Source organism: Vicugna pacos, chromosome 20, assembly GCF_048564905.1.
Source record: "Vicugna pacos chromosome 20, VicPac4, whole genome shotgun sequence".
Lineage (NCBI taxonomy): Eukaryota > Metazoa > Chordata > Mammalia > Artiodactyla > Camelidae > Vicugna > Vicugna pacos.
In genome coordinates, this window is record NC_133006.1 from 23752351 (window position 1) to 24015516 (window position 263166).

The window sequence follows — 263166 nt, forward strand, 5'->3', positions numbered from 1 at the left end:
AATGTAGAATGTCAGTGAATAAGTGTAGGAAGAATAATCAAATTAGAAAATAATCATTTTGCAAACTTAAATGAAAATTTCCATTCTAAATGTGCCCTCCCTGAACGAGGAGGACGAGAAGTTGAGATGGGGAGAATTCTATACAAACAGAACTTGCTGAAGTATTTCTTGGCGAGGGTATAGCTCAGTGGTAGAGCGCGTGCTTAGCATGCAGGAGGTCCTAGGTTCAATTCCCAGTACCTCCATTAAATAAACAAAGAAACAGACCTAGGCCCTGCCCCGCACACACACAAGAACTTGTTAAAATACTTCCTATCTTCCATTAGCCTCCCCCGCATAGTTTAGACACTTATCCACAATTGCCTCTTTCATTCAACCTAACATAAAAACAAGTAGGTTTTGCCATGTCTTTGCATCTTTATTTCCCTACGACGTCTCCTGTGTAATGTAAAATTTACATTAAATAAGTGTGTGTGCTTTTCTCCTGTTAATCTATGTCAGGTTGAAAAGACCCAGCCAGGGACCTTAAGAGGGTCAGGGAAAACGTTTTCCACCCCTACACAGGCAACGATCATCAGTAGATGCTAAAATCATTAGATTAATGTTGATGGGGGCTGGATATTCTTTTTTTGTTGTTCAGTAAACATTTATTGTGCCCTGCTTTATGCCAGGCACTATTTTATGTGTTTGGACTATATCAGAATATAACAGGCAAAAAAACTTGCCCTTGTAGCATTTATATTTCAGAGATGCATACTAATAGGAAGTGATTTAAATTACTTTTTTAATTGAAGTATAGTTGATTTACAATGTTGATTACAATGTTGTGTTAGTTTTTGGTGTACAGCATAATGATTTGGTTATACATATATATATTCTTTTTCATATTCTTTATTTTAGGTTATTACAAGCTATTGAAAATAGTCCCGTTCTATACAGTAGACCCTTCTTGTTTATCTATTTCATATATAGTAGTTTGTATCTGCTAATCCCAAACTCTCAATTTATCCCTCCCCCACTGGATTTCCCCTTTGGTAAGTATGTTTGTTTTCTATGTCTGTGAGTCTGTTTCTGTTTTGTAAATAAGTTCATTTGTGTCTTTTTTTTGGAGTCCATATATAAGTGATATCATGTATTTGTCTTTCTCTGACTTACTTCCCTTGGTATGATAATCTCTAGGTCCATCCATGTTGCTACAAATGGCATTATTTCATTCTTTTTTATGGATGAGTCAAGTAGCCCATGGTAGATATATATCACAACTTCTTTTTTTTTTTTTATCAGGACTTCTCTCTTTATTTTTTTTTATTTTTTATTGATTCATAATCCTTTTACAATGTTGTGTCAAATTCCAGTGTTCAGCACAATTTTTCAGTCATTCATGGACATATACACACTGTCACATTTTTTTCTCTGTGATTTATCATAACATTTTGTGTATATTTCCCTGTGCTATACAGTGTAATCTTGTTTATCTATTCTACAATTTTGAAATCCCAGTCTATCCCTTCCCACCCTCTACCCCCCACCCCCATATCACAACTTCTTTATCCAGTCATCTGTCGATGGACATTTAGGTTGCTTCCATGTCTTGGTTACTGTGAAGAGAACACAGCCACTTTTTGGACATAGAAAGCTACAGGCTTCTATAGCTACATGGAACACGAAGAAGCCTATACTTTAGTTGCACCCATACAAAATGACAATTACAGCACCTTTCTCTTGTCTCCAATTACCTTTCCCCATGCTCCCCACACCTCAGCTTTATCCCATGAATATCCCAAGGCCCCTTGCCTTTTAGGAGGTGAATTTGATACTTGTTTGCTCATCTCTGGGGTTGGCTGCCTTGTGAATAAACTCTTTGCTACAAACCTTGGCATCTTTGAGTTTGGCTTGCTGCCCACCCAGCAAACAAACCTTGTTCGGTAACAGCATCAAAGAATTAACACATCTTGCCACTCACAAAGGGAAAAAGTACCTCTACAGTGAAGAAATCCTGGGGATCACTACTTTAACTGGGTGACCAAATTGAGATCCAGAAAAATGGGACAGCTAAAGGTTATGATCCCCCTGACACAAGACCCTGTGAAGTACATAGCACATGGCAGACTGAAAAATGATCCCCTAAAAGATATCCACGCCCTAATCCCTGGAACCTGTGAAGGTTATCTTATACAAGGATAAAGAGGGTCTTTGCAGATGTGATTAAACCAAGGATCTTGAGATGGGGAGATTATCCTGGATTATCTGGATGGGCCCTAAATGCAATCACATATATCATTACAAGAGGGAGGCAGAGGAAGATTCAACACACAAGAGGAGGAGGTAGTATGACACAGAGGCAGAGATGTGAGTGATGTGGCCGCAAGTCAAGTTGTGCCAACAGCCACCAGAAGCTGGAAGAGAAAAGAAACAGATTCTCCCCTAGGGTCTCTTTAGGGGCAAAGGCCTGTGGACACCTTAATTTTTTGCCCAGTGAAACTGTCAAACTGCTGGCCCTCAGAAGTGTGAAGGAATAAATATCCATTGTTTTAAACCACCTAGTTTGTAGTAATTTGTTACAGCAGCTACAGGCAATGAATAGTTAGCAGCATTCAAGAAGTATTGTTGCCCAAACCAGGTAACCAGAATTTAACTAGGCCTTTAGGTATAACTTCCAGGTTAAAGAAAGTGCAGAAAGTTAAGGAACAAGTTAAAAAATACCAAGAGGGGACAGTTAGACAAAGCCAGTATGTGTGGAACATTCTACAAGACAACTGGCCCAGTCTCTTCAAAAGAGCATTGTCACAGAAAGAAGGGGATTGTTCTAGAATTGAAAGACTAACCAGCTATAACAGTAAAATAAAGTGCTTAATCCTTGATTAAATGGATACTGGCTCTTTAAAAGCAAGTACCATAAAAGACATTTTGGGAACAATTGAAAAAAATCTGAGTATCGATTAATATTAGAAATTGTTAATTTTCTTAGGTATGATAATAGTGTTGTGTATATGCAGACGAAAGTCCTTAGAGGGGATATGCATGCTGAAATATTTAAACATAAAATGTCATGATCTCTATAATTCACATTGAAATGATCCTGCCATATATTTTTAATATTTATATGCATGTATATATAAATATATATACACATATATTTTTGCCATTTGCCATATTTTCAAATATGTTAAAATGACAATTGTTGGATGAGGTGGTGGGTATGTGGGTGTTTATACTATTTTTATTTTACAAGTCTCATGGGGGAGGGCATAGCTCAGTGGTAGAGCGCATGCCTAGCAAGCACAAGGTCCTGAATTCAATCCCCAGTACCTCCATTAAAAAGTAAATAAAGATAAATAAGCCTAATTACCTCCCCCCTAAAAACAAAACCAAACAAAATAAAAAATATAAGTTTAAAAAGCAATATTTTATAATTTCTCAGCCTCCTTTGGAAGAAATCAACCCAGTGTGGAACGCAGCCTCTCCCTGTGTACTTCAGGGTGGTACCTGCCATTGTTGCAAAGCCCTTTATTTTTTTGTTTTTGTTTGGAAGGGATAGATAATTAGGTTTATTTATTAAATGTTGGTACTGGGGATTGAACCCAAGACCTCGTTCTTGCTCAGCATGTGCTCTACCGCTGAACTATACCCTCCCCGCTGTAAGGCTCTTTAAAGACAGCTCCTGCTCCCAGTTTGGTACCTATCAGCACATAAAGGGGATGAATTATTGGCTGACACCTTTATCTGCACTATAGTGAGAATTTAATGCTTTAATGACAGTCTGAAATGTGGCCCATTTCCACCTGAGTTTCATCAGGGGGCAACAAAATTTAGTATTTTAAGAGTCAGCAGGTTCTTTAGCCCTTAGGATAATCTCTGTGTCCTTACTCTTTGGGAAATAACAAAATTGAAAGATAATCATGGGAGAGGGTGGGTACAGCTCAGTGGTGGAGGGCTTGCTTAGCATGCATGAGGTCCTGGGTTCAATCCCTGGTACCTCCATTAAAGAAAAAGACAATCATGGGAAAGGATGAGAATGCATGAGAAAGTACTACGATAAAGTAACAGATGGCCACAGATGCCACTGGGCAGAGCTAACGATGGGCCTGGGGCTGTTGTGGCTGCAGCATCAGAACCAACCAGCAAGGTGAGGGCAGCTCTAACGATGCCAAATGTTGGGGCATCTCATTCCATCCTTCACTTCAACTCCCTTTTCATATTATTCATCTGTTTTCTCTGCTCCACATCATGGATGATTTCTTCCAATTCACTAATTCTCTATCCAGTTGGTCTGTTATTTCACCTTTTTGTGTGTTTGTACTTCTTGTGTATTTGTTTAGCTCAATTCTAGAATTGCTGTTTCCCTTTCAAATCCATCTGCTCCATAATGCCCTGTTTACGTACAGTGGATTGCATTCTCTTTGTCTTTGAGTATCTTTCTTAGCTGTAAAGTCACCTGTGACTGTACCTGCTGATTTGTTCTCCTGGGGGTGGACGGTTTGTTTTTATTCTGGCTCATCTTGGAAACGGTTGTGCTCCATGTGTGAGCGCTGGAGTCTGGAGTCACTAGGGGTGACTTAGCTTTTGCCTGTCCTTTTGCTCAGCCTTTTGGGATTCACAGGTCTCAAACCTTGGTTGGTTTGTTTTGTTTAGGGTTTTTCTCCCCCACCCCCACCCCCGCAGGGAAGATGAGACTAATATGTTCTTCACTGCTTAAACCTTTTGCATGGGAAGGAAAAAACAACCACTGTAGACTAATTCTTTTAATGACAAATGTAAATTAAAATTTTTGCAACTCATATGAGAAAAAAAGTCTAAGGTTCCTAGTACAAAAAGAGCACCTAGTTGTGGGGACAGTATAGCTCAATTGGTAGAGCCCATGCCTAGCATGCACAAGGTCCTGGGTTCAATCCCCAGTACCTCCTCTAAAAAATAAATAAAACATAATTACCCCTGGCAAAAAAATAAATAAAAAGCACCTGGAAATAGGAAGAAAGAACCAAACAGAAAATATGTGAGAGACATTTACAGAAAGCATCTCTGAAATACTATTTCCACCCACTGAATTTGCAAAAATCCTAATGTTTTATACCACACCCGGTTGGCTAGTCTGTGGAGACACTGTGGAACATGGCTGGTGGGGATGTAAATTGGTATTTCCATTATTATGGAGGGGAATGCGGCCTATCTACGAAGAATTACAAATGCACAAGTCCACTGCTGAGAATGTCCACTATGGCTGCAGGCAAGCAAAAAGGACATACGTAGGAGATTACTCATTCCAACAGTTTCCAAACCTTGTTTTTTAACTTACTAAGAAATAATTCAGGAATACTAAAATATGAAGAATTATACAATGACCTCCCGTGGAGTCCTTGACTATATCGCTCTCCCTCCCAACCCCATCAGTTCTGGGTAACTACTATGTTGAATTTAGCATTTAGCAATCCTATGCACTTCTTTTTGCTGTTACTATTATGATACTGAATTCTAGGCAATACATTGTTTAGCTTGAAACGTTTTAAAACATTACTATTTTCCTGTGATTTGCCCTTTTTCTTCACATTGAGATTAATCCACGATAGTACATTAGCCATACCACTGCTGCATGTAACACAATGCTGCTCTATAAAGTGTATTTTATGAATATACCACAATTTGCCCACTTCCCTGTTGGAGAACACTTGGATTGTTTCCCCTTTTTCTCCCCTATTACAAACAGTACCATCAAGGACTTCCCTGTCCAATAACCCTTACATACGCATGTGAGTTTGTTTAGGGTATATTACCAGAAGTGGAGATGCTGGGTTGAAGACAATACACCACCTCATTTTTATTAGGTGCTGAAAAATTATTTTCCAAAGGGATCCTTTAAAGTTACATTCCCAAAAGCAATGTCCAAAAGTTTTTATTTCTTGGCGCTAGGTTTCTGCACAAACCAAATTACATCCACAAGCCATTGGAGGCTGTTGCAGTCACGTAGGTTAGCGATGCAAATTTTAGTGTTAAGGTAGCGCCAGCATGATTTGCTGACAAATTGGACGTAGTAGGTGTGAACAAGAGTCCAACAGACTGCAGGGGTCCTGGCACAGCAGCTGGCAGGGTAGAGGTATTGTTCGGGAGGAGACTGCACACTGGCCAGTTGCTGAGGATTGCAGGGATGGGAGGCCAGGCCCTGGGAGGCTCACTGTCTTCAGTAGCTGAGGTGACAGGCCAGTCTCTGCTTAGACTAACTAGAGAACTTAGACTAACTAGAGATCTGCATGGTGGGTTGGGAGGGGACTGGCTTCTTATGAATTTGCTCCCTTCCTAGAGCCTAAGGGGTGAATTTAAAAAGACTGCTTTAGGATAGGGGTCTTATCAAATCACTGTCACCCCTGTGGAGAGACTGTGGGGCTCAAGAATGCAGACTGGAAAGTGATTCCCAAGCCTAGAATAAAGAAGTTCATGTTACCATCTTTACCATGGTTGTAGCTCAATCTTAGACCCTAAACCTGAAGCTAGCACAAGGAGGGTCCAAACACCTACAGGAGGACCTGGACCACACAAGTCCAGGTAGAGAATACAGAAGAGACCCTAGGGACAAGATGAAGTCCACCATCTAACAGCCATGTCAGGGATTAAGGATAGACAAGGTACTGATGAGGTTATCTATGTAAACTAATGTCTAAGCTCATTTGGAGTAGTATAATTGTAGCCAATACCTAAATAGGTTTACTATGTGGTAGGCAGTTTAGAGTATTTACATATATTTAATCCTAACAACTCTGAGTAGGTACTCAATCCGTTTACAAACAAGGAAATTGTGATAGACTAGCTGTAAGTGTTCAGTTTGCTCCCAAATCTTAACCAATCCCCTATACTTCCTATGTGATACGGTCACCCTACAAAAATGCACTAATACAAGTCCTCATATACACTATTGAGACACCCATTATTCCAACGTTTTTTCAAAAATTAAAATGGACAGAAATGTGTGTGGAAGGGTGAAACCTAAATTAACTACAGGAATATATTAAAATACCAAGCAAGTACGTAATTAGCCTCTATTTATGAAGCTCAAAAAGATACAAGACCAAACAGTATTGTTTAGGGATGAATTCAGAGTACCAAGAAAAGTCAGAATGATATAGCTACAACTCAGCTGGGTGGTTTCCTCTGCATGGGAGAAAAATTGAATCAAAGGTAGGTTTGCCTCGTTATTGGTAGTCTTAAAGGTAGGTGGACAGGTACACAAGGGACAGGAAGTTCAATGCTGACTGATACTCCTGATACTGTGATCTTAAGCAAATGATTTAACATCCCTGAGCTTTCCCTTCCTTGCCTGCAAAGATAGATGTCTACTTTACAAGGCTGATTTTTTTTAAGGATTCAATAAAGTGAAGCACATAAAAAGCCTAGCACAGACTGAAGCACTAAATACATGGTGGCTGCTAAGATGATACAGACTCTGACTGGAGAATAGCAATGGGAGCCTGTCTGGTTAGGAGTACCAAACAGAGCAATCTCAAAGAGGAAAAAAGGAAAACTGACAAAGGTGATTAAGGAAAATAAAGGTTGGGAAAAAATCTTTGCTGACAAGTGATGGGGACCAAGCTGGAAATGCTCAGTAGGAAGATGCAGATGAGTGGTTAGGTACATTGTTGGTAAAAAGTATTACCACTGGAATAGTGAGGGCAGGAATGGAGAAACAGGCACTCTGAAGGGGCAGATGTTGAAGTGTAAACTGGACAACCTTATGGAACACACATTTTAAATGCCCAAATCCTGCCACTGACATTCTACTTTTGGAAATACATTCAACACAACTTCATATGGGTGCAAATCAACAGGGAATCAGCACTGGTATACTACAGCATGACCAGAAATCTAATGCCGCCTAAAACAAACTGGATAATTTATAGTACAGTCTAATAGCAGCATATTCTGTACATGCTGGTAGGGAACCACCTTTGTGATGTTGACAAGGAACAAGAGAGTATGCTTTTTCCCCCAAAATTTCTATTACGGTGAAACACACATAAAATTTACCATCTTAACCTTTTTAAGCATACAGCTTGAGAGTAATAAATACATCTATTATACCATTCAACTATCACTACCATCCATCCCCATGAATTCCTTTCATCTTGTAAAACCCTCTACCATTTAAACAATAACTCCTCACTCCTCTTTGCCCAGCCCTTGACAACCACCAGAAGTATATTCTTTTAAAATATACCTGAACAACCTGTTTTCACTAATTTATCAAAAGGTAAATTGGATGCCTGTGTTAATGGTATCATGAAACTCTCAAATATAATATTTGGAAATCCTTAACATTAGTGTCAACGTGTAATAAACCTTAGTTTTTTGTACACAGCTGTAAAGGGGTCCAGCTAGACGTCAGCTGTGAGGCTCACTGACTAGTGGTGAACTTTCACCTCCCTAACCTTTCTGTATCATATTGTTTTCACTGAGACCAATCTATTTTTTATTTGCTTTAAAATATTTTATTGGAATCCTTTTGATAAAGTACTTAAGACAAAATAAAGGCTGTCTGATATTTAAGTGCCCCAAAATTTCTAGGCAGTTTCCCCTCCTCCAGTAAGCTGACAGCTGCTTACAAGGGTTACTGCAGGAAAGATGTATGCTTCCTAGGGTCTGTCCAACACCAGATAGGGGACATCCTTTGTGTCAGCAAAATCCTGAAATTTCATAAAAGCAACACATTAAAAACATGCAAATAGCTGGTATTAAAGCATGAATCTGTCATATATACCGAGAACAAACTAGTGGTTATAAGAGGGAAAGGGGGGTTGGGTAAAAAGGACCAACTGTATGGTAACAGATAGTAAATAGACTTATGATCACTTTCCAATATATGTAAATATCAAATTGTTATGTTATATACCCAAAGCTAATGCAGTTATGTATCATTTTAAAGAAAAAAGTCTGAGTAGGCAGGGGAGTTGCCACACAGCGTGCAAAGGAGCATGAGTGGATCAGGTGGTTTCAAAGATCCTCAGAGAAATGCTCAGAGACTCTAGTCCAACCAGGTCATCACTACCACTCAGAATGGAAGAAAAACCAGCAAAGAGACTTACCATAGTACCCGGGTAGAAGGCATGTGTCTCTCCACCTCTTGTCGCAGCCTGCTGTTGAAGTAACAGGAACTATTACCTAGGCATCCCAACAGCACTTCTCCAAGAGAATTCCAAACCTTAGGCCTTCAGTCACCAGGCTAGCCCTCAGTTTCTGTGAAGGGGCACTGACCCTGGCTGGGCTTCCAAAGCTCTCCTGCTACAAAGATGAAAACAGGACAACTCATGAAAAAAGACAGTTACAGCCCTTCCATTAGCCTTTCTCAGAAATCCAAGTATCCAGGTTCCCCAAATGGGTCAGAAATGAATTTTGACATCAGGACCAGCATCAGAGACTCTAGTCTGAGAAATCATCATTCCCAACTTAGAGAGACCTGGATCAACGGAAGCCACCACTGGAAAGGATCTAAAACATTCAAAAACAACGGTCCCAGTATAAGGACCTAACATAATTATGAGTTCAGGGCTGGGATGTTCAAGAGGAGAAATGGAAAACAAATTTATAACGGCAGAGGATAGCGCCAGCTCCACCAGAGGAACCCAGCACGAAGAGAAGTTTGTATTTGAAAAAGGGGTGGAAGAAGCAGGTTTAAGCGGGCTTAGACAAAAATCTGAAGTTAAAAACATGATCTGGGATAGCCGCTGAGAGCGCCCGCAACCCTAATACTCACCTTTACTCAAGGGTAACACACTGGTGGACGTCTTAAACCCCTAATGGAGAAACGACACACGAATAAGTGATCACTAAGGGTTCCTGGACATCAACTTCTCCCCAAGACCAACTACTAGGAATCCCGGCCCGGGGGATAGGGGTGTTCAGCGCGCTGCGGTGATGGCGTCAGCGAGACACTCAGAATCACCTGGGTTCATCATCACCTCCGTCCTCCCCCAGTGCGACCGCCATCTCGCACACTACACTCACCCCCATGGAGCTGCAGATCCGGCTTCCAGAATCAGGGCCCTGGGAAACAGTCAGCAGAGGCTAGGCTGACTCCAGAGGAGTCCCCCCTGCCCCAGGCTGGGTCAGTTCCAAGCACTGGCGTCACAGAGACATCAGAAACTCTAGTCTGTAATGGCAGTTCATCCTGCTTAGCCCGAGAGTGCGGTCCCTCAATCAGCAGGGCCCCGAGGTACCTGCACGCGGGCAGCTGTGCAAAGATGGCGCAGGGTGCCGCCTTCCTCTAATTCGGGGAAAGGTCCGCAGCACGCTTGGCACACACCATACAGCTCCCATGCCACCTACCCACGACTTCACCGCACAAAGAGAACCAAAAACGCTCGGCCGGGGCTATTTATGGCGGCGTGGGGTCGGGGGCCTGACGGGCATGGCTGTCTTCTTAGATGCCTGTCTTGACCCGCAGCATTTTTTCCATCGCTCGTCCAAACAAGACTGAAACAAAGTGAAAGAGAGGCTACGAGTGAATGTTTCACACTCTTCTGGGCAAATATTCGGAGATGTTTTGCGAGTTTTGAAAAACAAAAAACAGGTGACTTGACTGGCCAGGCCGCACAAAGTCCCCGGCGCTGTCAGGTGCGCGCGCAACTGAGCGCTCTTCTTGGCGGTTTCTCAGCGAGTCCAGTCCTGTGTTGAGTAATAACCCCCGGACTTCTCTCTCGTCTTCACTTGTCCCAGGTTGGGTCCAGGTCACTCCGAGGGACTGTCACCCCGCTCCGTCTAGCCAGCGAAATCTGAAATCGCCTCCTCATTCCAACCTGCAGACTTGTCAGGCACATTAACTTTCATGCCTCCTTTTTTTTTGTATTAACTTTATTAAGGTATAGTGAACAAGTATTTAAAATACACAATTTGGTACATTTAAAAAAATTGTAAGCTTTTAACGTTTACAGTTCAATAGTGTTAACATTTTCATATTGTTGTGCAACCGATCTCCAGAACTTTTTCATCTTGCAAAACTGAAATTTGTGCCTATAAACAGCTATTCCCCATTTCCCCATGTCCTTTTCATGAGTAGTGCAGTAGTGCATGGCCTGGGACTTGGCCAGAAATGGTGGAAGTGTTCAGTACACTGTGAATAGCACTGTGAAGTTTCAGGTGGTTGGAAGCAAAACATGTTGGGGTGGAGGGCAACAGGCCCTATTCTCCCTCGGCTGGTTTTCACTCTCTCAGCAATCTAGTCACTTGCTTTTAATCCATCAACTCATATATTACCCCAGACCCTACTTTCCTGACCCCTTCTGTAACTGTTCATTTATGCAGATAGAGTTTGGCGATGTGTGTTGATATCTTTTTCATCTTTTGTGAGAAAGTCCCATCTACCAGGATGATTTGGGAGTTCCGAGTTATGCGAAATCAGTCTTCTGAGTCACATAATTTAGGCACAGAGAGCACAGAGCAAAATTGGACGAAGGCAATCATGGGTGCAGGAAATGTATCCTTTTATTTTTTTCTCCTGCAATTATTGTTCAGTCTGCCCGCCCTCCCTCCCTCCAAGGCTTCAGGCATCCATCAAAAAGTCTTTTCCAAGAACCCTACAGTATTCACCTGTTTGTTTGACACATTTCTCAGCTTCCAGGGGTTGAGCCCTTCCTATCATTGATCTTGCAAAGTGATTTTAAGTTTCAAGAAGTGTATAGGCGATGACTTCTCATATTCTGATGCTGCTTTCTAACGAACTACTTCCCTAATGAGAATTCATGAAACTAATTGTGCCAGCCTCAGAAACTCTTTTTTGGCTCATTTTGCTGTTGCTGGCCACTTCTCTAACCTTTATCATTGCTGCTGCTGCTGCTGCTGCTGCTGCTGCTGCATCAAAACTTTAAGACCTTTGAAGGCTTCTGGCTCTGGTTCACAGCAGAAAGCCCCTTGCCACCATCTGCTGCTCCTGGAAGCACTGACATCTTCCTGTCCTTACTCTCCGGTGACCCCATCCCTCTAAAAACAATCAGGAGTAGCCCCTGGTGCAGTGGTTTTTCCTAAACCTTGGCCGCACATTCAGAACAACCAGGCAGTTTTAATTCTATATGATGCCTTTGCCCAATCCCAGAGACTCTGACTCCTGGGGGACCTATCCCCATCAAATGATTTCGGTATACACCATGACTCCAGTGGTTTGAAGTTAAAAGATTAATTCCCTGTACTGCCTGGCAGATTAAATTTTTAAAAAGTTAAGAAAGCCACCCCCCCATTTCTGCTGGTGCAGCAATTAAAACTGCATATACCATATGCTATGATCAGAGGGTATATTATAGTTCACCTATCTTGTGAGTAAAACCAGCCTTTGGGAACTGGTCCTGGAACCAATATGGTACTTTTTCCTTTGCAAGGTTTCCCACACTTTGTCATTCTTAAAATGTTTTAATTTCCCAGAGGGGAAGCATTTATTGAGAAATAACACATGGAACTTTGATTTGGAGTAGATATTCTCAAGTTAAGTTTTTGGAAGAAAGGAGGTTGGGATTCTATCAGGCTAGAGAAACTCTTCAGGACATTTAACTGCTCAGGTGAGAAGAACCCCAAAGGGAAGGGCTTGTGTGAAAGGAAAGCCCATCTCCTCATCTTCCCAGCTCTATGCTGCACAGCTTTTATTTCCTCTTTTCATAATTAAATGTGCTATTAAAGTTGCTATTATTTTGAGATTGTCCATTAAAAGGAAAAAGAGGATACTGATCCTTAAAACTCAGGTAAAATCACCACTTAGATAGGAACCACCCAGGGCCAACCCCCGTGATCAGGTAGTGTGAAAAAACTATGGTTTCAAAACCATCTCTTGTTGCTAATTTTGCCCTGGATATAGCTTAAGTGATCACCTCCATGTGCTAACCTATGAAAAATGCTTTAGAATACTTAGGGTAGAGAGTGGTGTGATGAAAATTACTGAGGATTTTGGGGGTGACTCAAAGAACCAGGTACAGTGCTTAGCCCATCCCTCTTTATTACCACGACCCCAAACTCAGTATCTCACTTCTCCAGACTCCTGGGTGGGTAACTGCAGCTCGTCATCATGGCTGAAGATGTTGCTTGCCTACAGCCCACTTCTAAGTGAAGCCATTCAAATGCTGTATTTTACAAGGAGGTGACCTAAACTAAAATACTAAATAATAAACTTGGTCACCCAGGTGGGATTTATAAAACCGAGTATGATTCTGCATCTTATTTACTGTTTTGCCCACCCCTAAAGTTGCTTAGAACTTACAGAAAAGACTGGAAGACTCACAGGTCAAATGAAAAAGGAATGCTCTGCACATTAGGTGCAAGAGAATAAGGAACATGAACCCCTCTTAATACCACCTTTAAACCAACACCAGCCTCTCCTCCCCACAACCCTATTGCAGCCCCCATCCCCACTTTGCCCTGAAACAAAACCCACCAATCAAAATGGGCACATGGAATTTGTTTTCTGTCACAGATGTAATTTAGCACCTACAATAAAGTCCCTGCACAAATAAACATGGTGATGGCTCCTAATATGTGAATCTCCCTTCAAAAGCACTGCCCTTTCATGACCTGTGGAATTCAAACATTCCAAAAAGAGTCCATTACCCCTCTCCAAATAAAAGACGACACACATATTTCACGTTTTATTTTTATTCCTTAAGTATACAAATTAAAAATTCCATGAGCTTTGGTGTGTTTACAAAGCAAAAAATAAGAGAGGGTGGCAGTGTTGATGAGAGAGAGAGAGAGAGAGAAAGGAAAGCCACCCTTACAGTACCCACTTATGTGAAAGGCAGAGATATGAACACATTGGTTATAATACAAAGAATAAAAAAAAAAGAAAATTGTATGAAGTTACAACCTAACCTTACAATGAACTGACATAGTAGAGGACTAAAATACAGGGCATCATCAAAATCCTTGGGGTCTGCTCTATCTCAAACACAAAACAAAGGCAAAAATAAGGCCCCTAATCTACCTCCTCAATGGTAGGGCCAGACCCAGAGCCCCCTTTGGGGGCCTGAGCCCCAAAGCCACCGGCCCCGGGGCCACCCGCCCCCTGGTACAGTCCACTGATGATGGGGTTACACACCTGCTCCAGCTCTTTCCTCTTGTGCTCAAACTCGTCCTTCTCGGCCAGCGTGTTGGCGTCCAACCACGAAATCACCTCCTGGCACTTGTCCAGCACTTTCTTCTTGTCGGCCTCGCTGATCTTGCCCTTGAGCCCCTCATCCTCCACGGCGCTCTTCATGTTGAAGGCGTAAGACTCCAGGGCGTTCTTGGCGGACACCCTCTCGCGCTGGACCTCGTCCTCGGCTTTGTACTTCTCCGCCTCCTGCACCATGCGCTCGATCTCCTCCTTGCTCAGCCGGCCCTTGTCGTTGGTGATGGTGATCTTGTTGGCCTTGCCCGTGCTCTTGTCCGTGGCCGTGACGTTCAGGATGCCATTGGCGTCGATGTCGAAGGTCACCTCGATCTGGGGCACTCCCCTGGGGGCCGGTGGGATGCCGCTCAGCTCGAAGCGCCCCAGCAGGTTGTTGTCCCGCGTCATGGCTCTCTCGCCCTCGTACACCTGGATCAGCACGCCCGGCTGGTTGTCCGAGTAGGTGGTGAAGATCTGCGTCTGCTTGGTGGGGATGGTGGAGTTGCGCTTGATCAGGGCGGTCATCACGCCCCCGGCCGTCTCCAGCCCCAGCGACAGGGGAGCCACGTCCAGCAGCAGCAGGTCCTGCACATTCTCAGACTTGTCCCCCATCAGGATGGCTGCCTGCACCGCCGCCCCGTAGGCCACTGCCTCGTCGGGGTTGATGCTCTTGTTCAGGTCGCGCCCGTTGAAGAAGTCCTGCAGCAGCTTCTGCACCTTGGGGATGCGGGTGGAGCCGCCCACCAGGACCAGGTCGTGGATCTGAGCCTTGTCCAGCTTGGCGTCGCGCAGAGCCTTCTCCACGGGCTCCAGGGTGCTCCGGAACAGGTCCGAGCACAGCTCCTCGAACCGCGCCCTGGTGATGGACGTGTAGAAGTCGATGCCCTCGAACAAGGAGTCGATCTCCAGGCTGGCCTGGGTGCTGGACGACAGGGTCCTCTTGGCCCTCTCGCAGGCCGTGCGCAGCCGCCTCACGGCCCGCTTGTTCTGGCTGATGTCCTTCTTGTGCTTCCTCTTGAACTCCTCCACGAAGTGGTTCACCAGCCTGTTGTCAAAGTCCTCCCCACCCAGGTGCGTGTCCCCGGCCGTGGCCTTCACCTCGAAGATGCCGTCGTCGATCGTCAGGATGGATACGTCGAACGTGCCCCCACCCAGGTCGAAGATGAGCACGTTGCGCTCCCCCTTGCCGGTCCTGTCCAGGCCGTAGGCGATGGCGGCGGCGGTCGGCTCGTTGATGATCCGCAGCACGTTCAGCCCCGCGATCACCCCCGCATCCTTGGTGGCCTGGCGCTGCGAGTCGTTGAAGTAGGCCGGCACGGTGATCACCGCGTTGGTCACCGGGTGGCCCAGGTAAGCCTCGGCGATCTCCTTCATTTTGGTCAGCACCATCGACGAGATCTCCTCGGGGTAGAACGCCTTGGTCTCCCCCTTGTAGCTCACCTGCACCTTCGGCTTATCTCCGTCGTTGATCACGCGGAAGGGCCAGTGCTTCATGTCCGACTGCACCACCGGGTCGCCGAACTTGCGGCCGATCAGCCGCTTCGCGTCGAACACCGTGTTCTGGGGGTTCAGCGCCACCTGGTTCTTGGCCGCATCGCCGATGAGCCGCTCGGTGTCCGTGAAGGCCACGTAGCTGGGGGTGGTGCGGTTGCCCTGGTCGTTGGCGATGATCTCCACCTTGCCGTGCTGGAACACCCCCACGCAAGAGTAGGTGGTGCCCAGGTCGATGCCGATGGCCGTGTTTTTCGCCATGCCTGTGCCCTGCCTTTTCTCCGCCCCGCAATGAGCTTCAGACCTGAAAACGGCTGACGGGATCGGTGATGAGGAGCTGAGTCGTTTATGGAGCCTGAAACTGAACGCGCCGGTGTCGTCCGGGGTGGTCCTCGGAGGCAGTGGGTCTGCAAAAGCTGTCCTCACGGACTACACAACGCACCTCGCGTCTCAGCTGGCTTGCAGTTGCTCTAGGGCGGAACGGCTGTGTTTATAATTCTTCATGGAGCCCCTCCTTTTTCCTCCTCAGCCAATCACCGAGCTCGGCGGAGCTGCCAGGTCGGGAATTTTCCAGGGGTTTCGCCTCACGTCCTGCCCCCTGGCTTTCTGGGACCAATCAGTGCCCTGTGTCCCGCCCCTCCCAGAACTCTCCAGACTCTTCTCGGATTCACGGGAGGAAACCGGAGTCCTAAGGGGAAGGAGGAGAGGCGCTGGAAAGGGTCATTGTTGACTCCGCCCACCCAGTCTCCGTTTTCAGGCGAGTGGTCAGCCAAGTAGTTTGAAGTTGACAAGAAAGATCAGCACTAGACTTGTAATTGTAGGGCGATGAGAGGCTCCTGGGGCTCAAACTAGTTGGTGGTTTAAAGTAGGATTAAGGGCTACAGGACTCCGGGGACACCCAAAATACAGAAAGTTCCCGAGTTTCTCTAAGAGGGTAGGGTATCTGTGGGCCAAATTGGAGCCTGACGCTGATAGAAGGAGCCGCGGTTTGGGCCAGTGCGCGGAGGGGCGGGACTGCCTGTCTGGGCTGCGGGAGGATTGATTGCCTTGGTCTTGGCCGTCTGTGGCGTTTTTCCTATCCTATTTTTAAAATGAGAAGGACAAGGGAGGAGATAATGCAATATAGTTTTTGACGTCATCTTTAGCCCTATATAGATGGAATACCTGAGGATGGTGGAGTTTGAATTTTCACAAGAGAAGCAATCAGGTAAACGATTCTTAAACTGGAGAATATTCACAACGCCTTAGAAGGTTAAGGAGTGTGGGGAGGGAAGGGCCGGGCTGGATCCGCTGGGCACTGTCCCTGTCCAGAGCCACTTCCCTTTGCCTTGGGCTGGACTGGGGCTAGAGGGGGAAAAAAAAACTTTTTCTATAGATATTCAACTGTCTTTAGGCCTTTTGGGCTTCTTCCATTCCTCATCCTTCCCAGCCTGGGATGCGGGTCGCTACCCTCCCTATTTTCTGTCTCTTAATTCCCAGTTCAGCCTCTGATGATGGGTAGTGCCAGGGTTAACTTCAGGGTCGCGAATTTGGTCTTCTGCCCTGTCACTTGCAGCTGTCCTAGGTTGTCCACCACTTTTAAATAAATGTGGTGTGGTGGTGAGCCTGCGGGGGGGTGGGGCAAGAACGTTCAGTCCTCTTTAACAGCGTCATATGTTAGTATTAGTTGGCAGGTGGTCCATTTTAAGCGGACTGGTCAGGACGATGCTGTAAGGTGGGAGAGACTGGCCAGACCCAGGTTCCAGCTCTCTTCTAAAAACTTTAGGTTCTTTTTGGGGACAGGGGTATAATTAAGGTTATTTATTTAGTTGAGGTACTAGAATAGAACCCAGGATCTCATGCATTCTAGCCATGCACTCTACCACTGAGCTATATACCCTACCCCCCCCCCGAAAATTTCAGGTTATTTGCTGAGCGCTTAATTCATCCAATTAGTTTTTTATCCTAGATTTCAACTTTCTGTGCATATCCTCCTTGTTTTAAATACAGTCAAATTTGGTAAAAATTTTTTTGGCTTTTGTTTCTTCACCCTTTGTGGGCAATACAAGACCCCTTGTTAGGTGCCTGAAAAGAAAATGTGAGGGATAGTAAAGCTAGAGTATGGGGCTCACAACCCTGCAAAATAGACTCATTTCCATACCCACATCTCTTGAGCACAGAGCACAAGTAGGAGGAGGCAGTTTTTGATGAAGAGGAGAAATCTTGCTTTTGAACACTCTTGCTCAGTTGGCTTTCTTTACACACACACACGTAGACACTTCTTCCTGGAATTCAGTTGTTTATTATATAATTTGCTCAGGCTAATCTAAACTGATGTTGTAAAAAGTTTGCTTTTACAAACCTGTGTGTGTGTGTGTGTGTGTGTGTGCACGTAAGCGGTAACTTTTTTTTACATTCAGATGTGACTCCCTAATGACTCACCTCCTTAATCTAGTCGAACTGGTCAAACTTCAGGAACTTTCCATTTCTTTATGCAGTCCCTGGCTGGGGATTCCTCAAACTTCCATCTTAGCTGCCCAGTGTATGAACACTTCTAGAGACCCCTGACCTCACCCTCACCCCCCAAGCTTCCTCACCATCAGCTGGCTACCAGCAGCAGTTCTGGATTCACTCATTTCTTGTCTCCAAATTTGCAATTGTGTGTATGCCTCTGTCTTGAAGCAAAGGGCATCACTATCTCCACTGGCAGGTAAACATGGTGATAGCGCATTAAATTTTGCTGCTGCTGGGGTACCAGAAAAAGAGCAATTCAAAAATGCTGTTTTCCATGAATGAGGCAGTCACATACATATTGTATTTGATCTACCTTTTATGTTGTCTCTCTTTGTGGACTAGTCTGGAAACCAAAAACATCTGTACTCCTTTTCCATATCCTACAAGGAGAAGGTCTCTTGAATTTCGTCTTTCCTTTTGCACTGGATGTTTCCCAAGGCAGAAACTCAGTTAAAGGTTTAACTGGTGTCCAAGGTGATCATAAAAATCCCAAGAGATTTTCCAGCATTTTAACTTGACTAATTTTGGAATTAGATTTTTATGGGGTTTGATGTTTGGAAAGATCAAAGCTCAGTTTCCCCAAGTCAGATGGGATGTCAGGTAAAATTTAAGGTGGGGTTGTGAAGAGAAAGTGTGGAGAATGCTGACTGCCAGCGGCAGGAAGTGTAGGGGAAGGGAGCCTTCCTCACCCTGTAACTGCAGGATCTTTTTCCTTCTCTCTCCTTTTTCCTACAGTTTTTCAAACAGTATCCTTTTCCCCTCAATTCTATTCATTTTTTTAAAAATGGTATAATTCTAGGTTTATCCAAAGAAAGCAAAAGAGCCAGGCTTTTTTTTTTTTTAACTGCCAAATGGCAAATGCTTCAATGACTTGGGAACCCTGCAGATTTCCAGCAACATCGGAAAAAACCAGGGAAAGGGAAGACCTGGATTTGCATCAGGACTCTACTTCTGTCTCACATTCAAGAACACTTTCTTGTTGAGGCTGTTTTTCTTTTCTTTAACAATGAAGTTCTTGCAAGTCTCTATATCTCTAAGTTAGAATAAACAGTATATATGTCACAGAAATGTGGCATCAAAGATTACAATGATAATACTTATGGTGAGGCCTTAGTACTGTGAAGGAAAAACCGGGCTGGTCTAACAAGATAACTCACAAGTCCAGGAATTGTGAAGGAGAGGCTGGGCTAACAAGATAACTCACAAATCTAAGTATTGGAATACTGATCTGAGTTCTGCTAGACTAACTTGTAAATCTAGGTTAATTAGCGTTGGTTTGCTCTTCATGTTTTTTTGCTAGCCAGCTGGATTTTCAAAGATATATATCTGGCTTTGGAATGTTGGTTTGCTGCCTCCCTGCCTCCACTTTTGTGATAATGCTGCTGCTAAAGCTGTTCCATGCCTATTGGCCGAATACCCCAAGCTTGTACTTTACCCTATAAAACCTTATGCGCACGTCTTGGAGGTGCTCAGAGCTTCGGAGCAGAAGCCCCTCTGAGCCCGCCGGCGTAATGCATCTGAGTACTCCAACCCTCCGAGTGGTGCTTGTTTCTTGACTGGCCTGTCATTTCCATAACAGTACAGTTCCTCTATAGTGCTCAAAAGTTTTCTTTTAGTTCCATTCTTTTGTTGGGGTCCCACACTCTCATCTCTTACCTCAAACATTCTCACTGAGGCGCTTACAAGGATGAGGACTACTACCAGGACTATGGTATTACTTTAAGTTTATCAAATAAACTATCTTAAAAACTTTCAGGCAGAGGCCATTCAGCCAAATCTTTCCATTTTCATAGATGAGCACAAAGGATCAGTGGTTTAGTGGCTTGGTCTAGTCACCCGGACAGGTAATTACAGAACCGGTAATTGACCCACATGTCCTCATGCTCCCTGTTTTGGACTCCTGCCAATACTGACACAGATGCTATCAATTCACTCTCTAAAACGAGGAAAACAAATGGCCACAGAAGAGGGGAGTGAAGAGTGAATGTCAGGGCTCTGCGCCCATTAGGGGCACCACAGTGGTTTGTGACCCGCGAGGGCCTCCCCTCCTGACTCCTGCTTCTCACTCACTACTATCGCCCCCACCTTTTCCACCCTTACAGCTTCTCCCAGCTCCGCCTCCCCTTCCCTTCATAGCAGACTGGTTAGTCAGAAAGAGGGGAAGGGAGGGGGAACTCTGTTACTATGGCTAGGCTGGCACACAGTTCAGAGAATCTTCTGGAAACTAAATGTAGAGCCGTGACTAAGCTTGATGTTCTCGGGTAGAGTTGGGGGGTGGGGAGACTTGGGTGGACAGTTTGTTTGTTGAGGAGTGTTCCTACGAGCCAGTCCCCGCCTTCGAGCCCAGAGAACGCCAGGAAGTTCCAGGAACAGCCCGAAGCCGGCAAGGAGCCAGAGTCCGCAAGACCCCGATAGAGCTGGCGGGGAGGGGCGGGGCCGCCGCTGGGGCCTGACGGCGGGGCTGGCCGCGGAGCTGCCTGGCTGCGGAGCTACCTGGCTGGTGCCCGCGTTTTGCGGTGGTTTTTTCAAAATCGGATTAAAGGAGTGAATAAAGGGGGAGTCCTGTGGAGTTTCACTCAACCTCGCTAACTTATTAGACGAAAACATTGGAAAATTTTGTAACTCATACAAGTAAGCCAGATGAATTGAGTGGCCAGACGCGAGAAGAGAAAGTCCCCGTCGTCCCTGAGGCGAAAGTGCCTTGGCCCTGGGCTGGGACGGGCCACAGACGGGAGGCTGCTGGTTTCTCTCTGCCGCCACCTCACCTCCCTACTCTAGTCCTGGTTCCCGTGGGGACGTTTAGAGGGTTAAAAAGGTCGAGGACCCTCGCAGGTGATTCTGGTCTCGTGGGTTTCCCCCGTCTTCCCAACCTGTGCTCCCTGTTGTGCCCTCCCCGATTCTGCACTGGGCGCGATCGGGGCCGGCGGGGTGGGGCGTGTTTACCTCGGCATCGTGAATTCATCGCTAATTCGCTCCGCTACCAGACCCCTTAACATCGTTTTAATGAGCTGCAGCTAGGGGAAGGCGAAGGAACTGGTGAGGTTGCTCTGTCCCACTGAACTAAAGTGGATACTTTACCAGTAACCCTAAGGTGATTAGTTAAGAATTTTGACAGTTACCATTTATTATCCTTACGGTGAGGATCGTCCCTCACAAATCGCCAATATTGGGTTTTTACCTGAAATAACCTCTTTTAACCTAAAGCCTATGTTTCTGCCCACTTATCTCACATTAATAAGTTATTTGTTGTTGTTTTGGTATTTTTAAAATTTCTGATGGCAGAACCCTGTTAAACACCAGGAATAACAGTATGTGTGTTACTTATTTAATAAAGCGATACCCTGGGCTTTAAAGACATAAAATCAGTCACTTTACTAGAGCCATCTGCCTTCTGAGGGCTGGCATAGGGAAATAAGTGAGATTGGAATTAGGGAAGGTATTAGATTTTAAAAATTCTTTCATCTACAATTGTTTTTCCTCCATGCACCTCCTCTCCTTCAAAGTTCCTGCTGCTACGCAAAACACCACTTCCTCCAGAGATGGCACTACATTCTCCTTGCTCAACTTCATCTCCTGCAGCTTAGATTAAAGCTGATTATTTTCAAAGTACTCTGTACAAGGGTATGCAAGCAATACGATCTTCACTTTTTAAAAAAAAAAATCACTTCTTAATAAAATACCTACTCAGTAATCTTAATTGACCTAGCCATAGGAACTCATTTTCTTCAAGGTAATTTCTGGAGATTTCCCTAACCTCTTTTTTCCCGCCTAACCTTTCTTAACAAAGGTGTTTGTCCTTTTCAGTCTCCACCCTCTTCTACCTACCCTCCCCATCCCCTGCCATCCCCCTCCTTCGCACCCCCCCCCAAATGGAGTAGGTGCTGGCTTCAAGAGTTACTGTATTATATGTAGATGACAGTCACAAATGCTCCTGCAACTCTAAGGGGTAGAGGAGGTCCTGCAGCAAGTGCACATCCCCATGAAGTTTGATTTACCTGTGGCTGGAGCCCACAGTGTAACAGTTGAGCTACTTTGAGGGTTAAATGTCGTTATAAGCTGGCCTGGAAGCCTAGCATCTCTTGGATTTCCATTTCTAAACTTCCAGGACAAGGTCAACCTGTATGTGCCATTCCCATAATACTGGATTTTCTCCAAAGGCAAGTGTTTAGTAAAAGGTTTGGTGGGCCTTGAGGTACACAAATACAAAGTGCTTTTATAGAATGTTGATACAATTTTTTTTACTGTTTTTGTTGAAGTAAATTCACATAACATAAACCATTTTAAAGTGTACAGTTTAGTGCTTCCTAGTTCATACACATGTTGTGAAAACCATCACCTCTATCTAGTTCAAAAACATCTTTGTAACCCCTCAACACAACTGATTTTTATAGGGGCTCACACCCCAAGCCTTGAGAATTGTGCCAAAAAAGAAGCTGCGGAGTAGATTATTTCTAGCATGCTAGCAGCTAGGGCATGAAGCATCTCAAAGGGAAGGAAGTCTTTGGCAAGTCTTCCTGCTACAGGGCTGCAGGTTTTTTCTCTCTCTTCTAATTTAACAAATACTAATCCTCTGCCATCATCCCTTGACACATTTGTCAAGGATTATACAGAGTAAAAGCAAGAAGTACTGACTGTAAAACCTAGCGTAGAAACAACTCAGAACCAGACACATACAAACAAAAGCCGTGTGGACTTGGGGCAGCATGACAAAAACTGATACAATCTGAGTTGGAATCCAGATCCAACATCTTTGCTGAACTGGTTGTTGTTTCTAACCTTGAAATAAATAATTTTAGTTAAGCAAGTATCTTTTAAGTCTCCTAGATGTTCATCTGTGCAAGTCAAACACTACTTAAACTCAGTGTGGTGGATGGGATGAGGATTAATAAACACCTACAAGGCCCCAGTACAGTGCCTGGTAGGCAAGAGCAATTAAATACTGGGATTCTCCTGTTGGGGCATAAAACACTCGACACCTCCCTAAGGTACTCATTGGGATCCTTAAAATGTAGGTAGGTAACCACTGCTGGAAATTCTCAGCATTCTTTCAGAAGTAAGAACTACAGGCTGAGGCATCAGGCCAAACCCCTTCGTTTTAAAAATTGAAAACTAGGGACCACGGTGACTAACCCTACTTGTGTGTAACCAGGCAAGCCAGGGCTCGAATTCACACCTCCTCACTGTCAACTCAGGACTCACCTCTTTCATGCAGAATTCAGATTAAGTAACAAGGCTTTAACATATCACAGGTACTCACAGGAAGAGGCAGCTATGACCATCTAACTGCCTCTCCTTTCTGTCTGCTTCTCCAGGAACACCCCCACTACCAAGCTCATTTTTAGGCCATTTTTACCCATGGTCACTCCCCTCAGCAGCCTTGAGGCAACCATGCCAGTTAACCCTTGATATTTTGGGGCCCACCAACCCAAACCATTCAAAACAAGCAGTTTTATGCCTCCCCAGGATACTATTTGCCTAAAAGTGGATCACAATGCAGTGCTTAATTTCCAGATCACTAACCTTATCTAACAGGCACATTGCCATCCCATTTTAGACCCTGTAAGAAAGACAACCTAGGCAGACCATTCTGACCTCAAAATAAATCAGGCAGACATCACTCAAATTATTTGACTTTATTCACTTTGAAGTAAACAGTCACACACACACACAAAAAGCCTGTGTTGACATGAATATTACAAAAAAGAAAATGAACAAAAGATGGCAGTATACATTCACCTCTACATTTAGACTCTGAAAAAATAGCAAGTTCATAACTTCACCAAGAAACACAGTTCACTTCAAAACAACTTGCATACTAGAGAGCTGATGAAAGGCAGCTATAAGGCAATGAGAAGTCTTGAACCCAACCGTCTCCATAACAAAACATGAGCTACCAGGGGAAGCACTCCTAATCCACCTCCTCAATAGTGGGGCCAGACCCAGAGCCCCCTTTGGGGGCCTGAGCCCCAAAGCCACCGGCCCCGGGGCCACCCGCCCCCTGGTACAGTCCACTGATGATGGGGTTACACACCTGCTCCAGCTCTTTCCTCTTGTGCTCAAACTCGTCCTTCTCGGCCAGCGTGTTGGCGTCCAACCACGAAATCACCTCCTGGCACTTGTCCAGCACTTTCTTCTTGTCGGCCTCGCTGATCTTGCCCTTGAGCCCCTCATCCTCCACGGCGCTCTTCATGTTGAAGGCGTAAGACTCCAGGGCGTTCTTGGCGGACACCCTCTCGCGCTGGACCTCGTCCTCGGCTTTGTACTTCTCCGCCTCCTGCACCATGCGCTCGATCTCCTCCTTGCTCAGCCGGCCCTTGTCGTTGGTGATGGTGATCTTGTTGGCCTTGCCCGTGCTCTTGTCCGTGGCCGTGACGTTCAGGATGCCATTGGCGTCGATGTCGAAGGTCACCTCGATCTGGGGCACTCCCCTGGGGGCCGGTGGGATGCCGCTCAGCTCGAAGCGCCCCAGCAGGTTGTTGTCCCGCGTCATGGCTCTCTCGCCCTCGTACACCTGGATCAGCACGCCCGGCTGGTTGTCCGAGTAGGTGGTGAAGATCTGCGTCTGCTTGGTGGGGATGGTGGAGTTGCGCTTGATCAGGGCGGTCATCACGCCCCCGGCCGTCTCCAGCCCCAGCGACAGGGGAGCCACGTCCAGCAGCAGCAGGTCCTGCACATTCTCAGACTTGTCCCCCATCAGGATGGCTGCCTGCACCGCCGCCCCGTAGGCCACTGCCTCGTCGGGGTTGATGCTCTTGTTCAGGTCGCGCCCGTTGAAGAAGTCCTGCAGCAGCTTCTGCACCTTGGGGATGCGGGTGGAGCCGCCCACCAGGACCAGGTCGTGGATCTGAGCCTTGTCCAGCTTGGCGTCGCGCAGAGCCTTCTCCACGGGCTCCAGGGTGCTCCGGAACAGGTCCGAGCACAGCTCCTCGAACCGCGCCCTGGTGATGGACGTGTAGAAGTCGATGCCCTCGAACAAGGAGTCGATCTCCAGGCTGGCCTGGGTGCTGGACGACAGGGTCCTCTTGGCCCTCTCGCAGGCCGTGCGCAGCCGCCTCACGGCCCGCTTGTTCTGGCTGATGTCCTTCTTGTGCTTCCTCTTGAACTCCTCCACGAAGTGGTTCACCAGCCTGTTGTCAAAGTCCTCCCCACCCAGGTGCGTGTCCCCGGCCGTGGCCTTCACCTCGAAGATGCCGTCGTCGATCGTCAGGATGGATACGTCGAACGTGCCCCCACCCAGGTCGAAGATGAGCACGTTGCGCTCCCCCTTGCCGGTCCTGTCCAGGCCGTAGGCGATGGCGGCGGCGGTCGGCTCGTTGATGATCCGCAGCACGTTCAGCCCCGCGATCACCCCCGCATCCTTGGTGGCCTGGCGCTGCGAGTCGTTGAAGTAGGCCGGCACGGTGATCACCGCGTTGGTCACCGGGTGGCCCAGGTAAGCCTCGGCGATCTCCTTCATTTTGGTCAGCACCATCGACGAGATCTCCTCGGGGTAGAACGCCTTGGTCTCCCCCTTGTAGCTCACCTGCACCTTCGGCTTATCTCCGTCGTTGATCACGCGGAAGGGCCAGTGCTTCATGTCCGACTGCACCACCGGGTCGCCGAACTTGCGGCCGATCAGCCGCTTCGCGTCGAACACCGTGTTCTGGGGGTTCAGCGCCACCTGGTTCTTGGCCGCATCGCCGATGAGCCGCTCGGTGTCCGTGAAGGCCACGTAGCTGGGGGTGGTGCGGTTGCCCTGGTCGTTGGCGATGATCTCCACCTTGCCGTGCTGGAACACCCCCACGCAAGAGTAGGTGGTGCCCAGGTCGATGCCGATGGCCGTGTTTTTCGCCATGCCTGTGCCCTGCCTTTTCTCCGCCCCGCAATGAGCTTCAGACCTGAAAACGGCTGACGGGATCGGTGATGAGGAGCTGAGTCGTTTATGGAGCCTGAAACTGAACGCGCCGGTGTCGTCCGGGGTGGTCCTCGGAGGCAGTGGGTCTGCAAAAGCTGTCCTCACGGACTACACAACGCACCTCGCGTCTCAGCTGGCTTGCAGTTGCTCTAGGGCGGAACGGCTGTGTTTATAATTCTTCATGGAGCCCCTCCTTTTTCCTCCTCAGCCAATCACCGAGCTCGGCGGAGCTGCCAGGTCGGGAATTTTCCAGGGGTTTCGCCTCAAGTCCTGCCCCCTGGCTTTCTGGGACCAATCAGCGCCCTGTGTCTCGTCCCTCCCAGAACTCTCCAGACTCTTCTGGGGCTTGCTGGGCTGGCACTGTCACCGGGAGGGGGAGGTGGAATGGGTAGAGAGTTAGTGGGGTCAGCCGGCTGCGGGGGCGGGGCGGCGGCGGGTTGGGAGAGGAGGGTGGGGCGTGAGTGTTGACGCTTCCTGCCGCCGAGTCGCGTTACAATGGAGATACTGCCTCTGACGTCACGGACTATTAGGGAATCAGGAGGATAGGACTGAAGCCGGCTCAGAGTTGTAGGGTGGGCGGGTGGGGGGTGGGGGGACACCGTCTGTGCAGTTTGAATATTGAGGGAGCCCCCAGCTACAGGGGCTCCGCAGTCCGAACCCTATCAAACTGGATCGAAGGCGGCGGGATACTAGGTGAGCCAAGAGGGCTCTGATTGAAATGAGCTGGGAAAAGGCAAGACTAGTAGGTCCTTGTTTGAGACAGTGCTGGAAAGTTACCTAGTTTGTTTAAGTCTAAGGTATGGGGGCGTTGGCCAACCAGGGAAGGTGGGGGGGAGGTCCTTTGAGGTGGCTGGGATTGGTCAGAGCTGCCGGAAAGAGGGAGGAGCCGGGCTGTTTTTGTCTCCAGATGACAGGAGTTTAATTTGTGAAAAGGTTAGAGAAAGAGACTGCCTTGAAGAGCAGCACCTCGCCTGAGAAAACCGTGAGGGCTTGATTGGGTTCCGAGCAGCCATCTTCAGAGTGGCCAAGATTTACTCCCACTAATCCCTAAAGAGAGTAAAAGGAGACTAGGAGGTTAGCTAAACCCACGTGTGGAGATTGATGTCTCCTGGGGAGATCAGAACTGCAAATAATCTGAGCTCAGCAGGAGACAGGTACAATCTCAGAATAAAATTTGTCACAAAGAGGCAGTTGAGTGAGGCCCTGTGAGAAACTGAAAACAGCGGATGCCGTTGGTCTCCCACTCCCAGCTGGCCAGGAGTACTTTTGCCTACCTTGTCCAAAAAGCACTGTGCCACAAAAAAAAAAAATTGTACACAGAAACGATATTTGAACACAGAGTATGTGGCAGAGTTATTCACAATAGCCGTAAGGTGGAAGCAGCTCAAGTGCTACAGAGGGAATAAACGAATAAACAAAAAGTGCTACGTAACATACAATGAAAATTACTCAGCTTTGAAAGGGAAGGAAATTCTGACACATGGTGTAACATAGAGGAACTTGAAGTATTATGCTAAGTGAAATAAGCTGGTCACAAAAAGAAAGAATTAGTGTATAATTCTACTGATATGAGTGAGGTACCTAGAGTAGTCAAATGATGAGAGCCAAAAAGAATAGTGGTTGCCAAGGGCTGAGGGAAGAGGGGAAGGAGGAGTTGTTTAATGGGTCTAGAATTTCAGTTTTGCAAGATAAAAGATTCTGGAGATTGGTTGGACAACAGTGTGAGTGAACTTACTACTGAACTGTGTGCCAAAAAATGATTAAGATGGTAAATTTCATGTAATGTGTATTTCACCACAATTAAAAATAAATAAAATTAAAAAGTTCTCAGCCAAAAGTTTATCTTATTCTCTCTCCACAGGCCTAGGAAAACCATGGCTGCTGCTAAGGGTACGGCCATTGGCATCGACCTGGGCACCACCTACTCTTGCGTGGGGGTGTTCCAGCACGGCAAGGTGGAGATCATCGCCAACGACCAGGGCAACCGCACCACCCCCAGCTACGTGGCCTTCACGGACACCGAGCGGCTCATCGGCGATGCAGCCAAGAACCAGGTAGCCATGAATCCACAGAACACTGTCTTTGATGCCAAACGTCTGATTGGCAGGAAATTTAATGATCCTGTAGTGCAATCAGATATGAAACTTTGGCCTTTTCAAGTAATCAATGAAGGAGGCAAGCCCAAGGTAATGGTGTCCTACAAAGGGGAGAAAAAAGCTTTCTACCCTGAGGAAATCTCTTCTATGGTACTGACTAAGATGAAGGAGACTGCTGAGGCTTTTTTGGGCCACACTGTCACCAATGCTGTGATCACCGTGCCAGCCTATTTCAATGACTCTCAGCGCCAGGCCACCAAGGATGCAGGTGTGATTGCAGGTCTCAACGTGCTAAGAATTATCAACGAACCCACAGCTGCTGCCATTGCTTATGGCTTAGATAAAGCAGGTCAGGGAGAGCGACACGTCCTAATCTTTGATCTGGGTGGAGGCACATTTGATGTGTCCATCCTGACCATAGATGACGGGATTTTCGAGGTGAAGGCCACGGCCGGGGACACGCATCTGGGTGGGGAGGACTTTGACAACAGGCTGGTGAGCCACTTCGTGGAGGAGTTCAAGAGGAAGCACAAGAAGGACATCAGCCAGAACAAGCGGGCCGTGAGGCGGCTGCGCACGGCCTGCGAGAGGGCCAAGAGGACCCTGTCGTCCAGCACCCAGGCCAACTTGGAAATTGATTCACTTTATGAAGGCATTGACTTCTACACGTCCATCACCAGAGCCCGGTTTGAAGAGTTGTGTGCAGACCTGTTTAGGGGCACCTTGGAGCCTGTGGAGAAGGCTCTTCGGGATGCCAAAACAGATAAGGCTAAAATCCATGACATTGTTTTAGTGGGGGGCTCCACCCGCATACCTAAGGTTCAGAAGCTGCTGCAAGACTACTTTAATGGTCGTGATCTCAACAAAAGCATCAACCCTGATGAGGCAGTGGCCTATGGGGCTGCAGTACAGGCAGCCATTTTGATGGGGGACAAGTCTGAAAAGGTACAGGACCTGCTTTTGTTGGATGTGGCTCCCCTGTCCCTAGGGTTGGAGACGGCCGGGGGCGTGATGACCGTCCTGATCAAGCGCAACTCCACCATCCCCACCAAGCAGACGCAGATCTTCACCACCTACTCGGACAACCAGCCTGGGGTGTTGATTCAGGTGTATGAGGGCGAGAGGGCCATGACTCGGGACAACAACCTGCTGGGGCGCTTTGACCTGACTGGAATCCCTCCTGCCCCCAGGGGAGTGCCCCAGATTGAGGTAACCTTCGACATTGATGCAAATGGTATTCTCAATGTAACAGCCATGGACAAGAGCACGGGCAAGGCCAACAAGATCACCATCACCAATGACAAGGGCCGGCTGAGCAAGGAAGAGATTGAGCGCATGGTTCTGGATGCTGAGAAATATAAAGCTGAGGATGAGGTCCAGAGAGAGAAAATTTCTGCCAAAAATGCATTGGAATCCTATGCTTTTAACATGAAGAGTGCTGTGAGTGATGAAGGCCTGAAGGGCAAGATTAGTGAGTCTGATAAAAAGAAAATACTGAATAAATGCAATGAGGTTCTTTCATGGCTGGAGGCCAATCAACTGGCTGAGAAAGATGAGTTTGATCATAAGAGAAAGGAATTGGAGCAGGTGTGCAACCCAGTCATCACAAAGCTCTACCAGGGAGGATGCACTGGGCCTTCATGTGGAACAGGGTATACACCTGGAAGGGCTGCCACAGGCCCCACCATTGAAGAAGTAGATTAATCTTATCTGGAGCTGGAGGGTTCTAGGGTGCCTCTAAGATGAATTTTGTTTCCCTCATCTTCAAACATGATTATGATTCTTGAATTGACCTGAACCTAAATTACCATCCTTTTTGGATCATGATGGAGGAGTTTCATATACCACCTTTTCACACTCCAACATCCTGTTTCTGACTCTGAAATGAGACTGTTAGGAAAACTAGGCCCCTCTCTGAACCATTTGCAGAATTTGAATGTCTGTTATTTATTTCTGGCCTCTCCAACTTTCTTCTTCCTGTGTAGATGGTTATTTGTCCCTCAGTAAATTTGTTCCTAAAGCAAATTGCTTCTGATATCTTTAGATTGTGTGTATCTTGAAAACTCGGGAAAAGGAGAGTTTGTAGAGAGAGCATGTGTGGTCTGCTTGTGAGCTAATTGTGAATGATTAAGCGGGTAAGGGCAAAGTATTTGAATTTTCATGGGCTAATTGTTTGAAGCAGGAAAACAACTTTGGATCATAAGGCACCTTTAACCCCAGTTAGAGGAGTTCCTAATTAGTTACTGCTAATATTTAGTGATAGACTGATCTAGGTGCTTAGGGTTCCATCTGGGGTTGGGGGCACAAACTTCTGCTAGATGTGCTGACGTCACTTAGGGGGGGGTCTAGGAGATCCAGCACTCACAGAGTCCATTATTATATCCTTTAAATGCTGGAAATGTTTTTATAGCAAACTCCTAACAAACGGGTAGTTTTATGCAAGATGAAAAATGGAGGATTTAGTATGATCTTATTGAAAAACATTTCACCTGCTGTGTCATAATATCGCATACTTACAAAGCCTTGGGGACATGAGTATAGAAGTATGTGTAACTGCATTTGTGAACCTTTGAGAAGGCAATATTTGGATTTCAAATACTAGAATCGGTATTTCTATCCCCTGGCCAATCTGTTTAGTTTTACTCAGTCCTTTATAGGACAGCCCTAGGCAAAAGCGTAAAAGAAATATGGACTGAGGTTGGGTCCTCGGGAGGAATACAGTTATTGGGAACCTTTGATAAACTCAAGATTTGTACGCAGGCTCCTGATCTCGACGACTCAATATTTTTTTAACTTTTATTAAGTGTAACAAACATAGAAAAGTGTGCAAATCATTATGGTTTTTCACAAACTACCCAACAGTTTGCAATAGGAAATGTCTTTAGGGTGTGAGCAAATAATGCCGGGACTTCATTGTCATGGAGAGGAACAAAAACCTCTGAGAGGCGGTGAGCGGGCCTCTCCGACACCCGGGCAGCAGCTGAGGCCAGCGCCTGCGCGATGGGAGCCCGCCGCTCCGGGAGGAAGTCGAAAGGCAGGAAGCCCCGCCCCTTTCCCGGCTTTAGCGTCCCTTCTGCTCTACACCACCGGCTCTCCGCGAGTCCGCCGCGCGCTCTTCTCCATCCCTCGGAGCTCTCCGCGGCGCGTCCCGCTGCGCCTGCGCGACCCCGCCCCGTCCCACGCGCGGGCTCGCGCTCGAGTTCCCGCCCGGCCTCCGGCCCGCGGCACCCGGCCCTCGCCTTCCCGGTCCCGCAGGCAGCCCGCGGCGCAAGCACCATGGTGGGTACCGTGACGTCACAAGGGGGCGCCCTCGGGGAGCGCTGGCCGTTGGGACGGTTCGGGGCTGTGTGGGGGAACCCTCTGGGGGCTTTGTTCCTCTGAGCTGGCTTTGGGCCCTAGGATTTTTCCCTCCATCCATAGCCTGCGCCTCCAGTTCTTTGAGGAGAGACCCGCCAGCAAATGGGACTTATTTTTCCCTTATGAGGGGGAAAATAAATAAAACCCGAGAGAGTAGGCAGGGAGAGCAGGAGGAGGAAAAGCTAGACTTTAAGGAGCATTTCCCTGACGGAGACTGGGCTTCGGGAGGGTGCGGGTGGAATACTTCCTACAGTTCACTGGGAGGCGTGGGCAGGACCCCAGGAGAGGTGGTCTGTTGAGAGAACAGCCCTAGGCGTGCAGGGCAGAGCCTCTCTCTGGGGCTTTATGTCATGGACTCTAGGAAGTGTGCATAATCATCTGGGCTCCAGCCATTCATCCAAGTATTCTTTATGAAGTTATGGGAACTGCCAGAGATTGGCGGGGATCCCAATACCAGTAGTTGGTAATGCTGGCAGGGGGACACGCCTCTTTCCATGTCCCTTCTCATATGATGATTTTTCACCCCCTCTCCCCCAATAGCTCTTCTATTCCTTTTTCAAGTCCCTTGTGGGCAAGGATGTGGTCGTGGAACTCAAGAATGACCTGAGGTAGGTACCTGTTCCAACAAGTCTGTAGGGGGTGGACGTACCTAGCATCCTGGAACTTCTTTATGTTGACAAGTATTTGAGGGCTAGGCAAGGTAGGGGAGAGACAAAAGAAATGACTTTTGCCTTAAGCTCTCAGATTAGCTAGGAAATTGTATCTTCTATTGGAAAACAATACAAAGAAATATGTAAGGAGTAAGTACTAAAGAGAAGTCAAGGCAGAGGCATCAGTAACATTTTTTACAAAACAGTTTTGTTTTTCTGATTAAATTATATGCTCCTTTGACCCAACTTTTAGAAACGTAAGTATTGGTTCCACAGGTAAAGACGTTTGTACAAGGATGTTGATGGTTTTGTTTGTAATAGCCAAAAATTGGAAACAAATAGCCATCACTAGGGAATAGGTTAGATTGTGATATAGCTGTATAATACAGCTGTCACATGGAAATAAGATGTATTAATATGGAAAGCTTTTGCAAAATAGTATATGTGGCATAGTCTCCTTTTTGTTGGAGAAAATATAAAAGATAAACAGAAGACCAATGTGGTCCATTCTGTGTGTGCTGCTTTTCCATCCCCTACCTCCTTGTATCATTAGCTTTTAATCATCTTTCAGGACTTGTATTAAATGCTGTATCCTTGGACCTCAAATTGTGATTTATGGAAATATGTTTACTGTTTAGAGCTTGTCCTTCCTAAAGGGCCAGGACCATATTTAAGCTCACCATTGTATACTTAACATCTAGCACAGGCCTGGTATATAGTAGATGCTTAATAAATGTGCTGAAGGAAAGAAAACTAGCTCATATTTGAGAACCTCCTATAGACTAAGCACTACTCTGAATACTTTACATTTATTAACTCATTTAATTCTCACAACACCTCTACCTGACATATATGGTTGCTTTACACATGAGGATACTGAAGCTTGACTAGGTTAAACTTGGTTAAGTCTAGACAACTAGTAAAAGACAAAGCCAGAACTTAAATCCCATTCTGTCCCCCCTTTTTCTTTGTTTGTTTTTAATTAAAAATAGGGCATATTCTCTAAGCAGTTGGAAAACTTGCTTTCACCTAACAGTATGTTGTGGATATTTTCCACGTTAATATAGTTCACCCTTAACATTATTAATGTCTGACTGGCATTTTTGTTAGCTGGCTAGAACTCATTTAACCAAGACCTTGCTGTTGGATATATAGGCTGTTTCCAAGTCTTTGCTTTTTACAACTGATGCTGCCCTGAACATCCTGAACATCATCATGCATACATCTTTGTATACATCTTATTTCTTTGGAAAAAATCCTTTAAACAAATGTACATTCAAAATATTGATGCATATTACCTGATTGTCCTTTAGAAAGTTTGAATCAATGTATTCTCTTCCCAACAGTTTCTTCTACATTTTTCTGTGAGAATTTTTTAGTAGGGGAAGGGGGAGGGGAGATTTTAGATCAGAGATTTTGATTTGTGGCACTGGCAGTGCATCTTGTGTTGATGGCATATATATTGGATCCATATACAGTGATAAGTGTGGAAGCCACGACCATCCTTGGCAGTTCTGTGAGGTGACTTGTGTTTGATTTTCCTCTTTTCTCCTTCCTGGGCCCTCCACATGGCAAGAGTAACTGCTATGTTATAGCCCAGACCCTAAAGCAAGGACTTGTAAGATATGAAGATACTCCGTTGGGTTGGGAGAAGAGCTCTTTCTCTCATGCTTGTTGTCAGATCACTTTTGTGCCAGGTAGCTCATTCCTAAGGGACTGAATGAAATGACACCACCTTATGCAGTTCCTTATGCAGACGTTGGTTGGCCCTGTCAAAGGCATTTTTCAGCAGCCAGCAATTTGGTGAAACCACCACTGAGGCAGTTGGTCTCAGACACTGGATTTCAAACAATAAGAATTTTACAAAAATTAGGGCTCAAAAGAGAATTGATATCTTTAATTTTGGCAAGATAAGGACATTTTAAACTGCCATTTATTAAAATCATTTCATTAATTTTTTTTAATACAAAAAATAGGAAGGGCAATTAAAGAGCAGAGAGCAGTTATTCTTAGGGGAAAACTATTGACAACCTTTCGGACCTTACATACACACTATGCTAGCCTGTGTTTTCTCTTTTGTCATGGACTCATGAAACTAGCACATATCAGTGTTGAAAATCAGAGTTCTAAGGAACTTAGAATCTGGTGATGATATGCAGGGTGGTTAGGATGAGGGCAGCCAGGTTGGAGACTAGCCTGGTTTGCAGTATAAAATCATACTAGAAAGAGAAGTGCAAAAATGTTAAAAAGACATCAGCAAAATGAAGGGGATTCATGGGACATGGAGGTGGAGAAGTACAACTTATAGGATTTGGGGTTGTGAAACTTGGTGTTGAAGCCATTGACAGAAATGAAGAAATTAAGAGAGGGGTAGCATGGTTTGGAGCACTGGTGTTTGGCTAGCATTCCTTATTAATGTTTCAGGAGGCTTGAGGAAGGGAGAGGGTATCTCTCATGCCTGCATCATCAAGAACATAGCTAGCAATTGATCTACTTTACATATGGGACTCTGGTTCCAAAGCAATAAATACTTGAAAATACCTGATGGTTCTGAGAGAAAGGCTTAGAGTCCCTGTTTATTTGTTCTAAATTTGTGCAAATTATACAAACTTCCTGAGCCTGTGGATGGTTAATAGCTACCTTATGAAGTGGCTGTAAAGATTACAAACACTATGCAGAATACAGGTCTAGCACATAACCATTGTTTAATGGTAGCTACTAAGAGTGAGTTGGTTTAGGGAGAGGAGCTGTGAGGTCTAAACACACTGCTCTGGAAGCACTTTCTTTTCCACTCCAGAGCTCAGGCATGACCCCTTTGGGTTCTACCATTTCTCGTTTCCTCATATCCTGTACTTACCCCAACCATGTTCTTACCTCTGCTCTGAAGTCATCTCTACATTGACTTTGGTATAAACTAACTTGGTTTTTCCCTCTCTGCCCCTGACAGCATCTGTGGAACCCTCCATTCTGTGGATCAGGTGAGCTATAGCAAGGGCCCTGAATCTGGTCTTGGGGAAGGAGAGGAGAGGGCTTAAAAAGGCAGGGTACTTGCATCTTGTCTCTAATACTAATGATGTTCATCTTCTTTTCTTAGTATCTCAACATCAAACTGACTGACATCAGTGTCACTGACCCTGAGAAATACCCTCACATGGTGAGTTGTGGGTGGTACAGAAGAGGAAACACCTCTAAAAGCAGGAGGCCCTTGGGTGGATAGAGGGTATTTTTCAGGATGTTTTCACATTTGTCTATCTCTGTCTAGTTATCAGTGAAGAACTGCTTCATCAGGGGCTCAGTGGTTCGCTATGTGCAGTTGCCAGCAGATGAGGTGGACACACAGTTGCTACAGGATGCAGCAAGGAAGGAGGCCCTGCAGCAGAAACAGTGATGATTCCTTCTCCCTCCCTCTTCTTCCATTGATGACCCTTAACCTCATGTCCCAGCTCAGGATACCTCCCTCGCCTTACTTGAGGTGTTGGTTTTGTTTTTGTTTTTCATAGTGAAGGCTTTTTTTTTTAAAGGATAAGTGGATGAGAGGAATAATAGTGGGCAGCTGCTGTCCTCTGTTAAGAAGGGGAGGAAAAGTAGGCTGGGGAACTTCGAAGCTTTCCCAGTCCCCATCTCTTGCCTTTTTCGCTTCTCCTCTGGTGATGGTGGGAGAATCTCCCAGATCTCTCCAGGGTAGCACGTGATTCATTTTGGGGATGGAAGGAATCTGTCCCGCATCGGGAATAAAATTTATGATGCAAAATCGTGTTCTGGTTGCGTGTGTGTTTTGGGAAGGTGGGAAAGGGGTGTTAAATCCATCCAAGCCCTGTTACACTCATTACCCCAGCCAAGAATCCAGCTTATCCTGGCATTACCTGCTACTGCTTTCCTTGGTATAAACCATAAAATACCCGAACTGCACTACAGCATGTTTCCTGAACATGCCCCTACCTGCAGGACCTACCTACCAGTCTTTCGCTTACACTGTATCTTGGAGTGCTTGCTGTCCTATTAACATGAAAGCCAATGAGATACCAAAATGCATTTGATGCTGCTAGATTTATTCCTCAACCCAGCCAAATCGCAGATAAGTACAAACAAGTGACAAACACAATTTTTACTGTGGGGAGTTGGAATGAGGGATTTAACACTCCATTCAGCAAACGAGTTCTCGCTACAGATTATAGTTCTCAGCACGGAGAACCATCCAGTGCGACTCCCCTTTCTCACTGAAGAAGAAATGAGCCCCAGGGAGGAGGTGAACGCCAGGTGCCTTGGCCAAATGGACCCCAATCCTTGCGTGTCGGTAACCGGCAGCATCCTCCCAGCCGCTTCTCCGGCTGCCCGCTGGGCGCCGCCCTCCCGCCCGGCCCGACCGAGGACCCAGGCGGGGTGCCCGCGGCGGCGCCTGACGGGAGTGAGGTTCCCCGGCGGTGCTCCCCCGACCCCCTCCCCGCGCCGGCGCCCCGCGTCGTTCCTCGCGAAATGCGGCCTGCGGCGGGCGGCGTGGTCTCCGGGCCAGGGTCGGGCAGGGCAGGCTCCGCACACGCAGGCGGGGTACGGCCGCCCGCGCCAGGACCCGCGGGTCCGGAAACGCTCGCGGTCACAAAGGGGGGAACACGTGGGCGCCGACGGCTCGGGCCGCTGTCGCAGGGAGCTAGGGTCGCCCGGAGAACCGCCTGCCGTCCCTGCCCGCCCTACTCCTCGGCCTCGGCCGCCAGGCCAGTCCAGCTTCGGCCGGCGCCCGGCTATGAGGTGGATGTTCGGCTCAGTGTGACTACTTCCCTTCCAGTACGTACCAGCAGCCCGAACCCGCGTCCTACCGGACGCCGAGGGGCTCCGACTAGCTTCTCACTCCCCAAGGACCCGCGATCATGGGAAGTCCCCCACTGTCATTGCCACTCCAAGACCTGGGCCCTCAGCTCTTGAGACCCGATCAGACCCTTAGTCCTGGGGGCTTCGAGCGCCTGAGGAAGAGGAGCTGCCGATAGGATAGGTCTCTTGTCGATTCAAGTGGGACTCCTCAGGGTCTCTCAGTCTTACCCTGTTTCTCTTTCTCCTTAGGATTTTTCCATTTCGTTCGGACCTCCTGCATAATCATGTCCATCCTCTACGTCTCCCCTCATCCCGATGCCTTCCCCAGCCTCCGAGCTCTTATAGCTGCTCGCTACGGGGAGGCTGGGGAGGGTCCAGGATGGGGAGGAGCCCACCCCCGCATCTGTCTCCAACCGCCCCCGACCAGCAGGACTCCCTTTCCCCCACCCCGCCTCCCCGCCCTGGAGCAGGGGCCTGGTGGGCTCTGGGTGTGGGGGGCCACAGCTGTCGCCCAGCTGCTGTGGCCAGCAGGCTTGGGGGGCCCTGGGGGTAGTCGGGCAGCCGTCCTCGTCCAACAGTGGGTTAGTTACGCTGACACGGAGTTAATACCAGCTGCCTGTGGGGCAACGCTGCCAGCCTTGGGACTCCGAAGTTCTGCCCAGGACCCCCAGGTGAGTGGGGAGAAGAAGCGGAGAAGGGGAGGAGGAAATTTAGAAGAAGGAAGTAAGCACTGGAGTGGGTAAGGTGCCAGGAAGGTAGCATGTCAGATGTCTAAAAAGGATTGATCATATTGCCACCTGGTATGGTAAACTTGGGCAGGTTTCTTAAACTCTCTAAGCCTTGATCTAATTGTGTCTGTGAAAATGAAAATTGAGAACATGTTGAGAAGATGCATGTAATCTAGTGCCAGTTGCTTTCAAGTCTCTGAGTAAAAGTTTGATGAATCTGAAATTGATACGGTTAGGGGTTACTGTGAATTGTAGGAAAAGACTGGGTGAAGGAGAGGTGAGAGGCAGTCATTCCTGGAGAGATGACAGTTGCTGGGAGATGAAGGAGAAATGAAATAAGGAAGGAAAGGAGGGGAAAGGAGAGATAATCACTTGGGATTATAACTAAATCCTTCCAGAGAAGGGCTGTGCCCTAGGGTTCTTAGGACACCATATTGAGCGCATGGTGGATACTTAGTATTCTCTGAATGAATGAATGAAATGCATGTATGGCTTAGATCCTGGCTTGCTCCCTCATACCCTGACTACCTTATGTCAGTCGAGGCCCCCTCTCTGAAATTCTCTGTACCCCTCAACCCAATTTATTTTCTTCATAGCACTTAAGAAGAAAAATTGGGTAATGCATTAGGTATTTGCACATTTATTGTCTTCCCCACTAGAATGTAAACTCCATTAGGTCAGGGGCTCCATCTATTCAGACTGTCTCCTCATTCATTGGAGAAGTGTCTGGTATTATTAAGTAGGTACTCAATAAATATTTACTGAAGCAATTATTGTGTTGCCTCATGTAATCTTTAACTCCCTGTGCTTCATATATTGCACCTGACATATAATAACTGTTCAGCAGGAATTTATTGAATGAATGGGAAATATTTTTATTATGACTCTGTCAGTGCAGAAGAAACTGGCCTTAGATGTGGAGGTTTGTGGGAATGGAAGGAGGCCAAATGGATTAAGTCGGGGTGGGGATTGAGGTGGGCCAAGCCTTATCTAATACACCTTTGCCTTCCTGCTAGGCTGCACTGGGGGCCCTGGGCAGGGCCCTGAGCCCCTTGGAAGAGTGGCTTCGGCTGCACACCTTCCTGGCCGGGGAGGCCCCCACTCTGGCTGACGTGGCGGCTGTCACAGCCTTGCTGCTGCCTTTCCGATATGTGAGTCACTGGGGCCTGGGGCAAATGAGAGCAGGTTCCCTCAGACTTCACTATTGGTGAATAAGGACAGTTCATTTCTTTTCCCCATCCCAGGTCCTGGACCCCTCTGCCCGCAGGATATGGGGTAATGTGACTCGCTGGTTTATCACATGTGTCCAGCAGCCAGAATTCCGGGCCGTGCTGGGAGAGGTGGTTCTATACTCAGGGGCCAGGCCTCCCTCCCAGCAGCCAGGTGAGGAAGGGTGGGGGGTAGAAGGGGAAGGGTTTCTCTGGGGCCTTTTTATTCAGCTTCTTTTGTTTTTTCTCAGAAATGGCAGAATCACTGGGGCAGGGCCAGTGGGAAAGGTGGGAGGTCAACATGGAGGAGCCTTTGAGCAGCAGAAATAGCCCCTCTGAGACATAGTAGGACTGTTCACAGAGGATCCCCTGCAGGTAGGCATTTCTGTGCCTCTTTCCAGGCCCTGAGGTCCCTGCACACTCAAAGACAGCTGCCCAACTCAAGAAAGAAGCAAAGAAACGGGAGAAGCTAGAGAAATTCCAACAGAAGCAGAAGATGCAACAGCAGCAGCCACCCCCAGGGGAGGTGAGGGGCCAAGGGTGAGTTGGATGGAGGGTCAGTGCTGTGATGAGTGGCTGATTTCTGAGCCTATCTCCTTTCCCCTCTGAAGCAGAAGAAACCAAAACCAGAGAAGAGGGAGAAACGGGATCCTGGGGTCATTACCTATGACCTCCCAACCCCACCTGGGGAAAAGAAAGGTACTAGGAGGGGAAAGAGAGACCCCACTCTTCACCTCCACCCTTCTCTCTTTACCCCTCTTGCTGTCCTTGCTCCCACTACTGTGCAGGTTAGTGAGTATTTGCAGAGGCCCAGGTCATTCTCAGCTGGCCCATCGTCCCCTTCCCAGCTGCTCCCAGCCTGGGTTCTGATCCCTCCCTTCCTCACCCCCAGATGTCAGTGGTACCATGCCTGACTCCTACAGCCCTCAGTACGTGGAGGCTGCCTGGTACCCTTGGTGGGAGCAGCAGGGCTTCTTCAGGCCTGAGTATGGGGTGAGTGGGTGCTGCCACCCAGACCTGGAGGGGATGAGGGAGGGAAGCACAGGGCTGAAGGATATCTTACTCGGGAGGGGGCCTGAAGAGGTGACATGAGGCCTTAGCAACCGCCCATCCTTCCTCCCCGTCAGCGTTCCAGCGTGTCAGCACCAAATCCCCAGGGCATCTTCATGATGTGCATCCCACCCCCCAACGTGACAGGCTCCCTGCACCTGGGCCACGCGCTCACCAACGCCATCCAGGACTCCCTGACCCGATGGTGAGCTCCTGTCTTCTCCAGCTGGTTCCCTCTGCCTTCTCTGGCTCCCCACTCCTGTCCTCCCTTCTCATCGCTGACTGGGGCCCTCCGTCCTCTCCTTCCATGTTGTCGCTCAGCTCTGCCCCCTAGTGCTGCTGCTCTTCTCTCTGGGTTGTTCGCATCTGGTCACTTAGCATGCCCTCTCCTGGTCAAGAAACCAACACTTCCACTTGCAGGGTCTCTTCTCTTGCTACTAAAAATAACCTTATTTTGAATTTAGCAAGAAGTATGTGACTATGTTCTTGATGTAAGAAATCGAAAGCTTCAGGTTTCCTCGACCACCCCCTCCAGATTTACTCCCTCCTAAGAGTTGGCCCCTGTTAGCACTTTGATACGGATCTTCCCAGATCTTCCCTCTGTACTTACTTCTGTGCACGTGTACCCACAGACATTTATAGTTTTCCTTTTGTGAGGGGGTTTTCTTTTTTGTTCTTTAACATAAAGGGCTCACACCAGACTTGTTACTCTACAACTTCTTACCCTTACCAGTTTATCAGAGATTTTTCCTCGTCCTTATACATAGACTGACTTCATTCTCCTTCATTGCTCTGTAGTTTTCCATAATGTGGCTACACCATAATGGCGTCACTTTTTTGTTAATGATTATTCCTAACTTTTCTCTATTGGGCACCTTACTGGAATGCACATTTCCTGTACATGCTTTCTCAAGCTCATGGGGAAGCATTTCTCTGGTATAGGCCCCAGGAAGTGAAATTGAAATCGCTTAGTCCAGGGGCACGCCTGTATTAAGTACGAATAGAAGCTGCCATGTGGCCCACCAAAACAGCTTTACCGACTTATACCTCCGAGAGTTGCATGCAAGGGTATATGTTTCCTCATGCCCTTGCCAACCCTGGACATTATCTGTCTTTGTTTTGCCAATGCGATGGGCAAAAAAATGGTCCTATTATTTCTGATTCTGGGTGAGGCTGTGCCTCCTCATGTATCCTGGCCAGTCAGGTTTTTCCTTATATGAATTGTCTGAACCTATTGTTTGCCCATCTTTCTATTCTTTGGTAATTTTTTAAAAAATTGGTTTCTTAGCAAATTATATATTATATATATATATATATAAATATAATATTTAATATTATATATATATATTTTTTGGCTATTGACTTTTTATTGTACATATTATAAATGTTTTCTCCTGTTCTAGCACTTGATTTTTTCCCTACTGTGAATATTTTAACTAGTTAACAACTGCAAAGTCTACTATTCCAAGTGACAGATTTCTTTTTAAAGGTTATTTAAAACAGCTTTTTATCTTTAGAAACCAGGGTTTATTTACTATATTTTAAATTTTGAATAGTTTTTCTAGTGTCTTAATTAATTTGGTCAAAAATATTTACAGGACATGATCATGTGCCAGCTCTGCTCTTGGCACTGGGGATACAACATCAGATCTAGCATTTTGCAGGGAATCGAAAGTTGGAAGAACAGGGTTGTATTAAATACTTGTAACATATAACAGCCAAATTATTTACATGAGAAAAGAATTAATACTTTTTACAAAATACTTAAGGTAGCAACTTTTTTTCTGAGCATGATTTAAATAAAATTTTAGAAACTCCCATTACTTAACCTGGAATAGATTTATGTCAACATTTTAGAATCAAAAATAACATGTGCAATACAGCCTTGAATATCTCCACCAAGAAGACATTATAAAAGTGAGTTGTCTGTATTTTTTCTTTTTTCTTCCTCCAGCAGAGAATAGCAGAGAATACTTTTCTACAAGTATCCAAGACATTATTGATTTTTTTTTACCAAGTTTATATGGTCCCTAAGAGATACTTTTAGTGAAATAATACCCTTATCTTCCTTTCCTATGCTTAACTTCTTTAACAGTAATATCTAATCATGTCTTCAAAGGTTAGAAAATGTTCACATCCATTACAGCATATAAGCACATTTCCAAATATCTATGATCTATAAGAGAATGGAGTTGCTACAGTTCTTGTCCCCAAGGAGATGCAACCTAGTGGGGGTAAACAGACTGACAAAGTAATGACTATTGTACAGTTTGATGAGTCATTGAAAAAGTTCATTACAGTTAGATGCTCTATGGGCCACATCAACATAAAGCTTAAGATTAAGAGTGAACCATTTGTACCAGAGTATGGTGGGTGAAGACTCGTGACATTACCATCTCTATTTCTCTAATTCATCCCTTGGTTAATTCCCTAAAATATTACTAGCTTCTAGTATGTTCTCCAAAATGGTCTATGCCTTGCTTTTTAATTCAGAGGTTTTATTGCTCTGAGGTTTTGCATTTTGACCTAGTCAGTTTGCCAGTGTTCTTTGACTTTACCTTTTGTGTCCTATTAAACAAGGTCTCTCCTGCCTCAAAATTATAAACATGATCACTTATTATTTTCTTCTTTTCAAAAAAATTTTGGAAACTTTCATTTTCTAATAGTTTTCTCATAGTTTTATTTTCTTAAGTTGAGGGGTTTTTTTAATTTAAATTTAGATTTTGAAATTAAAAAAATTTGTTTGTGAATATGGGGAAGTAGGGCAATTTTTTTACCCAATTAACTAGTGTCCCAAACAGATTTATTGACTAGTTTGTCTTTTCTCTGGATATAAAATTCCACCTTAAACAGATACTTAATACTTGCTTGGATCCATTTCCAGTCACTGTTTTGTTTCCTTCATCTATAACTGTGATCCTAGTTCCTATGAAAACTTGTTTTAGTAATCAACTTTTTCATATGTTTTGCTATCAAGTTGGGCAAGAGCCTTCTCTTTGTATTTCTTTTGCTAAATTGTCTTGGCCATCCTTTCATGACTATAATTTTACAGTTGGGAGAGGCCCTATCCTCTGCCTCTTTCTTTACCGAGTCCACTGACTGCTGGAGCCCCTTCCTCAGGGGCAGCTCCACCAGCCCGCTCACCTCCAGTCCTCCATGCTCCTCCACAGGCACCGCATGCGCGGGGAGACCACTCTGTGGAATCCTGGCTGTGACCACGCAGGCATTGCCACCCAGGTGGTGGTGGAGAAGAAACTCTGGCGTGAGCAAGGGCTGAGTCGGCACCAGCTGGGCCGAGAGGCCTTTCTGCAGGAAGTCTGGAAGTGGAAGGAGGAGTGAGTGTGCAGTGTTCCCAAAGGCCTCACAGCCCTGCCTCCCTGTCCCCTGTCTAGATAAGATCTCAGTCACTTGCGACCCTGGCTGCAGGCTCAGACCATCTCACAGAGGCTGAGGGTCAGCTGACTCCTGGGCCCAGGTCAATTTCAGAGGGAGGGGTGAGCCCCACACTCTACCCCGTTAGCCACCTAGTGTCTCCCTCCAGCCCAGGCCTGAACACTGATCCCGGTCTGTCTGTCCACTTCCAGGAAAGGTGACCGGATTTACCACCAGCTGAAGAAGCTGGGCAGCTCGTTGGACTGGAATCGAGCCTGTTTCACCATGGATCCTGTGAGTAGGAGTAGGAGGGGTCTTGGGGCTGGAGCCAGGGTGGGAAGCTCCCCACAGAAGAGAGCACACACCCATGGTTCTCCCCCAGGAGGCGGGCCCGCTCGCAGGAAACCACCAAGGGCTCAACTGTAAACAAATTTATTGACCAGTTTTAGTCAACTTACTGATTAGTTTACTAAATGCCACTTTTCGCCCCATGTCATGGCCCTTTGTGTTCCCTGGAGCTTGGACTCCCAGGATTCTCTGCACTAGCATCTATCCCGAGTTGAGTGGCTTCCCTGCCATCTCAAGCATCACCAGGCTTGCTGCTTGTCCTTGTGTTCCCAGGGTCCCCTCTCCGCCTCCAGAAAAGTACTTCTCCCCACCAGGCCTTAAAGGGCTCTGTGTGCCGGACAGTGGGGCTCTGGACAGGCCGGGTCTCACTGGCCCCTGCTGCCTTGGCACCTCAGCCCATCTCTGACGTCCCCTGTTCCCCTTAGAAACTGTCAGCAGCTGTGACCGAGGCTTTTGTCCGGCTCCACGAGGAAGGCGTCATTTACCGCAGTACCCGCCTTGTCAACTGGTCCTGCACCCTCAACTCTGCCATCTCTGACATCGAGGTGTGCCCCTGCCCATCCCCCGGCGCTCTCCACCCCCACCCCCAGCCCCTGGGCCCCTTCTCTTAAATCTCCATCTCGCAGGTGGATAAGAAGGAGCTGACAGGCCGCACCCTGCTCTCCGTGCCTGGCTACAAGGACAAGGTGGAGTTTGGGGTCCTCGTCTCCTTTGCGTATAAGGTCCAAGACTCAGGTAGGAACCAGGGCAGCCAGATTCTGGGCTGGGTCGGATGGGGGCTGGAAGGGGCTGGTTCTGAGACCACAAGGCCTCCTGTCACCCTAGACAGTGACGAGGAGGTGGTGGTGGCGACAACTCGAATCGAGACGATGCTGGGAGACGTGGCCGTAGCTGTGCACCCCAAAGACCCCAGATACCAGGTGTGGTGGGGGTGCTGCCCACAGCTGGGGGAAGAGTGCTGGCTGAAAGAGGGCTCCCATGCTACTTGTAGGGGTGGGATGGGCACCAAGCCCCTGGCTGAGGACAGAAAATTGGATTAGAAGCTTATCCTCTGGCTGCTTTCTGGCAATGAAGATGGAATTTGGGTGTGGGGCTGTCAGGGCCCTGAGGAGGAGGGAGTCAGGCCCAGCCCTTTGAATGTTTCTGACGTCTCCCTCTGTCCCCAGCACCTAAAAGGGAAGAGCGTGATCCACCCATTTGTATCTCGGAGCCTCCCCATTGTCTTCGATGACTTTGTGGACATGGAGTTTGGCACAGGTGAGCGAGGGCTGTCTGGGGAGAAGAAGCCGTGAGGCCCACCTCTGCCATACACCTGCCCTCAGAGAAAAGAAAGCTCCACCTGAACAGGCAGGACTCGGGCTGGTTCCCAGGGGACTGTGTTTGGGGGATGGGGGACAGGAGTGGTCTGAGGGCCACATCCATTGGCAAAAGGGGGACTCCAATGATTCCTTTGTGAGCCCGGCACCCCCACGTACACCCCAGGTGCGGTGAAAATCACCCCTGCACACGATCAGAATGACTATGAGGTTGGGCAGCGGCACGGGCTGGAGGCCATCAGCATCATGGACGCCCAAGGGGCCCTCATCAACGTGCCCCCACCTTTCCTGGTGAGACTGCTGGACATGGTGGCCGGGCCAGGAGACAGTGGGGTACCTGGGCACGTTCATGACAGAGCCTGTCTCCCATCCAGGGCCTGCCCAGGTTTGAGGCCAGAAAGGCAGTGCTGGCGGCGCTGAAGGAGCAGGGACTGTTCCGTGGCATTGAGGACAACCCCATGGTGGTGCCACTTTGCAAGTGAGGGTGGGGGCCAGGGAGGGGGTGAGGATAGGGGCTCCTCAGGGTGCTCCTCACCCATCCTGCCCACCCACGTGTACCTGCAGCCGCTCCAAGGACGTGGTAGAGCCTCTGCTGCGGCCGCAGTGGTATGTGCGCTGTGGGGAGATGGCCCAGGCTGCCAGCGCTGCCGTGACGCGGGGCGACCTCCGCATCCTGCCTGAGGCCCATCAGCGGACGTGGCATGCCTGGATGGACAACATCCGGTAAGTCAGGCCCCTCGATGTGGGGAGGGTGACTGGGCGAGGGGCCGAGAGGGCACGGGCCAGGGCACATCCTGCCCTTCTTGATTCCCTCCCCTCCCTGCCCCTTGCAGAGACTGGTGCATCTCCCGGCAGCTGTGGTGGGGCCATCGCATCCCAGCCTACTTCATCACTGTCAATGACCCAGCCGTACCCCCAGGGGAGGTGAGAGCTGGGCCAGGGCGGGGTACTGGCACATCTTGGGGGGCTCTGAGTTAGTTGGGTCTTTGGTAAGGGAACAGGCAGAGGTGCCCCTTTGGGTACTCACTCCATCTGTGGCAGGACCCTGACGGGCGATACTGGGTGAGTGGGCGCACCGAGGCCGAGGCCCTGGAAAAGGCAGCCAAGGAGTTTGGAGTGTCCCCTGACAAGATCAGCCTCCAGCAAGGCAAGGCGGGGCCTCGGGGTCAGGGGCAGAGCTGGGGCTCTGATCCTTACCACTATGTTTTCTGACCCCTGACCTTTGGCCTCCCTCAGATGAAGACGTACTGGACACCTGGTTCTCCTCTGGCCTCTTCCCCTTTTCCATCCTGGGCTGGCCCAACCAGGTATGTTCCCAGGGCCAGCCCAAGGTGGGGCAGGGGTTTGTGGGGTGAGTGCTTGGTTCCCATCACTCACGCCCTTCTCTGCCTGCAGTCAGAGGATCTGAGTGTGTTCTACCCGGGGACGCTGCTGGAGACGGGCCATGACATCCTCTTCTTCTGGGTGGCCAGGATGGTCATGCTCGGCCTAAAGCTCACTGGGAGGCTGCCCTTCAGAGAGGTGTGGCAACTGCGGAGACTCCTCCCCAAGTCCCCACCCTCCCCCGCTCTCTTGTGCCACAGCTCAGGCTCAGCCTGGATGTGGACACAGGGCAGGGCCCATGGACAGCTGTGGTTGGGCCTGGCCGGGGGGCTGAAAGCCAACCTGGGCTCTACTGGGTGATTCTGTGCCCTGGCTTCCTAGAGAAGGCAGCACCTCTAATCCACATGAAGGCACTGAAGGGGCTGGTGGGGACCCCATGGGGCCTGAGGTTCAGAGTGGGGCAGACAGATAGATGTAGGGCACTGGGGTAGGGGAGACACATCCTCACAGGTCTTCCCTTTCCCTGCCTTGCAGGTCTACCTCCACGCCATCGTGCGAGATGCCCACGGCCGGAAGATGAGCAAATCTCTAGGCAATGTCATTGACCCCCTAGACGTCATCCATGGAGTCTCCCTGCAGGTGGGGCTGGGCACTGGGTTAGGCCGGGAAGGGCTGTGGGGCTGTGGCCATGGTCCTCTGACTACTCCCACCTTATTCTCAGGGCCTTCACGACCAGTTACTGAACAGTAACCTGGATCCCAGCGAGGTGGAGAAGGCTAAAGAAGGGCAGGTACAGAGGGTGGGCCCAGGGCTGGAGTGTGGGCAGAAGGTAGGTGAGGCCAGCTCAGGGCACGCCCCTCACTGACTCTCCTGCAGAAGGCAGATTTCCCAGCAGGGATTCCCGAGTGTGGCACCGATGCTCTCCGGTTTGGACTGTGCGCCTACACGTCTCAGGGTACAGCTCCCCAAACCTTTCTTACCTCCCCCCTCCTCCCACCCTGGGGGTCAGTTTGAAGGGAGAAGGGTAAGAACTCAATTCACCTCCACCCAGGTCGTGACATCAACCTGGATGTGAACCGAATACTGGGATACCGCCATTTCTGCAACAAACTCTGGAACGCCACCAAGTTTGCCCTCCGTGGCCTTGGGAAGGGTTTTGTGCCGTCACCTACCTCCGAGGTGAGGGCCTGGTGGGCAGTGAGGTGGGCCGCATCCACACAGATTGCACCCTTGCCATTCCAGCATCATGCTGGCTCTGTCAGAATTGTAGCAACAGAGTCTGGAAGCCCAGCCTCTGCCCCCAGGAGCCTCCATGTAGCTGGGGCAGACTGTCATAGGGAAAGCCTCAGGCACTGAGGTCCTCCCACAAGGTGTCGGGGTACCTGTACCTTCTCCCCCAGATACCGGGTACATCGTGGTTGCTTTGGACCCATCGGGCTCCTGGAATGCAGCCTTGCCCACCATTCCTGGTCCCATGGAGTTCTGGCTCCCTCCCTCTGGCCGGGCATATGGTGGCCCCCTGGCTGATACACTCCTTCCCCACAAGCCTGGAGGCCATGAGAGCCTGGTGGACCGCTGGATCCTCAGCCGGCTAACGGAGGCTGTGAGGCTCAGCAATCAAGGGTTCCAGGCCTATGACTTCCCGGCTGTCACCACTGCCCAGTACAGCTTCTGGCTCTACGAGCTCTGTGATGTCTACCTGGTAAGGGGGGCCCTGTGGACGGGGTGCAGCAGAGCCTGGGGTTGGCTGTGAGACCTGAGCCAGCCTGTCCCTCTCCCTGTCCTCACTGATTCAGCGAGGGCTCGGAGCCAGACCTTCCCCGGCCCTGAGTCCCGTGCCTCCCCTCCCCTAGGAATGCCTGAAGCCTGTGCTGAATGGGGTTGACCAGGTAGCTGCTGAGTGCGCCCGCCAGACCCTCTACACCTGCCTGGACATTGGCCTGCGGCTGCTCTCACCCTTCATGCCCTTCGTGACCGAGGAACTGTTCCAGAGGCTGCCCCGGCGGACGCCACAGGCTCCCCCTAGCCTCTGCGTTACCCACTACCCGGAGCCCTTGGAGGTAAGGGGTATGGCCTGGAGGGGGACTCTGGTAGCTCCACAGAGCTGCCCCCCAGCTTCCCTCACCCCCTCATCCACTCCACAGTGCTCCTGGAAGGACCCTGAGGCGGAAGCCGCCTTTGAGCTGGCCCTGAGTATCACTCGAGCTGTGCGCTCCCTGCGTGCTGACTACAATCTCACCCGGACCCGGCCCGACTGTGAGCCTCAGGCCCCCACGTCCCACTGTCCCCTCAGCCTACTCTGGGGCCAGCATGCAGTGTGGTGGCCTCATCTTCTGTCTCCTCACCTTCCTCCCTTCCCCGGCAGGTTTCCTGGAGGTGGCTGATGAGGCCACGGGCGCCCTGGCATCGGCAGTGTCGGGCTACGTGCAGACGCTGGCCAGCGCAGGCATAGTGGCTGTCCTGGCACTAGGGGCTTCTGCACCCCAGGGCTGTGCTGTGGCCCTGGCCTCTGACCGCTGCTCCGTCCACCTGCAGCTGCAGGGGCTGGTGGACCCGGCCCGGGAGCTGGGCAAACTACAGGCCAAGCGTGATGAAGCTCAGCGGCAGGCCCAGCGTCTGCGGGAGCGCCGTGCTGCCTCGGGCTACCCTGTCAAGGTGCCCCTCAAAGTCCAGGAGGCAGATGAAGCCAAGGTGTGTGGAGTGGGTGGGCGTTTCCTTCCACATTTCCCACACCATCCGCTCGCTCCACCGTCAAACACCGTCCTGCGGCTGCTCTGCCCCATCCCAGGCAATCCATGGGGGCAGTTGGCCTTGTAATCCCTCTTGTCCTATGTGAGGACAGCCAGGGCAGAGGCACAGCCCAGGATCACACAGCAAGTTGAAGACAGGCAGACCTGGAACCAGTTATCCTGCCTCCCAGCCAGACCCCTCATGCCCCACCTGGTGCCCAGAACATGGTGTCCACATGCCCAGGGTCGGGGGGCTAGGCTCAGGGCCCACCTAATATAGTGAGGAAGCTCAGTGGATTGCTGGGGCCCTCCAGGGAGAAGCCATGGGGTAAACCACAAGGACACAGGAACATGAGTGGAGGCTGAGTTACGGAGTGTTGGTGGCTGAGCAAGGTTATCTTACATGACTGTCCAGTAGCCCTCTCAAGACAGGGCAGTATGACCATCGCCTTCTTCCAAATGAAGGCAGGCTAAGGGCCTGCCCCGGAGCCCGTGCTCCTAACTCCAGTGCTCTAGTGCCCAAGTGGGGAGCTGGGCCACTGGGTGGCGCACATGAGCTCTGAGGCCCCTTTGTCCTTGGGAACTGACCACTCTGGGAAAAGGCAGGATTCAGGAGACCAGTGATGATGGAAGAGAAGGGGGAGATGGTGGGAAAGCTGTTGAGAATTAGGGGGAAGCAGGCCAGCCAAGCACACAGGTCACCGAACTACTCCCTGCCCATGATCCTCACCCATCTCTGACCCCTGTCACGGGCATTTGGGGTTCTCTCGGGCCTGGGTCCTCTCCACCCACCACCCCCTTGTTCCACCTTCAGCTCCAACAGACAGAAGCAGAACTCAGGAAGGTGGACGAGGCCATCGCCCTGTTTCAGAAGATGCTGTGATATACCCAGCTCCAACCCTCACAACCCCCAGTAGTCCACCATGGGGATGGCAGCAATAAAATATTTTGCCACGAAACCATCTCTTGATTGTGTGTGTGGTGGGGCTGGGGAGGCAGTGCTGAGGGGCTGGATTCCTGAATCCTCAGGGGTGCCAGTGTGAACAATAGGATAGCAGCAGGCATGGGTAGGGCACTGGGTCCTGGTGGGGAGAGATGCATCTGTCTGGGTCTGGCCCTGGACCTGAGCCAGGCCTGAGTCATGCTGCTTGCCACTCGCTGCTCACTCCCTCCTCCAGGCTCTTCGCCAGCCACTCACCTCCGCATTGCGGACAGTCAAGGGAGGCCCTCCCTGGTGCTGGCTGCTGCTGGTGGCCTTAGGCAGGCGAGAGAAGAGGGGCCAGGTGCTGCCCGTCCTGCCCCCACCGTGCTGGGGCCTCCCTCCGCCTCCACTGAGTCAGCCTAGGTTAATTATAACTCTGACCTAAGTGCCCTGTGACGCCACGCCCCGGCGGCCCTGCCCAGAGACCCAGCAACCAGGTAGGGTAGAGGCCTAGAGAGGAGACTTTCTGTGTGTGTGTGTGGGGGGGTCAGCCTGTGGGTGGGGAGGGGCCGCCTGGGGGAGGAGCCTCAGGCCCCTCCCCTGCAGGTGTAAGTCCCTGTTGGCCTGATAGGCCCTCAGGTTGTCTGGATGAGTGAAGGGAGAGGGCGGGGAAGCCAGCTGGAGCAGATAAGGTACTTGAGGCAAAGCGGAAAAAGGGAACAAAGCAGGTGCCCATGGAGACAAACAATGCCAGGCTTGCCCTGGAATTGCTGCTGCCTTCTCCTCCCTTCTGTCCCCCAGGTCCATGTCTCAGCTATGCTCCCTGTGGACGTGCCCCTATCCCACCTGGGCCCCTCAGTGCTGCTGCTGCTGCAGCTACTGCTCCCCCCGGCATCTGCCTTCTTCCCCAACATTTGGAGTCTCCTGGCTGCCCCCGGCTCCATCACCCACCAGGACCTGACTGAAGAGGCAGCTCTCAACGTCACCCTGCAGCTCTTCCTGGAGCAGCCGCCACCAGGTCGGCCCCCCCTTCTTCTTGAGGACTTCCTGGTGAGCCTCCCTGGGTCCCGTCAAATCCCAGCCGGATTCCCCCATTCCCAGGGACCTCTACTCCTTAAGGGCCCTGCCTGCTGAGAGAAGGGACCTCCCTCTCCCCTCTCCCTGCATCCCCTCCTCTCCTCCCAGTAGCAACAATACCCAGGAGTCCTGGGCTTAAAACCCAGGAGTCCCACTTCCTCTAGGGCCCAGCACCCTCAAATCCTTCCATACCCAGCCTGAGTGCCAGTGCTGAAGAAACGTGGGCAGTGGTCCTATTCAAGGGGCTTCCCTGGAACCCCTATCCCCTACCACTCTCCCAGGGCCGCACCCTCCTGGCCGATGACCTCTTTGCTGCCTACTTTGGACCTGGGTCTCCCTCTCGGCGGTTCCGAGCAGCGTTAGGTGAGGTGTCTCGAGCCAATGCCGCCCAGGACTTCCTGCCAACTTCCAGGAATGACCCTGACCTGCATTTTGATGACGAGCGGCTAGGCCAGGGACGCACACGCCTGGTGGGGGCTCTACGGGAGACGCTGGTGGCAGCCAGGGCCCTTGACCACACCCTGGCCCGCCAGCGCCTTGGGGCTGCGCTTCATGCCTTGCAGGTGAGAACAGGGCTGGGGTAATGGTCAGAGGGGTCTTTGCTTCCAGTCTTCCCTACTCCCCAATGGTGCCCTCTTAGTCAAGCCTACCCTACTCAAGAAGGGCCTGGGTGCTGCTTGCCAATGTCCTGGGGCGATTCCCTAGTCCCCACCTCCAAACTGGCAGCACATCCCCTGGCAACAGCCAGGAGCCATTGCAGATGGGGACAAGTGAGTGAGAGGACAGTGCTCAGGTTGAGGTGGGCCATGCAGGCCACTGAAAGGCCTTTGGTTGGACGCAGTGAGATAGGAAGAAACACTGGGAGACTCCCACGTCAGTGAAGCTCTATCCTGGGCAAGGGAGAGAGCAGGGGAGGGGACTTGGGGCGTCTGAAGGAGTGGTAGGGTAGAAGGCTTTCAGGGTGGGCAACTGGAAGGAGTGGGGAGTTAGGGCTGGAGATGGTGTGACCAGACTAGCACTTTGTTCCCCTTCTCTTCCTTTCCCTTGGGACCAGGATTTCTACAGTCACAGCAACTGGGTGGAAATGGGGAGGCAGCAGCCACATCCTCAACTCCTCTGGCCAAGGCAGGAGCTCCAGAGCCTGGCACAAGGTGCGGCCATGACCCCGGGAGTGAGGGGGGAGCCCACGGAGTCACCTCCTCTCAGCCCATCCAGCCACTGTGTCATATCCTAAGGTCACATAGGCTGTGACATCACTTCATTTCTGGAACCACCTGTGAGGTCCCTCAGTTCAACCAAAGGCCACTTCCCCAAGGTCACACGGGGAAGGACAGAGCCAGCACCAGGTCTACGCCTCAGGGAGTTCTCTGTCATCCATGTGGCTTCCTCCCCTCACTGGATCACATGGGGCTTTCTCACTGTCCCTTCATCCTTCCAACTGAACTATGACCTGGAAGGTACCTCCTGCCTATTACAAGTTCACTTCACAAGCTCACAGAGGGCACGCTCCCTTTAGGATTGGTCCCCACACTTCTGGGTTTTCTAGCCCAGTCCCAGTCTCAAATGTTGAGTCTCATTGCTGGCCCATGAAGTCCAGGTTTTAGTTCAGAAAGCCTAGAAGGGTAGCTTTGAGGGGTACCTATGGGCTTCCACCTTGTTCCAGTTGGGAGGAAGAGTTGAAGAAGTTTGGGTGGACAGGGATAAAGGTCAGGGGCAACAGAATCCTGAGTACCAGACCCCTGCCCTCTCTTCCCAGTGGACGATCCTACCTGCTCCGACTGTGAGGAGTTGAGCTGCCCTGGGAATTTGCTGGGCTTCACGCTCCTCACCTCTGGCTACTTTGGAACTCATCCTTCCAAACCTCCAGGTACCAGACTGGAAAGCCTCCAGAAGGAGAGAAAGTCACTTCCTAGGGATCTCAGTTCTGTAGGCCCTTCCTTGTCCTGTTTCCTGTGGCATCACTTCCTGAAAGGAGAGGAGGTTGGGAAGGAGGTGGGCGGATGAAGGCCCATTGACGTGGCCATGATTGTTGGGGTTGGGGAGCAGCTTCTTACTCAGTTGATAAAACTTCTCCATTGCCTGAAGGCAGCTTTTGGGGACTGATTGGAGGGACTAGGGGATTCACCTTGTGCTGTGATGATTGCCTATTCCAGATTAACTCCAGATTTGCCCTCTACAAAATTTTCTGCTGATCCTTTGCTGAGAAATGAGAGGATCAGGCCAGGTCAGGAAGGGTCTCATTTTCTTAGGAGGCAATGGGCTTTTTACCTCCACCCTCCAGATTCCTTTCCCCAACCCAGGGAAATGTAGCCACGGGGGCCATTTTGACCAGAGCAGCTCCCAGCCACCACGAGGAGGCATCAACAAGGATAGCACATCCCCAGGCTTCTCCCCCCACCACATGCTGCACCTCCAGGCTGCAAAACTGGCCCTCCTGGCCTCCATCCAGGCCTTCAGCCTCCTGCGAAGCCGCCTGGGAGACAGGGGTTTCTCCAGGTGAGTGGCCTCCTGGAGATGGACTCCTTAATAGGTAGGTGCTCCAGAGCTAAGAAACGAGGGGCTGGGGACAAATGTGCAGACCCTTCACTGTATCTCTGGCCTGCTTCCCAGGCTGCTGGACATCACCCCAGCCTCTAGCCTGAGCTTTGTCCTGGATACCACGGGTAGCATGGGTGAGGAGATCAACGCTGCCAAAATCCAGGCTCGCCACATTGTGGAGCAGCGGCTGGGAAGCCCCATGGAGCCCAGCCACTACATCCTGGTGCCTTTCCATGACCCAGGTAACTGTGGTATGGCTGGGGTAGTGGACAGAAGTCCAGGGCGAGGGGTAAATGCCACTGGTAGGAAAGTGCCCTCATGACTTCACTTCTGTAGTAAAATGGAGGCACTTTCTGTAGTCCTGGCTGAGCCTGTACTGGTACCTGTGTGCATACAGGAAACAATGGGCCACTTCTTCCGCTATTTCCAAAATGACAGCACTTTCCATGTGAGTTTAGTCATGATACATGCTTAGACAGGTGGCCTCTGCTTTCTTAGGCTTCCATTCTAGTAAGTCATTTTCAATTCTCTCCATTTCCTGTAGACAGAGGTTGGGATGAAGATGGGGGTGCTGGCGGGTCCAGGCCTTTGTGAAATGTTTGAGTCAGCTAGTTACATCATATTCCTTTCCCTGCTGAACTGGAAGTCAAATCACTTGACCTGAGTCGACTGTGTGTCTCGCTGTGTGTCCTTAGGCTGATTGTTTAACCTCTCTTTTCTCAATTTCATCATCCATAAAATGTATCAGTACTTGCCTTATCCTGCCTAACTCCCATAGTTGAAATGATCATCAAATAAAATTTGGACTGAGAATCCCCTAAGGGCAGAGTTTGAGCCTGATTTGCATGTATAAATCTCATAGTAGCTGACATTCGGTAGAGGCTTATCACATATTAGATGAAGGTGTGAGTAAATTAATAAGTAAGAATTTAGCACCTACTGTGTGTCAAAGCACTGTTCTTAGATTTACAAAATCAATTCAGTCATCCCAATAACCCTGTCTGAGGTAAATACTATTATTTCTCTGGCTTTTCTGTGAAGAAACTGAGGCCCTGACACATTGTAAAATGATTATAAATCAATAAAAAGTTAAAAAAAAAAAAAGAAAGAAACTGAGGCCCTAGTTTTATTTTTTTCTTAATCAAACTATAATTGATTTACAATGTTTCAGGTGTACAGTGAAGTGATTCAGTTGTGTATATTCCATTATAGGTTATTACAAGATATTAAATATAGTTCCTTGTGCTATATAGTAGGTCCTTGTAGTTTATCTGTTTTATATGTAGTAGTGTGTAACTGTTAATCTCAAACTCCTAATTTATCCCTCCCTCCCCCTTTCCCCTTTGGTAACCATAAGGTTGTTTTCTATGTCTGTGAGTCTATTTCTGTTTTGTAAATAAGTTCATGTGTATCATTCTTTCAGATTCCACATATAAGTGATACATGACATTTGTCTTTCTCTGATTTACTTCACTTAGTATGATAATCTCTAGGTCCATCCATGTTGCTGCCCTAGTTGTTTTTTTATACTTATACATATACCCAAAAAGGCCCACTCAGGATCACAGGAAGTGCCACCATTTTGTGAGGAAATGAGGTCCACTTTCCCATCAGAGGTACCTAGCCCCTACCTTGTCCTACCCTGTGTGTATAAATATAACAGAATATTGTTATCTCAATATTTGTCCACCCAAGGAACACAGTGGACCTCTTGACTGGGGAGATGGCCCTGGGTGGGAGTGAGGGGAGATCTCTTCTCACTCATTTCAATCTCCTTTCTCCTTCCCCAGGGTTTGGTCCTGTCTTTACAACCAGTGACCCTGACAGTTTCTGGAAACAACTCAATGAGTTACATGCCTTGGGAGGTGGAGACGAGCCCGAGATGTGCCTGTCAGCTCTAGAGGTCTGCCCTCCCTACCCTGTCCCTTCTTCTCCCCTCCTTTCCAGGCCCCACCATCAAGGGAGCTAGAGCTTCCCTGGGACCCCACCCTCAGCTCATTTTCAGAGCCTAATCCCACTAGCTTCACTCCAGGTTCCAGGGCCCGATTGCCTTCTACTCTGCCCTCCCTTGCTCTACCCATTCCCCTACTGCCACCATTTTTTTTAACATCAATCTTTTACCTCCCTTCCAGCTGGCCTTGCTACACACACCTCCACTCTCAGACATCTTTGTCTTCACTGATGCCTCCCCCAAGGATGCCTTTCTCACCAACCAGGTGGAAGCCCTGACTCAGGAGCGGCGTTGCAGAGTGAGCATAGCTGGGGGGAGACTCAGTGTTAGCCACCCAGGGATGTGAGAAATCCTAGGACAACACTCTCATAATAAGGGTCACACCCACACTATGGTGGTTAAACTAGACTTGGCTTACGTGGGGAGAAGTGGACCATTAATATAACATTTCTCAATCCCTTTAACAGTACTAAAGAGTGGGAGACCCTACCATTAATGATACTGAATTTGTATTTGAACCTGCCCCCAGTAAACCAGTTGAAGAACTGGAGATCTGGTTGCCAACAATCCACTATGTGGATGACATATGGTGACAGTTACAGAGAGTGGCAACTTCTAACTGAAGGCCAGGCGTTGTGTCATTAGAAGACCCTGCTGTAGCAGCCAGAGGGTAGACAGAGAATTTATCACCAATCATCAGCTCTGTAGAAAGCTTGAGCACAGGAGACCTTTGTTTACAATGTTAGATGGCACATAGAAACCTCAAGTACTGGCCTCTCTTCTGGACACAGGTCACATTCCTGGTGACTGAAGACCCATCTAGGTTTCATGGCCGAGCTCGACGTGAGGTCTTGTCCCCTCTGCGTTTTGAGCCATATGAAGCAGTGGCCCTGGCCTCAGGAGGAGAAGTGATCTTCACCAAAGACCAGTATATTCGCGATGTGGCAGCCATTGTTGGGGACAGCATAGCTGATCTGGTAAGGGTAGGAGCCAGACAGATCAGTGCACTCAACTCAGGACTGAGGGGATGGGTGCACTGCATTTCTCTTTCTTGTAGGAGGAGAATGGCTCCCATTGCTGGCTTGCCATTCTAGGCAGAAGGGTGGGAAAGGAAGTTTCTCTCCCTCTGAGATCCATGGCTACAAACTTCTACACTACTGTATTAGTACTTCCGTCTCCCCCCTAGTCATGGCCTCTAGTGTTCCGTCCTCATGGCTACCCTAGAAGTCCTGCCATCTTTTAAGGGGGGGCAAGAAGTGGTTGCATCATCCTTAGTCCCTTTCCTCCAATTTTGTCATTGACCATAGCTTCAACCCTGGTCCTTCCTCCCTCAGTGGTATCCCTTCTCTATGTGTTATTTAGTTTGTCTCTACCTTTCTTTCTTCTTTGTTCCCCCCTCATCCCATGTCTTATCTTCTCCCCATTTTTCGGCCCTGCTCCCTCAAGGTGACCCTGCCCCTGGAGCCTTCTGTTGTTGTGCCTGAGAGGCCACTTGTGTTCAGTGTGGATGGGCGGCTCCAGAGGGTCACAGTCCGGATCCACGGGGAAGTCAGCAGTTTCTGGATCAGGAATCCTGCAGGTACTTCCACGTGTGTGTCTCAAGGCAGAGGGAAGAATGGAGGTTGGAGAATGAGAGGTAATGTACTAAGGGAATGGAATTCTCATGTGACAATCTCTTATCCCCAACACCCACTCAGGAGTCTCCCAGGGCCAGGAGGAAGGTGACGGGCCTCTAGGTCACACTCGCCGCTTTGGGCAGTTCTGGATGGTGACCATGAATGACCCCTTGCAGACAGGAACCTGGGAGATCCAGGTCACAGCCGAGGGCATCCCCCGGGTAAGAGTGCAAGGTAAGGAGGGAGATATTTCTGGGAAAAGAAAGGAAGACTGCCAAGCTCAGAGAGCAACATCAGTCACAGCCATCTCGGGAAGGTCTCTGACTGCCTTTGCCCTCCCTCAGCCCAGACCTCCCTGGACTTCCTCTTCCACTTTGGGATCCCCAAGGAGGACGGACCCCACCCTGGCCTCTACCCCCTGACTCAACCAGTTGCAGGTACATTTACCCCCATCCCCAACTTGTTTACATATATATAAACTTTAGTGAATTACAATAAACATTTAATAAGGTCCACCAAATGTAAGTGTTCAGGTGGGTGGATTCTATATAATACACCCATGTAACCATCACTCAGTTCAAGCTGTAGAATATTTCGCATCCCAGAACTCACTCCGGGCCCTCCCCATCCATACTCCCCAGAACCAACCCCTATTCAAAGCTGCTCATCCTTTTCTCCTTGTCTCCAAATCTCATGCAGATCACTGTTCTCTCCCCCCCATCCCTGTCCCAGGTCTCCAGACCCAACTGCTGGTCGAAGTGACAGGGCTGGGCTCCAGAGGACACCCTGGAGATCCTCTGCCACATTTCTCCCATGTTGTCCTTCGAGGAGTCCCGCAGGGTGCTGAGCTGGGCCGGGTGCCTTTGGAGCCCGTGGGACCCCGGGAGCGAGGTCTCTTTGCTGCCTCTCTACCGCCCACACTTATGTCCACTACGGGACCCTTTTCTCTGGAGATTATTGGCCAGGATGGAGCGGGGCAGGGCCTACACCGGGCAGCCCCCCAGCCCTGTGCTGTAGTTCCTGTCCTTCTGGAGGTGAGAAGCCAGTGGAAGGTGTGGCCAGGTCTGGAAAGAATAGGACCTGCCCCTCCCCTGACTGGCCCTCCTCTACAGCTCAGCGGTCCCCCAGGTTTCCTGGCGCCGGGAACCAAGGCCCTGCTCAGCCTCCACATTGCCAGTTTCTCAGGCCCTCGGGATCTTGATCTTAGGACATCTGTCAACCCCAGCTTCACTCTCACCTCCAACCTCTCCAGGTGAAGCCCCTGAATCCTCCTGCTCCCTTTGGGACTCATCTTTCTATCCCCAGGTTTCAGGCTCTGGTATACCTCATTAAGCCTTGCCTCCTGCCCTTTCAGATTGGTGCTCCTCTCCCTGCCTGTGCTTGGCTCTCAGCTATTTGGAGCCTGGGGCTTCAGCCTGATATCAGTCCATGTCACTACTCTCCAGGGTTAGCCTAGAACAGAATGAGTCTGCCTGGGGGCGCCTGTGGCTGGAGGTCCCAGACTCAGCTGCCCCGGACTCTGTGGTGATGGTGACTGTGACTGCAACAGATCGAGAAGCCAGCACAGTGCCCCCAACCCATGCCTTCCTCCGGCTCCTGGTGCTGGCCCCGGCCCCACAGGTGAGGTGCCCCCACTTTCCACTGCAGAATAGGCAGGGCAAGAGGACGGTGGTACAGCCACCCTGACAGTTTCTCCTTCTCCCCAGAACCAGCTCCCTGCTCCTGTCTACTCCACTGACCCTGTCCTCACCACAACCAGCCCTACCCTTCATCCTTCTACTTCGGTGACTCGGGGCAGAGCTGGGGGAGGGCTAGTGGGCAACCCGTGGTGGGGCACAGTTGGAGGGGCGCTGATCCTGCTAGGCCTGGCCTCCTGCTGACACAACAGCCCCTCGAGGGATGGGTCTCCAGCGGTATTTGCTATCTTGCCCCATTGGTGAGAAGGCAACATGGTCCTCAGGACCCTACTCTCCCAGGTAGGATGGCGGTTTTCCTTCTCATGCACTTATCCCTTCTCTTTCTTAGTGGAGGGCAATGGATTCTCTCATAATGCACTTTCCCTAACCCTTGTGGGAACCAAACCAAAGACTCATTTTTGGAGAAAGCTGCTTTCTATTCCTCTGTAGCATCTTTATCCCACTACTTATTCATGCTCTCTCAGGCTCAGGTAGAGGGGAAGATAATGTGGGGGCAGAGATTAAGATTTGGAGTGTGAGGAAGGTACTCCACTTCCTACCAAAAAGTATTATTTATAAAATTGTTTTTATTGAAATTCTAGAGATGCTTCTATTTTATTTTTGTATTTAAAGTTGAAGGACAGTTTCAATAAACATGTCTTCTCCCCAGAGGGATTTCAGAGAAAGATTATGCAAATCATTTAGGGAAGAGGGAGAGTGTAAGACACCAAAAAGGTGAGATGGAAGTTTTCAGGAGAGAAGAAACTATATACCAAAATGTTTGGACTTCATTTGACCCACTACTTGGAGCCATTTAGCTGTTGAGTCAAAAAAGGGAATAAGGAGGCTGGGGGTTCTGACCTAGCCTCCTCAGCACAACTGAGGGGAACCAGAGGAGACCTTAAACATGGGTAGGGCCCACCCGTCCCTCGGGGTAGCCCGACTGAGCCATTTCCCCCTTTGGCTGAATGACTCCTTTCTGCTGTCTTGTCAACTCCTGGAGAAGAGGAGAGAGACAGTTTGGGTGTTTGTGCTCCCCCCTCCCACTGAGGCCCAGGGCTTCCACCCTCCCCCAACTTCTCTACAGCTTACCTGCTGCTGCCACAAGTTCTGTTTCCTTGGCCTTCCCTTCCAGTCTTGGGTGGCGCAGGAACTATCTTTGTTCAAGGGATGTGGAGAGAACTGAGGGGTGGGGGGGATTCACTGTTTTGTTAGACCAGAACTGACCCCAAGGCTGCTTCCCATGACCCCACTTCCCAAAAGTCTAAACTAAAAACAATAAACTCACCTTCCCCTGAATTAGATTCTGCAAACAGATGTTCACCTTTTGAATCTGGGCTAACTGGGGGCTGCCAGGCTCTGAGTGTGAATCTGTTAGAAAATTCTAAAGGAAGAGTTAGAGACAGACAACGTGGTGAAAACTTGAGCTCATATGCCATTCCTCCCCTCCGTCTGGATCCCCTCCTCCCAATTCCCCACCAGGCAGGGGGGCAATTCTAATACTCTCCACTCCATCTCTTTAACAGTCCAGTTCCTCCATCCTCCTCAAATAGCACAGCACCCCTTCTCTTCTTTATGGATCTTCCCTGTCCATCCCTGACTCATTGGAACAATCCAGGCCACTCCTCCATCTCCATGCAGTGATCCAAATCATGTCCCTCTGAATGGAATGCAGATCAGCCTCCTCTAGGCCCAACAATGAACACCAACTGAACACTTGGTGGCATCCTGTCATTGCAATGTTACTTCCAATTCATGATCCCTGCCCATTAACTCTTGCCCTTCCAGGACGGTGTCAGGCTGTGTCCATGTGTCCCTGCAAGCCCTGCCCCGCACACGGTAGATCAGCCTCATACCTCACCAAGGGCCCCCAGACGCAGCTGCTGTTGCTGGGCTTCCCTCAGGCGGCCCTCATACCAGGCCTGGCTATGCTCCAGCAGCTCCAGCCCCTGCCACAGGGCATCCTGTTCCCTCTCCAGAGCCTGCATCCTCTGCAGCTGGAAAAAGCAAGGAGCAGAGGCTAACTCACTCCACAGCAGGGCTCTGGGCCATGCTGGGCCCTTCCTCTTAACCCCTGATTGGGTTCACTATCTGGTCACTGAGTATGAGCCCAGATTGGTCACTGAGGACCTGAAGGACAAGGGAAAGGAGGGATAGACTTAAAAGTCCTCAAAATCAAGTGGAAATGGAGGAGACTGATCTAGGGAGAGGGGCTTCCCCTGATACTCACCCAGAGGAAGAAGCTCCGGGCCCCTGGGTCTTGGTGGCTTGTCTCCAGTGGCAGCAGCAGAACCGTGTAGGGGGCCTGCACCAGGGGCAGCCCACTGCGACCCCGGCTCCCCATGGTTCTGAGGTGGGAAGAGTGGAGCCACGCCCACTGCTGCACAGGGCTGGTCCCTCCCATTCCCCTAGCCTTGCACCCGTCCTACCTAGTCTTTCAGCCTCTCAGAGCCCTTCCTGCTGTGTCTGCCTGAGGTTGAGGTGTTCCTACTTTAAGGAGAAAGACCATCTCCCGTGGGCTCCTGTCTTCCCTCTCGTCTGTTTTTGTAAGGTCTGTTGAAGTGGCTGGTCCTCATGGAGTCCTTCTGTGTAGAACTCAAGGGTCTCCCTCCAGCAGTGATACTGTATTTTTAATGAGGCAGGGCAGGTCCCTCTGTGGACTGCTGCTTTGCGTTTCATCTCTTTCCTATTCTCCTGTCTGTCTGGCCTAAGGAAACAATAACTTTCTCCAAAATAAACTTTATTACTAACAGAAAACAAAATTTACAGGGAAACTGAGAACTCTAGGTCTGAAGGAGATAAGGAAACAAAGAGGGTCTGGCAGCCCCCCGGGGTCTGGGAGGCGGAGGAGGGCCGAGGAAGGACTCTCAGAGGACGGCCGTGGCGGCAGGCAGCACTTCCTGACTCATGAAAATGTCCAGGTCCAGACTGGGATCTTCCAAATCCAGTTTCAGAAACTTATCTACTAATGTCTGGCAACTGAGGGGAGAGAGAATGGCGAGATTTATGAGAGGAGGGATAACAGTCCCTGAGCAGAGGGGAGAGGATACAGCATAGGAAACTGGGGACCTTGAGAATTTAGGAATTTCAGGAAGAAACTGAGTCTTTGAAGGGCAAGGAGGTTAGATGGGCCTCTGAAAGGGGGAGAAGAGCTACAAAACATGCTGGAGAGAACGCGGACCCTGGGCTTGCACTCACTTTTCCATTTGCTTCTCCTTTAGCAGCTCCTTGACAGGCTGGATGGGTTTTCCACTGCGGATGAAGTCTGAGACCTAGGACCAAGTGGGAAGAAGCAGGGGGGAGGTGTTGGGAAAGAGAAGGGAAAAGAAGGGTCAGAAATCCCATAGGCCAAGAAACCTGGGCCCCTGAGAGAAGCAGGGAGGTGGAAGGGAGCCCTGGTGGAGGTGGTTGCTGTTTGGACCTCACCTCCTTGCCACGAGCAATGAGTTTGTCAGGAAGCCCAGCCTGGGCAGCGGTGTGGGAGGCATGGCTGGCACTGGCAACACCTTCGCACACTTGATAGAAGAAGACAAGGTCGTTCCCATCCTCACAGGTCTCCATGGTCTTAAAAGAGAATAAAGGGTACATATGTCATCAGTTCTTCTGCTTCCTTCCCTGATACCCTTGGTCAATCACTGTGGTGAGAAACGGAAAGGGACATGGTCCCTCCCTCAGGGAGCCCCTGTTCTGATGGAGATGTTCCCAGCCCTGGGAAATGCTTGCCTTACAGGTGCCTAGGGGCTGGATTGGTTTCCTCACCAAATATTGCACAAGGGGGCCCTGTGGCAGCAGCTGTAGCTGAACGAGGCTCAGAAAGTTGGTGGCCACAAAGACGTGGGGACACGTGGGTCCAAGTGCCAGCCAGTGTCGGATCACAGCGGCCAGAAGCGCGAGCCCATCCACCTGCGCAGAAGGCAGGGGTGAGGGTGTGGGACCACCGGCCCTGGGTGCCCCCTCCTCCTTCTGGGCCTTTCCCACCTCGTGCTCTGTCTCTCTTCTGCCCACACAACCCTCTCTTTCCCTAAGGCTCAGCCTCACTCTCCTGCTCCTTTGTCCTCCTCCACTTTTCCCTCCTTAGTTCCTCTTCAGTTTCTCCCCTCACCGTGTTGGTTCCCTTTCCGAATTCATCAATAAGGACCAGAGACTGCTCAGTGGCATTGTTCACCGCTTTCGCCACCTGCTGGGCACCAGGTGGACAAGGGAGAGTTTCATTAGCATTTGAGGCCTGACCACAGTCTGCCTGTGAAGAAAGCTGCTTGTATATGTGCCCACCCTACTGGACTGCAAGTTCTTTAACGGCAAGGCCCATGTTTTGTTTATCCTTTCATTGCCAACTGTGCCCTACACAAAGCCAGGGTTCAATAAAGGTTCATGGTATTGATTCGCCCGGTGTCTGAACTGGGTACTCCCTGCCCCTAGTGTGGAGAGCAGGCAGCAGAGGGAACATTTTTCCCGTTCTACTATTTCTCAGGGATAGGATTCCTTCCCCATCACCCTCTCCCCCAATCCCACCTCCCTTTGCTCCCTTTGACCTGGTTGAGGTCGATCATGAAGGTGGAGAGGCCAAGGGAGATGGATTCGCAGCTGTGAATTCGGGTGAAGATGGCATCTACTGCCCCGATTTCGGCTTCCTCTGCTGGCACAAAGCTGCCCACCAGGGCCATGAATGTGATCAAGCCTACCTGAATAGGGGGAGAGACAGGGCCCAGGGCCTGGTGGTGTGGGCTATGGTGAAGGTGAGGCCAAACTGAAGGATCAATGACAGATCAAGAGAGATGGCCACAGTTTAATAGGTCACAGCCCCTTCTGTTCACTTTATAATCAGTAAAGAGGGACAGGCAGAGGCATACTGAGGAATGGCGTGGACCTATTCAGAGGTGAGGGAAGAGAATTCAGGCCATGGAATGATCATTAGAGCATGGTTCTCCCTCAGATAGAGAAAGAGAACATGAGAGGAAGAGGAGTAGAGGGTGTGAGTTATGGTCTTTTCATGACAGGGGTGGTCAGAGGACAGAAGAAGAGCTGTAGGGACCTGGGTTGCCTGGCAGGTGGGGGGTGGAGATCATGGAGAAGAAGCCAGAGGCCCAGTTTGTAGGGCTTCTCCTACCTGTTTGAGGTATATGCTCTTCCCTGAAGAGTTGGGTCCGGTGATGACTTTGACCCTCCCTTTGTCCCCCCCACATTCTGCGGAGTTGGGCACAAAGGTTCGGGCACAGAGTTCCATCAGAGGATGCCTGCAGTAGGAGGAGAGGTGGCCTGTGGATCCAGAAGATGGGGCCTTTGGGCTCCTCGTGTCTATACCTCCACCCCTTTCTGTTCTCACCTGCCATTCTGAATTCGTACCCCAAGAAGCCGAGGGGAGTAACGGGGCCTTGAGTAGCCATAGTCCCGAGCGGCACTGGCGAGAGCCAACAAGACATCTAGGCGGGAGGCAAGGTCCAACACCCGGGTCAAGACAGCCGCCCGTGCCAACACCTGACACTGCAGCTGGTGCATCAGCAGGGTCTCCTGGTCTGGAAGCAGGTGAAGGAGGGAGCTGGGGGTCAGCTCCAGGGGTAAGTGAAGGAGAGACAAGAAGCCAGCAGAGAGACCTAGAAACAGGCTTGCAGACACAGTCGGAAACACCCAGAGACATTTGGAGGAGACGATGCAGAGTCAAGAGTGTGTGAGAGAGAGCAACAGCAGGAAGGAAAGGAGACTGTCAGCCATCTCCACGCTGCCTGAGCTGCTCCAGCCGTTCACTCCTCCTCACCCCGGATGTCGCAGTGCAGGTCCCCCAGCAATGCATCCAGCTCTTTGGTTCGAGCACTACGGTAGTGCAGCTTCTCCTCTGAGAGGAACTGGGTACAAGGGTTCAAAGCTATGGTCTTTGCATCTCTTAGTTCTCATCCTCTCTAACCCCACCTCTAGCCCTGACCCTGATTTTTTTTTCTGCTTTGTCTCAGATCAGGCAAAGATCTAAGTAAAACTACAGAAGAGGGATCCCACGTTGGGGGGTGCTGATGGGGTAAAGCCCTCCCTCAGCTGCTGATTCACTTTCCTTATCACCCCCTACAGAGGTTGAGGGTCTCACCATGAAGTCCAGACCCTCGATCTCAAAGTCACTGGTCTCCACCATGGAAAGCAGGCGGGGAATAGAAAGAAGGAAGCCAATCTGGGGAGAGTAAAGAAGAGATAAAGAGGACAGTGATGCACTGGGCGCCCTCTTTCCTTACAGAAAGCCAGAGTTTCCTGTATCCCCCCGAGTGCTTCCCTCAAGGGGAATAAAGCCACCAAAAAGGTATTCATGTTCTTCAGTTTTCTCCAAGAGCTCTCTTACCTACCAATGTGTCCTTCATAAGCCTAATGTCTCCCCTTAAAAGCCCCTGGAGATTACATCCACCCTCCTGCCCTCACCAGGGGGATGTAGATGACACTGCATGAAGGAATACGGGAATCCAGATTCTCCAGTTCTTTCTGAGCGACCTCAGTGAGGAAACTAGGAAGTCCCATCAGCCTTCGTTTTTCTAGGAGGGTGGAAGATGTATAGATATCGAAAGTAAGGTTCCCGCCCTGGTTGCTAGGTAGCTTGCTGACTACCAAGGATAGAACCCCCTCTCCAGGCAGGCTCAGGTTTCAGAGCCCTTGGGCCCATCCGCACACCTAATACTCACTCTCATCAATTTCAGGATCTATGTTGGGGAGGACGATGAAGCGATTTTCAGCCAGACTGCCCTCAAAGTCTACCTGAGGAGACAAGAAGTCCAGGTTCTTTCTATCCAACACCATCTCGTCCTGTTCCTCATCTCTATTTGGGCCCCAATTCACCCTGTAGTCCCTGCTTTAATCTTGACCCTCCAAGCACATCCCTGATGTTCGGCTGTCTCCTCTCACCATCCTACCCTTTGGTCATCCAGCTGACCTCAATGTCTCCCATTCATGCCCATTCCCTAGAGCCCAGTCACTCTCTGTTATCCAAGCCCATCTCTCTCCCCCAGTTCCCCAGGAGCTCTGCTTCTTTCCTTCCACTCACCACTTTCCCAATGAGGCTGGCAATGTGGTGTAGGTCATCAGAGAACTCTTGGGCAATGTCCCTAAAGAGCTGAATGGACTGGGGCAGGGAGCGGCAGGCATCCCTCAGGCCCAGGGCACTGTACACAGTCTGTAGGAGAAATGGACAGGGAAGGGTGGCCCATACCCAGGCCGGGCTCAGGTGAGAGAACAAGGATGGACCGAGAAGAACAAAGACTAACAGGGAAAAATACAGTAACAAAGAAAGAGAGAAGACCTCAAAGGCAAAACAGTGAGAAAGAAGATGGCAGGGGAGAGTATAGCTCAGCAGTAGAGTGCCTGCTTAGCGTGCACAAAGTCCTGGGTTCAATCCCCAGTACCTCCATTAAATAAATAAATAAATAAGTAAACCTAATACAGCCCCCCTCCCCTGGTCAGTCTGAAAGAACTCTTAATGATCTGAGCTAGAAAAATTTGAGCAAAAATAAACAATGATAGCATCGAATTATAACTCACAAAATAAGTATTTAGGAGATTATTATACCCTGGTTATGTAAGATGTTAACATTAGGGGAAGCGGGGTGAAAGGTATATGAGAACGTTCTATACAATTTTTGCAACTTTAAAGTATTAAATTTTGTTTTTTAAACAAAAAGTTAAAACAAGAAGGGGGAATTATATCCCCTTACTCCACAAAACTATTTACATCATGCCCTTTTTATTTTAAATTTTTTGACTTATGATATCAATGGCAATTCAGCTGCTCTACGTTTTTGGAACCCAAAACCCTCTCATCTTCCTTTGGTGAGATGGAGAGACCCGCTCACTAATCAATGGGCCGGTCCTGATCCAGTTTTAATGTGGGGGAGAGGCCATGTTTGTGTTTTTCCACAGGATGCCGATACACCGCGCTGGCTCCCGGAAAGGCTGGTACGCCAGGCGGAAAAGAACACTAGTGCACAAGCTGCAACGACTTCGACTTCAAGAGAAGAGATCTCTGCCGCCCGAAGCCCAAGTGCAACAATTTATTCATCAAGCGAATCAGATAGCGAAAACAACTGAAAATCCACCACTGTCGCTGAAAAGGAGGCCATAGACTTATATCATAAGGCTCCAACACAAGCAAAACAACTTGATGCGGATATTTCTGGACGACTTACAGGACAATTTTACCAAATATGGGATCAATATATGTGGATTACCCCAGAAACTGGACAATTAACAAACCCTGCAGACATCTGTTGGGAACAAAGAGAACAGCCTTGCGGATTTAATGAAAAAACTTTGACTAAAAAAGACTGGAAATATTCGGGATATATATCCCAAAGACTTTGTAAATGGACCATAGATGTTACATTTACATGTAAAAAGCCTTTTGTATGGCCCGGTTCAGACTGGAATAATCCAGGCTATCGTTGGGTCTCACCCAATGGAACAAAATGGATCTGTGGAACTAATGTTTGGCCTTGGTTACCCTGTGGCTGGGTGGGACGCTGTACGTTGGGATTTGTTATAGCACCTGGTAGAATTGTAAAATCTGTACATGGTATTCCTGCTAATATGCCTAATTTACATGCTCGATGGATTCGATCAGCTTTCAGATGGTATGATTATCTTGCTGCTATTTTTGTTCCTTCATTAGGAAATGTTGATATTATGACTAAAGTAAATGCTTTAACTAACTTTACACAAAAAGCTTTAACTGATGTGAAGCATGCAGTTGAGGAACTAAATGCAGAGCAAAAACTTATGAGAAAAGCTGTATTACATAATAGAATGGCTCTTGATATTATTACAGCAGCCCAAGGAGGAACTTGTGCTATTATTAAAGTAGAATGTTGTGTGTTTATACCGGATTTTTCAAATAATATATCACAGGCAGTGGAAGATATGCAAGAGCAAATCAAAAATATGGACGCTCCTATGCCTTTCTTATCGGCACAATGGTTTGATTGGTTTAAAGGTGACTGGTGGAAACATGCTCTGGTGATTGTCATAATAATTTTGATCCTGATTTGCATGGCCCCTTGTATACTCTCCTGTTTGTCCGAGTTCTTAATGCAACGTATGCTTGTGTTCAGCCGAATTCATCGGCATCAATGAAGAAGAGTCCGGGGCCTGGATGCATCTGCCATTCTTTAAATAAATTAAAAAGGGGGAGTTGCGGGGGGCCACTCATGACCTGAGGACTGCCGAGCACAGAGGTTGGGCCTAAACTCCCACAGTGCAGGGCGTCAGGCTCTGAGGTTGATCTCTCAAGGACAATCTCTGTCCCGCCACCCCTTTGAGGAATGTGCCAGGTGCATTAAGGCCTGAAGGAACATCCTGAGCTATTAAGTCACTAAGGACCTTTGGAAGGAGAGATACAATCGGCACGCAAGTTAGTGATCTTAGCCTGAAGAACAATCACCTGAGATAATAGTACACGAGTCACGATGTTAGCTTAGAGGAACAATACCCTAGTTTATGATCTTGGTTTCAGGAACTTTTAATCTTAGTTTTATGAGAACTGTAAACAATAGTAAAGTCTGCAACAATATACAAGTTAATGATTTTAGTACACGTTGTTAATGTACCTTAAAACAATACCTTTGCCTACGTGCAGGAATGTATGAGCTAATGGGTTAAAATCATAAAAATTAACTGCAAGAAATAAACTCGTGGTCCACTCTTGACCTAGCGTCTTGCGGGCTAGAGTGAGACCCTCTCAACCCCACCTTTTAGTCTTGTCTTTCTCAGTCCTGCAGCACAGGTTTTCTGGACCTGATCGATTGTCGGCAGGCTCCGACAAGGATAAATCTTAAAATTTTTAAAAAGAAAAGGGGTATAGTACAAGGAAATACATTCAATATCTTGTAGTAGCTCATGGTGAAAAAGAATATGAAAATGAATATACGTATATTAATGTATGACGAATTGTGCTGTACACCAGAAATTGACACAACTTTGTAAACCGACTATAACTCAATAAAAGAAAGGAAGAAAGGAAGAAAGGAAGGAAGGAAGGAAGGAAGGAAGGAAGGAAGGAAGGAAGGAAGAAAGAAAGAAAGAAAGAAAGAAAGAAAGAAAGAAAGAAAGAAGAAAGAAAGAAAGAAAGAAAGAAAGAAAGAAAGAAAGAAAGAAAGAAAGAAAGAAAAGTGTATCTACAGGTGGAGAGAGGGGAAAGGGCTAGAAGCTAGAATTAGTTGACTATACCATGTTTGGAATTGCGTAAATATTCTTTGCAATTCCTAAAGAACTAATGGACTTAGATATTAAACATCAAAGGCTGCTGACATCACAAAAGGAGAGACAGACATATCAGACGTTACGTTCCTCCATTTAACAAACAGTACTGAAGAAAAATCAAACTTGAACCTGATCAAGCTTCTAGATTCAACCATTAATTTACAGAAATTCCAGAAGAGAGAGAAACACGTCTAAAACGCGTAGGGAATGTAATCAGTGGAATTCAGGCTAAGGAAAACTCTGCAGGACACATAATCCAGCTTATTCAATAAATAACATTGCAAGGAAAAAAGATATATATAAGGAGAGAGAGAGAAAGAAAGAAAGGAAAAGGTGCAATGGAGAAGGAACCCATAAAGGAGAATTAAAGAGACATCATCCCATCACTGTATGTTGAACATATTTGAATCCTAATTAAACAAACTGTAATTTTAAAATAATTACATTTAAGAGATGAGTAGAAATTTAAAAATGAGATAATTAATGATATTAAAGAATTACATTATTTTTCTAGGTAAGATAATGGTATTGTTATTCTTTTATAAAAATTATTTTTTTTCAGAAATCATTCTAAAATATTTATGGATGAAATGATAAGATGGCTGGGAATTGCTTCAAAATAATCCAGGAAAAGGAAGGTGGGAGAAGATACATATGAAATAAGATTAGCATGAGTCAAAGTGTTGAAGCTCCATGGTGGGTATGTGGGGGTTCATTATATTATTTTCTCTAAAATTTTTTGACAATTTCTACAATACAAAGTTTTTATAAAAAAAAAGGTATTGAGGGAAAAAAAGGTATTGGGATAAAGTTGGACAGGGTAATCAGAGTACAGAGGGTTTACAACACATGCTGAAGGGCTTAACCTGGACTTCTAGGATTCAAGAAGGGAGACCTTAAACAATAAGTTCATACTGTATAGCACAGGGAACTATATTCAATATCTTGTAGCAACCTATGGTGAAAAAGAATATGAAAACAAATCTATGTACATTCATGTATGACTGAAGCACTGTGCTGTACACTAGAAATTGGCACAACATTGTAAACTGACTATACTACAATAAAAACGGAAAAAAAAAAAAGGGAGACCTTACCTTGTAGAGAACCTGCCAGTCACTGACCTTGGTGTGGGACAACTTCATGCGTTTAAGAATCAGCTACAGTCAGACAAGGAGACAGCCACTGTTTTCCTCTCCCACCCTAACACCCCTCAAGATGCCCACCATCCCTCAACCTCCTTCCCCACCTCCCTGCCCGCCACCCTGGGCTTACAGGCACGTTCTTGATGTGACCCAGTAGTCGATGTAGCATCTGAGCCATGTCCAGATTCTGGGGTAACAGGAAAAACTGAATGACATCCAGACGGGAATTTAGTTCCCCCAGGTCCTGAGTTGGACGTGTGAACCATAGCCTGAAGTGAGGGTTGGAGTCGGGGGACCAGAAATTACATCTGTTCTTATCACTGTCTTGATCTCAATTTGTGAAAATGTGTATTTGGAGGTCTCTGGGGATTGTGGCAACGTGTACCTGCACTGGTAAGTACAGTGTCCTATCTATGCAGGTGGGTTCACTTACATCTACTGAAAATCTTTGGAGAGCACGACTGTGTCTGTGTATCTCAGTTTTGATGGATGTGACCATGTGTCATTCCATGTGGATATGTGATGGAGCTTGTCAATATTTTAGAGGGAGAGCAGTGTGTTGAAGCATTTGTATGCCAACACTCTAGCTCTCTCTGCAGCTGAGTAGGAGAGAGTGAGTCAGAATGAGTTTGCGTATCTGTATTTAGCTGTGAAATAGCACAGACATTCGTCTTTTCATGTTCTTCCTGTGAAAGTACATAATTCTTCCATGTAGAATGATAAGTCCTTAATTCATGATAATAGTCATCTCTGCAGAGAAGAAAGTATTGGGTAGAGACACTTAAGGGGCTCCAATAACACTGTCTTATTTTTAAATTGGCTAGTAGAAACAGAGAAGTTTATATTATTATCTTGTGTGTCTGAGGTATTTCCTAATAAATTATTATACAGAAATAAATGTCTCATCTGTGTTTGTCTAACTCTGGGTATCCCTATTTCCTTATGGCTAAGGAGAGTGTGAGACTCTGTAAGGACCTGTGAGCCCACATTAGAGCAAGCCATTAGGCATACAATTTTATATAAAAGCCAACCTGTGGAGACACTGGGGCCTAAGGATATGTATATCACACTGTAGTCTCTGGCCAGTTACCCTGGGTTAGAACACACCAGGTTAAAATAAAAAGGAGGATTCAGGTGGATTCAAGGGTGTGGCCAAGGAGCAGAGGTGCCTGGAGCAGTATAGGCCAGTCTGTGAATACTCTCCCCACCTGGGAAGCATGTGAGCTACACTAAGCATACTCTCTTATAGAACACCTGTGTATCTGACTCATGCGTTGCTAGTGCCTAGAGGTCTTAGTCAGCTGAGGAGACGAGGCCCTTAGAAAATAAGCAAATTGTTCAAAGTCATGCAGCTAGTATGAAGTACAGATCAAACTCAGGTCTCCAGACTGCTAGGACAGTACTCTTTAGAGCATAATGCGACACTCAGTCAACTTCCAGGGGCCCTGTCCAGCTTTTGAACAGCTGGGCCCTTAGTTGATCATCAGATTGTGATTCTATGCCCTGCGATTATATTCCCAAGATCCCATCTGGGGACTCTGTACCCATCCTGCAACTTTAACTCCATTCTTTTCTCCGCTGAGAATTCCTTCCCTTTCATCCCTGGTTGAGATTAGAGATCTGCACCTGAAGCACTAGAGAATGTGTGGGTAATTAGATCACTCCACCGATTACCTGGAAATGGCCTCGGAGATTATCCTAAATTAACCTCCAATAGACATACACTGAAGGGCAGGTGGCATAGGGGAAAGGATTATGCACCTGCAGGCTAGCAAAGGTTTCCTCAGTTTTTAGAGATGATGTAACTAATGGGCTTGCATTAGTGTGCTGTGCCCACTCCCTCAGCGCTAGTGTACGAGGCCTTGTGCCAGGCACTGACCTAACAGGAATGGCCACACACAGAGTTCACTCAGCTCTGAGGGCTGCTAATTTCAACCTGATGTGATAGTGCAACTAGAAAACATAAACAAGCACTATGTGACCACACAGCAAGGTGTATGTCAGTCTCCTCCGAGTTGCCTGTGAAAGCTTCACCAAAAAGGTGATAGTTTGGCTGCACCTTGACAAGGATGTAAGATTTTGACAGAAGAACAGGGGAAAGACTTTCCAGAGGGCATAAACACAGGCATGATGTGTTTCCATGATGGCAGGTGGCCCTAAGTGACTGGAATATACAGAGGATCCAGTAAGAAAGGATTTAGGATGGGGTTGGGAAAGTAAGCCTGGAAATTAAAATTGGGGTGAATGGGATAGGCCCTGAACATCATACTGCTGAAGACGCAAATCTTCATCCTGCAGGTGGGGGGAAGCCTCCTGAGGTTTGTTTTATTTCCACTTATGGTTTAAAAAAAAGGGGGTGACATGCTCCGATCTCTGCTTTGGAATGATAGTTATTTTAGAAAGAAGAAAAGATTGGAAAAAGAAGAGATTAGAGGCAGAGACCAATGTGAAAGTGAATCCAATGCTCCAGGGTAGAAATGAAGACAGCCAGAATTAGAGCAGAGGAAAGAGGGAGAAGGGGATGGCTGAGAGAAACGTTTCCGGATAGAATCAGTAGGCGCCCTTATTGAATAATTGGATATCGGAGGTGAGGGAGAAGCATTAATCTAAGGTTCAGAGCTTCAGAAGCTGTATTGCCAGCAATGCATTAACCAGAAAAGGGAATTAACCAGAAGAGAACAGGGCGGGTGGGTGTCAGTTTGGATGCTCTGAGTTTGAGCTACCTGTGGAAATTAGAGACACCAATTTGAAAGTCATCAGAGAATAGTTCAAATCCGAAGTGTGTTTTTAATAATTAAAGATATTACCATGTGTACATTAGTGTCTTGTGATTGTGTTTCTGCTGCACGTTATGTGTGCAAGTCTCTGTATCATCGATGGGTATGTGCATATCTGTGCTGACAACATAAAATGAGAATAATACTAGCTACTTTAACCAAGCAGGACCCTATGGGATCTTCCTGGAATAGGTACCCAACACCCATGTCCTCCACCTGCCTCTTGTTTGTAGCAAAAGTTTAGTCTCCTAGGCATCCCCAAGTTCCAAAGAATATATTTAATCAGAGAAGTAAGGAAATGCAGAAAGAAAGGAAAACAGTCAAGTAAGACAAAATAATAATACTTTAGCCATTAAACAAAGTCAAGGACCTTTAGTTCCCCCTCAAGGTCTATAGATAATATTCTGAGCCATAGCCTTTGAGCCATTTTGCAGATAGTGGCAGAAGTTAACTGTGTGTTGCCCACAAGCATGTAGACCCCAGACCAGTTGGAAGCAGAAGGTTGATGATGTTGACTCCTGATTAACTCACCATCAACCAATCAGAAAAATGTCTATGAGCTTATCACACACCCCACAACCCCCCTCCCTCATCCTGTCTTTAAAAACCTTTCCCTGAAAGCCTTCAGGAGTTTGGGTCTTTTAAGCACTAGCTACCTGGACTCCTTGCTTGGTGCCCTGCAATAAACACTGCACTTTCTTTCACCACAACCTGGTGTCAGTAGATTGGCTTTACTGTGCACAGGCAAGTGGACCCAAATTTGGTTCAGTAACAGCTACCACATGGGGTCGTTGTAAGGATTAAATGCATTTGGGAAAGGGCAGTTGTTTTCATTACTACTAAGGGTGCTGTGTGTGTCTGTCGACTGCATGCATTAACCTGTAACACGTGTGTGAGACTTACTCACCTGAGCAATTTCTCTCCCCACTTACAGCGGCATCTGTTGAGGATTCCTGTTGGGAGTGGGGTAGGGAGTGAGCCTGTTACAAAGAGGGGCAGGGAAAGGAATATATGGCTGTATCTAAGCTGAGGCATCAGGGTCAGAGGTTTGGGCATGGGACTGGCTGGCCTGGGGGTGGGGGGCGTTTCCCAGATACAGGACACAAAGGCAGCCAAAGCCGGTGTCTGGCCACAAGTCTGAGCTGGGATTACCTTACATGGGCTCGGGGGAGGGAATGGGCACTCACAGGAAAATTCAGCTAGAAAAATATGCTGAGCAGGCGTAGTTAAACTCACAAAGAGCCCAGCCCATATACGTAAACATTAGGCACAACCCACTGAGATGCATAGTGAAACCATGTGGACATTTGGGGTGATGTCCCCATATACCCTAAAGCCTGAAACAACTATAAGAGATACTCTGCGCAAATCAAACATGGCAGTTACGTAGTTACATAACTCTCTTCTATACATATGGCCTCCCAAAGTCCCTAGACAGGTGCACAACTAGTAAAAACATTCATACAAACCCAAGGAATAAACATGGAATTGGTAAGCTAAGAAATTATATGCAAATGATACCAGACAACTCTATTGGACAAGGCTGTGAGGAGATACCCAAGCTCGGGAAGGATACAAAGAGGATGATAAAGCTGGTTTGGAGTGGAAGAGATAGCTGGCACTGGGGATGAAGTAGGAAGAGGGGCTGGGACACATCTCTGGAGGCAGCTGCTTTTCTGGCAGGCTTGTGTAGTGTGGAATGAAGGACGGAGCACACCTACCAAAGAGGCTGAGCCCCTCCTTGAGTCCACTGGCCACTTTGTACACCGAGGGATGAGACTCACTCTTAAATATCTGCAGAACACTGTCAGGGAGAAATTGAGGTAATCTGGATTTTTACAGGAAATTAAGAAAACAGAAAGGGGATTGAGAACATCCTTCTGAGACCAAGTCTTGATATAAGGTTTGTCTCTCACGGCTCTCTGCCTCAGCTTCTCCCTTTAGAAAAGGAAGTTGACACCTTTGTGCTTTTCTTCTCTCCCCCTCACTCCCTTCTTCTCTTTCCTTCAGGGAGAGAGATCCTAATAGCCCCAGGATTAAAGAAACTGGAGCCCCATTAGGATTATTAGAGTATTAAGCTTAATCCTTCTCTCTCCCCGGAGATGACAGTCTGCTTCCATCTCCTTACCTGTAAGTGTCTTGATCTATGCTCACCAGATGGGTCCTGAATATAGAAAACAAGAAGGGAAGGTGGTTGGGGTATGAGGTCCGAGTTCATTCCTCAGTTCCACCCTTAGCCTCCCTTCCAGAACACTGTCTCACTTTTCTCCCCAGAGCTTCACACCCTCTCAGGAGCTCCTGTGTGTCCTAGAGCACTTTACCAAATGGTTCATTGCCCCCCTCCCCGATCCCATCTTACTTTCCAGGCCTCCCAATCCCATTTTACTTTGGTTGAGGTTAGCGTAAATCACCTACAACACAAATTTCTTAAAGCCCAGGATGGGCACACTGACGTTATAGTCTTCTAGTTCAACCCCGATTCTTCTTCGAGCCAGGAACTTGAGCAGCCCTCCAAGTGCTCGAACCTAGGAGGGGATCAGTAGTGAAGCTGGGGTAAATCTCAGTGTCTTGGAGGCTAGACAACATCAAAGAAAACTTATTTTCTAGGGCTGAGCTAGTGCCTCCCAAGACTCAATCCTAGTACTGAGGCGCTGGTGCCTTTCTCTAGTCTGCTGCATCTCAGCCCTTATTTCGTGGGAACCATCTCACCGTGAGGAGGCAGTCAAAGGGGATGATGGAGGAGAGGAAGAGAATTTTCTCAGTGGCAGTCATGGAGTCCGGGATGAAGGAGTAGTTTCCAGAAAGGAGGCGCTGTTTGCTTATCTCCAGACCTATTTTGTGGGAGGGAAAGGTCTTTTAACCGAATTTTTCACCCTATTTTAAGAATGAGACAATAGAAGCAAGAGGGATGATGTGGCTTGCCAAGCTCACACAGGCCGTTAATGGAAAGCCGAGACAAGAACCAAATGTTCAGGCACTTAGTCTAACTTTCTTTTTATTCTACATATAATATAAAGGCTGAGAACATAATTGAGAAAGATAAATGGCTCAGAAGAGTAAGATATCTGAACTGGAGATTTTTGGTCAAAAAGATTACATTAGTAGAGGAACAAATAACATGAATGCCCTAACATCTAGTATAAGATAGATCATTCCCTGCCCTTTTTGCAAACCTGGGAAGGTTATGAAAGTGCCTTCTGAATTAACAAGTTCTCTGAGGCAGTGCTTTTTTTTTTTTTTTTAAGGGGCAAATGGCTTCGGCTTAAAGTGGAAAATGCCAACAATCAGAGCTGATCAAAAAGTGTTACCACTCCCTTTTCTCAGGGAAGGCCCTCATCCCTAGACGTGCCTAAGCTGCACGTTATTAAAGGTAGGGATCAGGAGAGCTCATGGGGAGACTGGTTGAAGAACACAGTGGTTTAGGATGAGATAGGGCTGAGGGGACACCTCTGATGACAGAGACAGAGTTAGGAAAAAAGATAAAAAAAACTGGGATGAGGGGCTGGGCAAAGCAAAAAGAAGGAAATACCAAAATCCACACTGGGCAAAAATATGATTTCAGGTCTCTTAGGCTCTCTGTGCTCTTGGGAGGCTGTGAGGGAAGCAAAGAAAGGGTCATCAGTCCATACATCTCAGTCCTTCTGCCTCTATTCCACCTTCCCTCTCACCCAGTTCTGGCCTCCTGGCCATAGCTCCCTCCAAGACCCTTTAGTCTCCTGGGACATCCACACTTTAGTCCTTTCCCATTTTCCCTCTCTCCCTTAGTCAGTCCTTACCAAGCTTCCCCAGAAACCGAGTCATATTCTCATCCTGTTTGGCACTCGTAACAACAGACTGGGGATCAATTTCATCCAGAACTTGGAAAGAGAACAGAGACCAAATGAGTTCAAGGATCTTTATCTTTTGACTGAGAGGGAATATGTAGCCCTCCCCTTGCTATCTCCCTTCGTCTCTCAAAAACTTATTTCCTCTTTCCTCCTTCTAAGAGTAGGGAGTGCCCCCCAAATTGGGAGCATAGGTAGGAGTCAGGCATGAGATTAGAAAAGAGTAGTAAAATAGGGTGATGGGAGGGAACAGGGGTGCCCAGGAGATTATCACTAGACTACAAACTCCTGAAGGATAGACATGACTCATTTGCCCTGGACTGTATCTCCAGCACCTGATACATTTGTAAATAATGAGATTAATTACCAAAAACAACAAAAGAAGCCTCTAGGAGTCAACAAAACAAAACAAAACAGACTGAGTCAAGTAAGGACATATGCGTGAAATACACTTCCAATCCCAGAGTGAGGAATTGTTGGTTCTGTCCTCACCTCTTTGGAGCAGCTTGAGGCTCTCATGGTCTGGGGCATCTGGCATAAAGTGGATGGTGGAGTCACTAGTGTCATAGTAGGCAATCCCCAGGTATCCTGAATTCCACAGCACACACAGATGGATCTGTTGGTCGAGGAAGAAAGGAACCCAATATGTGAACCACTCTTAAGAGCAGGGTTGGGCCATGCCTTATTTAATTTTAATCATTCTATCAACTCTGAGACGGGCATCATCACTCCCAATCAGTAAATGTGAAACCAACACTTGTAGGAGGGAAGTGACTTGCTCAGCTCTTTCCAGCCCCTTTATTCTAACCATCAGAATTTCCAGTCAACTCCCCGCTCTCCAGATTCGAGCTCCTGTTCCCCCCCAACACTGCCGCCAGACCTCCGCCGGCTCCTCCTCTTCCTCCTCCTCGGCCTCGCCGGGGCCTGGTACCGGCACTGGGCAGGGGAAGTTGGTCGAGGCCTCCCCGGGGCCTGGTCCCTGCGGCGTCCTGCCTGGGGTCGCTTCTACGGAGGCCATGGCCTTGGAGGCTCTGCGGATGCAGAAAATTAACGCGGTTCTGGAGCGAGATGTCACCTGATGGGGGCGGGGTAGGGGGGCGCGCAGAAATGCAAAACCGCTGAGAACTAATCGGAGAGGGCTGAGGGGCAGGGCTGCGAGGGCCCTTGGAGCGCTGTGGTGACAGGTATAGGGCATTTGGAGGAGCGACTTCTCGAGTATTTCACTAAAGTACAGACTGTAGAAAACTCCACTTGCCCCACCCTCATTTCTGTCAGGCGGAGGTTCTACTTTGTAGACGTTCTGAGGGCCCAGTGGGGCGAATTGTGCACGCTTCCTCTCTCCACCACTGCCAAATAATTCCACAAGATCACAGCCTCACTTTCTTGACTTCCCCACCCAGTTGCGGACAACTCGCGGTGTTTTCCCGCCTTCTCAGTCACCTGGGTAGCGACGTGTGCAAGACCGCGCGTCACTGACCGCCGCTAACAGCCGCGAGCCTGCGGGGAGGGGTGCGCCGGCGCGAGGGTGGGGTGCGCGCGCATACGCCCCGCCTTCTTAGCCGCTATTCGTCGAAGGGATCCGGAAACTCCCTAGAGATCCAACAGAGAGAGAGGGAGGAGGGAACTGTAGAGAAGGCTGGACGGTGATTGGCCTATTTGCATACGGGGCGGTGCTAGAATGTACAAACTTCCCGCCCTCTGCCGTTGCTTAGCACCCGAGCCTCGCGCGATCGGGGTTTCTAGGCTTTGATTGACACGGGGTGGAGCCTGTGAGAATGTTCTTAACTGAGTTTGAGTTCGGGTCCCCGGAACATGTCTAGGGGCATTGCGGAATCCGGAGAGAAGGCCGACCTTAAAGGAACAGAGGCGCGTTTTTGGTTTTGTTTTGTTTTGTTTTCTGGAAAGTAGAGATAAGCAACATTAATTCAACTTGTGCCAACAATTCTAAGACTCTCTCCTCTCGGTGGGTGTGGCTGAAGAGAGGTGGTTGTCCCAAAGTATTTGCATATCAAAGCCGCAGACGGCAGCCTCTGCCTTTGTGCCCCTCTCCCCCAACCCACTAGCACTGCATTCTCTGTCCCCCAAGAGAAGGTGATAGCATTCGAATTACACTAAATTCTTGCAGAAAGAACTAACCATGATAAGAACACCTACACCCCTATACTAACACATACACCTAAGGACAGAGGGTTTATCATTCATTCCCTTCTGGGCCAGGTGGTGGACTCAAAAGCAGAGAGCATAATTAAATCCCTGCTCCACCAGCCTAATTTTTGAGTGTGTGTGTGTAAGGGGAGAAGAAGCAAGGTGAAGGAGACAGAAATAAACAATTATATACTTTAAAAAACTTCCCTTAAAATATATCTCCCCTCTAACTAACTGTTCTGGGTGCTCTGAGATGCGGAGATCCCACCCAAGAGTTTAGGAAAGATAGTGAGTGTAACCTGGCTCTGCTAACCAATGATTGGAAAATCCCACTTAGTGAGAAAGCTGGGAGAGTGAGTTAAGGGCTAAGTTAATGGTTACCCCTGGCAAATTGTTGAGCAATGAAGTTACGGAAAACTGGAGGCCAGGTGACAGCTCTAAGGAGTGTCGGGGAGGTACACACCTTCCAGTCTGGGGTGGGAAGAGATTAGGGACTGGTTTACCAAGCTGAGGAAGGGGAGGTAGTGGAGAAAGAAGCCTGGGGAAGGAAAGGGGAGATACTGAGACAGGAGAAAAGCAAAGGCAAGGAGATTAATACGGGAGGGAAACTTCTCTGATGCAGGATTTGGGGGTACAGCCCCTGGCTTCAAATCCATAAGGCACTGATGGATGGCACCAGGAGAGGGCAGTATTCCCTGTCACGTGGGAAATTAAGGCAAAATTCTTTGTGGGTAACCATACCAGCTAGCCAAAGTCAATATTGATGATCAAGGCAGCTCTAGCTGTAAAAAGCTGTAGGAGGGAAAAGAGGCAGGGGAGAAGCTGTCAAACCTGTTTGAGATCAGGGCTGGCCCCATTTGCCTGAGGCTTCTCCCAGAGGAGAGATTTTTGTGGGGCAAATTGACCACCTGGAGCAGAAGAGGACCCTAGGTAGTAGCTCTGCTTTGACCTCCCTTCCTCAGATGAAAGAGCTCTTGTGTGCAGATTTTGAGGGTCACACATAAAGGAGATTCCTCCCCCCCAACAAATGCATACTCATTGACTCATTCTACATCCTTATAAGCTGTGATAATTCAAGGGAGCAAACACCACATATATTCCTTCTTTGGGGTGGAGAAACGCCTTCCCGCAGGGAGGAGAAAACCCACAGAAGAGGAAGCATAAGAGGAAACCACTAACTGCTGGTTCGAGCACCTCTCTTCCCTCCACTCTCTCCTCCCCCAACTCTCTCCCTTTCTTTACGTTTTTAGCCCTGTTTTGCCCCTATGTCCTTACACTCCACTATGTTTCTCTGAAACTGTAGGTGTGTTGCTAGACAGAAGGTGGTGGGGAGGAAAAAGATGGTTAGATAGGAGAGAGAGTCAGATGTAGAGGCTGGCCTATGTCCAGTTCAGAGGACATATTTTTGGGCTATTTTTCAACAGACCATAAAGAGTTTGCTAGAACCTCCAAAATTAAGGTTATTGGGAAGGAAGAGAGCTATTCTTCTGTCCTCCCTACTTCTCTAATTGTATCCCCAAGGACTCCACTCACACTATCCTGTCTAATCTTCACTTTTTTCCCCATTGTTAGGACTAGCTACCACCAAGCCCTTAGGATCAGGGCAGAGCTATCCTGGGGCCACAACAACCCCAGGCTCCTACCCTATCTCCAAGGTAACGTGTCAGTGAGAAAAAAGGACAAGGGGCACAGGAAGGGGCCCCAGATGGCTGATCAGGCTACTGAGTGGTAGCGGACCTCCCCCAGTGGTTAGGCAGCTTCCTGTTTCCCCAACACGAGCCTGATTATCTCCCTTCCCCGCCCCTGCCCTACATTTCACCACGCTTTTCCCAACCCCAGCTTCCACTTCCAAGTCCCTTTCCTGGACCACAGTCCTAGGAACCCAGACTTTGGACTGGAGTCCGAAGGCAAGGTGGAAAAAGGAATAAACCACCACCTTTCCCTTCTATAATTCCCTCTCTGGGCCGTCAGGGACGTGCTAAAGCAGTGGGTGTCCGGTTTCTTGTGTGAGGGTGGAGGGAGCGTGTCCTCTGATGAGTGAAGCAGGGAAACTGAGGCAGAAAAAGTTCTGTGTTCAGGGAGACTGACGGAGAAACAAACTTCCCAGGATTCCCTCTCCTCGATACCCTCCTCCTCGATCATCTGGAAGACCTGAGGATCTCCCTTCCGACCCACTCCCTGAATCGTCCCGCCCCCCGCCGGTCCCCTCCCCAAGTTCAGGGCGGGGCGGTCTGTGAGTCAGCGGCTCCCCGATCCGACCCGGGAGGGGGCAGAGCTAGGGTGTGGAGGACGCTGGACCGGTCGGGAGGCCGCGTCTGGTGTGAGCGGGTCTGATCGGGCTAGTGCGGCGCTGAAGGGCCAGACCTAGGTCTAGGGGAGAGATTCTCTTCAGTGAGACCCGCCTTCCCTGGCCCCGGCCCCGGCCCCGGCCCCTCCCAGTTCCCCCAGCGACGGTCGCTTCCTGGTCCCCGTCGCAACCATGGCTGAAGAACAACCGCAGGTCGAATTGTTCGTGAAGGTAAGAACACCCTCCCGCCCCTAGTCCCCCCTCCAAATTCCTAGAAGGTAGCTCTCACCTTTCCCCAGCTCCAACCTTTACTCCCAATCCCTTCCCTCTTTGACCCCCAGCCCCAGTCCCAACCCCACGTGCAATCTTTGAGGGGTGTGTGGTACTGGGGGGGGGTTAGGGCGGGGAAGACAATTGACGTGTGTGTCGATAATGAGAAATCTAGGTTCAACTCTGCAAAGTTTGTAAAAGTGCAAGTTTCCAGCAGCCTAAAGGACAGGAAGGTACAGAAAAGGGAGGGTTTCCAGAGTGGAGAAGATTGACGGGGAGTGGGGGTGGAGGACAAAGCTGATAGGGGGACCAGGAGAGACGGGGGCGGCCAGAAACCTACAGGGTTTGGGTGGCACAGAAGGAAGCTTCAGGATATGGGCCCAGCGAGAAGATCAGAGGATGAGGGGTGTAGTGGGAGAGAGTTGGAGGCGTGTGTGTGTGTGTGTGTGTGTGTGTGTGTGCGTGCGTGTGTGCGTGTGTGTGTTTGTGGCGAGGGAGGTTTCAGGGAAGAGGGTGTGGTAGGGAGGCCTGGGAGTGGGACTAGGTGAACTGGGAAGAATTGGCAGGATGAAAGGAGACAGGAGAGTGGGAGCGAAGTTCTAGAAGCTGGGTGGGAGAGGTGATTGGGTGGTGAACAAGCGTCCTGGGGACTTGGGGAAGTGAGGAGGGTGGTGGCGAGGAGATGAGAGCTGAGCTGTGCCTACCATGAGGGTAGATGGGGAGACAGAGCAGGAGGAAGAGAGCAGGGTTAGGATGCTTAGGGTTTGAAGTTATAGAAGCAGAAGAAAAGGTCACCCTAACTCTCTCCTCTCGGCGAGTGTGGATTAGAAGAGGTGGTGGTCCCATGGAATCTGCATATTGAAGCCGCAGGCGGCAGTCTCTGCCTTTCTGCCCCTCTCCCCTCCCCACTCTCACTGCATTCTCTGCCTTCCTGGACCTCTTCCCTATGCCTCTCCCTCCCTCTCTGTCTGTGTCTCCCGGTTTGTACATTTTCCCCATTCTTCACTTTCCTGCCTCCTTTCTCTCCACTTCCCTGCTTTCGTTCATCTAGCCTTTGTGTGTTCCTGCCGGTTTCTCCCTCTCCTTTATGCTTGGGCTTCTTGGGCAGCCGTTCCCTCTCTGTGCAGCCATGAAGGGTCCGCCCCCTTAGGTGTGGTCCCCACCTCCCTCTCACACTTGGCCTCAAGGGCTATTTTTACTCCTGGGTGAGGCTGTGCTGCAGAGATTCCTCCAGCCCTGGGTCCAGCATGGGGAGGATTATCTGGAACTAGGGGAATTGTACTGGGAGACCCCGGCAGTGCCCAGGGAAGAGGGAGGTGGCCTTTGCTGCTTGGGCCTCAGCCTCACAGGTCCCTGCCCCCACTCCGCGCCAGGAAGGAAGCTGCTGAGACCAGAGACACAGTGAGATGAATCACCCTCAACCTAGGGGGAGGTGTCCCTTGGGGGATGAGGTCACCACTTGCCAATTAGAGGGCAGCCCCCTTCTGCAAGGCCCTCCACATCTCTAGGGAAAGGCCCTAAGTCCCTTGCCTCCCCAAGCAGCTGCCAGAAACTGCTTGGGCAGAGGTATAGAGAACCAGACCTCCTGCTTCTGAGCCCTGCCCCACCCCTCCTGTCTTCAGGCTGTATTCCTATCAGGAATCCAGGAATCCAGGCCTCTAGCCTACAACCCTAGCCTCCCCAAAGCCCCTCTCTAGGCACTATTTCATGGGTTAAATTGTGAGAATTAAACGAATTTTTGTATGTAAAGTGCTTAGAATAGCATAGAGGAAACTACACTAGCATTAGTCTTCCCTCTCTAGGGTCCAGATCCTCCAAGTTCTCCGAAGCCTGTTCCCTCTGCCTACCTCCCACCTGTCCTCAACTCTCTGGGGAAGCAGAAGCCTACCTTTGTAGAAAATTCTCACTGATCCGCCTTGGGTTTGATCTAGCCCCCCAGGTGGAGAGCCCAGTTCTGGGGGAGCTTTTAGCAGTGAGACTGAGTATGTGTCATGACGAGGCAGGAAACAGGTCTGGGAACAGGAGATGCAGAGAAAGACCTGGAGATGAGTGGGATGCACCAGGCCTAACCTTGGAGTGGGGCTTTCTTTCCAGGCTGGCAGTGATGGTGCCAAGATCGGGAACTGCCCCTTCTCCCAGAGACTGTTCATGGTGCTCTGGCTCAAGGGAGTTACCTTCAATGTCACCACTGTTGACACCAAGAGGTAGGCCCACTTCTGTTCCACTTGTTCCCTTGTGCACACACACATGCACATACATACTGTCACCCACCTGAGTCCTTCCATGCTGAACACTTTTCCCCTCCATCTGGAGCCCCTTTCTCTTCCCACATTCCTCCCCCTCCCCTTTCTGGTTCTCCCCAAACCCCTTTCCCTGTCCTGATGCTGGGTCTCTCCTCCAGGCGGACTGAGACGGTACAGAAGCTGTGCCCAGGAGGGCAGCTTCCATTCCTGCTATACGGCACCGAAGTGCACACAGACACCAACAAGATTGAGGAATTTCTGGAGGCGGTGCTGTGCCCTCCTAGGTATAGGGGAACTCGGAACAGGGAGTGGGGAATCTGGGAGACTCAGGGAAAGAGAATGATTGAAGAAATGGAAAACCCAGATGGTGGTTGGGCTAGGGCAGGGTTGTTGAGGCTCCTTCTCAGAAGAGCTCTTATCCTGTTTCTCCCATTGGTCTTCAGGTACCCCAAGCTGGCAGCTCTGAACCCCGAATCCAACACTGCTGGGCTGGACGTATTTGCCAAGTTTTCTGCCTACATAAAGAATTCAAACCCAGCCCTCAATGACAGTGAGTCTTGTGGATTGGAGGCCTGAGTCCTAGGAAGAATGAAGAAGAACCATGGATTAGGGGCCCCTGGAAGTCCAGATATCAGGGAAATGGAGCAGATGTTGGCAAACTTGCACCACCACCACCCTGCACATTATCGTTGTTTAACCCCCATATTTCCCTGAATTCTCATTGACTGTGACTTTTAAGCTCCTCTCATTTGTTCCCTAGCCTCTTCTGCCCCACTGGGGACATTAGTTGGGTTGACTGCTGGCCTGTGTTCTGGCAGAAGAGTATTGTGCTTAAGAACAATGGCTTTAGGTAGGAGGGAAATAGCCCAGTGGTAGAGCACATGCTTAGCATGCAGGGGGTCCTGAGTTCAATCTCCAGTACCTCCATTAAAAACAAACAAACAAACAAAAAACAATGACTCTAGATCCAGACTACCTGAGTACAAATCTTACTAGCTGGGTAACTTGGGACAATTCATTTAACTTTTCTGTAAATCCACTTCCAGATCTATAGGAGAATAACAATACCTGTTTCTTGGGTTGATGTGAGAACTAAATGAGTTTTTGTGTGTAAAATTCTTAGAATAACACATAAAAAATGAACTGCATTACTGCTAGCAATTACTATTTTGGACTGGCCTCGCCATTAGTATTCAGTACCCCCATGGGTCTTCTTGGACCTTCTAATGTTCTTCCCAACTTCTCTCTTTTGCACAGATCTGGAGAAGGGGCTCCTGAAAGCCTTGAAAATTTTAGACAATTACTTGACATCCCCCCTCCCAGAAGAAGTGGATGAGACCAGTGCTGAGGATGAGGGCATCTCTCAGAGGAAGTTTCTGGATGGCAATGAGCTCACTCTGGCTGACTGCAACCTGTTGCCAAAGCTCCACATAGTACAGGTGGGTGGTCATTGTGGGAGGAGAGGGTGGTCGCTGGGATGGCTTTTTAAGGGGCTCCCACATGGGCTTCCCATGACAACTGCTCCAAAGGTGGTTTCTTTACTAGGATGATTTCTAATAGCAGACACCACCCCATTCCTTCCTGGCATTCTTTGCTGGTAAGACTTGAGAGAATTCTATTCCATGATACAAGAAGTGAGTGCAAACAGACCAGCTGAGAGTAACACATCCCAGTATTACTTTCAAAAATGCTCTTCCTGTCTCAGTCATTGCCAAATCCCCAAATCAGACAGAGCAGGCTTTTCCTAAAAATCAAAGCTTTAAGTCTGTAGCTTCAGCCTTCATTTCCTCTTGTGGAAGATGAACACTGCTGGTTCCCATGTTTTTATCAGAGCTCATGCTATGCTTTAGTTTGTGAAACAAGGGATACTGAAGTGTCAGTCTGTTGCAGAACTGTGTATTAAACATCAGTGTACTGGGCACTAAAAGACATGAAGATCTGGAGTGATTGGTCCTTGCCCTCAAGGAATTTGAAATCTAGCTGAGATGATAAAACATTCACATGAAAGTTAAGTAATAATACATGGTTAAAAGCCAAATGAAAAGTAGACATAAGTTGCTATGGAAATTCAAGAGGAGAAGTGTGTGGTTTGTGAGTTATATCTCAAAATCAAGAGGGGAAAACTAGCACCATGGACTGAGGTGGTCTGAAAAGGGCTGGTTATAAATGGCCAGGATTTCATTTAAGTGGAGAGGAAGGCTAAAGAGTTTACAAGAGTGAGGAGTTAAGAAAACCCATCAAAGATGATTAATATGGGAGATAAGAATCTTAGGAAGAGAAACCAGAGAGTGGAATTACTTGAATGCCTGGACAAGGAGGCTGGATTTTATCGTGTAGGCCTTGGCATAAGGGAAAGACCAAGAGCATGGTAACTATTGTGGCTTCCCTGAGGCTAACCTATTGGTCTTTCTCTCCTCATCCCTAGGTGGTATGTAAGAAGTACCGGGGATTCTCCATTCCTGATGTGTTTCGGGGAGTGCATCGCTACTTACGCAATGCCTATGCTCGGGAAGAGTTTGCCTCCACCTGTCCAGATGATGAGGAGATCGAGCTGGCCTATGAGCAAGTGGCCAAGGCCCTCAAATAAGTCCCTACTGGGGTTCCCTCACCCACCTCCATTTTCTCCATCAAGGCCCTGGATCGTTTGTTTCCACATGGCTACCCAATGGACACACTCCAAAATGGCCGGTGTACAGAGAATCCTGGTGCAGGGCTTGCTGTGGGGTGATGAGGAGAAAGGATGGGGGATATGGGTGAGATTTTTATTGTGGGGTCGGGCGGATAGGACAATGTATTTCAATAATAAAATACAGAAGGAAAATTCAGTGTTTTTACACAAAGGGGCTTGAAGTGTGAGTAACATGGAATGAAGGGTGGGTAAGTGACCTTGAGCTCCGAGCAGAAGCCGGGAATTTAGAAGAGGGGTGCTTGTGATGGGGCTGCCATTTTTAGTGCTGGTTCACCGTTGAGCTGTCTTGCGCTCCATGTCGCATTTGCAGCCCAGCCGCAAGAGCCGGTCAGATCTGGGTGGGCCTGGGCAACGCTCTTGGGGCGGGGCTGAATTCAAAGACGGGGGTGGGGGGGGCGCAGTCCGGATAGAGTGGGCGCGGCGTAGCAGGGCGGAATGGGCGTGACCTCGAGGAGCCCCGCCTCGTCCCGCTTAGACAATGCCCCGGAGCCGCCAGATCGTCGCGACCCCGCCCCACTGTAGTACTTGAGCTCGCCTACCCGGGGACCCCTCAAAGCCAAAGCTCCAACCCTCAAGGCTTGAAGACTAGGACTCTTCTTCACCAACTCTGTCCTCAGGGGGGTGGGGCCGCAGCCAAGATCACAGCGGCAGGAGTGGGGGTGGCCGCTAGAGGTGAGTCTGGGGTGGGAGGTGGCCCTTGGATCATGTGAGGGCCAGAGTTTGGGGGTGAGGGACCCGTGCTTGTGCTGGACAGTGCGAAGGGTCGATATTTGGGTGCGGAGCTGAGTGGGAGTGGACTTTGGGGAAGATAGATCAGAAGACTTGGGGACCGGGTCCTGGTGCCCAGAGTGGCGCCGGCTCCCCAGAACCACGCCCCCGGTTTCCCCGCCCCTCGGATTTCGTTTTAGACCTCTCCCAGTCCTCCGGGACTCAGTCTGGTTTACACTGGGTCGCGGTAGGAACGGAGTGACCGGTCGGGGTGGAGAGAGGATGTTTAACTCCTTAGTCTCTAATTCCTCCCTCCTTGTCCCTCTCTCCCTTTCTCATTCGGACGTTTAGGACTTCCATCCTCCAGGCCTTGACTCTCCCCAGCTGTCTCCTGACCCAAAACCTCTGTGGGCCCCTCGCCACAAGTCGGGTCCCTAAGGCAGCGAGCAGCTGAGGGTTAAGGGGGCGGGGCCGCTACATTTTTGGGGAGTGAGCGCATCCTAGCGGTTGCCAAGAGGGGCGCCTGGCAGGGACCTTTCGAAGCCCCCGAGCAGGGGCAACAGGTGTTTTGGAGATTAGGGATCCCGATCTTTTTCCTCGGACTCCCCCTAAAGCAGCAGACCCACGAGGGTGTGGGGTGGAGTGGGGTCGGCAGAAGAGGAACGTCTGGAGGGGGTGGGGTGGAGTGGGTGGGGCACCCGGAGATGGCAGGAGGAAGACCTGGGCGCTCTTAACCACCACCCCCTACACACTTTTCTGCATGTTTCTTTCTCTGCTTCCCCCCTTTCTTTTTCTTCTCCCAGACAGGTGAAGTAAAAAGAAAACTAAGAAATCAGCGCGGCCGGAGGGGGCGTCTGTGTGGATGGGATGGGGACGCCAGGGGAGGGGCTGGGCCGCTGCTCCCATGCCCTGATCCGGGGGGTCCCGGAGAGCCTGGCGTCGGGCGAGGGTGCAGGGGCCGGCCTCCCAGCTCTGGACCTGGCCAAAGCTCAGAGGGAGCACGGGGTGCTGGGGGGTAAACTGAGGCAGCGATTAGGGCTGCAGCTGTTAGAATTGCCTCCTGAAGAGTCGTTGCCGCTGGGACCGCTGCTCGGTGACACCGCTGTGATCCAAGGGGATACGGCCCTAATCACGCGACCTTGGAGTCCCTCCCGCAGGCCGGAGGTGAGCGCCTGGGTGCGGGTTAGGGTAGGGGGAAACTGGATCTGGGCCTCCAGGGCTTTAGGGAAGAATGGGGATGGGAATGTCTCCGCCTCGCGCCCTCTTCTGCACTAAGGTTGATGGAGTCCGCAAAGCCCTCCAGGACCTGGGGCTCCGAATTGTGGAGATGGGGGACGAGAACGCGACGCTGGATGGCACTGATGTTCTCTTCACTGGTGAGGCTAGGGTGCCTGCACCCTAGGGCTTGGCACAGGGAAGCAGACTTTGGGAGACTGGGCCATCTCGCGCCTTGTTTCCAGCTCACTCCCGCCTTAAACCTGGCGGCCTCCCCGGGCTCAGGCCGGGAGTTTTTCGTAGGCCTCTCCAAGTGGACCAATCACCGAGGAGCTGAGATCGTGGCTGACACGTTCCGGGTGAGGAGTAGGGCCCGCCTTGGGCAGAGGGGTGCGGGGAGGGCATGGAGCAGATAGGGGCCGGAGGAGCCTCGGCGGCGGGGGCGAGGGGAGACTTAGGGCGACACTGAGGAGGAAGAGGCTGAGTCTGTGTTTGAGGGTATCCCCTCACCCTTCCCGCGCCCTTAAATACTTTCCCTTATTCCCCCGCCGCTAGGACTTTGCTGTCTCCACGGTGCCGGTCTCGAGCCCTGCCCACCTGCGTGGCCTCTGCGGCATGGGGGGACCTCGCACTGTGGTGGCCGGTAGCAGCGATGCTGCCCAAAAGGCTGTCAGGGTGAGAAGGGGCAGGGCTGAGGTGGGGCGGGTTGGTCCGCGGCCAACGAAACTGGGCGTGGCCCCGGGCCTGGGAGGCGGGGAGCTGAGAGGCTCTGAGGATGAGCCCCAACCCTTGCCCTCACGGAGCTGTCCATCCAGTGTGAAAACACCTGAGAAAACAAGAAGTTACTATGTGGGACAGGGGGCTGGAAGACCGAGGAACAGGGGCAATTAAGATTGTCTTCCCTAGTTTCAAGAAATTCCCAAAAGTGACATCTAAGCTGTGACTTAAAGGATGGATAGGAGGGACAGGTCGGGTCTGGAGTAGGGGAGAAGAGGGTAGCACGTGGAAAGAACTGCATGTGAGTCTGAGGTGAAAACTGCAAAGTTAATTAAAGCACTTACTGCCTGAAACATAGTAAGTGCTATGTGCTTGCTGTCATTATTATTCCACAATAATTTAACTCTGTCCTCAGCCCTTAGCAGTGGTTGGGCAGTCAGACTCAGTTGTGAAGAGGCTCTGAGCCTTGCATGCTTCCTCTCTCCTGTCCCCTAGGCAATGGCAGTGTTGACAGATCACCCCTATGCCTCCCTGACCCTCCCAGATGATGCAGCAGCTGACTGTCTCTTTCTGCGGCCTGGGATGCCTGGTGTGCCCCCTTTCCTCCTGCACCGCGGAGGCGGGGACCTGCCCAACAGCCAGGAGGTGAGAGAAGGCAGGAGCTCTACCATCACCACCAACCAGAGAAATGAGCCTCAGGCTTTCCTAGTGGCAGAAAGGAGGGAGACCTTCTCTAGAAGCCTGGGTGGGGCCACTCTGAGCTGGCTGGTGGGAAGGGGGCCTTAGCTGTGGGCTTTGGGGTCTTACTCCCTTCTCCCCACACACTGTCCTCCCTGCAGGCACTGCAGAAGCTCTCTGACGTCACCCTGGTACCTGTGTCCTGCTCAGAACTGGAGAAAGCAGGCGCTGGGCTCAGCTCCCTCTGCCTGGTGCTCAGCACACGCCCCCACAGCTGAGAGCCTGGCCTTGGGGTCCTGGCTGGCCAGGGGTAGGGTGGCACAGGAGTAGAAGGGGAAGGAGGATTCAATAGAGGATGGTGAACAGTAGTAGTGGGGAGAGGGCCCCAAGATGGAGGGAGGGCATAATGTAACGAAAAGGATAGGGGCCACTGGGTAAGTCCTTTCCCCAAGAACTAATAAAATAGAACTGACCTTTTAGACTGGGCTGTGACTGGTGTCTTACTGGGGCAGAAGGACAAGGGCAGGGCTGAAACCTGAGGTTAGGTCAGTGCTGGGAAGGAGGCCTCTTTCATTCATCAAACCCTCTCTTGGCACTAACTCATGGTCCAGCCCTATCAGAGGTGTTTGGCCACAAAATGGACAGGACAGAACTTCTGTGGTGGGGAGCACATACAGGGCAGAGAAGAGAAAATACGAGTGAATCAACCACTGCATTTATCTAAATGTCAGATGATTCAGAGAATAGGAGATTAACAGTCCATCCGTAATTCATAGGAGGAAATAACATTTCCAGGGACATTTATTTTCACTCATTTACTGAAGCTTAGCAGTGATACAAAAAGGGTTAATCTCTTGATATCAGGGAACTCACGGTACATGAAAATTTCTTATAAATTGAAATATGGGTTGTAATGGAGCAATTCACAGCAGGCTATGAGAGAAATAAGGGGACCCTCTAGGAAATCAAAGTGTATGCAGGGATGGGCAAAGAGGGACAGGGATCACTTCCCAGAAAAGGCTATGCTTGAACTGAGTCCTGAGGATAAATAATAGCCAGGCATACAGTGGGAAGGAGACAAAGGGTAATTAATCTAGGAAGAAGGAACTGCATTGGGCAAATGCATATTTGGGGCTGGGGAGACTTTCTCTACAGCTGTCATGTTCTATGCATGTGAGTGACAGAGATAAGCCTGGAAAGTAGGTCGAGAGCTGTAGCACCTTGTACCCAAATCTGAGGACTGTGGACCCAGAGCTGAAATACTGCAGTTCTGAAACACAGGCGGTCAGGAGCAGGTTAGCATCTGGGAAAGATCTTAAGCAAGGGTAGGAGGATGAGGTGGGGCTATGGGCAATCTAAGGAGGAAACGAGGAGATGAAATTCAGGTGGCAGTACTGGGCATGAAGAGGGTGTGGATTTGACTGTGACATTAAAATAGAAAGGCAGGACTTGGTTAATTGTGTGGGAATGAGAGGTGTACATGACTCCCAGTTTCTGGCTTAGGCAACTGGGTTGATCAAGAGAGAATGCACAGGAGGAAGGGTTAAATTAAGTAAGTGGCTTGGGAGATGACGGTGAGTTGGGTTTTGGACCTGCTGTGTGCAAAATGCCTAGGGCCAGCCAGGCAGGGATGTCTGAGGGACAGTTTGGCAATCCCATATCAGGGATCTGAGCTAGAAAGAGTTCTGGCTGTTGTTTGCAGAGGTGAAGGCTGAGGACTGGCTGTTGATCATAGTGTCCCAGAAGAGGGAGAAGGCAGATAAAGACAGGGACAAACCTAGAATGGTGGGGAATACTGTAGGGGAGAGAGAGCAAGGAAGAGGATTCCAGAAGGAAGATATCAACATTAAAGAAAAACAGCTTAAAGATGAGAGTAATCAAAGGCCAAGCCAGATGAATGATAAAAAATGTCTACTGAGTGTAGCTATTAGGACATCACTGGCAATCTCATGGAGAGGGGGTGAGCAGTGGGAGTTGACTGAAGAAAATGGAAGAGCTAGGTGTAGGCCACTGGTGGAAAGAGCTTGACTGCGGAGAGAGGGAAAGAGAGAGGGCAGTAATCTAGGAGTTGTAGATATCTCAACATGGGGAAGCAGGGCTTGATCAGCTCTAGAAAGGAAATCAGTGGTGAAGGAGACATGAAAGTTGTGGGTAAGGAAGGAAGAAGATCAGTGACAGGGATAGCCTGGAGCCCAGCTCTCCTGACTCCCAGTCTAGTGCTCATTTCTATCTCACAGTGTCTTCCTTTCCCACGTGAAGGGCCAAGAAGGGGAGGGTTATGGAGACCTGGGAGCCCCCAGCTTGTGAGGTTTGGAGTAAGGAGTTCCTTTCAAACTACAACAGCATAGATGGTGGAGGCATCAGCTGGGGCCACTGGGGACAGTCGGCAGGGCCTTCTGAGGGCCATATGATCCAGGTCTGCGTACAGCAGGCTCTGAAAGGTGGGGAGGAAGGCAGGAGGGTCTCAGAAGTCTGACTCCCTTGGGGATCCAGGCCTCTGTCTTTCTTGATCCACTTTACCCAGGGATTCTGACCAGCCTCCTTTCCATCCCCAAGCCCTTACCGACTCTTGATCCAGGCCCCCTGAAATCTTTGGCTCCTCCTCCTCTACTGGCCTCTGGGGCTCGGCTTTCACGAGTGGAACTATGTGGGGGGGACAGAGCTGAAGAATTGAGAGAAGGTAACCAACTTGTCTGCTCCCAGCAAGGGCTAAGACTCCGGCATTGGGTAGGGAATGTGCGGAGAAGGAAAATGGGGTGGAGTTAGTCTCACCAAATCTGGGCAGCGGTCGAGGCGGGTGAGGGGGCGAGGGTGGGTGAGGGGGCGAGCGCCTGTAAGGATGGATAAAAGTATTTGAGAGCCACCAGTCTTGTCTCGCTAGTCCTGGGCCCCAGGACTCACCAACAACAACCCACCAGCTCGGTGCAGGCTCAGACCCACAAAACAATTTAAGCCCCACCCCCACAGATAGTTCCGCCCACGCTCTGAGCCTGCTCCGCCTCTAGCTCGCTTTCCTAGCCAGGGCTCCACCCACCAGCTCGTGGCTTCGCCAAGTTCTGACCTCCTCCATTCTTCTCCAAACCAGACCCCAGGGCTCCAGATCAAGCTTTTGTCTGCAAAAGTTGTGGTCCTGCCCCTCCCGCCTCCGGTGAAATCCCGCCCCTCGTGCTCACCTGCGCAGCCACCAGACCAAGCCCAGCGCTCCGAGTCCCAGCACCAACCCAACGCTTAGCAGCGGGATCAGGATCTGGGGATACACTGACCCGAAGGGAATGTTGGAGGCGGGGTGGCGGTGGATGCCAAGGTCAAGGGTGCGAGGACAGCTAGGTCTCCTACTCAGGAATCCCCAGCCACGGCCTCCCTCCCTGCCGGGGTCGTGTGTCCGGGTTAAGTCTCTTGTATATGAAGTCCTAGACCTACCTTGGGTAGGCTCCGGAGCTCTGCAATTGGCCAGATCCCCCAGCACGTGAAGCACCGTTCGACTCTCTCCCTGGTGCTGGCCCTTGCAGATAAAGGTGCCCGAATCCCCGGTGCTCAGAAGCAGCTCCAGCCGCCTGATATCAAGGTCCAGAGTCCGTAGGCGACTAGCAAAGGGCTGAACGGGAGACGCGGTGGGGGTCCCGCTCGGTGAGGCCCACAGGATCGGGCGACGTCCTTTGGACAGACCCTTGCAGGCGGGGAAGCTAGGTGCCCAGACCCAGCGGCTGGGTTGCGATACCCCTTCACAGGAGAGATTCACCCTGTCCCCAGGGCGGCCGACCAGGGAAGCTAGGGGAGGCCAGAGGTAGTGGTTAGGAAAAGTCCACAGGGCGAGACGACCCCTCACTTACGTCTGCTCTCCTCTCGTTCCTTCTGCTCTCCAGCCATCCCGGATCTTCCCACACACATCCCACTCCTCCTAGTCATCCCCGCCCCCTGCCTCAGTCCTTCCTCGCCATTCTGACTTTCCCGGGATGGCTTACCCCCGGTGCTCCCGTGGGCCCTCGACAGCAGCAGCGGTAGCAGCTGCAGAACCAGGGCCATAGCTGGAATGTGATGGTAAGAGGCGGCGAATGAATCAGCGGAGGACACCGGAGGGAAACCGGAGGTGGGGGTGGACAGGGAGACCGCAGGTCTGGGGGCTCTGATAAGGGGTGAGGGCGGGGCCACCAGCTGCCCGGATCCCTCTGGGAATCTTCCCAGGCAAGTTCATAGCCCTCAACCAATGCTCACTTAAAATTCCTAGTGGGGCCATTTTCACCAACACTACCGCAGACTTTAACAGCTGCAGCGTCGCAGGTGCCTAATACACCACGATTTCTAGATCCCCACTGAGTTGAAATCTTGACTTTGCCATATACTAGATGCATGATGTGCACAAGTCGTGTAATTTCTCTGGGCTTGTTGACATCGTCTATAAAATGGGGATAAAAACACCTACCTTGTAGAGTATTGTGAGAATTAAGTAATACACCGAAAATGCCTAGAACAATGGCTGAGACATAGGAGCACTATGTACTTGCCATTATTACCATTTCTGTTCTTATTTTAGCTGCTACCTCACCTCTCTGTGCCCACGCTGTCCCTCCCAGCCGTTAGTGCCGCGTCCAAATTGGCAGGTTTTGATTGAGGAGGTGCTTTGGAGCAGGTGCAAAGTCCCACACCCAGGACTTCATCAGCCCTCACCAGACTGGAGCAACCAAGTCCAGGCCAAGCCCAAGTGGAGCCAGAGCCAGGACCTGAGAACCTTCAGGGGGCCTGAGGCAACCCTTCCTTAGCAGGCAGCTCCATCCCATGCCTCTGCTGCTATGACATCACAGAAGTCCTTGGTGACATCACAAACCCTTCATCCCGTGGCTGAGCAGGGGTTGGGAAGACCAAGTAGGGGCTGAAATGAGGTTAATTTGGTGCTCAATTTCTGCCCACATGCCCCTACAAATGCCCACCGGGGATTAAATTTGGCACTCAGCTTGGGCCATACCCCATTGTTCATTTCTCAGGAACCAGCAGATGCTACCACCACAGCCACTGTAACATCACAGGGGCCTTTGGTGATACTTCTTCAGAGGACTAGGCAGGAGGGGATATTACTCTTGGGGGCCAGGAGGGTGTGTCTTGGACTGAAACCAAGAACCAAAATGGAGTTGGCCACTAGTGCACCTACCCTCCCCACCTCTCTCTCCCATCCCCATCCCCACTCCCTCACTGGGCCCTGCTTAGCCCCTCCCTAAATGGGGAGGGAGGGGCCACCAGAGTCAGGAAAGGGAGGGACCGTTGGAATTATAAATTCCAAAAAGGCCACTCAACTCCCAGAACCCAACCCGGAAATTCTACTCTGTCGGCTGCTGCTACCACTACCACTTTCAAGACGCTCACCATGAAGGGCTTTCTGCTGCTCATCCTGTCTGCTGTGCTCTGCTGGGTCTCAGGTGAGCACCTGGGGGCCCCCAAAGACCTGGTTCACCTGGTCAGGACTTCCACACCCTGTCCCAGCCACTGCCCTACACTACCCACAACTCAAGATCCCCAGTGCCCCCAGACCCAACTGGCTCAGTTGACCCTGTGACAGAGTCCTTGCTCCATTTCTCAAGGACTCCAGTCTCCATCCTTCAGACTCCTCCCCACCAAAACCCACTCTTTTAACCTGCCCAGGGTTCCAGTTCCCCTGTTCCCCACTCCTTCTTGGAAACTCTGCTCTCCAGTTCCCCTGCCAGCCCCATTCCAATAATGAAACTCTCTAGGATGCAGCTTACCTGCTTCCTCCTCTCACCACCTGCACTCAGCAGGGTGTTCTCTCAGAAATCTAGACATGCAGTCTGGGACTTCTTTTGCTCTCCATCCTCCCTTCTACTCCATCAGGGACTTTGTGCTCAGTCCTTCAAGCAGTGGCTTTTCCTGATACGCTCTGCTCCTCCCTGGGGTGCATACCCCCAGGGACACAAGCTTTCTGGAGGGTTCCAGTGGCCCCTCAGAACCTCCCAGAGAACCAGGGAGATTCCCCAGCCTTCTAGGGAGGGAATACCGGGGCTGCTCACCCCCAGATGAGGTAGGTTTTCCTGAGTTGCAGTCCCAGGATCCTCCACCCATAGACTGAACCCTTTCTTCACTCAAACCTTAAATCAGCTGAGGCAGAAACTTTAAGAGGTGTCATCTTCTGCCCTCATCCTTCCATTTCGGTAAAGTGCTCAGATGGATTCCGATGATCTGTCTCCCAGATATTATTCCTTTCTGTCAGAGAGCTGCTGGGTTGGGAGGGTTCCATTCAGGTCTGGTTCTTCTTCCCACACTCTTGGCCACCCCTGGGTTGAAGGTTAAATTATTAAAGCTGGCCTCCGGTGGCTTTCTTGCCCACCTCAAGTTCCAAGCCATTTCTGCAAGTGTTGTAACGCCATGGTTTTTACTTTTTATATTTCTTCCTGTTTCAAGACTCCATCTGTGATGTCTTCTGCATTCCTTCATCTTCTCCCTCACCTCCTCCATTCCTTCCCTGTGGTAGGCTCACATTCCGTCCCTCCCCAGCCCCATGTTTTTCTTGGTAACTCTGCTCCTCCTGACTCATCTCCAGGTGGGGTGGGGTGAAGAAAGATGTTAGGGTGCAGGCTATTCACAGAGCAACAACTCCACCCTCACCCACTTCCACTTCTGCGTCACTCACCTGCTCCATCCCTAGCAGACCAAACAGGTCAGAACACCTACTTGGCTCTTCTCCACCCTATCTCCCAGCTCGGCTCATCCCTAGGTGAGTCAGAAGCTCCATCACCTCAGCATGACTTCTGTCTTCCCAGCTGACATTCGCTGTCACTCCTGCTACAAGGTCCCTGTGCTGGGCTGCGTGGACCGGCAGTCCTGCCGCCTGGAACCAGGACACCAATGCCTGACAACAAATGTGTATCTCGGTAACATCCCTTCTCTAGTAGGGAGAGGGGTCCAGTGGGAGACTATGGCTGGGGCTGAGGTGGAACAGAGAATTATAGCAATGATGGTAATTGGCCAAGGACTTTTGTGCGCCAGGCACCATTCCGTGTCTTTACATGGATTGTTTCAATTTCTGGTCATGACAACCCTAAGATGTGCTGCTATTGTTCTACTGAGGAAACAGCCTCAGAAAGAGACAGTAACTGGTCCAAGACTTCATGGCCAGCAAGTGATAGGACCAGGATTGGGGTGATGGGGCAAAGTAAGGAAGTGCAGGAGGTTAGACTGAGAAGAGATTCAGAAGGGCACGGCCAGGGGCAGAGTTGGGAAGGAAGGAAGCCTGGGTGGGGTGCAGGGGTGGGAAAGTGGACACAGGCATGCCAGGTGCCCACCTTAACTGGCTCCACTGGCCACTTCTAACCCCAGGTAAGATGTGGGTTTTCTCCAATCTCCGCTGCGGCACACCAGAAGAGCCCTGTCGGGAGGCCTTCAACCAAACCAGCCACAAGCTGGGCCTGACCTATAACACTACCTGCTGCAACAAGGACAACTGCAATAGCCCAGCCCCTCGGCCCACCCCGGCCCTGGCCCTTGTCCTTGTCACCTCCTTGGCTGTCCTTGGCCTCTGGCTGTTGCACTGAAATCCACTCTGTGGTTGCCCCTCCTCCCACCTGCCTTGGCCTGAGCCTCTCTTCTTCTGTCTTTGTAACCTCTGCTTCCCTTTGCTCGGAAAAGCAACCCTCCAGACCCTTCACATTTCTTTGCTTAGACAGTGGTCTCCCGCTCCATCCTTCCACCCCACACCCTCCACTCTGCTTTTCCGGAGTCCTTCCCCATTTCCCTCAGACCACCCCAGATCCTCCATGGCCCCCTAAAAGGGCTCCCCCCTTTGCCTCCTGCACACTCCCATGCCCTCCTTGGGGAGGGATTGGAATCTGGGCTGGAAATGGGGGTTCTGCCCTGTCCCCAGTGAAGGCTCCCAAGAAGGACCTGATGACCTCATTGTATGAGCTGATTCCCCACACCCTGGCTGTCATACGTGCCCCAGCCTCATTCTCACCCCTTTCCATTTTGAGTAATAAATGTCTGTATCTGATCAATTGTGCATTTTTGTCAGAAGATCTATTGACAGAAAAGCCGCCCACCCCACCCCCCACCCCACCCCACCCCACCAGGAAATAACACTCTCAGACCTCACCCCCATCAAAGAACCCCTCAGGGAGTTTTTCTGGGAGGCTGGGCTGCGACAAAAGGAGAAACAGGTTTTTCAGGCCTCCATCCCTCTTCCAGTGTCTGGGGGTGGCATACAGCTCCCAGTGTTTGGAGAAGCAATCCTTATCCTAAATTTAGGCCATACCTCTGATGTACTGTCAAGAAGGAGGTACAGCCTGGCTTGAGGGATCCCCAGAAAAGGTAGGAGAGTTGCATGGGGATGGGACATGGGACCCTCTTGCCAGGCCTCACTCCCTCAGGTTAGAGTCAGAGGCCTCCTGGCCAGGTAAGTGAGGCACATTTCCTTTCTCAATCCAAAATAGCCATACTGGGAGCTAAGTTGCAAATGGAGGAAAGGGGAACAAGCCCAGACAACCAGGCTCATTGATTCCTGGTGGCCCCCACTCAGCCCAGAGCCTGCTCCTCTCAGTTATCCTCATTGCTAAGGAAGATTCTCTCTAGCAACAGGATGTAGAAGCCACTTAGGGCAGATTCTCCATTGTCCTTTGGGGTTTAGTTGGCTGAGAAGTGCACCATTGTAACTAAGTCCACTGATCCTTGATGACCCCTAAACTCAAGCCTAGATGACCCCATATCACTCCTTCAGCCCTCCCATCAACAAAAGATGGAATTTTCCAGTCAGCTTTAGAGTGGTCGATAGATTTTAATGGCTCAAAGAGGAGTGTTTGTCTTCTCACTTCAGAGTGCCTTAGTTCCCTTGCTCCATTGCTCCCTTCCCTTCCCCGGCTCCCTCTACCCTCTCCACAGTCCCGGCAGGAGCCAGACCAGGGTGGTGGCCGCTGCGGCCAAGAGGTATGCAGGGGCCGCAGTGCTTGCCACAGCACTGTTGCACAGGTCTCCAACGCAGCAGTCCCTGTGGGTCGTATAAGTCACCTCTCCCACCACTTCTGTTTCCACTCGATTGCAATGATGGGCCGCCACGCAGGCTGGATGATGATGAATCAAGGTCACTGAGGCTGAGAGAGAGAATGACACTGGGGTGTTGGACACCTGGCTTGAGGACTTGCCTTCTGCGGCAGAGCAGATGTGACTTCAAGGAGCCCAAAGGGATCCTCTGCCCCCTCAAAAAACACCTCCCCGAAACCAAGTGATCACAGTTAACACGTTGACACTGTGAATCCCCTGATGGGATGCACTGAGAGGGACCAACATCATTTCTTGCCCAAATCTCATGAGCTCAATCTAATCATGAGAAAATATCAGATAAATCCAAATTGCAGGATGTTCTATAAAGTAACTTACCAGGACTCTTCAAAAGTGTCAAGATCATGGGGGAAAAAAAGGAAGATTCAGAAATGTCACTAAGAAGACATGAGAGCTAAGTGCTATGTGGGCTCCTGGTTTGGGTTCTGTATCAGAAAAGGGACATGAGTGGGACAACCAGCTAAACTGAGTAAGGTCTGTAGAGTAGCTGGTAGTACTGTACCAGTGTTATTTTCTGATTATGCTAATTGTACTATGGCTTTATAAGATATTAACATTTGAGGAAGCCGGGTGAAGAATATACAGTACTATTCTGTACTATTTTTTCAACTTTTCTGTCAATCTAAAATTATTTCAAAATTAAAAGTTGGGTGGAGGGCTGCTCCAGGAGCAGTAGGCAGGACCCAGTGCTTTGGATCCTCTCCCCTCAACCAAAAATTGATTAATCAATTAATTAAAATTAAAATTCACACACACACACCCCTCTGGGATCCTTAACTGATGCCTGCAATTTGAAGTTTGGTTGAATATTTTGGTCCTTCAAGGGACACAGCTTTTCCAACCATTTGTGAGTGAATGGGCCTATGAGATTCTGGAGAGTCAAAAGGAGGGAGGTGGGGCTACACAGATGGCGGGCTTCCGGGGCTCGGCGCCAGGAGCCAGAAGGGGCTACAGACTGCTCCACTCCGACAATGGCACCATCTGCCCAGAGCCAGACTGAGCCTGGAAGGTTCTGGAAGCCAGAAGGACTGAGGGATGGGCTGGAGGCAGGGAGGGGCTGGGAGGAAGGGGGAGAAACTGAGGACTCACGGTTTCCAGACAGCTTGGTCTGTCCCACGTCCCCTTTGGGTTTGCGCTCCAGGAAGCCACAGCGTTCGCCCTCTCCACAAGTGGTCACGGTCTCTTGGCAGGAGCCGCTGGGGCCTCCACCGCAGTCGTAGCACCGCATGCGGTTTCCTGGCAGGAGAGAAGAGGTGCCGGACCTGGGCTCTCAAGGGAGCCGCTGGCAGAAGGGGACCGGCCTGTGTGAGAGGCGCCTGGGCTGCCTCCTTACCCAAGGCAGCCCCCAGCAGGGTGCTGAGTAGGATCCCGACAAATAGGGGGTTCATCGTGTCTGCCTGTGTCCAGAGCGCCTCTCCCTCCCTCCCACCCCCCTCCCTGGCCCTGCTCTGCCAGCCTTTTATCCCCCTGGCCTTGGGCTTTATAGGGCAATAAAAGGGGAGGAAAGAGTCTCCCCCAGCATGCACCGGGGCCCCAATGGGGTCAGGGAGGGGCCCCCACAGGAGTCCCCACATTCCTCTGAAGTCCTCAAACTCCTCCACCTCAGAAACAGTTCTAAAACGGTGGCCCCAGAACTCCTGGGGGTCTCTAAGACCCTTTGAGAGGGTCCTCGACAGTCTTCCAACGACTTATCTGTGTGAGGTCAGATTTTCACCATAACCTCAACCAAAATAACGCATCCCAGCAGGTTGAATGCAGAAGCAGATGTGAAAACCCAGTCATCTTCTGGTTCTTCTATTAAGCCTGACATTAAATAGATTCTCCCAAGGATAAAGCAACGCCACTCTTCTTACTGTATTGTTGGGTAAGAGGCTATTTTTCACAAAACCATGTTTTGTTAACATGTAATAGGTTTATTGGTTTTTTATTTTTATTTTTTATTTTTAAATTTTTAAATAAACCTATCACACTGTTCTATTTCGATTTCTAGTATAACAAATAGCGATATAACTTACATAAGAAAAGCTCTTTGGGGTCTTCAGTAATTTTTGAGTGTAAAGAGGTTCTGAGATGAAAAATGTTTTTGAAAACTGCTGTTTAACAAATACCTGGGTGTCCTCTGTCTCACCCCCTCTCACATTCCCCCAGCCCAGTCTGCCTCTTACTCCTCCTGGTACATTCTGCCCTGATTCCCTAGATGCGGCTCTTCTCCCCAGACTCTCAAGCCCCAGTCTTCCAGACTCTACCACACGCCCCACCACTGCTCCAGAGCTTATCCCTGCCTTCCTTCCTAGTCTTTCTGACCCCCTCACCCCTGCCCCAGTGGAAACACATCAGTCCCTCTGGCCCCACCCATAATTAATTCTTTCCTCCAATGTAGTAAAGCCGGGAGAGATAATTATGGGATAGCAATGTTAAGGCTTGGGGAGATCAAAGGGATCAGAGGCTGGGTGGGGTCCTCCCTTGCGCAGCTGCAGCTGGGCTTTGTGTGTGCAGGTTGCGGGGTTGGGGGTTGCTGATTCCACACTCAAATACCATGCGCAAACAGATCTGGGCCCAGGCTGTTTAGGAGAGTGACCTTGAGAGACTTAAATACACAGAAGGGGAAAACACGAAGAAACAAAAACTGGGAGAGAGCAGAGAACAGCTTGAGACAAGGGGAGGGAGGGAGAGGAGTAGGAGGGGAAGTGACAGACACTGACAGACACCACTCAGGAGCGGCAGACGCAGCTAAGAGTAACAGGCAAACGTTAAGAGCAGAGAAGATCCTCAAGGTAAGAGCAGACTCCAGTAGGAGGCAGGGAGGATGTGAGAGCAGTGGGGCCAGGGCCCCTGCTGTGTCAGGCTGCTGAATCTGTTCCCAGTTCCGTCCCCCACAGATTCACTCCCTAGGTGTGTTTGTTTTCTGGTCCCTCCCTGTCTTGCTCAGATGCTCCAACTCTCCAACTCTCAGATCTCAGGGTACAGATCACATTCTCCCAGACTCCTGAGCCCCGGGTCCAGCCATGGGCACCTCCAGCATCTTCTTCTGCATTCTGTTTCTTGGTGGGGCACTGGGTAAGGGTGAGCTGGGGAATCCTTGGGGGCTAGAGGCAGGGTCCGGTGGTGGCAGGGGCTTGTGGAGGAGCCTGAGGGCTGGGGAGGGGGCTGGGGAGTGTGCTGAGAGATGCCAAGGAGAGAGCTGTAGGGGCTTTGGAAAGAAGAGATACTTGGAACAGTCTCTGGCCAGTCTAATGAGGTGAAACAAAGAAGTTTCTTTTCAAAGACATTTGAGAATAACTGTCTCTTCCTTGTGGCGTCTTTGACATGCCCCTTATCTCACCTCTTGCTTCTTGGCTGGGCCCCTTGGTCAATGTTAATTCCTATTTTCCCATCTGACTTGGCACCATCTGCTTAACTTCTTCACTGCCATCCCTCTCCCATCCCGTCTGGTTTTTTGTATCATTCTCTGTGTTCATCTCTGAGTCTCTTGGCTTCTGTTCATATTTGTGCATCTCTCTCACTCCCTGTATCCCTCTTGCCTCTGTGTCTTTTTCTTTTCTGGCACTGTCTCCCCTCCCTTCTCTGTGTCTCTTTTTCTACTTCTGTCTGCTTTTCTCTCCATTTCACGCTTCCCTCTCCTATTTTGTGTATCACCTCTCTCTGCATCCCATTCCCAGATCTGGGCTCAGCCTCTCACTGTCCTGTTTGCCTCTCTTCCCTGCCTGGTCTCCATCGACCTCACAGGTCTCACCACATCCTCTGCCCAGGGACGGCTCCGCTGTTACACCTGCAACTTCGCCAAACCCTGCTACCCTATTCCCACCGAGTGTCAGGATGATGAAGTTTGTGGCATCAGCATTGGTACCTCAGGTAGGATTCTGGTCCAGTGGACCTTCTCCAGGTCTTCCCCACTGCCATCCATCCTGTCTTTCCTGTGGCCTCCTGGCCCTTGCCTCTTTCCTGCCCAAGCCTCAGCATTCTCCCTTTGTCCCACAGAGCAGAGTGAGGTCATCCAGCGGAAAGGCTGCCTCCCAAGGGCCCAGTGCCCTCTGCAGGGCCATGCCACCTACTGGGAGCGCTCCTACTCTCTGCAGCACCACTGCTGTGAGCAGGACCTGTGCAATGCGGCCACCACCCTGCAGCGGCTCCCCAGCTGCCTCCTCATCACCCTGCTCATCCTCATGGCCAGCTTCACCTGGGGAGGCCACCTTCTCCACTAGCCTCTCACAGACCTACAGCCGTCAACACAGGACTCCTCTACCATCACCATAGCCCTGGGAACACCTGTACAGACACTTGCGAGATTTGGCCAAGAACCTGATTTTGTACAGAGACCTCAGATCCCTGGTCCCAAGAGCTTCCCAGACCCCCCACAAGACCTGATTCCTACAGTCATTGCTCCAGCCCCTCCTGGCCCACAGTTCCTGCCCAGAGCCCAGCCTCATAAAGAACACCTGTTCTGAATCTTCGGCCTTTTCTAGATGCCCACTGCTGATGTGTTCTGTCAGCCCCAGCCTTCTGGCAAGGCAAGTGTTTGATGGAGCTGGGGGTCCCAGGCAAGGGGATTGAAGGGCCACCAGATGTGGTGGGGAAGAGAGTTCTGTTAGGAAAGTTTAATTTAGTAGGTCAGGAACTCAGGAAGGAGGGCTTGGAGAGCTAGGAAGAGTATACATAATAAAAATGCTGTCTTGGGAGTCCGGAAACGCCTGTGTGTGTGTGTGTGTGTGTGTGTGCACGAGCACACACATTCTCTCTCTAAAAGCAAACTATAGCTGCTTGGTGGGTTGGGCTGGGATGCTGGCACCTGAAAAATAACTGTCCCTTCATCTTCCATCTGTCATTGGCGTCCTCCTTCTTGCCAATAGCTTAGCTTAAGCCACTGCAGCGTGAAGGCTTTAGGTGAGACTTCCAAGAAAGCTTTTCTCTAGCGAAGCCCCAGCTTGACTAGATACACAAAAAGGCCCTTTCTCCAGTGAGGCCCAAGCTTGACTGGATACATAAAAGGGCCCCTGGTGGAGTGGTGAGGGTGTGGCTAGGAGGCCACAGGAGACAAGGAACACCAGTGTCCTCCCCCGCTTCACCAGCCCAGACTTGTCCATGGTTTACTGACAAACCAGATTACACACCCAACCAGAGAATCCACCCACCCACCGCTGAGGACACTCTCGCTGCCTAGGGAGAGAGCATGTGACTTGTGGGGCTGTCAGGATGTCAGGATGACAAGCTGCTCCCTGCTCCGGATGCCACAATGGAGTGCCTAGGATAAGGAGGAGTGTGTGGGGGGGCACCCTATCCTGACCCCTTCCTTCCCCTTCCATCTGAGGAAGTCTGGGGTCCGATTAAAGGTGCTTATTCTCTCTCAACTTCTCTTTGTGAGAAGGAGACGGGGGTGAGGATCTGGCTTAAATTAGAAGCAAGTTGAGTGTTATTTCCATTCTCTCTGTCCCTCCATCCTCCCACTTTGTACTTCTATTTTTCTGTCTTTCTGTCTGTCTCTTTCCCCTTACTCTGCCTTGAGCCTCTTCCCGTCTCTCTTCTTCAATGTCCCCCATTTGTCCTTTGGTTCCCCATAGCTGATCCTCCCCCAGCGCTCCAGCCTCTGGATTCCTCTGTGTCTTTTCTGCCCATCCCCAACCCTCCTCAGCCCTTGCCAGCTACCCCAGGCTCCCTTCATCCCATGGTACTGCAGGTTTAGGCCACCCTGTCACTGGCTACTGCGAGATAGGAAACCACACCTTTTCATAGGTGACATCACAGAATAATTCTTCTTTCTTTCAGCTCCCAGCCCCTTAAAACACACATGCACGCACACGTACACACAACACACAGAAAACATAGTTTGGCTGCTGGAGACCAGCTGGACTGGGAAGTAGCACTCCCAGCCCCTCCCCTCTTGCCAAGGTTTTCAGGGAATCCTTCAGGTGCCAGATGACCAAGGAGACAGCAGGTGACACTTCCCAGCAGCTGTCATTAAGATCACCTGGTCTTGGGGACAGGTGGGCTGTGGGTTTTGCAAAGGAGAAAGACAGATTAAGGATACTTCCATTCGCCACCTTCTTGGGGACCAGCATCTGATCCCCACCCCACCCCAGTCTCCTCTGGGTTTTAAACCTCCGCCCCCTAGCTCCTCACCTGAGATGGGCCAAATGGATATTCTCATAGACCTGGATCTCGGGTTTGAATCGAGGAATTGAGGCATCTGGGGAGAAGGAGCCATAGCGGGTGCGGCAGAGAAGTCAGATAACTCAGAATTGTATTCCTTACCCCCTCCTCCCCTAAGGAAGACCGCATAAAGCAAGATGTGAGCTCACCCCCTCTGCCTCATGCCCACAAACTCTCTTCTTTCCTCTGGGGAGGAGGGACTCACCTCTGCCCTGAGACCCCTGGACCCTCCACCTCCACAGCATGATGCTGAGGACCAGGATAATGATCCCCTGGCCCACTGCGAGCAACAGCATCAGGATCCGGGGCACACCCCAGTCTGTGGAAGGGGCACAGAGGGCAGGGGAGGCGTCCGCGGAGGCTGCAGCAAGGACAAGACAAGAGGGATCAGGAGGGAGGTAGGGAGGGGGTCTGTCCCTTGTGCCCCACAGAGAAGCTTCCCCCATAGTCTGGTGGTCTCTTCCAAAAGACTTCATATGCTTCCTTGCCCCCAATATCCACAACCCCCCTTCTCCCTTTTCCAGGCCTCTCGCCCTGACCCCCTGAGCCAACACTGATAGAGAGTGCCAGTGCCCTCTGCCTACACATGGACGGCTAACTCTAGGGCCGACCACGAGTTACAACTGCGATTTTTAACTCATACCCTTCCTAGTAATCCACCCTTTCAAGAAAAAAGACAGTGCCTTCTGTTTATTCGTTCTTCCATTCATTCACTCCATAAGCATCTGCAGAGTGCCCACCATGTGCCAGACACCATATTAGGTGCTGAGGATGGAGAGGGAAATAAAACCCAGTCACTGCCCATTAACTGGCCTATGCTTACCAAAATAATGGGCATTGGCTCCTCCCTCCTGCCTTGCGAATGGGTTATTCTACAACCAATAGCATTCTTTCTCTGCATAATGGACTTTTTATTGTAAAACAATCATATATTTTTCCTCCTTCTGCCTCCACTATCAATGGGCCATTATAACATCGGTGCATATATCCTTTCTTCAAAAGACAACTGCCCCAGCAATAATTCTTACTTTCTTCCTCTCTGCTAAGGGATTTTTCACAAAAGTCACAGATTATTCTATTTCTAAATACAGATATAGACCACCAGAATCCTTCTCCCTCTTGGCTGATGGTCTATTCCATGAGAAAGCTCACTTAACCAACCCCCTTCTCTGCTAAATGGATTGAGTGAATGAGAAAAGAGTCCTCCTCCTCCAGGCAGCAGTCTGCTCCACCAAAAATGACCCCCTCCACACTGCCCCACGTGGCCAATAACAGATTTGCCTCCTCTCTCCCCTCCTCCCCAGCCAGCGGTGTGGGATGTGTTGGAGGCAACATCCTTCCCACAGTGTCCCTCAGTTTACCTGCCAGGTTAAAGCTGATCCCTTTATTCTGTGGCATGAGGCAGCGGATGATTCTTGGTCTACGTCTCCTGGGCTCAGGAAGCCCCTCTCCAGGACACACCAAGAGCAGGGCAGCCCCATCACCCCAGAAGGACTGTACATAGCCCCTCACAGTACCCTTCCCCTCCAGCCAGGTCACAGAGTCCAGGCGCCTGGCAGGGACCACAGAGCACAGGAGGACAGAGCAGGGGGATCCATCTGCAGCCCTTGCAGAGAACTGGGATCCTGGAGGGAGAGAGGGAGTCCTTAGTTTTTTGTCTGGGCTTCCCTAACTCCCAGTAGCCCCTGGTCTGCATGCCCCCCACTCACCTCTGAGCACAGAGACATCATACACCCTCCAGTTCTGGTACTTGTTGTGCTGACCCAGCACAGCGCACCAGTACCTCCCAGCATCTCCCTCCCTGGACCCTTCCAGCCACAGAGAGTAGTTTCCCAGCAGTTTGAGCTGGGGTTCCCTTTGGAGCTTCCCAGAGTAGGGAGTTGGTCTGGCCATTTGGACTTGGGCCACTAAGACAGTAGAGGAGACTGTTGCAGGGCTGCGGAACCACGACAAGATTTCATCCCCATGCAGGGTGGGCGGTGAGGGGCACGGCAGCTCCAGTGCCTCCCCCAAGGCGACATAGATGGCCTGGATGTTGTCTGTGGGGAGGGGGTTGTATGAGACCAGAGCCCTCCATCAAATCCACAACCACACCACTCGACCTCCTACCCCTCCCTTCCTCCCCTTCCTGGGTACCCCCAGCACTGGGCCTGTCTGTAAGCACATTTCTCAAGTGACAGCTACAAAAAATTGAGGTGAATAGAAGAGGGTAGGACTCCCCCATCCCCACCAAGTGAGTGAAGGACTCTGAGGGCAAGAGCGGAAAGGCTGGAATAGTTAACAAATGCCCGTCTCCCTTCCCCTCATTTCGCATTTTCTGGATGAGCATTTACTTGTCCGTTCTTGTTTTCTAAAGGAAACTGTACCTGACCTGGACCCTCATGGTCTCTGGGTCTTCCCCAGTACTAGAGACAGGGGGAGGTCAACTGGGGTAAATCTATCTTCGTGAGCCAGATGCCTTCCCCAGGCCCCTAAGGAGAAATAGCAGCAGTCCCTCCCAACCTTGGGAAGAGCTAGAGAATCCCCCACCTCCTGCTCCTTACCTGCAACAGCCTTGGGGAGCCCACACAGGCACAGAAAGGGGAGGAATAAGACAGCCATGGGGAGAGCTTGCCAACTTCTCTTGCCTGGGACCTGCTATCCCCAGGGAGGAAACAGAGCCCAGATTAACGCCCATTCTCCCTAGTCTGGAGTGACAAGGGCCTCTGAAGGGGATGTGAATGCTGGGGAGATAAAGCCTAGCTGCATGTCTACCAGGGAAAAAAATGACCACCACCTTTCCATGCCGAGAGAGAAAAGACCCAGTTCAGGCCACTCTGAAGATGACCCCATTACCCTTCAGACTCCACATCAGCTGAAGGAGTCAGATCAAAAACTCTCCATGCTAAGACGTCTGCCCAGAAGCAGTCACGGTTGTCCACATCCCATCAGTCTGGAAGTACACTCCGTGTTCTCCCTTCCAACCCTAGAGATCTCAGCCATGAGTGAAGATGAGTCTTCATGTTGGTTTCCAAGGAACCCCAGCACAAGACTGCACACCCAGTCAGTACTCCATAAATGACTTAGAATGACATTCCTTGTGGCTGCCTGGCACACCACAGACTTCTTCTGAGCCTCTGGTGAGTATATTAAGTTATTAACTCAAGGAGAAGGTTAGCAGGGGCCTGGAAAATTCACTGATTCATCCCTTTTCCCCAGGCAGTACTCTTAGGGCAGATCTTCATATAGCTCTAATAGTTTGTAATGTGTTATTTATTTTCAAAGGCTATTCCTTTAACAGTTGTTTTTGATGAAATATTTCATGCATACCAAAGACTATATCTAATGTACAACTATATAATGGCTAAATAAACTGTGGTATATTCATACACGAAACACTCAACAGCAATGAGAATGAGTAAACCACAATGACATGCAACAAGGTTGCATCTCACAAACATAATGAGAGTAAAGAAGCCAGAAACAAAAGGCGCGTATTGCATTTATATAAAGTGCAGAAACTGGCAAAACTAATGTACAAGGTTAGAAATTAAGATAGTGATTACCTCTGGTGGGGTGGTAGCAAATGGTAGTAATCTGGAGAGGGTCTTCTAGATGCGGTAATGATATGTTCTTGAACTGGGTGCTGCTGATCACATGGATATACTCAACTGGTGCACTTTTCTGTATATGTGTTTACTGCAGTGAAAAGCTAAAGAGTTTATATATTATGTAGGTGTCAGGTACAAAGAAAAATAAAACAAACCCGTATACCTATTGAGAAACAGAATACTATCGTTTCAAAGATGCTCTATGCTGTATAACAACATTCTAAATTCACTCTTTCACATACATGATCGTTAAATTTTATGTGTTTTTGAATTTTATACTATGGTGTCATGTTGTGCACAGTCTTCTGTGGCTTTCTATTTTCCACTCAATATTATGGTTTTGAGATTTATTCAAGCTTAAGTACGATAATTCATCTTTTTTTTTTTTTACAGTATTTCACACGTCTTAACAATACGAAATCTTCTATCCATGACCATGGCGTAGCTCTCCACATAGTCAAGCCTTCGTTTACCTCTTTCAAGAACTTTTGTAATTTTCTTGGTAAAATCTTGCATATCTTTTATTAGATGTATTCCTAGACACCTTTTTTGTTGCTCTTGTCAAATGCTCATGATCCTACTCTTCGTCCCCACTGTCACTCGAGAGTCTGCCAATAAGGGATAGAAAAAACTAATTTACTTATGTCTGATAATTCTCTACCTCCCCGCGTTCCAAACGCCTCCGACTAATTTCTGTCCATTGCTGTACCCGTAGCTCCAAGTGCGCGAAACTCTGTTCGGGAAGCGCTGAAAATGTCTCGACTCTGCACGAGGCGGAGCCGGTACGTGCTGACGTCAAGGGCACGCAACATCTTAGAGGCCGGGGGAGGGCGGGGCCGTCAGGGGGACCTGCTGCTGGAAGAGCAGCGGCCCGGCCCGGGGCCATGGCGAAGCTGCTGAGCTGCGTACTAGGCCCCCGGCTCTACAAAATCTACCGGGAAAGGGACTCTGAAAGGGCCCCGTCCGGCGTCCCTGGGACTCCAACTTCAGTCACTACCCCCCCTTCCAGCTCCTGGGTGAGTCGAGTTCTCCCCTGGTTAAAAACATAGTATGGCCCAAACCCCTTTGCGGCCTTTGCTCCCCAGAAGCGCCCATTATTGGAAATAGGGGGAGCCTGCTTGTCAAGCCAGTTGTCCGCAAAGTCTGCGCTCTTTGTGCTTCCTGGGTTAAAGTCACCCTGTGGACTGGCCGTCTGTTTTATCGCTGTTTGCCAGTGCTTTCTCATTCTGACTACCACTCCTTTTTCCTCTCGCGGCCCCTCACCCTACCCGTCGTGGTTCCTGCGGGTCCCAATTGACTCTTAAAAGTCCTGGAAGAGACCCTGCGCGGATTCCGGAGCTGGGTGATTTTGCCATTACGCTCTCCATTTATTCTTACTCAGTGCCTCACTCGGTTCCGCTTATCCTCCCCGGCCTTGAATTTCAAAATGATTTCTTCAACGTATCGTGTATCCGCTCTCCCCTCACCCCACCCCCAGCCTACCTTGGAGACCCCAGGATCACTGCGTTCCTGAAAGCTGGGGTGGTGGTAGGCTGTGCCCCTAAATGTTGTCTTCCTTTTTATCGGGAGTCTCAAATTATGTTTATTGTCCTCTGCAAACTGCCCACCTCCAGCCACACCTACTCCTAAATAACAAACAAAAACCCACTCTTATTTCTGGCTCTTCTTTCCCTTTAAAAGTTGTCATGGTGTCTTTTCCTTCTCTAACCCCTCTCCCATATGCAAACAACCCATTTAAAACTGCATTGTGAAAAAACAAGAGTCGTCCAATGTTGCTTTCACTTTTCCTTCCAAGTCCAGCCCCCCGTGTTTGTTCCTCTGGTCTGGAGTGGGAAAGCAGGCTTTCAGTTGTGATGGGGAAGGGAGGCTTCCTTGGGAGCCAGAGATGTCCCAGGAGAGATGGCTTTGGGGGCTAGAACCAAAGGACACACATCAGGGCTTCTGCAAGGGAAGGGGGAGAACTTGTCAATGAGCGGGGTCCTTAATTCCACCATCTGTTTTGGCAGGATACGTACTATCAGCCCCGTGCCCTCGAGAAACATGCTGACAGCATCCTGGCACTGGTATGTCTGCCCCGGGCATCTGAGACTACTACTGCATCTTTTCAGAGCCAGTTGCCCTCCTGAACTTTCTCCTCCCCAGCCTAGGAGAAGGCAGCGCCCTTGGGGGTGGGGAATGCTCTGGGCTTTGCAGCAGACATCTCCAACACACACACATAGACGGCTCTCAAACGCGCATACTTGGTACTCCCCTTTGGCATGTGCACTGCTTTCTCTGGGGCAGCCTGAGCCATGAAGAAACCCTTTACTCTTGGGACCATCCCCAGATGCTGGGTCCTGCAGTCCCCAGTGACCTGTCCTCCCTGGCAACTAACCTCTTTGGCTGCAGAGACAGCTGTTGTCTCTGGCAAGGTTCCTGTGGTGATGTTTGTGCATCTCTTGGGGACAAGGCCAGGGGCTGTCCTGAGCAGAGCTGATTGAAGAGGCTTGATTGACTTGAGTAGAAAAAGAGACTGGCCTTAAGATGTGATGAAATTATGTCCGGAGATGACTAGATGAAGAAAATAGAAACTGTACCTAGTTTTCCCAGCCTGTGTTATGCTCTGACACACTGCTTTTCAACAAATAATTGAGCACCTACTGTGTGCATGGTGTCATGCACAGGGTAGGTACTTGATATGATATTATCCTTCAGGTTATCCACTTTGCTCAGAGCCTAGGCCTGGAAATGGCAGACTTGTGTGTGCGTGCATGTGTGTGTGTGTATTGATTGCTTGTCCCTGTCTCTCTGCTGCAGGCTTCAGTCTTCTGGTCCATCTCTTATTACTCCTCTCCCTTCGCCTTCTTCTACTTGTACAGGAAAGGTCAGTGTGGTTTCCAAGGTGGTGGGACAGGAAATGGGCAGGTTGTTGGCAGCTGAGCCCATCTCCTAAAGGGGAAAGGGAACCTGTGAGGATGGCTTGGCTTCCCTCTTCCATCAGGCATCTTCTTCCTCTGAGGGCGTGGCTGTCCCCCAAAGAGGGTGTGGGGTGGAGACTGGGGCCAAACTGGGAAAGGAGCTGAGGGTCAAGGGGGAAAGCGTCTCACATAATCACTCTCCCATCCAGGTTACCTGAGTTTGTCCAAAGTGGTGCCATTTTCTCACTATGCTGGGACATTGCTTCTACTACTGGCAGGAGTGGCCTGCCTCCGAGGTAGGTGGAGAGGGACCTGGTTTGGACCTATCCATCACTGGGTAAATATTCATTAAGTACCTTCTGCAAATATAATTTGGTGCTGGTCTCTGAGGGGGAGTAATTAATGGTCAAGGCATGATCTTTTCCTTAAAGGGCTTGAGTCGTAAATAGAAACAAATAATTGGCAGAAACATTTGCTGTTACCTAGAAAAGATGCATATACCCTACAACAGTTCCATATATATCCATATATATGTTTGTAATAACCCTAACTGGACTGCATGGCCCCGAATAGCAGGATGGATAAATACATTAGGGGTATAGTCCTGCAACAGAACGCCATAGAGCAAGGCAGACACACAGACTATAGAGTTACACTCAGCAACACAGATGGATCTCAGAGGTGTTATGCTGAGTGAAAAATGCTGACCACCAAATAGTTCATGCAGTATGTTTCCATTTATATGAAATTCAACAGGGATGCAGATCTAAGTGGTAAAACACTAAAGAAAATCACAGGCATGGGTATCTTGAAAGTCAGGAGACTGCTTACCTGGAATGGGGAGGGAACAGGCCGAGGAGGCCTCCTGGCAGGAGATGGCTTTGTTCTCTTTCTTATCCTGGGTGATTGGTACATGAATGTTTGTATCTTTTAAGCTGAATGTATGTTTTATGTACATATGTTATTATCTCACAATTTTAAAAATGGAGAGACAAACCAAATCATTGCCCTCTGGTGGGTGCACATGATGAAAACCGGGGGAGGGGGGTCCTGAGAAGGGAGTGGTGGGGTCAGGAGCTGGATGGCTACAGGTGGGTCCAGCCCGAGGTGAGGCCCTTCTGCCTGTTCTGTCTCCTGATCACCATGGGGCTGGGCTCCCTCCTTAGACAGGCCCTCCCTGATCACCCTGCCTAAAAATAGATCCCACTCCTCTTCATTTTTTTAATCTGGGGGAAAAATTCAGTCCAGAGAACAAAATACCAAAAAGAACTAAAATGCTTGTGTTTTGTGCTATTGCTTCAAATATGTTTTGTCAGTAAAATACTAAAGCATTACAGATAGAGTTGACATTCCCACCTAAATCTAACCGCAGTCACACGTTCCTCTTTACCCAGAAGTAGCCACTGTCATCTGGTGTAGGTTTTCTTCCTGGTCCATATTTTTTACTTTTACACAATATATACCTCATTCCATTAAATCTAAGCAGCTATAAATTGTAAAACACACACTGATTTCAGAGTTTTCAAATATGAAAAAAAATAGGCATTTTAAAGTCTGCGACATGGTGAGTATAAACAATATGTAGCATTTGGGGGGCGCATTTTACCTTTTTAGCACAAATGGCATCATTCTATCTGAATAATCCTGCAGCATGTTTCATTCTCAGTATTGTCTGGGGGCTCTCCCCTTGATAATACATAACATTCTAGTTCATTCTGGTTTTATTTTCTTTATAGCACTTATGCTTCTCTGAAATGTTCCTGTTTACTCATTTACTGTCTTTCCCCAGCCCCACCCCACCCCCAACCGAAAGGCCAGCTCTCTGAGGGCCGGACCGGTGTGTCTCACTTGTTTCCTGCTGTTTCTCCCACATCAGAGCAGTGCCTGGGGCATGACTCCTTCGGGTCAGAGGGAGCAGAGAAGTCAGGGTTTGAGACTCCTTGGCAGTCATGGGAGAGCAGGTGCAATCGCTGAGGGGCCAAGTGAGGAGAGAAGAGAGCCCAGTGTTAGGAATGGCTTTCGATTCCGAGAGGGACGTAGAAGGGAGGCAGGAGAGGAGCAGTCCAGGAACTGAATGAGGCAAAGATGGACCCAGGAAGCAGAAGAGAAAGGAATCCCCAGTGACAGGAGGAGTGCTGGGTGGCACAGTTAAATGAGAATGAGGACAAGGAAGGGCACTCAGATTCAGCGAGGACATAATTATGGGGCTAGAGCAAAAGCTGTGAGGCCAGATGGCAGGGAGTTGGACTATACAGAAAAGAGGGAAAGGTGGCATCAGGGATGGGTGGAGTAAAAAGAAGAGAGACCCAGTGTTAGCAAGGGCGAAGCGTGCGGGCGTGTGACAGTGTTTTACGACTGGGGAGAATGAACGTCCTGGAGGGTAGAAGGTCGATAGTCTATAAAGAAAAACAGGAGAAGTTAGGGGACGAATGCTTTCGGAGGATTACGGAGAAAGGGAGTTGGCTCAGGTCTCCTATTTCCCCAGCTCCAGGGCCCTCTATTCCTTTTCCTCCCACTTCTCCTTCCAGGGTCTTCTCCAGCTCCAATTCTCTTCCTGAAACCTACTCATCTTGCTTCCCAGTTTTCCTAACACGGTTTCCTATCCTCTCTCCACCAGGCATCGGCCGCTGGACCAACCCCCAGTACCGGCAGTTCATCACCATCTTGGAGGCGACACATAGGAACCAGTCTGCGGAAAACAAGGTGAGAGGTGCCGCTGCCTCCCCGGAGCACTGGTCCGGCTTCTGTTGGGTGCAGGGGTGTGTTTTGCTTGCATGTCACTGGACATCCTCTCCCCTCCACAAGTGACCTGTCTGCCCGAGGAATTTTTCCACCCTCCCACTTCTGATGAAATATTCCACTAGAACAATCCCCCACCCTCCACCTGCAAGAATTGTCTAGATGTGAAACATTCCACAGTGTTTCTTAGAAAGGGGTTTTCTCTTCATCACAGCGGCCCATTCTGTAAATGTCTGTTTATTTTTTGCTGTGTGCATTGAACACTGAGCTGGTTTTGTTGAGGGACAGGACGAGATGGACAGGTATATCCATTCTCACGCCCAGGAGTACTGTCTGGCGCCAGGAGGGACAAAAGCCAGGGCAGACTGTCCTTGGATTTGTTCCAGCCCTGCCACTGCTGGAGTGTGATTATCTTTGAGAAGGGGCCTTGGGGCCCTATAAAGCTCTCTCCTGGAGCAAAGGGGTTTCTGGGATCAAATAGCTATGACCACTGTCATCATATTACGGGTCACCCCACACCACCACTTAGGGAGCTGTGTAATATGCTCTGCCATGCCGCCGGCTGAGGCATTTGGGATACACCATTTCTAGTCCTCACACAACCACATAAGGTGACATTATTGCCCTTATTTATATGTCTGAGGAAACAGAGGCAAAAAGAGGTTACATGACCCAAGCGGAGTCACAGAGCAGGGAAGTAACTAAGAGCATTTGGGTCCAGGTCTGAACAGAGCTTGCCTGAAATGGGCTTTTCTTTGTTTTGTTTTGTTTTGCCATTTACATTTCTGTACAGTTTTTCTATTGCTCTCTTTTAGTCCAGCTATTTTTGAAAATGTCAAAAAATTCCTGTGACAGAAAGTAAAAAAACTATTCTCAAAATAGAGTGCGGGGGAGCTCTCGGGGTGCGGGAAGGAATACGGCAGAGTGGAAGACACCGCTCTTGCTGCCCTCAAAAAGCACGGGGGCTGACTCAGTGGGGTGAACGGAGGCACAGATGGTCTGGGTGGCGTCACCGGCCCGTGGCTGCAGGAGTTGAGGGAAGGGAGGTGGCCATGAGGATGGAACAGTCAGAGAGACTTCATTCAAGTGGTGGCCTGGTGCAAAGGAGCTACTGTGGGTGTGACTTTCCCCTTCCCTCCCTCCTCACCTTGGGACAGACATGTTGATCCTTCAGGATTGCATCATGTATAGGACCCAGGTGGGAAAGGGAGCCTTACCAGCCAGCAAGCCCCCATCCCTTCCTTCTGAAGCACCAGCACCTCCAGCCACCCTTTTTGGGGGTGAGTCAGTCTTAGATTTTAGAAAAGCAAAGAGTGTTGGGTCTCGCTTCTAGACGAGGGCAGACAGGCTGGCCTGGGTGTCTTGCTTGATTTTTCTGGCCCTGGCAGAGCTTTCCACCTGTGAACCAGAGAGTGTCAACCTCTGCTTGTCTCCCTACAATGTGTGGGGACCAGTCCCCTGGATGATGCGAGTGTCAAGGGTGGGTAGGTGGGCCTCCACCTACTCCCCTTTTCATGGTCTCCCTCTTCTCTCTCGACCTCCCACAGAGGCAGCTTGCCAACTACAACTTTGACTTCAGGAGCTGGCCAGTCGACTTCCACTGGGAAGAACCCAGCAGCCGGTGAGGCCCCAGTTCTTTCGCTCCATCCCTACTCTGACCTGTCCCCCACCTCCACCCTCTCTGGGTTCCAGTGCCTGCCTTCCAGCGCCATCTCCTCATTCTTCGACCCCACTGTCCGTCAGACCTCAGACGTCCAGCTTGCTGCTCCTGACCCCATCTTCCCCTTCATCTTTCCATTCTTCAGGAAGGAGTCCCGGGGGGGCCCTTCCTGCCGGGGCGTGGCCCTGCTCCGCCCGGAGCCTCTGCACCGGGGGACGGCCGACACCCTCCTTGACCGGGTCAAGAAGCTGCCCTGTCAGATCACCAGGTGGGGAGCAGAGGGAGCAGAGGGCTGGCAGGGGTGGAGGGGCATGGGGCGCAGGCTCTGGGACTAGGTGCTCCGTTGTTAGATAACTGTCAGTTATTGAGCCGAATGTTGTATACATCATATTATTTGTAGCCGAGTAATTTTGATTCACATTTCTGTGTGAAAAGAAGAGGGTCAGATGTCCAGAGTCTCACAGGAGGAGCGTGAAGAGCTGGGACACAAGGCAGTTGTGTCTGACTCAGCAGCTGTTTCAGGGAGGCTGAGAGAGAAGAATGAGGTTGCAGGTGGGGAGGGAACCCATAGCCTTAGCGCAGCAGGGTCTGGTGGCAGTTGCGGCCCTACCCTGGCCCCTCTGCTCCTTGGTCATTCCGCCTCGAAGGAACTACATTTTCTGTCTCCGTGAACAACTTGCTCACAGGGTTGGTGAGATTAAGTAGGTAACATATTCAGAAGTGCTTCCACCTTGCCTGGGTGGCCTGGGAGCACGAGGTGAGGCCCAAGTAAAGTGCAGTTGTGGACACTGATGACATCTGAAGTAATACCAGTGACCACCCGGATCTTACAGTGGAGCGGCACTGTGGGAGTTCTGTTGCTAGGGCCTGGGGGGTGGGTTGTGGGCTACCAAGGAAGGGGTGGACTTAGTGGTCGGTTGTTGACCATGTGCTGATTGACCAGAGGGGCAAGCCAAGTGTGAGGTTTTGAGGGGGCTGTTGGAAGGGGTTGTACAGTGTTGTTCTGGGGACAAATCCTACTCCAGGATTAACTAGAAGTGCTTAACTGTCTTTTTCAGGAACAGCACCTGCCACATCTTATGTGTCTAGATTAGTACATTTGTTCAAGAAATATTTATTAAGCCCCTGCTCTGTGCCAGGCTCTTAGCACTTACCACGTGGCAGACATTGGGAATGTCGCAGTGATCAGTATTACTTATTTCGGGACTTCTAATAAATTGTATTTATATATTATCAGAATCATAATTGTTAATTACCTTGCTTTTACTTATCGTATATAGAAAGTGTTATCTCATAAAACTTTCAGTATTATATGTGCATATGCATGTACCAGGCCATGATATAAAGTATCTTTGAAAAGTTGCAGTGAAAAAGTTTGAAAAGTTGGTACATATATTATTGTTTCATTAAGTCCTGAAAGGGGAAAAATGAAGCTGTGAAGGTCAAGGGTGAGGCAGGCCCCAGAGTCTGTGAGTGCTAGGGCTGGGATGGTCCCAGGGCCCCACTGGGGTTGGGGGTTCATTAGACCCATATTCCCCACAGCTACCTGGTGGCACACACTCTGGGGCGCCGGATGCTGTATCCTGGCTCAGTGTATCTGCTCCAGAAGGCCCTCATGCCTGTGCTGCTGCAGGGCCAGGCCCGGCTGGTGGAAGAGGTAAGGCTCCCCTTCCCTTTCCCCTCCACAGCCTTTCTTCCCTGACCTGGGATGTGGCCTCCTGCCCGTCCAACCTGGCTATTGCATCTCCCACACTCAGTGTAACGGGCGCCGGGCAAAGTTGCTGGCCTGTGACGGCAACGAGATTGACACCATGTTTGTGGACCGACGGGGGACAGCTGAGCCCCAGGGACAGAAGCTGGTGAGAGGGAGCAGGGAGTGCAAAGGCAGAATGTGGGGAGGGCAGTGGGGGTTCTGGGGATCTCAGTTCTACAGCCCCTAAGGAAGCACAGTGGGGATAACCCCATCTCCCAGCTCCACCCTAAAGACCTCTTGGTGCAGGAAATCCCTGTGATAGGGAAATAGATGAAGAAGTAGGAGCTGACACGCAAGGATCAAAAAAGTCATCATCGTAACAGTTGCTGCTGAGACAGCACATACACGTGCATGGCATATGTTTGATCTCACAGCAGCCCTGTAAGGTAGGTACCGTTTATATTAGCCCATTTTACAGATGAAACTGAGGCACAGAATAACTTTCCCAGATCACACAGTTAGTGAGTGGGAGAGCTGGATTTGAACCCAGGCAGCCTTGCTCCGAAGTCTCCTGCATCCATGCCGCAGCCCGGGAACGAGCACTGAGCCATCAGTACAGGGAGCTGGGCTTTAGTCCTGGCTCTGCCCAGCTGCTGTGAGGGTCTACGTAAGTCCCACCATATCTGGGCTCTGGCTTCGGGCACCAGTAGAGTATATCTGGCCACAAGTCTGGAGCCCAGGAGGGAAAGGGAAAGCACTTGGCATACCACGTGAAAGAACAGTCACAGAAAAAATAGGCCCAGAAACCAGAAAGGGAAAAAACATCCATAATCCCATCCTGAGAGCTATCCAGGTGGTGGTCTTCCAAGGAAAAGCGGACACTGTGCTGGGGGGTTGAGCATCTCAACTCAGATCATTTTTCTTTCTCTGAGGGCTCAGCTTGCTAAGCACTTTTCTTCTCACTTCATGGACCCTGTGAAATGAGATGTTTCCATTCCCCTTGGAGAGAACAGGAAACGTGAGCTTTCCTCTTCCCTAGGAAGCTCCCACAGGCTGCCCTCCCTGCCACTAGGGGGATGTTCGGTTCCAACTTCGCTCCTTCCTGCTCCCCCTGTAGGTGATCTGCTGTGAGGGGAACGCGGGCTTCTATGAGGTGGGCTGCGTCTCCACACCTCTGGAAGGTAGGCCCATGCCTCAGGCCTCTTTTCTCTGCCCCTTGGAATGGAATGTCCCAGCTTCCCAGGGCCTAACCACTTTCTCTGGGAGAGGTTTTAGACCCTTGCCTTTGGGGCAAAGTGTATTCCCGATTTGCTTTGCTAAACTTACATCCCTCCCCTTGGGCTGTGTCCCTAACCTCATTATGCTCCTTGTTCTGTTCCGCCCCCAACAATCACGTATCTCTCCCTTCTGCTGCCTCAGAACCTTTGGTGTCATGTCTCCATTCTGGGAATGCTTGGAGTTATTTGCCTGAGTTGGGGGGCTGTTTAGAGCTCCATTGTCCTGTGGCTCCTTCTTCCAGAGCTGGGGCAGGGGGCAGACGTGGGCAGTAAAGTTCCAGCCCTTCCATACCCTGTGTTACAGCTGGATATTCAGTCCTGGGCTGGAATCATCCAGGCTTTGCTGGAAGCACGGTGAGACCTTCTCTGGAATCCCTTCCTCTTCCTGAATGATGGTCTGTCTCCCTCTGGTCAGCTCCTGGAGTCAGGGAAAGTCATGTATATTTCTGTGGGGTCTCCCACTCACTGTGACCTGGGTGCCAAGAGCAGGGGGCTGCAAGCCCCCTTCTCTCACACTGAAGGATTGGCAGGAGCAGGGGAGGGAAGACCTTGCTGTAAATGACTGGTTTCTAGAGAGAAGAGCCCCTTCCACCACCCTATTCTTTTCTTTTCTTTTTTTAAGGGTATTTTCCCCCTCTTTTTACTGATTTTTTTTTTTATCATTACATTTATTTTTACTTGGAGGGGGGGTAATTATGTTTATTTATTTATTTTTAAGGGAGGTACGAGGGATTGAACCCAGGACCTCATGCGTGCTAGGCACACACTATACCACTGAGCTGTACTCTCCCCGACTCTTTTCTTCTTTTTAAATGCCACTGACAGTAATTTATTCTTCCATGAAATAAGACTACAGATTTATTCTTCCATGAAATAAGACTGTAGCACTCTGAAATGTCTGTTCAGAGCTGCAGTTCCATCTTCTCTGTTGCAGGGTAGCTGCAGGAAGGGTCCATGCTGGGTGGGTGGGGGTGGCAGGCAAACCAGCCTTTGGTGCTGACCCACTCAGCACCCTTTGCCCTTCTTCCTGCAGGGGGTGCCGTTCCCGCAGAACGAGGCCAATGCCGTGGATGTGGTGGTCCAGTTTGCCATCCACCGCCTGGGTTTCCAGCCCCAGGACATCATCCTCTATGCCTGGTCCATTGGCGGCTTCACCGGTAATGGCCTCTCTCCTACCCCCACAGCACAGGCACATTCATGCCATCTCCATGCTACCCCCCAACCCAGGAGAGGTGGGGAAATGCACTGGTGGCCCAGGAGTGGGGTGGAGGCTTAAAGAAAGGGATGGAACTGGGATCTCTGAGTGGGTCTGGAGGAAGGTATCCTATTCATATACACTTCATATTTCCTTCCACCCTTATGCCCAGTTATTAAAAGAAGTAGACCTGGGTCCTGGGATGGGGAGGTCAGGGAAGTGAATGTTTCCTCTGTGTATTGTCTTCAGTGTACTTTGTTCTCTCTCCATCCTCTCCAGGCAGAGCCCTGGCTGAGTGAAGTGAGGGGTTAAGGAGAGACCTGGGACTAACTTAGTAGGGAGGATGGGGTCCGCCTACAGGATCAGTGGGATGAGGGTGGGGGTGGTGGGCAGGAGCCCCTTGATCATCACCCTTCTTCCCTGTCCTGGTACCAGCTACGTGGGCAGCCATGTCTTATCCAGACATTAGTGCCGTGATCCTGGATGCCTCCTTTGATGACCTGGTGCCCTTGGCCTTGAAGGTCATGCCAGACAGCTGGAGTGAGTGCAGGGAAGGGGTGGGCTGGAACTGGGAGATGTTCTAATTGGAGATGGTTCCCCTTTCTGTGGGTGGGGAGTAGGTCACCCTGTTGAGAAGCAGGAGGACTCCCCTGTCTGGGGACCTCAGTTTTCTGTCTCCATGAATAGTAGGGACCTTTGTGTTGGGCAGGGGCTTTGTGTCTGCTGTCGCTTCACTTTTATCTCACTCTAGGGGGCCTGGTGACCAGGACCGTGAGGCAGCATCTCAATCTGAACAACGCGGAGCAGCTGTGCAGGTGAGGGCAGGCCAGTGTCCGGCATATAACACCTTTCCCCCGCCTCACCCCACCATAGACATGATGCTGTGTATTCAAATGCTGAAATTAGTAGTAAAGTGCAAGCTGGCAAAAGGCCACTGACCCACATCCCCTGAGTGACCCTGCCATCACCCCAGCAGACCCAACCCCTCCCAGCTTCCCTGGAATCCTGGACCCTCCCATGATCTGGTAACCAAACAGTTCATACCTGGCATAGCAGGGATCTCCCAGCAAGGCCTGCCTTTGAGCAATGCCCACTCTTAAGTGTTCGGACTCTCAGCCCTGGGTGAAGGGCTTGCCTGGGTGAAGGGGCCCTGCTGTAGCAGGGGGTAAGAATGCAGCCAGTGTAGGGGTGGGGTGGCAGTGTCTCCTGTCTCCCTCTGAGCTCTCCCTCCCTACTACACTGCCCTCTGAAGGTACCAGGGCCCTGTGCTGCTGATCCGCAGAACCAAGGATGAGATCATCACCACCACGTGAGTGCCTGGGAACCTCTGCCCTCCTGGATCCCAGAGACAGCTAGGAAGTTGTCCCTCCTCCCTCTGCCCTCCAGAAACCCAGGTGTCCAGACCCTCCCTCCCCAGCCTCCAGCCCCTCCAGTGTACATTTTTCTCACCCCCCAGGGTTCCTGAGGATATCATGTCTAACCGAGGCAATGACCTCCTGCTGAAGCTTCTGCAGCATCGGTGAGAGCCGGGGTGTATGTGTGTGCTGTCACCAGCGCAAGGAGGGCGGGGAGAAGGGTCAGGGATAAGGAGTGCAGAGAACTGGGTCCCGACCTCCTGCCTTGGTGCTCCCTCTGTAGGTATCCCCGTGTGATGGCAGAGGAGGGTCTTCAAGTGGTGAGGCAGTGGCTGGAGGCCTCCTCACAGCTGGAGGAAGGTGAGAGGGGACCCACTGAGGCCTTTGTTGGGGGCCTAGCAGGGCCAGGTTGCTGATGGGCACTCCTCTCTCTCCATAACCAGCCTCGATTTACAGCCGATGGGAGGTGGAGGAGGACTGGTGCCTGTCCGTCCTCCGCTCCTACCAGGCTGAACACGGGCCTGAATTCCCCTGGAGTGTAGGTAAGTAGTCCCGGGGCAGGAGAGGGGGCTGGGGATGAACACCCAGGTGCATGGCTCAAGTTTGAGCGTCTCCTCTCTGCAGGGGAGGACATGAGTGTGGATGGACGGCGGCAGCTGGCTTTGTTTCTGGTGAGCTCCAGGGTGGGAAGCAGGAAGGGGGTGCCTGAATGGCCAGGGGGCACATGTGGGGCTTGGGAACAGGGTACCCCATAAGCATTGGAAGCGACATCTTTTGTAGAGTTGGCAGTGGGTTTGGAGGGTGTCTGTGCTCTGCACCCCACCTGTCCCACCCTCTCCCCTCAGGCTCAGAAGCATCTGCACAACTTCGAGGCCACACACTGCACCCCACTCCCAGCCCAGAATTTCCAGATGCCCTGGCACCTCTAGGGACCACAGTGGGAGTCATTCTGGAAGAATGGATGGGAGGAGACACAAGGAAGGACCCCATTATTTGTGATTCTTTGTGTTCATTTTGCTGTTTATAGTTTGTGGCAGGCGGGGGGCCATCCCCCTTTTCACTGTTCCTCCTGCACGGTTCCCCTCTTCCGTCCGGCAGTACCTAAGTCTCCCGGACACGCCCTGCATCAAATGAATGGATTATTCCTAATAATTAATAAAAAGGTATTTTTTCTACTGGCTGGCTAATAATGTGATTTCCCAGGTGTCCAGGAAGCCAAGGCTGGGAGTTGGGAGCTTTGGGAAACCCCAACTCCAGACAGCCAGTTTAACCCGCCCTGTCTCTGCTGTCACCCCAGGCCTTCAGACCCCAACCTGAGCTGCCGTCACGCAGTGGGTCCCCAAGGCCTTCCTCTCCCTGGTGTGCCTAGTACTATCACGACTCTGCCTCCTCCCTGGCCCCTGCCTAGTCCTTCCTGCGTACCACCACCCCAGGAGCCCGTGGTTGCCTCCTCTTGCTTACAACTCATGAGCTTTGTTGTTTAAAAAGTATTTTCTAGTACCTGATTTTACCTACTCAGCTCTTCTATTGATTGCCAGGTCCAGCCTACATGGTTTCCCCATCAGTACCTCCTGTTTTCCTTGCTAAGCTCTTGCTATTCCCACAGGGAGTGAGGAGTGGCCTGCACCCCGTGTCTTAAGCAGCAAACCCTGCACACTCTCCTCTCCATGTCATCAAATTTCTCTCCTCATATCCTCTTTGCAATTCAGCAAACATGGGGTCTGCCAGGGACTGAGGACCAAATGACAAAGACTTAAATCCTCCGAGAGCCATACTTTACCTTTTTGGACAGCTGTTAGAATATTCTTAGTTTGAACCTGAGGAAATTGGTTCCCTGTAACTTCTGTCCTATTTCCCATCCTTGGACCTCACAGAACAGAATGAGTCCCTCTCCCACCCATCCGTTTGTTGCCTGGCCACTTTCTTCCCTTGGAAACCTCTTTTCCCTGATGAAATGCCCCTAGGCTTACCACCCTGGGTCCACTGTTTTGAACAAGATACTTAACATGGGCAACAATATTCTGATGTCCTAACTAGATAAAGTCTCTGGCTAATTTCAGTGTGTCCCCCAACCTCAGTGTACAAAGCTCCCCTGCTATCCCTGGGGCAGAGGCTCTCTGCCCCCACCAGCTCAGCAGCTCCTTAAGGGGAGACATAGTTTGTCTCCACCAGAAGGAATGATCTGAGACTTGTCAGGTAACATGATGCGTACTACTTGGAGTTAGAAGAGAGGAGGTGGCCACAGCTCCAGAATGCTCCACCTTTAGCAAATACTGGAGAGCAGATACTGGTACCCCTCTCCTCTGTCCTGTCCTAGGGAGCAAACAGGATGGGAAGTGTGGAATATGGAGCTGTGGGACCAGTGGCATGGTGCTGAACCTCACCTTCCCAGATCCACCAGGACAGTCGTCGCCTGGAAACCAAGTCTTTGTTCCGCTAAGAGAACCTCCTTAAATGCAATTAGGAGGTACCCAGCCCCACCTCTCACACCCTAGAGACAAAGGACTCCCTGTTCCTGGCCATGGCCACCAGAGACTCTGTTGATCTGTCTCCACCACCACTGCCCTCCTCACTCCTTCCTGCACTTACTATAGAGAACAGTGGATGCCCTGATGGGCCCTTGGATACCTGAAGTGAGTAGGGAGAGGTGAGGTTCAACATTTGAATTCTGGACCACCCCACCCAAAGGGCCTCAGATTACTCCCCACCTGATAAGGCTCACAGCAGCTGTTTTCAGAACCACCCTCTACCCCAGGATGGAACCAGCTCCCTGTCCACTCTTCACCCTATTTAGCAGGGTTCTCGCAGTCTCAGGGGAAGACCAGCTGAGATGTAGACCCTAAATTTGCTGGGGCTCTGGATCTTGCCGTGCTGGGCACCGGGTGAGGCCTGGTTGCCCAGGCATCCTAGAGTTGCTGGGAAAACTGGGAGAGGGAATGGAGACTGGGAAAAAGGAGACTTAACAACTGGATTGGAATCCGGGGAAGAAGAGATGGGCCTTGGGCTGGGCCACCTCATTGGCCAGGCCCTGCCCTGCACTGTTCCTAGTGGGAGGTGCTGGACTCAGCTCTGGGCTGCATGTTTGGGCAGAAGGTTTGCTCTACGTCCTTGGGAGGGGCATGTGTTGCTTACACAGCTGTCACAAGTGAATGAGGGCCCAGAGGGTGGAGGGTTCCGGGGATGGGGGCAGGTGTTGGGGATAGCCCATCCATCTATCACCAAATCTTCCCAGCTCTCTCAGGAACCCAGTCATTCATTTTTTTCATTCATTTATATTCAGATTAAATATCCCCTCTCTAAGTTCCGCTCCAGAATGCAGAGTCGCAGCCACTTCCCTAACAGAACCTGGCTTTCGCTGGCCCAATTATCTGTAGCCCGGCCCCTCGTTTGCCCAGATCCATTCCCGAACTGTGGCGTTGGGTCCTCAAGCCCGACCTCCTTTGTTTCGTCATTCAGCTGCTTACCCGCAGCTATCTCTTGTTCCGGGGGAGAGGCCCTCAGTCTGGATACCATTATCCGCAGTTGTCACCATGGCGACTGTTGGAACGCCCCGCCTCTTCACCCCAAGAAATCCTCCAAGGTGCCCGTCACCGTGGCAACGAACTCCGGCAGTTCTGCACGCTCACCCGCCGCGCCCTGCCACGTGGACAGGGGAAGAGCGAAACGAAATTAGGGCTGGATTAATAACCCTAAGGCCCCACCACCTCCGAAAAAGGCCCAGCGCAGCCTCGAAATACGACCCCCCTCTTCGCTCCTGCGACCCTTAGGGCGCGTGGCCGATGTAACTCCACGGCAAGTCCTCTTGGACTTCTCAGGGGGACCCCTGAAACCAAAGGGGGTCACCTTTTGGTCACCCATAACTCTATAGTCTTTGGCCTTTTCGTTACGGTTATATTCGAAAGAGGGATTCAGAGGGCGCTGTGAAATTCCCTTCTGCTCCCCTTTGCCCTCCTCGCTTCAAGAGCAGTCCCCGCCGTCTGATTCTTTTCATCTATCACTCTGTCACTCATTCAAGAAACATTTATATAGGTGCCGGTGCTCCTCCCCATTTCTCCATTACCTTGAGTTTCCTTTAAAATAATTCTCTTATTTCTATCATCCCAAAGCTTTTGGGGGTGGGGAGTAGTATAGCCCAGTGGTAGAGCGCGTGATTAGCACGCACAAGGTCCTGGGTTCAATCCCCAGTCCTCCATCAAAAAAAAAAAATTGCTTCCAAAGCTCTTGGGGTGCGTGCAGTGGCGCGCGTCTTCCTCTCGTTTTTCTGTTTTCGCGTCAGTGTTTCTTGGGTGTGTCTCCGTGCGTTTCTTCCCATCTTCCTCATCAGCACCCCGAGACCGAAGGATTCTTGGGTAGTCCGGGACAGTAGCTGCGAACCCTCGGGCACGTTCCCGCCCCAAACCTCCAGACCAGAAGCTAGAGCAGGTGGTGCGTTCCTGGAAGCCGAGGACCCCCGCGCCCCCCCAGCCCACCGACCCTTAAAGCAAAAACCCTGTCTCCCACAGAGAGGGAGGGACTGACCTGACGAGATGCCGACAGAGCAGTCGGGGCGGGCCCAGCAGGCCCCGGGCGGAGGAAGGGGATACGGCACCTGAGGCGGGTGGGCGGCCGCTCATTGGTTGCTGCGTGGGCTCCTAATCCCGGTCTGGGAGGGATGTTGGCGCCACAGTGCCACCTTCTGGGGAAGCCGCGTAGTGTCTGGGTGTCGGCTAGGGCCAGACGCCTGGGTCCTGACGCCCGGCACGCCGTTCCTAGGTTGCTTCTCCGCGGCAGGGACAAGAGCCAAACTTGGGCTGGCGGCCGCCCTCTCGTCCTCCCGAAACCTCTGAGGTGCAGCCAGGCGCGGAGTTCGAGCGCACAGCGCCGGAGCCTGTGGGCGCCGGAGATCAGACCCACTGACCTGCAGCAGAGCTGAGGCGGGCCCGGAAAAGGGGGGCGTAGGGAAAGGCACTTACTTTCCAGAACCCACCGGAGGCACTGGGCTGAGAATGATCATTCGGGGCCCAGGTGTCCTCGCTTTTGGATTTCGTTTTTTTAATTTTTTAAAAAAAAATTTATTGCGCTTTTGGATTTCTGACACGTCTTTCCCATCTTAGAAAATGGTATCACAATCACCTGCTTTTGTAAGCCTATCCCCCTTTCCCTCACCCTACATTCAGTTTAAGTCCAAATCTGTCCAGTCTTCCTCCTAAATGTTATCTCAGAATCATTCACGTCTCGGCTTCCCTCTCTTTTGCTAGACCAGGCTGCCATCTTGTGACTGGACTCAGGAATAGCGTCCTAACTGGTTTTCTCAGAAATCTTTATGAACAGAAATCTGATCTTGTTACTCCTCTGCTGAAATCCCTTTGGTCAGTTTCCACTGCCCAAGTGCCCCTGGAAAGCATTCCCCACCATCACTGCTTGTTGACTTGCCTCCTGCACTTGACTGTGTGCTCTGTCAGAGTACAGACTTTGTGAAATATTGTATCTCCAACACCTGATTCAATGAATGTCTGTTGAATTAATATGGAAGAAGTTTCCCCTCTCATTCCCCTGTTGCTGGGCCCTTGTCCCCAAGCCAGGATGTTAGGCCCCAGAAAGGCCGTGGGTGGGGACACTCTGTCCCTCTGGCCATTCTGGCACTGATTTCTACCCCAAACAGGTGTTGCCTCTCCCTGCCCTCTTGGCCAACTTCTCTTCCACCAATATAAGGCCAAACCAGAGGCTGATGGGAAGTCATAAACTTAATGGCAGTCCCTGCAGGTAGCCGGAATCTGAGCCCCCCCCAAGCCCTGTACATTAAGAGGAAAAGCCCTGTCCTCTTAATAATTCTGGTCATGATGAGCTTCGCATTGGGTAAGTGGCTCTAAGGGGTCAGAAGGTTCTCCTAGCCTGCTGGATAGAGAAATCCAGACACCAGGTGTCTGGGTACATCTGCCAAGGATGTTCAGGTAAACCTAGGCAGGAGGAAAGACGGGATGTGTGGGCTTGGTGGGATAATGCCTGCAGACTGATGATGGACTGATGTTTATTCTGAGGGAGATTTCTGGTAACTTCCCCAGGGATGTCTCACTCAACAGCAGTGACCTAAGTGGATATACTAAAGGGAACCTCTTCATAGCTGAGGACAATACAGAATAGGGAGGGTTGGACGAACATACCAGATGACAGCACTAGGATCCACCATGTAGAACAAGGCTGAATCCAACCTGATAACCTCATTTGGCTGCAAAGTACCATTTACACAGAAACAGGATTCAGTGTTTGCTCAGCATCTGCTTCACACCAAGTGCTCTGCTGGGTCTGGGCCTGGGACCAGAGGAAGAGGGAGATGAATATGCATGTAATAGAGGAGGGCTTTGGTGGACAAAATTTAATGAGTTGGATCAATGAGAGGACCACCAAACAAAGAATGTGGCTGTGGGCTACTTGAAGTCTCTTGTCTACACAAAGCAGAGATTCTTCCTGTCCTGTGATGGTCCACGCTGGTGTTTTCACTTCTGAATGTTACAGATTTAAGAAAGCATATTCAAGAGAATCTGGGAGTGCGGAGGAGTGTGGGGAACTGTGACACCAAGTCACAGAGGAAGAACTGTCCTAACAGGGGTACCCAAAGTTGGAATGGGCTGACTTGGCCTAACCATTGAACTTAGAGGCTTGGAGAGTGCTGGACACATTAGCCCCTCAAATACATGGTGAATGAATGAATGGATGGATGAGTTCCTCATTTCAGGAGGTATAATAGCAGAGAACGGTGGTTTTTAACAAGCACTAAGGCTTCTAATGGAAGATTTAGCCAGATGGTTTTAAAGAATTGGCAATTTTATGGTTTTTTGAGATGGGTAAGTGGGAGGAAACAGTGGGGTTGGCCAGCCTGGAAATTAGGTGGGTTTGAAATCAGTGCTTCTCTATGTTCTAGGTCAGCTCAATCTTAATGAACAAGAACCCCCTTATCTGCCTCAGTTAAACAAATACCTTCGCTGCTATCGATGCCTCTTGGAGACCAAGGAGTTGGGGTGCCTTCTGGGATCTGATATCTGCCTTGCCCCGCACGGCAGCAGCTGCATGACTCTGTTCATAAAGAACAGTAAGCTGCTTTCCCCCTTCTGTCTTGGGCCCAGTCTGTTCCCAAACTGAGCCTCTACCAGCCTTCTAGGCTGTACCGCAAGTCTGGTTCCCACAGCTCTAAGATACTATTCCATCACTGTCTGTCTTTCCTTTCCTTTCGAGCCACTCCCTATCTCTACTTCCACTCTCCTTCCCTCCTCAGCTCACCCTCCTCATAGCACCCAGCCTTGTAGGGGACCCTCAAGATCACCAGATCCACAAGCCTTTCCTCGGGTTGCCTTCTCCCCATCTGTCAGCGTTCCTGCCAGCATCAGTCTTCTCCATCTTCCACTGCTTCTTCCCAGTCTCCTTCATGAGTCTTGCCTTATTCTCCTTAACCCTTAACAGTTCATGTTCACCAAAGTTTGGTCCTTAGCTCTTTACTCTCCAAGAGGATTTTATCTTTCTTTGGCTCCACCTAGCAGCCATGTATGGCATCCTCCTAAATCTGAATGTTAGCCAAAACTGTCATATCAAATTGCCCTCTAGACATCTCCACCTCATTTTCAACTTGCTGGAAATTGACTACATTCCCTTGTTCCTCATGCTTGCTCTTCTACCCGAATCCTCACCTTTTTCAAGTTAATAAGCACATAACACAGACTATGTGCCCAGCACTGCTCTAAGCACTAAAAACCCTCCGAGGTAGACATTATTATCCCCATTTTACAGAGGAGGAAACAAAGGTGCAGAGCCTTGCACAAGTCTCCTAGAGGCTGAGCCACACAGTTTATGGTCGCTCCAGAGACGGTGTTCTTATCAACTGCTGTTCACAACTGCTTTCATTCAAATCCTTTCATGATACTTTTCAAACAGCTGATGCACAGATGTGGTTCTGTATCAGAGTATTCAGGGGTATCAAAGAGAAGTCTCCTTCCCACACCTGGCCCAATCCATTCAGCTCTCAAGCACAAACAGCAAAAAACTATTTAAAAATGTCTTTATTATCCTTTCTGTGATCTTTAATGCACATCCCACCTATACAAATATGCTGTTTACTCCTTTTCCCCTTGTTTTTTTTTCCTCCACAAAGAGTAGCATACTACTGTAAACACTGTTCTGCACTTGTTTTTTAAACTTAACAGTTATGGGAACTTGATGTTTCCATACCAGTTTGTAACTAGCTTCCTTGTTCTGCTGACCAGCCGCGTAGTATTCACAGCATGGGCATGTCAGAGACAATTTATTCATCCCCCTACTGGACCTTTAGGTTGCTTCTAAGTTTTCACTCTCTTAAGCAGGGCAGCAATGACGATCCCTGGACATGGGCACAAAGATTTCCCCCCTCCAGTAATATATATAACAGCAGCAGGAATATCCTCTTACTTTTGATCCATAAAATAAATGACAAACACCTCCCCTCTGCAATCTGACCTCCAATACATCTCCCAACTTTTTCTTACATGGTCCCATCCAAAGTGCTGGTTCTCCCCACTTCGCTCCACAAGTCCCAACTCACCCCATTCCAACTATCACTGTATTTCAAATGGCCCTTTCTCACCAATCTTCGGTGGGAAACTTCTGAAGAGTTTATGGCTGGTGACTTCCTGGCGCACTCTGCCTCTGCCCAGTTCCAGGAATCTTTGCATTTGGGGGGGGGGTCCAGGGTAGGGTTTGAGGGCAGTGTGGTCAGTCCATGCAGAGTGAGGGGATGGGAGGGTTCGAGGCTTTGCCTGGAACTCCGTGTCACTGACTGCTGCCATCCCTCCCCAGACAGTGGTTCTGACATCATGGTGAGTGACTGCCGCCCTAAGGAGCAGATGAGTGATTGCTCGTACACCCGCACTTCTCCGGTGCTTGGCTTCTGGATATTTTCTCGATGCTGCTTCCGGAATTTCTGCAATAACCCTCAGAACAGAGAGCTCTATATTTCTTAGAACTTCTGCGGAGACCTCTGGAGTAATATTCTGCCAATTTCCAGCCATCCCCCCAATTTCCACCCAGGGGCAGCTGGAACAATGCCTATCCCTGCCCACTAGCCCTCCCTGCCTCCCCCGAGTTACTGGACCCCAGCCCTATCTACTTCTTGGTTGACACCTTTGAACGTCCCTGTTTCCACTCTGCCCCTTCCCCAGGCTCCCTCTCCAGAATTTCCTTCAGTCCTGTCAGCTTTCCTCCTGTCTGCTCCCGCCTGGAAGCTGCTGCTTTGCCCTGATTTGCTCCTTCCCTTTTTCCCACCACAGGCCTCTCTTGTCCCAAGTCCCCAGCTGTTCCTGCAAAATAAATTGAGGTACTGAAGTATTTGGTTTGTCTCTCTTCTGGTGGAGGTGGAGGCTGAGGGAGGTGGTACTGCCTGATGGCCCCATCATGGGGCCCGTAAGGAGCTCCCAGCTCAGCAGAGCTATGCTCCCGCCCTGCCCCACTGTCTGTGACTCAGCTCTTGGCACAAAGAGGTGAAGAGGGACTGGAAGCCATCCTCCAGGGAAGACAAGAAAGGCAGTGGGTGTCCTCAGAAGTGCCATCAGACCCAGAGCTATGGGTACTAGTGGGCAGGTCCATGGGGGTGTGTGGGTGGGAGTGGAGCTGTGGAAAAACCAGGCCAGGGAGGAGAAGGTGCGGAAGAAGTTTTGTGAAGAGATGTGAGGCCCAGTGGAGCCCTGGCCTCTGTGGTCTCAAGCTTAACATCCCTTATCAAGGACCACAGTAAGTTACTCAATTTCGTGCCTTGGATTTCTCAGCCACTGAGGCTGTCTTCCAGTTTGACTCGCTAGAGCTGTGTAAACCTGGGCCTTTGCCTTTTTTTTTTTTTTAACTTTTTTTTTTTAATAATAGCAATGTCAGTATTTTATTATTTTTTTAAATGGAGGTATTGGAGCTTGAACCCAGGACCTTGTGCATGCTAAGCATGCACTCTACCTCTGAGCTATATACTCCATCCCTGGGGCCTTTGTCTTATTTTGAAGTCAGAGGTCACAGGGAAAAGTGGGCCAGCAAGAGGGGGACAACTGGTTGGTACCTCTTTTCGTACCTCCAACTGCTTCCTGACCTAAAAGCAAACACTGGTGTCTCTCACCAGAGCACAGGCTGTTAAAGGGGCCATGAAGACCTGTTAACTTATGTGCAAAATGTTGTGTAATTTAGATGCTGCGTGACACCACTTCTGTTCAGCACACAGACAAAATTCATCTATGGCGGTGCGACTCAGGACAGTGGCTGCCCCTAAGAGCTGGCGGGGAGGGCTGAGGAGGTAGCTGTGTGAAGGCAGCTTTGGGTGCCGATAAAGGCCTTTATGCTAACTTGGGGAGTGGTAACACAGGCATGTATTTTACAAGAATCCATCTTTTGGTGTGCAAACTTCTGTATGGCCAAAAAGGTTTAAAACTATATAGGCCAAAATCTGTGTGTATGTTTGTCTCTAAGGCATGTGTCTATTTCTGAGCCCCTAATTTCCATTTGTGTGCACATATTTACACTCATTCTCTCAATCTTATGAGGCACTATCCCTACTTGACAAATGACCCAAGTGAAGCAGAGACCAACTTACCCAAGTAGCAGAGGAGCTGGGATTTGGCCTCCTAGCCACAAAGCTGCACTACTATTCAGAAAAACGTTTCACAATCCCAGAACTGGGTTATAAAATTCAGAAGGGTGGATGCCTGGATGTACTCATCTTCAACTCCTGGTGCTTAACACCAGGCCTGGCTCAGAGCAGTGTGTTCAGTGTTTACTGAATGTATGGGAAAGGATGAGTTATGAATATTCATTATTGCCCTCTGCATGCTTACAGTTTTTCAAAGCATTAAAATGAAAGATTCTACCACTGCAACCCCACCTGTGTGCTCTCTGTACTTCCCCACAGAGGAGGTTCTAGGTGCCAGGATCCTGAAAACTGAGGATAGGCAGGAACGCAGGAACCTCAGCTCCAGGTGACTCTGAGATGCAGACCTGGGCCCTTTGGTTTGCTCTTGAGTTTCCCTGGTTGAGTTTTTCCTCCTTTCTTAGGTGGAAAAACCTGACATCACTCAGGTTTAACTACCTAGGTTTTGTAGGGTATGTTTAAGGCTGGGAGGATTCACAAGGATACTCTGATCTCTTGCTGAGCAGAGGGCAGAATGGATGAGCGCTGTGTGGGACGGACTACGAGGAAGCCACAATGGCTGAGTGGGCAGGGTGCTGCAACCCTGTTTGAACCCCACACCCAGTTAACTTTCTTTAACCTGTCTACACCTGCCCACACCTGAGCCTGACCCCATAAACCATGTGACACAGACTTAGCCCAGTTTGTTTATTGTGGAGGGAAACTGGGGAGTGTGGAGCAGAGGACAGAGCCGCTCCCCTCTCTGGGAACCTGTGGAAGCGGGTGCCAGGACTCAGTGACGTGAAGTGGAGCTGAGGAAGCCAGAGACGAAGATGAGATGAGAGAAAGCAGTAGGAGACCAGGTGGGAGTGAGGGTGGTAGAGACAGTGAGGTAGGAACGCCAGAGTACCAAGTCAGGAAATCTGCACAGAAGTCCATCCCTCACCCTTCTTGATGCAAGTCCAGTCTGGCACAAGGTTTTAGAGAGAGTGTAAGAATGGAAGTGGGAAGTGACCAGACTGAGAGAGGATCAGGAAGACGAGAGGGGGATGACGGGAAAGGGATGAGGAAACCACTGTGACTCTCCTAGGGCAGCCTAGGCATTACCCACCTTTGAGACTGTTTTCTAGATGGACAAAGGGCAGTGGGTGCAGTGCCAACTGCTTTCTGGGGAGGAAACTAAACTAAAACAGACATGAAGTGCAGAGGAAAAGAGGCCCGAGAACTCACAGACCAGAGAATGTGGTCTTCTGAGAGGGCAGTGAAGGATGCTGGGGTGTTAGGGGAGAGATGCCGGATTAGAGTGGAATCCAGGAAGGGTAAGATGTCAGGGCTCAGCCTGGGGAAGAACTAAAAGTCCTGAATTGTTGAGGAACAAGTATATGCGGCGCAGCTCAGCAATGGACAAGCTCAGGTTCAGGGCTGGGGCGGCCAGGGGGTCCAGGCCTTCAGGCTCCTTCTCAGCATGGAAGCTGGGTAGGGGCAGTGAGAGGTTCAGGGCCTGGTAGAACCACTGGATCTGGGACTCAGACAGGGGCTGGGGCAGGGACCCGTCAGTGGGCTCAGGCAGGGAGCCCTGGACCTGGGGGCTGGACCAGGAGTTGCAGTAGTTGTACTGGCAGCACTCAGCCTGGTACCAGTACTCTGAGAAGTAGGTGGAGCGTTTTTCTTGGCAGCGGTAAGAATTATACTGTCCACAGCCTCGGATGAAGAAGCGAACCTTGGTCTCTAAAGGGGAGGGGACAGCTAATGACCCCTGCTGCCTCCCACAGTCCCCAAACCTGGCACCCCTTTCACAGGCTCTCTCCATCCCTCACCCAGACCCAATTCCTATCCCAGACTCCTTTAGAAGGAGCCAGAAAAATTAGCTTAACTGGCTCCCAGAATCCCAGACACCTCCACTTCCCTGTCTTATACCTCAGGCCCCAAGCAGCCCTCATCTATGAGACCAAGCCATAGGCTGTCCTGCTAGTATTCCCTTCCTGGGACTTGACTCACCATAATAGATGGTGATCACCATGCATGGGGATGCACTGCTGACAGTGCACTTCTCCGAGCCTGAAATGCATCCTACAGAAGGATCTTCCAAGAGGCAGAGGTGGCAGGTCCGGAGTTCAGGAACAGGAGCTGGGGAAACAGACAGGAGGGATGGGGGTGTTGACCCACTCCAAGTTCCCTGCCCTGCAGGGAGCCAGCACATCCAGTGCCACAGCCCACCCCCCTGCCTGGACTTAATCTTTCCTCCCTCCCTGCCCCTGGGCCCCACTTACCCTTTCCCACTGTGAATCCCACCATGACCAGCACACCTACAAGCATATGGGCCTTCATTATGGAATTCTGGGGAGAAGGGCAGTCCATGAGGGGTGACCTGAAACCCCACCTTCCTGTGACCATACCCCTTGAGCCTGAGCTGCAGGGTGGTTTTGACAAAGCAGAATCTGGGTAGGAGCTACCGTAGGTACAGAGCTTTATTTCCGCCTGGGGCAGGATCCTGGCTGGAGGAGGAAGCTATTAACTTGGCAGGAGGGACAGCATGTCCTCACCCACAAGGTCTGGTTCCTGAATGTAGGGGCAGTCGCCCAGACAGGGGCAATACCTGGGCCCCAGTCCAGCAGTTTACCTTTGTCCTGCCTGCCCCTCACAGATCTACTCCCGCCCCTCAAGGATGCATGGATTAGTTTCTGCCTCTGGCACAACGTGCTATCCTCTCTACACAACAGAGCCAGTCCCTATTGCGCTGGGAGAAACTTTGGCCAGCAACCCAGTGACCCCATCCTTCTGAGATGAGGTCTCAGCTCTCCCAGTAGAGGGCGCATGGACACCACAAAGCAGCAATTATGGACCTGTCCCTCCTCTCCCCACCCCCTACAGTTGTCTGTTTTGGGAAACCACTTTCCCTGTAAAACCCAAACTGAAGTGTTGATTACATCCCTTAGAGTATAAACAGACAGCCATAGGTGACCCAAAAAGAACAAATTATCTCTCTAGCCTTTGAAATCTGACTTTTCTCTGAGTCTTTCCCTTGTGATCTTTGCACATCCCCACATCCAGTCCTAGGAACTTTGCTCTACTAATAAAAACATCATCCAAATCCACTGGGCACAAATCTGTGCTGGTTTTCAATTTGAGGAGGGTGAGCTGGGCCAGGAGGGCTCCTGGGGTCCAGCACACCATTACCCTCCCTTTCCCAACCCCAAGCACCAGCAGACCAGCCCACGGCCTTTTCTTCCACTTTATTTCATATTCCCACCACAATAATGACTCCTTTAATTTAAACTAAAAACCATAGAGGGTTCCTGAAAGGGTGGCAGCAAAGGAATGAAAGTGTCAAAGACTGAGGGACAGGTAGGGTGGGGAATCAGCGAATCGTCTTGACTGGGCTCTTGAAGTTGCTGGCGGCTTGGAGCTGCAGCTGGTAGGCCATCGGATGGATCTTGAAACCGTAGAGCCTGGTTTGGGGCAGAGGTCAGAGAGGCAGCAGGGTGAGCCCCATCTTGGCCCTGTCAATGGCCTGCCTTCCCGCCTCCCTATCCCAGCTCCTTTATGGGCCTGTTCAGCACTTAAGGGCAGTGGTTCCCAAACTTCTTCCCTCAAGAATATTGAAAATGTGCTTTAAATATCTGTTAAAACTCAGTATACATACATAGGTGTGTGTATGCACACATGTCTACGTATGTGTCTATGTGTACACGTCAGCACTTGTTTCAAAACTATTTCAGTACTATTCAGCTTTCAAACCTGGACTTCCCTTCTCTACACCAGAGTAAAAATGCTGCTCCAGGAAGATAAACCACACTTGAACAGTGGCTCTGAGGATTTCCTGGCAGGTTGAGGGCAGATGGCGACAAGGACGGCTTTTCAACTGCCAAACGTTACTCTAAGCAATTCACACATTTAAAAATATGCTGTTGGGCAGGTATTGCCATCATCCCCATTTTATGGATAAGGAGACTGAGACATAGATAATCAAACAACTTTCCCATGGTCACTCAGCAGGGAAAAGCCATGGCTCTGGGAGAAGTAGGCCTCAAGAAAGGACCATGCCCTGTACTTGTTCACCCTTCTTTCTGGGGGCTCCTGGGCCTTGCTTTTGACCCTTGGTGACTCTGTCCCTGCTCCCCACCTGGGCACAAACTGGTTGGCGGGCCGCTTGGGCCGGTACTCGGGGTGCACCATGAAGAGCATGTGAGGGAAACCGGTGCCGAAGTAGGCGCCGTCCGTGTGGTGGTGCCTCGATGACTTGGGTGTGTACACGTCCATGCACTTGGGGCAGTAGAGCTTCACCATGGCCTCACCTGGGATGTCCGAAAGGCCTGGGAGACAGCCAGACTCAGCAGGCCAGGCAACCCCAAGCCTGCCCAACCTCCCTCCCGGACTCAGCCCCAACTCCTTCCCAGTGGACCTGCCATTTTACACGGCCCTCCTTTCCCTTTTCCAACACTCACCGATGGGAAGCATTGGCTGGTTCTCACAGTACACACGGGGACAGTAGCCAAAGTCTCCCTGCTGGTACTTTTCCAACTGAAGTGAACAAAATGGAAGGGGTTGGTGGGTAGGTGCGAAGTGAAGAGGCAATTCCCCTCCTTGGCCCAACCCAAATCACTCTGTCCCCAACTCCTCCTGCCTCTCTCTGTCCAGAGGCCCCTTCTGTGGCTTAGATGGGCCCTTGGACTCCTCTGCTTCCTTTCCTCCAGTTACACAGGCTGCAGACCATCAGAGCCATTCGCTGCTTGTTCCCTGAGGAAGAGGCAGTCTACAATTTCCTGCCCGAGGTCACATCTCCCTCCCTGTAAACACCCCCTTCAGCACAACCCTCAATCAGGTTTTAACCCCCAGGCCCAGGGGTTCTTTCTCTCTTCTCAGCTAGATTCCTTGACAAGGCTGAAACAAGTGACTTCTTGCTGCAGGAATCTGTTTTCCTTGTTGCCTCCGAAGGAGTCAAGTGGGAGTAGAGAGGCCTCACCATCTGGGCAATGCCACGGTTGGTGAGGATGTAGCGGGCGTGGATCAATCCATAGAGCATTTCGGCTGCCTGCTCAATCAGGTCGCTCTGGTTGGGGTTGTCTTCCAGCTCCTCATCTGCAATATGGCCCAGGCTGAATGCAACCACTTGTCTGACAAGCTTTTTTAGGTGCCCTGCCCACCCCCAGGGGCTGCTGGCTACTCAGTTAGCCCAGCATCCAACTCAGAGCCTCACCCACCCACAGCCCGGGCATTTGACCCAGAAACCTGGGCCTCTGACCCTTCCACCCACCCAAGGCAACTGTGCCTTCTCTCCGCCCCTCTCGGCTTCTGCTCCCTTCTCTCCCTCACAACTCCCTTCTCAACACATAAATACAAAGATGCCAACACAAAAGATAGACTCTAGACTGAAAAGTGCCAGCCAGGAGAGACAGAAAATCAGACCCATGGGGAAACTGGTATTATGGAAGAGAGCTGAGTTATAGGATCAGAGTGTGGGAACAAGTGGTGTAAGTCATAACACTCAACAATCAAGTGGGGAATCAAAATGGAAGTAGAGAATTTGGGGTTAACTGGATCAGAGAACCAAAAGGAAATTTAGAAATTCAAGAAGCAGGTAAACAGAATTTGAAGAGGAAAAGAAGCATAGACACACAAAACAACCCTGAAGGTATCTCACCAGGCTCCAGGTCCAAGATCATGTCTAGAGCTTGTCGATAGTGAGGCACCTGCTCATTGAGTCCAGTGAGATTGAATTTGTCCTGGATGTAGTCTTCATCCACCTGTCAGGACACGGAAGTCAAGAGGAATCCACAGCAGAATCCTCAGCTTTGACCTAGGCAAGTTGCCCTAACTGATGCCTTATCCTCAACACAACTGCTCCTGTTCCCTTTGATCACCACTCCCAACTCAGCAGAAGCACCTGAGTCTCCATTCCCAGTCCACGTATACCACCCATGAAACCTTTGGCTTTTCTTTTTTAAGGATAAACAAGTATAGCAATCCCCTCCTTAGAGAGACATTCCTTTCAAGACCCCTGTCCCTCTTCCTGCTCCCCATCTCCAGGTCTCAGTTTTGGCCTCCTCTTAGGGGCAGCTGGCTCTCTGAGGAAGGTGGAGGCTGAACAGCTTGGGTTCTGAAGGCAATTACAATCCCTTATGTTATCACACAGCTTTACATGTTACCAAGCATTTTAACATGCAGTATTTTATTTCTCCAAAGACAGGTTCTACTAGTACCACATAAAAAAGAAAACACACGGGTTGACATGGCCAACATTATATTGCTGGAGGATGGCAGGGTTGACTTGAGGCCCCAGTCTTGCCCATTCACCACAAGTTAGCGAGGGGGTTACTGAGGAGACTCTTCCTTAACAAGAAAGTTTCTATGGAAGCATGTGAGAGAAGTGTGTGGAAACTGAATAAATGGGAGAATATCTGGCCAGATTATACGTGGAGATGGGTAGGGAGATTGAGGAGAACTCACTTCACAGAAGAATTCATTGCCACGGAGCCCACAGAACCAGGAAATCCAGGACACCTCCTCTGAGCTGCTCATCTTCACGTCAGCTAGAAAAAGAAGTGTAAACCTAAGATCTCCCTTCCTGCCTCTGGTATCCTCCCTCCTCCCACACTTTGCCTTCCAACCGCGGAAGAATTTGGGGCCACCCTTTTTTAAAGGATCCCAGGCTGCAGCACGTCTCTGTACATCGTCTTATTCACATCTCAGGCCCTTTTCTCTCACTGAGATTAAGGAATTCTTTAGGGTCCTACCACTTGGAAGAAACCGGCAGCCACCAGTCCTACCCACATCCCTGACGCTCCCGAAGGCCAGGCCTGTCTCCTCTGTGTCAACTCCGGCAGGGCCCCGCGGCTCAGGCTGCCTACCCCCGCAGGTCTCCCCGTGTCCCTGGCCCCACTCCCAAGCGTTTCAAAGTTTATCCTTTCCAAACAAGGGCTAGGCCCCTCCTCTTCTCAAGGCCTGGCAATGGCCGTCAGGTCCCTTTCACAGGAGTCCCCACATCCCGCCTCCACACTTCAGGCCACCCCTCCCTCCCTCGGTGCCGGACCAGGTCACTTCCTTCCCCACCCCCACATCAAGGCGCCGAGACCCCATGTGCCGCGCCTAGGGACAGGAGACACCGAGCGGCGACGACCCCAGACTCACCGGCTGAACGGGGACCGGGACCGGGGGGCGGGGAGGGGAGGGGAGTTTCTACTTCCAAGGAACCGCGGCGACCGCTACAACGCAGGCCGCGGATCCAACCGCGGCAGGCGAAGTGGGGTGGGGGGAGTGGAAACTGGGGAGGGTGGGGAAGAGGGCAACGCGCAAGCGCCTAGAGTCGGGAGCCGCCGTGGACGCCGGGAGATGGAGTCTCCGGTGGGGAGAAACTGGCGAAACTAGAGAAAGACGAACTACGAACCCCAGGACAACCCGCGCACGACCCTGGTGTCGCGAGGCCCCTGAGGGACACGCTCGGGGGCGGGGCGCAGAGAGGCTCTAGGAGTCGCCACCGGAAGCGGAAGCTCAGTAGCGTGTTCTGGGCCGGGGAGCCTGAGAAATAACAACCCTGTGATCCTCGGACCCTGGAGCCGAGAGGGGGCGGGGAAAGGAACGAGGCTGGCTGAATCGTTTCCAGCCGATCCCCTAATACAGCGTGCCTCAGGTCCCGACGCGATCCTGCTACTGAGGGCATCGACCTCATCCCTTGCCAACCAGCCGGGTCCTTATCGCCTGTCGAGCCCCTTGCCCGAGTCAGCCTGCCAGTGGAGACCCCTGACGAGGCCCATGTTTCACCCCGGGGTTCGGCCTCCTGAGGTGGGAGGTGAGGCTGGATTCCGTGTTGAGGGACTTGGGTAGGGTGTACTGGGTTGAGCTGAGCGGTGTGAGAACCGGGACGTCCCAGTGCGCTAACCTGAGGTGGCGCCAGCCATTCTGCTGCTCGTCCCCTTGCACTTCTCCATTTCCTCTTGGGGCTTGAACAGGGCGTTCTGCTGCGGGCGCTAAGTGTGACCTTCGAACCCTGGTCAGAGTAATGGTGAGGGGCTGCGTAATGTTATTTCATTTCACGGCTTCTGGGCATTCTCCGCCTCCTTGGGGCCTTTTTTAACCGCGAGAGTGGTTTCCCAGGTCCAGAAAATGAGCTTGTAGCAGGGGCCACGTTGAGGGAGGCGAAGGGCATTGTGGGGGCGTTATGTAAAAGCAGGACCCCCTCCGCCCCAACTGACGGATCCTTCTTGGTCCTCGCGCTGCTTGGGCACGTGGCGCTTTTCGCGTATGCTATTGGAAAGATTCCAGGGCGGGAAACACCCCAGCGCTTGCGCATGCCTGCGCCCTCAAGTAATGTTTTGGTGTTTTGTTGTTGTTGTTGTTGATGATTTTCCCCAGCCACGCATGCGTGATTGTGTCATGTGGCTACTTGGGGACTTCTTAGCTTGGAGTAGCACCATTTTGCAGTACGGAAACTACAAAGCAACACAGACTGGAACCTCTCCTCGATATCTGCTTTCTGCTTCTGGAGAAGTCTGTTTTGATTTGGGAAGACGTTACCCCGAAATAGGATCAAGGAAGATTTAAACAGTCAGGCTGTTTTTCTTAATGGTATGTCTTGTGCGGTGGTAAAGTAGTTCCAGAATTTATTGGCGGTGAGAATTGGAGTGGGGGCGGAGTCCAAAAGCTCTGGGCAACTGTCTTACAGAGTCTTCTTTCTTAACCTTTACTAAGGGACATGGTCTGTTACTGTTGGGTTTCCAGTTTTTCCACAAGATCTATGACCCTCAGGCCCTGCAGAGTCCTGGGTTGTGGGGTTACATTTGGGGTATGAGGGGATTTTTGACTCTTAAGGATACTTTTCCTTATCCCAGCAGGTGTCTGGAGGTGGCTCTGGTCACTGCAGGACCACCAAAGGCTTGGCTTCTTTGTCTCATCCTCCCCTTGCCCAGTCTCATTTTCCCAGCTCTCCCAAAAGCCATGTCTAGGTCCTCCCTCATTAACTTTACCCCAGCCACTGACCCCAGTGACCTCTGGAAAGATGGGCAGCTGCAATCACAGCCTGAAGAGCTGGAGCCCACCCTTGATGGAGCTGCAACCCGGGCTTTCTACGAGGCCTTGATTGGGGATGAGAGCAGCACCCTGGAACCCCAGAGATCTCAGCCTGAGCCTGCCAGTAAGAGAAAGAGGAAGAAGAGAACAATGAGGGAGGCTGCAGCAGGAACATCAGGAGGACATGGACAAAGGAGATCCCTGGAGGCAGAAGACAAGATGACCCAGCGGATACTGAGGGCAGCCCAGGAGGGGGACCTGGCAAAACTAAAAAGACTGTTGGATCCCCATGAGGCAGGGGGAGCTGGGGGGAATATCAACGCTCGAGATGCCTTCTGGTGGACCCCGCTAATGTGTGCTGCCCGGGCCGGCCAGGAGGCAGCTGTGCGCTATCTCCTGGGCCGTGGGGCTGCCTGGGTTGGGGTCTGTGAGCTGAGTGGCAGGGATGCTGCTCAATTGGCAGAAGAAGCGGGCTTTCCTGAGGTGGCCCGCATGGTCAGAGAGAGCCCTGGAGAGACGAGGAGTCAAGAGAATTGGTGAGGGGAAGCCTTAGCCCACACCCATCTTTCACTGTATTCTGCCCTTCCTAGCCACTCCCCACCAGAGGCCCCAGAACAGAGCTGAAGGGTTCTCCCCTGCCCCCCGTGTAGGCTGATAATGCAGTGTAGTAGAGTGCTTATAAACATGAGTTCCCTGAGTTTATTTTTCAAATATTTTAAAATCTTTTCCATTTTTTATTTTTCAATTTTTTAATTAAAATATAGTTCAGGCATAATATTACATAAATTACAGGTATACAATGTAATGATTCATAACTTTTAAAGGTTATACTCCATTTATAGTCAAAATATTTGCCATATCCCCTGTGTTGTACAAGCTCCCTAGATTTAAATCCTGTACTTAGATGGGCACCCTAATATCTATGTGCCTGTTTCCTCATCTGAGAAATGGGGGAAATAAGAGCACCTTTCTCAACAGAGTCTTGAGGATTTAATGGGTTAATATATGTAAAGTCCTAGAACAGTGCTGGTTGCGTAGTAAGCACTATATGACTACATTAGCTGTAGTCAGTTTTATTCTTCCCTTGCCTGGGAGCCTTGTGAGGCCTGATTACCATCTCTTCTCCCAACTGTGCTCCTCCGAGTCCCTCATTGCTAAGTGGGGAGGAAAGCAATTTGTTCCTCAGCAGAAACACTGGAAGGACCCTGTCCCATTCTGCCACCCACCCCACCCCCTGAGGCCTCAACCTTTGTGCTGTCCTTAACCCTTTCTTCTCTTTCTCTACAGGTCCCAGTCCCCCTCCCCCCAGTACTGTGAGACCTGTGGTGCCCACTTCCGAGACTCTAACCACCATACATCCACTGCTCACCTGCTGTCACTGTCGCAGGATCTCCAGCCCCCCAGCCAGCCCTTTGGGGTGCCTACCTCCAGTCCAGGCTTCAGGCTGCTGCTGAAAGGGGGCTGGGAGCCTGGAATGGGGCTGGGGCCCCGGGGTGAGGGCCGTGCCAACCCCATCCCCACTGTCCTCAAGAGGGACCAGGAAGGATTAGGCTACAGATCAGCACCCCAACCCCGAGTTACACATTTCCCAGCTCGGGATACCCGGGCAGTGGCTGGGAGGGAGAGAACCCCTCGGGTGACCACAATGAGCCAGAAGAGGGAGAGAAGGCAGGAGGAGAAGGACAGGGCCTGGGAGCGGGATTTGAGGACATACATGAATCTTGAGTTCTGACCTTGGCAAGGTCTGACCCTGGTCTCCTTGAGCCTCTGGCCTGGGCACTTTGGCTTCTACTTCCTGAGGTCTGCTCAGGTCCCAGACCCTCAGGTTTTGAACAGTGGGCTCTGCCTTTGGGAGAGAGAGGCTGAGAGTTAAAAAATAAATTTTTTTTTCCTCTTTGGTGTTTTATTCACTTTTCTGGAAGCTGTTGCAGGGAAGCCAAACAAGGCTAGGGACCACATACAATCCTACGTGAGCTAGAAGAGGCAGCTCCTCTAGGTGGCATGATAGGGTCACCTTCCTGCTAGTCTGGTTCACTTCTAGTCCCAGCCACTGCCTTGAGTGACCCACCTTTTCCTTTCCTTTCCGTTCCATTCCTCTCCTCTCCCTTTCTTTCTTTTTCATTTTTTCTTTTTTCTTTCTTCTTTCTTCCTTCCTTTCTTTCCTTCTTCTTTCTTTCCCTTTCTTTTCTTTCTTCCTTTCTTTCCTTTTTCTTCCTTTCTTTCCTTTTTCTTCCTTTCCTTTCCTTTGTTTTAAATATATTTTTATTGACGTATAGTCAGTTTACAATGTTGTGTCACCACCTATTCTTTCAATCCCTGAACCAGCAATTACCCATCTCTGTGCAAGTCTAGCCTCCCCCAGAAATCATCTGACCACTCTAGCCAATTCAACCACTGATTTCACATAGAAGTTCATGTACTATGCACTAAAAGTAGGAATGAAAGATATTCCCAATCTTGGGGTTGCTCACAGCTGGAGGAGGAGACTGTATGTGATAAAATACAATGCACGGTGATAGAAGTCAGGGAATGCTCAAAGATGATGAGAGTGGGTAGGGTCTTGGAGGAAGAGGCCAGTGTGATAGGAAGGCCTGATTATGAAGTCTGTAAGCTATTAGCTGAACTGGGATCAGAATTCTGGCCTTCCAGATCTGCATTTTAAGCCAAGATTCTTCATTCTGCTACCTGAAAACTGAGGGCTGGAAGTACATCCTATTTGTCTATACTTGTCTTTCCCACATTTCCCTCTCTCCCTCCTCCCTTATGCTGCTCATACCAGGTGCCAGGCACAAGAAGAGCTCGCTGTTGTCAAATCTAGGAGGTAAATCTGCATGGATGGGCGGAGGAGGGCTACTCAAGTCCCAAGCCTTCTCTCATAGCTTTCTTTTCCAGAAAATCCTTTAATGAAATCTTGGACTTTAAGAGAAGGAGTGGTGGGGGATACGGGGAAGAACTCAAAGGCTGGAGACTAATGGGAGTGGGCGAGTTTAGGGGGCACTGGCGGTCCCGGGACCTCTGGGCGACGAAAATGTAAGGCTGGATTTACTGGCCCCCAGCGACCTCGGCTCCGCGCCGTGTTACGGCCTGGTGCGCACTGATGGCGCCCACAAGCGGCGCGGGGGCGCGGGGGGCGGTCGGTCGGCAGGGTCCTCCCCGTGAGCTGCGGGCTCCGCCCCCGTCTGTCCCTGTAGTCCCTGTTCTGCTGCTTCCGGGCTCTGCGGCTGGCTCCGGGCGGCTCCGCGAGGCCGCGGCCCCGACGCTGGGTCCGGGAGGGGCTGCAGCGCCCGGATGCCTGGCTCCCCACGCAGGCCCGCGCTTTGCCTCTCGACCGAGAGCTCCGAGGAACCCTCCAACCTGACCTTGCTGAAGCTGAGTCTCAGCTGTGTGCTCGGGGACCGGTGGGGCTACTTACAGGATTCACAGCCCTCTGAATCAAGGGACGAACGTTGCTGGCTGGAGTTTGCCGGATAGCTCTTCCCCCTATCCACCTAATAGACTTCCTACTCCTGAGCTCCCTTAGGATAGCAGTTCAGAACTCCCTCAGTCGGGAACACCTAGGACCCGGGGCCACCTTTCCTTCCTTCCTTCTTGGATGGAGCACCGCCTCCCCATTTTCTGGGGCACCTTGGGGCGTGGCCTTGGTGAGTGAAACTTGGGGTGCTGCCTGCTGGGAAAGAAACCCGGAAAAACAGGGAGGACACTGTGGGGGTGACCCAGGCTTTGTCAGATCCCGAGACTTTCGGAATCTTGTGTGGTGGTGGTGGTGGTTGTGGTGGTGGTTAATAAATTTGGATGTGCCTAACTTTACCTCAAAACTGAAAAGGAAACAAACCACCTGCCACGTTTGAGGCTGCATAACCATCCAGGGAAGTGGGGAGCCACTTCTGAATTCAGAGTAGGACACACCAGGCAGATACCTGTTCTTCTGAGCCTGAACAGACTCTGGCTTCTGAGGAGAACTTCAGCCCTCAAACCTGAGAGTCTAAGCAGTGCCAGGAAGCAGCACCAGAATTTGGGGCTTCATTACACACCCCAGCCATGTTCCTGCGACGGCTTGGTGGCTGGCTACCTCGCCCCTGGGGCCGCCGGAAATCAACGAGGCCTGACCTGCCTGCCCCAGAACCCAGACAGATGGACAGCTCCTCCGAGAATTCAGGGAGTGACTGGGACAGTGCCCCAGAAACCATGGGAGACCTGGGGCCTCCCAAGACCAAGGACTCAGGTGCACAGACGAGCTCTGGGGCTGCTCCAGAACCAAGCAGGGAGTCCCAAGTTGAGCAACTGGAGAGCAAAAGAATGGATTCTTTCAAGTGGAACAAGACTGTCTCCAGCACTCAAGAGTCTGGGAGACTGGAGGCTGGACAGGCCATTCCCAAACTGGGATGGGATCCTGTGGACTCAGGTGGCACCAGGAAACCTGGAGTGTCTCCTGAAGAGGGATTGAGCCCCTCTGGGCCTGAAGCCCCACTGGAGAAGCCTGGTCGGCGTCAGAAGCTGCTGGGCTGGCTGCGGGGGGAACCAGGGGCTCCCTATCAGTACCTGGGGGGCCCAGAGGAATGTCTGCAGATCTCTACCAACCTGACCCTGCACCTGCTGGAGCTACTGGCCTCAGCCCTGCTGGGGCTATGCTCAAGGCCGTTGAGGGCAGCCTTGGATGCGCTGGGCCTGCATGGACCACTGGGCCTCTGGCTACATGGGCTACTGTCCTTCCTGGCTGCCCTGCATGGGCTCCATGCTGTTCTGAGCCTACTTACCGCTCACCCCCTGCACTTTGCCTGCCTCTTTGGTCTTCTACAGGCCCTGGTGCTGGCTGTCAGCCTCCGGGAGCCCAGCGGGGATGAGGAGGCCATTGACTTGGAGGGCGAGAAGTTGGGGAGGGAGGGTGAGGAGCAGAGGGGAGACCCAGGAAAGGGGCTGTGACCACAGGGTGGGGTGTGTCCCAGGGCCCCATCCTCAGTGAGGTGGGAGCAAGGGTGAACACAGTGTGGCCTTTAGGAGAGTGGGGGGCATGACCTAGATTGTAAGCACAGGGACCTCAGGGATGGGGTAGAAACCCCAGAGTATGAGGGCACAGAGCCCCCCTTCACACACAGGAGAGAATAGAGCTGTTTAGGTGTCTGTTTATGGACAGTGAGGGCATTGCCCTTGAATTCACCAGCTGTTGTTAATTTTTGCTTTTACATTTCTCCCACCTCCAGTTATTTTTTTTTCCACCTCCACTTTTTAAAAGAAAAAAAAAAGGTGTGATGGTGGAGAATAAAGACTAAAAGTCCCTCTCTACCTTTCAAAACTCTCCAGGGGTGGAGGAGACCAGAGGTATGACAGATAGATCTCTGGATAGGGTAAGAGGGTGGTTGAGAGACTCAAGGTATCCCTTGGATCCTGGGATCTGCGCCATCTAGGGAGGAGTGGCACTGCTAGGTAGGTGAATTAGGGGGTCTGGATGGGCTCCTATAGGTGATGGAGCCTGCAGGGAGGATCTGGGTGTTCCCAGTAGCCAGAGGGAATTTGGGACTGTGCAGGTATTGTTAGCAGGAGGGCCAGCTCAGAGGGGCTGTCAGCTCAGACAGGCAGTATGGGGAGCACTGGAGTTTGCAGACCCCACTGGGGTGGGGGGGGGTTAGAGATTTGCTCACTCAGCAATAAATGTCACACCAAATCCTAAATATACCACTACAAAGTAAGAGTTACTGCCAAGTGTCCTTCCTGACGCCGTCCAACTGGAGGTTTATGTGGTAGAAGGTCCAGGGGAAATATTGAAATGGAGGGAGTGGGACTAATGTCTAGAGACAAACCCCCTAAATAAGATGAGGATTGAAAAACCTTTATTACCCTTGAAAGGGAGTTGGGATTTTCCAGCTTCTCCCCCACTACAATGTCAGCTTCTGTATCCATCTGGGGGCACAGATGAAGCCACAGGTCAGTTACTGGACAGCTCGCAGGCCTCTGGTGGGAGGAGGATGAAGAGAAAAAGATGGAAAGGAAGGAAACCCAAGGAGAGAGGTAAGGCTGGTGGTACTGAGATGAGGAAGAAGGCACTCCCTCATTCCCGCATTTCAGAGAAGAGGGTCTCTGAGGACTTTTTGCCCTGCAGACCTCTGCACCGTGTCTGACCCTCCACCCCTTTTATCCACTGCAAAATCAGAAACCTCTCTTTTGAGTAGCCCAGAGCCCATGATTACTTTCTCTGGTGCCATCACAGCCTATGACACAAATAGAGGTGTCAACACAGCCAGTCTGATGATGCCAGCCTTTGCCCAGCGCCTATGCCCACTTGAGTCCCTTTCAACCAGGTCTCATAGAAGACTTGGTGAGTCCTAGTTGTCTTCTGTGAGACTTTACCCCCTCACCTTGATTCCTGGGAGTCAGTAAGAAGGCCTTGAAGTCCAGGCAGGAGGTCAGGGACTGGAATTCCTCCACACACTTCTCGGGGGGGTGTGGTGAGCGATCTGAATGGACAGAGCAGGCCCAGGTCTGTCAAAGCCCCTGCTTCTTAGCACCGCCTCTGGTGAGAACCTCATGGAAGCACCCAGCCCTTCTTGGGATGATGTCACAGGGCCCAGAGGAAGGGGCTCTCTTGCCCCTGCAACCTCACCATGCTTCCCTCCAACCCTTCCTGCCTGGCATCCCCACTCACTGTAGAGAAGGAAGCGCTGGTAACCCTGGCCTGTCTCTTTCAGCATGATTCCGCCTGGGCATGAGCTGGAGAAGAGTTTGGTCTTCATGTCAGGGCGGCCTGTCAGGGTGAGTGGGAGGAAGTGTGAGGACAGCGATGCAAAACCAAGCAAGCCCAGGAGGCTTGGGGAGAGCAAGGGCTGGAGAGAACCAACCTTCAGTTCTGAGATCTGTGCTCCCTTCAGACAGGTAGTAGATCCATTTCCGGGGCACACACAGCCCATTCTTCCTGCAGAGGTGGTGATGGCAAGGAGAAAAGACTGAGTGACCCCTCAACCACTCAGGACCAGCCTCTATTTATTCCATCTTATTCCTCCTTGATGCCTGGGTCCCCTTTGGGGGATGGTTAGGTCCATCTCTCTCCAGAGGGAAACTAATAGAGCTATTGAACTCAATGGGCCAAGGATAGTGGCTATACCAAAGAGCCCAGCTCTTTCTGGGTGGGTGCTCTCACTTGGGGCAGAGACTGCACCTACTAGTGCCTCTGCCTCCTCACCACTCACGTGCGGATCGTAGCTCGAAGCTGGAGCTGCATGGGGGCAGATCCCGCAGCCATATTGAAGACAATGTTGTCCACAGGGTCAAAAGTCGCCAACTCCTCCTTGGTGGGAGCTGCCCCTGCGATAAAGTACCACCGGCCAAGGTGGGGCTCTGGGAACTGAAGAGACAACAGGGGAGCAGAAGGTGGGTCCCACTACAGAATCCATCCAACCTGTTTGTTAATCAGGACTGCAATACTTACAAGTGAAGGTGTTGGCTGGCCTTTTTCCAACTGGGGGTTGGATCCACGAGATGGGAGTCATTAAATGACTTTTCCTCTTTGCCCCTCCTCAGTAAACCTGCCCCCAGCCCCATCCAGTTGCACCATGTCTTCACAATGATGGCCACAGCACTAATATTTCTATACTTGTTCTTGCCATTATCATCACAACACCTGCAACCTCTTCCCCACTTCCTTTCCCAGTGTGGCTTTCTGGTCATCCCTCAGACCCTCCCCACCCCAAGCTCCCCGAATTCTCAGTCCATACCTCTTTCCCATCCACTCCTTGAGGTGTCAATCGACTGTGCTCAGGGCACTGGTAGATGGAGTTAAGAAGAATGCCATAGAGGTAGAGTACAGCTGCCCAAATTTGGTGGAACATCTTCAGGAAGGAGGAGCTGGTGCTCTGCCTGGAGTGGCTGGTGTCTTAACTGTTCTCTCCCACTGGCTGCTCAGTCCACTCTGCTTCCAGCCCCCTTGCCTCGACCCTTGATCCTTCACCTGCTAATGAGTAACTTCAACCTTGTTTTCCAACCCAAGCCTGGATTACTTACAGTGTTTGGGTCTTCTCCTCTACTGAATGTAACCACTTCACAATACATCCTGGCATGTCCAGGATCTCTCAGGAATTTTAAGGAGAGTTGAGCCCTCCAGGTAGAAGCCTGTGGTCCTTCAACCCTGGATATCTGCTGCGCTGTGCAGCACTGAAGAGAGATGGATTGATTCTTTCATACATTCACTCAGCAAACTGTTTTTAAGTCCCAGCTGTTTGTTAGGAACTGGCTAAGCCCTGGGAACATAAAAATGAGTAAGACAGTTCCTGGCCTTGAAGAATCAGTCAGAGGAAAATTAGCTATGTAAACAAGTCATTTTAGTACAACCTGGTAAGTGCTTTAGAACAGGTATGAACCAAGTGCTAGAGCATGGTGAATGGGAGGCTTTCTCTCTGAAGCTGATAATTGGGGAGGCAATATGTATACCCCCTCCCCCAAAAAGTCGGCTGACGCATGAATTCATTCTCTGATTTATTACTACAAGTAAGAATCCACGTAACCTAGTGGTTAAAATGTATAGACATTGGGGTCAGGAGAGTGAATCTACTACTTATTAGATGTTGTACAATTTTATTCATCTTTATGCCTGCTTTTTCATCTGTAAAATGAGCAAATCATCGGTCTCATTCGATTAAAAGAGAGAATGCACATAAAACCCTTAGCAACGGCCTGCACATGGTTAAGTCCAAAGTAAATACTCGCTATAATTAATACTAATGATTGTAAAGCACTTATTATAGTCTCTGGTGGGTATTAAGTTCTCAACAGGAGGTTAGGAAAGAATTATCAAGAGGCAGTCATGGGTAGTGCCAAGTGGGTGGAGCAGTTACTGCAATGAAAAGTGTGGCTTCCTTTATAACCCACAGACTGTCATAAAGATTTGTTCTCAGAGGTGAGGCTTGCTATGGGCTTACGATTTAGTTAAAAGAACAAAATGTGGGTGATGGGTATTTGAGGTTTCATTGTATTGTTATGGAGTCATGTTTGACATCTTTTTACAATAAAAAACTAAAATACAAGTTATGGGGGCACTACAGTAGAAGTGTTTGACCCAAAGGAATCTGGTAGGCCTGGATTTGTCGGTTCTGCCACTTACATTCGCCTAAAGATGGATGTAATAACCGTCTCAAATGTTGAAAGGCTTTTAAATGACAGTACCTGAACTCCTCAGCAAATTGGCTGACACAAACCAGGGGCTCACTAAATAGGTGCTTATTAGAACTCTTAATTGAAACAGTACTGGGCCTTGGGTATAAACTACAAATCCCAGAAAAGCTGGGCACGAAGGCAGGCACCCCGGCAGGACCGCGGGCCGAGGCCCTTGCCCAAAGAGTGGAGACAGAAGAGGACACAGGGACAGTAACCCCCGCGGCTCCAGGAGCGCAGAAGCCTTCAGGCGGCCCTTTCAATCCTCCAGGGTCAGAGCCTTGTGTTTCGGTTCAGTCAGACTCCATTTGCTCCCAACTCCCAAACTCGGAGGCGTCTTTTTTTTTCAGACATAAGTCTTGAAAGGTAGTAAATCCTTAGCTTCTCCAACACATGGCGTGTCCCCTCGGCCGCACACTGCAGAGGAAGAACATGGCGCCCAAACTCGCAAGATGCCCACCGGACGAAACCGAGGTCGGGCCCAACGACGCCACCGCACGCAAGTCAGCTCGAGAACCACCTCCAACCGCCTAGGTAAAGGGTGACTTCCGGAGGCGCGGAAAGAGTGTCGCAGCGAGGGGGATAGTGAGAGGCGGACAGAATTCTAGGTGGCCAGGACAGTGCCACCTCAAATTCTCTGCAGGCCAAGACTTTCACATAGATTGGCGAGACATAGTCTCCAGTCTCCCAACTCCAAGATCCATACAGCCGTTCAGTGCACCTCTCGAGGAGGTCGAAAAGTCCCATATAGTAACTGATTTTTTCAGGCATTTATAGCGGCCACCACAACTCCCTACTGCTCAAGCGCGCGCACGGGTGAAAGGAACACCGCCGGCGGGGGTGGGGCGGTGCCTAACTCTGTACGCGTACGTAGTACGACGCACGCAGGCGCAGTACGGTCCCCCGGGCGACGGCGGCGGCGGCTCTTCGGGGTGCTCGGCTCCCTCCCATCTAGGCCGGCCCCGGCCCGTCTCGGCCGCAGACGCTTACTGTTTGGGGCCGCGGACTTTCTCGTCGTGCCCCACAAAAGTAAAGCTTGGGGAACTGGGGGGAGCCGGAAGTACCGCCTCGCGATCCCCAAATACTATCGGGGAAACGGAAGTGGCCGTCGGTGGCAGGTTGGGGGAGACCGGAAGTGACGGTCCCGTGGGGAAGTCGGGGGCGGAGCCGCTGGCTGGCGCTGTGTGTGTTTGGTGTTGAGTCTGGTGTATTAGTTGGGCCGCTTTGCTAGAGCACCGAGGGAAGGCGGAAGAGAAGGGCAGTCAGCTGGCCGGTCTGGCCCTCAGTGAGTGTCCGTCATCTCGGGTTTATCGTGACTTAGGCGGGTTCGATGGGCGTGGCGTGGCGCGCGTGCGCGCGAAACCACTTTCTCCGCCAGGTCTGGCGCGACCCTCGCTTTTGCGTTGTCCCAGGATTTGCCGACTTCTTGGGCCCTTGTCCTGTCGCGACCGGTGATGACACTGGTTTTGTGCTTCCTTCCTTCGCTGCTTTCTAGCCCGACTGGCCCTCCCTTATTGTGATTGGCATCGTGGAGCCCCTCCCACCTCCCGTCCTCCAGCTCCGTGTGCCGTCGATCTCTTGCCCTTTGTGTCTCTCTCCCTGTGCCCCGGAATCAGAAGGGGGATGGGGGCGGGTGTGAGTGTGTGTGTTTGTGTGGGAGAAACTCTTTAGGCATTGGGGCGGAGTCTTGGGCCGGGTAGGCTTCCGGGTACATAAAAATCTGCCCTGGGCGACAGCGGGCCGTCTCCTTTCCATTCTTCCTTAGACAGCTGTCGGCCATGGAGTCTAATGATAGCACCAGTACCACTGTGAAAGAGCCTGACAGCCTGGAGGTGCTGGTGAAGACCCTGGACTCACAGACCCGGACCTTTATTGTGGGGGCCCAGGTGAGAACCCAGTACTTCTGGGAGACATCCATTAACTCTCTTGTCGGTTCCTTAGCTTGAGAGAAGAGTCTGATTTTCTGGTCTTCAAATTTCCTTTCATTGAATCCTTTGTTCATGTTGTAGGCAGAGCATTTCCTGATGTTACCTCTATGGTTTCTGTTGGGTGAGGCAGATTTTCTTCTGCCTTCTTCCACCTCAATAAAAATGCAAAGGGAAAGAAGGAGGGAGGAATCTGTATGCCAACATCGTGAACGAATCCCAGCCCAAAGGGACGGACATGGCTCCTGCCTTTTGGAAGGGAAACAGAACACATAGACCTAAAGTGCAAGTGTGTCTTACAGACAAGAACTGTTGTTTTTAAAGTAGAGAAAATGGAGCTCATAATGCAGGAAGAGCCCTAATAGACTCTTGAGTGGAATTACTAATATTTATGGTGTATTTTGGGTTTTTTGAGCATAATGGCAGGAATACAGCTATCTGTGTCATTATTGGAGACAAAATCATGAGGGAGTTGTTCTGTTGTTTTAAAACGTGTTACCTGTTTTTAAGGAAACCATATAGGTTTTTGCAATTAAATGTATGTAAACAGCTTGGTGCTTCCCAAGAGTCAGTTGTCTGGTTAGGACAAATGTTTTTCTGTTTTGATCCCTTTTCTTTCATCTTGGCTCAGTCTTCCCACCTTAACCTGATTCTCCACTCCATTTTCTTTGTCAGCGTTTGTATCTTTAAGATTACAGAGTTATATCATTTTGTGTTTGAGAAGGGGTCACTGGTATCTTTAGACACACACATTTCTTTGGGAGCCAGGCAGAGGAGGAGAAAAGGGAATGCCAGTAGTCTTTTCTGCTTTTCAGCCTTGTAATTTTCTCCTAGGCATATAACCTGTAGTTCCCTATGTTTATCGTAAGTATTTTGACAGGTGTTGCCTTAGTTCAGGGCTTTGCACAATGATTACCTCACAATGAAGACAAATAGGTAGTGATTTTATGATAGGATGGGTTTTTTTCGCCCTCACAAGTCAGTTGTCCCTCTTCCATCTTTCCTGTTTTCTTCCATTCCCTGCTTCCTATTCATGTCTCTTCCTTACAGATGAATGTAAAGGAGTTTAAGGAGCACATTGCTGCCTCTGTCAGCATCCCTTCTGAGAAACAACGACTCATCTATCAGGGACGAGTTCTGCAGGATGATAAGAAGCTCCAAGAATACAGTAAGGGAGTGGGGGAGGCCATTCTGAGGCTGAGGCAGTTGTCCAGAGTCCTGAGCTGAGGCTGTGGGTTTACCTAATGTTACAATGTTTTGGTGTGTATCTTTTCTTCCTGCAGATGTTGGGGGAAAGGTTATCCACCTGGTAGAACGGGCTCCTCCTCAGCTTCAGCTCCCTTTTGGGGCATCTTCTGGAACAGGGTCTGCCTCAGCTACCCACGGTGGGGGACCCCCGCCTGGTACTCGGGGGCCTGGGGCCTCTGTTCATGACCGGAATGCCAACAGCTATGTCATGGTTGGAACCTTCAATCTTCCTGTAAGCTTGTGTTCCTCATGGGAAGGTTTTTGTGGGAGAGTGTAGTTTTGGTAGTGGTAGCAGCCAAGACCTCATAAGACTGGTTTCTCAGTTTTTAGATTGGGTTTGGAGGGCCCTGTGGTCTGATAATATAGTCGTTGTCTTTGAGAAGATAGTGGGTGGGGCTCCAGAGAACCAGTTGGAAGTGTGGGAGACCTTAGTATTTGGCTTCTCCCAGAGCAACTTCCCTTACCCTTTCCCCAGAGTGACGGCTCTGCTGTGGATGTTCACATCAACATGGAACAGGCCCCGATTCAGGTATCACGGGGCCTGGGAGGGTCAGGGAAGGGGATCTGGGAGAAGGAGGCCATAAGGTGGGGGCGGAGCTGGCTGAGGAAATGGCTGGGACCTGGTTTAATAGGTGGTGGAGCTCGTGGCTTTATTCCAAGCCTGCCCTGATTTTTCCTTCTCTTAATGTAGAGTGAGCCCCGAGTCCGGCTGGTGATGGCCCAGCACATGATCAGGGACATACAGACCTTACTATCCCGGATGGAGGTGAGTGGGCAAGGCCGGCTGGGGTCTGTCTGTCTCTCTTCCCATCCTCCCTACCCCTTTTCTCTCAGCCCAAGGGTGAGGACATGACTGGCCACATCCACTGGATTCTTTCTTCCTAATCTGGTCTCTTCTCTGCAATCTTTATTCTTTTGGGCAGAAAAAGTAGCTTTGTGAGACTGTCTTGTCCCTGCTGATCCTCTGAGTGCCTGGTATCTGAGAAGTTTGTTGCAGACTTGTCAGATAACTCTCACAATATGTCTTTTCAATTAAATAAGGATTCTGTGCTTTTTAAAAATGTCTTAGCATGTTTGATACTGGGGTGGGCTAACTTCATTAGTTTGTACTGCAGCTGCAACCAGTGGCCTTTTCTTTCTCTTCTCTTGGTGGATAGGGAACTACAATGCTTACTTTTCTTTAGTAATTTGTTTGCAGGTATTACAGATATTTGTCACACATCTAATTTGTGTAAGCTTTACACTGGTTGCTAGGGGGTCAGAGATACAGATGAGGACCCCTGCCTTCGGGGAGCCTGGTTAGCACAGCTTCTCCACTCAGTCTGCTTCGACCTGGGTAAGCCTCTGCCGCAGTCTCATCCTGCCTTTGGTGCCCTGACTCTCCCCACCTGCAGTGCCGAGGAGGGTCCCAAGCACAGCACAGTCAGCCACCCCCTCAGACGCCAGCTGTGGCCCCGGAGCCAGTAGCCTTGAGCTCTCAAACATCAGAACCGGTCGAAAGTGAAGTGCCTCCTCGGGAGCCCATGGAGGCAGAGGAAGTGGAGGAGCATGCCGCCGCCCAGAGCCCGGAGCTCACCCCTTCCGGCCCAGCCCCAGCGGGCGCAACACCTGCCCCAGAGACAAATGCACCCAAGTGAGAGATGGAGGGAACCTTTTGTGGTGGGAGTGGGTTGGGGATTCTAAGTAACGTACGGGGACCAGGAGGGGTCTGATGGGAGAGGAAGGATTGCTTGGAAGTCTTCCTTGAAGGGTTGGTGTTGAGGGGCAGGGGGGAGTAGGTAAATGAAGTTAGGACTGGCTGCTGAGCCAGAAGCGCTGCCCTCTCTGGGGCAAGGAAATCCAAATGGTGTTTCCTGAGCCTGATGGATATTCTTTCCTCTGAGTTCATCCAGGCCCCATCTCTTTTTCAGAGTTAGATTTTCGCCATTGTAGGTACAGGATAAGTGTGGTGGGGAGGGTGGAAGCGGTTTATTTTCCTCTCCCCATCTTCCCCTGGGTGGAGTTAAAGAACAGAAGCTCTGCTAGTTTGGGAAGGATTGGGTCAGGGGTTTGGGAAGCCAGGAAGAGACAGGGTGGGCATGTGAGGTTGGGAATCTAAGGAAAACCTTGGCTTACTGCCTCTTGGGGTTGCACACAGCCATCCTTCCCCCGCGGAGTATGTCGAGGTGCTTCAGGAGCTGCAGCGGCTTGAGAGCCGCCTCCAGCCCTTCCTGCAGCGCTACTATGAGGTTCTGGGTGCCGCTGCCACGACGGACTACAACAACAATGTGAGCCCCGCCCGCCCCCCACCTCCACTACTCCAGGTGGAACAGGGTGAAATGCAGATCACCCCTTCCCCCTACAAAACACATTGTCTGCAACAAAATTGTTTCTCTCTGGACTTGTAACAAAATGGTTTCTCTCTGGACTTGCAAGTAAGCGATCTTCCCTTCTTGACAGAGAAGGTGGGGATCTTAATGATAACCACTGTTCTTGCAACCTCTTGGTCCCTCAACTTGTTTAGGAAGTTTAGGAAATAAGGGATACATTTGAAACTAACATTGCAAATTGATTACACTTCAATAAAAACATAAAAAAACTAAGGGAGATTAGCAGATGATACCTTATTGATTTATTGTAGGGTTTATTTTGATAGGAAACTATGTGTGTAAAATAGAACTTATTGGCAAAGATTTGGTCTACCCAGAGGCTTCTAAGGATATGCTTGAAGATGTAGAGGACATGATATTCTCAAGGTGGTATTTTTGTTAGCAAGGTGAATGCCAGCCTAATGTTTTCTGCTTTTCTGTGTTTGGCCTTGGGGCTACAGCAAGAGGGCCGTGAAGAGGACCAGCGCCTGATCAACTTGGTTGGCGAGAGCCTGCGGCTGCTGGGCAACACCTTTGTGGCGTTGTCAGACCTGCGCTGCAATCTGGCCTGTGCACCCCCCCGCCACCTGCATGTGGTCCGGCCCATGTCTCACTACACCACCCCCATGGTGCTCCAGCAGGCAGCCATCCCCATCCAGGTGGGTCAGAGGAAGCCCGGCTGAGAGACAGTGGAGGGCCGTTGATAGGATGACCCAGAGAAGCTGTCGGCTCAAGGCAGGTTAGAAAGGGTCAGACTTTGGAAACATATTGGTAGGCAGGATGGAGAATTTAGAAGTATCTCACGGGTTGCTCTGGGTTAAGCTCTGGGGTTTTTCTCACGGCTGCCCTGTTCATCTGTGTCCTCCAGATCAATGTGGGGACCACTGTGACCATGACGGGGAATGGGACTCGGCCCCCCCCAACTCCCAATGCAGAGACACCTCCCCCTGGTCCTGGGCAGGCCTCTTCCCTGGCTCCCTCTTCGACCACTGTGGAGTCTTCGACCGAGGGGGCTTCCCCACCAGGGCCAGCTCCCCCTCCGACTGCCAGCCACCCGAGGGTCATCCGGATTTCCCACCAGAGCGTGGAACCCGTGGTCATGATGCACATGAACATTCAAGGTGAGTTAGGAGCAGTTGCCAGCAGAGAGAAGAGCAGCGCAATGAGGGAGGTCGGGCTGGAACTGAGGTATGAGAGAGCCAGGGCAAGGGAACAAGAGGCCAGGGCTGTCAGCAGTAACTGAGACCAGAGCAGAAGCTCCTTGAGTTGGCGTGTACGGGGAGGGGCAGGAAGAACTGCTTGTCCTTGGAGAGTTGTTTGCACGATGAAAGAAGTGTCTACTCCGTGTCTAGATGGAATGAAAGGTGGGCTTTCTGGTTGAGGGAGTGAAGGCCTGCAGTTTGCTGATCTCAGGAGGATACAGTTAGGCCTTGGCCCTGCCTGTCTCAGGGCCACTTTCTCTGTCTTCTTGCCCAGATTCTGGCACACAGCCTGGTGGAGTTCCGAGTGCCCCCACTGGCCCCCTAGGACCCCCTGGTCATGGCCAGACCCTGGGTAAGAGTGAGGGCTTCAGAGCAGGTTGAGCTCTGGGTAGAGACGGGGTAGAGCCAAGTGGGTGGGTTGAAGGGGGTCCAGGTTCAAGGTTACATCAGACCCACCCCCCAGGCTCCACCCTCATCCAGCTGCCCTCCCTGCCCCCTGAGTTCATGCACGCCGTCGCCCACCAGATCACTCATCAGGCCATGGTGGCAGCTGTTGCCTCCGCGGCCGCAGGTAATGACCTGAAAGGGGAAGCCTGGGCGGTGGGGCCCGGTCCACGGTGCTGGTATCATCGGCTGGCGGACAAGGGCCCGGCCCTCAGCCCTCTTTGGTTTCTCCCCTCTGCCCCCTACAGGACAGCAGGTGCCAGGCTTCCCAACAGCTCCGACCCGGGTGGTGATTGCCCGGCCCACCCCTCCCCAGGCTCGGCCTTCCCATCCTGGGGGGCCCCCTGTCTCGGGGGCTCTGGTGAGTGAGGTGGCGGAGTCCCAGTGGGAAAGAAGGTGAGGAGGAAATCCTGTGGTGGGGCATGGAGAAGCCAAGACTGAAAGCCTCCCCTTCTTTCCCCTCAGCCGGGCGCTGGTCTGGGGACCAATGCCTCTTTAGCCCAGATGGTGAGCGGCCTTGTGGGGCAGCTTCTTATGCAGCCTGTCCTTGTGGGTGAGTCTTCGTTCTTCCCCAGCTTGAACTGAAGAGGTCTCCATGGCTCTGAAGGCTGGTGTTCCCCTCCCGGTCTCCTCACTGGCCGCTTCCCAGTTCTCCATATTTCTCTGTTCTTGCCTTCCTGCTGGGAAGGCCAGAATGGAGATCCTGTGGTGTCTTGCTTTTCTTCAGATTTCAACGTTTTTCTTTTGGTCTCTACAGCTCAGGGGACCCCAGGAATGGCTCCACCTCCAGCCCCTGCCACTGCTTCGGCCAGTGCTGGCACTACCAACACGGCTACCACAGCTGGCCCTGCCCCAGGGGGGCCTGCCCAGCCTCCACCCCCTCAGCCCTCTGCCTCTGATCTTCAATTCTCTCAGCTCCTGGGGAACCTGCTGGGGCCTGCAGGGCCAGGGGCTGCAGGGCCTGGCATGGCTTCTCCCACCATCACTGTGGCGATGCCTGGTGTCCCTGCCTTTCTCCAGGGTATGACTGACTTCCTGCAGGTGAGAGGCTGGCTTGCTCTCTACTTCCCCCTTCCTGTTCCCAAGCCTGGGGCAGTGGTGTCTTATTGCCATTATATTGCCACTTGGAAGGGACCCTGGGAGTGTATTGACTTAGAATCCTCCATTTTGGAGATGAGGAGAATGAGGTTGAGAGAGAGAGGCATAGTAATTTGTGTCATTGCTTTCTGACCTGACTCATTCAGAAGGAGAGAGGTAGTCTCTGGACTTCACTTTGCTGTGGAGTAAACTACTCCTGGACCTTCTGCTTTAAGGAGCAGAGACCAAAGTAGAGCTCCCTGTCTTCAAGACCCCTGTTGAGTTGTGCTTTCCTGATGGCATTTTCTGTCCTTGTCCCCATTCTTACTTCATTTTCTGTTCTTTATTTCTTCTTTGTTGGCCAGGCAACACAAACGGCTGCTCCACCCCCTCCACCCCCTCCACCCCCGCCTCCACCTCCAGCCCCAGAGCAGCAGACGGTGCCCCCACCAGGGTCCCCTTCTGGTGGCACAGGGAGTCCTGGAGGTCTGGGTCCTGAGAGCCTGCCGCTGGAGTTTTTCACCTCAGTGGTGCAGGGTGTACTGAGCTCCCTGCTGGGCTCCCTGGGAGCTCGGGCTGGCAGCAGTGAAAGTATCGCTGCTTTCATACAACGCCTCAGTGGATCCAGCAACATCTTTGAGCCCGGGGCTGATGGGGCCCTTGGTGAGCAAATGAGGGTGCCTTGGCCTTCTCCAGGGAGGGGCAGCCAGGGGAAGGTAGATGGCCTTTGTTTAGGGATATTGCCAAGGTGGGATGAGGCTGATGGGCTGGTGGGTAGGCCAAGTGGTCCAGATCGCTGCTGACTTCTGCACCTCTCCCTAGGATTCTTTGGGGCCCTGCTCTCTCTTCTGTGCCAGAACTTTTCCATGGTGGATGTGGTGATGCTTCTCCATGGGCATTTCCAGCCACTGCAGCGGCTCCAGCCCCAGCTGCGATCCTTCTTCCACCAGCACTACTTGGGTGGCCAGGAGCCCACACCTGGTAACATCCGGGTAAATGAAGACCTTGGGCCCAGAGCTCTCCTCCTTCTCACCTTCTGTTTCTTTTTCCTGACTCTTTTTATCTGTTGTCTGAAGCTGCGACTGCCGCAGCCCAAGCCCTGGACTTGTGATGGGGTGGGGAGTGCCTTGAGGGGTGGGGCTTTGTTGTAAAGCTGTGCTGTTCTCCCCTAGACGGCCACCCACACGTTGATCACGGGGCTAGAAGAGTACGTGCGGGAAAGTTTCGTGAGTAGCCCTCTCCTATCCCCTCCACTCCCAGCTCCAGGTGGGATAGCCGCTATTCTAGCTGCTTCACTCACAACTTCCCAGTCTCTTGGGCTTTCTGATTTTGGGGTCTTTGTGTGTCTTGTGTCTCAGTCATTGGTGCAAGTTCAGCCAGGTGTGGACATCATCCGGACAAACCTGGAATTTCTCCAAGAGCAGTTTAACAGCATTGCTGCTCATGTGATGCACTGCACAGGTCAGGGGCTGGCTGGGCCAGGGTGAGTTGGGGGGTGTGTTGTATGTGCAGAGCAGCTACCAGGTGCCAGTGTTCCTTCCTTATGTCTTGCCCACAGACAGTGGATTTGGGGCCCGTTTGCTGGAATTGTGTAACCAGGGCTTGTTTGAATGCCTGGCCCTGAACCTGCACTGCTTGGGCGGACAGCAGATGGAGCTTGCTGCTGTCATCAATGGCCGAATTGTAAGCATCACTGAACCCCAGATCCCCAGCCTTTCATTTTCTCGGGTTTCCATTCTCTTTGGTATCCTGCAGTTCTCAGTTTTTTTCCCTCCAAACTGTCCTCCTTTACTCTTTGATATCTTTCAAAAGCTGCTTGAGCATTTTGTGTTCTAGTCTGCTTTCTGCCCCTCAGCGTCGCATGTCTCGTGGAGTAAATCCATCCTTGGTGAGCTGGCTGACCACTATGATGGGACTGAGACTTCAGGTGGTCCTGGAGCACATGCCTGTGGGCCCTGATGCCATCCTCAGATACGTCCGTAGGGTTGGTGACCCGCCCCAGGTAAGGAACCTGATGGACTGTGGGGTCAGGGAACCTGAGGGACCTGGAGAGATCTGAGAGGGCGCTTTGTGGTGTTCTCCTCTGTCTAATTTCACAGCCACTTCCTGAGGAGCCAATGGAAGTTCAGGGATCAGAGAGAACTTCCCCTGAGCCTCAGGTACCAGGGAGAGGTTGAGGAGCCAGATAATATTGAGTGTGGAGGGCTGGGGTGGAAGGGCTGGAGGCTGAGAATTCTGAAGCCTGGATCTTCCCGCTGTCCGACTCCCAGCGGGAGAATGCGTCCCCAGCCCCTGGAACAACAGCAGAAGAGGCCATGTCCCGAGGTCCACCTCCTGCTCCTGAGGGGGGCTCCCGAGACGAACAGGATGGAGCTTCGGCTGAGACAGAACCTTGGGCAGCAGCAGTCCCCCCAGTGAGTGTCAGGAGGTGACCCAGTGGGCTAAGGCAGCTGAAACTTGTGGGAATTTCTCATCATCATATCCCCCCCAGGAATGGGTCCCTATTATCCAGCAGGACATTCAGAGCCAGCGGAAGGTGAAGCCACAGCCCCCCCTGAGTGACGCCTACCTCAGTGGTATGCCTGCTAAGAGACGCAAGGTTGGTTTGCCTCTCCCCTGACGTTCCCATTACCCAGATACCCTTCTCAGAATCAAACTAACTAGAGCTGGAAGGAATTCTTTCTAGTTTAGTCTCCTCATTTAAGTGACACCAGAACCTTTCTGGGACTCAGACTTGCTCACGGTTGTCACCTCACACCTTTGCATTAGTCTGTTAACAGTGCTGTCATCCCTCAGTTGCCTAATCCTGTGACTAGGGCCCAGCTTCCATAAGGTGGGCTTCCTCTGGTGACTAGCTGGCTGTGAATGCTGGATAGCCTGACCCATCCTGCCTCTCTTATTTTGAAGACCAAGTGAGCAAATTTAAATGCTGGTTTTGGCCAGAGCCAAACAAAATTAGGAAGGCATTTCTGCTGTCAAAACTAAACTTGGATTATTTCCCTTCTCTCCACTAGAATGGAGACTCAGTGGTTGACTCATGGAAAGGGTGAGCTGGGTGGTGGCATTGGAGCTGACGTTGATCCTCTTTTCCCTCCCAACCCCGTCCCCCAGATGATGCAGGGTGAGGGCCCTCAGCTGCTTCTCTCAGAGGCTGTGAGCCGGGCAGCTAAGGCAGCCGGAGCTCGGCCCCTGACGAGCCCTGAGAGCCTGAGCCGGGACCTGGAGGCACCAGAGGTTCAGGAGAGCTACAGGCAGCAGGTGCCCCTACCGTTAAGTAGCATAGGGATGGTCAAGTGGGAGGGGTTGGGCTAGGGCCCCCTCTTCCCTGGATTCCTTCAGAGGTGGACTGGTCAGTCTGGGGCTACCGTTTGATGGTTTTAAGATGCTTTCCCTAGTAGCATCTGGGAAGGCTCAGTGATGCCATGTTGGGCTACTGGACAGTATATGGCTGTTGGGGAAGTGTTGGCCTCTGAGGGATGGCTTCGTGTGGTTGCTGGGATTGTAGGGGTTTGGCCAGTACCTCTCCAACCTGCTTTGCTCTCTATCCAGCTCCGGGCTGATATACAAAAGCGACTGCAGGAAGACCCTAACTACAGCCCTCAGCGCTTCCCTAATGCCCACAGGGCCTTTGCTGATGATCCCTAGCTCTTTGCTCCATGGCCCTCCATCATCTGGGGACCATTTTCCCACTCTTCCTTCACAGTATTTAAGAAATAAAAGTCAGATTTTCCTGGCTCTTTTGTCTCTGAATTGTCTTCATTAGGCAGTCTAATTCCCTTATGTCTTCAATGAACTTGTTTTTTTTAAATTAATTCCTAGGAACCCAGCTATATTGGACAGCTTTTAACATTTCACCATGAGCATATATATGCAGTATTGTTTGACTGTGCAGCACAAGAAAACGTACAAGCCTTTTTCAATGTTGGCCACTTCCAAGGAACGCTTTTGTGCAAAAGCCTTTTGCATGTAAATAACCCTACTGTGGGCGCATTTTGTAATAGGGCTGTCAAGCTATCTAGTAAACCATTTTCCAAGCAGGTACAGACCTAAAGTCTTAGCTTGTTGCATGAGGTAGTACCAGTGTAACTGAACCAAGTCTGACTGTGATGGAACTGGTCTACCTTCAGTCTTTGACAGCTATAAAGGCACTTCCTGTTTGTAGATAGGACTGAAGTGACATGTGGCTGCAAGTTCTTTGCTACTCCTTTTAAGACGCAGTTGCCGTCCCCTCCCCCTTTTAGCCAGCTTAATGCTGGACAAACAGAATGTAGAAGAGGCAACCTAAGGCCAGGTCATGAGCTTTGCAGCTTTTGCCCAGACCTCTTGGAACACTGGCTCATGGACATAAAAGGCCTGGTGACTCTATCTTGCTAGAGAAGTTATACAGAGACACTGGTTGACAATCCAATGGATTCTACCTTCCAGACGGCCCACCACGGCCCTGGACATGTGAGTAAAGCCCTATAGGATAGCCCAGCTGCAAACTGGTTACCAAGCAACCTCACAGGCACAAGAAACAGATTTGCCCAGGGAAGCCCAGATGTAATTCCTGGCCCACACAACTTTAAGATACAATAAAACAGTTTAAGTGTTGAGGTAGTTTGTTACAAGAGATCACTGAAGTAATAGCAATTCCCTGAATGAAACCACTCTACGGATCACCAGGCATCAAACTATATGACAAGAGATTGCAAACAGCCAACCCATCCCCAAAATCATTTTGGAAATACTTTTTTTAATCCTTTTATTCCTCTTTTTTAACAAACGGCCCCAGGGATAGGGGACCAGGGGAGGGGGAAGGAGGGGAAGCAAGGCCCCAGCCCTACAACCCTTCCCCACCCACCCCTTTTCCCGCTTATATATTTATATTCTATATACAAGCCCCGGGGATGGGGGCAAGGGGAGATCCCTCAGCGGGGTGGGGGCAACCCAGGCTCCTTGTCCCCTCGGGACCCAGGCTCCTCTGCCCTTCGAGACGGCCCCTCTCGAGGTGGCCCTGTCCGCTCCCAAGGCTTCGGCATCCAGCGCAGGGTATCAGATGGGGAGGCCTGGGGGACAGGTACATGTCCAAGAGTTATGTCAAAGGGAGGTCAGGGATGGAAGAACAGGAACTCAGGTGCTAACTCCTGTGAATTCAGACAGGGGTTTCTCCCTCACCTGCTGGTAAAGGTCGATGCGCTGGGTGCGGAAGACTCCACTGTAGGTGGAAGGCGGGGCCTTGAGACGGGAACTGAGGCCAGAGAAAGACCTACAGGAGGAAAAGTATTTGAGGTGACCAAAGAAGTCCTAGGGGACAGGCAGTCTGCATTCCATTCCCTTCTCTTGCCTTCCAGCTGGGGGAGTACGTGACGACCCAGGTCCCCCAAGGTTGCTGTTCAATTTTCGATAATCCTGGAACGGCTTTAGTTCCACTGGGTGCAGCTGAAGGAAAAAAAATTCATGAGAATCCTGCCTTTCAACTCTTTAATCTTGATACTGAATTCCTACCCCTAAACTCTCAGGGTTCCCTAGCACCTCAGTTCCTGTACCTTACCTCTGCTCGCCCCAAGCTAGGGCCGAAGGGCCTGGCAGGTGAAGGCAGCACCCCAGTAGCAGGAGCAGGTGGGGGCCGCACAGCCAGGCTGGGGGGCTGCAGAGCAGGGCCCACAGGTAACAGAGAGAGGGGAGGTGGGGCAGGAGGTGGCGCTGGTGGCAGGGAGCCAAAGTTCACCACAGGCAGCTGTGAGTCCACCATGGGTAGAAGCATCTGTAATGAGAAACGTGGGAGTGTGTGTTGGGAACAGAGAGGAATGTCAGAATACCAGGAATAGTGTCCAAACAAGTTAACAAAAAAAGAAGCTCGAAAGAGAACAGAATGAGAACATAAGCGGTACCTGCTGGGCAGGGGCCCCTGAGGGGAGGAAGCCACTTTGGCCACCAGGTTGCAGAGTAGAATAAAAATCTGAGGGGGATGGCAGATCCTGACGCACCTGTTGGGGAACAGGGAGAAATACGTCAACTCCCCAAAAAGCATTCTTCCTCTCACCCCTAACTCCCCAAGCCCAGCACCAACCCACCTCTTACCTGAAGCAAGGGAGGGTCTGGCAGAGGGCTAGGGCAGAAAGCTGGAGAGTAGAGGAAGGAAGGTGGAGGGTAAAGAACTCCTCCAGCCGGCAATTTCCCCAGCTCTGTTGCTTGCAGTGCTGAGAAATCCAGAAACTGGCCCTTGATGGCCACCCCAGAGAGCAGAGCAGAGGGTGGAGCTGAGCCTGGGGGGAGGTACAGGGGCTGTGATCTGAAAATAAATTGGATCAAGGATGAGGAGAGGTGTCAGGAAGCCAGGGGTCATTTACTCCGTTAGTCTTAACCATATGGTAAGTTCACTAGCCTCTGGGTACTCTAGAATACCTTACTCTTTCTTCTCCCCTAAAACACGGCTCCATTTCCTTCTGAAGTCCACAGAAATCTAGTCTTACCTGTAAGGGTGCAGCGAGGGTGTCCCAGGGCGGAAGCCTCCACTGTTGGGATGTAACTGAGAGTCTATGGCTCCCCCTGAGACCTGCAGAAGAGTAAGGCTGGAATAGCTCCAATTTCTCTGGTCAAGAAAAGCTCACCCACCCCCCACCCACTACAGCAAAAGCAAGGAGAAAAATGAAATGACAAGAAAAAAGTTATAAACTACAAATTGGAAAGGTTTGATTTTAGAAGACAGTAGGCAAAAAGGGTCATGGGATAGGAAATAGGACCTACCTGAGAACTGGGAGGCCCAGGGCTGCCATAGAAGACCTCAGGGTACAAGCGTTGGCCTGAGGAGCTGGGCTCTGGGCCATGCCCAGAACCCATGTTCTTGGATTGTGGCTCAGCTGGGGCAGAAGCACTGGGGAGCAGCTCCCAGTCCCGGGATATAGGAATGGCCTGGGAAGGAGAAGCCTTATCAAGAGGGCTATCTGGGCATCCTGGATGCCCTGGTGACTCCCAGACACCTTATCCAGAAGTCTAAAGCCTTTCCATCAATCTCACTCTCCCACTTACCTCAGTGACTGATCCAGTTAGCTCCTTCTCTGCTTTTAAACTATCTCCTACCACTAGACGCAAGTCCGAGTCCTGTGATCACAAGGCAAAGGAGATTATCCCATGTATCAGACGTGTGTCCTCCACTTCCCACTTCTAACCCTTCCCTTCTCTCCAGCCAACCCAAGTCACCCAGACCCACCCCATTCAGACCTTGTCACTGGTACCAAACTGGACTGGGGGACCAGGTCGATGGGCTGGGCGGAGGGAGCCAGGCTCTGGGCCTCGGTCTGTACGCTGCAATCGTTCTGTGCCAATGGGCCCAGGGGGCAGAGGCTGCTCCCGGGGCAACTCCTGTATTGGGCAACACAATGAAGAAGGGTTGGGGAAGGGAAGGCCAAATCAGCACACATAGGCAGAAGAAAGGGCAAAGGTAAGGTCAAAGCCAGAGTCCCAAAAACCTTCTTATCCTTTCTTGGTGGTTTACCTTTCTGTCCCCATCATGGGGCGCAGGTGGTCGTCTCCTAGGAGGTTCAGAGGGTTCAGAGCCAGGTGGACCCTCACCAGGAACAGCATTCAGAGGTGAGGGGCCTCCAGGCCGCTTGGGGGGTCCCTCTGCTGTCCCCTTGAGTCCTCCATCAGGGGAACTTCGCTGGCTGCAGGGACCTGATGACACCTGAGAATCCCCACTCAGGTCCACCCCACTGTCAGACTGACTCATCTGAGAGGAGTGGAAAAGGAGTTAAGTCAGAGTAGAAAGCACCCCAATATACCTGACTGATGTACACACACAAACTAAAGAAAGGAGACAACTGCATGACCAAACAGCCCCAGACTCATTCCAAAACGTGGGGAAGTAAGACCAGTGCTCAATAAAATTCCAACTCAGACACTCCCTCCCACCCTCACTTACCTCTGTGCCAGCCACCTCCTCAAAAGGACTCAGGGGTTCCATCCAAGGCTCTACAGAGCCAGGCTGGTAACTCTTTCGGCTAGTGGCTGGGAACAGCACCAACAGAACAGAAGTGAGAAAACAGTTCTGCAGCTCACCTCTCTCTAAGCTCTCTAACACAGGCCTTCCTTCTGCTCAGCTTAACTCACCAGTATGTAAACGATTCCAGATTTGAGGGGTCAGGGCCTCTGTTCCTGCATCTCGGGACTCTCCCTGAGGGCCTGGGCCCTCGGGTTTGGGGCCCAAGAATCCAGAAGTATGAGAAGATGGCAAAGATTCCTAAAGGTTAGAAAAGTCAGAAGCAAAACATGAATGAGGGCATTACAGAACGTAAGCAGCCGAGACAAGAGTGCCCCACGTGTGGGGCAAAGAAACATGGGATACGAGCAGTGACTAATACTGAGGCTTTAGGGTGAGAACACAATGACACTAATAGGGCAGAGACTAGAAAAAAGAAAACATGAGTAAAAACGTTTAAAAGTGAGAGCAACTAAGCACAACCTCAAGCCCCACCCCTCACCTCCTGTAGCAGCTCTGGTTTTCTGGGAGGTCGCTCTCGCCGTTTGGGGGGGAAGGGATTGACCCCGGCAGAGTCCCGGGGAGTCCCGCCCACCCCCCTCACCACTGGCCCTGGCTCCTCCAAGTGGGGGTCTGGAGAAAAGGGGAAATCTGTTAGCATCTGCCTTGCTCCATCATGACCCGAGCACTTCCTCCTTACTCCACCTCCCAATCCTTCTACCCTCAGTGCAGACACCTGGCATCAAGGCCCCCCAGGCCACATAATCTTGCCCCTTCAGCAGCTGATCTTCTCTGGGGATGGAGACACGCACACCCTTAGTCCCTCCAGCTTACCTGAATCGATGCCGTTGTTGTTGGCCCTCTGAGGATCATACCGGGTTGGGGGCCGAGGGGATGGGCCTTGAGGGGTTTGGGGAGCTCCAGGCTTGGGCCTTGGGTGGCCCCCTGGTGCAGCTGCACTTCCTTGGCGGCTGCTGAGCTGCGCCAGGGCCTGTTGGATGCCAGCAGGGTTGCTGTGGATAACTTGGTCCAGGCGGAAGACAGCAGAACTGCTCGGGGGCGGAGGAGGCAGAGGAAGCCCTGGGGGACGCTCCTCTGGAGGACGGCTGAAGAGAACAGAGCATCAGCTCCAGTTGTCACAAAATTGTTATGTTTTCCCTAGAAGTCAAAACTCTACTTCATCTTCGACCTGTCCTCTGCTAAAATCCAGGTGTTTCTGAGCACTTTTAAGCAATTATACACGTACATATCTATAATGGGGAGCAAGGATTATGGGTGTTCCCAACTTATCAATTGCTTTCCAGCTGCCTTCCCTCAACACAAATATCCCAGTGCCTAACAGCTTAGCCTGTGCCCTCAGATCTCAAACTCCACAGCCCCCAACTTCGTATCTTTCCCTCAGGTTTCCTCCCCACCTCCACCCTGATTTTTCAATCTTCCCCATCCTGTTTTTAACTCTACAATTAAACTTTGTTAACAACCTGTTCCTACCCACCTTCGGTTCTTGGGAGAGGGCCAGCTCCTCTTGTCCCCTCGCCCTGGGCCGGTCCTCCCTCCAGGACCCCCACCTCCTCCTCCACTACTGCTGCCACCACTGCCAGCCTTGCTGCTTGGGCCTGGGCGCCGGTTCTGCCTTTCCATGCCAGGCCGCTGACTCGAGAAGCTCCGCTTGCTCAAATCCTTGGCTCTCTGGCTCAGATCTCCACGGGACATGGCTGAAATGCCTGGTCCACCTCCACCGCCCCCAGGAGTCCCCATAGCTTTGGGGGTTAGCAGTGCTGGTGGGGGAGCCTCCTTGTCTCCCCGGCGCTCACTAGCAAAGTCGCTGCTCTCTGACGCTGTCTCCCATTCCTCATTGGCTTGGTCTGAGTTCTGGTTTGACAGATCAGGAGACTTGGCAGCTGCCCTGCGAGGAGGTGGAGGCACTGCTACTGTTGTGAGGGCCTCCTCCGGTCCAGGGGAGGCGGCTGGAAGGGTTAAGGAAGAGGGCTTGCCCTCAGTCCCTCTGGCAGCATTCTCCCGTTCCTGTTTCAGCCTCCGGAAACGAGGTGGTTTGTCCTGCTGCTGAGCCCTCCCATGTCGCCTCCTCCTGGGCCGCTCCCCATCTTCCACACCCATACCAACATTGCTGCCTCCACTGCTGCCTCCTCGGGCCATAGGGGACAAAGGTCCTGGAATCAGCTTCTCTTTCAAAGGCTCCTTATTTGGTGGCAAAGGACCTGTTGGAGGCTTCTTAGGAGCCAGGGACTTGGTTGGAGGGCTCCAGCCTGGGCAAATGGGGGGAGGGGGCCGCCCTCCCCCTCGACCCCGGCGGGATGGCACCCCTCTGGGAGTGAAGACACGCCCACCCCGGGCAGTGGAAAAGCGGGCTGGGGCTGGTGAAGGAGGTGCTTCTGATGATGGGGGAGCAAGAGGAACCTGGGTGAGAACTCCTTCCTTGGGTGTGGGGGCCTCCTTGTCTGATGGGGCCAGATCACTCTCATGGGTCTCACTGCCTGTTTCTGAGCCCCGCTGACGGCGCCGCTTGGGGATCTCTTCATACTCTGAACCCTCACTGCGTGTCTCGCTGGCAGTGCGGCCTCGGGGAGCAGGGGGATGATTTGCTCCCCCAGCCCCACCTCCACGCCCATCGTCTCCACGGAACTCTCGGTAACTGCGGAACTCTCGGCTTCGGGTTCCCCGCCCCCGCCCCCCATAAGTCCCCCGAAAACCCCTCCCTCTGGCAAAATATTCCCCACGGCCCCGCCCCCTGCAAGAGTTAGGACCCACTCTTTCATAGGAATAGTCCCTCCGAAGCCTTGGGGCAGGGGAAAGATTCCCACTTGGTGGGGTCTCCTTGGGGCCCCCTATCTTCCCCTTTGCCATCTTCAGTGGGTCTGGCTTTGGAACCTTAGGGGTTTCATCCCCCTGTTCAAGGGGCTTAGGGGGCAGCTCTTCAACTTTCGTAGGTGGTGGGGGTTTCTTTATAGGCCCGGCCCGGCGGGGAAGGGCCCCAGGCTCCTCCGGAGGGATTCCACGACGACTGCTGCCTGGGCGAGGGCCCCAGCGGGTCTCAGTGCGGCTTTCTCTGCGAGGTGGCAGGGGGCCTTGGCCTCCAACTCCGCGGGCAGGCTTCCGGCCAGCTTCTGGCCCTGTTAGCTGTGGAGTCTCCTCCTTGGGGGTTTCCTTCTTGGGTGGTGGAGCTTGTATCTTGGCCGCCTCATCACTGCCTGGGGGCCAGGGGAGTGGACGGGGCCCTGGGGGAGCTGTCTCCTCCAGAGGGAAGCGAGGGATTGGGGGCCCAGGGGCTCCATTCTCAGGAAAGCCTGGATAACTGGCCAGATAGGGTGGTGGGGGAGGTACTGGAGGGGTCTCGCTCCTGAAGAGGGAGACAGAAAAGAACGGAAATAAATATCTCAAGACGAGGAAAACAAACTAGGTAGGGAAAGAGAATACTTTATTATGACCCAGACACTCCTTTCATGTTTATCCCTATCACCTCACCAATAATCCAAAGTACCTTTTCTCCTAGCCCAGGTCTTTTCACTATGAAACTCACCCATTTCTCTCCCCAGACTCACCTCATCCCCTTGTCGTCCTCATCAGCAGCCTGGCGCAGCGGTGAGGTAAGTGGGCGGGGGTCAGCAGGGGTGGTGGTGAAGACATCTCCTACCCAGGCCAACTTTGGATCCACTGGTGGGGTGCCCCGGTCCCGTAAGAGTGGGGGTGCATGGCGTTCAAATGGCTCTGAGCTTGAGCCCCCACTGTCTGAACGCTCCCGGGGAACTAGGCCTGAGGAAACAAAACAGTATGAGAAAAACCCTTTTTTCATGTTACAGGCCCTTCAGCACAAAAAGTATCACCCAGTCTAATCCTCCATGTCTGTCCAATCAATGTCAGCGCCTCCATCTCCTGGACCTTGTCTGCTCTCCTGAAACAGAGTTGTCCACTAAGCTTCTCTATAAATGAAATCAATCAATACCCCCCACATAAATCCTGGATAAAGAACTACTCTTTCACTCTTGCAACAAAAAGTCATCTCAGCAATGCCAAGCTTCCTCTTAACTAGTAGCTTTTCTTCTCCATAGAAAGATGCTGATCCCAACTTCCCAGGACTAAGAGGTTCCCTGTCCCCTACCCCTCCTATGGCCCCTTACCAGAGGGGTGCACACCAGGAGGGTAGAAGTCCAGAGGGGGCCGGCCTTGGAGGAGCCGGGGGTCCACATAAGGAGGAATCATCATCCATCGGGGATCAAAGTTCATTGGGGGCATGGGTGGGGGCCGGCCCAGAGCACCTGGGTACAGGGCCTTGGGAGGGGGTGGTGGAGCCTGTGGAGCCGGCACAGCCCCCAAAGTCACAGGCTGTGGTGGTGATGGGGGCACAGGGGCAGGTGGAGCGGAGCCCTGTTGATGCTGCTGCCACTGCTGCTGTTGTTGCTGCTTCAAGAGCTGCTCCTGGGGAAGGAAAAAAGGGGATGAGAGAGGCATTAAAGGCCCCAGACAGAAAAAGGAGCCAGAAAAGATAAAGGCAATACATAAATATTACAAATACCCGGGCTAGATGGAAACTAGGGTGACATAATGGAGACATAACTGGTAGAGAGACCCAGAAAATAACTTATGGACAGAATGAATGTTGAAACCAAGGAAAGCAGCAGTCCTTAAGAAAGTAATTCAGTTTCACCTGCTGCTGCCGCTGGAAACGGGGAGGCAATGACTTCTGATATTTGGGGTAGCCTGAGCTTTGGCTGGGGGGCTGCCGGGTGGGACCAACCCCATCACCCTTGGGTTCCACCTTTGGGACCGGAGGTGTGGCAGGAGAAGGAACCTCTTCTGACAGTTCAGGACCCTCTTTTGAGGGCAGCTGAGGTTCCACTGCATTGAAGAAAAGACAACAATCAGAGTAGCCTAGTCTACCAACAGATACTCCATCAACACCCCCATAATTTCAGCTCTCACCTCTAGCTCCCCCTCTAAAGGTTAAGACTTTCCCATTTAAAACCCATGAAAACACTTCATGGCATTTCAAGAGCCAACGGTGGTGGCATTAACTTCCCATGAAATCACCAAAATAAGACACTTTCTTCAGTCTTGCTCCATGCTAGGCCTATGAAAAGTGGTTTTAGATCACTACTTACTCAGGCATTCAGGTACCAAAATCTTTCCCCTTTAGATGTCCACACAAGCACAAGGACCCCTTTTACCCCTACCACAGACAGCCCAATAAACCAAAGTAGCTGCCTTCTATTTCGTTTACTCCCATCCTTACCACCTGCACCCTCGACCCCAAGCAGAGATCTGGCACCTGGTAGTACCTATCACCATCTCCATACCTGGGCTGGCTTCGAAGCTGCCACTGCTGGTGCTACTGGTACTGCCACCACCACTCACCAGAGTGGGAGCTGGAGCCACACCTGGAGTGGGGGTGGACTGGGCAGGAGCCATCTGTGCCGGCTCTTCTGGTTCTTTTTCAGGTGATGGGACTGGTGCAGTTGGAGGAGCTGGAGGTGCGGGCAGTTCCTTGGGGGCTGCAGGTGGTGGAGCAGGGACAGGAGGGGCAGCAGGTGGTGCAGCAGGCTCTGCTTTGAGCCGCTTGTCAGGTGCCCCAAACTTCTCGTCGAGTCGCTTGAGCTTCTCAGCACAGGCTGCCCTGCGCTCCTCCTGCATGCGCCGCTCCTCCTCCTCTCGCCGTCGCCGGGCCCGCTCCACAGCCAGGGAGATTTCAGAGGAAGACTGCTTTCGCCGCTGTCGCCATGCCTCATCCTCGTCTTCGGGTGCTGGGGGCTTGCAGGGAGGGCCCCCACGATCCTGTCAGTGGGCAGACCCAGCAGGGCCAGAGGTGTCAGTCATCATGTTTCTTACAATCTCTTTCAGACTCACCAACTGTTTCTAGCTGTAGGTGCAAAGACCAGGCCTTGGGGCTGATGACCTCTCTGGGTAGTGACAAACTCATCATCCTAGTCTTGTTTCCTCTTTCAAAGACCCCAATACTCAGGTCTCCCTGTTTTTCCTAACTAGCAACCCAATTTCTCTGTTAACCCAGACTTGCCTGTCACCAACAATGTTCAACCTTTTCAGAGATGCTCCACAGCTCTACACTTCCTGCAGCCCATTTCTGGCCTTCCCTCCAGCTTCCTCTATTACTACTGCTTCAATTACTCAGCTGAAACTAATCTCCCACAACTAACCCTTTCAACCCCTCATTGTAGACACTCACTGGGTAGTCCCCAGGGGGGCCCCAATTCCCGGCGGGGCCCCGGTGAGGTGGGGGTGGGGGAGGCTTTGGGGCAGGAGGCCCCGGCTCTGTCTCTGGAGGCCGAGAGGTCTCTGCCCAGGCCGTCTTAGGAGGGGGCGGTTCGCTGCCGGGGGAGTTGCCCTTTTTGCCATCTGCTTCAGGGGGCCGTTCCTCACCAGCAGCTGACTGGGACTCCTTGCTGTGAGCAAACCAACAATGGAATTAAAATCAGCTGAAACCCAGAGCCTTTAGGAGTATATTATTGTGAGAGAAACTGAGCTTCCCTCCTCTCCCCAGAGGGCCCTAACTCACTGGCCCTCAGCTCCCTCCTCATCGGAGTCTCGCCCATCTTCCTCATCGCTGAACTTGAGCTTCTCAGTGTAGTCGACCTCCTCGTGGGCCCCTGAGGAGAAAAGTGACGAGTGGAACCCAAGCATTCTGCTCTCTAGTCTGATATCCACTGGAACACAGGAAGGGATCTGGAACTACATGACAAGATGCACTACTAATGCCAACTGCCCTCCCGATGGATGTCTAGATCCACCACGGCTCCTGTCACTCACTCCTCTCAGCTCTCTACCAGGACTTGGCTTTCCTCCATGTATCTCCCTACCTTTCAATGTCTTTTATCACACCTGACCCCATTTTTTTTCCTCACCAGATTTTGCCTTTTAAAACTAAAATACTTAGTCCTTAATATCCACTCACCTGCCCAACCATCATCATTCTCCTGGTCCAACTGGTCAAACTCTTTGAGGTTATCTTCTTTAAGAATGGAAGGCCGACCCACAGGCTCTACAAGGCGCATTGGTGGTCCTGAGCCTCGGGGGCCTGCCACACGGGGAAAACGGCTGTGTATGAAAAGGCAAATAGGAGAAGAGAATAAAACATAGTAGTTTTATAGACACACGTAAGACTGAGCCTCCTTGCCAGAAAACCATCTCCCCCAAAAGGCTTCCCCTCTCCCCAACCAAAAACCCAGAACTGGATTACTCACCTGGGCCCATCAGGAGTGGGGTATCGATAAGGCCCCTGGGGTCCATACGGTGGAGGAAACGGGAGATATGGGGGATACATCTGCAAAAGGGCCCAAAAGTAGCTGCTCAGAGAGACAGTCAAATTGCCAACCAGCTCCCTAAACCTATCATCCTCCCCCGACCCTCACTCTATGTCACAGGCTCCTGTTTTCCAGCTGCCCTCTCCACAAACTAAGTCCTAACCCCTAACTCTCCAGCTTCCAGTCCAACCAATCCAAAACATATCCAAACTCACGAAGGGCGGCATCATTCCGCGGTAGGGAGGGAACTGGGGTGGGCCTGAAGGCTGCAGCCCACCCCGGGGATCATGGCCGTGATGAAGTTTGGAGTCCGGGCCCTCCAGCTCATCAGGGCCACGCCCACCTCCGTCCCTCCAAGTAGTAGAATCTGTATTTTGAAAAAGGCAGAGTGTGAATGTAGCTGAAAATGATGGAGAGAAAGATAAATAAGCCAGTACTTAGTTCTGAGATGGAATAAGGTTATGTCCTGCCCAAGAGGGTAACTTAATCACTCCTTCCCTCCCTCCCTGCCTCACAACAGCCACTCACTTTGGGGGCGGAGGTTTGGTCCGGGCCCAGACGACTGTTCGGCAGACTCCCTTTCCTTGGCAGCCTTGTCCTGGTCGCCAGCCGCCTGCAGGGTCGGAAATTCCTCTCGAGAGAATCGTGACAGTAGGCTTGATGCCCTTCCACCTGTTGGGGTTGAGGTTCAAGAATAGGAGACAAAAATACATTTACTGAGAACGCACCATCAAAGTTGAAGGTTCTGATGGGTACCAGATCCAGTTCCACCTCCAACCTCACCCACTATGTATTAGGTACTCATTCCCCAAGAAACAAAGTCAGTTCTAGGATACTCTCCTCACACTTGTGTAACACTGAGACAAACTTGCTCAAATGCCCTATAAAACTGAATATGCAGTCCAAAATTTAGTCAAAGAGGAATGAGAACACTTCGCTGAAGGTATAGTGCAAGGCTCCTACCTAAAAGGGTGCCTGGAGAGAGCTCCCCAAACAGCCCTACACTCACCATCTCCATGTGCTCCATGGGTGACGCTGGCTTGTGCCCAGGACTTTACCCCGCTTGGAACCGAAGGAGTGTTCTGAGGAAGCAGTGAAATAATAAATGGCAATGTGGGTGAGGAGATACAAGCCATTCTTGCTCCCCACCCCTTAAGTAACATCCATTTCTTCAATACCTCGGGGGTTGCTGGGGGTCGTTTCGGTTGGTTGGAGGCAGGCGTCTGTGAAGCCGGCAGTGGCTGCGATTCCGGCGGCTGAGCGGTCGAGGCATCGGAACTAAGGAATGGTAGAATAAGGTTATTCAGAGCCTAAGATGGCTGTGGCTCTCCTGCTTCTCCAACTGGTCGAGGACAGGAACTGAACCCAAGCCTCTTAGATACTGGTTACAAATACTAGGACAAAATGCCATAATCTTGTCTTACTGCATAGGCTGACCTGTTTCTTCTAGCTTTCTATCTATCTGACAGAAAGCTAAAAGGTACTATTCCCTAGTCATTTAACAGGACTCCTGCAGTAGGCAGGAGAAAATCTTCTCTGTCTCTGACTCTTAAGTGGCAGGGCTAGACCAAGCGCCAACTCTTCCTGAAGTTCAAAGTTAAAATACTCGTAACTCTGGGTCCCCCAAGCTTCTGTCTACCTCTTGGGGTCGGACTGCTCCTGTTTGCTTGCCCATCCTGTTCCGTCTTTCGGCACTAGTGAGACGTTGGGGTCATTGCCTTTGTTCTCGGCTTTCAGGCTTGGAAGGTTGGCTGGGGGTGGCATACGCCGTGCAATGGCAACTTTCCCGAGACTCTGCAAGCCATGGCGAGGGGCAACTGGAGAAAAGGTAGAGGATGAAAAATGCCTCACAGAGATCTGACAGCATCCTACCCTAGGCCCCATTTAGACACGCATCCTCAGTCTCATTACCCAACTTCTCTTAGAAATCTTCCCTCCCTTTCCCCTAGGCAAACTCCGAAATCCTATCAGGAAGACTGAAATGTTTTACATTCAATACTTCTTTGTGGGATGGTTGATCTTGAGCCTGCAGGGTGCAAGCTGGCCCCAGATTTCTCCAAGTCCACATTTCTTTGCCTCCAATTCTTACGTGTCCAAAGATAGGAAACCACAGACACGCCTTTGTAGGAGGGTACTAGTGTTTACCCAAAGTGCAACATGCCCTATGGGACCCAAGAAAAACTGGAAAGTCTCTAGTGTTCCTCTGATTTTTTGATGTATGTACTACAGCTGTTTCCCTTTGGAGAGCTCTAAAACACATGACCCATTCATGCCCAGCCTCCAATAATTAAGCACATCATTGCAGGACCCTCACCAGTGGGTTTCTGGATCTCTAAGGACTTGCCCTTATATGTATCAAACAGGTTGAGTGAGGAATACTTCTTTCCATCCTTCCCCTTGGCAGTCGGCCCCGAGCGATCGGACATTGCGCTGGAAGCTCATTGAGTACGTTGGGTCCTGCAGGCACCTCCCCCAAAACGTGCCGGAGCCTGTGGGCCAGACACCAAGTGTTTCAGTCTCTGCTTCATTTACAGATTCCAACAGAAAAGCCTAGATGCTCCTTTCCATTCTCAATAGGGGCCCAGATATGTGGCTCTCTCATGTCTTTTCCTCCCATCTAATCAAACACCCCAGTCTCTTTAAGCAATCATTATCTACTTAACTCCCAACAGAGCCCAAATGCCATGTTCCCTCTTTTCCCCAGACATCTCTTGCCATGAAAATGCAAATAAAAATTCAGTATCTTCTCGTGTAAACACCCTCCCCTTTGTGCCAGTCTATAAAGGGCAGCAGCCTCTTCACTAACTCCACAAGTAATAACCTCTTCTCCCTCCACCAAAATCATTTCAGAGACCTACAATAAAAAAAAGAGCAAGTCTAAGCCCCAGAGAAAACCAGAAAGAGGAATACAGCTCTATCATGTAAGGTACAAATATCTAGATCCCCTACTAATTAGACACTAGCTTCCTAACTGTGCCCCAGGTTCTATTCCCAGCAGCCTCACTCCCATCTGGGAAGATTTGCAGGAAGGTATGCCAGGAGTTTAAGGATTTTATGAGCCTGCTCGGCCAGACTTGGGGCTGGTGCCAGAGAATTCCTCATAGAAAAACTGGGGCTCTACATACTCCCAAGTTATAGAACCAAGTATTTGGGATAACCTATCTTTTCCTACACTTGCCCCTACCCTGTCTCCTGGAAAATTTTTTTTTCATTATATGAAACACTGGCAGGCTCTGGTTTACCTTCTGGAGATGTGAGCGAAACAAAAAACATGGACACCCTGCAAACTTGGGGCCAAGGCCAGAACCAATTTCATTTTCCTTCCCAGTAAAAAGGCCTATCAGCAGTCATTTCTTTCCCTAATGCCCCTTGCTCCTTAAGCAGGCCAAATGCTCCATCCTCAGTTCCTGAGCGACCAGGCATTCATTTATAGAAAATAATGTAAAGGAAAAAGATGGAAGTTGGTGGGATATCCAGACAGGACCAGGATGAAAGCTGAAATCAAGAACTTTAAGACAGGTTAGATGAGGCGATGGGGGTCTCTTTGCAGGTATTTAAGGTCAGCCTCTGAAGGAAAAGGAGACAGAAGAATTGTGGAGTGAACAGACTAAGACTAATAAAAGAGAGTTAATATGAAGGCAGGTGGAAAATAATACACGTAAGCAAGAGTTATAGGAAAAGGATGTAGATCACAGTGGGGGGGGCAGTGTCAACAGGCCCAGAAAAAAAGGGGGGGTTGGGATAGAAAAGACATAGGGAATAGGAAAAAAGAAAAAAAGCAGAGGGGAGACCGAGGAACGTAAAAAGCACAGATGCAGGATAAAAACAGGGTTCCAGAGTGGGAGTGACTCGACGCGAAGTGGGGCGTCGCTGAGTGATGGGAGGGGGTCCACTATGGAGGAAAGAAAATTCTGGGAGAGGACAGTCAGGCGCGGCCCACCCCAGAGTGGCAGCAGAGAAGGGGGCCCACAAATAGGGGTGAGAGACCAGGAGCGCAGAGGAGAATGGGGAGTTGCGGCCCAGGAGTGAAGGTCGCTCCAGGAAGCCAGGAAGGTGGGAAGGTAAGGACAGGCTGCGGACTCAGAGGAGGGCTGGAGGTTCGGGTCCCCGGGTGGGAGTATCGGAGGGGGAGGGGCAGGCAGGGCCCGGCAGCAGGAGGACAAAATGGCGGCGGCTAATGGCAGCTTCTCCTCCCCCCGGCCCGCCGCCGCCGCCACCGCCGCTGCCACCACCGCTCCCGCGCCGGAAAAGGGCGTTAGCATTCGGCTTGCCCAGACTCACCTGGCCGGGTGCGCGGGGGTCCGGGACCGGGGCCTAGGGACTCCCCGGAGTAGGATGGCGGTGGGGCGGGGGCGGATGGCGGCGGATGGCGCCGGGTTCGGCTCCTCCCGTCTCCCTCGCTCACTCCGCGGCTGGGCTCCGACTAACGGCCCATCCGGGCAACCGCCGCCCCCGGGAGCGCCCCCCCACTCCCGCCTCCCTCCGCGCCTAGACACGCCCCTTGATTTGCATAAAAGGCGGGGCGCTTTCTACCGTATCCCTCTTTACTTCCAGGGTTGTCCTTATTTAAAAAAAAAAGGCCTGCGAAGCAGACGTAGGCTATTTGCATAAAGAGGAGGGACTTACAAGCGCTAGGACGCCGGTTGGCTGAAGAGACGGGCCCCCGGCGTCGGCCGTTGAGACGTGTAGAGGGGGCGGAAATGCGGCGCCGGACGGTTGGGTCGCAGAATTTGCACGACAAATAGAGAAAGAGGCGGAGCTTGCGTCGTGCGTTCGTGGAAAGATGAGAGCGGAGAAACGTAGGGACGCCGAGAGTAGAAGGAAACGATGGTAGGCCCGTGGCGTTTTCCGCGGAGGAGACGGAGCTAGAAGACGGGGCGGAAGGGATTAGTTGCCGGAGGGCGGAGCTTACGTAACCAGGGAAGAGTCCCAAGTCACGCATTTCTTCGCGAGAGGTGAAAGCACTGGAGGAGCGGGGCCTTAGTTTATTAAATCACGTCATGCAAATAAAATGGATACACAGGCCAATTCAAGGGTCCAGGGGAATGCATCGTGGGCACCACACAGCGTAGGCATTCTGTGGGTAGGTCTTTATTTGCATAATGTATGCAAATAATTTGAACAAAGATAGGCTACGAATAACCTACTCACGAAAATATTGGCAACCAGTGACTAGGACGGACATTTAGTTTTATAATCTATAATTTTCATGAATATATTTGTATATTTGATATTTTTGGCAGTTTGCGTTCCATTCACAATGGGTTTAATAATACGGAATGCAATACCATTTTTCTCCTTTGTCTCCCATTTAGTCTCCTTTTATTCGGCTCCAATCAGACCTACTACCCGTTTAACAAATCATTCAACAATTATTTTTTAACCAATAAAAGTGCGTATAATAGATTTTTATTAGAGAGATTTTAAGTTTACAGAACGAATGAGCGGAAGTACAGAGAATTCCCATAAACTCCTTCCCCTGCCTCAGTTTCCCCTATTATTAACATAGTGCATTGGTATGGCACATTTGTTGCAATTGATAAACCAGTAGTGAAAAGTTATTATTTTTTCTTCCGGTTTTACTGAAATATGATTGACATACAGCACTATATACATTTCAGGTAAACAGCATAATGATTTGGTATAGGAACATCATGAGATGATCACCACAATGTTTAGTGAACATCTATCATCTCACATAGTTAAAACTTAACGAAATAGAAAAAAATGTATTTTTTCCTTGTGATGAGAACTAAGGATTTACTGTCTTAACAACCTTCATCAGTTTTAATTATATTTATCATGTTGTACATTACATTTCTAGTACTTATCTTGTAACTGGAAGTTTGTACCTTATGACTACCTTCATCCAATTCCCCGTCTTCCCACTGCCTCCTGCCTCTGGTAACCACAAATCTGATCTCTTTCTCTATGAATTTGTTTGTTTGCTTGTTTTTGAAGTATAATTGACCTACAATACTATGTTAGTTCCTGGTACACAAACAGTGATTTGATATTTTTATACATTTCAAAATGATCCACCACCGTAAGTCTAGGTACCATCTGTCACCTTACAAAGGTATTACCTAATTATTGATTATATTCTTCATACTATATGTTTCATATGTGTGACTCAATTATTTTATAACCGGAAGTTTCTATCGCTTAATCTCCCTTGCCTATTTCTCTCCTACCCCTACTCTCCTACCCCCTGGCAACTACCTGTTTGTTCTCTGTATCTATAACTCAGTTTCTGCTTTGTTAGATTTGTTCATTTGTTTTGTTTTATAGAGCCCACGTAAGTGAAATCATACAGTGTTTGTCTTTCTGTGTCTGACTTATTTCACTTAGCACAATACGCTCTAGGTCTACCATGTTGACACAAATAGCAAGATTTTATTCTTTCTAATGGCTGAATAATATTCCATTGTACATAAATACCACATCTTCTTTATCCATTCATCTATTGATGGGCACTTAGGTTGCTTCCATACCTTGGAATATATTATAAATAATGCTTCAATGAACATAGAAGTGCATATATCTTTTTGAATTAGTGTTTTCATTTTCTTTGGATAAATATCCAGAAGTGAAATTGCTGGATTGTATGGTAGTTCTACTTTTAATTTTTTGAGGAATCTCTATATTGTTTTCTATAGTGGCTGCACCAATTTACATTCCCACTAACAGTGCACTAGCGTTCCCTTTTCTCCACATCCTTGTCAACATTTGTATTTGCTGTCTTTTTGATAATGGCATTCTGACAAGTGTGAGGTGAATTTCATTGTAGTTTTGATTTGCATCACTAATCATCCCTTCACTAATCACTCCTGATGGTTAGTGATGTTGAGCATCTTTTCTTGTACCTGTTAGCCATCTGTATGTCTTCTTTGGAAAAAATGTCTCTTTAGGGCCTCTGCCCATTTTTTAATCTGGTTGGGTTTTTTGTCTTTTGCTTTTTGCTTTTTTGATGTTAAATTGTATGAGTTCTTTGTATATTTTGGATGTTAACCTCTTATAGGATATATCATTTGCAAATATCTTATCCCATTCAGTAGGCAGGCTTTTTATTTTGTTGATAGTTTTCTTCTCTGTGCAAAAGCTTTATAGTTTGATGTAGTCCCATTTGTTTATTTTTGCTTTTATTTCCCTTGACTGAAGAGATATATCAAAAAATAAATATTGCTGAGACTGGTGTCAAAGAGCACACTGCTTATGCTTTCTTCTACGAGTTTTATGGTTTCAGGTCTTACATTTAAGTCTTGAATCCATTTTGAGTTATTTTTGTATATTGTGTGAGAAAGTAGTCCAGTTTGATTCTTTTGCATATAGCTGTTCACTTTTCCTAACACCATTAATTGAAGAGGCTATCTTTCCCCCACTGTATATTTTTGCCTCCTTTGTCCTAGGTTAAGTGACCATATAAGTGTGGGTTCATTTCTGGGCTTTCTAACCTGTTCCATTGGTCTTTGTGTCTTTTTTTGTGTGTGCTAGTACTGTATTGTTTGATTATTGTACCTTTGTAGTATAGTTTGAAAACAGGGTACATGATACCTCCAGTTTGTTCTTTTTTCTCAGGATTGTTTTGAATATTCAGAGTCTTTGTGTTTCCATACAAATTTTAGAATTATTAGTTCTAGTTCTATGAAAAATGCCATTGATATTTTGATAGGGATGGCATTGAATCTGTAGATTGCTTTGGATAGCATAGTCATTTTAATATTAATCTTTCCAATCCATAAGGACAGTATGGCTTTCCATTTGTTTGTGTTGTCTTCAGTTTCTTTCATCAGTGTCTTATAGTTTTCTGAGTAAAGGTCTCTTGCCTCCTTAGTTAGATTTATTCCCAAGTATTTTATTCTTTTTTGATGTGATTATAAATGAAATTATTTTCTTAATTTCTCTTTCTGATAGTTTGTTGGTAGTGTATACAAATGCAACAGATTTATGTATATTAATTTTGTATCCTAGAACTTTACCTGATTCATGGTGAGTTCTGATAGTTTTTTGGTGGCATCTTTAGGATTTTCTATGTGTAGTATCATGTCATCTACAAACAGTAACAGTTTTACTTCTTCCTTTCCAATTTGGATTCCTTTTATTTCTTTTTCTTTTCTGATTGCTGTGCCTAGAACTAACAATACTATGCTGAATTAAAGTGGTGAGAGTAGGCATCCTTGTATTGTTCCTGATCTTAGAGGAAATGTTTCAGCTTTTCACTATTGAGTCTGATATTAGTTGTGGGCTTGTCATATATAGCCTTTATTATGTGAGATATGCTCCCTCTATACCAACTTTCTGGAGAGTTTTTATCATAAATGGATGTTGAATTTTGTCACAAGCTTTTTCTGCATCTACTGAGATGATCTTATCATTTTTATTCCTGTTTGTTAATCTGGGATATCACATTGATTGATTTGCATATGTTGAACCATTCTTGCATCCCTGGGATAAATCCTACTTGATCATGATGTATTTAATGTATTGTGGAATTCCATTTGCTGATATGTTTTGAGGATTTTTGCTTGTTCATTCATCAGTGATATTTTCCTGTAATTTTCATTTGTCTTTGTGTGTGATATCTTTGTCTGGTTTTGGTATCAGGGTGATGCTGGCCTCAAAGAATGAATTCAGAAGTGTTCCTTTCTCTGCAGTTTTTTTGAAATAGTTTCAGAAGGATAGATGATAACTCTTCTTTAAATGTTTGGTAGAATTCACCTGTGAAGAAATCCAGTCCTGGACTTTTGTTTGTTGGGAGTTTCTTTTATTACTGATTTAATTTCATTACTGGTAATTGGTCTGTTCATGTTTTCTATTTCTTCCTGATTTAGTCTTGGGAGATTATACATTTCTAGGAATTTGTCCATTTCTTCTAGGTTGTTCATTTTATTGGTGTATAATTGTTCTCTCTTATGATCCTTTGTACTTCTGTGATGTTGGTTGTAACTTCTTATTTTTTCATTTCTGATTTTATTGATTTGGACTGTCTCTCTTTTTTCTTGATGAGTCTGGCTAAAGGTTTATCAATTTTGTTTATCTTTTCAAAGAACAGCTCTTAGTTTTATTAATCTTTTCTATTTTTTTTTAGTCTCTATTTCATTTATTTTTGTTTTCATCTTTATTGTTTCTTTCCTTCTACTAACTTTGGGTTTTGTTTGTTCTTCTTTATCTAATTCCTTTAGGTGTAAAGTTATTTTGTTTATTTGAGATTTTTCTTGTTTCCTGAGGTAGGCTTGTATCGCTGTAAACTTCCCTCTTAGAAGTGCTTTTGCTGCATCCCATAGATTTTAGAGTGTTGTGTTTTCATTTTCATTTGTCTCCAGTTATTTTTATATTTCCTCTTTGATTTCTTCAGTGACCCATTGTCAACAGCTGTGTTTTGGATGCACCAGAGATATGCACAGAATGTTATAGAAGTGAAGGAATAAAAACCAGATCATGCCTGGGCAGGTTCAGAAATGCTTCTAGAAAAATGTGACTCTCGTTAACTGATATGAAGAACTAGTTAAGATTTAGCCAACTTTAGCAGCACTATTTACAATAGCGAAGACAATGAAAACAACTCAAATATTCATCAATAGATGACTGGGTAAAGAAGATATGGTGTATATGTATATGTGTGTGTGTGTGTGTGTGTGTGTGTGTGTGTGTGTGTGTGTGTGTGTGTGTGTGATGGAATACTACTCAGCTATAAAAAAGAATAAAATAATGCCATTTGCAGCAACTTGGGTGGACCTGGAGATCATCATTCTAAGTGAAGTAACCCAGAAAGAGAAAGAAAAATGCCATAAGATAACATTTATATGTGGAATCTAAAAAAAAAAAAAAAGAAGGACACAAGTGAACTACTTATTTATAACTTAAGTGATTGATATCTTGAAAATGTGTAAGCACATTTGACTGTCCTTTATGATTGGATTACTGCATGTTACTGTTATTTTGTGATTGGCTTTATTCCTTTGATAACTATGTAAGTTTAAAAAGCTAAATTAAGAATATGAAATGTATGTGTATGTATCACTGAACTATTATGCTGTGCACCAAAAATTGACACAACATTGTAAACTGACTATAGTTCAACTAAAAAATATATGTTTAGCCAAGTTTGAAGAAAGGGTACACATCTCAGGCCCAGTGAACTGATGAGCAGAGGCATGGGTTTAGAACTTATGCCTAGGCTGGTGTGGCTAAATTAAGGGACTGCCTGTCCATTGTGGACATTAGAGGAAAAAATTTAAAAGAATGTGTTAAGAATTTTATCCTGGGGCTCTTTAAGATGGTTGAGATGGTTGAGTTCTCAAACTTTCAAAACGTTTCTCTTGTCCCCTTTCCCTGGTCAGCTACTACTGCAAAATTTTTTGGAAGAGCTACCCATACACACCATCTCTCATTCTTTTGTAAACTCACTTCAGTCAAGCCTTGATCCCCACCTTCTACCCAGACTGGGTATGTCAAGGGCATCAGTCTTATGGCTTGAAATAGCATTTATGTGCTAATCACAACTAAATGTTTATCTTCATCAGAGGCCTCTCTCCCAAACTCCAGACATGAATATGCAGCTATGTACTTGACATCTCCTCATGAGTATCTAACAGATCATTTCAAATTCAGTGTGTCCAAAACTGAACATTTGATCTCCAGCCCTTCAAAACCTTCTCTATCCACAGCCTTCACCATCTCAGCTGATGACAGTTTAAAAATTCCAATTAAGTCAAAAGTCCTGGAAACCTCATGGACTCCCTTCTTTCTCTCCCTCTCCACTTTCAGTCAGACAGGAAATCTTATCTTAAGAAAATATCCGGAGTCCAACCTCTCCACTTCCACTGCTTTCACCTTGATCTGAACCATCCTCATCTCTCACCTGGGTTATAGCCACAGCCTCCTACTTGGTCTTCCCGAGTCTACCCCTGCTCCTGAAGTCTGTTCTCTGTACTGCAGTCAGAGTGGGCCTTTTCTCAAAAGAGGTTTCAAGGGACTCCTTTGCTCAAAGTCCTGCAGTGCTTCTTTGCTTCTCTCTGAGTAAAAGCCAACTAACGTCCTTACAGCAGCCTTCAAGACCCTTGATGACTTGGCCTCCTGTTATATTTCTGATTGTATTACTCTCCCCATCTGCACAGGCCTGTCTCACCTTGGGGCTCTTCTGCTCCTTTTCTCTCTGCCCAGTTGGCTCTTCCCCCCAGGAACCTGTATGGCTCACTCTTTTACCTCCTTGAAGTTTTTGCTTAATGTTGGTCACCTTCTGGATGAGGCCTATCCTGATTACCCTTCCAAAATTTTAATCTTCCCTTACATCCTGGCACCCCTGATTCCCTTTAACCTGCTCTACTTTCTCTTTTTGTCATAGTATTTGTCATCTTCTAAAAGAGCATACAAATTGTAAATTCTGTTGACTTTCTATTGTCTGTCTCTCTTCCCACACCAATTCCCACAATGGAATGTAAGCTTCACAAAGGCAGGGAGCTTTGTTTTGCTCACTCTTATATCCCAAGCACCTGGATGGTGCTTGGAGGGAATGACACATAATGATTTTTTAAATGATTTTAAAAATCTTTTTTATCAAAGTATCAAAGAATTTCATAACTTTTCATGAACTAAGCAGAACATGTAACTAAAAACAGAACCTTAACTAGCACCACAGAAGCTGCTCAAGTCCTTTTCTTGTCACTGCCCTCCCCCAAGGCTAACTACTATCCTGACTTCTAACAATATTTATTAGTTTTCCTTGTGTTTGTACTTTATATGAGTGAAATTGTACAGTAAGTGTTCTTTTTTTGTTTGTCTTCTTTTGTGCCACAGTATATTAATGAAATTGTTGCATTTAGTTTGTTCATTCTTATTACTATATAGTAATAGTCTGTTGTGTAAATATAACCCAATTTATTTATCCTGAATGAGCAAGTTGTTTAAGCCACAGATCCTTTCTATCCTCCTTAGTGTTGCCAGAGTTGTTGCAAAAATTAAATGAATTAATACATGGAAAGCATCTATCCAGTATATAGTGTGTGCTCCATAAAGGTTAGCTATTAATTTTTTTATATTCAGAGAGTTTATTCAACCCACATTGATTTCTTCTTCATTTGAAGTCCTATACAGTTACTGTAGCACTCTTTAGAATGCCAGCCTGGCTTTACCATTGGTGTGGGTCAACATGGGTGGCCCTAGGGTACCCATTTGTCCTCAGTAAATGAAACAAGCTGGACCAATTGGATTCTTGCTTTCCAAGGAGTAAGAAAGTCTGAAGTAGTGGCCAGAGACTGGAAGTTGCTGGAGTTAATACATCTGGACCCCCTGGAGGAAAGGTCCAGGAATAGCCTCACTGAAGGCCTGGAAACTTTCAGGCTCCTGCCTACCCTGGAGTTGGCTATTTAACTCTTGCGACCATCCATGGATGCTGTATCCCCAGAATCTGCCCTTAGTTTCTTCCTAATACAAGCCCTTTTTCCTTTTATTAGGTAGACTCAGTTTTTGTAGCCTGTCCCCAGAAGGACCTCAAAACTCATTTTCACTTAAATTATCCGGCTTTATAGGGTCATTAATCCTTTACTTAATTTGATAACACCAGTTATTTCATCCATCATCCATCCATTCATTCAAGGTTTATACCTTATTGAGAGCTTATGATATGTCAGGCACTGCAGGATACATCATATTATTTCCATTTTCAGATGAAAGACTCAGAGATCCTGAGTGATTTGTTAAGGTTACGAAGCTCATAGTGATAGAGAATGTTGATTCAAGGTATCCTTGCCTTTCATCAGTGGCTTGAGCAATAATACTTTCTGTATGTACAAGTCATTTCATCCCACTTAAATTCCTTGAGGTCAAGGCTATCTTATACACCTGGAATCCTCCTTGGTGTACAAAACCATCTGCTGTGGTAGACATACTACAAAATTGTTAATGGATTGGTCATTTGGGAAATCCTTGTTATCTTTGCATCAAAGATGCTTTATCCTTCCCAAACCCAGGAAAAAACATCCCTCCAAAACAATGACCAAGCTGAGTTGATCTGAAGAAGGCTAATTTATTTAAATTAATTTGACTCTGGCTCACAGTTTTGTCTTTCTTTTCTATGCTGGGGTCACTAGAAGCCCCTTCAATCCTACCACATCTCCCCACCACAAATCAGGGCAACTCGGAGATAGCTTTCTTGGCTGGGGGACCCGTTGGCTTCTCCTGTTCTCTCGCCTTCTCTTCATACATAAGGATCCTGGTTGAGATAGGAAGAGACATGGGGATCAGGGGACAGTCGGACAGTCGGACAGTCCTCTCAAGAGAATAGATCTTAGGCTGCTGGAAATTCCATAAAAGGATAAGGGTTGTGAGGGTAGGAGGAGAAAGAGGAAGAGCAGGAGTGGGAGTGCTGGAGGCTGTGGGGACCAGAACCATGGAGGGGGATAGGATTTTGGAAGAGTCTCTCAAAAGATGGAAAAAATAGATGCTGAGTAGTGTAGAAGTTGAGCCTGGCTGGGGACAGAGGCAGGGGTGGAGAAAAAACAGGTAAGTATACAGGAGGTTGGAACTGGACCCTTACATTTTTAGGATGGCAGATCTCTTGCCCAACATCATCTTGAGAAAGTCAGAGTAGCTGAAAGTCTCCCCAGAGCCACTGGATACCTCCTGGATTAATTTCTTTAGCTCCAGGTGGGTCTTGGGGACCCCAAGTTTCTCCAGCATTTGCTTCAGGGACATGATATCTGGAGGCAGATGATGGAGGTGAAGAGAGGAGGACGCTCTCTCTCTATCTCCCCCCGCCCACTTCCATATTCCCACTCCCCTTCCTCCTATCCTGGGAGCTAGGCTCTCTCCCAAACCATTGGGAATGGAGCACTGTAGGAAAGACCTCCCTCTTCCTAGATCTGCACACTCCCCCCAAATCACCCTTTTCTCACCGATATCTCCATTTCCATTCAGGTCAAACTCCATGTATTTCTCTGGGTGAGAGGAGAAAGCAAAGAGGATAGCACCGACTGGAGGGTCACAAGCAAGGGCAGGGCAGGGATTGAGAAGGGGGTTACTAGGTCAGGGAGAAGGTGAGGAGGAGGTAGGGCAGGGGGAGGAAGTGGGGGTTGGGGAGTTGAGAGGCCCTAGTAAGGTGTAGGGAACTAGAGGGGGTGCTGAGGGGCAGGACAGGGGAACAGACTGTAACTAGGGTGGCAATGTAGGCACCCTCCCATCTTCCCACCACAAAAGTCCACTGTTTCTTCTGTCTCTTCTCTGTTCTTAGGGAAATCCTATCCTCCTCACCCCTTCTCCACCCGTACAGTCTCCCCCTTACTCTTGAAGGCTTCCAGCTTGGAAGGCAGGTCCTCATCACTGTTAAATTTGGGATCATCCAGGAATTGCTGTGGGGGAAAGCAAGAGCCTGGGTTGGCCCTCTGGGTTCACCTCCCTGCCCCACACCCTGCCCCTTAGTTCTTCCTTTTACCTTGTTGATTTCATTGAGTCTCTCTTCTTGCTGGGCCTTCAGCAGTCCAAAGGCTTTTCCTCCTAAAGGGGCACCAAGGTTAATGTATCCTCACCCCTACCCCGTCATCTTCTCCTCACCCCCAGGCCCAGCCTGAGGCCATCACAATTCTTCCTTCATAGGTCATCTAACCACCCTCCTAGCCCCCAGCCCAGGACTGTCGAGCTCCTTTCTCCCATTTTAGGATCCTGCCTTATGCCACCTTCCCTACCCTGTAAATCCCTGATTTGGCTCATTGCTCAGCAGATGCTGGTGGAGATGTTGGTGGAAACAGACCAAACTGGCTGCCTCTCTCTGTCTGTCGGCTCTCCCACTAGCTTCCTGGAAGCCTCCCTCCCAAACTTCCTCTTTCCCCTCAGGTCCCAGGCCTCACTTCCCCATCAGTTTCTGCTGACACTAGCACCCAGGAAGAAGGAGGAGCTGGGTGTAGAAAAGAGATGAGAAAATAACATTCTCCTAAATTCCTCTTAAGGGGAGCCCAGTGTGTGCATGAAAGAAATATTTTGAGAAGCCACCAGAGGTGTTGGGGAAGGTCGGTAAGACCCCAGGGACATTTATTCTCAGGAACAAACGGTCTTTGAACAGGTCTGGACGTTCAGGTAACTCTAAGGCTCGGGTTTCACAAGTCTGGGCACGCAGGTTTGGATAGGGAGCGCAGGAAAGGCTGACTGAGGTTTCCTGCTCTGTGAATGGGAGGAGAACCTGAAGTCCGCTGACAGGTTTGGGAGGGTGGTGAGATGGGGTGCAGGGTCTGGAAAGGAAGAGAAACTTCTCTTCTAGCCTGGCAGCTCCAGAGAGGCACTTAGAAATACGGAACTAACAAAGGAACCTTAATTTGCTTCTGGATGTGCAGTGTAATCCTCTTATCTCCTTGGAAATTTTCAGTAAAATCGACATTGCTCAGGAATTCAAGAATTTAAGTAGATTCTTTGGAGCAACATGATACTGAGAGAGACCGGATTGGTGGACCCAAGGGACACCTTTATCCCCTTTGCTGCTCATTTTGGCTAATGGCTTCTAGGGGAGGCGAAGACGGAGCATCCCCCTCACTGAGACACATTTGTCTAAACTCCCTTCCATGAACTCCAGCCACTCTGCCCCAGATAGACACACCTTTCCTTCTCCTCTCCTCCCACAAGCTATTTCCCCTTCTACAGCTGCGAGGTTTTACTTCTCACTGCCCTCTCCCTGACCCATGCAGGTTGGGGGAGATGCTGGAGGGGACTCTGACCTCTTGGCTTCTCTTTATTGCAGCTGCCTCCTCCCTGAAGAGAAAGCTGCAACCCTGCAGCTGGATGGTCCAGTGGTCTCAGTGCCTAGTGGGAGGAATTCACTTTTTTATTCATACATCCATTCAACAAATATTTATTGAGTACGTACTATGATACCAGTTGTACTTCTCCACCCAGTGAACCAAATGAATGTAAACCCTTGTCCTCATGGACAGTCTAATTGGGGAAGACAGACAATAAAAATACTATATATAAAGTAGATAAACAAGTTTCTACTGTATAGCACAGGGAACTACCTTCAGTATCTTGTAGTAACCTATAATTAAAAAGAATATGAAAAGAAATATGTATGTATATGGATGACTGAAACATTATGATGCACACCAGAAATTGGTGTAACATTGTAAACTGACTATATTTCAATTACAAAATAAATAAATGAATAAACAAGTATATTAATGGCAGTAGGTGCTTATGGAGAAGAGCTAAGTATGGAGGAGAGGGCTAGGAAGGGCTGTGTGGACTGCAGTTTTTTTTTAATTGAGTTATAATATTGTTTCAATTTCCAGTGTAGAGCACAATTTTTCAGTTATACATGAACATACATATATTCATTATCGCATTCTTTTCCCTGTGAGCTACCACAAGATTGTGTATATATTTCCCTGTGCTATACAGTATAATCTTGTTTATCTATTCTACATATACTTGTCAGTATCTACAAATTTCGAACTCCCAGCCTGTCCTTTCCCACCCCCTCCCCCTTGGCAACCACAAGTTTGTATTCTATGTCTGTGAGTCTGTTTATGTTTTGTATTTATGTTCTTTTTAAAATATATATATTCCACATATGAGTGATCTCATATGGTATTTTTCTTTCTCTTTCTGGCTTACTTCACTTAGAATGACATTCTCCAGGGACATCCATGTTGCTGCAAATGGCGTTATGTTGTTTTTTTGTGGCTGAAGAGTATTCCATTGTATAAATATACCACATCTTCTTTATCCAGTTATCTGTCAATGGACATTTAAGCTGTTTTCCATGTCTTGGCTATTGTAAATAGTGCTGCTGTGAACATTGGGGTGCAGGTGTCTTTTTGAAGTAGGGCTCCTTCTGGAAATTGGACTGCAATTTTAAATACGGTGCTCGGGGAGGCTTCTCTGAGAAAGTGATATTTGAGCAAAGACTTTAAGGAGGTGAGGGAATACGCCACGTGGACAGATGGGAAAGGAGCGTTTCAGGCAGAGAGAACAGCAAGTGCAAAGGTCCTAAGGTGAGAATATGTCTAGATGTCTGAGTATTCATGGAGCAGCAGGGAGGCCAGCGCAGCTGGAGCCACATGTGTGAGGGGAAGCAGAGGCAAAAGATGCAGCCAGATTGTGTTGGGCCTTGTAGGCCATTGGGAAGAATCTGGCTTATATTTGGAGTGGATTACCTCCCAGAGTAGTAGTTCCATGGAGGGTGGCTTGGCCAACTACCAAAGTGACATAGAGTTTGGTGCTCAGAGAAACTTCCTGGGATAGAGAAAGTGACAGCTGCTCTGGCCATGGGACAAAAGTGAAGGATAAAGGGCATCGAGATGGGCCAGTGAGTGGAGAATGAAACTCAACCTAAACACAGATATGGGGAAAACCTGGGAAGAACAGAGATGCCAGAAGACACCTCTCTCCCAAACTCAGGGCCCCACCCCCTGGACCACAGAGAGGGCTTGCTCACAGTTAGGGCTGAAGGGGAGGCGGGACCTCTGGGCAGAGAGCTGCAGAGCAGCAAGGAATCTGATAAGAACCTAGAAATAAGGGAAGTAGATCACTTTGACGTTTAGGCTACACAATCTAGATCTGAGCAGAGACATGCAGAATCTCCTTAAAGCAGTGGTTCTCAATGACTGGTCCTTCCGTAGCATCATATGGAATCATGTTAGAAATGCACATTGTTGGGCCCCAGCCTGGGTCTGTGGAATCAGAAACTCTGGGAGTGGGGACCAGCAATAGCTTTTTTTTTAATAACTTAATTTTTTTTAAAGTATAGTCAGTTTACAATGTTGTGTTAATTTCTGGTGCAGCTCTGTAGAACCATAACTAGCTCACCGATGTTGCTGTTGCCAAAAGACTTTTCTAAAAAGCCTCCTTGTAGAGCTTTATGGGGAACATACCAACAGTTTATTTCTAAATTTCTCCTCTTGATGCCTGGAAACCATAAAGAAATTGGAAATACACACACACACATTTTCAGTGAAGCTAGGAGATAACCTACAAACTCCAATTTATGCGTTACATGTGACCAAATTCCCAGCTGAGCAGGCCATCCCCAGGAGTGCCTCTGGGAAGAGCAGAAGAGTAGGGAGGGTCCAATGACTGCTGGAAAAAAAAGCAGATATTCCTTCCTGGGAGGAAAGTCTTCATCCCAGGAGGGAAAAGCTGAAGTCAGAGCTGACTGAACAGATTCAAATACTTGTAAAGGTGGAGAGAGAATGATTTAACGTGCTCCAAAGAACCCAACCCAGAGGTGGCAGATTTCAGAAAGGGCCAGCAAAATTCTTCTAATATTAAGTAAATCCCCTTAGGTGCATTTGGCAGCCTGCAAGGTCTCTTGTGAAATAAAAAAAGCCTAAAGTTGGGGGTGAAATGCTTGCTTAACTGGGATATGTTCTCAGAGACCAAGGAGGTAGTGGCAACACAATATTTAAGGTAAACCATTGTTATGGCAAAAGAGGAGTCGTCGAAGTTGTAAGTCTGGAAAGCCCTCCTGGGCACTCTGCCCACCCTCACCTTCTAAACTGCCAACAGTTTAGAAGAATCTAGCTCATTTATAATGATGGGTAACACAACATGTGAGTAGGAAGACGGGGGAAAATACAGAAAACAAAAATACAAAGCCATTTCAAAAAGAACATTACATTTTATGGGAGAAGAGAGACATTTAATATATATTCTAATTTTAAAAATCATAAATAACTGTTGCAAAATTTTTTTTCTCTTTTTAAAATCTGAGTAGTTGTTTAGCATGAACAGTTTTTGTGAAATGCTTTTACTGTATTAATTGAGAAGATCATATGGACTTTCCTCCTTAATCTCTTAATGCAGGAGTTTGTATGAATAGAAACCAGGAATTGCATGAATAGTGAATTGCTTTCCTATGATAAAGACTGCTTGGTTAAGTTTTATATTATTTAGTAAATTCTATTCAGGTTTGCTAATATTTCTAAGTTTTTTTTTTCTCGCATCTGTCTTCGTGAGGGAAATTGTTATTGTCTTATAGTTTTATTTTCTCAAATTGTCCATATAGCAAGGGTATATTAGTCTCATGAAAGAAGTTGAGAAACTTTTCCTGTTTTTTGATCACTGGAATAATGTTTATATGATTGGAATGACCTCTGTTTTGAAGGTTTCACAACTATCTGGGTTTGGTGATTTTTTTGGTGGTTAAATTTTGAACATCTAATTCAGTTTCTTTAATGGTTACAAACATATCAGGCTTTTAATTTTTTCTTGAGTCAGTTTTGGTCATATTTTTTTTCTAGAAAATTATTCATCTTCTCAAAATCTGCAGTCTAAATATCTGCTGCATCTGACATTACATTCCCTTCAAATTACTTTTGTGTTTGCCTGTGTATGCCTTTTCTTTTCTTTTTCTGCTTTACCAATTTGGATAGAGATTTTTTAATATAAGAAGTCTCTGTAAATAAACGAATAAATAAATACTTAATTACCCTCCCCCCCAAAAAAAAACTAAAAAAAAAAAAATAAGAAGTCTCTGTAAATATGTATTTGTTTTCTGCTCTATTATTTTCTATTTCATTTATTTCTAAAATTATCTTTATTATTTCCTTCTAAGATTTTGGGGAGTTACTCTGTGCACTTTTTGTAATTTCTTGAGATATCTGTTCAACTCATTAATTTTCAAACTTTCTTTTGTAATATGCACATTTACTTTCTTCCATGAATTGTTTTAGCTACATTCCACAGTTTAGATATGCAGTGTTTTCCCTGTCATTCCATTCAAAATATTTTAAATTCCATTGTATTCTCTTTTAGCATTTTAATTATTTAGAAGTAGGTTTTTTAAAGTTTACAAATATGTTAGAAATGCATCTTTAAATTTTCCAAACATATGATAAATATTTTTTGTTACTCTTCAATTCTCATGGATTTTGGTCAGCAATTGTATTCTATAGATTTTGATTCTTTTTTCTAAATGTCTATCTGTGTACCTGAAAACAATGCCTACTTCCTAATTTTTCTAGTTATTCTAATATACTGCATAGTTCCATTAGAGCAAAATTGTTGATTGTCTGGTTTCACTCCTCTATGTCTTTAGGTTGACTTACCACTTTCTGAGAGATGTAAGTTAAAGTCTTCTACTAATATTATAGGGAAAAAAAAAAAAAAAAGGATCCTTGCACGGAGAGTCTGAGGGCACCCAGGAGTGGTCCCAGCTATCCAGCCTGGCAGAGTCAGGGAAGGCTTCTCAGTGGAGGGTGATCAGTCCCCAGAGGGAAAGGTGAGTACTTTGCCAGTGTTGGCTCATTCTTCCACTCAGAGGGAAATCAGGGAGAAAGGGAGTGAGAGATGGAGTAGGGGAAAGAGATGTGCTGATGGGGAAGGGTGGGAGGGACATCATAGAGTAAGATGAGAAAGCAAAAAGAGATGTGGAGAGAGGTGGGGGAAGAGAAAGGGAGAAATATGAAGAGAGAATGAATTAGTGAATAAGCAGACGTGTACGTGCACTCACACACACACGTGTGTGTGTGTGTGTGTAGAGAGAGAGATAAAGATATTTAGAGGGATGTGGCATGTGGGTAGAGAGATAGGGAAGAAACAAATGGTAAAAAATAATAAAGACAGACAAAAAAGAGTTACGGGCAGAATGTTGAAGATATAGGAGATAAGGCAAGAAGTGAGGGAAAGAGAGCCCAGGGAAGATGAAGACAGGATGTTCGCTCCACATTACTCTCTGGGGCTGGGCATGGGGTGTTGATAGGACAAGGCAAGGGACAGACAGAAGCTAAAATTAAGGCCCGGTTGGGAAAAGCCATGTATTGGTTCCTCAGGCTGCCTCATGCTCTGTGACCACCAGGGGGCAGCCCTTGCCTTGCCGTGGAACCTCAGTGCCACAGCCTCTGCTTAGATGGCCCTGAGGAGGCAGCCACTGTTGATGGAGAATGGCTGTTACTCCTCCCCAGATTGTCGGGTACCTGTGCTTGTCTGGGTGGTTCAGAAAGGCTCAATAACTTGTTCAAGATCATGTAATCAGTTTGTAGGGAAGCTGGCATTTGAATCTAGCCTGACTCCAAGCCAGCGTTCTTAACCATAAAATCGGCTCACAGCAAAAGAGAATGTGACAATGAATGTATGTATGTTCATGCATAACTGAAAAATTGTGCTCTACACTGGAATTTGACACAACATTGTAAAATGACTATAACTCAATAAAAAAATGTTAAAAAAATCCACAAAATCAATGCTTCTTCAAAAAAAAAAAAAAAAAAAAGGCTAGCAGTCCATGCTCTCCCAGCATTCCACAGGGGACCCGGTTCTCACCCAGGATGAGCGAGGCAGGCACCCGGAACCCGGCTGCAGTGGAGCTTGCTTCCCCTAGGTTGAGCCCCTTTATGTTGCATGTTGATGTTCGGGGCTCCAGGGTCCCTTTTCTCTGGTCCTACAGGAGGGCAGATGGAGCAGGAAGAATAGAGTTTCTCTTGGGGCAATAAAGGTTGTTGTGATGTGTGGGGAAAAGGCTCCAGATCACTGCAGTGAAGGGTGGGAACTGCACAGTCTACGACTGTATTATGAAAGAGAGCTGGAAACACGGACAGAAAGAGTATGTATTAATGTGAAAGGAACCAGAGAGCAAATGTGCAGTGAGGGCTGGGCAGGTTTCCCCCAGCACATTACATGTCATCCTTCTTTTCTTTGTGCTGTGTTATCTCATGTAGGTGGGTAATATGTATCCAAGAGTGTGTGGTGTACTCTTGTACTAATCCTCCATAACCTTGGAGTTCTGTGTATTGCAATATGTTTTTCACTTTTGTCTTTAAAAATATATTTTACTACAGAAAACTACATTTTCTAGAAACTAGAAACTACATTTGTAATTGCTCAATAATGTGAGTTAAATAATGAATAAAATAATCAAAATGAGTGAATTTACCAGTGGGTGATAAATCTGTGCAGAATGCACTAGGTAAAGCAGACCTCTGTGAGAGGTGTATCCCTTTAGTGGAGACCAGAATATGAATGAGTCCAAACTTCTCCATCAGCTGCACTCTCTCTGCCAGTCCACCCAAGTCCACACAGTCTAAGTGAAACCGGATGACTGCTATGTAAATGCAGCTTCCAGACAAAGTCCCTAGCAACCCCCTGCAGCCGCCAGCTGATGGATGGCGTCAGCTAATCCTCTTATTTATAGAATTTCTAGAGCAGCCCTGGGGGAGGGCCAGAAGGGAATGGATGGGATTGGCTTGGGCACTGTTGAGCCAAGGGGAGGGGAAGTAGTTTAGCTCTGGGCCCAGAAAGTCTCCTGGAGGCTTATTCTGGGTAAAGGGTTGATCTTCTTGAACCTCAGAAGGTGGGGGAACCACTTCCTGGTCTCACTTGTCCACCAACCCATCCTGACTTACCAACCATCTAAGCTCCACCCTCTCCCTCAAACCTGCCCACATGCTGCCCGCACTTCCTAGTGACCCAGATACCGCTGTCTGCAACATCCTCTTTCCTCAGGGAGGCAAGCATTTGATGCCCGATGTCCTAGGCAGTTGAGTCCTTGGTAAGTGATGTGTGAGTCCTGTGTGTTATAGGAAGCCCCCCACCCCCATCTAGTGACCCAAGGCCTGGTCACAAGTAGTGGGTCATTCTTCCTCCACCCAGACCTCACTGCTCAGGTTCCCCTTGTCAACAGGAACGCCCTCTGACATGGCCCGGATGCTGTTGCTCGTCTTTATCACAGTCCATCCAGGTGACAAGGCTTTCTTCTAGGACCCTGAGGGGTGTGGGGCTGGGAGGAGGGAGGAGGCTGGATATAGATGCCCCAGTTCACAGTTCCTTCCATGTCACCTCCTCGGAGGGTCATTCCCCAGCTTCCATCCCAGAATTCTTTTCTTCTCAGCCACCTTCCTGAAGAGATCAAATTTAAAGAACCAGTAAAAAGGAAGGAAGGGCTTGAAGGATGGGGTCAATTTTTTTTTAAAGTGGTCAGTTTTAATTTGATGAGTTTAATACGCCTATTAAACAAAATCTATTATCTAGGGTCTAGATCAAATTAGCAGTTTGGGAGACCTAATTAAATCTGTTTCTTAATGAACCTGATTTTAATTATCAGGCAGATCCATTAACTAAATGCAGTGTGAACTCCAGACCCTCAGCTTCAGCATCACCTGGGATCTGGGGCAAATTCCCAAGACCCACTCCAGACCCAGTGAATAAATAAGGCTGGGAGTGGGGACTCGGAATCTGTCTTAACAAGCACTCCAGGTGGTGCCAGTGTGCCCTCAAGTTTGAGAATCACTGAAATAGAAGCATGACTGGTAAATTTCATTAACTAAAGAATTTAATCAAGGATTTTAGTAATTGGTTTAATTCATCAATTTAAATGAGTTAAACAGTGATCTCAATCAATTATAGCCATGTCTTCACCTGGAGATTTAATTAGTTAATACTCTTTAACAACAACAATAACAAAAATTAGCAAAAGTGGTCTACTACTGAATGCTGTTAGTACTAAAATAATACTTGGAATAATGTAATTAATGATATTTAATTAGGCAGCCACGTTCATTAATGAGCTTCAATTTCACTGTGACAGGTTAAGTTTCAGCAAAATGTTACTAGTGAATGTAGCTGGAGAATGATGGGAGAGGGTGACAGTTGGTATGGGAAAGAATTTGAAAAACTATTTAATAAGCAATGTTAAGAAATTAGGTTGGTAAAGAGAAAAGGGTTTTAATGAGGCATCTAAGGACTTGTCCCTCTGGGCCCTCTGTGGGTAGGGGTACAGCTGGGGTATTCTACTGCAAGCTCTCTTGTCTTTTGGAGTTTTGTTTGTTTTGTTTTAGAGGGGAGGTAATTAGGCTTATTGTTTATTTTTTTAAATGGAGGTACTGGGGACTGAACCCAGGACCTCGTGCATACTGAGCACGCACTTTACCACTGAACTATATACCCTCTCCCACTCTTGTCTTTTATCTTTGGAGTAGCTAGGGGATTGTTTCTTTGGGTCTTCTCTCTGCCCCCAGGATCCTGTGTTCTTTGGGTGTCCCAGCTCCCTGAGATCCACACCCAGGAGGGCCCCCCTGCCTCCCTACCCTGTTCCTTCAATACCAGCCAAGGGAGAATGGCCACTGGGTCTGTCACATGGTACCAGGACAAAGTGGCCCCAAGGAAGAAGGTGAGAGATGGGACCCCAGAGTTCAGGGGCCATCTGGCCCCTCTTGCCTCTTCCTGCTTCCTCAGTGCCCACGAGGCTGAGCTGAACATCTGGGACACCTGAGACCATGATGCCAGAGTCAGCACATGCCAGATGGAGGTACTGGGCCTGGGTGTTGGAACAGGGAATGGGACTCTGCTACTGATGGAGAAAGATGAGTTGCTGAGAAGTTGTCTGGTGCTCCTTGTCTGGAGGCTCCACTCTCTCTAGAAGTTGAGAGACCTTCCTGAGGCCCGCTGCCTTCTGTCCCTCCCTGACCCTGTGCACGCCTCTTCCCCAGGCATCCTTTACTTAATGCTCCCCACCCCTTGCCCACATGCAGGACCCCCTCTACTAGTGGCCGGCACAGCCCTCCTCTTTCGGGATGGATTCTATGCCTTCAGCTTTCTCTCTGTGGCCATGGGCAGTACCATCTATTATCAGGGCAAATGTGGGTAATAGAGCCGGGACAATGGCTGAAGAGATGAGAGGGTCAGTGAGAGGCCTGGAGGAGGAGACAGAGACCAAGAAGGGGAGGAGGGCTCCAGCGCTGCGCGATTCCTGTCACCTCTTCATCAGGCCACTGTCACCTGGGAACACACTGCCCCTCCCTGGATGGCCTCTGATAAGTGATTCCAGACCCCAGTGATCCCAGTGTTCTTCAAGAGACCCCAATAAATCCCTCTCTGCCTCACCATTAGCTGCTTCTTATGAGTCTTGTGTATTTCTTCTCCATCTTCAGATGCCCCCATGTGCCCCTCTCCGGGTTCTCCCGACTGGCTCTTACTCTCCCTTCTACCAAATTGGGCCTGGACTGGCCCAAGAAGGGAGCTTCCCAGCACTCCTGCCTAGACCCCCCTCCCACCACCACCATTCTGGGACTCAACGTACCTCCCTCTCCCACGCTCAGGAGGCTAAGTCCCATTCTCCTGAGAAATGCAGTTTCAGGCATGATTAGTCCTACTTGTCAATGGCCCATAGACAAATTCTCTTTTCTGGCCTTCAGAGGAGCGTGGGTCCCTCAACACCCTTCTTCACCCAACACCCTTCTTCACCCAACGAATCCCTATCTGACCCCAGAGCGAGCGGGAGGGTAAGTCACTTAGACTTTGATGGTGGCCATGTGGAGCCGGGGTTTGAGAGGGATGGAGAAGCCCAAGACACAGAATGTGTGAGATCATGGTCTTTACTGGGTGAAACTCAGGGCGGCCCTGACCACCCGCCTGGGGTGGGGGAGGCATTTGGGGGTGCTCAGGTGGGTTTGTTCTTGACAATGCAGGCGTAGTCAGTGCTGAGGTCCTCCTTTCTGTCTTCCCTTTCTTGGTTGCGGAGGTCAGGTCCCTCCCGCTCCGGCAGCCTCAGCAGGGTCGCATAGTGGAGCTCCTGTTCCGGGAGCTGGGACTGGGCCCGGGCAGAAGGCGCTGACAGGAGGTCACCCAGGAGCCTCCCCACCAACCCCAACCCTTCCTTCTGAGTGCTTGCCATCCCCACCCCTGCTTTCTTGCCTCATTGCCTCCTCATAAGGGGAGATTCCATCTCTTTCCATCTCTCTCTCTCTCCCACCCTTTTCTCTTTGGGTCTCTCTCACTCTCATTCTCCCTCTTATTTTTCTTTTGGTTTCTCTCTTATTTTCCCTGTGTCTCTCTCATTCCCTCTCTGACTCTCTCATGCTCCTGTTTCTCTCTCTTCTCTTGCCTACCCCCACCACAGCCCTCACATCCCCCTCTTGTGGCCCCATCACCCACTTCCCTGCCCGCAGACTCACCCCGCTCCTCTCCAGCCTCTTCACTGGAAGAAAACAAGAAGCTCAGCTCAGCCCTCCTGTTGTGCCATCTTCCAGCCCCTCACTCCGCCTCCCCACCCCCAGCAGGCATTTCCTCACTTGCCAACTTCCCTGTGGTTCACACGGCCAAAGACATGGCCTCTCTCTTTGGACACTCTCCCCTCCCTTCTCCCACCAGACTTCTGCCCACTTCGTCACTCAGGATTGGTGGAGACTTGGAGAGACAGTGGTAGGAAGGGTGTGGTATAGAGGGCAGGTAGCAGGGGGCATGGCCGAGGAGCAAGGAGCAAATGAGGGAGCTAAGGGTGGTGGGGCTTACCTCTCACATGGAGCCGACACAGGCAGATGGACAGAATGACCAAAACCAGGAGCAGGAGTCCCCCCAGCCCTAAGGTCGCATACCTGTAAAGACATAACTCTGTAGGGAAAAGGGGAGAGTATTAAAGAGCCCATTTCTCTTCAGCTCACCCTATCCTCCTGGTTGGCCGTGGATCTCAGCTCCTCTCTCCAACAGTGTTAGAGGCAAAAGATTCTCTGAGAGATCCTTCACCCCAGACTGCATTCCCTCACCTCCCACCAGAGGTAGCCATCCCTCACGGGTTACCTCATTCACCCCTCAGAAGCCTCCCACTGCCATCCCTGCCCTCTCTGGGCCTCCCCATGAAGTCCCTTGTCCACCTGCACTGGCTGGTCCCGAGAGGCCCTGGCCACCTACTCATGAACCACACACACCACTTTTTACCTACGGTTCCCTGTGCACCACAGCCCTCCCTGGGCAGAGCACTGCCTTACCTTGAGGCTCACAAACCATCACTAGGTTGGGAATTGAAGACTGGCCTGCAGGTAAGAAAACCTGGCCCCTGCTCTTCCAGGCTAAATGGCCTGGGGTGAGTCACGTGCCCCAAGTTCCTTATCTGTGGTAAAGTTCAGGGCCCTCTGTTACAATCATTTCCCAGGCTGAGGAGCCTTTGTTACGGGCCAGACCTGAATGGGGCGCTTTCTGTTTGTCACTGCAAATCCCCGTAACAAGGACATCCAGCCCAGCAGTGGCAGAACTGGGGTTCAAGGCCAGCTCTGTCCAGCTCCAGAGCTCACCTCCTTTCCCCCACTCCAGGCTGACCAGCTGGTTCACAGGGCCCTCTCCAGCACTGGATAGTTCTAGGTTCTGGTGAGGGGGCTGAGGGAGGAGCCAGGGTAGGGCGTGTGGGGACTGGTGGGGAAACAGGGAGGGCGGTGCCCAGTGCCACCTGGCCACTGGGGCTGCTCCTTCAGCCCCAGAGCAACTCGGGAGAACAGGGCCCTGCTGGGCTGGTGTGGAGAGCTGCTTCCCTTGGGCAGATATTGCTGGGGCTGAAGTAGGGCCTGGAGGTGTGTCTGGGGTCCGTAACTTCCCCTCAGGCACTTCCTGCCCTGCAACCACTGGTTCCTGTTTGAGGGCGAAGAGGGGTCGCTGACTTCACCCTGAGCCAGATGCACTGACCAGGGTCTGGAAACTGAGACCATCCTGGGTTCAGGAGGAATGCTGGGGTTTGTGTGGGTGGGGGGAGCAGAAGCACAGGTGGAGAGGAGGATTTGGGTGGTCATGAGGGGCAGTGGGAGTGGAACTAGGTTGTTTTAAATTTCTCTGGGGAGCAGAGACAGAGGCTGGACAGAGGATTCCTCCAGGGCCAAGAGAAAGCCATACTCTCCCTTCCCTCATCTTAGCTGCTCCTCCCTCTGGGCTATGTCTATCCCCTCCCTGGGTTTCCCCCGTGAGGGTTCCAGCTTACCCAGACTCTGTGGCCTGCGGGTGGACACGCTCCAGACCAGCTAGAGCTGCCTGGGATGTGTTGCCACCTCAGACATTCCTGCCCCTCCTCTGGTTTAACTTCTCCCCCAGCCTGGGTGACTGTCCAGCATCGTTAGGAGAGGAAGTTAGGCTTTGAGGGTTAGGGTTACAACATCTTTCCTTTCAGACTCCTGAGTCTGTAACTTAGCCTGTGAACCCCAGCAGCTCCAGCCTTCCTACCGAGCCTGCAAATCGCCAGTGAACATATGCCTTCCAGGTGCCTTCCCTGATTACCTTTTCCTGGTGCATCGCTGAGAGCTCATGATCCTGGTGTATGTGTGTGGACACACACCCCAGCTCCTGCAGCTGACTGGGAGTTCTGGTGGATTTAGGGTAACTTCCTGGTGTTCTAGAGCTGTTTCTAACACTTGGGTGACTGATTAACAAATGGGAGAGTCAGAGGGAGCTGTATCTACATGAGCACTGCTAATAGATCAAGGACAGAAAGCTGATGATAAGTTGGTGCTGGGAAAGGATGTGTGGGCAATCCAGGTGGGCTTCCTGCAGGGGGCAGCATTCTGATGTTAAGCACAAAAGTAAGGGTGGCTATCTGAAACCCTCTGGACAGATGAAGGCCTCTTAGCGGCACTGTGATGGAGAGGGTGATGGATGCTGGAGGATGGCACACCTAGTCATTGAGGAGGGTGAAGACTGAGGACTCGTGAAAGCCAGGCGTGGGGAGGAGATCTGGTGCCTGGGTCCATATGCACTTGTGTTTCCTTCTCCAAATTCAGAAACTTTCTGTTATTTCCTCCCCTTCCCCTATTCACGATGTTCCCCATGCAGGATAGTAGAACAATATTCAGTTTTTAAAAATGTTTTATTATTAAAATGTTCAAACGTAGAAAAAATTAAAAGAATTTAACAGTGAACGTATCCCTACGACCTAGATTCTACAATAAGTACTTTTCTATATTTGCTTTATCACATGTCTATCAATCCATCTCATTTTTTGATACCTTTCAAAGTTGCAAACATCAGTACATTTTACCTCTAAACCCTTTACGATGCTTATCATTGACTTGAGTTCAGTATTTGTTTCCCCATTTCTTTTTTTGGGGTGGTAAGGAAGGCAAGATTTACATACACTGAAATGCACAAATCTGAGGTCAGTACTCAGTTCTTAAACTGTCTTGTGGTTAAGGGCATGGAGCCAGACTGCCTGGGTTCAAATCCTGACTCTGCCACTTGTGTGTTACTTTCCACAAATTCCTTAACCAATATGTGCCTCAGTTTCCTCTCAGTTTTTGTCAGGATTAAAAGCATTATTATATATAAAGGGTGTAGATCTGTGGCAGACACACGCCAAATGCTTTTTGTATATTAGCTATATTTTATCATCATTATTATTAATATTGCCAGAACACACAGAGATATCAAGAAGGGGAGATGATCTGGGACTAGCTCTAACTTCCTTGACCTGGTTTTTCCTCCTTTCGACTCCTACTACACTGCCTACTATAGCATTCATTTGGTCCATACTGCTTTGTTTTGCTTACTCATTCATTTATTTGTCCTTTCTTCACTTAACACTTAGCCAGCATCTATAAATGGATGGGGCTCATTCTAGATTGAGAAGCTCTCTGGGGGTGGGTGCCTCATCACTCTCCTGTCTGCACTACGTGTAGCAAGAGAGGTAACACTCCATTTCCATCCCTCTTCAGTGAGTTAACAGTCAGTGGTGAGGCTGAGGCCCCCTTCAGCTGTCATCACTGTGGACTGGTGCCTTACTCACTTAGCTCTGGGGGCTAGGAAGGAGCAAAGGAATGGGAGGGGCTCAGCCCAATGTGGGGATAGGTTCTTCTTATGGACCTAGACATCCATCCCTCAAGACCCCAGTTCCTGTCTTCCTATTCCAGCCCTTGACCTCAGGGATACAGTCCTCCCTCCAGAACCCACCTCTGGGGTGCAGAAGAATGCAGACCACACTGGAAATCTAGAGTTCTGCATTCTCACTGCAGCTGCCTGACTTTCTGCAAGCTACCTTCCCTCCCTGAGTCTCAGTTTCCCTCCCCACTGAGTCAGAAGATCTCTAAGGCCCCCTTGAGCTCTACCCTGAAAGCCTGCCTCTTCACCCCAACTGCTTCCCCAGTTCAGAGAACCCAAGCATCCAGCTGCCCCACCCTAGCTCTGGGTAAACAGGAAGCAGGGTGAGTGGAGCAGGGGTGTGCGGAAAGTCCCAGCCAGGTGTGTGGGTCTATGGGGAGGGGGTGGCCCCACCCCTGAGGTATGAAAGCCCCCCTGCCTTGGCCCTGGCTCAGTCTCAATGGGGGCACTGGGGCTGGAGGGCCGGGGCAGGAGGCCTCAGGGGAAGGGATGCCTCCTGCTGGCTGTGGCAGGAGCCACTTCCCTGGTGACCCTCCTGCTGGCTGTGCCTATCACTGTCCTGGCTATGCTGGCTTTGGTGCCCCAGGAGCAGGGAGGACTGGTGAGTGGCTGCAACAAATCCTTGAAGAGCTGTAAATTGCTGCTGCTCACTCACCTCTGGTTATGCCTGAGGGTTTCTTGCCTCATCTTGCTGAGCTGGTTTGGCTGTCCTCAGTGAGGATGTCTTGTCTGTCTCTTTGCTGGTCTTCCTCTCCATGTTCCTGTGATGCTGTTGTGTCCTGATGTCTCCAAGCCCTTTACTGGTTGTCTGCCTGTCTCCTCTTCTCTTCCCAAGACATACTCGGGCCTCTGTCTCTCTGCCCAAGTACAGATGCCTTGCTTGCTCTCCATTCCAGGGAGGTGTGTGTTGAGGCTGGGGTTGGTGGAAGAGTTTGGGTCTATGTTGGGAATGGGAGGGGTGGGGTTGGTATCAGCTAAGACTGAACTCTGGGCACTGTGACCCCACCCACTCAGGTAACGGGGACTGCTGACCCAGGCGCACAGGCACAGGCCAGGCAGCAACTGGGTAAGAGCAGACCATCTCCCCCTCCCCGGCTCCTGCCTCTCAGGGACTCCCAGCTCCCATCCATCTGCATCCCCAGATACCCTCTTCCTCCATGAATCCAGGTGCCCCATCCCTGGGCCCTGGTGCCCTGTCGTCTTAGGAGGACTGTGTGTGAGTGGCTGCCCTACCCCCAATTGTGGACCCTTTGCCCCTTCCAGAGTCCCAGGAGCAGCCAGAGGAGGAGGTAGAAACAGATCTCAGCCCCAGGCTCCCAGCTGCCCATCTCATTGGTAAGGATCTCATAGACCTGAATAGTCCATGAGTGCCAATTCTGCTCTGTTATTCCTGTGCTCAGTTGCCCAGCTGCTCCACCGCCACTCTAGTGCCCACCCTTCCGCTTGTCCAGCATTCTTGTTTCTCGCTTCTCCTCCGGAGGAGGCAAAACCCGGCCTGGATCTTCCCATTACGGCGCTCTGCACGGCACACCCAGGTGCCCTCGGTCCCCAGCCAATACTCACACTGGCAGAGTGAGCGCCATCACCCCGCTGCCCCGAGCCCGGCTGGCTTCCTGCCGGGGATTAAAAAGCACCACTCCCCCAACACCAACCCCCAACTCCCTCTTCCCCCGCTGGCTCCCGCTCACCATCCCAGAAAGTCTCGGGCCTGGGTCACTCCTCTCGAGATCCCCGAGAGCCGACAGGCCGTTTCTCCGCAGGCGCTTGGACCACCGGGCAGGGGCTAGGCTGGGAGACGAAGAAAGAAGAGGCATTTCTGAGGAGCGGGACGCAGTTCTCTGGCGCCGAGGGGCTGGCCCTCCCTCAGGATGGCCTTTATTATCTCTACTGTCACATCGGCTACCGGGGCCGGGCGCCCCCTCCCGGCGGGGACCCCCTGGACCGCTCGGTCACGCTGCTCAGCCGGCTTTACCGGGCGGGGGGTGCCTACGGACCCGGGACTCCTGAGCTGCTGCTCGAGGGCGCAGAGACCGTGACCCCGGTCTTGGACCCCGCCCGGAGGCACGAGTACGGGCCCCTCTGGTACACGAGCGTGGGGTTCGGTGGCCTGGTGCAGCTCCGGAAGGGCGAGAGGGTGTACGTCAATATCAGTCACCCCGATATGGTGGACTACAGGAGAGGAAAGACCTTCTTTGGTGCGGTGATGGTGGGCTGAGGGCTGCCGGCGTCCTGGGGAAAACGACTGCATGGTGGGAGTGTGTGAATGAATCAGCCCAGATATTGGGGACTCAGACACCAGGGACCCCGTACCCGTGGGGAAAATGTAGGTGATGGGAAACTGATTTTGAGCCTTATGGAAATAAAGAATGTAAAGCTTTAGTGCTGCCAATACAGATGCTGAGATGCTAATGTGTCTTCATTCAGGGTGGGTACACAAGTCATGGTTAAATATACTGGGGTTATTTTGTGTGTGTGTGTGTTTTTCTGGTTTCTTGAAACAGTTCATGACATTTGGTATGGCCTCTGTTCCCTGGGTTGGGGGTCTGTGGATCCCATCCACTCCTGCCTCTGAATGGCCTTGCGCCATTGGCCCATTTGGATGGGTAGAAGGAAAGGGACCTTCTCAAATCCCAAAGCATCTCCATGCATCCTAATTCTCAGGGCCACATGGTCCCCCCTGGGACTCAACACTGCACTCTTTTCTCTTGGGTCCCTACCAGCAGTGACAGAGGTCATTACAGGGGAAGGCAAGCAGCACTCATAAAGGCCCAACTGGCAGAGTAAATCCAAATAGGGCTGATAATGAAGCACTGAGAAGTCAGCACTTCTCCCCTGCTAATTGCTTGAAGGCTCCATTAGCTAATATCTCACAGTCAACTCTTCTCTTCCAAGGGAAGAACCAACAGCTCATGGGATATGAAGTCAGAAGGCTGAAGGAGACAATTGGGAGGGTGATGAAGAAAGGGAGATGGGGTGGGGATAATGCCTAAGGACACCAAGAAGAACCTGGGGAGGAAGGGGAGGAAGAAAAGCTGATGCCACTTAGTCCTGTCCAGAATGGGATGGAAGGATATGAAGACCCTCACCTTCAGGTCCCCTTCTCTAAGAAGGGTGGGAGCCCCAGGGTGAGTGACAGTAGCCCCCTCACCCCATGACTAACATTTAGCCCTGGGCTGGAGGAGGCAGAAAGGAATCCAATGCTCTATCTAGGTTACCCCAGTGGGTCACCCCACCCCTGTGGCACACCACACGGTTTTCCCCGCCTGGCAGGAAGGAAAATGCAACTTCTGAGCCCAGAGGTGGGGCTACAACTCTCTGAGTCTTCGTTTCTGACTCCATATTTATCTTTGTGTCCAGAAGAGCCTTCCTGGGTGTGTGTTGGGGGGAAGATGGAGGGAATGCATTTTTCTTCTCACTTCTCCCATCTCACATCCCTCTCCTCATCCTTTGCCAAGAAAATCAGTGAGACCAAGCTGGCATGGAAGTCCTTGACCTACATCTTCTTCCTTGTTTATTTTCTTCTTTCTCTTCAATTCCTTCCACTAAGGGATGGAAGGGGATAGAAGACTGGGAGCTGGATAAAGGGAGAAAGCCAGAATTCACTGGGTGCTCTGCTAGGTACTCAGATGTAGTTTATTTAGGTCTTCTGTTCTCACATGGCTCCATACATGGTCAGGGTTCATACTGCTCTTTGATAGATGGTGTACAATATCTGGTTCTGGTTGCACAGTTAGGAAAAGGCTGGCAGGGGAGGGACGTGGGGTGGGATCAGGCAATTTGGAGCTCAGTTGCCTGAGTGTCTGAAAGTCCCTTGGCTGTGATTCAGGTGTTTGTGAATTTGGCCCCTCTCCAGCTCTTTCTCTCAGGCCTAAACAGCCGGAAATCTCACCTGAGCTGCAGGATTTCCCCGGCTTGGATAGGAATTCCCAGAGTTGGAAATTCCCATGCCCCAAGGGAGAGGTAATGAAGTTCAGGCTCCTTTCTTGGGGGAGGAGCATATTCCAAAGGACTTTGTTTTCTGTAGGGTCCCCAGAGTCCCAGTCACCCCAATAATGAGAACTGGGTCCAGGGACCTTAAGCCTGAGAAGAAAGAACTTCAGGGAGTGGCTCCCATGCTCCTCACAAGGAGAGGCCGATGCAGAATTAATTCCCAGAGACAGAGGCCATACTTCTTTTCTAAGCACATTTTATTTCTCGCCACTGACCAGTAGGGCGATTACAGACACAACTCCCCTGGGGAGCAGAGGTTCAGCGATGCAGCGACAAGTCAGTCACCAAATCAGCGTTATTTAGACAGTTTGATCAGATAAATAGTTTTTTAAAAAACATAAGCTAAAGGAGGCACAGAGGCTAGGAAGCCAGGTGGGAACAATCTAGAATTCAGCTCCGTTTTCACAGAAAACATGTCTTAGCCAAAGCAACCCCTACACTGGCTCTCCCAGGACACCTTGACCTCCTAAATAAATACATTCATTAGTAAATAAATAAATAATAAATAAATAATAAATAATTACAAGTGCAAACATAAATAGAGGGAACTGGCCCCCCTAGGGCTGGGGGTGGGCCCTCCATCTCAGGGAAGTCTGGAAACAGTTGAAGAAAGGGAGGCTTGAAGTCCACTCATGTCAAGTTCTAGGTGAGATCTTCTCATGGGATGTTCTGAAGTGTTCCAGACAGAAGCCAAGGTTCCCTGGCTCCCACATTCCAGGTGTCCCAGGTTGCATCCAGGAATCCCAACCTGGGGACCCCAGTGAGTTCTGGAAGACCTCGTTTGAATTCTCAGTAGTGGTCAGTGCCCCGTTGTCCAGGCCACATGTTCCTGCAACCTCGATTTCTAAGTGTTGTTACTGTTCAAAGTTTTAAGCTTGGAGCCCAGCCCTCAGCCCCTAGTTCTCTTTCTAAAGCAGAAGGGGATGAGGGGTCTGAAGGAGTAAATAATAAAGGGATTGAGGTGGGAGGGGATGATGTCCTGCCCCCTCACAGGGCAATGATCCCGAAGTAGACCTGCCCAGACTCGGCAAAGTCCAGGTAGTTGGGCATGTTGATCTCAGCACTAAGTCGATCATCCTTCTCCAGCTGGAAGACCCCTCCCAGATAGATGGGCTCGTACCAGGGCTTGGCCTCAGCCTCCTCTGAGGTGCCCCCCTGGCAAGGGCTCTTGATGGCAGAGAGGAGGTTGGCTTTGTTTGGGTAGGAGACGGCAAGGCGGCTGATGGTGTGAGTGAGGAACACGGGGGTGGAGGGGCAGCGCTGGCCACTGAAGAGGACCTGGGAGTAGATGAGGTATAGCCCATCAGTTGGTACCACCAGCTGGTTGTCTTCCAGCTTCACACCATTGGCCAGGAGGGTATTGGCAAACCGCTTCTCCCACTGCAGCTGCCCCTGGGCAGCGGGGTCGGCTGGAAGGAAGGAGAAAAAGAAGGCGGGGTAAGTCAGTGTGACCCTGTCAGTTCCACTCTCCACATCCTGGCCCTCAAGTTCTGCCCACCCCCAACATCCGGTTCCTGTCCCCTCTGTTTGTCTTCCCACATCCCATCTGGCCATGAGGTTCTGAGTCTCCCCCTCAAGTGCTAGGTATCCTCCACCCTCTCCTTGAGCTCAGTGAGTCCTTCTCACACTGTCTCCCGGGTCTGTCTATCCTTAACCTGGGTTCAGCCCCCAAACCCTATCCCTCCCCATCCCATCTGCTTCTTCAGCCCCCAGGCACAGCCTCAGAACTCTTACCTACAACGTGGGCGACAGGCTTATCTCTTGAGGCTTGAGAAGATGATCCTGAAGAGGAAAGAAGAAAGAAAAAGGTGAGACCCTTCAGCTTCCCAGAAAATATCCCGCTACTTTGACCTCCATTCCATCTCCCCTCAAACCCAAAACTCTAAATTTCCCCTACTGCTTCTATCTCAGGACTAACCCCCACATCTGCCCAAGCACAGAATTAGGAGAGAGGTTTTGGAGACACTTACTGAGGGTCTGGGCCAGAGGGTTCATGATCTGGAGGCCAGTCAGGAGCTGTTGAGGAGAAGATGGAGGATTAGTATCAGAGCAAGTCACCCTTAAAGGAGAAACAGCTGGCTGCCTCTGTAGCTTGTGCTGTCTGCCCTGTTGTGTCTAGTCTTCTCTCTCCATTCATTCATTTTTTCATCATCCATCTGTTCAATAACTCTTTCACTGAGTTCTTTCCACGTGCTAAGCACCCTGTCTACACCTTTCCTTCTCTCTTTCATAGATCCTATATCCCTTTCTATCTCACCATCTTTATCCACATCACTTGTTTTTTCTCCATCTCTCTTCCCTAACCCTTTATCAGTTCACACATCTCTCTTTACATCTGTATCCCTGCTTGCTCATTCATTCATTCAACAAATATTTAGAGAGCATCTTCCAGGTGCCAGGCACCCCATTTCCCTATCCTTCTCTCTCTTCCCCCATCTCTCTCCACATCTCCTTCTGCCTGCCCATCTCTCCCCATGCCTCCCCATCAGCATACCTCTTTCCCACATCCCATCTCTCGCCCTCTTTCTCCCCTACTTCTCTCTGGGTGGGAGAATGAGCTAAGGCTATCCAGGCACTCACCTCTTCTTTCTGGGGCCCAATTACCCCGAAGTGCAGCAGGCAGAAGAGCGTGGTGGCTCCTGCGACAAGGAGGAAGGAAAAGAGGCTGAGGCACAAGCACCTTCTGGAGCCCTGGGGGCCCCCTGCCTTCTTGGGGAGCGCCTCCTCCGCCAGCTCCACGTCCCGGATCATGCTTTCAGTGCTCATGGTGTCTTCTTCAAAGGGTCTTTCTTCCAGCTGGGAGATGGTAGAGCCTTGGGGCAGCGTGTGTTAGAGAGAGAGTCGCCCGGCTGCCTGTCGGGGGTGTGTTTTCTGAGAGGTTGTTTCCAGGGGGGTCTGGAGTTGCTTTTCTCTCTCCTGGCTGGTACCCTGGTGTCCTCGCTCTGGGAGCTTCTGCTGGCTGGGTGTGCAGACAGCTGCATTTATACGCCCTGGGGTGAGAGGAGGGCGGGGATAGACTCTCATTCAACCAGCGGAAAACTTCCTTGGTGGAGAAACCCATGAGCTCATCTGGAGGAAGCGGTAGTGGGCCCTACACCTTCTGTCTTGGTTTCTTCTCCATCGTGGGGGCGGGGGTTTGGAAAGTTGGGGACACCCAGGCATCAAGGATACTTCCTACCCTCCTCACCCAGATTCTGAAGGGGGCTCACTGGGCCAGTTCCTGCTGTGTATGTGGGACCCTACGGGCTGGGCCCTCATTCCCCTCTGCCCCTCACCCTAATTTCTATTGTTTCCATTTCTTTGGTGACAAGGTCTGTGGCTTATTTCTCTCTGATTTCTAGACAGGACTCCTATAGGGGTTGAACTAGAAATGAGAGGGGCTTCAGAAAACAGTCCTTAATAGCAAACGTGGGAGAAGAGGTACTGGGTCCTGAGATGTGTATTTGGGTTCTTTGAGGGGAAAGGAAGTAGGAGAAAGGGGAGCTTAGGCTCTGCAGAGACTAGGGGAGGAGCACAGGGATGAGCCTGGGACAGTCCCAGAGGGAGTCAAAGCAACGCTGGGAAATCACAAACCCCACCAGAGCAGGCCTTCTCCTTTCACTCTGACGGGGGACTCACCAGAACTCTGGTGCTGGTTTCAGTTTTGGCATCCAAGGGAATGTGAGACTCTGATTTTTGCATGAAGTCCCCACCCCTCAGAGTCCCTGTGTGTGCCCATGTATCCCCAAAGAATTCCTGGAGACAGCCCTGGACCTCGGAGCCCCTGTGCGGGACCATGTCTCCTCAAATGTCCCCTGAATTCCCCAGCCTCCTCGCCTTGGATGCTCTCCCACCTCTCATGGCTCTTGCCTGACCGTGTCTGTCTGCCAGGGGGTCCTCATACCCCACCCCATAGTCCTCAACACCCTTCAGGGTGGTCACTGCTCCCCAGAGGCCTCCTGTAAACCCCATTCCTCAGACCATCTCCACGTGGCCATATCTGCCAGGGGTCCCTGACGCAGTCCTCCAGACCTTGGACCTGCTTCTTTGCTTTGTCTTCGCAGCTTATCCTCATTTCCCCTGCAGTGACCTGGCTGCCCCACCCCCGCGAGTCCACCATATTTCCCCCAAGCCCCTTAGGCCTCTGTGTACGCACACCGCTTCTGAACCCTCTGATTCCTGTCCTCCCACCATTCCTTCGAGACTTCTGGAGAATTCTCCCTTCCCAGACAGACAGACGCAGGCAGACAGCATTTCAGAGAAAAGAGGTTTATTGGGCTTCATCAGAGGTTGGATGTTTCCTCCTGGGCTGTCCAGTCAAGCAGTTGCTGACTCTTAACAGCCTTTCACTTCCTTCTAGACCCCCTTGGTCCCTCAGATCCACTTTTTTTCCTCTCTCCCTAGGTCATTCTTATGACGACGCCCTCTCAACTCTTCATCCCTTGGGCATATTTTTCTCTTTCTTCTGTCCCTCTATTACTCCCTTCTCTCCATCCTCCATAAATAAATAATTTAATTTTTCACCTTCATAAATAACCCACCCCCTGCCTCCAGTCATCCCCCCAAGCTCCCTCATGTGTCCCTCCGCTTCCATGTCCAGGGCGAGCCCCCCCCCCCCCCAGACTGGCAGGACTGGTGAAGGGCTCTGGGTGGGCATTTCTACGCAGGCTTGAAATCCTCAACGGAGCATCCAGGGTGATTCAGGGAGTGTGGTCTCCTGGAGTGCCGATAATTCCTTCTTTGGAACCTCCAGGTGCTGAGAGAGAGGGGAAGACTTGAGATTGTTGGAATGGTCAGAGGAGAGGCATGGTGACCCCCTGAAGTGGTCAGAATGGAGGCAAATGGGGAGAAGGCCTTGAAACCAATTTTCTTCTTTCCAGATTTTTCTACAGAGCAAAGGCTCCAAAGAATACGCTACTGGGGCTGAGGAGCAGGTGGGAGATGCCGTCTGTGTGAGTGGATAGCTGGTCTCCCCGGGTGAGCAGGAACACAGCCCCCTGGTACACCGAGCGCACCCAAGGTCCCTGCGGCCCCGGGCACACGGACTTCTGAGCACTGAGGAGAGGCACGTGGAAGGGGTACTGGGAGGAGAAGAGCTGGACCTCGTGGGCCAGATAGAGAGGGGTGGGGGTGGCCTTGGGGAAGCAGCCTTCTCCAGAGAAGACCACCTGGGAGTAGACGAAGTAGAGGCCACTGGTGGGGACCAGGAGGGAATTGTTGCTCAAAGAGAAGCCGTGGCGGAGGAAGGCGCGATCTGTGTTTGCCTTCCAGCGAAGCAAGTCCTGGGTGCTCGGGTCTCCTAGGAAGAGCCAGAGGGGGTGGGGGTCAGAGCCCTGGGGGTCAGAGGTCTCAATCCCTGAGGAGGGAGGTGCTAGACTGAGTTCCTGGGGGGTGGTTGGGAGGACGGAAGGAGTGGGATGCCTCTGTTTTGGGGGTGAGGGAAGATGGGGGAAAGCTGGAGGGGATGCTTGGGTCCCTGAAGGCGAGTAGGAGGAGGGCTGGGGGCTACATGTCCAGGAGGGCAGGTGGGTGTTTACCAACAAGGTGAGCAGCAGGTTTGAGGGTGCCTTGGGCGAAATGCTTCGGGGGTTGCTGATGGGTAGTCCGTGCAGCTGAGGGTGGGAGTCCCTAGGGGAGAACGGATTTGAGAGAGGATCTAAGGCCCAAGGTTGGGCTGGGCCACCCCTGTGGCCCTGGTTCTCCTGCTGCCTCACCTGGGCCTCAGGCGGCAGGGCCAGCAGCAGCCCTAGAAGGAGGAGGAGGAGGGGGGTGCTGCACACCCTCAGGAGGTAGAGACGTCCAGGTGGTGTCATGGGGAGAACCTGCGGGGGAAAGAGACAGTGAGCGGGGCGGGGCACGATGCGGAAGACGGGCCTCCCGCCTGCAGAGACCGCCACCCTGAGAGACGGGGTGGCAGACAGAGAAGGGGACAAGATGCAGTCAGGGAAACCCCGAGGTGAGCAGGGGGAGACAGAGAGAAACAGACAGGGAGGGAAGAGAGAGGGATGGGGCAGGAACACAGAGAGTGTGCCAGAGGCTGGCAGATAGTCAGAGAGAGGGAACAAACCAAAACCAAACCCACCAAGGCCCAGCGGGGAGGTGCAGGAGGGGTCAGGGCACGGGGGAGGGACCGAACCCAGGGGGGAAGGAGTCCACCCGCCAGGGCAGCCCAGGGAGATGGGGCGGGAGAGTCTCACCTGCTGTGTGGGGCCTCTTGGCCCGGACGCCTGGGTCCCTTTATAGAGGAAGCGGCAGTGGCAGCGTGGCAGGCGGCGGGCGGGTTCTAGGCCGGGGCTGGGGCCCGGGGAAGCCCCCAGGGCTTAGAAGATGCTGCTGTTTCAGTCGAAGGCAGGAAAGGCTGAGGCCTAGGAGAGAACCGCAGGCTGGGGGCTCAGACGACTGAGTTCTGGGAAAGGGAGTCGGGGTCAGGGGAACCGTGGGCTGGGAGGGCCAGGGAGTGGGGTCAGGCTTAGGAGTTCCAGAGAAGGGACAGTAAATTCAGAGGAGGAGAAGGGGAGCAGCTGGGGTGTGGGCTGGTCGCCCGGTTCCCTGAAGAGCGATTATGTATAACACCTTTGCACCCTTGGCTGATTACAGGCTTCTCTCTGTGCACATTTCCTCCTCTGGTACCCCTGTCCTTGTCCCAAAAGGCTCAAGTCACATTTGTCCCAGTATGTGTATTTTCCAGCTCATCTGGCAGATTTCACATCAAGAAGTTCCACTAGATACCCTCCTGCCTGGGGCATCCTGGTTTATGCCTGTTGTCTTGGTAGAAATATTCATGGAGCCCCCTTTTGAGCTCAGAAGTATCCTGGTTTGGAAAATCCTATTCAAGGATGAGGCAAGGAACTCACATATGATGAGATTTTGTCTTAACTGTTGAAGGATGTTCTCCACCTCATCCCACCCTTAGGTGGGCCCCACAGATCAGACTTATAAACTGTGCCTTCCACACAAATACACTCCAGGATCAAGGAAAGTGGCAACTTCTAAAGTTCTCTATAGGGGAGGCTTCAGAATCCCACACAGATAGAGCTTAAGGGTGGGTGACCTGGGGTGGGGAGGCAGGCAGTGAAGAGACTTATCAATGTAACGTCAATGAATGCACTGTTGTAAAATCATTAAGGATTTCCACCTTTTATTGATGTAGACCTTAGGTACAGTGAGGTGCACTTCTCCTAAGTGGATAGCCTGATGAATTTTTTCATCTGTTTATAGCCATGTAGCCACCACCCAGTGCAACATATTTTTAGGTCCCCAGAACATTCTCTCGGACCCTCTCCCAGTTCATATCTTTCAAAGATAACCAACCACTTTCTGACCTCTATCACTATAGACTAGTTCTTCCTGCTTTTGAACTTCATATAAATGAAATCCTGTAGACTGTACTCATCTGTGTTTGGCTTCTTTCACTCAAAATTACATTTGTGAGACTAGTCTATATGGCTGTATGCAGCAGTAGTAATTTTTATTTCACTCTGATGCAATATTCTATTATGAGAATATACTCTAACTTACTTATCTATTCTTCTGTTGATGGGCATTCCATTGGTCTCTAGTTTTTAGCTAGTATGAAAAACGTTGATATGAACATTCTCGAACATGAGCCAGTTTTCGCTTAGCTTGTAGGTTGCAGGTTTTTAAAAAAAGGAAGGTTTCTAAAGATGATTTTAGTCACGTTTTGTAAGACTGAGAAAGTAACAATTGGCTGCCTCAATTATTATTATTGTTCTTACTTGTTATGCTTTCATTTGGAAGGTTTTGGAGGGCCTGGGGCTGGGGATGGTGGTGATGGAGGCTAAAGCTCTCCCTCTGTTACACTGGGCAGAAAGTTCCTGAAGGGTCCTGGGGTCCGGTGGCACATACAGGATATTCAGGGTGTGCATGAGTTATTTTTCTATTTTCCTTCCCCTCCTTGAGGCCTTGAAACTTTGTCTTTCATGCCTTACTAGTCTAACCTATTAGTTCTTTTCGTTCTCATTCCATCTCTTTGGTTTTCTCTCTATTTCACAAACATTTATTGAGCAGCTACACAAGGCATTGAGGAGATGAACATGAAGGACAGTCCCTTGATCTCTGGGAGCCCAAAGACCAGTGTAGGAGACACAATTATCAGATAATTACAATAAAGTGTGATACATTCTGTGACAGAGGGCTTATGGCAGCCCATAGAAAAGCCATCGAACTTGGCCTGGGGGAGAGGTGATTCAGGCATCTTATGAAGGGAAAGAAGACGGTGAAACGCATTCGAGATAGAGGGAAGAGAAGGTGCAAAGACTGGATGTAAAAGAGTATGAAGTGTGCTAACATGTGCAAGCGGGTACAAACAGAAGGAGCAGAGATGAGGCTTGGGAGGTAAGCTGAGAACACATCCTGGGGGGTTTAAACCCAAGAAAGGAGGTTTGGATTTCCTTCTAAATAGGATGGGGAGCCACCAAAAATTTTAAGTGAGAGAGGAACCCACCCAGATTGGTATATTTTTAAAAAATGAGCCTGGAAGCTACACGAAGAAGGAATTGAGAAAGTAAGGATGGGTAAAACATCTGGAATTGAGGTATGGGAGTTGAGGGGCTGGAGGGGAAACCAGAAGTGCGGAGGGTTTTGCAACAACCCAGCAAGGAAGTGACAGGAGCCTGCCTTTATGTCAAGGCAGCAGTAGGAGAATGGAAAGGAGAGTTTCTAGGCAAAACCTCCAGGTCTTGGTGGCTGACCAAATGTGACAGAGAAAGACGCATAGCCACAGATCCCTCTTTTAAATATCTTGATCTGTATCTTGGTTTCATTTTATTTCTCTTAACCTCATTGTTTCTTTTGTCACTGTTGGCCTCCCTCTTGGTCCCTGCTCCTTTCCTTTCCTGTGTCCCTTCCTCTAGAGTCCCTTTTTCTTCCATCAGTCTCTTTCTGCCTCTCCAGTGGTGGGAGCTGATGGACTGAGAGACCTGAGCTGTATTAAAATATAAAATGGTGTTGCCGTTAATGGTAAGAAATAGAGAGAAAGGGAGAAACTTCAATCAGAGAGGAAGACTGGGGCATTGAGGGACAAAAAAGGGAAGGCGAGGAGGAAAAAAGAAGGAAGGACAAGAACTGGGCCAAGGCTCCTTGTCACGGGTGTTTGCGATGTGCTGAAGGACGTTCCCTGAGATGGGCCAATCTTGGTTTCAATCTCAGTTTCAGAGGTTGTGTGAAATTTGGTTTCTTTCTTGAGGAGGCCAGCAGTTGGTTTGGGGCTTTCCCTGGGTGGGAGGGGTGATGACTGGAGTCTTGTGCCCCAAACTTAGGGAAATACAGTTTCTATAGTGGTCTCTGAGGAGGAACTAGTGAAATCTCTGAGCCCTCCAAATGAGGTTGAACTGACATTAGACTCAAAGTTGAACTTCGCCTCAAAACCTAAAGTGGGATTTAATGCCAACTTTGATCCTAACCCATCTTTAACCTCAACTCAAATCACAACTCAAACTCAACCCTAACCTCAAATATAAACACAGTTCAATAGATGAATCCCCAAATAAACTTATCCTCTAAACAAACCCGACCCTGTTTCTAGAGCTAGTCTGGAAATCAACTCATCCCCATGCTTAACCCTATAGTTAAACCTGACTCTAAATGTAAGTTCAGTCTGAGCCACAAACCCAAAGTTGAGCTTTATTCTGCTTTTACTCCATTATTCACCCAAGCCTCCATTTAATAATTGAGTCTTACTTGAGTGCTTACTATGTGCTGAGCACTGTTCTAGGCAGTAGGGACATAGTGGCTAACAAGTCAGACAAGGAACCTGCACTCATGGAGCTGACATTCTAGTGAGGCAAGGCAGAAAAGAAATACACTGAAGATGAAATCAGTAAGCAGTGCTATGAGGAAATAAGACAGGGTCATATGATACGAATGGCAGGGAACTATTTTAGACACAGGAAAGTCCTTCTTGAGTAAATGGCATTTTAAGCTGAGACCCAAATGATAGGAGTGGCTGAGTGAAGGTTTGTGGAAGGAGCTTTCCAGGAAAGGGAATAGCTATTGCAAGGGCCGGAAGGTGGAAATGAACTGGGGCTGTTGAGGAACAGAGAGGAGGCCAGTGTGGCTGGAACAGAGAGAGTGGGAGATGAGTGGGGAATGAGGTCATAGAGGAGGGGCAAGGGCCAGATCACACAAGGCCATGTAAGGATGGGTAAAGCATCTGGATTTTACTCAACCATGAGAAACTTTGGAGGGTGTCTATGTATGTGTAAATGTATGAATGTGTGCATATGAGACAGAGAGAGGTGTAGGTATGAGGTACAGGTGATTGGATTTATGTTTTTAAAAGATCATCGTGGCTGCTGTGTTTAGACTGGACTGTAGCGGGGAAGATTGCAAGCAGGGACACCAGTTAGGAGGCAATGCAGTCATCCTGGAGAGAAGATGGTGGTAGCCATGAAGATGGAGAGAAGTAGACAAATTTGGGATATATTGGGATATATTTCAGGGGCAGAATTGATAAGATCAGAAGATTGACTGGATGAATGGTGTTGGAGGTGAGGTGGGGAGACTGGGAGAGAAGCGGGATTCTGATGGGATGGGAGAACTAGAAGTTCAATTTTGGATTTCAGTTTAAATCTATCGGACAGACATTCCAGTCTTGGATGACATTCAAATCTTGCCAAGAGATGTCACTTGGTAGTTGTATATATGAGTAGATTTCAGAGGCAATATCAGAACTAGGGTGTCAACACTGGGAACTGTCAGCATGAAGAAAGCCATGGAATTGGAAGAGATACTTTATCTTGCCCATCTCCGTAAGACCCCTTCAAGGTATTTTATGTTTTCCCTCACAATAAATGCAATGTATCTTCCATTCTAAACTCCAGAAGCAATAGCCTCTTGTGTCCAGAAGCAAATCTCTCCAGGCTTTGTCTTCTTCTGAACTCTCACTGGAAATCCTCCCTGGATTCAATTCCCTATCCAACGAAGAATGCTTCTACCATTCCATTTCACAATATTTTATGGAACTCCTTATGTGTTCAAATTCTGTTTCACTTTTGAAAGCATCTTCCTCTGGCACATTGTCACAATTTTTAAAATTTTATTTATTTATTTATTTTTAGGTGGGGAGGGAGATAATTAGGTTTATTTATTTATTTTTAGAGAAGGTACTGGGGATTGAACCTAGGACCTAGTGCAGCTAAGCATGCACTCTACCACTTGAGCTATACCCTCCCCTCCTCCTCTGGCACTTTGAAACCTGGCTTTCCCCTAATGATGCTCCTTCTGTCTTGGGAGGTGGGAGGCTGCTCTTTCTTTCACTTCCATCACTAGGGGCAGGAGGAGTCAGAGGGGAAGCCACTCTTCTCTTCTCTCCACTCTGCACCATTGATAACCTCCTCCTCTTCTTGAAGCCCATGCCTTTTGCATTTTCCATGTTCTTCCGGTCTTCACAGCACAATCTTCACCAAAATCTCTACCAGGCTCTTAATTTGTATACCTAGCAGTTTTTCTCCACATCTCATCCCCTTCTACTAGCTTTAGTGACTTCAAAACCACACAGACATGATGAAATTTACAATCTGGCCTCTCACTGCTTCAAATTTTTCAACTTTCTCAACAGCATTATAGCCTCTTTCCCTGCTCCACTTTAGCTACCCATAAGCATACCACCCAGAAGGTGGTACCTCACACCTCAGCATCACTTGGAAAGTCTACACCTTCAAGATCTTGAACTCTGAATTTTCCCTCTCATCACAACCACCCACTTTTCACACCTTCCACTCTCTCCCTCCCATTGAGTCAGTTCATTCTTGCCAAGACCTCCATCTTCTTCTTTCCTTGTTTTCCTTGCTTATTTGGTTTAACCTGTACTGTATAGTCAAAAATTCAACTACCTTCACTAGCACTTTAGGATCACTGTCTGATATAGGCTACCAAGAAGACCTTGAAAAACTTGATTTCGGTGAACTCGATGGTCTCATGGTTGGGTCTTTCTCCTAGGCTACCAAGCACTGCAGGAGAGAGTGATGTCACCATAAGAGGCCTGCCTTCTACTGAGCCTGGCCATCTAACCTCAGACAACCCTCAGTGTTCCCTAAACTTTGTTGATTCCCTTGTTCTACTCCCGCAGGTGATGTTCTAAATCTCCATGCCTCCCTACTTTTTTACTCTCAGTTGGTGATGCTGTCTTTATTGAGCTTAAGACCATTCAAGGTGGATCTCTTTACCTCCTTCTTTTCCCTTTAGTTAATATTTCATTTTTCCTTTCTTCTTGACTCAGAGACTCTTCCTCCGGTCCAAGGCTGATGCTTTGTACTCTGTATCCCCCTTCTCTGTCCTTACTATACTCTTTCCCACCTTTGTTATGTTTTCAGTATCTTTCTCTTTTCATGTGCCTTCATTTTACATACTCAACTTTACTTCTTGAAAATAAAAAAAGACTCCCCTGGACTCCCTTTTTTCCCTCAAATATCCATTTCATCTCTCACCTTCCTTTTCTGCATGATGTCTCAAGAGACTAGCCCCCTAACTAACCACTTTTTCGGGAACTGGTAAAATTTTCCTCATCTGTAAAATTCGTGGGTTGAACTAGAGATAACTCTCAGTTATCTTTTGTAGTCACCATTCTATGACTTTGTCTTTACCACCTCCCTTTCTTCACCTCCCACTCATTCCTCAACCTAGGTAAAGCAATTTCTGCCCCTCTGGTAAGTGGAAACTGTTTTCTCAAAATTTGTAATCGTCTAGTTCCTGAACCCAAAGGATCCTTTGAACTCTCACCTACTAGGCTTCTTTGAAGCATCAGATGTGGCTGCCCAGTCTCTGCTTGGCACACCCCTCCTTTGCCCTACTTCTCTGACTGCTCCCCCAACCTCTCTCTTTTATTGGTTCCTCTTTCTTTGATCATCCTCAAGGCTCTTCTGGCCATTCTCTTTTGGGGGGGGGGATCCTGTTCACTTAGAGGTTGAACCTCCATTGGAAAAGGAACGATGCCATTATTTGTCCCTTCAGCAGCCCCAACTTTTCTCTTGAGCTCCAAATCTGCTTGCTGGAACTCTCCACCTGAGTATTATGCTAACACCTTAAACTCAGCAGACCTTCTCTGAGCACTTTACTACTCTAAGCAGGTGCACCTCCCATCATTACCTGTAGTTGGTATTTGTATATTGTTTGTTTTAGACTGCAAGTCCTGTGAGGGCAGTGACTATTTCATTTATACCCATTGTCTAGCAGAGCATCCTGCTCCTATCAGGTCCTTAATAAAAATTTATTGATTGTATGTCTGAAATCAACTCATCTTTCCCCTCAGCCACACATCTTCTTGGTTTAGGGCTTCCGGCATCATCTTTCCAATCCCCTCGGCTCAAAACTTGGAGTCATCTAAGACCCCTCTTCCCTCACTCCCACCATCCAGGTGGTTGGTTTGTCCTAATGACTTCTCTCCCAAAAGTTTATAAAATCTGTTCCTTCCCTTTAATGCCACTTGGAATGACTGGGACCTAAGTAGACAGGACACAAGTTTTGGAGTAAGATAATTTTAATGCTAATTCCACTACTTTTTAGCTGTGACCTTAAGCAAGTTATAGTGTGTGGATAAGCCTCAGTTCCTCAGTTCCTGTGTATTGGAGAGCCACCACCTACCTTTGGACAGCTGCTGGCAGGATTCTGACGTTAGTTTTGAAAAGGGCTTGACGTGGTTAACATATAGTATGTGTTCAAAGAATGTCAGCTGTTTTCTTTGTCCCTTGCCTGTACGCCTGCAGCGCTCCCCAGTTCTCCCTCTTCTTCATGGTTGTCACAGCGTCACTGCTCACAGGATAAAGTCCAAATCCCTTATGTTGACATTCTGTGTCCTTTCTTCAACACGTGCTCCCTCACACCTGCGCTTCATCTACCTCGGGACACTCATCTTTCCCGAACGTACACACTCTATTTTCTGATGCCCAGCCTCTGTTCAAGGCGTTTCACTCATCGCTGGAGCCTTTCCTTCTATCACCCTTGCCCGCAGAAATCCCACCTGTTCATCAGCACCAGCTCAAATGCCCTGTCCCTCTTCAGGGAACCCAGGGTGCCTTCAGTTAGAATTCACCTCCCCTTTCTCTATATCCACCGTACCTTACTCTAACATTTACTCAGCATGCCTTGAATCAGTTAATTAGGTATGGGGCCTGCCTCTCTGGTTGGATGTAAACTTGAAGCAGAGTTTGAATTTATCTTTGGGCTACTTGATGCTCTGCTGAACTGCACTGAATAGAGTCCCTCCCAGACCCTTTTCTTAACCCAAACCTACCACAATTTCAGTCCCCCAGATTATCCTCTTCAATCTCACCAGTCTCATTCCCAACCCTGTTTATCTAACTGAACCCCAATGCATTCTCCACTGAGAAGTGATTCCTCATTCCAGCTCTAGAGAGCAGACAGATGTATACACATCCACCTACCCCAGTGTTTCATTGTAGGCACTGAGTCACCCCTTGGGGATCCCTGGTCCCCCCTCCCCACCCACTCCGTGGTGGACAGGATGCCTGCTGCCTGGCCCCAGGGGGTCAGAGGAAGCCAGGGCCTCTGGGGCTCAGTATTTTTATCAGCCTAGGAAATAAGAGACACAGAAGCGGAAACCATGTGGTCAGAGAAAGTGAACAGCCCTCATCTCAGGGGAACCCCCAACAGGGCTGGGGGCCAGACGCCAGGTAGAGACGTTGGAAAGAGGGAGGTCTGGGGAGCCAGCTAACAGGACTTATTTTGCTTCAGTTTTATGTGACTCTTGCAGAGAGAAAAATAATGTGCTTAAAAACCAGAGAAAAATCTTCTGGGTAAAGGAACACATTTAGACACTCAAGTTTTCTGTTGCTTACCTCTCAACCCCCAGCTGAGGGATCCTAACCCCAACTCCGCCCCCTACTCTGAACCTGAGCTCTTTGCATGCCACTTCCGAAAGCTCCGGCCTGTGAGGGGAACCGGACGCCTGGGTTGCTCACAGCTCGAAGTCTCTTCTCTGAATCACAGCAGCTTCCTCTCACAGGATCTTTCTCACCAGCCCTTCCTCTCCTGCCCCATGAACATCTGCCTGGTCGCTCGGAGACCTGGGGCCTCTTGGCTCTGCCTTCTCCAAAGGTCTCACTCCCAACCCATATTCCCAGCTTCCAGAGGCGTCCCCTCCCTGTCCCCTATCGCCCTCCACTTCCACTCCTGGGACTTTCTTGTGTAGACCAAACCTGAAAAATACGTTTCTGATTCATAAGATTCTCTGCTGCAGACACGTGCAGACTGCACACATGCCAGCACACATCTGTGCTCTCCTCTCAGTCCTGCCCTTTCTTTTTGCCGAGCTTCCTGTAGTGTCCTGGTGGAGGGCAGTGGGTTTGGTCCTGTCTACAACTTCCTATCCCAGTTCCAGGGAGCTGGAGTCAGAACTGGGTATGAATAGTGGAAGGGATGGTGCCCCGCTCCTTCCACCTTGGGAATCCTAAACCCTCTCTCTCCACCCTCCAGGATCTCTTCCTCAACCTCAGAAGGAGATATTTATCTGGAAGGCCAAGATTGGGCTGCCCAGAGACAAGCCCAGGTTTGGAATGGGGCAGAAGCTGGATGGAGGGAACTGAGAATGGGGCTCTAGAGGAGGAGACACAGGACTGAGAAGGCAGAGAGGAGAGATGGCCTCGGGTGTGGATCCCTGGTTGCCCAAGAATAGACAACCCAAGTTACATAATTTGGCTCTTTCCACCTCCTTCCCCTGCTCCTAACTTTAGCAACCAAAATTCCACTCCCCCACAGGGCTCTTCCTCCATCCATCCTGCTTCTATCCCCCATCCTCCCATAGCCTCCTCATGGTCCTCCAGCTCCAGCTGCCCCCAATTCAGATCATTCAGTGACTCAGCAAAGGGAAAGCCCTGTGTTGGGGGACGGGGGTGTTAAATGGGGAGGAGGATGTGGTTCTCGTTGGGGAGCTGGGGAGGGGAGGGAAACTGCTTTTGTTCCCCTTTTTGCCTCCGTTCACATCTATTTCTCCAACCACTGACTAAAGAGTGGAGAGGAGCCCAGCATAGGGAGTGGAGAGACCAGAGGGCAAACTGGGCCTTCTTAGGGCCGCCCTTGTGGGAGGGCAGGCAGGCGGGCAAACAGGGAGCTTCTAGTCTCCAGCTGAGGGCACGAGTTAGTGTGTGCATGCATGGTGCAGGTGTGTAGGAGCTGTGGGTTTTGGCAGGCGGAGCGGGAAAGGAGATGTCATGGGTGATGAAAACCACAGCAATGGAAAAAGGCAGAGGAGACACCAGGAGTGAGATGTGGAACCAGGTCTTATTAGGAAATGGCAGAGTCAAGGAGCAGTGGCGGTGGCCCACATCCCCCCACCCCCGCTCATTACAAGTTTTGCTCCCACCCCATATCCTCTGCTGTTTAGCACCGGAGGCCTCCTCCTCGTCATCCCTTTCCTACTGCCCTGCACTCCCTGCAGTTTCTTGCCTTTTTCCTGGGGTCACTTGAGGGCCTCCGCATGGCGATTCAGGGCCTGAGAAAGGGCGGTCACAGCTCCCATCACACGGCCCAGTTCCCAGGTCTCAATCTGGCTTCGGAATCGCTGCAGGAAGCGGTCGGGGTGCCAGCGGACCTGCTGGACCCTCAAGTACCTCCTCAGAGCCCCCTGCTCCTCCAAAGGGGGGCCCCTGGCCACCAGAGCTGCAGCCATGGCCTCCGGGTCCCCTCCCCCAGGGCAGGGCCAGGGTACATCGCCAAAGCGCCAGAGGCTGCCCCTCCCTGCTCCTCTGGGGTGCTCTGCCCTGGGCCCTGCCCTGGCTGGCTCCTGCGCTCGGTCCCCGGGAGCCTCCTGTGCCCTCCTGGCTCGGCTCTCACGCAGTTCTTCCTCCTTGGCCCGGGCTCGCTCTCGGAAGAGCCGCTGCTCCTCCTGCTGCCGCCAGCTGTGACTGGAGCCCTCAGCCCGCGGGGGTCGGCAGGCTCCCTCCGCCTCACGCTGCTGCTGCTGGCGCTTCTGGGCATGTTCCCGGGCCATGCGATCTGACCAGGCTGAGAAGGACTCAGGTTCCTGGGTCTCGTGGGCAGCATCATCTGTTTGGGAGGGCAGGATGGGGGTGGTTGGGGAGAGGCCGTGAGAAGGTGCCATGGGAGCATTCATGCAGCAAGTGTAGGAAAAGCGGCCACTGGGGAAGAAGGGAGGCTGTGGATGAAAATGGATTCCTTACCTTCAAATCTTCCAATGACCTCCTGCCACTCATCCTCCAGCTCTCCCTGTAGCTTCTGTCTCCACTCCCGTTCCTTGGAAGCCTCATCTTCCTCCTCTTCTTCAGCAGAATCCCAGGGGGGTCCCCAGCCCAGAATTTGCCCAGGGGTCTCCCCATCCTTATTCTTTATTCCCATGGCAGAGGGACAGCGACTCAGCAGTGGCAAGAAGAAATCCGTGTAGGCTGTTGGTGTGAGAGCATTGAGCAGAAGTTAGCTGGGACTCCCACTCCTTGGCAGGGCCGCCATCTTGAATCCTGCTGGTCACTCACTCCCTTGGTCTTAGAGCAACAAAAAGGCTGCCCACATGGATGCCTCCTGGGTACTAGGAAATCACCGTCACTCACAAAATATTTACCGATAGCTTACCACATGCCTGATAAGCATGGTAGTTTAAAATATTCTGACCTGTGTCTTCATAAACCAATTTACTGTCCTGGGAGCTCTACTATGTCAAATGACATTTTCCGGCCTGCCTCTAGCCATCTAGGGGATGTCAAGAACTCCTGACTATGTATTCCATTTCGGGCTTGAATACCTCTCAGTGTGTTTCTCAGCCAAAACTATTCAAACTGATAAAATACCTGAACATCCTACCCTGTACCATTATAAATATAAAATATGTAATATTTACCTTTTTATATCGCTTTTCAATAAACTGAGTAAGATAATTATTTTCAGGGGAATTTCTCTCAGCCAGCCTTGCCCAGGGGATGCTGGGAGGGGGGTGAGGAGAGGTAGAGAGTCCACACCAGCAAGGAAATTGAGCCACAGAAATGTTCCCAGCACAAAGCAGACTCTTTCCAAATGACCACTAACCTAAGGCAAGGGAAAGGGGCTGAGACAGAGGGTTTCACCCAGGGGCTGACTGACAGGAGGCTGGCGGAAAACAGCAGAGGGACTGAAATTTCTGAGTTCCCTTCTTCCTGAGCCCTGACCTCAATGCATCTCCTCTAGTGTCTGCCAAGTACCATGCTGCTCACTTCACTGCCAACCCAGCACCCTACCCCTGGCCAGCCCCACTTGCCATGGCCTCTTCACTCCCAGGACAGAGGAAGGGGAGTGAGGCACCCTCCCTTCCTGTAAACCTACTTTCTCTCCCTAGGGCAGGAGGAAATGGGCCAGCAATCCTTAAATCTTTATTCTGTGGTGCTAGAACACACTGGCTACCTTGCAAAAGGACAGGACAGTGGAAGGGTTGTCCTGCCACTGCCAGGAAAGCAGAAGACAGACTGGGTTCAACCTTGGCTGGCCAAGGCCCACTGCCCCCACTCACCTCCTGGCACACTTGCATGTCACCCCACCCAAACCACATCAGGACGAGGGCTGAGGGCGCTTGGCTTTAGTACTGATGTGACCCATCACAAGCCCTCCCAACCTGTCCCACCCAGCAAGTACCTGGTCTTGTCTTTCAACTGTTTATTCCCCACCAGGGTTCATAGCCAGGTGTGAAGGTAGGTGGATGCTCAGGCTTGCACGGGAGGCTTTTAAATTCACAGATTTTAGGGAGCAAGTCCTCCAACTATATAAAACATGATAAGTAGAATCTGCTACATAATATTAAACAGTCACTAAAAATTATGTTTGTGTGTGGAAAAGCTCACCTCAAAACTGTGCAATTGGATCCTATCACAACTGCATAAAAAAAGAGACCAAATCCTATGGTTGAAAAAACAGCCTGGAGGGAAAGATGTAAAACTTCTAGTCTCTGAGTGGTAGGACTATGGGTGGCTTTCCCCCAGTCTTAGCTGATGTTTTTATGTGAAAGGGACATAATATGAAATTTTTTTTAAAGAATGAGTAATAAATTTAATCACTGTTAACAATTTGCTATGGACCCTTCCAGTCCTGTCTTGGTGTATACAGACATACATAATGATAATTTCTTTTCAGAGATATGTGACTATACTACAATGTACTGTTTGACAACTTGTTTTTTCACTTAACACCTCATTTATATTTTCCACAGGAGTAGACATAGTCTAACTCATTCTTTTTTATGACTGTGTAGTGTTCTGCTGTGTGTATGAAACAAACAAATCTTCCCACCCCCAAAAGACAGACTCTGTTTCCAAAAATGATGAGCCTCATGCATCCGTTTTTGTGGACTCCTTACAGTACTTCTGTGGGGGTAGATTCTCAGAAGTGGAATTTCTGAGTCAAACAACATGTACAGTTTTGCCAAACTGCTTTCAAAAAGTTTGGCCAACACTTCATCAAGAATATACGAGCACTTGTGTCATCCTTTACCAAACTTGAGTATTACCAACCCTTTAAATTTTGCCCATCTGATAGATTAAACAAACAACTTTACTAATGAAAGATTTTTCTTTTTCATATGCTTTCTGGCTCTTTGTGTTTCTCTTGAAAATAAATTGTCATATTCTTTGTCTATTTTCCCTCTAGAAATTATATATGCAGACATGAGAGCTCTTAATACAGTATAGATATCAATCCCTTGTGTCTGTTACATATATTGTAATTATTTTCTCCCATCTGTCTTTTTAAAGTGTTTATGTAGTTAAATCTGAAACAATATTTTCTTTTATAGATTTTGACTTTATTTCACTCTTAGGAAGGTTTTATATCACTCCAAGATCATTCCTTTGTATTTCTTCCTAAAACATTTATTTTTCAGAAATATAAAAAACTGAGGTGGGTGGGTATAGCTCAGTGGTAGAGTGTGTGCTTCGCATGCACGAGGTCTTGGGTTCAATCCCTAGTACCTCCATCAAAAATAAATAAGTAAATAAAAAAATAAAGACAAAAAAAAAAGAAAAAACACTGAAAAAAAAATGTAAAGCACAGTATGATAAGCATCCCTATTCCTGCTAACATATGAGGTATGTTAATGTACTTTCATTTTTACAACATCATTTTACTTTAAAGAAATAAAAACATCATAGATAAAGCTAAGCTTTTCTTGATTCTTCCAAGTTTTATCCACCCCACCCTCCACTGTGCAGGGAAAACCCTCCTATGCATTTGGTATGTACCCTTTCTGTCATATTTAGATGATTAATCTGCTGTAATTTACTTTTGAGTTGGCTGTGAGCTAAAACTCTTCCCCAGAGAAGCCAAATAGTCTAGTACCATTTATTAAATAGTTCACCACCCCCCTCCAGGGATGTGAAATGCTGACTTTTCCATCAATTTAGCAGTCTAAGATCAACTTTTCTCAATGTTCTTTAATTAACATGTTCTACTTTTATTTTGGGAAAAATAAATATGAAAAAACCCACACTTCATCTTAGTGATGGAAGCACTGCTCTCCTCCCCATAATGAGACATGATTTCTACCTTAAAGAGATGTTCATACTAACTGGTACGACATATTTTGAAAAAACTGCCTGTATCAAAAGCTTATATTGAGTGACGACTGACTGCGGTGCAGAGGAAGAAAAGGTAACAGTGGGCAGCGTGGTTGGAGAGGGCTTCTAGAAGGAGGTGGGGCTTACACTGGCTGAGAAGGGAGAATAACTCAGCAAGGTGGAAAACTTAGCAAGGTGTACAGGAAGGTGAAAGGCAAGAGACAGATAACAGACAGGCAGGTTTGCTGAAAAGATGCTTGGGGTCACTGCAGACAGAACCGCGTAGCAGGAGTTGCAGATTTGTAGGTGTCCTGTGAGAGATAAAGTTGGAAAGGCAAAGGGAACGTAAACCGGATGGCTCAGTCATCTGTAAAGCAGGGCCACAGCCTACTTCTACTGAGCAGATCAAAGTGGGTAAAGGGTGGGAAATGTCTAATACTGTGCTGGCACAGAGCAGAAGTGTAGTGAATATTACATTAAAAAAAGAAAAAAAAAACTAAGCTGGCTTTGGACTTGTTCTTTTTACAAAGACTGTGAGAAAATGACCTCTTGTTTCTCAACGTTCAAAGGCTTCAAAAGCAGTGCCATCCACTGGCACCTCACTGGATGTGACAACCCAGCCCAGCCACTCCAGCATGAACTGGCACGTCCCTCAGACCTGACACGGGAACTGAGGGAAAACCTCCACTCCCCCAGGAGATTCCGGGTCATTTCATCTGTTCAAAGAAAACATTTGCATTTTAAGGCAGTGGTCTCCAGAGATGGGCCTTTCTACCAAGGAGTTAGAAGGCCACCTGCTGGCAGGGCTGGCAGAGGATTGGGAGGAAAGAAGGCCTGAGCGGGCTTGGGAGTGACCTGAGTATAAGTGAGATTTCAGCAAGGTCTAGAACCTTCTGGGTCCTGCTTCCCTCATCTGTATATGGAATAATAATATCAATCTCATATGCTTCTTAGAATTCAGTATGATGAACAAAGCACCTATCTACTATGAGGGATATTTTTGTTACTCAGAAAGCCTTAGTTAAATAATGTAAGAATAAAAATAACAGTTCTTATCATCTGGCGAGTACCAAAACTGCACCAAGTGCTTGCCTCATTTACTAGTCACAACTTCCATTTTAGAGAAGCAAATTGGATTTGTAGAGGCTAAGCTGCATGTCCCCATCACACAGCCTTTAAGTGACAGAGCTGGAACTTGGATGGGGTCTGAGGTCTGTCTCAGGGTACTCTGCTCTGTTGCCACGTACAATGGCAATGTCAAGTTGGATGCCTGCCCTTTGAAGACCTTCTCTCTTTGTTTTTAAGTTAAAAAAACTCTGAGTAGGCCAGCCTATCTCACTCATGTTAGGGGAGTTAAAGAAAAGGGGATTTTTGACCAAATTGGGGAGGTTCCAGGGTGTGAGTGGGGTACCTGTATATTCTTGGAGAGCTGGGGGATGATAACAGCAATCAAACTGAGTTCAGGTTGCTCATCTCAACCTAGAGGTTTTCATCTAACGTTCTTACTTGAGAAGGAAAATCTCTAGAAGGGGAAAAGGAATTTCACCTACTATCTTCCTAGGGAGGGCTGTACCTCTACAGAGCTCCCTCCACTGCCACTATAGTATTAACAGGTCCCCATATGAAACCCTCCATATCGAAGGCTTTCCAGAATGCAGATATATTTGGGGATTTGACAGAGTTGATCTGAAAATACATAGAGTCGGCCCTCCATATACTTGGGTTCCACATCCGCAGCTTCAACCAACCACAGATCTAAAACATTCAGGAAAAATAAAATGACAGAAAGTTCCAAATAGCAAAAATTGAATTTGATGCTTTCCTGCAACTACTTACATAGCATTGACATTGTATCAGGTATTACAAGTAATCTAGAGACGATTTAAAGTAACAAGAAGATAGTATGTAGGCTAGATGCAAATATTATGTCATTTTATATAAGGGACTTGGGCATCTGTGGATTTTGGGATTCAGGGAGGTGGGTCCTGGAACCAATCCCTCTTGGACATCAAGGGACAACTGCACACTGTATATTATGTATCCCAGGAGAGCCTGGGCAGCCCCAGTCACCAAATGCATCAATGTTTCTGCAGTGAAATGTATGAATATTGACATCAATAGGAGAAAAACATATCATAGATAGCCTCATTTTAGCTCAGGTTAGGTTTTGTCACCAAATGAGTTTGGTGGCAAACTGACGAAAAATGCTTCATTCTCAAGAGTGTTTTTGAGTTTCAGAACTGAGGGTAAGAGAGGAGGCATCTGCTGATAACCACAGGAATAGCGGCCAGCAACTAGAGTGCTTATCATGTGTCAGGTGCTTTAATTATGTATGGTGTCAGCTGATTCTCAAAACATGTCACAACATGGGCACTGTGAACACGGGCATTATCACTGTATAATTCTATAAAGTATCACACTGGATAGAGCAGATATTTAAGAGCATGGATAGTCTAGTTAGGCTGCCTGGGATACAATCCCTGCTCTACCACTTAATAGCTGTGTGACTTCGGCAAATTACTTAACTTCTCTGTGCTGTTTCTCCATCTGAGAAATGGGGGATGATATGAGTATTTATAACTTCATAGGGTAGTCGTAAGAATTAAATGAGTTGCTGTGTGAGAAGCACCTAGCACACAACAAGGGTTATTATTTTATTTTCCACATGGGCAAATTAAAGATCAGCAAAGTTTAGTAACTTGCCTAAGAATACACAGCTATTAAGTGTGGAGCTGGGATTTGAACGCAGGCAATGTAACTCCGGAGAGTACCCTCTATTCTACTGTTTGCACTACAGGCAACAACCAGTCAAGAGACAAATGAGCTACTAATCCGGGAAGATGTGAAACCGGATACTAGTTGCTGTTTGGGGAATAATGTAAAGGCACAAATGATAGTCACAAGTCAACTTGATCAACTACTTCCCTAAGTCCCATGACCAGAAAACTAGCTTATTTTTCAACCACTGGCCTTCAACCATTGGTCTCAGACCCCATCAGTTGTTCATGACCTTGTCCCCCACCAGGCAGACTCACCATCAGGGCCCTGGCGGGCAGCAGCATGCAGTGCCGTGTCCCCGTGGCGGTCCTGGTGGGCAGGGTCAGCTCCAAGCCGAAGGAGCAGGCACAGGGCAGGGGCATCATGGCGGGCACAGGCCCGGTGCAGTGGTGGGGGCTGCCCAGCATCTACATCAAGGCCTGGGTGTCTCTGGAGGAGGGCTTGGGCCCGAACCAGCCGTCCTGCAGACAAATAACGACGGAAGCGACGTTCTCGGCGTTGGCGACGGGAAGTGGAGGCCATGGAACTCTTGGGCTGAGGAAGAAGGAAAAAAATGCAGCAGTCAAGACCCCCAGCCTTGGATGGTCCTTTCCCTTCCATCTCTGACACTATTTCTCCCTTCCGTTCCCCATTTCTTCTGACATCTTCAGCTAGAGATAAGGCCTGTCCTAACCCTCATTCCTTTACCAGGCGATAGGTTTGAAAAAAATTGAGGGGGGCTGGGGTCACATTTATTTTTTAATGTAAAATTTGAGGAAAGGATAAATGATTACTTCAAGGCTCACTAGTCCATTTTTTTTAAATAAAGGACTTTGTTATATAATAAAAAACAGACTGGTGGGGTAAATTTTTATCAAAAGAAATTTGAATCTTAAGTCACGGATAATTTCAAATAATGATCTAGAAATTGAATATGATGTACCCGGTAGACAGATGTAGAGGCTTCTCCCTCTGGGACTTGGGGGGAGGGGTTACTCATCAGACCTGCCCCCCCGCCCCCCTAAGTACCCCCGGAGCAGTAGGCTCAAGGCCTGTGTTTAAGACGCTCGGAGGAAGGGAGGCGGGAAGGGCGGAGACACTCTAGGCTGACGGAAATGGCGCAAGCCAAGACGCAGGTGAAGGGCGGAAATGAACTGTGTGGCGCGTTATCGATGTCCTTCCGCCCCAAGGGGGCGGGAGGTGTTTCCTCGCTGTAGTCTCCGGGGGGGAAACTAGGGAAATCAAGACAAACGGTCCGTTTGAAACCGGAAGACTGGACGATAATGCGATATGCGATGAAAAGGTAAGCATAGGCAAGGGCTATGTGGAGGTTTAAGCCCGCCTCCCCCAACTGAGGAGAGGAGATGGTTCAGTGGTAGACAAAAAAATGAGAAAAGAGAAAATAGGAGAATATAAAAACAGGATAAATATCACAGTGAAAATGGAAAACCAAACCCAAAACCATAGTGAGGCCAAGAAGAGGGACAGATCATAAAGAGAAAAACACAGACATAAAAAAACACGCGGAACAACCGTAGGACAAGGAAAGTGAGATGGGTGCAGAAATTTGGAATTGGGAAAGATGTAGAAAAATTAGATGGAAATGGCAGGGAGAAAAAAGAGAGGAAGAGAAATTGGAAGAATTCAGAGAAGCCCAGCATACTCTGTTCCCAACACGCCACGCATGGTAATTTCTTTTTCTCCTCAACCCATTTTTAATCCCTCTATGCCTCCTTCTCTCCCCAGTACTCCTTTCCTCTCTACCCCTGCCCCCATTCCTAGACCTTCCTACTGGGAAGGTCTATACCTGCTATGATGGTAGCAGGCAGCTTTGGGCGTGGTCTCTGCTGCCCTCAGGCGGTTCTTCTGGGTACTGCCAGAGTGAGATGTGGAAGAGGACCAGCCATCAATGGGAGGATCATTTTGGGAGAGACACCAGGCGCAAGAGGCTGAGTGAAAAGGGGAGCACTAAGACCCAGGGGTAGGGGAAGGCTGCAGCAAACAGCTGGAGGAGAAGTAGGCGGTTTGGAGAGGAAAGAAGGGGGAGCCATCTGGTACCTTGGTAGCATCTGAAACAGCATCGGTCATAACGACACAAATGGCCAGTCAGTCCCAGGGTATCCAGCAGCTCCTGCAAGCCGAGAAGCGGGCGGCTGAGAAGGTGGCAGATGCCAGAAAGAGTGAGTCTCCTCATGTCTCCGTTAGAAGTCTGGAAAGAAAATTGGACGTGATAACAAACATTTTTGAGTCCTTGGGATAACTCAAGGCTGGAGAGGAGGGAGACAGCTGGGGGCTGCAGTGGCTTCTTAGAAGGGAAGAAATGGGTGGCTGTTGGAATCTAGCACCTGGTTGACTGAGAGAAGGCAGAGTAACTTTTGGAAAGGACTGACCCCTACCATCACATTTGGTGGGGGGGGGGGTTCTACACCTCTGTCCTTCCTTTTGCTTCCAGGAAAGGCCCGGCGTCTGAAGCAGGCAAAGGAAGAAGCACAGATGGAAGTGGAGCAATACCGCAGAGAAAGAGAACAGGAATTCCAGAACAAGCAGCAGGCGGTGAGTCCTGGGGAAGTTGGGAGGGGACCCCAGGGTGCAAGTTGGTGGGTACCTCTGGTGAGGTGTGTATAGGGTGATCCCACAAGAAAATAAGGTGGTAAAGGGCTAAAGGGGACCCTGGCGAGGGCCATGACATTGGTCAAGCTTTGTGATATGTAAAAGAGTCTGGAAGTTTTGAAGGGCTTGTACAATTTAGGGAGGTGGGGGGAATCGCCACATTTTATGTAGAGTATGATGATGACATTTGGGGTGGAAGGCAGAGCTTTATGGGCATGGTGGTGAGGTGGTGGGGATTGTATGGTCTGTTTTAGGATGATGCTGCATGTCAGGTCTTAGAGGAGAGGGCGTTGTGTGGCTCTTTGGTGTCTGGATATTACCATGGATGGGAGTGGTTTTGGAGAGGGCCTTTCTTCCTGGCCTGGCTCCAGGATCCTTCCCTCCACATGCCTGGATGCTTCTTTTTCTGTTTCTGCCTTTTCCTTTCTCTCTTCCACTCCTCCCAACCCCTCCCAACCCAGGCCATGGGCTCCCAGGGGAACCTGTCTGCTGAGGTGGAGCAGGCTACATGGCGCCAGGTGCAGGGCATGCAGAGCTCCCAGCAGAGAAACCGAGAACGTGTCCTGGCCCAGCTTCTTGGCATGGTCTGCAACGTCAGGCCCCAGGTCCACCCCAACTACCGGATTGCTGCTTAGAATCCACCCCGGTGCCTGACTCCTCCTGCCAGTTCCCTCCTTCAAAGAACTCCCTAAGTCAAAATCACCTCCCACCATAATCCTTCTCTCCTTTCCACTCCCAAGAAATTCTTGGAAGCAGGCTCCAATAATTCTCCCTTGAAATTCATAAATGTCCTGCTCAGACCTGAATCTCCTGATTGTCCTTTAACCTTCAGTGGGACCTCATAAACTCCCAAGTCACCCTCATGAAATTTGTAGCATGGAGAAATAGGGATGTGGAAAATACTAACTTCAAAGCCTGGAAGGCTTGGGTCTCTCTCCCGACCCTGCCACTTGCTGGCTGGGCAACCAGGACAAGCTACTTCAGCTGTAGCCCCAGTGTCCTCTGCAAGACTGGAATAGTAACAATCACGCCTACTTTGCAGGGTTGCTGCAATTACTAGGATTCTTCCGTAAAGAGCCTAGCATGGTTTCTGGCATGTGGTAGCTGTGGTCCAATAAATGGCAACCCTGTTATATTATTACTATTTCCTGCCCACCTACCAAAACCTAAACACAGCTGATTCCTCACTTCTGTCTGTGGCTAATTCTACTCATTCATTCTGTGGTGCGAGTTATTCTCTAAAGAATTGGTTTTTCCCACCTCTTTTCCCAGAGACCTTATGATCCCTGAAAAAATGAAATGATGATCTCATTTAGCCTCTCTACTGTGGTTCCAGGAAGATGTTTGCATTTATTAGCCTCTCTTTTTGTCTCTCTTAAATTGGTCTTTCTCTTTATTGGATTTCCCTCTCTCCCTAATTCTCCAAAGACCCATCAGATGTTCACTGCTTCCTGAGATCTAAAGTGACGCTGTTCCCTCGTATGCATGGCCTTCCTTTCTACATCTTCAACACCTTACTTTGCCTTTGTAACAATAAAAAAGTGTCAATAAAATAATTATGGGCAAATCGATTGGTGGTTCGAATCAGCCTCCTTTTGTTTCATCATTTCTCATTTTCAGTCACTCTTGTTCCTTGTTTACTGATTCCCCAAACAGCCAAAAGGGCTGTCCTTTGAAGATTGTTGGAGAAACAAAAGCAAATGGTACGTAATTTTTTCTCTAAAGTGAGAAACAAGTGGTTCCTCCTTTGGGAACCTGAGGACTAAAGATGGCAACTGTAGAGAAAAGCTAGGTTGTAGGAACAAGCACTCTGCCCCTTACGTTGCTTTATTTTCCTTCATAGCACTTATCGATACTTGACATGTTTATGTGTTGTCTCCCCTATTATGTGAACTCTGTGATCACAGGTGTTCACTGCTGTGTCCCCAGATTCTAGGATGGCACTTGGCACAGGATAGACAATTGATAAATACTGTTGAAAAAATTGATATTGTGGGTTGGAAAAACTGCCCCCCCCAAAAAAAACTGCCCTTCCATGACACCATCCTTGGATTACTGTTCTTTTGACCACAGGAAACAAGCCTGTTTCATCAAGGACTTAAACCAATGAGATAATCCGTAGTTTATTAACTAGACTCTTGAAGCAGGTGGAAAGGTAGAGAATAAAGAGATGTGTACATTTTGGCTCTGTCACCTGTTAGCTGTATTACTTTGGAAACATGTTGCTTTATTACTCTAAATCTGCTTGCTTGTTATAGAATGGTATTAATGATACACCATGATGTTAAGTGGTTAAGTGTGACAACAGGTAAAGGGCCAAACGTTTGTCATTTTTGTTATGTCACATTTGACTTCTGTAGCATATAAAGGCGGGGGTTGGGGAGGGACACATCAAATGTTTTATTCAAGAAAAATCCAGGCTGAACAAAGGAGCTACTGGGGGCGGGGCTAAGTACATTCTGGTCAAATTAACAATATTTATAAAACATTACATAACCCTCCAGCCCTACCATTTATCTTTAACACTTGGGGCAGAATCTAGACCCCGTCCCCCATACGGTGGCTTCAGAACACCTTTTTGATTCGCAGTCCAAGTCCACGAACTTCAGGGACCTTAAGGCATCAGCTACATCGGCCCACTTTATTTTGGGCAAATGCCGCCCGCCTGCCCTACGGCTAGGGAAAGGGTAGGGGTAGGACCGTGAGCACTCGCTTCCCTCACCTGGAGCCTGCCGTCCCCTAGCTCCCGCTCCAACGCCCCCAGGTCACCTTGACTACCGGGCCAAGGACCCCGTGGGAACTCGCAGTCCCGCCACCTTGGGTCCTCGTGCCCCCCGGAGGGGTGCCCAGAGAGAAGACCTGCGTGGCAAGAACCTAAATAAAGAGGAGAAGGGCGTGGAAAAGAGTAGGACAAGAAGAAAAGAATAACCATCTGAGAAGATGCTAGTCTCCTTTATGCTTTTGTTACTGGCAGTAGCGGAGCACTTAGAAGTGACTTAAAAAAATTTTTTTTCACACAGGCATCTCTAAAGACAACCAGAGAGCGTGCGGAACTATAGAACAGTGGAAGGTCCTTCTTCCGGTCCCTTGCGTCTGCGCTCTCGCAGCCCAGAAGGCGGGAGGCCTGGGTAGAGGGAAGCCGGGAACCGGAAGTGAAGGCAGATTCCCTCCTTCGTCTCTGTTGCCGCCGCCATACGTCTTCGCCTTGCCCAGGTAAGCCTTGGCCTTCGGTACCATCCACGTCCATCTGCGTTCCTCTGCGGCCATCCTGTCGCATGGGCTCCTGATAACCACAGTATAGGCTCTGGTCTGGTCGCTGGGGTCTGATTGGGTCATTACATCCATCGTTTGCATCTCTTTCGGGAGCAATAATTTTCAGGGGGAGGTAGGGAATCTAGGGGGTCAATCCAAGATGGTGGCTTCGTCGCCATTGTGTTTCCTTTGCTTTTCGCTCCTCCAGTGGACCCCTAATTTATCAGAGGCCCCAGCGACCGTGATAGGAGGTGTTATGCGTTCTCTGATCCTGGGCTTTGGGGGAAGGCGGGGCTCTTCTCACCTTCCCGCTTTTCTCTGAGCCCTTGGCCCGCGGTGGAAATAGTTGGCTTCTGGGCCTAGTTGGACTCTTACTTGTCCACCATTATTTGGAGCGCTGTCCAAATGTTGACGAGTGGTGTCATTGTGTTTTTCGGAAAGGAGTCGCCCCTGAGGAGTAGCCCAACGGTGCTGTGAGACCACTTGGCAAAGGTTCTGTTAGCTGGAACGAGAATACATCTTTCTCAATTATTATCTTTTTACTCATCGTATGAAGGAGTTTTTTCTGGCCGGGCCATTTCTCTGCCCCCCCCCCCCGCAATTAATTAAGGATTTCTTAAGCATCAGAAGGAGGTTACTGAGGACTGGGAGGCTGGAGTGCTGGGTGGGAGAGGTGGATGGCAGCCACATTATGTTTTCATTTTGAAAGGTAAGGGCTTTGCGCAATGACGACTTGAATCTATCACCCTTGACTGATGGCTGCTATGTTAGAGGTTGACGCTTTGAGATTGTAGGGAAAGCACCAAGGTCTTCCATTGAGGATTCTTTTTTTTTTTTTTTTTTTGGGGGTCATTTCCGTCTTCATTCTCCGCTTTCTTCAGTCATTAGTCATGTTTTGTTTTTCACGGGTTTTTTTCCCCTCACTACCGTCACATACCAAGACTATGTATAAGCTGGTCTTGCCCTTCCAACTTAGCGTTTTCTGCTTCTCCTATACTGTCTCCTTGGGAACCTGTGTCCTAACTACCTCCCTTGGGGCCACTTTCTCTATTATCTGTATTATGTTTGCCTTTTGCTATTATGTCTTGTTCCTTTGTTACTTTTCTTTCCAGGTAAATAAATGTTTCATAGTTTAGGGAGAGCAGGAAGCGTGTGGGTATAGAAAAGGCTGTGAAGGCCCAGCTCATGACTGATGAGTCTTCTCCCTGTTTTTTTTCCCCAGCTCTTCTGTCAGAAACTATTGTGTGTATTTTTTTCTGCTGTTCCTCAAGCCCCCACTCTCCTTCCTCCCTTGTCTTCGCTTATTCTGCGTGAACCTATCCAAAGACCCCTCCCCTTCTCCCCCTGCCGGCTCAGTTATGGCAGAGAACGATGTGGACAATGAGCTCTTAGACTATGAAGACGATGAGGTGGAAACAGCAGCTGGGGGAGATGGGGCTGAGGCCCCTGCCAAGAAGGATGTCAAGGGCTCCTACGTCTCCATTCACAGCTCTGGCTTTCGCGACTTCCTGCTCAAGCCAGAGTTGCTCCGGGCCATTGTTGACTGTGGCTTTGAGCATCCATCAGAAGGTAAATTTTCTGTTGGACAGAGTTAGGCACTGCTCTTTAAGGATACAAGAAATAGATATGGTTGTGGTTTCTCAGGTGATGCAGATTATATTTAGGATAGACGAAATAACTACCAAAAACTGTTTTAGCAATTGAAGAGGTTTATATAGGTTTTTTCATTCATGAGAGCGAGTAAGTACTAATCTAAAAGCAGCTTAAAGTCTGCCTTTCTCCTTGTCTGCTTGTTTTTAATTTTTGTCACTTTGATTTTTAATTTAAAATTGCTAGAGAGGAGCTGGTTGGAGCTGGCCAACTCTGGTCTCTGGAAACCTTTATGGATGGTTCAGAGATGGCTGGTTTCTAGATCAGGATCGAAGTCCTTCATTTTGTCCAAAGTTGCAGAGTTATGTGACCCAAAGCCTGACAACCTAAGTAGGAGAAATGGCCTGTGACAGGCATTCAGAAGTCATGGATTGTTCTAGATTAAGGAACATTAAGACAGGAGCACCTAGGGTGAGCAGTTGATAGGTGCAAGAGGGTTAGCAGGACTAGGGATGTGGAGCTGGAGGAGGCTAAAGCTAGAAGGAACTGGGGAGGTTTGATTTGGAGATCACTTTGAGGAAGCAGAGAGGTAGAAAAGATCTGGAAATTGACAAGAACCACTTAAGAACTGAGTGATGAGAAATGGGTTTGGCATGGTGGAAAAGGTGGTAGAGTGAAGTCTAATTCAACTTTTTTTCCCCCTGCTTCTAGTTCAGCATGAATGCATCCCTCAGGCCATCCTGGGAATGGATGTCCTATGCCAGGCCAAGTCAGGCATGGGAAAGACAGCAGTGTTTGTGCTGGCCACACTGCAACAACTGGAGCCAGTTACTGGGCAGGTACACTTGGGGAGAGTGTTGGGGAAGGGATTTTGGTTTGTAATGTTCGGGAAGGATGTTTTTGTCTCAGCTATGTGGTGCATTCAGAGCCATGAGGGCTTGTTGCTAAGATGAAGTTTATCATCCTTGATTGACAGCTATAGGGCACATGGGGTTAATGATCTAGATCTCAGAATTGTAGTCACTTGTGATCTGCCAGATGTGTTTTTGTGTCACAGCTGGTGAAGGGATACGGTATGTGTGTGTCTCCATCTACTCTTCCCCTTCCCCCTAGGTGTCTGTACTGGTGATGTGTCACACTCGGGAGTTGGCTTTCCAGATCAGCAAGGAGTATGAGCGCTTCTCTAAATACATGCCCAACGTCAAGGTGAGCCAGGGGGAATATTCTGGGAGAGTGAGGGTGTGGGGAGTTGGAGGCATTGGAGACTTGTTAGATCAGCGGTCTTCATGTCCCACCATGTGTTAAATACCCGTACACAAATCTCAGTTACATGTATCTTGCAACTTTGGTGTATAAGAGATTTATGTTTTAGGGCTCATTTGCATATGCGTTATAATTTCAGAGACGTTTGTTACATTCTTAATTTTGGAGAAGCTTTAGTTTGCACTGGTTTCTAACACATTGTATAAATACGCCTGTGCATTGTATAACCTAGATAGTCAATGTGTGGTTCCCAGACCCGTAGTTTCAGTGTCATTTGGCAGCCTACTGGAAATGCAGATTTCATGGGTCCCACCACAGACCTACTGAGTATGTATTCTAAGATTTTCAGGTAACTAGAGTTCGAGAAGCACCCATGTATATAACTTCTGCTCTCCTGGGGTGAAAAAACTGTATTTCTGTTCGGATTTTTAGAATTTTCTCCTCAATTGATTATTACTTTATATTTAAGACTAGGAACATTTGAGTAGTAGCCTTAATGTAGTAATGGTAGTTCCTGTGCATGATAAAAATGCTTAAATAATCCATAGGGCCTTATAATGAAAAGATTTGTATTCTTCTATCTAATTGTACTTCAGAGTACTGCTAGTTAACCTTTTTTTTTTTTTTTTAAGTTCTGATAGTTTTGTGAAACCAAGTATTTGGCACTGTTTTTTCAGTTTGTCAACTTACAGGCCTTTTTTACTTTTTTCACAAAATTATTTAGCTTGTTTACACTGTTCTTTCTCTCAGAATTTGAAAACTGTATTAATTGAAATTCTCTAAATACAGTCTGTATATATGTGCCTGTATTCTCACGTTGTCAATTTCATTAGCATTTACTTTCTGTCCTTTTAGCAAGCAGTCTCTGGGGGGGGTGTAATTAGGTTTATTTAATATTTTTTTTCTGGAGTTACTGGGGATTGAACCCAGGACCTTGTGCATGCTAAGCACACACTCTACCACTGAGCTATACCCTCCCCCTGCAAGCAGTCTTGATTGTAGGTTGATTCTAAAAGTTAATAACCGGGAAACAGTTTCCACTGTTAAGACTGGAAAAATTTATTGTTGAGCTCATTAGAGAGCTAGGATTGCACTTCCTCTATAGGTCTAACTCATCACCCTTGTGGACTCAAAAGAGGATGTTCTTGGTGTCAAGATCAAATACAAATTATCATGACATCGTCTTTAAGTTTTCTTTATTTTGCTCAAAATTATGCTTCAATGATTTGTTGAAGTGGTTGGGCTAGTTCTACAGAATGTCCTGTCTCTGGGTTTGTCTGGTTATTCCCTTGTGTTTTAACTTGTTCTTCCTTCCTAGTATTTCTTGTGAACTGAGATTTATATTTGAAAGCTTAACTCATTCAGGTTAAACATTTTTGGCGAGAATTCTTCATAAATGATGCCGTGTACCTCTTGTTTTGATGCATAACTGCTTGTCCCACAATTAGTGGTTTTAGACTTAGCCTAGAGTTAGGGTCATGACGGTCTGAACCCTTGATTGATCTTAACCCCCCTTGAACTAGAAAGCAGTTTTTGATGCTTTTTAATACTGTATTAAAGCCCAGATCCTCAGCAACTATTCCCCTAATGATTTTAACGTGGCGTGGTATGTTTAGCCTGAATCAGTAATTTCCTAGGATTTATGCAAAGGAGTTTAAAACTCTGGAGTTGGTTAGAAACACTTGATGTCCATGAGTTTTTTGTGGTACTTGACACTTTCGTGATTTCTTACTGTTCTCTCTCTCACTTTTTTCAAAAGGAGGTACTGGGGATTGAACCCAGGACCTCGTGCAGGCTAAGCTATCTCCCTGCCCCTAGCTCCCCCATCACACTGCAGCATGCACCCGCCCCCAGTTTTCACAATGACGCCCACCCTTAAGAGTCTTGGGGAGGAAGACTGTTAGATTAAGTCAGAAGAAGTAAATGCTAGTCCTGACTGTCCTGATCAGCCATATAACAGGAGAAGTCACTTTTGTTTCTTAGCTTCAGTGTTTGGAGAGTATGATAATTTTAAAGTAGACTTACGTTCCCTTTAGTCTGAAATATTCTAAAAATTGGTTTAGAGCAAACTGAAAGGATGGGAATGTTGGGGAGGTTGAATTCTTCCTTGTGAGATGCTGTTTTTCTCTGGGTTGGCAGGTCGCAGTGTTTTTTGGTGGTCTGTCTATCAAGAAGGATGAAGAGGTACTGAAGAAGAACTGCCCGCATATCGTCGTGGGGACCCCTGGCCGCATCCTAGCCCTGGCTCGAAATAAGAGCCTCAACCTCAAACACATTAAACACTTTATCTTGGATGAATGTGATAAGATGCTTGAACAGCTCGGTGAGTAGCAGTGCTGAGACTGGGCTAGTGATCTGGGAGTTGCCTTTTGGAGCCAAATGATGTTTATTTGCTACTGGAGCACTTTAGTGCCAGGACGACTCTTAATCTATCACCCATGACTGATGGCTCTGGCTTCCCTGGTCAGTCTTTGTTAGGCTTTTTAAGCAGCCTTGGTGATCAAGGGAAAGGGTGTTCTTCCCTTCTGTGACAGATGTTTATCTTTGAGAGGAGAAACTTTGCTGATTTTGGACATCAGTCACACATCTGTTCTTTTCTTTATAAGTCCCTGTAGTGGGTGTCATAGGGGAGAAAATTAAACTAGAAGAGGAGACAGTCTACTCCTGACATCCTGAGCTTACCACATGTTGTCAGAATTTATAGCTGAATAGATCTCTAGACTTAAGTTCTAGGATTAATACAGATAGTGTGGGAGTTGGTTTGGTGTGGTATTCTGGTGTGCTAAGTAGGGTTAAGAAAGATTTTTATAGGAACTCAAATTTGGTGAATGAGGAAGTAGGGATGGACATAGCCCCAGGGATAAGTGATTCCAGATGATCTTTGTCTATTCTAGATGGCAAGCTATAAGGTGGGCTCCAGGTAGAATGTCGTGTTTCCCTGACTGGATAGGACAGTGTGATCCAGAGGAAGTACGGAATGGACTCTGACAGCTGGAATGTGATAGGTGTGCCATATTTGTAGACAGCTGGGGCTCGGGGAGAGAGGAGTAAGAAGGGCCTTGTGAAGCATTTTTCAAAGAACTTACCTTTGTGAGCTGCAGTGGACTTTATCCCCATTTCATAGTTGTGGGCTTTGGGGTTTCATTTGATAGTTTGTATGGTTAAAAAACACAGAGCTGGAATCTGGCCCTAGATTCATTGTTCTTTCCACTGTGTTGTTATTTGGATATGACTTCATGGTGGTTGGAGAAAATACAGAGAGAGAGACCTGAGGCAAATCTTTCCTTGACATGAGACCTGCTTACCCATTTCTAGCAGTTCTACCTCATTGGGAAGCCTTTTGGTCTTTGTTTATAGTATATGCTTTTCTTCTCCTATAGTATTTTTTTTTCCTTTTCTCAGACATGCGTCGGGATGTCCAGGAAATTTTTCGCATGACCCCCCATGAGAAGCAGGTCATGATGTTCAGTGCTACCTTGAGCAAAGAGATTCGTCCAGTCTGCCGCAAGTTCATGCAAGACGTAAATACCCTTCTACCTTCTCTCCCTCCACTCCCCGCCCGCTGCCTCCTCCCCCTCCGCGCCCTCTTCCTCCAGACTCCCTTGTCCTTCAAGCGCCAAGAAGGGGGCACGTGCCCATTTGGGAGTGATGACGCCTTGAAGAGACACACAGAGGCAGAGACAGTTAGTGTTAGGGTCTGCGCGGGCGCCAGGGAAACTCCGGAAGACTTGGTCGGGTTAACGTGAGAGCGGGTAGTGTTCGACTTTTTTTTTTTCAATCACAGCATTTTTGAACCTCTTCTCCCTTTTTGGGGGGAGGGCAGGATTTTCTGCCCTACCACCCACCCATCGTCTCCTACATACCCCCTACAGCCACGCATCCTCAAGGTGGCATCAAGCATACAACTGGAGCCTTCTGCTCCCCCAAACTCATAACCTCCCGGTGGCAGGAGAGCAAGAGAGGGACAGACAGATGGCAGGGCATGTCCAAAAGAAGAGCAAACAGCACAAATGAATCTGCTCCCTCCCCACCTCCAGGGGTGGGGGCCTTTGGCACCTCAATCCCCGAGTCCCTACTCCTTCCTACCCGTACCTCCTCGCACCCATCCGGAACCTCGGTTGATGTGAGCCGGCGGCAGAGAAGCACCGTGGCACGGCGGGGGAATGCAGACGGCACCGGCGGTGGATGGCGGCAGCGGAGGCCGCGGGGAACCTGACCAGGAAGCCGAGGACCAAAACCAGCCTCTTTTTCCGTTCCCGGTTTTTTTCCTGAATCCAAGGCGTGCCGTGCTCCCCGTTTCCCTTCATTTGTGTTGGGGGGCGGGGTGTTCTGAATGGGGTGGTAGATTTTTTTTTTCTTCTTTCATACACTTTTTTAATACTCAGAGGGATATGGGAAAGGTAAAGTGAGGAGCTCCACTTGGATGTAACCAGGTGGGTGTTAGGGTCTGGGGCTAAGCGGGGCCAGTTGTATAAGCAGTGGAGTGTGTTCTTTCCCTCCCTGCTCTGCTCCTTCCCGAGGGAAGATGACTCTTTATCTGTAGCTATGCTTGGGACTCAGATGTTGAAGGAGGCCATGAAACTTCTCTTTGGAAAGCCTACCTTTGCTAGTCTGCCTCCTAGGGTTGGGCTTCTGGTTTTCTCCCATGACACATACATTCTTTACTGAAATCTTAGACCCTGGGTCTTCATGTTAAATACATACCCAAGTTAGTGAAGAGTGCTAGGGAAGTTGGGCTTTGGAGTTGAGTTGCCAATTTCCGTCTTTTTTTAATGCTGCTTTCCTTCCCTTCAAGGGTTGTGTGTGTGTGTGTGGCAGGGGTGTGTCTGTTTTAGGATGAGTGAATAACTGCTGCTCTGAATTTGCTTCTTAGCGCCAGTTATTGATACCTTCCATGTAATACTGTAGATGATTTGATTCTTAGTTGAGAGATCAGTTTCATCTAAAACTTCCCTTTTAGTCTGAGGGCAAGTTGCTCATCTTGAATAATTTTTGCCTGTCTTTTCATGGCATTTTGACTTGAAATGTCCATTGAAGCATTCTGATCTTAAAGACATCCACTTCCCAATAGGGATATGTTTCTCCTAGTTGAGAGAATTCTCAAATGGAGCAGTCCTTGTCCCCTCCCCCATATTATAACCAGCTCTGACGGAGTTATTCTGACCTCGAGTCACTGTTTCCTGTCATTTCTCAGGTGTTTGGATTATGTTCTCACTTTAAGAATCATCTCCCATTGTTTTCTTTCTTCCACCACCTCCATTTGAGGTAATGGCATTTTGCCGTTGGGTGGTTGCACTATGCCTTTTCCTCCCTGCAAAGTTCTTTCCCATGACAATTTTCAGTTGGGCAGTCTTAAAACTCAACTGATAGGAATGAAATTAGATCTAACGTGGGAAAGACCACATTAAAATGTGGGTACTTTTGGGGGTGGGGTTGGGTTTTCAATCTTCTCTCTTCTCCCCATCCCCCCATGGGGTGTATTGGAGATCAGCTTCCTCCACCCCCCCCAGGTTTAACCCCCCCACTCTGCCCTCCTCCCGTTCCCCACCCCCTGCCTCCCCCCTCCCCCCCAGCCAATGGAGATCTTCGTGGATGATGAGACGAAGCTGACGCTGCATGGGTTGCAGCAGTACTACGTGAAACTGAAGGACAACGAGAAGAACCGGAAACTCTTTGACCTTCTGGATGTCCTTGAATTCAACCAGGTCAGTTGTTCAGGGTCCAGTAGGGAAGATGAGCAGAAACGTGTGTTATATACCCTTTCATTGAGGAAACCATGTATGTTGTGTAAAAGAGAGAGGTGGAACAATCCTCTTAAATGAAATTCTGTTAAGTGAGAAAAAAGTGTCTTTTGTGGGGCTGAGCAAGAGCAAGGTGGGAACTGCTTTTCTGTTCCAAGGCTGGCACAGACACATTCTCAACAAAATTAATTTCAAGTAAAATCTTGAAGAGTTTTTATAAGTTGGTAAAAGTCCCAAGATACATTAGGCCTGTTGGGTTCTTAAATTTGTTTCTTGTACTACTTGCTGAGGGAGAAGTGTTCTGTCACTCTACCTGTTGTGTGATTTGTTTGCATTAAAAGCTACTTTCTAGAGTTAGGATAGTCCTTACATTTGATGTTTTGGTGAGTGAGAAAGTTGGTCTTTCCAGACCTTAGTTCTAATTTTTACACTCTCTCATGAGGTGGCTTCTTTTGTCTCCTAATATGTCTGGTAATTTTGGTTACTGTTTTCGTTACCTTCTCTGTAGCATGTCTTGTCTGCTCAGGAAAAATTAGAGCCAAGAGGGAAAGGCTATGAAAGGCTATATTATACTTAGAGCAGAAGAGGAAACGTGATGGGGACTAAGGAATTCTTTCAGAAGAGTATAATTTCTGAAAACTCTTGCATATAATCTCTTACACACCCACATGGACCCACATCCACCAATCTCATACACACACACACACACACACACACACACACACACACACACACAGGTGGTGATATTTGTGAAGTCTGTGCAGCGTTGCATCGCCTTGGCCCAGCTTCTGGTGGAGCAGAACTTCCCAGCCATTGCCATCCACCGTGGGATGCCCCAGGAGGAGAGGTGAGTCAGAGATGGGGAAGATGTTTTGTGTCCTTGAAAGTAAGAGAGACCCTTGTGAGAAGGGAAACTCAACATTTTTGTTTTATTTTATTTTTTTTTTACTTTCTTTCTCACAAAGGCTTTCTCGGTATCAGCAGTTTAAAGATTTTCAACGACGAATTCTTGTGGCCACCAACCTGTTTGGCCGAGGCATGGACATCGAGCGGGTGAACATTGCCTTTAACTACGACATGCCTGAAGATTCCGACACCTACCTGCATCGGGTAAGCCCCACACCCAGGAGGGCATCCGAGTATCCTCTCCCATCTCCTTAGTTTCTATTATCTTTTCATCCCTTACATCTTCATTCCCCTTTTGATTGTCTTCATTCTTCGGGGGTGTACAGATGTTATCTGTCTCCTTCCAGGTGGCCAGAGCTGGCCGGTTTGGCACCAAGGGCTTGGCCATTACATTTGTGTCAGATGAGAATGATGCCAAGATCCTCAATGATGTGCAGGATCGCTTTGAAGTCAATATTAGTGAGCTGCCTGATGAGATAGACATCTCCTCCTACAGTGAGTATTGATCTCATGAAACTGGCTCCCCCAGCTCTTTAGATTCTCCTTGTTACTTAGTGGGTCTTTACTTAAAGCCCCTGGTGCATAGTGGACACTTGACAAATTCATTATCCATTCCCTTCCCCCCACCCCCACCCCATCCATCTTGATGCCCTGTTGGGATGTTTAATTTAAAGACTTCTATATGAGGTCTCTTCTCATCAAATGATTTCTCTTTCTTAACTCCCAAATCTATTCTCTGACCCACACACTATACAAACATCTGCATGTGTTGGGGAGGGGTGGGTGTTTTTGCCAACCTTGCTTTTTCCTTTTCATGCCTCATTCTAACTGCCATGTTTTTTCTTCAGTTGAACAGACGCGGTAGAGAATTCACCCACCCATTCTGGAATGTGACAGTCCATCCCTTTTCAGGAGATGACACCAGGCATGGGGATGAAGGAGACACTACTGCCACCTGCCCCTGACAACCCCAGCCCCCACCCCATGGCTTCCCTCTTTTGCATCACCACCACTCCTAATCCCCCCACTTCCTGATTTGTCAATTTTTTTTAACAAAACTAAAAAACATATGTGTCTGTGGTATCTGTAAGCGCTCCGTCCCTTTATTGGATTTGGGGTGAGATTTTAGGGCGTAATCCAGAGTAAGTTCCTGTAGGGACTGTGCGCTACTGTGGGGCCAAGGTCAGTGGGAGGTGTCAAACTGGGGGATGTGACTGAAAAGACTGCAGAGGCCGTGATTCCTCACTGCTTTCCATATCCTGGCCCTTTGTGGAGGATTCCATTTTCTTAGTGGCTGGGAGAGGCCGGGGTGTTCCTGATTGAAGGGCTGGGGAGAGTGGTATGCAGTATTGCCAGTGTTGGAGGGTGAAGTGCAAACTGGTGGAAAGCTTAGGCGTCTCCTCCCGGGCTCTCCCTGTGTCTCATCTGCTCTTTCAGCTTCTGGATCTTGAGCACTAGGGCCTGGACTTCCCAGGCCCCCTCTTGACCTTCCAGCAGGGCCTGGTATAGCTCCAACTGCTGTTCCAGCAACTCCTCAGCCTGGGCCAGCTCATCTGTGGGATGAGGCTGGGGGTCCTGGGAGAGGGAGCATTAGGGAGGGAGCATCAACTAGGGCAGGAGGCTGAGGCTCACTGAAAGGAATTATGTGTCTTTCCAGTTTTTCAACCTCATTAGTTTTAAGGTCCTCTACTGCAGAGCCAAGGTTAACTTCCTGTCTTAGGCATAGGCCTGGGGCTGGATGGGAGAGCAATTAGAGATCACAGCCCATGGGCTATGACTTGACTCCCTGTGCAGCATGTGGGGTTATGGGAAGGGGAGGACTTGCTGTCCCAACCCACCCCAAAGAAATAGTTAACTGTTAGGGGAAATTCCTGTTCAAGGACTTCGTGGGCTGTGAGGAGGGAAGGGTGCGGTAGAGGGTCCCCTGAGGTCTGGAGTGGTCTGGGGGCAGGGAAAGTTCCGGGAAACTGGGTTGGGACTAGGCAACAAGCACCTGGGTTACGGGTAGTGTCTGCTTTCAGCTGGCCTTTGTTACGGGATGAGATGGAGGTGATTCCCTGTACCCCCCCAGTACAAATTTGCCCTCCAGCCTCACTCTTGGTCCACTTACCCTGGGGGGTGACATCTTCCCACTGCCTTGTAGAGCTGGTCTCTTCTGTACTTGCCTTGGGATCTTGGGAGAAGCGCCTCCAGGAGCCCTGAAGTGCATAGGGCCAGGATGGCAGGAGGAGGAGGCGGCAGCAATGTCCAGAGAGCCAGGGCAGAGGGAAGACCATGGCGGGTGAGGCAGGGAACTGGTCTCCGGGCTGTAGCCTCGCTTCAGTGCCTGGCCCTGCCCCTGCCCTGCTCTGCTGCACCTACCCACCTCCTAACCTGGCCCCAGAGTCCAGGAACTCATGTTCCCTGATGTGAAAATGTTCCTGCCAGGGTAGGCAGTACCTTAGAATTCTGGTGCCTAGCCTACTGCATGTCTAATGTCTTTTTTCTTAGAATGTGTTCTCATTCCTCTCAATTCTGCAAGGTAGGAATTACACTACTGGTTTGCAAATGAAATGCTCAGTTTCATTCAGCACTCACTGATTCAGCAAATACCAGTTAGAGCCCGCTCTGGACCAGATGTGCTCAAGACTCTACAGCTGGTTGGTGGAAAATCCTGGAGGATTCATGACCAGGTCTCTGACTTGAAAGCTCATACTTGTCCTGGCTCAAGTATTGATTGATTCTCCCTTTATTTCCCTTTCCTGTTCTTGCTGTCCCAGAGGGACCTTTTTTTCTTGCCCCTGTTGTACATTGCACGTTGTACGGGGTTACCTTCTCTGGTAAGTCTGGACACCGTACGCTGGGACACTGGTACAGGTTTCAAGCTTTGTTGAACTAGTTAGCCCTCCCATCAAAGATGCACTAGAACAAAAGCCCTGTTCACCCATTGTGTGTGAACCTTGTGTATACATATTGGACTTTCTGCAGTGTGTCCTGAAATGTCCTATTGTGGCTGAAGGGCACAGCCACAGCCCTGTGGGCAGAGGTGGCTCATAGGGAGTAGATGGTTCCAGCTTTGGTCACCTGGGAAAAGGCAGGTCCTCAGAAAAACATGCTTCAGAAAGCAAGATTGCTGGAGAGTGGACAGCTTCTGGCCAGCTCACTATCTGGGACATCACACTGAATTCAGAGGGAAGATTGCCTCTGTCATGGTGTGGGGATCTGGGAACCAGGGAGGGAGACCTTCCCGGAGGTCAGTGGTTTTTAACCTTGGGGGACTGAAACACCTTTAGATGAGGTCAGAGACCTCAAGTTCCCCATTGGCTAGCAGGTTCCCACTTTTCAGTGAAAGAAGAACCAAGAATCCCTGTAAAATTTTGGAGGAGAGAAGCTCTCTCGTTTCTTAAGTGATAGGGTTATGCATGGTTCATTTTTGAATTGCAATGTATTCACAGCTTTAAGGCTTAATTATTGGGACATAAGAGGCTCAAACTACTGTTGCTACAGATATGGGAAACTATCTAGTATAAGGTTAAACAACCCACAGTAACACTGAAGCAAAACTAACCTCGTTTATAAATTAAAGGCAAGATCAGCAGCTATTAAGAAAATAAATGAAACTTCTATAGGGCAATCAAAATGATGCACTAGTAACAAAATGTCCTTCCTGAAAACTGGACATTTCAACCATCTGAACTTCTATTTTAGGTTATGAGTTACAAAATGGACTAACACCCAATAATTTACAGTAGGTCATTCTAAGCCATAAGAATCTGTGTGTCGGAGCCAGCCGACAATCGATCAGGTCCAGAAACCTGTGCTGCAGGACTGAGAAAAGAAAGACAAGACTAAAAGGAAGACAAGACTAAAAGGTGGGGCGGAGAGGGTCTCACTCTAGCCCGCAAGACGCTAGGTCAAGAGTGGACCTCGAGTTTATTTCCAGCAGTTAATTTATATGCTTTTAACCCATAGGCAATGGTATCGTTTTTATGATCTATTAGCAATGTGTACTAAAATCATTAACTTGTGTATTGTTACATACATCATTATTGTTTATAGTTCTCATCAATCAAGACTAACCGTTCCCCAAGAGCTAACATCATTAATTACGGTTATTGTTCCTCTAGGCTAACATCGTGACTTGTGTATTGGTAACTCAGGTGATTGTTACTAAGATCACTAACTTGTGTGACCTGTATCTCTCTTTCCAGAAGCCCCTGTTCTTAATAACTCAATGGCATCAAGATGTTTTTCCGACTCCAAATGCACCTGCTGTTTTTCTAACAAAGGGGTGGTGGGACAGAGATGTCTTTGCTCAATCAGCCTTAGAGCCCTGACGCCCCGCACTCTGGGAGTTTAGGCCCAGTTTCTGTGCTCGGCAGCCCTCAGGTCATGAGCGGCACCCCGCATCTGTGGATCTGGCTTTGTTCGTCTGTGGGAATTAAAGAAAAGGCTAGTATTTGGGTTAGTTCAAATCTGTTGGGTAAGCTGGGATCTCACAATCATGGAAATGAAGGAATGAAGATAGATAAATGTTTAAACCTAGATTTACGTTACTGTGTATATTTTTTTGTTACTTCTGAGTGTTTAGTAGTCTCCCTCTCACCCCCCATTTATATGAAAAGGCTTTGTTTATGTCTAGTAGAGCCTTAATCAAATGAGGGCTCTGGCCTGGCCTCTGCAGGAGGTGCCTGTCTTCAGCCAGGGACAAGCAGACGATTATGGGAAGCATCAACCACAAGGTCAAGGGATTGTCGAGCTCCCTGAGGCCAGTGTACCGATGCCGCCCTTTAATATTGCATCTTACCTGGCAGATTGGCAGGACTAGGGTGACTGACATGAATCATAGCCTTCATGTGAAACTCTTGTGGAGCTGGTTTCCTAGATATATTGAAGTCCACCCATTACATTAATGTGAGAGCTTACTGACTGTCAGAGACCCTGTTGGCCACTTTTTGTTCCTGTCACAGGTGACCTTCATGATAACTTTTGAAGAGCGCTTTCTCATTTCACGTTTTTTTTGCATGTGGATGTTCAGTTGTTCCAGCAACATTTGTATGTTCTATTTCTGGGTTCTCTATTCTGTTTCGTTGATCTATTTGTGTACTCTTTCACCAATACCACACTGCCTTGATTACTGTAGCTTTATAGGAAGTCTTGAACTCAGACACTGTCTTCAAGTGTCCACTGACTTTGTTCTCTTATGGTGTGATGGCTCTTTTGCCTCTCCATATAAACTTTAGAATCAGTTTATCAGTACAGACATACCTTGGAGATATTATGCATTTGGTTCCAGATCACTGCAATAAAGCAAGTCACATGAATTTTTTGGTTTCCCAGTGTATAGAAAAGTTATATTTACACTATACTGTAGTTTATTAAGTGTATAATAGCAGTCTGTCTAGAAAAAAAATGTACAAGGGAGTAAGGTATAGCTTAGTTAGAGTGCATGCTTAGCATGCATAAGGTCCTGGTTTCAATCCCCAGTATCTCCATTAAAAAATAAATACATAAATATATAAATAATCAATCTAATTACCTCCCCCCCCCAAAGATTTTAAAAATAAAAACTAAAAAACAATGTACATACCTTAATTTTAAAATAATGCTTTTGGGAAAATGGTGCTGATAGACTTGCTCAATGGAGGGTTGTCACAAACCTTCAGTTTGTAAAAAATGCCAGAATCTGTGAAGTGCAAAAAAGCAAAATGCAATAAAGTGAAGTATGTCTGTATCCACAAAGTAACCTGCCAGGATTTTGATTGAAATTATGTTGAATCTATTGACCAAATTGGGAAGAACTGACATCTTGATAATTTTGAGTCTTCTATCCATGAACATGGAATATCTCTCAACTTACTTCTTTGATTTCTTTCATCAGAGTTTAAATTTTTTTCCTCATATAGAGGAAAAAATATATTGTACATATTTTGTTAGATTTATACATAAGTATTTCATTTTGTGGGGTGCTAATGTAAATGGTATTGTGTTTTTAATTTCAGCTTCCAGTTGTTTATTGCTGGTGTACAGGAAAGCGATTGACTTTTGTATAGTAGGGCTTGTATCATGCAGCCTTGATTAACTGTTAGTTGATGGTACCAGGAGTTTTTTGTTGTTGTTGTTGATTCTTTGGATTTTCTACATACATAATCATGTCATCTGCCAACAAAGACAGTTTTATTTCTTCCTTCCCAATCTGTATACCTTTTATTTCCTTTTAAAGTCTTATTACATTAACTAGGACTTCTAATATGATGTTGAAATGAAGTGGTGAGAGGGGACATCCTTACCTTGTTCCTGATCTTAGCAGGAAAACTTCTAGTTGCTTACTGTTAAGTATAATGTTAGCTGTGGGGTTTTTGTAGATGTTCTTTATCAAGTTTAGGAAATTCCCTTCTATTCCTAGTTCACTTAGAATTTTTATAATGAAAATTGGTTTCTGTCAAATATTTTTTCTGCATCTATTGATATGATTATATGATTTTTCCTTTTTGAGCCTCTTGAGGTGGTAGATTACATTAATTGATTTTCAAATGTTGAACTAGCCTTGCATACCTGGGATAAATCCCATTTGGTTGTGGTATATAGTTCTTTTTATACATTGTGGATTTGGTTTGCTAATATTTTGTTGTGGACTTTTGCATCTATGTTCATGAGAGATATTGGTCTATAGTTTCTTTTCCTGTAATGTTATTGTCTGGTTTTAGTATTAGGGTAAACTGGCCTCACAGAATGAGTTAGAAAGTGGTCCTTCTGCATCTATCTTCTGGAAGAGATTGTGTAAAGCATTGGTATAATTTACCAGTGAATTTATCTGGGCCTGCTGCTTACTTTTTAAAATTATTTTTTGAATAATATTAGATTTACAGAAGGGTCGTAAACCTAGAACACAGCATTCTCGTTACCCAGCTTCCTTTAATGTTAGCATCTAACAAAACCACGTTAAGACTAAGAAACTAAGAAATTAAAATTGGTACAATGCTATTAGCTAGGCTATAGACTTTATTTGGATTTCATCAGTTTTTCCCCTAATGTCCTTTTTCTGTTTCAGGATCCAATCCATGGTACCTTAATGCATTCAGTTATCATGTCTCCTTAGTCTCCTCTGATCTCTTGAGTTTCTTAGTCTTTACCTGTTTTCATGACCTTGAAAAATTTGAAGAGTAATGGACAGATCATTTGGAGAGTGTGACTCAGTTTGGGTTTATCTGATATTTTCAGATAATCAAATTGGGATTATGGGCTTTAAGGAAGAGTACCGTAGAGGCAAAGTGCCCTTCTCAGCACATCATGTCAAGGGGCGTGTGGCCTTTATCACCTGATTCAGGTTATGTCTGCCAAGTTCTCCATTGTTACACAATTAGTAGTAATTTTTCCCTTTCCATATTCCATTCTTGGAAATGAGTCGCCAAGTCCAGCCCACAGTCAAGGGGAGGAAAGTTAAGCTCCTCCTGGAAGGGGGATTCTCTTCATGTATTACTTCATGTATTACTTGGTATTATTCTAAAAGATTCGTCTTTTCTCCCCACCTTAAAATTTTTTTTCAATCATTTATATATTTCAGTATGAACTCAGTATTTATTTTATATTTTGGGTTATAATCCGATACTATTGTTATTGTGATGCTCACATTGTTCCAACTTTGTTCACAGGGAGCTCTTTCAGGGCTCCTGTGTCCCTCTGACATGGCCCATTTTGGGAGAGCTGCACTTCCTTTCTAAGGATCCTTGGTTCCTTTTATTGGAGAATGGTATTTAGAGACCAGGATCTGGACACTGGGTGCTCATTTCACTTTTCTAAAGAGGACCCAGAGTTTCCAAGAGCTGCCCAAATGCATGCAGGCACGTAAGAGGCTCCCACTTCAGCACCACATTAGAGCTTGTTCAGTGCAGCCTGTGCTACCCAACATAATGGCCAGTTCTCCATCCACGACTTCACTCCTTGAAGCTTCTGTTTTTTTTAACCTGTAGGCCTTAAATATTAATAATTTAATTCTCTGATGTTTGGAGATTTTCCTAAAAGAAAATTTTCATGTTTGTTAACAAATTCCACTTACAAAATTGAAGAATAGGCAAGAGGAAAAGACAGCAGAGGGAGGATTCAGTTATATTTTGCTTTTGTGTAGAGTCTTTCTCCATTCCTGCTGCTCTTTCCCTGTCCCTGGGCTAGGGTGAAGGCTGGTCTCTTGGACTATGAGAGAAATAATGATGTGGAATCATCTTTCTTCATCATCTCCCCAAACCCTTTGATTTCTACTGTCTGTGCCCATCCTCTCTCTCCAGCCCCTTGCTTTTTCTCTCAGCTAGGGCCCAGTATCTTACCTAGAGCCCACTCCTCAGTGGGAAGGGGGCCATTTTTACCACTGGAGGGCAGAGGAGGAGAAGAGAGGGCAGGGCCCCAGGCTGTGGGAGAAGGTACAGCAGGAATGAAGGAGGTTAGAGCCAGAAGGACTTCCAAATGAGGGTGAGATGTGAGTGATCAGTGACTGAGGACATTCTCAGCATCTCCATGTAGAAGGGAAGGGAAGGCCCTTGGGAACAGGGGCTGAGAGCCTTGGCAGGGTCTGGACGAGATTCACCCCACCCTCACCCCTGTCCTCTGACAACACTTCACCCCAGGTCACACTGAGGGAGTTCCTCTTTGGGGAGGACCCCTACAGCTATCCAGCTCTGGTATGCCTTGTCATCCCCAAGTCAGGACCCCCTGAGTCCTGAGTCCGCAGTCAGCTCAGCATGCTGTTGGCAGGGGAGGAGTCTAAGGCTCGGCCTCGGCCTCTCGGAGTGTGATTGCCTCAGGGTCCTCCTTGTGAATTACAGCAACCCTGGGCAGGAACACTGGATGCAGGAGAGAGACAGCCGGGAGAGCGAGGGTGGGGCCCCACCTCAGCTTCCACACAGCAGTGCCTTCTCCCTTCCCCAGCCCCAGGACTTCTAAAGAACAGAGCAGGAAAGAGACACCCAGGACCCCACACCTCTCTGCCAGAAGTCTGTCCATAAGTGTGCCCACCTCCAGTCCCACTGCAGTTTTAGTGCCTGCCCCATGCAGAGATCTAGGTGGGTGCAGAGAGTGATCCCGCAGTGCTCTTTCTTCAAATATCTGTGCAGCTCAGTTCCTCACCTGCTTCAAGTCTGCTCAGCCATCACCTCCACGAGGCCCAACCTGACTCTCTTTTAAAGTGCCACCTCTCCCATCACCTTGCATTGATTGTTGACTTTGCATTCATTATTTTTTCTCTGCATCTCATATCATTTTCTCATAGCGTGAAGTTATCTTTTTCCAAAGATGACCTCAATAGCACCCCCTCCCAACATGCTCTTTTGCAGTGTGACCTCACCGTCCCCTATCTAGAGGTGGGGCCTAGTTCCCCTCTTTTTGAATTGATTACTGGCTTTGATGGCTAAACATGAGAAAGGTGACAGTGCATGACTTCTGAGGTTCCTACATAAGTTGCCTTGTGCTTTCTGACTTGTCCAGTTGAAACACTCCCTCCTGGAACCCAGGTGCTAAGCTGAGAGCAGCCCAGCCACATGGAGAAGCAGGTAGAGGGCGATGTAGGCCACTGGCTTAACAGCCCTAGTGAGCTCCCAGCCGACAACCAGCACCACCTGCAGCCCCGTGAGGGAGCCCTCTGGAAAGTTCTGAACCAGTAGGGCCTCCAGATGACCGCAGCCCTAGCCCAGTCACACGGAGCAGAAGAGCTGCCCACTGAGCCCCATCAACCCACAGAATGAGAAGGAATAAAACAGTTGTTTTGGGATAACAGGAACACATAACATATAATTTACCACTATTACGATGTTTATTTATTGTCTTTCCTGTCAGATGGTAAGCATCAGGAGCAAGTATTTTGTCTGTTTTGATTAAATGATCACCAGTCCTAGAACAAAGTCCTAGAATAAAGTAACAGCAAATAGGTGACAATTTTCTTAGGAACTGAACCTTTGTGGTCTTTTTCCTATTTTCCAAGAAGCAACAAGCCATCTTTCTTATCACCCCTCCCCTTCTACTTCTTATGTATGCATAATTTCCCTTGCCTTTGAATGAGACTTAAGTGCTGACACAGAAGCACTCACTAAATATGTGTAAATGAATAAATAAATGCTGTGACAGATTCCTTAAAGCTGGGTGTGAGGCTAGAAGAGGGGAGGTTAACAGTGTTGGGTTTTGGAGGTTGTCTTAGTCAGTTCAGGCGGCCATAACTGAATAACACAGGCTGGGTGGCTTAAACAAGAGAAATTACTGTTCTCACAGTTCTGGAAAGAAGTCCAAGATCAAACTGCCTGGAAATTTGGTTTCTGGTGAGGGTTCTCTTTTTGGCTTGTAGATGGCTGCCTTCTCACTGTGTCCTCACATGGCTTTTTGTCTGGGGAGGAGCTTGTGTTCAAAGCCCTGTTCTGGTTCTAGGAGCCCCCAGAGGCCCTGGGGAAGTCCTGCTGAGCAGGAGGAGGGACAGCTGGATTGCCTGTCCTCAGCCCTGTGGCCACACGAGGGCGCCCCCACACCGCTGTCAGATTTTGACTGAGCTGCCTCAAAGGGCCTGGGCTGTGCAAATTGGTCAGAGATGGCTGACCTGAAGGCTGGGTAGCAATGGGGGAAAGAAGTAGCTTCTGAGCAGCCCTGGATTGCACAGGTGTCAAGGTCAGGGATGGGACAGGGATTGAAGGAGAAGAGAGTTCAGGAGCCTTGTGCCAACTCTTGAGGTTTCTGTCTCCCCAATGTGACCCCTCTTTCCAGCCCCTTGGTGACAACACCCTGGAAAACTGAAAAGAAACATTTTCTTCTACTCTCTGTTTCTTTTCAGTACTCCTTGATGGAGCAACAGTAACAACATCTGTCTAAGTTTTTCTCAGGAAGGATACATGAGAAATTGGTAAAATGGTCATCTCTGGCAGAGAATCTGGGTGCCTGGGGTCTGGGTCTGGGGAAAGAGGAAAATTTCCCACTGCAAACTCTTTGGAATATCTTGAATATATATATATATATTTATTTATTTAGTTGAAGTATAGTCAGTTTACAACGTGTCAATTTTTGGTGTACAGCATAATGTTTCAGTCATGCATATACATACATATATTCCTTTTCATATTCTTTTTCATTATAGGTTACTACAAGATATTGAATAGTTTCTTGTGCTATACAGAAGAAACTTGTTGTTTATTGAAACAATACATTTTTGAGGAACTGACAAGGCAAACACATTTGGGCTTAGGGTACTAAATTAGTGAAGTAACTAAATTAGTGAAGTAACATAGCTTTCTCAGCCCTAAATTTCCTATCTCTGGTGTTAAGGAGATGCCTTCTACCCTTCTGGTACAGGAAGGGTACCTTTGACATGGGATATTTATTTCCTGCTTTCAGGGGAACAAAGGAGGGTCAGGATGTTTTTCTTGCATTGCTATTTCTTAAGTAACTGTCTATGAAAATTCAATTAACCATCAAGTTAAGAAGAAAAAAGGCGTATTTTATTCCAGCCAAATAGGATTATAACCCCGGGAAGCAGATTCTCAGAAAGCTCTGAGAACTCTTCTACCTGTTAGAAGTCAAAAGCACAGTCAACTACATTTTCTAGACAAATGATTGTACATCAAAATGACATTTCCATAAAGTTCACCAGGACACATAGTCCAGGTAGGCATATACAAAGAGAGCAGCAAGTCACCATGACCCGCTATAAGCAGAGGAAGACCGTATTCTTTTGAGAGGTTACATTGCTAGTGTCAGAAGAAAGAAAGAAAAAAAAAGATCTTTAAATTTAAGCAGGCACTCCCATATTTGAGGCAGTGTAATGAAAATACACACATTGCACATTAGGGAGGGAGGGGGTGCAAACAGGCACAGAGATAATTTTATGTTTAATTTTTTTCTTGTTTTGCCTTAAAATATAAATTTTATTTCATCATAACGTTAGTTCAAAATAATCAATATGCCAAAAATGTATATATTTTGAGGTGGTATTTTCTGCTCCCCTTCAACTCACAAACTCAGGGATATGGAATGAAGACAATTTAAAAATACAACAATGGGGGTGGAGGGTATAGCTTGGTGGTAGTGTGCATGCTCAGCATGCACAAGGTCCTGGGTTCAATCTCCAGTACCTCCATAAAATTTTTTTTAATTCTTAAAAAATAAAAGGTTAAAAAAATTAAAATACAACAACACAGGGGTCACTGTTACACTGGGAAAGTAAGATTTAGGAGATTTGTGAGTCTTCTTGCAGTGCTGTTTAGACAGATTTCTAAACATAATGGCCAAAGTCATTTTACCAGACTAGATTTCTGATGTTCGGTGTCATTACGATTGTGCTCCTCCTTGTAGTTAACAAGCATCAAGGAAACTGATCTCTTTGGGAATCTCTATCTGGAGTCTTCAGGCACCTCTCCAGGTTGAAAGACAAGGGCGACTTCACTCTGTGGCATCAAGTTCCCTGGGGGCTGAGTCTTCTTCTAGAAGAGTCCAAGGGGAGGGGTGAGAAGCAGATGGTCCTGGCAGCCTGGACGATTCCGGAAAGAACAGCTCAGGAAAAACTGAGCCTAATCTGGCTATCCCTTCCGGGTTTCCTCAGACAGCCCCTGGACCAGGACTCAGGGAGACAGTGTGACAGCTCTCGGTGCTGGCGAGGAGGGATCAGGGCAAAGTCCCAGGTCCCCGGCAGGGCGGGGTCTGGGGCGGTGCTCTCAGGGTCTCACCGAGGACGGGGTCTAGGGTGGGGAAGTTCAGTGTTGGGGATTCCCCATCTCTTGAGTGTTTCACTTTCTCTCTCACAACGTGTGTAGGGCGCTCCTGCCTGGACACTCATGACACAGCCCCAATTCTCACTCCCACTGGGTGTCCTGTTTCTAGATAAGCCAATCAGTGTTACCTCAGTTCTCTGTCACAAAGTCCGTATGGACGCCCCACCCCCCTCAACTTCCCCACTCAGGATCTCCTCGGATTCCGAGCAGGCGGGTCATGACGGCCAGAACTCTCCTCCTGCTGCTCTCGGGGGCCCTGGCCCTGACCGAGACCTGGGCGGGTGAGCGCGGGGTCGGGAGGGAACGGCCTCTTCTGGGGAGGAGCGAGGGGGCGGCCCGGTGGGGGCGCAGGACCCCTGGGGAAGGCGCGTCTCCACAGCTCTGCCCCAGCATCCACCTCGACCCCGCCCTGTCTCTATCCTCCCCTGTCCCTTCCTGTTTCCCACAGAATCCTCTCACCCATTCAGGTCTCGTGCCGCCCCTTTTCCGTGTTGCGAGCCCCTCGCCCCGTCCGCCCTCCTGGCCCCACCACCTGGGACCCAGAGACCCCCGCCAGGAGGAGGGTCGAATCTCAACCCCTCCCCGCCCCCAGGCCCCCACTCCCTGAGGTATCTCTACACCGCCATGTCCCGGCCGGGCATCGGGGAGCCCCGTTTCATCTCCGTCGGCTACGTAGACGACACGCAGTTCGTTCGGTTCGACAGCGACGCCGCGAATCCGAGGATGCAGCCGAAGGCGCGGTGGGCGGAGCAGGAGGGGCCGGAGTATTGGGAAGAGAACACACAGAATGTCAAAGTTTCTGCACAGACGTTCCGACTGGGCCTGAACATCCTGCGCGGCTACTACAACCAGAGCGAGGCCGGTGAGCAATGCGGAACCAGGTCAAGGTCAGGATCCTGCTCCCCCAGTGTGGCCCCGAGTTTCCGGGTCCAAGCCTCATCCCGGGGTCCGCCTATCTGCCCAGTGTTCCGATAAGAGCCCGCGAGGTTTCTTTTGGGTTAGTTTTCCCTTTATTCTGAAAAGGCTCTGACCAGTCACAGCCGGGAGACTTCCTTAGGGGGCGGGGCCAAGTGGGCGGGACTAATTTCAGTGGCTGGGTCAGGGTCTCACACCTACCAGTGGTTTTGTGGATGCGATGCTGCGCTGGACGGGCGCCTCCTCCGCGGATACAATCAGTTCGCCTACGATGGCGATGATTACATCGCCCTGAACCAGGATCTTCTTTCATGGACCGCGGCGGACACGGCGGCTCAGATCACCCAACGCAAGTGGGAGGCGGCCGGTGAGGCAGAGAAGAACAGAGCCTACCTGGACGGGGCATGTGTGGAGGAACTCCTAAGATTCCTGGAGAACGGCAAGGAGATGCTGCAGCGCGCAGGTACCAGGGGACGCAGGTGCCTACTGGATCTCTCGTCTGGCTAGGACTGTTGTCCCTGTGCTGGGGAGGAAAACGGGATCGACGCCAGAATACCGCCTCTCCTATTCATGGGGAGATGTAGGAATCCAGACCAAGTGCTCAGACTGGGTACCAAAGAGTGCCTCGCGCTTCTCTGTAGACAGTTAAGGGATCTATCTGTTCTGGGGATGGAGGGGAAGATTATCTCTGAAACAACTTACCAGCGGTTTCTTTGACTCTGGCAGTGGCTCTGGGAACCTTGGGGAACTCTCTCAAGCCTTGTTCTCTGTCCTACACTCAGGGTGTTGGAGATCTGACTCCAGCTTTTCAGAGTCTCTGGGCCTCCCCTCAATCCAGGACCAGAAATTCCTTTTCTTGGCCTCAGAGACCTGCCTCCCATCCTGGGCTATCTCACTCATTCCAGAAATTTCTGAAGAATAAGAAATTATCCCAGATGCCTGTGTCCAGGCTGGTGTCTGGGTTGCACTTCCTTCCCACACCCCAGTTGTTCTCTCTATTCTCACAACGGTCACATGAGCCCTGCTTCATGTGGCCCATGGGAGTTACTACAAAGTTCCTAAATTCCCTCACCTTTCTCCTCAGACCCTCCAAAAACACATGTGACCCACCACCCCATCTCTGACCATAAGGTCACCCTGAAGTGCTGGGCCCTGGGCTTCTACCCTGCGGAGATCTCACTGACCTGGCAGCGTGATGGGGAGGACCAGACCCAGGACATGGAGCTCGTGGAGACCAGGCCTGCGGGGGACGGGACCTTCCAGAAGTGGGTGGCCCTGGTGGTGTCTCCTGGAGAGGAGCAGAGATACTCGTGCCACGTGCAGCACGAGGGGCTTCAGGAGCCCCTCACCCTGAAATGGGGTGAGGAGGGAGACGGGGGTGGACCTTCTTCTCAGGTATAGCGGAAGCCCTTCTGAAGACCTTCAACAAGGTCGGGACTCAAGCCTGAGGTTGGGCCCCTTCCCTTCTCTTTGCAGAGCCACCTCCTCAGCCCACCGTCCCCATCATGGGCATCATTGTTGGCCTGGTTCTCTTTGTGGTCATTGGAGCTGTGGTGGCGGGATTTGTGATCTGGAGGAAGAGGCGCTCAGGTACATAAGGAAGGGGAGCTGAGCTTTCTAGTCTCACTTCGGGGGTGATTCAAGCCCAGGTAGATGTTTGCCTGCCTCGTTAATGGGAAGTACCATCCCCACACATGTGCTTTCCCAGTGTGGGTCCCTATCTGCTAACATTCCTTACTAAAGCATATATGAAAATGAAGGACACATTATTCACTGTGATGAATCTCGTGATGGAGACCTGATTCCCAGCAGTCTCAAAATAGAGGGAAAGGTTGATGCTGAGGACAGACCTCCAGGAGGGCAGTTGGTCCAGTCACCAAACATGTACTTTCCTTATGTTTCCTGATCCTGTCTTGGATTTGAGATCACAGTTCTGGAAACTACTCTGGGGGCCAGGACCAGGGCATTCCTTAAGACCTCATGACCCTGCTTCTTCCCTGGCCTCTCACATGATGTTTTCTTCCTACAGGTGAAAAAGGAGGGAGCTATGCTCAGGCTGCAAGTAAGTATGGAGTGAGTGTGGCTCCTGAGACCCTTGTGATGGTGGAGCCGAGAGGCCATGGGGGGACCTCACCCCCTCAGAGTTCCTTCTCTAGTTTCTCTCCTGTGGGTTCTGACCACGTCCTGGTTTTGTTCTCCCCCAGGCAGTGACAGTGCCCAGGGCTCTGATGTGTCTCTCACGGATCCCAGAGGTGAGACACTGGGGGCCCTAGACTGGGAGAGGGGTTGGGGCAGAGGGGATACTGTGGGTGTGGGGATTCTCAGAGTGGGACATTTTGAGCATGTGGAGGGCTGTTGAGAATGTCAGCACTTCCATGACTGACCTGAATCGGTTCCTGATTCTTTTCTTTCACAGTGTGAGACAGCTGCCTTGTGAGGGACTGACTGATACACGATGTGTTCACTTTGTGACTTCAGATCCCCTGACTCCTGTTTCTGCAGCTGCACCTGAATGTGTCTGTGCTCCTATTAGCACAATGTGAGGAGGTGGGGAGACTGGCCCACCCCTGCCCCCCACACCCCTCCCCACCCTGACCTGTGTTCTCTTCCCTGGTTGACTTTCCTTTTCCAGCAGAGGTGGGGCTGGGCCGTCTCCATCCCTGTCTTAACTTTGTGCTGCATTTTATAATAATGTCTTACTTTCCTAATGAAAATAAATCTGGATGTGAATTTGTTTTTTTTAAATGGTGCCATGATTTGTTGATGGGATAATAAAGGTGAGGATTCCTAAAGTTTGAGAGAGGAAATGAATGTGCTGAAAACCTTCCAGAAGCCACATGTTTGCTCTGCTGACTCTGTTGCAGGTGGGGCAGGAGGAGGCTATGAGGAGCCGAGTGTCGAAAGGGCCTGTGCCCAGTCAGTACTCAGTCCATTGTGGGCTTTGAAGTGGTTACTGCTGGGGTGGGTCATCTTTGCTGTTCGTGTGTCCTTGTCCCTTCAGTAGAACGTTGTCCCACCAGGACCTGTGACCACAGGGGCTGACATTACCTGGACCTTATTTGTCTCTAGGACCGTGGCCAGTGAAGGCTTTATGTGGCCAGGTTAGCCTAGCCTTAGCCCCCACCTTTTGAGTGTTTATTTGTTGTTTCTTTGTTTCTATAGAGGTTGTTGCCTTGATTTGTGTATCATTCTCCTCCTGTTGTCCCCCATCTCTGACAGCTGGAGGAGTCGTTTTGCCTGTCATTGTCCCCACAAAGCCCAAGGCTGTGTATCTGCACATAGGAGACTCTGTGGTATCCAGAGATGAATTTTCAGATTCATCCAGCTCTTGCCCTCCTTCTAGGGTTTGATTGTTCTTTCCATACTTCCCCGAGCCTCCTCAAAGGAACCAGATTCTGGTATTAGCAGAAAGGAGGGAAACCATAATTTCTCATCTTAGGTAAGTTCCTGTTGGGGTTCTGCTCTGCTTGCCCAGCCACTCTCCCTGCCCTTAGCTCTAGTAATCCTAGTGCTCCAATCTAAATGCATGGATTTATACAGCAGAGTCTAATTTAGGTTTATATTTAGTTGGAAAATAGGACCCATAAGTCAAGGATCATTTTTTTTAACTACTTCATTTATTTAGATTTTGTGTGTATGGAAGAGGAGGTAATTTAGGTTTATTTATTTATTTTTTAGCAGAAGTACTGGGGATTGAACCTGGGACCTCCTGCATGGATAACATGCACTCTTCCACTGAGATATACCTCCCCCAGGATCATTGTTTTCTGAAAAGAAAACTGTAATTGTGTGATGTAGTGTAAGGAGGGTTAGTTGTGGGGAAGGGGAGAGCAGCACTTATGAGAAAAGTTCAAATGCAATTGATGTCAATGTGAGTAGATGTTGTGCTGTAGCTGCTACAAACCAACATTTGGCCTGAGGTTACATTAATAAAGATATTAT

At 49.4% G+C, this 263166-nt stretch overlaps 35 protein-coding genes, 4 long non-coding RNA genes and 7 other non-coding genes across 96 annotated transcripts; 22 read left to right on the forward strand and 24 right to left on the reverse strand.

The window, feature by feature from the left end:
* Positions 1–8448: 8448 nt before the first annotated feature.
* On the reverse strand, positions 8449–10347 carry LOC107034644 (uncharacterized). The gene is made up of 5 exons (XR_012062249.1): positions 10197–10347; positions 9985–10023; positions 9734–9773; positions 9066–9261; positions 8449–8666 (listed from the first exon to the last, which is right to left on the reverse strand). It is a non-coding gene; the product is annotated as an uncharacterized lncRNA (long non-coding RNA).
* LOC140687880 (small nucleolar RNA ZL8) lies at positions 8955–9036 on the reverse strand. The gene has a single exon (XR_012062536.1). It is a non-coding gene; the product is annotated as a small nucleolar RNA ZL8 (small nucleolar RNA).
* LOC116284518 (small nucleolar RNA SNORD52) lies at positions 9357–9423 on the reverse strand. Its single transcript, XR_004194305.1, has one exon. It is a non-coding gene; the product is annotated as a small nucleolar RNA SNORD52 (small nucleolar RNA).
* On the reverse strand, positions 9877–9939 carry LOC116284519 (small nucleolar RNA SNORD48). Its single transcript, XR_004194306.1, has one exon. It is a non-coding gene; the product is annotated as a small nucleolar RNA SNORD48 (small nucleolar RNA).
* A 3241-nt stretch (positions 10348–13588) lies between the features above and the next one.
* Positions 13589–16316, reverse strand: LOC102544230 (heat shock 70 kDa protein 1B). Its single transcript, XM_072945336.1, has one exon. It carries the CDS (start codon positions 15851–15853, stop codon positions 13928–13930), a length of 1926 nt encoding a protein of 641 aa, XP_072801437.1. The 5' UTR covers positions 15854–16316; the 3' UTR covers positions 13589–13927.
* Positions 16317–16778: 462 nt separating this feature from the next.
* Positions 16779–30100, forward strand: HSPA1L (heat shock protein family A (Hsp70) member 1 like). 2 transcript variants are annotated; one of them, XM_072945335.1, is made up of 2 exons: positions 16779–16799; positions 27841–30100. In XM_072945335.1, exon 2 carries the CDS (start codon positions 27854–27856, stop codon positions 29777–29779), a length of 1926 nt encoding a protein of 641 aa, XP_072801436.1. In that variant the 5' UTR covers positions 16779–16799; positions 27841–27853; the 3' UTR covers positions 29780–30100. The 2 variants fall into 2 exon arrangements, with proteins under 2 accessions (XP_072801436.1, XP_006215406.1); XM_006215344.4 differs by lacking the exon at positions 16779–16799 and adding an exon at positions 26477–26672.
* Positions 23700–26137, reverse strand: LOC140685362 (heat shock 70 kDa protein 1B). Its single transcript, XM_006219774.3, has one exon. It carries the CDS (start codon positions 25917–25919, stop codon positions 23994–23996), a length of 1926 nt encoding a protein of 641 aa, XP_006219836.2. The 5' UTR covers positions 25920–26137; the 3' UTR covers positions 23700–23993.
* A 960-nt stretch (positions 30101–31060) lies between the features above and the next one.
* Positions 31061–35833, forward strand: LSM2 (LSM2 homolog, U6 small nuclear RNA and mRNA degradation associated). Of its 2 annotated transcripts, none has more exons than XM_015248812.3 (5): positions 31061–31354; positions 31973–32040; positions 35030–35060; positions 35177–35236; positions 35345–35833. In XM_015248812.3, the coding sequence occupies exons 1-5, from the start codon at positions 31076–31078 to the stop codon at positions 35468–35470; spliced, it is 564 nt and encodes a 187-aa protein (XP_015104298.2). In that variant the 5' UTR covers positions 31061–31075; the 3' UTR covers positions 35471–35833. The 2 variants fall into 2 exon arrangements, with proteins under 2 accessions (XP_015104298.2, XP_072801438.1); XM_072945337.1 differs by lacking the exon at positions 31061–31354 and adding an exon at positions 31405–31536 and having other exon boundaries at positions 31972–32040.
* A 754-nt stretch (positions 35834–36587) lies between these two features.
* On the forward strand, positions 36588–49918 carry VARS1 (valyl-tRNA synthetase 1). 2 transcript variants are annotated; one of them, XM_015248809.3, is made up of 30 exons: positions 36588–36861; positions 37135–37556; positions 38630–38764; positions 38858–38996; positions 39223–39347; positions 39433–39520; positions 39714–39814; positions 39949–40076; positions 43042–43206; positions 43456–43537; positions 44017–44136; positions 44218–44326; positions 44417–44511; positions 44758–44848; positions 45074–45198; positions 45282–45385; positions 45472–45630; positions 45741–45831; positions 45949–46054; positions 46144–46214; positions 46303–46428; positions 46765–46869; positions 46952–47020; positions 47107–47185; positions 47282–47409; positions 47777–47932; positions 48084–48290; positions 48375–48486; positions 48596–48921; positions 49774–49918. In XM_015248809.3, exons 2-30 carry the CDS (start codon positions 37170–37172, stop codon positions 49840–49842), a joined length of 3798 nt encoding a protein of 1265 aa, XP_015104295.1. In that variant the 5' UTR covers positions 36588–36861; positions 37135–37169; the 3' UTR covers positions 49843–49918. The 2 variants fall into 2 exon arrangements, with proteins under 2 accessions (XP_015104295.1, XP_006215405.1); XM_006215343.4 differs by having other exon boundaries at positions 39436–39520.
* Positions 49919–50141: 223 nt separating this feature from the next.
* On the forward strand, positions 50142–59403 carry VWA7 (von Willebrand factor A domain containing 7). Of its 2 annotated transcripts, XM_006215341.4 has the most exons (17): positions 50142–50378; positions 50683–50931; positions 51240–51521; positions 52013–52109; positions 52715–52825; positions 53259–53454; positions 53569–53738; positions 55287–55399; positions 55629–55745; positions 56239–56424; positions 56894–57026; positions 57145–57297; positions 57408–57500; positions 57796–58097; positions 58176–58315; positions 58509–58683; positions 58770–59403. In XM_006215341.4, the coding sequence occupies exons 2-17, from the start codon at positions 50698–50700 to the stop codon at positions 58941–58943; spliced, it is 2676 nt and encodes an 891-aa protein (XP_006215403.1). In that variant the 5' UTR covers positions 50142–50378; positions 50683–50697; the 3' UTR covers positions 58944–59403. The 2 variants fall into 2 exon arrangements, with proteins under 2 accessions (XP_006215403.1, XP_015104264.2); XM_015248778.3 differs by lacking the exon at positions 50142–50378 and having other exon boundaries at positions 50440–50931.
* On the reverse strand, positions 56997–61325 carry SAPCD1 (suppressor APC domain containing 1). Of its 4 annotated transcripts, none has more exons than XM_072945344.1 (5): positions 60970–61325; positions 60596–60736; positions 60028–60123; positions 59832–59921; positions 56997–57044 (listed from the first exon to the last, which is right to left on the reverse strand). In XM_072945344.1, the coding sequence occupies exons 1-5, from the start codon at positions 61141–61143 to the stop codon at positions 57012–57014; spliced, it is 534 nt and encodes a 177-aa protein (XP_072801445.1). In that variant the 5' UTR covers positions 61144–61325; the 3' UTR covers positions 56997–57011. The 4 variants fall into 4 exon arrangements, with proteins under 4 accessions (XP_072801445.1, XP_072801444.1, XP_072801442.1 ...); XM_072945343.1 differs by lacking the exon at positions 56997–57044 and having other exon boundaries at positions 59210–59921; positions 60970–61087; positions 61169–61325; XM_072945342.1 differs by lacking the exon at positions 56997–57044 and adding an exon at positions 59238–59736.
* A 137-nt stretch (positions 61326–61462) lies between these two features.
* MSH5 (mutS homolog 5) lies at positions 61463–78217 on the reverse strand. Of its 6 annotated transcripts, none has more exons than XM_006215340.4 (25): positions 78144–78217; positions 77584–77734; positions 77196–77319; positions 76656–76736; positions 76409–76471; positions 75589–75710; positions 75295–75404; positions 75008–75043; positions 74601–74683; positions 73787–73832; positions 70233–70371; positions 70055–70117; positions 65752–65880; positions 65393–65465; positions 65136–65245; positions 64813–64893; positions 64492–64579; positions 64063–64252; positions 63847–63973; positions 63272–63421; positions 62842–62916; positions 62499–62642; positions 62166–62303; positions 61938–62011; positions 61463–61718 (listed from the first exon to the last, which is right to left on the reverse strand). In XM_006215340.4, exons 2-25 carry the CDS (start codon positions 77719–77721, stop codon positions 61607–61609), a joined length of 2496 nt encoding a protein of 831 aa, XP_006215402.1. In that variant the 5' UTR covers positions 77722–77734; positions 78144–78217; the 3' UTR covers positions 61463–61606. The 6 variants fall into 6 exon arrangements, 5 of the variants coding, with proteins under 5 accessions (XP_006215402.1, XP_072801441.1, XP_015104270.1 ...); XM_072945340.1 differs by having other exon boundaries at positions 64063–64159; positions 73787–73859; XM_015248784.3 differs by having other exon boundaries at positions 73787–73859.
* Positions 78218–81093: 2876 nt separating this feature from the next.
* CLIC1 (chloride intracellular channel 1) lies at positions 81094–86466 on the forward strand. The gene is made up of 6 exons (XM_006215338.3): positions 81094–81366; positions 83500–83609; positions 83807–83932; positions 84092–84198; positions 84906–85087; positions 86074–86466. The coding sequence occupies exons 1-6, from the start codon at positions 81328–81330 to the stop codon at positions 86233–86235; spliced, it is 726 nt and encodes a 241-aa protein (XP_006215400.1). The 5' UTR covers positions 81094–81327; the 3' UTR covers positions 86236–86466.
* Positions 86467–86779: 313 nt separating this feature from the next.
* DDAH2 (DDAH family member 2, ADMA-independent) lies at positions 86780–90134 on the forward strand. Of its 2 annotated transcripts, none has more exons than XM_006215337.4 (7): positions 86780–87009; positions 87849–88209; positions 88322–88421; positions 88546–88619; positions 88816–88935; positions 89473–89622; positions 89817–90134. In XM_006215337.4, the coding sequence occupies exons 2-7, from the start codon at positions 87913–87915 to the stop codon at positions 89931–89933; spliced, it is 858 nt and encodes a 285-aa protein (XP_006215399.1). In that variant the 5' UTR covers positions 86780–87009; positions 87849–87912; the 3' UTR covers positions 89934–90134. The 2 variants fall into 2 exon arrangements, with proteins under 2 accessions (XP_006215399.1, XP_015104274.1); XM_015248788.3 differs by lacking the exon at positions 86780–87009 and adding an exon at positions 87134–87608.
* A 304-nt stretch (positions 90135–90438) lies between these two features.
* Positions 90439–94424, reverse strand: MPIG6B (megakaryocyte and platelet inhibitory receptor G6b). Of its 4 annotated transcripts, none has more exons than XM_072945345.1 (6): positions 93868–94424; positions 93076–93423; positions 92829–92913; positions 92428–92486; positions 92219–92298; positions 90439–92089 (listed from the first exon to the last, which is right to left on the reverse strand). In XM_072945345.1, the coding sequence occupies exons 1-6, from the start codon at positions 93887–93889 to the stop codon at positions 91985–91987; spliced, it is 699 nt and encodes a 232-aa protein (XP_072801446.1). In that variant the 5' UTR covers positions 93890–94424; the 3' UTR covers positions 90439–91984. The 4 variants fall into 4 exon arrangements, with proteins under 4 accessions (XP_072801446.1, XP_072801447.1, XP_072801449.1 ...); XM_072945346.1 differs by having other exon boundaries at positions 92219–92317; XM_072945348.1 differs by lacking the exon at positions 93868–94424 and adding an exon at positions 93618–93861.
* Positions 94425–94588: 164 nt separating this feature from the next.
* LY6G6C (lymphocyte antigen 6 family member G6C) lies at positions 94589–97645 on the forward strand. Its single transcript, XM_006215335.4, has 3 exons — positions 94589–95063; positions 96420–96530; positions 96976–97645. The coding sequence occupies exons 1-3, from the start codon at positions 95012–95014 to the stop codon at positions 97188–97190; spliced, it is 378 nt and encodes a 125-aa protein (XP_006215397.1). The 5' UTR covers positions 94589–95011; the 3' UTR covers positions 97191–97645.
* A 760-nt stretch (positions 97646–98405) lies between these two features.
* On the reverse strand, positions 98406–100094 carry LY6G6D (lymphocyte antigen 6 family member G6D). Its single transcript, XM_006215333.4, has 3 exons — positions 100040–100094; positions 99796–99942; positions 98406–98738 (listed from the first exon to the last, which is right to left on the reverse strand). The coding sequence occupies exons 1-3, from the start codon at positions 100092–100094 to the stop codon at positions 98515–98517; spliced, it is 426 nt and encodes a 141-aa protein (XP_006215395.1). The 3' UTR covers positions 98406–98514.
* A 1409-nt stretch (positions 100095–101503) lies between these two features.
* On the forward strand, positions 101504–103348 carry LOC102525339 (lymphocyte antigen 6G6e-like). The gene is made up of 3 exons (XM_006215414.4): positions 101504–101763; positions 102433–102558; positions 102685–103348. Exons 1-3 carry the CDS (start codon positions 101712–101714, stop codon positions 102906–102908), a joined length of 402 nt encoding a protein of 133 aa, XP_006215476.1. The 5' UTR covers positions 101504–101711; the 3' UTR covers positions 102909–103348.
* Positions 103349–103545: 197 nt separating this feature from the next.
* On the reverse strand, positions 103546–109177 carry LY6G6F (lymphocyte antigen 6 family member G6F). The gene is made up of 9 exons (XM_072945351.1): positions 109081–109177; positions 108396–108541; positions 107686–107815; positions 107394–107487; positions 106560–106889; positions 106212–106475; positions 105056–105211; positions 104821–104887; positions 103546–104689 (listed from the first exon to the last, which is right to left on the reverse strand). The coding sequence occupies exons 4-9, from the start codon at positions 107449–107451 to the stop codon at positions 104665–104667; spliced, it is 900 nt and encodes a 299-aa protein (XP_072801452.1). The 5' UTR covers positions 107452–107487; positions 107686–107815; positions 108396–108541; positions 109081–109177; the 3' UTR covers positions 103546–104664.
* A 75-nt stretch (positions 109178–109252) lies between these two features.
* ABHD16A (abhydrolase domain containing 16A, phospholipase) lies at positions 109253–122431 on the forward strand. 2 transcript variants are annotated; one of them, XM_006215332.3, is made up of 20 exons: positions 109253–109456; positions 110447–110503; positions 111237–111303; positions 111547–111633; positions 113955–114040; positions 115624–115697; positions 115882–116004; positions 117279–117393; positions 117494–117595; positions 118547–118610; positions 119011–119060; positions 119740–119863; positions 120337–120441; positions 120653–120716; positions 121154–121210; positions 121358–121420; positions 121540–121616; positions 121700–121798; positions 121881–121927; positions 122102–122431. In XM_006215332.3, exons 1-20 carry the CDS (start codon positions 109325–109327, stop codon positions 122183–122185), a joined length of 1677 nt encoding a protein of 558 aa, XP_006215394.2. In that variant the 5' UTR covers positions 109253–109324; the 3' UTR covers positions 122186–122431. The 2 variants fall into 2 exon arrangements, with proteins under 2 accessions (XP_006215394.2, XP_072801450.1); XM_072945349.1 differs by lacking the exons at positions 109253–109456; positions 110447–110503; positions 111237–111303; positions 111547–111633 and adding an exon at positions 113783–113805.
* Positions 122098–124335, reverse strand: LOC140687737 (uncharacterized). Its single transcript, XR_012062255.1, has 2 exons — positions 123965–124335; positions 122098–122377 (listed from the first exon to the last, which is right to left on the reverse strand). It is a non-coding gene; the product is annotated as an uncharacterized lncRNA (long non-coding RNA).
* On the forward strand, positions 123579–130583 carry LY6G5C (lymphocyte antigen 6 family member G5C). The gene is made up of 3 exons (XM_072945356.1): positions 123579–123723; positions 128155–128322; positions 130056–130583. Exons 1-3 carry the CDS (start codon positions 123711–123713, stop codon positions 130217–130219), a joined length of 345 nt encoding a protein of 114 aa, XP_072801457.1. The 5' UTR covers positions 123579–123710; the 3' UTR covers positions 130220–130583.
* LOC140687736 (uncharacterized) lies at positions 124509–126092 on the reverse strand. The gene is made up of 2 exons (XR_012062254.1): positions 125775–126092; positions 124509–124892 (listed from the first exon to the last, which is right to left on the reverse strand). It is a non-coding gene; the product is annotated as an uncharacterized lncRNA (long non-coding RNA).
* Positions 130584–132553: 1970 nt separating the features above from the next.
* LY6G5B (lymphocyte antigen 6 family member G5B) lies at positions 132554–134932 on the reverse strand. Of its 2 annotated transcripts, XM_072945355.1 has the most exons (4): positions 134256–134932; positions 134130–134165; positions 133858–133986; positions 132554–133587 (listed from the first exon to the last, which is right to left on the reverse strand). In XM_072945355.1, exons 2-4 carry the CDS (start codon positions 134152–134154, stop codon positions 133187–133189), a joined length of 555 nt encoding a protein of 184 aa, XP_072801456.1. In that variant the 5' UTR covers positions 134155–134165; positions 134256–134932; the 3' UTR covers positions 132554–133186. The 2 variants fall into 2 exon arrangements, with proteins under 2 accessions (XP_072801456.1, XP_006215392.4); XM_006215330.4 differs by having other exon boundaries at positions 134130–134932.
* Positions 134933–135077: 145 nt separating this feature from the next.
* Positions 135078–140000, reverse strand: CSNK2B (casein kinase 2 beta). 5 transcript variants are annotated; one of them, XM_072945352.1, is made up of 7 exons: positions 139736–140000; positions 138307–138389; positions 137501–137603; positions 136823–136938; positions 136305–136380; positions 135983–136172; positions 135078–135308 (listed from the first exon to the last, which is right to left on the reverse strand). In XM_072945352.1, the coding sequence occupies exons 1-7, from the start codon at positions 139782–139784 to the stop codon at positions 135218–135220; spliced, it is 708 nt and encodes a 235-aa protein (XP_072801453.1). In that variant the 5' UTR covers positions 139785–140000; the 3' UTR covers positions 135078–135217. The 5 variants fall into 5 exon arrangements, with proteins under 5 accessions (XP_072801453.1, XP_006215393.1, XP_015104277.1 ...); XM_006215331.4 differs by lacking the exon at positions 139736–140000 and adding an exon at positions 138988–139137; XM_015248791.3 differs by lacking the exon at positions 139736–140000 and adding an exon at positions 138627–138781.
* GPANK1 (G-patch domain and ankyrin repeats 1) lies at positions 139299–142756 on the forward strand. 3 transcript variants are annotated; one of them, XM_006215329.4, is made up of 4 exons: positions 139299–139645; positions 140209–140421; positions 140688–141398; positions 142150–142756. In XM_006215329.4, the coding sequence occupies exons 3-4, from the start codon at positions 140791–140793 to the stop codon at positions 142592–142594; spliced, it is 1053 nt and encodes a 350-aa protein (XP_006215391.1). In that variant the 5' UTR covers positions 139299–139645; positions 140209–140421; positions 140688–140790; the 3' UTR covers positions 142595–142756. The 3 variants fall into 3 exon arrangements, with proteins under 3 accessions (XP_006215391.1, XP_015104273.1, XP_072801451.1); XM_015248787.3 differs by having other exon boundaries at positions 139300–139645; positions 140685–141398; XM_072945350.1 differs by having other exon boundaries at positions 139300–139638; positions 140685–141398.
* Positions 142757–143747: 991 nt separating this feature from the next.
* On the forward strand, positions 143748–146552 carry C20H6orf47 (chromosome 20 C6orf47 homolog). Its single transcript, XM_006215328.4, has one exon. It carries the CDS (start codon positions 144901–144903, stop codon positions 145780–145782), a length of 882 nt encoding a protein of 293 aa, XP_006215390.1. The 5' UTR covers positions 143748–144900; the 3' UTR covers positions 145783–146552.
* A 118-nt stretch (positions 146553–146670) lies between these two features.
* APOM (apolipoprotein M) lies at positions 146671–150943 on the reverse strand. Its single transcript, XM_006215322.4, has 7 exons — positions 150458–150943; positions 148566–149087; positions 148041–148195; positions 147693–147766; positions 147500–147598; positions 147213–147311; positions 146671–146808 (listed from the first exon to the last, which is right to left on the reverse strand). Exons 2-7 carry the CDS (start codon positions 148677–148679, stop codon positions 146783–146785), a joined length of 567 nt encoding a protein of 188 aa, XP_006215384.1. The 5' UTR covers positions 148680–149087; positions 150458–150943; the 3' UTR covers positions 146671–146782.
* On the forward strand, positions 147109–148206 carry LOC140687738 (uncharacterized). The gene is made up of 3 exons (XR_012062257.1): positions 147109–147172; positions 147543–147606; positions 148117–148206. It is a non-coding gene; the product is annotated as an uncharacterized lncRNA (long non-coding RNA).
* On the forward strand, positions 150863–161977 carry BAG6 (BAG cochaperone 6). Of its 16 annotated transcripts, none has more exons than XM_031688175.2 (26): positions 150878–151115; positions 151763–151883; positions 152973–153090; positions 153206–153402; positions 153646–153699; positions 153862–153936; positions 154565–154803; positions 155308–155437; positions 155980–156177; positions 156387–156639; positions 156968–157072; positions 157184–157291; positions 157413–157525; positions 157630–157717; positions 157922–158205; positions 158607–158904; positions 159064–159233; positions 159414–159467; positions 159600–159702; positions 159800–159924; positions 160097–160243; positions 160341–160400; positions 160512–160655; positions 160733–160840; positions 161353–161499; positions 161791–161977. In XM_031688175.2, exons 2-26 carry the CDS (start codon positions 151776–151778, stop codon positions 161884–161886), a joined length of 3522 nt encoding a protein of 1173 aa, XP_031544035.1. In that variant the 5' UTR covers positions 150878–151115; positions 151763–151775; the 3' UTR covers positions 161887–161977. The 16 variants fall into 16 exon arrangements, with proteins under 16 accessions (XP_006215386.1, XP_031544035.1, XP_072801458.1 ...); XM_072945357.1 differs by having other exon boundaries at positions 156995–157072; XM_031688178.2 differs by having other exon boundaries at positions 150878–151026; positions 156995–157072.
* A 979-nt stretch (positions 161978–162956) lies between these two features.
* Positions 162957–177954, reverse strand: PRRC2A (proline rich coiled-coil 2A). 2 transcript variants are annotated; one of them, XM_072945366.1, is made up of 32 exons: positions 177754–177954; positions 175787–175961; positions 175112–175289; positions 174651–174750; positions 174482–174554; positions 174001–174144; positions 173688–173839; positions 173413–173492; positions 173124–173266; positions 172728–172818; positions 172398–172614; positions 171514–171988; positions 170865–171055; positions 170338–170635; positions 169762–169972; positions 168322–169559; positions 167697–168168; positions 167036–167307; positions 166704–166834; positions 166333–166462; positions 166145–166230; positions 165719–165952; positions 165445–165585; positions 165253–165324; positions 164971–165135; positions 164697–164779; positions 164305–164515; positions 164115–164210; positions 163775–163987; positions 163568–163662; positions 163399–163489; positions 162957–163289 (listed from the first exon to the last, which is right to left on the reverse strand). In XM_072945366.1, the coding sequence occupies exons 2-32, from the start codon at positions 175896–175898 to the stop codon at positions 163152–163154; spliced, it is 6333 nt and encodes a 2110-aa protein (XP_072801467.1). In that variant the 5' UTR covers positions 175899–175961; positions 177754–177954; the 3' UTR covers positions 162957–163151. The 2 variants fall into 2 exon arrangements, with proteins under 2 accessions (XP_072801467.1, XP_006215382.2); XM_006215320.4 differs by having other exon boundaries at positions 167697–169559.
* On the reverse strand, positions 175474–175604 carry LOC116284522 (small nucleolar RNA SNORA38). Its single transcript, XR_004194309.1, has one exon. It is a non-coding gene; the product is annotated as a small nucleolar RNA SNORA38 (small nucleolar RNA).
* An 8523-nt stretch (positions 177955–186477) lies between the features above and the next one.
* On the reverse strand, positions 186478–188304 carry AIF1 (allograft inflammatory factor 1). Of its 2 annotated transcripts, none has more exons than XM_006215319.4 (6): positions 188151–188304; positions 187901–187962; positions 187751–187817; positions 187365–187406; positions 187007–187169; positions 186478–186682 (listed from the first exon to the last, which is right to left on the reverse strand). In XM_006215319.4, the coding sequence occupies exons 1-6, from the start codon at positions 188173–188175 to the stop codon at positions 186598–186600; spliced, it is 444 nt and encodes a 147-aa protein (XP_006215381.1). In that variant the 5' UTR covers positions 188176–188304; the 3' UTR covers positions 186478–186597. The 2 variants fall into 2 exon arrangements, with proteins under 2 accessions (XP_006215381.1, XP_072801466.1); XM_072945365.1 differs by having other exon boundaries at positions 187365–187442.
* A 7779-nt stretch (positions 188305–196083) lies between these two features.
* NCR3 (natural cytotoxicity triggering receptor 3) lies at positions 196084–198273 on the forward strand. The gene is given in 4 exon segments (XM_015248704.3): positions 196084–196126; positions 197403–197762; positions 197916–198023; positions 198152–198273. Coding segments are annotated over 4 exon segments (633 nt in total).
* A 471-nt stretch (positions 198274–198744) lies between these two features.
* On the reverse strand, positions 198745–204837 carry LST1 (leukocyte specific transcript 1). Of its 7 annotated transcripts, none has more exons than XM_072945367.1 (5): positions 204699–204837; positions 203666–203948; positions 199675–199757; positions 199338–199360; positions 198745–198973 (listed from the first exon to the last, which is right to left on the reverse strand). In XM_072945367.1, the coding sequence occupies exons 2-5, from the start codon at positions 203695–203697 to the stop codon at positions 198824–198826; spliced, it is 288 nt and encodes a 95-aa protein (XP_072801468.1). In that variant the 5' UTR covers positions 203698–203948; positions 204699–204837; the 3' UTR covers positions 198745–198823. The 7 variants fall into 7 exon arrangements, with proteins under 7 accessions (XP_072801468.1, XP_072801470.1, XP_072801474.1 ...); XM_072945369.1 differs by having other exon boundaries at positions 203666–203923; positions 204699–204823; XM_072945373.1 differs by lacking the exon at positions 204699–204837 and adding an exon at positions 204574–204640 and having other exon boundaries at positions 203666–203923.
* On the forward strand, positions 202083–205405 carry LTB (lymphotoxin beta). Its single transcript, XM_015248817.3, has 4 exons — positions 202083–203611; positions 204025–204076; positions 204274–204345; positions 204771–205405. The coding sequence occupies exons 1-4, from the start codon at positions 203450–203452 to the stop codon at positions 205223–205225; spliced, it is 741 nt and encodes a 246-aa protein (XP_015104303.2). The 5' UTR covers positions 202083–203449; the 3' UTR covers positions 205226–205405.
* A 1781-nt stretch (positions 205406–207186) lies between these two features.
* Positions 207187–209956, reverse strand: TNF (tumor necrosis factor). Its single transcript, XM_006215316.3, has 4 exons — positions 209581–209956; positions 208971–209016; positions 208735–208782; positions 207187–208409 (listed from the first exon to the last, which is right to left on the reverse strand). The coding sequence occupies exons 1-4, from the start codon at positions 209764–209766 to the stop codon at positions 207988–207990; spliced, it is 702 nt and encodes a 233-aa protein (XP_006215378.1). The 5' UTR covers positions 209767–209956; the 3' UTR covers positions 207187–207987.
* Positions 209957–211751: 1795 nt separating this feature from the next.
* LTA (lymphotoxin alpha) lies at positions 211752–213272 on the reverse strand. The gene is made up of 4 exons (XM_006215315.4): positions 213177–213272; positions 212694–212801; positions 212517–212607; positions 211752–212278 (listed from the first exon to the last, which is right to left on the reverse strand). The coding sequence occupies exons 2-4, from the start codon at positions 212790–212792 to the stop codon at positions 211866–211868; spliced, it is 603 nt and encodes a 200-aa protein (XP_006215377.1). The 5' UTR covers positions 212793–212801; positions 213177–213272; the 3' UTR covers positions 211752–211865.
* A 9942-nt stretch (positions 213273–223214) lies between these two features.
* Positions 223215–232406, reverse strand: NFKBIL1 (NFKB inhibitor like 1). Of its 2 annotated transcripts, none has more exons than XM_015248729.3 (4): positions 232296–232406; positions 230516–230792; positions 224133–224354; positions 223215–223998 (listed from the first exon to the last, which is right to left on the reverse strand). In XM_015248729.3, the coding sequence occupies exons 1-4, from the start codon at positions 232323–232325 to the stop codon at positions 223412–223414; spliced, it is 1116 nt and encodes a 371-aa protein (XP_015104215.2). In that variant the 5' UTR covers positions 232326–232406; the 3' UTR covers positions 223215–223411. The 2 variants fall into 2 exon arrangements, with proteins under 2 accessions (XP_015104215.2, XP_006215375.2); XM_006215313.4 differs by lacking the exon at positions 232296–232406 and adding an exon at positions 231181–231389.
* Positions 226828–226900, forward strand: TRNAA-CGC (transfer RNA alanine (anticodon CGC)). The gene has a single exon. It is a non-coding gene; the product is annotated as a tRNA-Ala (tRNA).
* On the forward strand, positions 231431–234418 carry ATP6V1G2 (ATPase H+ transporting V1 subunit G2). Of its 3 annotated transcripts, none has more exons than XM_072945375.1 (3): positions 231431–231540; positions 232690–232790; positions 233309–234418. In XM_072945375.1, exons 2-3 carry the CDS (start codon positions 232731–232733, stop codon positions 233480–233482), a joined length of 234 nt encoding a protein of 77 aa, XP_072801476.1. In that variant the 5' UTR covers positions 231431–231540; positions 232690–232730; the 3' UTR covers positions 233483–234418. The 3 variants fall into 3 exon arrangements, with proteins under 3 accessions (XP_072801476.1, XP_072801475.1, XP_006215373.1); XM_072945374.1 differs by lacking the exon at positions 231431–231540 and adding an exon at positions 231799–231924; XM_006215311.4 differs by lacking the exon at positions 231431–231540 and adding an exon at positions 232284–232417.
* A 1497-nt stretch (positions 234419–235915) lies between these two features.
* DDX39B (DExD-box helicase 39B) lies at positions 235916–246667 on the forward strand. Its single transcript, XM_006215310.2, has 11 exons — positions 235916–236060; positions 237322–237668; positions 238401–238528; positions 238803–238895; positions 241092–241275; positions 242355–242473; positions 244526–244657; positions 245431–245540; positions 245659–245803; positions 245947–246094; positions 246448–246667. The coding sequence occupies exons 2-11, from the start codon at positions 237458–237460 to the stop codon at positions 246462–246464; spliced, it is 1287 nt and encodes a 428-aa protein (XP_006215372.1). The 5' UTR covers positions 235916–236060; positions 237322–237457; the 3' UTR covers positions 246465–246667.
* On the forward strand, positions 236783–236860 carry LOC116284516 (small nucleolar RNA SNORD83). The gene has a single exon (XR_004194303.1). It is a non-coding gene; the product is annotated as a small nucleolar RNA SNORD83 (small nucleolar RNA).
* LOC116284517 (small nucleolar RNA SNORD83) lies at positions 241327–241403 on the forward strand. The gene has a single exon (XR_004194304.1). It is a non-coding gene; the product is annotated as a small nucleolar RNA SNORD83 (small nucleolar RNA).
* Positions 246668–246988: 321 nt separating the features above from the next.
* Positions 246989–247875, reverse strand: MCCD1 (mitochondrial coiled-coil domain 1). Its single transcript, XM_006215411.3, is given in 3 exon segments — positions 246989–247174; positions 247710–247740; positions 247742–247875. Coding segments are annotated over 3 exon segments (351 nt in total).
* A 10576-nt stretch (positions 247876–258451) lies between these two features.
* LOC102541118 (saoe class I histocompatibility antigen, A alpha chain-like) lies at positions 258452–261954 on the forward strand. The gene is made up of 8 exons (XM_072945376.1): positions 258452–258590; positions 258902–259171; positions 259412–259687; positions 260309–260584; positions 260701–260814; positions 261254–261286; positions 261429–261476; positions 261641–261954. The coding sequence occupies exons 1-8, from the start codon at positions 258527–258529 to the stop codon at positions 261643–261645; spliced, it is 1086 nt and encodes a 361-aa protein (XP_072801477.1). The 5' UTR covers positions 258452–258526; the 3' UTR covers positions 261646–261954.
* The last annotated feature ends 1212 nt before the right edge of the window (positions 261955–263166 follow it).

Bases quoted from the DNA above. Each gene is read 5' to 3' on its own strand.
- LOC102544230 (XM_072945336.1), bottom strand. From the start codon at position 15,853: ATGGCGAAAAACACGGCCATCGGCATCGACCTGGGCACCACCTACTCT.
- LOC140685362 (XM_006219774.3), bottom strand. From the start codon at position 25,919: ATGGCGAAAAACACGGCCATCGGCATCGACCTGGGCACCACCTACTCT.
- HSPA1L (XM_072945335.1), top strand. From the start codon at position 27,854: ATGGCTGCTGCTAAGGGTACGGCCATTGGCATCGACCTGGGCACCACC.
- LSM2 (XM_015248812.3), top strand. From the start codon at position 31,076: ATGGGAGCCCGCCGCTCCGGGAGGAAGTCGAAAGGCAGGAAGCCCCGC. The intron at 35,061-35,176 runs GTGAGCTATAGC...TTCTTTTCTTAG, and splicing joins CCCTCCATTCTGTGGATCAG to TATCTCAACATCAAACTGAC. The intron at 35,237-35,344 runs GTGAGTTGTGGG...ATCTCTGTCTAG, and splicing joins CTGAGAAATACCCTCACATG to TTATCAGTGAAGAACTGCTT.
- VARS1 (XM_015248809.3), top strand. From the start codon at position 37,170: ATGTCCATCCTCTACGTCTCCCCTCATCCCGATGCCTTCCCCAGCCTC. The intron at 40,077-43,041 runs GTGAGCTCCTGT...GCTCCTCCACAG, and splicing joins CAGGACTCCCTGACCCGATG to GCACCGCATGCGCGGGGAGA. The intron at 46,215-46,302 runs GTATGTTCCCAG...CTCTGCCTGCAG, and splicing joins TCCTGGGCTGGCCCAACCAG to TCAGAGGATCTGAGTGTGTT.
- VWA7 (XM_015248778.3), top strand. From the start codon at position 50,530: ATGAGTGAAGGGAGAGGGCGGGGAAGCCAGCTGGAGCAGATAAGGTAC. The intron at 53,739-55,286 runs GTAACTGTGGTA...CTCCTTCCCCAG, and splicing joins GGTGCCTTTCCATGACCCAG to GGTTTGGTCCTGTCTTTACA. The intron at 57,027-57,144 runs GTACTTCCACGT...ACACCCACTCAG, and splicing joins CTGGATCAGGAATCCTGCAG to GAGTCTCCCAGGGCCAGGAG.
- SAPCD1 (XM_072945341.1), bottom strand. From the start codon at position 61,143: ATGGGAGGGACCAGCCCTGTGCAGCAGTGGGCGTGGCTCCACTCTTCC. The intron at 60,737-60,969 runs GTGAGTATCAGG...TGCTTTTTCCAG, and splicing joins CCCGGAGCTTCTTCCTCTGG to CTGCAGAGGATGCAGGCTCT. The intron at 60,124-60,595 runs GTATGAGGCTGA...CTCTTCCTTTAG, and splicing joins GTCTGGGGGCCCTTGGTGAG to AATTTTCTAACAGATTCACA.
- MSH5 (XM_015248784.3), bottom strand. From the start codon at position 77,721: ATGGCCTCCGTAGAAGCGACCCCAGGCAGGACGCCGCAGGGACCAGGC. The intron at 74,684-75,007 runs GTAAGGAGATGG...TCTCCCTGACAG, and splicing joins ATAGATCAAGACACTTACAG to TGTTCTGCAGATATTTAAGA. The intron at 65,881-70,054 runs GTAAGGTCTCCC...TTTCTCCTACAG, and splicing joins ACTGGCAGGTTCTCTACAAG to ACTGTGTACAGTGCCCTGGG.
- CLIC1 (XM_006215338.3), top strand. From the start codon at position 81,328: ATGGCTGAAGAACAACCGCAGGTCGAATTGTTCGTGAAG. The intron at 81,367-83,499 runs GTAAGAACACCC...CTTTCTTTCCAG, and splicing joins AGGTCGAATTGTTCGTGAAG to GCTGGCAGTGATGGTGCCAA. The intron at 83,933-84,091 runs GTATAGGGGAAC...ATTGGTCTTCAG, and splicing joins GCGGTGCTGTGCCCTCCTAG to GTACCCCAAGCTGGCAGCTC.
- DDAH2 (XM_006215337.4), top strand. From the start codon at position 87,913: ATGGGGACGCCAGGGGAGGGGCTGGGCCGCTGCTCCCATGCCCTGATC. The intron at 88,210-88,321 runs GTGAGCGCCTGG...TTCTGCACTAAG, and splicing joins GTCCCTCCCGCAGGCCGGAG to GTTGATGGAGTCCGCAAAGC. The intron at 88,422-88,545 runs GTGAGGCTAGGG...CCCCGGGCTCAG, and splicing joins CACTGATGTTCTCTTCACTG to GCCGGGAGTTTTTCGTAGGC.
- MPIG6B (XM_072945348.1), bottom strand. From the start codon at position 93,678: ATGGCCCTGGTTCTGCAGCTGCTACCGCTGCTGCTGTCGAGGGCCCAC. The intron at 93,424-93,617 runs GTAAGCCATCCC...GGCCTCCCCTAG, and splicing joins GGCCCACGGGAGCACCGGGG to CTTCCCTGGTCGGCCGCCCT. The intron at 92,090-92,218 runs GTAAGGGCTTGG...CCCACCTTTCAG, and splicing joins GGGGCCTGGATCAAGAGTCG to AGCCTGCTGTACGCAGACCT.
- LY6G6C (XM_006215335.4), top strand. From the start codon at position 95,012: ATGAAGGGCTTTCTGCTGCTCATCCTGTCTGCTGTGCTCTGCTGGGTC. The intron at 95,064-96,419 runs GTGAGCACCTGG...CTGTCTTCCCAG, and splicing joins TGTGCTCTGCTGGGTCTCAG to CTGACATTCGCTGTCACTCC. The intron at 96,531-96,975 runs GTAACATCCCTT...TTCTAACCCCAG, and splicing joins GACAACAAATGTGTATCTCG to GTAAGATGTGGGTTTTCTCC.
- LY6G6D (XM_006215333.4), bottom strand. From the start codon at position 100,094: ATGAACCCCCTATTTGTCGGGATCCTACTCAGCACCCTGCTGGGGGCT. The intron at 99,943-100,039 runs GTAAGGAGGCAG...CTCTCCTGCCAG, and splicing joins CCTGCTGGGGGCTGCCTTGG to GAAACCGCATGCGGTGCTAC. The intron at 98,739-99,795 runs GTGAGTCCTCAG...TCTCTCTCTCAG, and splicing joins GACCAAGCTGTCTGGAAACC to CCTCAGTGACCTTGATTCAT.
- LOC102525339 (XM_006215414.4), top strand. From the start codon at position 101,712: ATGGGCACCTCCAGCATCTTCTTCTGCATTCTGTTTCTTGGTGGGGCA. The intron at 101,764-102,432 runs GTAAGGGTGAGC...TCGACCTCACAG, and splicing joins GTTTCTTGGTGGGGCACTGG to GTCTCACCACATCCTCTGCC. The intron at 102,559-102,684 runs GTAGGATTCTGG...TTTGTCCCACAG, and splicing joins CATCAGCATTGGTACCTCAG to AGCAGAGTGAGGTCATCCAG.
- LY6G6F (XM_072945351.1), bottom strand. From the start codon at position 107,451: ATGGCTGTCTTATTCCTCCCCTTTCTGTGCCTGTGTGGGCTCCCCAAG. The intron at 105,212-106,211 runs GTAAACTGAGGG...TCCTTGCTGCAG, and splicing joins GATCAGCTTTAACCTGGCAG to CCTCCGCGGACGCCTCCCCT. The intron at 104,690-104,820 runs GTGAGGAGCTAG...CAAAACCCACAG, and splicing joins ATCCATTTGGCCCATCTCAG to CCCACCTGTCCCCAAGACCA.
- ABHD16A (XM_006215332.3), top strand. From the start codon at position 109,325: ATGGCGAAGCTGCTGAGCTGCGTACTAGGCCCCCGGCTCTACAAAATC. The intron at 119,061-119,739 runs GTGAGACCTTCT...TTCTTCCTGCAG, and splicing joins CAGGCTTTGCTGGAAGCACG to GGGGTGCCGTTCCCGCAGAA. The intron at 119,864-120,336 runs GTAATGGCCTCT...TCCTGGTACCAG, and splicing joins GTCCATTGGCGGCTTCACCG to CTACGTGGGCAGCCATGTCT.
- LY6G5C (XM_072945356.1), top strand. The intron at 128,323-130,055 runs GTAAGCTGCTTT...ATCCCTCCCCAG, and splicing joins GACTCTGTTCATAAAGAACA to ACAGTGGTTCTGACATCATG.
- LY6G5B (XM_006215330.4), bottom strand. From the start codon at position 134,253: ATGGTCACAGGAAGGTGGGGTTTCAGGTCACCCCTCATGGACTGCCCT. The intron at 133,987-134,129 runs GTAAGTGGGGCC...CTGTTTCCCCAG, and splicing joins GGGATTCACAGTGGGAAAGG to CTCCTGTTCCTGAACTCCGG. The intron at 133,588-133,857 runs GTGAGTCAAGTC...CCTCCCCTTTAG, and splicing joins GGTGATCACCATCTATTATG to AGACCAAGGTTCGCTTCTTC.
- CSNK2B (XM_072945352.1), bottom strand. From the start codon at position 139,784: ATGGAGAAGTGCAAGGGGACGAGCAGCAGAATGGCTGGCGCCACCTCA. The intron at 137,604-138,306 runs GTGAGTTCTCCT...GTGTCCTGACAG, and splicing joins GCAATGAATTCTTCTGTGAA to GTGGATGAAGACTACATCCA. The intron at 136,173-136,304 runs GTGAGTGTTGGA...GCTGTCTCCCAG, and splicing joins CCAGCCAATGCTTCCCATCG to GCCTTTCGGACATCCCAGGT.
- GPANK1 (XM_006215329.4), top strand. From the start codon at position 140,791: ATGTCTAGGTCCTCCCTCATTAACTTTACCCCAGCCACTGACCCCAGT. The intron at 141,399-142,149 runs GTGAGGGGAAGC...CTTTCTCTACAG, and splicing joins ACGAGGAGTCAAGAGAATTG to GTCCCAGTCCCCCTCCCCCC.
- C20H6orf47 (XM_006215328.4), top strand. From the start codon at position 144,901: ATGTTCCTGCGACGGCTTGGTGGCTGGCTACCTCGCCCCTGGGGCCGC.
- APOM (XM_006215322.4), bottom strand. From the start codon at position 148,679: ATGTTCCACCAAATTTGGGCAGCTGTACTCTACCTCTATGGCATTCTT. The intron at 147,312-147,499 runs GTGAGTGGGGAT...CTGTCCATTCAG, and splicing joins CCAGCGCTTCCTTCTCTACA to ATCGCTCACCACACCCCCCC. The intron at 146,809-147,212 runs GTGAGGGGGTAA...TCCTCCCACCAG, and splicing joins ACTGACTCCCAGGAATCAAG to AGGCCTGCGAGCTGTCCAGT.
- BAG6 (XM_031688175.2), top strand. From the start codon at position 151,776: ATGGAGTCTAATGATAGCACCAGTACCACTGTGAAAGAGCCTGACAGC. The intron at 157,718-157,921 runs GTGAGTCTTCGT...TGGTCTCTACAG, and splicing joins TATGCAGCCTGTCCTTGTGG to CTCAGGGGACCCCAGGAATG. The intron at 158,905-159,063 runs GTGAGCAAATGA...ACCTCTCCCTAG, and splicing joins CGGGGCTGATGGGGCCCTTG to GATTCTTTGGGGCCCTGCTC.
- PRRC2A (XM_006215320.4), bottom strand. From the start codon at position 175,898: ATGTCCGATCGCTCGGGGCCGACTGCCAAGGGGAAGGATGGAAAGAAG. The intron at 174,751-175,111 runs GTAGACAGAAGC...ACCATTCCTTAG, and splicing joins GAGCAGTCCGACCCCAAGAG to TTCCGATGCCTCGACCGCTC. The intron at 163,988-164,114 runs GTACCGCTTATG...TTCTCATTACAG, and splicing joins CAGGGGCCCCTGCCCAGCAG to ATGCTTCTACCCATGGTGGA.
- AIF1 (XM_072945365.1), bottom strand. From the start codon at position 188,175: ATGAGCCAAATCAGGGATTTACAGG. The intron at 187,818-187,900 runs GTAAAAGGAAGA...TTTCCCCCACAG, and splicing joins GACTCAATGAAATCAACAAG to CAATTCCTGGATGATCCCAA. The intron at 186,683-187,006 runs GTAAGGGTCCAG...TATCTCAACCAG, and splicing joins AGATCTGCCATCCTAAAAAT to GATCCTTATGTATGAAGAGA.
- LST1 (XM_031688171.2), bottom strand. The intron at 199,361-199,674 runs GTAAGCCCCACC...GTTTTCTTCCAG, and splicing joins GTGTCGGCTCCATGTGAGAG to TGAAGAGGCTGGAGAGGAGC. The intron at 198,974-199,337 runs GTGAGTCTGCGG...GCCCGGGCCCAG, and splicing joins AGAGGCTGGAGAGGAGCGGG to TCCCAGCTCCCGGAACAGGA.
- LTB (XM_015248817.3), top strand. From the start codon at position 203,450: ATGGGGGCACTGGGGCTGGAGGGCCGGGGCAGGAGGCCTCAGGGGAAG. The intron at 203,612-204,024 runs GTGAGTGGCTGC...CCACCCACTCAG, and splicing joins CCCAGGAGCAGGGAGGACTG to GTAACGGGGACTGCTGACCC. The intron at 204,077-204,273 runs GTAAGAGCAGAC...TGCCCCTTCCAG, and splicing joins ACAGGCCAGGCAGCAACTGG to AGTCCCAGGAGCAGCCAGAG.
- TNF (XM_006215316.3), bottom strand. From the start codon at position 209,766: ATGAGCACTGAAAGCATGATCCGGGACGTGGAGCTGGCGGAGGAGGCG. The intron at 208,783-208,970 runs GTAAGTGTCTCC...TTTCCTCTTCAG, and splicing joins CCCTCTGGCCCAGACCCTCA to GATCATCTTCTCAAGCCTCA. The intron at 208,410-208,734 runs GTAAGAGTTCTG...CCTTCCTTCCAG, and splicing joins GCCTGTCGCCCACGTTGTAG to CCGACCCCGCTGCCCAGGGG.
- LTA (XM_006215315.4), bottom strand. From the start codon at position 212,792: ATGACACCACCTGGACGTCTCTACCTCCTGAGGGTGTGCAGCACCCCC. The intron at 212,608-212,693 runs GTGAGGCAGCAG...GTTCTCCCCTAG, and splicing joins CCCTGCCGCCTGAGGCCCAG to GGACTCCCACCCTCAGCTGC. The intron at 212,279-212,516 runs GTAAACACCCAC...GGCTCTTCCTAG, and splicing joins ACCTGCTGCTCACCTTGTTG to GAGACCCGAGCACCCAGGAC.
- NFKBIL1 (XM_006215313.4), bottom strand. From the start codon at position 231,237: ATGAGTAACCCCTCCCCCCAAGTCCCAGAGGGAGAAGCCTCTACATCT. The intron at 230,793-231,180 runs GTACATCATATT...CTTCTTCCTCAG, and splicing joins CCTCTACATCTGTCTACCGG to CCCAAGAGTTCCATGGCCTC. The intron at 223,999-224,132 runs GTAAGGAATCCA...CCTCCCAAACAG, and splicing joins GGTCATTGGAAGATTTGAAG to ATGATGCTGCCCACGAGACC.
- ATP6V1G2 (XM_006215311.4), top strand. From the start codon at position 232,336: ATGGCCAGTCAGTCCCAGGGTATCCAGCAGCTCCTGCAAGCCGAGAAG. The intron at 232,418-232,689 runs GTGAGTCTCCTC...TTTTGCTTCCAG, and splicing joins GGTGGCAGATGCCAGAAAGA to GAAAGGCCCGGCGTCTGAAG. The intron at 232,791-233,308 runs GTGAGTCCTGGG...CTCCCAACCCAG, and splicing joins TCCAGAACAAGCAGCAGGCG to GCCATGGGCTCCCAGGGGAA.
- DDX39B (XM_006215310.2), top strand. From the start codon at position 237,458: ATGGCAGAGAACGATGTGGACAATGAGCTCTTAGACTATGAAGACGAT. The intron at 241,276-242,354 runs GTGAGTAGCAGT...TCCTTTTCTCAG, and splicing joins TAAGATGCTTGAACAGCTCG to ACATGCGTCGGGATGTCCAG. The intron at 244,658-245,430 runs GTCAGTTGTTCA...ACACACACACAG, and splicing joins ATGTCCTTGAATTCAACCAG to GTGGTGATATTTGTGAAGTC.
- LOC102541118 (XM_072945376.1), top strand. From the start codon at position 258,527: ATGACGGCCAGAACTCTCCTCCTGCTGCTCTCGGGGGCCCTGGCCCTG. The intron at 260,585-260,700 runs GTGAGGAGGGAG...TTCTCTTTGCAG, and splicing joins GCCCCTCACCCTGAAATGGG to AGCCACCTCCTCAGCCCACC. The intron at 260,815-261,253 runs GTACATAAGGAA...TTCTTCCTACAG, and splicing joins CTGGAGGAAGAGGCGCTCAG to GTGAAAAAGGAGGGAGCTAT.